General features: G+C 41.7%; 8 protein-coding genes across 20 annotated transcripts; 4 read left to right on the forward strand and 4 right to left on the reverse strand.

Moving 5' to 3' along the window:
- Positions 1–2,199: 2,199 nt before the first annotated feature.
- LOC104335398 (borealin-2) lies at positions 2,200–9,981 on the reverse strand. Of its 3 annotated transcripts, none has more exons than XM_075434106.1 (10): positions 9,762–9,981; positions 9,241–9,369; positions 8,191–8,231; positions 7,788–7,848; positions 7,060–7,127; positions 6,198–6,265; positions 4,777–4,875; positions 3,602–3,731; positions 3,222–3,308; positions 2,200–2,738 (listed from the first exon to the last, which is right to left on the reverse strand). In XM_075434106.1, the coding sequence occupies exons 1-10, from the start codon at positions 9,889–9,891 to the stop codon at positions 2,721–2,723; spliced, it is 831 nt and encodes a 276-aa protein (XP_075290221.1). In that variant the 5' UTR covers positions 9,892–9,981; the 3' UTR covers positions 2,200–2,720. The 3 variants fall into 3 exon arrangements, with proteins under 3 accessions (XP_075290221.1, XP_075290220.1, XP_075290222.1); XM_075434105.1 differs by having other exon boundaries at positions 2,200–2,380; positions 9,762–9,979; XM_075434107.1 differs by lacking the exon at positions 4,777–4,875 and having other exon boundaries at positions 2,200–2,380; positions 9,762–9,979.
- A 1,678-nt stretch (positions 9,982–11,659) lies between these two features.
- GPT2 (glutamic--pyruvic transaminase 2) lies at positions 11,660–39,259 on the reverse strand. Its single transcript, XM_075433686.1, has 11 exons — positions 38,530–39,259; positions 28,215–28,304; positions 26,640–26,748; positions 22,382–22,515; positions 20,115–20,358; positions 19,346–19,425; positions 18,651–18,787; positions 17,791–17,965; positions 16,812–16,967; positions 15,623–15,735; positions 11,660–14,378 (listed from the first exon to the last, which is right to left on the reverse strand). The coding sequence occupies exons 1-11, from the start codon at positions 38,869–38,871 to the stop codon at positions 14,288–14,290; spliced, it is 1,671 nt and encodes a 556-aa protein (XP_075289801.1). The 5' UTR covers positions 38,872–39,259; the 3' UTR covers positions 11,660–14,287.
- Positions 39,260–50,964: 11,705 nt separating this feature from the next.
- C12H16orf87 (chromosome 12 C16orf87 homolog) lies at positions 50,965–64,792 on the forward strand. Its single transcript, XM_075433545.1, has 4 exons — positions 50,965–51,140; positions 55,300–55,396; positions 58,145–58,327; positions 64,238–64,792. The coding sequence occupies exons 1-4, from the start codon at positions 51,075–51,077 to the stop codon at positions 64,354–64,356; spliced, it is 465 nt and encodes a 154-aa protein (XP_075289660.1). The 5' UTR covers positions 50,965–51,074; the 3' UTR covers positions 64,357–64,792.
- Positions 64,793–66,035: 1,243 nt separating this feature from the next.
- Positions 66,036–113,562, forward strand: MYLK3 (myosin light chain kinase 3). 5 transcript variants are annotated; one of them, XM_075433537.1, is made up of 13 exons: positions 66,036–66,124; positions 94,839–94,929; positions 96,160–96,598; positions 99,485–100,056; positions 101,799–101,904; positions 103,038–103,131; positions 103,451–103,560; positions 104,798–104,939; positions 105,451–105,659; positions 107,460–107,588; positions 108,604–108,756; positions 110,653–110,785; positions 111,849–113,562. In XM_075433537.1, exons 1-13 carry the CDS (start codon positions 66,122–66,124, stop codon positions 111,918–111,920), a joined length of 2,253 nt encoding a protein of 750 aa, XP_075289652.1. In that variant the 5' UTR covers positions 66,036–66,121; the 3' UTR covers positions 111,921–113,562. The 5 variants fall into 5 exon arrangements, with proteins under 5 accessions (XP_075289652.1, XP_075289650.1, XP_075289653.1 ...); XM_075433535.1 differs by lacking the exon at positions 66,036–66,124 and adding an exon at positions 76,705–76,823; XM_075433538.1 differs by lacking the exons at positions 66,036–66,124; positions 105,451–105,659 and adding exons at positions 76,705–76,823; positions 105,938–106,008.
- On the reverse strand, positions 98,611–120,776 carry ORC6 (origin recognition complex subunit 6). 4 transcript variants are annotated; one of them, XM_075433542.1, is made up of 9 exons: positions 120,687–120,776; positions 120,100–120,241; positions 119,122–119,285; positions 117,927–118,016; positions 117,615–117,727; positions 116,275–116,349; positions 115,503–115,603; positions 109,891–109,996; positions 98,611–99,507 (listed from the first exon to the last, which is right to left on the reverse strand). In XM_075433542.1, exons 1-9 carry the CDS (start codon positions 120,749–120,751, stop codon positions 99,470–99,472), a joined length of 894 nt encoding a protein of 297 aa, XP_075289657.1. In that variant the 5' UTR covers positions 120,752–120,776; the 3' UTR covers positions 98,611–99,469. The 4 variants fall into 4 exon arrangements, with proteins under 4 accessions (XP_075289657.1, XP_075289658.1, XP_075289656.1 ...); XM_075433543.1 differs by lacking the exon at positions 98,611–99,507 and adding an exon at positions 106,005–106,529; XM_075433541.1 differs by lacking the exon at positions 98,611–99,507 and adding an exon at positions 108,744–108,915.
- A 166-nt stretch (positions 120,777–120,942) lies between these two features.
- VPS35 (VPS35 retromer complex component) lies at positions 120,943–146,747 on the forward strand. 2 transcript variants are annotated; one of them, XM_075433533.1, is made up of 17 exons: positions 120,943–121,010; positions 127,754–127,852; positions 129,042–129,138; positions 129,882–130,005; positions 131,481–131,663; positions 131,998–132,211; positions 132,973–133,056; positions 133,525–133,634; positions 136,595–136,691; positions 136,781–136,929; positions 137,453–137,660; positions 138,181–138,336; positions 141,181–141,303; positions 142,263–142,442; positions 143,629–143,868; positions 144,294–144,437; positions 145,855–146,747. In XM_075433533.1, exons 1-17 carry the CDS (start codon positions 121,008–121,010, stop codon positions 146,032–146,034), a joined length of 2,391 nt encoding a protein of 796 aa, XP_075289648.1. In that variant the 5' UTR covers positions 120,943–121,007; the 3' UTR covers positions 146,035–146,747. The 2 variants fall into 2 exon arrangements, with proteins under 2 accessions (XP_075289648.1, XP_075289649.1); XM_075433534.1 differs by lacking the exon at positions 120,943–121,010 and having other exon boundaries at positions 127,813–127,908.
- Positions 146,748–146,930: 183 nt separating this feature from the next.
- Positions 146,931–152,898, reverse strand: LOC104335402 (histamine H3 receptor-like). The gene is given in 2 exon segments (XM_075433427.1): positions 146,931–150,118; positions 152,398–152,898. Coding segments are annotated over 2 exon segments (1,386 nt in total). The 3' UTR covers positions 146,931–149,233.
- A 42,847-nt stretch (positions 152,899–195,745) lies between these two features.
- On the forward strand, positions 195,746–214,277 carry SHCBP1 (SHC binding and spindle associated 1). Of its 3 annotated transcripts, none has more exons than XM_009945280.2 (13): positions 195,746–195,851; positions 197,986–198,156; positions 198,754–198,869; positions 200,575–200,783; positions 201,899–201,991; positions 204,549–204,782; positions 204,882–205,050; positions 206,323–206,443; positions 209,535–209,666; positions 210,595–210,713; positions 211,466–211,552; positions 211,902–212,043; positions 212,817–214,277. In XM_009945280.2, the coding sequence occupies exons 1-13, from the start codon at positions 195,815–195,817 to the stop codon at positions 213,137–213,139; spliced, it is 1,953 nt and encodes a 650-aa protein (XP_009943582.2). In that variant the 5' UTR covers positions 195,746–195,814; the 3' UTR covers positions 213,140–214,277. The 3 variants fall into 3 exon arrangements, with proteins under 3 accessions (XP_009943582.2, XP_075289778.1, XP_075289777.1); XM_075433663.1 differs by lacking the exon at positions 212,817–214,277 and adding an exon at positions 212,155–212,216; XM_075433662.1 differs by lacking the exon at positions 204,549–204,782.
- Positions 214,278–219,578: the final 5,301 nt, after the last annotated feature.

The following is a 219,578-nucleotide window of genomic DNA, read 5'->3' on the forward strand; positions in this document are numbered from 1 at the left end:
CTGTCTTCATATGAATAATCAAACACACAGTTGAGTGTTCCCAGTCATAAACATCTGCAAATTAAGTACTTAAGTTAGAAGGTGGTACTATAAACAAATGAGTATTCTGGATGTTGGGGGAAGAAGAAAATGTGATCATTAGAACTGTATTAGAACCATTTTTTGTTGGTACTTTATCTTTAATATTATTATAAGGAAAAAAAGGAAGTCTTGTCTAATTTTACTTTGTGACATGTCTGTTTCCGCATATACAGTGACTAAAATTAACCTACAGTTGTCTCTTGTAGAAATTCTTACCTGTCCCCTTGAGTGTGTTTAATTTACTAAGGTGTTCACAGTGAATATTTATTCATAAAGACACTGACCATGGTGTGGTTCTTGTTCACATAGAAGGCTTATATTCTTTTGAAAAATAGGTTTGCAAATAAGTTAGAAGTAATCAGTGGGAGAAAGATTACTGCTGTTTGAAAACATGAAACATGTCAAAGACTTATCTGTTAGTATGTAGCAATTTCTCAGCCCTCTAAATCAGCTGTAGTAGGAGAACTATATTTTAGTTATTAACCCATAACCTTCCACCATAGCCTTAGGCTGAGGCAAGTATGCAGTTCAGACAATCACTGTAAAGGAGGTGTGGGGCATTTAATTGAATGCCTCCTTTACCAAATTTAAATGGAACAGTGTCGATATAAAGGGAGTTCTGGAGATGTTGTAGCTTAGTGACAATTCATAAGAATGACTTCAGTTGCTTGAAGAGTCCTTGTGCTTCATCACAATGTACATCCTGTGAATTTGCCCCTTGTGTCACGGCCCAGAAACACTTAGCCTTTTATTCACACAAAAGCTGATCTCTAAACTGAAGCTCAGAAAATACTTTTAAGAGGAGGCTGGATTAAACACTAGCAGCTATCTTGGTAATATGACTACCACCATACCTAAACCTCAAGTGAGACCTACATCAAAGGTGTGTTAGCCGGTCTTGCAAAGCATGCTTAACACTATACATTTTCCAAAAATTCAAACGGCATGTTTCAGTACTACATTGCACTTTTCATTACCTTAGGGTATTACGGGAGTAAATAGTTAAATAATTCATGTTAAAATGTCCATTTGCCTGCAAGAATTAAAAGCTGCTACCGCATTGATATGATGATCTTATCCATTTTAAGGGGAAATGGATACTAATTCAGGTTAAACTACTGAGTTACAGAACTAACTCTTCACTAATGTTGTGTAAACATCATGTATAATCTGAATGTTTATTCTTGTATTTTCTGGTACCACATGAGAGCATAGTTTTAACCTAAGTTTGATAGTTTTTAACTTCATGTTCTTTACTAGTTTTCTCCCATGCCCTGGAGAGCTTTCTTCTTTTCCTTATTTGAAACTTGTGACCTCCATTTCCTTAAGTGAAGCAAGGGTTGCAGCAAAACAGAAAAGTAATCTAGATTTCATTCTTAAACTAATGTTTTAGTTAAAAGAGTGTATGACTCTTCCATACAATCCTTTATCACAGTGAAAACACTTTAATTGAAATCACCACTGGCAGCGTAAAAGCCAGGGCATCCTCAAGTTCTGAAAATAGTAGAACATCTACAGCAGAGAAACTGCTGGACTGGCAGCTTTCCCTGCATAGCTGTTAAAAGCCTTTCCTTCAAGTTACTCAAAAGTATGTACATACTAGAAAAACTGGGTTGACACCACAAATTACAGTAAGTCTGGGTTACTACCTGTCATCTTGCACATTACTGTCATGTCACAGTACAAGACTGAAAGTAAGTTTTATTCCCATGTCAGATTCACATGCTACCACAGAATTATAGTTAAATGCCTTAAAATACTATTCAAGAATTTAGAAACTTGCACTTCAGCTTAATTCCAGACTTAGATTCAAGAAGGTTGATACTAGGAAGACTAAACATGTAGTAAACTAACACTACATTCTGCTTGGTGTATGCATAGGAGAATGACATAAAAGAGCTCTATACTTACGAATAGTTACATAAAACACCCAGAGTCCTATTTAGAATATCAGAGTTAAAAATTGTTCCCTACATACAACTTATTACTGTTCATTTTACCATGAACTGAAGTTAGATGTTAACAAAGCCTTTTATAAGGAAGTTGGAAAAGTAGAATTATTTCTTCTGCTTCTGTATTCTTCACAGAGATAACAGGAATTTAATAATACACATCACATTGTAAGCTTTTATATAAAAAAATTTACTGGGCAGTATACAGCTTTATTAAGACATTAGACATTCTCTAAACACTTCAGAGGCAACAAGCAAGAGAGCTGTCATGAATATTCTGTAGTCACAAGACAGTTCCACTAACTTGGCTTAGCTGTTGCCTTTCCACATAGTACAGTCAGCTCACTCTAAGGGAGGGGAAAAAAGTTCATTTTAGTTCAAGCTACCCAACAGAATTTGGAATAAGAAGGAGAAAAGTCACTATTGCTAATGCAAGCAGTGAGCAAGCACTCCCCCATTCTCTTCCTTCAGAGCCAGGTCCATGTTATAAAATACAAAACAGCTTCCAGACCTTTAGCTTAACTCATATAGCTGCATTCAAGCCTAAATACTTGCAAGACTGTAAAGTGATTAATATTTCTTCTGTCTAGATAGATTTCTAGTCCTGCACATCACTTCATCCAAAAGCCCAGTTACCCTCATCTTCAGAGGAGTCAGGCACAAAGTTGTGTTCAACTTCATTCTGCTTCAAAACAATCTACTTCCCTGAAGCAAAGGTAAGGCAGTTACTATTCAACTGCAGCAGAGAATTAACAGGAGTATAGTTCTTACTCAGCAAGGGAGACAGAATAATAGAGAGACTATAACACGAATCAGTAGTCTGCTGTAGCTTTGTAAGCCTTTGTGAATGAGATATAGAGAATGGCAGTTTGCTCACATAGTAGCAGAGACACCAGTGCAATCTGGAAGGAAGAGTTTATGCTTCTGTTGTCCCCTTGGCAAATTTAAGTGCATTTACTTTTACATATTATCTGTGTGCAGAAGTTCCACCCCCCTCCCTGCTCCTCCCTTGCCCTCTCCTTCCCTCCAATTTATGCCAACCGATTTAGGCTTAATGTCACAGAATGTTCGGGGTTGGAAGAGACCTCTGGGGAGCACTCAGAATTTGCGTTTGTGACAGTATCTCACATGAAAACCTGAGACTAGGTGTCTGAATATTTGTATAAAAGTCTACTAGTTTAAGCTTACCACTAAGTTATGAATATGCTGTACTGTATCTTGATTTAGTAGTTGCACATCAATATTACGGAGGTCTCCACCAGCTGTACAGAGTGTCTAAACATGAAAAGAAACAGTTTTCAGATAAAAACTATTCTGAAAATTTTTACTTGCATGGCCAGCTTTTCTGAAAATTGTGCTTCCCTGCTACACTGAAAACTTAGTAACCATTTTTCCTTTTGTTTAGCAGCAACTCATTTAGGGATAGCAAGTGCTGTCACTATCAGACTATTCACAGTTTATCAACTACATAAGATGAAAATGTTTGGGTTTTTTGTTGTTTTTTTTTTTTGGTTTGGTTTTTTTTTGTTTTTTTTTTTTTGTTTTTTTACATAAAAAAGGTTTGATACCTGTCCATCAGCCAGGGGAATGTTTAGAAACGGAACCGTTTTATCCGGGGGTACTGATTTACTTCTTAATAACATGCCTCGAACTCTTCCACTGGTAGGTACAGTTCTTGAGACTGTCTGTAGTCCAGCACTAGAATACAATAAAAGCATTACTCTGATGTTAACTTCCTGTGCTCTGCAGGAAATTTTCAAGCATGAAGCAAATGTAAGTAGTAGCAAACATACCTAATAGAAAGGCAGTCATGTTTAAATTCTTCCAGTCCTGCCAGAAGACTACAGGAAACCCAACCATCAGCAGCATTTCCTAGCACCACTAGGTAACATTTTATGACCCTGAAATGCTGCAGTAGCCGCCTAAGCCCATGTTACAGGCCGGCGAGCAAGCTGACATTTAGACTACTTGTTACCAAGAATATCCACTCTCTAGTATCAACAGTGAATGCTTATAGTTTGGGAAAGAGGAAACTTCATGCCTTAGGGCTTAAGGTGTGTGCTGTGCTGTATCTGTCTCCTACAGAGGGAGATACCAAGAAATGCCAAAGCTGCTAACTCTCAGAGGTACAGGGCATGCCTTATGCCATACAAAATTCCTAAGCTTCTTTCATGATACAGTTGTTCTTACTCCACTTCAAAAAATGCAAGATTTGGGTATCTTCTGCATGGAAACAGTCCTCTGAAATTTCCAGCAGGCCAAGGTGAGACTAAGCCACTTACTGGTTCCATGACTGATTAAAATTATTAAATTTTTCACTCCCTCACTTCAGCTGATTACTTCTGCCAAAACCCAACTCTGTAGCGTATGGAGAATGGTAATAACTGAAAACCTTAACTGTTCAATGTGCAAAGAACTGATTCAGATGTAAACTATACCTTTAAACAATGGTGGGTGGGAGTAGAATTTGCACTTTAAATATGGTGGTGTGTTTTTTTTTTTCTAAACTGGCTTAGTTATGATATCAAATCCTGTACCTCCATAAGAATATAAGTTAACACCCACAATGAAGGCAGGAGGTGTGACTGGTTCACATCCCTGCTCCCAAATTTAGTGGCAGATCCTGAAGATCTATTAAATCTAGATTGATGATGACTGATTAATATCTAGATTGATATTAATGTAGATAGTGTCTTGGTATTTAACAAAATTATTTATTAGGAACAAGCCAAAAAACCTTTACCTTTTAGGTATCTTTGGTGTGGCTTTGAAATTTGTGGCACTGCAATCAGAAGTAAGAGACTTAACAGCCTCAGTCACACTTGCAGAAGAGTGAACAGACCTAACAAAAAAAATTGTTGGTTTTGTCGGGTTTTTTTCATTTTATTTTTCTATTTCATCCTCATCTACTGTAGAGCTTTAGCTAGTATGAAGATAGACAGCTGGTGAATTAGAGAATGTCAAAGTGCTCCATGACAGAGATCTAGTGTATATACATGTGAAGAAGCCCTCCTGAGGCAGACACCATATAATGGGACCCAACGCTACAGGGGAATGAAAGGGTAATTTATGTTGGTAGGTAAGAGAGGGCTGCAATGCCCGAGTTGGGTATAATTAAGGGAACATGCACAGCTTTCTATCTGAACGTACACAAAGTTTCTTGGGAAGTTTCTTTTTCAGCAGGAATTGATTTTTCTACATTATTTCTCAGGATATTTGTCCTGTATGGTTGGCCTGAATCCAGACAATTTTTTTCCAGTTTTTGATTTTAACTTCGTTCACAGAAATCTTGATGACGAAAAAAAGTTTACCTCACTCTTTCCTTGTCTCCCTTTTCTCACATACATTTTCGAGATACTGTAAGGGCATACGTTTTTGGCCCAGTGTTAGTGTACTTGAATAAAAGCAACCTTCAAAGACTGAAAAGTTAGACTTCCCCAGGCAAAGCAGGCTTCTCTAGTTTGATTTTGTTGAGCCAAAAATTCTATAATCTGAATTCAAGAAATTAACTGAAGCTGGCTAAAATTTTTTAAATTTCTTTTAGGCACATTAAACACTGATACATTATTTAAATCGCATTTATCTGAAGACAATTTGAGTGTATCAATGTAAGTGCCAGTGGGTACAAGTATGCACACTGGAACCATACATGTAGCAGGAGGTTCTCAAAAATATTTTAATGCAGATATCCACCAATTTTTTTAATTCATTAGATCTTACAGTGATACTTCAATTAGGTCCACCATGACTAAGTAGCTCTAAGGTATTTTTGCAAGTGTGTATTTTCCTGCTAATGACACCTCCCTTTCAGCTATTTATGAGGGCAATACTATTACAGAACAATTCATTAGTCCTAACAGAGCAGCAAAGATGTTTCCCTTACACACTCTCTTCCATGAAGTATTGTTTGGAAATCTATACTGATTACATAGATTCAGAACTGTGCACCATTCAGCGAGTGAGAGATACATCCCTTCATCAGCTAGAAGTGCTTTTCTGTTGGGGGCTCACACCGCTGCGATGCATCTGATTCAGGTTATGGAAGACCTGTTTATCAGATGTATTGCTATTGGCCTCAAATCTCAGCTACTGTATCTGAAAAGAGTTTTATTCAGCAGTCACAAGTTCAGGTGAGTTAAATAAGCTATCAAAGGTCAGTCTTACCTAGAAAGAGGATTCAGTTTGCTATTTACACCGCAGGCCAATGAAACCAATGACTTTGTTTTGGAAACCTGAAAATGTATACACAAGACTGCAATTAAAAGAAGTGGCATTTTAGGGCAAAATGACAGATATTTCCAAGAAACAATACTGTAAGAAATCCCTGTTGAACAGTTAAGCCTCATAGTGCTGCCTTTTATATAGATCTACATATACATAAAATGGCAAATACGCATTCCAAAACAAGAGTTTCATAATGTGAAAACCTATTTGTTCATACAGAAGTTCTGTACAAACAACCACCTTTCTAATACCCACCCTTCCAATTTGTAAGCCCTCTTACAACTGATGCCTGTAACTATGCATACAATGCAATCTTTTTGTCTTTGTTGTCATCTTGCTACATACTTCAGTGTCTGGCTGAGGCACTGCACACATGGACCGAGGTGGTAAAATTAATACACCTGTGCCATTTGATTTAGAGATCAAGGTGGACAAGAATGCACCAGTCATTCAAATAGAGAACCATGTATTAAAACATGAAGTTAAGGGTTTTTTTAAAAAGTTTCCACAAAAAATAGCTCCTCAAACCATCAAGACTTATTGGCAAGCCAAGAGAGGATGACTATGCCAGTATTTGCAAGTCTGTGTGAATCAGTTACCAGAAATGCAGATACCACATTTCATTATGAAATTCATTTACTATATAGTTTAGCCTTGCTTAACTTAAAATACGTTGAACTTGAAACAACCGATTTCTCAAATAAACAGCAGGCCACTGCCCTGCCTGGTCATGGATCTAGAAGGGTTCATAGCAGGTCAGAACTGATTAAACCCTTATGTTGTTTGTTCAGAACAGACTTACTTTTTTAGATATTTTCTTTGCAGAAATATGCTTGGCATCTTCATATTCAACAATTGTAGTCACCTTAACTAGAAATATATTAGAAAGACAAGAAAAATTAAAATCTTGTTAAGAGCACAAAACACCACTTCAGACTCATTTGTTTGAAGCCTGTTTACCCACTAACAGCTACTTACCAGTTTTGCTACCCGATGGTCATTTGCCTGGGACAGAGTTCAAAGGAAACTACGCGTGTTCGTCACAGACACTGTGACGCATGGGACAGTTACAAGACACTACATAACCCTTCAACCTCCAAAGTAGATTACATTTCAGTGGCAGTGTCCTCCTTATTGCATATTTTGGAATATGAAGAGAAATGGTATTTTCCTTAGAAACCTCGACTGGCAGGAGGTCAAAGGGTAACCTATGAGAAAACAGGGGTGACTTTCCTACCTCTTCTGCTATACTGTAAAGCACTGACAAGTCACTTAAATCTGTCTCTTGCCATTTTCAGTGATAAATCCAAAGGGCAGGAACTATTATCTCATGTTTTAAAGTACCTCAATAGCAGCATAGCTCATGATCCTCTACATTGAATGCTGGGGGGACCTGTATGTTATACTTCTAGTTATATACTTTTCCCTCTTGTATCCTTCAGGCTTAACATTCTCTTTACAAATGCTCAGTCCAAACCAATAAAAAAAGAAAATTTAAGAACCAAGTTATATATTAATGGATTGACTCGCCTTTTTTGCTGTTGGTCCTCACCAGTTTTGGATTTGGCATTTCTTCAAGAGAGCAGTCAGTCTGAAAAAAAATGTTTATCTGACAAGGGAAGGTCAACAGATTTTTCCCAGTAAATGCATAATATCCTATAACAGGCAGTGAACTAAAAGGGCATAAAAGAAAGTGACAGAAGTGGCACTGGCTAAACACCAGTTTATTTTTCCAGAAACATCTGGATGTCTGCCTGCAGATGACCCTAAAGCTTTAGGTAATGTTCATAACTGCACCATGGCTGGCTGTGTAGCCTTTTCATATCATCTTCTATTTCAGACAGACATCCAAACAAAATCATTTGTCTGAAATGTTGACAGCAGGGAGAGAAAACTTCTGTAAACTGTGATAAATGTGAAAACATGCACTTACCACTCCAGCAGCAAGGGCCACTTCCTCCCCTCCTCGCAAATCTGTAGCTCAAGAAAGTATAACTTGTTCATATACTATTATTTGCATAATTATCTGCAGGTTCTTGTCTTACGGGCTATGAAGCTGGATAAGTAATTCAGGATTACAGTTGCTTAAATAGTTAACTAGCTAGCATGTATGTTGCCTTTGAACAAGATTCACGTCTTGTAGAATAGTCACTCCTACAAAACAACAATTAAAATCTTAAGGCTTTTCAGTAAGTTTAATCTTTGAAAGGATACTAAGCGTACTCACACAGCATATAACCTGAATTCAATTAAGAAAAACCCCCATACATTCCGCTGCTGAAAGCTAATGCCTTTAGGCAGAAGTTTTCAAGACACACACTGAAATTCATACTCAGCAGAGGCTTACAGTAAACTCAAGTTCTTCAAGAGTCTTAGGTTTGATCTTTGTGCGGCCCCTGCAATTGCCAGCTGCAAGGTAGATTCCAAAATCATCAGTTCTGATCACAATATACATCTGACACTGACTGTACATCACAGCTTAAACTGCTGCATAAATGTGAGGTTAAAATTAAACTTGTTCGCTCATCATCACAGGTACATGACTAGATGGGAAAGGCTCAGCAGAAGACGACTTCAAATTAACAGAAAGACAACATAATCTGTGTGGCTAGGATAAACAGATTCAGATGGAAAAAAGTGCTGAGGTTGTTACGCACAGACAGTCCTAGACTTATAATTATACCTTGCCTCTTCAGGCTTTAAATATGACTTTAAGATCATACGTAAAAGGCATCTCCAGACTCTACACACTGTTACCTACTAACTCGACGCCCTGCGTTACGCAGGTCAGTCTACCTGAATGCCAGCGCTTACTCAGCATCGCAGCGTACCACCACTGCCCAGCAGCTTAAGATAGTCAGCAAACAAAGCCAACTTTTTGGTAAAAGTCACCCAGCTTGCAGGTTTTCTCCCCTTAGCCAAGGGCACACCACGCTGTAACGGCGCCCGCAGCCTCCGCAGATGGAAGGCCACGCACACTTACTGAGCAAGTCTTTTCTTTTCATTTTCCTGATGGCGACTGGGATCTTCAGCAGCTCCACCGTAAACGCCTTCTCCGCTGTTTGCAGAATCGAATCGAGCTCTTTCTTCATTTCCCGGATATTTTCCTTGGCTTTAAAACAAAACAGGCTTTCATCGTCACACGTGTCACATATTGCCAAGGACCAGCGCGGGCAGACTGCACCGGAACGCAAAGTTCAAACGATGTTTTACCGGGGGTGATCTGCCTTGGGAGCCGGGGCGCCCGACGGCCGCCATCGGGGACTCCTCCGGCCGCGGAAGAACACGGCGCAGAGCGGGGACCCCGAGCGCTACGGCCGGAGGACGCGGGCCGGGCGCGCCGCTCCGCTCCCCTCACCGGGGGCCGCCGTTCCCCCCGCGGGCAGCCCCGGTACGGCCCCGGCGCAGCGCTGGGCAGCTCCCGCGCCGCGCGCCCCCTCAGCAGCTGCGAGCGCCGGCCGGGGGTGCGGACGGCCGGGGACAGGCCCCCCCCGCCCGCCATACCCTGCTGGTCGAAGTCTCTGAGGAAGAGCGCGATGCGCTGGTCCTTCTTCTCCTGGGAGAGGGCCTCGCGGTCAGGCTCCACGCCCGAGTCAGTGCTGCGCCGCTTACCCGCCGGCTTCTTCGGGGGCATGGCTGCCACCCTGCGGGACAACGGCCGCTCCCCGCCCGCGAAGCTTTTGTAAGAGCGGGCTTCTCCCTCTCCTCCTCCTCCCCCTCCCCTTCCTCCCCCGGGCCCGGGAGGACACACCCTCGGGGCGGCGGGAGCGGCCCGCTGTGAGGGGCTGCGGGTGTGAGGGGAGGGCGCGGCGCGGCGGGGGAGGCCCCGGTCTGTGGGGCGGGGGCAGAGGGGAGGCTGAGGCGCCGCGGCCTCTCCTGTCAGGGGGGAGGGCGGTGCGGGCGGGAGTTTGGGGCCCCCGGGATGAGCTTGGCCGCGGCCGGGCGTGCCTCTGCCCACAGCATTAATTGTGCTTTTTCGTTCACGGCGTTGAAGCGGGCGCGGCTGCGCTCTGGGGGGCAGGTGAGCGCCGTCACCCCGGGGGCGAGCAGCGCGGGCCCGGGGCGGGCAGCGGTCCTGCTGCCGGGGTGCGGGCAGGTGCGGGGAAGCGTTGCTGCCGCGGGGGAAGGACCCTGCTGCCGCGCTGAGGGTTGGTTCCAGCGGCCTTGCTGGCGCTCGGCGTGCAGAACGCGCGCTGCTCCAAAGCTGGCAAAGGGAATAAGCTGTTCTGCCCGATGCAAATAGCTACAGGTGGTGTAAGTTCCAATCAGGTGAAGAGAGTGTGTAATAAACATGTAATAATGTGGAACATTAGAAAGGCCAGACTACCCATAGTATCGAATGTATAAAAACATTCAAAGACATATCCTTAAGAGTAGAATTCCTTGCAGAAAGTTACTGTCTTACATGCATCCAAATAAAAAATCACGCCAGAGGTATGAGTATCTTAGGTTTTGTACAAATAATCAAACCTGTATACTTTATTGACCAAGGAGCTGTGCAGAAAGAAATTTAGATAATGTTTTAAAGCACCAGTGGTTTTCGCACTGTGGATGCAGTTGATGTGGCAAGTTCTCTGAAGTTAGCAGCTTGTTCTGTATCCTATGCGTCTGGCACAGTATCCTTATATACTGATCCAGATGGGACAGCCTACGTTACTCAAAAAAAGCTGTAAAATAATCTGACTGACAATTCATAATATAACCACTTTATATCAAACCAAACCATTTGATATCAGACCATGTCCTTGTTTGTAAAACAAACAGCCTACTCCCAAAAAAAAACAGGTTAATGCTTCTGCTCCAGAAAGCACTCAAATACCTGATACAAAGAGAACAGCCTGCTTTTGCATTTTTTAGTGGTGCTGGCATATACATATATGTTTAGGGAAGCAGGGCTAGCTTTCCTTTCCCTAAACTTCATTCCCTTTTGAATTACAAAACAAACACTGCTAAAGTCACTCTGAGGTGTCCATGCAAAAAGACAAGATTGTGTTGCTCTGTAAGTTTAATCTCATACAAGCTGTATTAGAATTTTTTTTTTAAAAGGAAGCAACCAACAATACCAAACAAACCCTTTCATCAAGCTTTCATCAGCCGTAACTGACTGATTGATCCTCTTTATGAAGAAAGAAGTCTGGCTTGCTTAAGTCCTGGTTACAACTCCTTACATAAAATGATATGATTAGTTACGAGCATAAAACTTGCCTAAGACAATCTCTATGTACAGTTCTCCATGGGTAGGGAATATTTTTGTGGTAAAAAGTTTGACAAATTTCAAGTCCATAAATTGGAGTGATGCAGAAATTAATGATCTGGTACGTTGATTAAAGTAAATACTAATTTGAACATGAAGTTAAATGCCTCATAGTGCAATCCAGCAAGTGTTGCTTCAGTGACATAGGAAATGGAGAACTTTTTTTTTTTTTAACATGTGCTTTATTATTTGGAAGTCTCATACATCTGAAGTACCATTATAAGGAGCACCTGTAGGAAAATCAAACCTAGAAGCATGCATTTAAAAGTATGGATTGTCTGTTATTAATGAAATATTTCAAAGACATTGAAAATAAGCCTCTTTTCTTAGCTTTACAGGATTGTTCCACAAAAATGCACATTAACCTTATCACAGTACATACAAATATTGTGGATGGACAATAGAAAACACCACCCCTCCATATGAGATGCATCAAGAACAGATTGTTATCCCTTATAATGTCAGAAACATAAAAGGCACCATAATAGAATGTTTAGAAAAAACTCAGTTTATGCCATTCCATTTTGATTTAAAAGTGTAAGAATTGCTGTCCTGACTTAAAACAAGAAGCGTTTCACATCTGTAAATTATCATTAGAAACTTGTAAACCTTTACTTTTTTTTTTCCAGAAGTATCAGGTGCAAATGCAAGGCAAATATAAAATCTATTGACTTATTAGATTACAAATACTACCCCATGAAAAAGCTGTAGTTACAAAAATATAAAAAAATATTCTAACTCCCATTGTTAGATCTTAGCTTCAATCTACACTGCATTACTAGTCCAAAGCCAGATCTGATTTGCACACATTCCTAGAATAGGAAAGTATCTTATTTTTACATCAATATTCTGACCTCTTACTATGGTTTTGCTTTCTGGATTTGTTTTATTAGTGCATATTAAGGATGCCAAGTGGAGAGTGCTAACAGATAAAAGATTGTATTTATCAATGGATAAGTGTTCTCAGTCTGCTTGTCCTTCAAGAAGTCCCTTTCTCCAAGGATAAAAGTAGAGGGTTTTTTTCTGCAAGTAACTGTGTAGCAGCGTGCCATTTTCATTTGTGAACCCATGACCACTGGCAGGTGATTGAGGAGTACTAAATTCTTCTCACAGACTTCAGTAAGGAACTCTGAGAAGTACACCAGCTGCTAATGCTGTGTCATAGACTAGTAGCTGCTGTTGCAAGGACAATTATTGGCAACATCTCATCTTCCACACATAATAGGTTGGCACATGCTTTATCCATATGGTGATTCTCTAGCCCTTGGCTTTAGTAACCTGGATCAGCATAGGGTGTTGAACCAGCTACAAAGGCAGCCTAACAAAGTGCTAGTAGACATTAAAATGAGTTTACTTCTAAATAATAACTTAAAATTAATTACTAGATTAATGAAATATTCTTAATGAATAAACTTTGTAAATACTGGGCCTAAGCCTGACAAATGCTAATGCTTTCATGGCTGAACACTGGAAGCTGTGTTCCTTCAGTCCTTTATTAGTGCTAGCAGAAGGTGTCCAGCTTCCAACTCTAGAGAGACAGAAACCGCCTTTTGTTGTGCAGGGAAACTGGCATAGATTAGTAGAGTAACACAGCTGTACTCCTAGATAGTGACCTGGTTTAACTGGGTTTTAATAAGCACTCAGGATCATTCAGCCAGCAGTATGACTGTGGAAGATGTAACAGTGAGCTGTATTGTCGTTATCTTCATGCTTGGTGCAAGACATTTTCCCTTAAATACCTTTTCCTCATTAGAAACCACCCCCAGCATTTCTCCTGGTAACAACATTTGTTAGTCCTTGCCAGCTCAAGCTGGATTTTGGCCAGCTAACGGGTCTCAGTCATGTGGTTCCAAACAAATGGTCTCCATAGATAAAGCGATTCTGCAATAGTGTTGCATTCTACCCTGTTTGAAAGGATTGACAGTACTCACAGCTGCTTTGAAGCAGTAACTTACTATGTCCCATGTATATGAAAGATGTGAGTTAACAGGAGACTCATGGAGTTGTTATGAGAGGAAGTGTTCAATACTTTTATGCTGGGATAACGTGTTGAATAGCATATGAATAAGAAGCTAATATTCCTCATTATGTTTCAGTTCCATAAAACTAGGGTTCAAGCAGGCACCGTGTTCACTCCTCTGATCCAAATTATACATTCCACTCAGATTATGCTATGATGGCAGGATTTCTTTTTAACAGAAGTTCAAAGGTACCTGTGTACATCTGCCAAAGATTTTTTGTTTAAATAAGTACACTGTACCTACATGCTTAATCAGATTTGGAGAACACTTCATACTTAACAAGAACAGAAAAAAGTAAATTAAACAACACCTATAATGTAGGCTTTTGAATTTTTGTTTAGTAGAATTTTAAGATGGGAAACATGTTCCTAGCTAAACAGTTGCTCTTGGCATTTCTGTTTTGTAAAAACAAAAAACACACAACAAAGTAATTTTAATGAGCAACTCCTTTCCCCAACCTATTGAGTCAAAAGTTCATGAATGTAACTTCCAATCAAGGCACAAAATCATTTACTGACTCTTTCTTCTCACTGCTTTCTTCACATTCTCCACTTCCCCTTAAAAAAAAAGTTGGTGTAACATCTTCTATACCAGACATTAAATTTAATAGTCCAATAAGTTGTAGCAGTATCTGAGATGGATTCTGTCTATTTAGAATTTCGTTAAATTAGATGAACAGCACATTCTTAGCACGTCTTCGTTCATTTTCTGCATTCGCCTTAAAGGGGAGAGGATGAGGGGAAAAAGCCACAGTTTCATGCGTATTTTTCAAGAAACTCTATGTGGAAGTCTTTCACTTTCTCCAGTAGGATCTTCAGCTTCTCTACTGGAGGAAGAATGGTCATTCTGAAAAATAATATTTAAAGGAAGAAAAAAAACAACTCACATTATTGTCAAAACAAACTAAACTGTGAACTTTGCACAGATCTTGATTAATCTCAGGGCACAGCTAGTAATGTGTTAAGTTTAATATCTGTTTTGATGTGATTTTCTTCTTTTCTGCATTTATGCTTTAATTGAACTATACTATTAAACTAGAGTAATTTGTTTTAATTAGTTAATATATGGGAATTCAAGAATTTTTATCTTCTGTTGAGTGATAAAGAAAGTTATCAGTAAGAAATTACAGCAATTCATTTTCCATTTTTGGAGCAGTTATGCCAAATTATACCCAGGTTTTTGAGCTTTAGGGGCAGGCAGTTGTGAGTAAACGTACATGTCTTTTTTAATTGAAAACTTAATTGAGAAGCATTACAACAATTCAATATCCCACACTGCAGTTTTTAGTCCCTTTTTCCTTCTGCATAATCTGAAAATCATGTTAAGTATATATACAAGACTGTATGCAAGGCCTACAGAAAAAAATGTTTTTCCCACACTGGTACAGGAATGGACTCACACTAGCTTCTTCCGGGAGCTGCATGCACCCAGATGTCTAACCCAGTTATCTGTGTTGCAGAACTATCATTGCTAAAGGTACCCTCTGTTACGTTGCTTCAGACTGAACAAGAATAAATTCCATGATAAATTCTAGCTGTCAGTGGCTTGGCTGGAGTAAAGTGCTTTTTATTGGAAGCAAAAGCAATAGAATTTACGTTCACAGTTTTGGTATTAGAAGATTCAGTCCAACATCTTGTTTTGGTACAGTGAAGAGTTATTCAGCATGTTTAGGGAGCAGATTTATAGGGAAGATACTGCATCTTTCATGCAGTTTCTCCATACGGGAACACTGTTCAATCCCCCCACCCCCGAAGAAAGCAGGGCAATTTCTGTAATGCCTTAGCCAACTTTAAGATTAGAGTATAAGCTATTATTATTTCTTGTATTCATGGAGAAAGCATTTCAAATGTCATTGTATAAAAATAGAGTAAAACTATGTCAGCAAGCTGTGAAAACACTGTAAAAACCTGAATAGCTCTATCTAGCAGACCAGGTCTTTGACCTAGCTGTTGGTCTACAGAAAATATCCAGTAGGAAGTGAGACAACATAAACTGAAATTAAAATCCTTATATTTAATCAGAAGAGAAAGTGGTGGGATGGTACTTAGCTTATTACAGTTCATTTGATTTTAAACAAACAGAAACTGTACCTGAAATGGTAGCTTCCTTCTCTTTGGCCGAATCCACTTCCAGGTACAACACATATTCCAGTCTCTTCCAGAAGTTTCATGCAGTAGAACATATCAGGTGCCATTTTATGCGCCTAAGAGAAGGGATGCTTTGGAATTACTGAAGTCAAAATATTCCAAATATATAGAATGTCATGACTGCTTTTTTCCCTGAAACCTTATCTCATATTATTAGTTTCTTATTCTATTTACTAAAGAAGATTAAGAACAGTTGTTAATGGGACAGTTCACACTGTGAATTAAATAACTACTTCATGAAGGAACAAGTCTGAAGAACCTGCACAAAACACTCACTTCAAAAGAAAGGTTTTACATATTTTTGTTTTTCTCCTTGACTTGCTTGTAACTTTTTGTCAAATGTCTCAAAATTATACTTACAAAAATCTAACCCACTGACATTTGACAAGACGAAATTAATTTGAGAGCTGTGTGTTCCAGTTCCATTGGCAGTTACTATTTTTTCCCCTGAATTATCTGCTGACTATAAAGTCCCCTGATTAATAACTATGGAAGTTCTTAAATACATGCAGGTTATATGCCTAATCAAATAATCAGCTGAAAAACAGCCCTATTTTTGTCCTCAGCTATGTTGATAAAACTCCCTTTAAAAAGTGAATGTTACACATTAGGTAATGGAGATCTAGTTAGGAACAAAAAGACTGGTCATTTAGTAACGTAGCTTACCAACCCAAATACAAAAAGGTATTGTACGGAAGTAGAATTTGTAAGGAAGCCTGCCTCCCTCTTTCCCACACTTGCTGAATGGGGCTTCTTTTGCAGGGTCAGTAGCACACTGCCATTCGCAAGCCCTGTCGCATATGCTGGCTTGCCTAGCCCAGGCACAGGCAGCAATTTGGAATTTGCACAGTTCCAGCTACTTGCCCACCCTATGATGTAATCTATTTAACACTAACATCCTTGGGTAGCATTCTCAACCTGGAAGCCTTACCACTGTGATGAAATGCTCTGTTTTGTTTTCCTCTCTTAAAATAAAGGTCATGTTATATTTAAGATCATACGTAGTTCAATGAAGTCCTGCTTCTGTAACTACATGAGCTTATTCTATCTCTGGAATAAAAATTCGTCATTATAAGTGGCAAGCACAAGTGTGTGAAGGTTAAAATGGATTAGGGTAAAATGACTGACTGACCTTTGCTTCCTCAATGGCTTTGGAAGGAATAAAGATCCGTGGGAAAGCATACATAGCTCCTTGAAGTGGATTGCAGTGAATTCCTGGTACCTTGTTAAACATGTCTTCTGTTAGTTTGGCTTTTTTGGCAAGGTTATTCAAAACAGACTCTTTCTCCTGTTTAAAAGGAAGGTGTGCAGTGTGACATATTTGAAGTAACAATAAAAACACCAGAGAAAACTGATGCTTCAGGAAGCCTTCCCCGAATTAAGCACTTTTCAGGCTTTGCTGAGCTATTAGAGCAAATGATGTTCCTAATTCCAGCTGTAGTCTTAAGGACAGCAATGCAAAAAGGCATTAGCAGGATACAACTACAAAGTGTTCTAGATAGACAGTAAACTGCAGAAGCATCTATCTGCATGCCCTCTTCTTACATTCTTCCTTCTGAGCAGCCACCTCTGGGTATTTTTAGAGACCATGTCTGCTGAACCTTTGATCTGTCTCAATACTGTAATTTCTTAAGCCAGATTCAGTTTCATTTTTACAAGTGAGAAACTATGTATACTTTAATATAGAATACCATGTTGTTCAGAGTATATGTATACAGAGGCAGCGGATACTTAAGAATCAGGCTGATTTTATAACTGTATTTGAACTTACACCCCTGTTTAGATTTTAGTAAAAGCAAATCCTATTTAGTAATTCTTTTCTCATGCTAAACACGGGAGAAAAGTTGAATTTATCAGCAAGAAAGCTGATCTGATAATGCCTTCTTAGCTTGTTTTGGCTCCTAAACAAAGGAACCATAAAAGGAATAAAAAATATTTTTAAAGGTAGTCATATTGAGTTAATTTAAAATATCCTGCATAGTTCCATCAATTGGTGTTATTACAGGATTGTCTGAGACGAAAGAAGTCTGGACTGTGTGTGTATTTTGAGTTCACAAGACTTAGGATAGATTTTGGAAATGCACAAAAAGAGCAAGCATGTTATTGTTGACCTTTATGAACTGTGAGTAAGATTCTTCTCCAGGTATGGGAGGATTCACTACAATATCCATTGCTGCTTGTCCGGAGACTGGCGGACAAAGGCGAACAGAAAGCAGCTTAACAAGCTGTCCTTTAATTTCTGGGTGCAAGTTAATGACCTCCATGTAACCCCCTCTGTAGCCACATCTGTGATTAAAGTGAACAGAAAAGATCTGTTAACCTCAAGCGTATCAATACTGGAAAAGCAATGAAAATAACTGCAGAAGTGGAAAGACAATTAATGAAGATCTTACAATACGTAACATACAGGTTGTTGAAACAGCTGCTGTACTGATAATGTTTTAAGATGGAACTAAATGGTATGTCATTAAACCCTAGTATCCCATACAGAGAAAACTGTGTATATGCATCTTCCCTGTTAGGCAAGTTAACAATTAACTTGGATTGTTTGCTCTTCAGAACAAGAACATATGGCTGTAGCAGCATTCATTTAATCAGAAAATTATTTTTCTTCCACCTCTTCCTCCCCAAAACAACCAAACCCAAACATTTGTAATATCAAATGTCCCAGTGATTCTTAAGCGGTTCCCTTGAATGATGGAGACTGTATTTGCCTTTATCACAGGTCCGGTTTTCACCTTTGTGGAACGGAGGCATTAGGTGTGTGAAATAAATATACTCATTATTTGGTACTTTGAAAACCACTAAGCTAATGCATTACTCTGTGTTGTAAACGCTTGTTTTCCTTTTCTTAATAGTTTTTAGTTGAAATTAATAGAAGACAGTGGATTACCTTCAGGTCACTAACATGAAACGGCTGTCCAACCAGATTAATGAGGGAGATGAAATAAAAAAACTAAAGCAGACTTACTCGCCCATGTATCCCTTAGAGGTGGAGTGAAAAGAGGCCAGCTCAACATTGTTATAGTACTCGGGTCCCATCTCATACAGAATCTTTTTGAAAGAATGAAACTGGCATCCTTCAGAGTACACATTGTCCTGGTAAACCTGAACAGTCAGAAGACATTAATGTGCTCTGTTCCCCCAACTACGGATAAAAGATGGCCTTTTAGAGAGCCAGATCTGAACTCAAGAAACAGTGGTAACACTCAAAACTTAAAGCAGTTAGAAGACACAAGGTTCTTTGTCAAGTAATAGTTACTGTAATGATACATTTTATCTCATGTGGCCATACTTAATAGTTTAGCCTTTGGAAGAACAGTGAGCTTCTTTGTAGAATTTCACCTTTCCTTGTAAGTTTAAATTGATTTTCCTTCTGTTTCTTTCATTTGAAGTGGTCTGAGTATCACACAGGTTTTTAGGTCAGTTCCAGAACAAGTTCCTGCTTGTGTCTCCTTGCTTGTGTCCCCTATGCTTTCCCTCTAGTTCAAATCCAGATCAAGCCACCTCTCATATTAATCTTCTGTTGTTAAGAATCTTCCATGTTTGTTCATGTCTTACTATGATAACAGAGAGTCTGTTCCCTGTGCTTAAAAAACACCACACATTGAACAAAATTACACCTACTCTTAGCTGTGCTTTTGAGAGAACAGAATATTCCATTACCTCATCAGCCAGAAGAAAAAGTTTCTCTTCCCAAGCAAAGTGTATCACATCTTCAATGCACTTTCTGTTCTGCACCTGTCCTGTAGTTTGATTTTTAAAGCAAGAAGAAAGTTAGTGGAGCACATATATACAAATCCTTTCACCCAGACCTAGACTACTAGCTTTTCAGTAAGATATCCCTCTTTCTCAGAAAAGTGCTATTGAATTTTAGAATTCAATTCACTAAGTGTGAAAATAAGGAACGTTTTTGAGGAATTGTGGTTCAAGGTAACATAGTCCATCTCAAGCAAAGGAAGTGTGAGATACAGTAATCAAGTGGGAGCTAGTTTCTCACTAATCAACCTCAACTACCCAAAAAACTAAAGTGTTCTGAGGAAGGCAGTGGTTGCCATTGAGTTCAGAGTGTATCTGTAGTCATTGCCTCTCAGAGGCAAGAGGCTACAGGCCATGTCAGAGACAAGGTCTTTGATAAAGACCAAGAGTGACTGAAAGTCATTCCAGAAGTCTGCAAGAGTTCAGTGGAAGTAGTGGCTTCAGAGGGGATCCAGTGAAGTGAACCTGCTCCCTCCTTTCTTCCTAAATCCCTGGAGTTCCACGATACTGAAAAGAAGTTTCTAAAAGTATGATATACTGTCCTGCTTAGAGCACTGATCTCTACAATTCAGCTTTACATATGTGACATGTATGTAGGATTTGCCTGCAATGTTGAATGAAAGAGGGAAAAAAAATGGGTCTTAAAACCCATCCATTAAACAAAATTGCTATAGACCTGTGGGATTGCCGGGGTTGATGATGCAGAGGACTTTTGGGTTGCAATATGCCTTAGCTTCATTCAAGGAACGGCGAAGTTCATTCACATCTAAAGCCCAGCAATTTTCTTCATCCAAATAGTAGTTCACCTGGATAGCATCTAGTTCAGATATGGCTGCTGAATATAAGGGGTATTGTGGTATAGGGATCATCACTCCTGTTCGGGATTTTCCACCTCCTGAGACCAGGATCTTTAAAATTGTCTGGGGAGAAAGTAGAAAAAAAAAAAAAAAAAAAATCACATACCAGAATCAATAGTATACTCTAGAATAAGTTACTGATCTTCCATTAAAAATCTGGACTTAAGGTAGATTGCTATTCTAGAAGCATACAGTCATTTTCTCATATCAAAGGGCATTTATTTATTTCAAGTTAAGTTACTGGCTGAGTGAGGATGGTCTGACTCAGCTTAATGGAATTCCTCTGCATGTCACGGCTTCTAAAGGTCATGTCTGATCAACTCCAAAATTTAGGAAAAACATTCTGGCCACAAGGCTGGAGGGAGAGCTGGAAGCAGGAATGTCAAGATCATGATTTTTCTACTGTGCCCAGTTGTAAGCAAAGAAGCCTCAGCTAGTTGTTCCTTGTTGCCTTCCACTCATGTCACTAAACACAAGAGGCCAATAAATAAAACCAGAAATTAGAACTAGGGCCTGTGGAGGTTCTCCTTTCGAACGGAGAGAACTATTTTAGATTAGGGGCAATTGTGGCCAGGTGGGAGCAAAGCTAGCCACTCGCATTATGGTTTCATTTTCAAGTAATGGAAGAGACCAAAAGTCTGCATATCTTGGGATGGAAATCGAATGTATCATATGCACTTTGTGCCCAAAAGATACAGACAGAAGTGTAATGCTTGTGCTAAGGTCAGTACAGAGGATTTACCTGTGCCCAACAGCTGTGTGTCCGTGTGTGTCTATGTGTAGGCTTTTTATATGTGAATTAAATAAAAGAGTGCATTTGGTGCAAGAAGTGGAGAGATTTCTTGCCTTTATAATCAAGGGAAAACTCTGAACTGCAGTTTCAGTCAAAGCAGGTATCCTTATCAACAGTTAATGGATAGTGTAAACCAAAAATATTTCTTCAGATACAACAGCTGTATCCTTTAAGTTTCTCATTGGTTCTAGAACAAAATCTGCCTTTCTGTGCCTCTCATCACATACTAACTCAGCTGCTAAGCTAAGGATTTATAATCAACATAATTTTGTACCCACCACTAGTTTAAAAATACCAAGCATCCAAAATGTATAATCAGGACCAAATGCAAATTTAAAAACTCTTTTAACACCCTCTGTCCCACAAGTTATGAAACAATAGTCGCTTTATCCTTGGAAGTGCCAAGTAATGAGACTCATTGTACTGCGGACTTTTCATCACTGGTGAAATCAAGTAAGCATGGTATAGCTTTGATATGCCGCGCTGCCATTCCCGACAAGCTCTCAGTATAACACTTGGCATCATAGAGTCTGGAAAGCCAATTCACTGGAGACATCTGGAGAACTGTTCATGTCACACCGTTGCCATTCTGAACTCTGCCACTAGATGTCATTTAAAAAAACCCACCACCTTTTACAAACAAGCTATGAAAGGCTGCCTTAATAAAAGCAAAGAACTGCTGGTTGTTGTAGTATCAGTAAATGTGTCTGTGTAAAGGAAAAATCTAATAGAGGCAGTTATTGCTGTCTTAACTGAGGAACATCTTTGAACCTTGGTTGAAGCCAAAACCTGAATTTTCTTCCAGACAAGTTGAAATAGATATTTGGGATTTTCACTGCCATTAATCTGCACTAGCAGAGTGTTTACTAGGAAGAAGAGCTGCTGAGACTTCCCACCTCTGAGGTCATTCCCTCTTCTCTCTGCCACTGATTCATGCCCTCTAGTCGTCAGTGCTTACATATTTTAATCACTGAGCACACCATTATTTAGTCTGAATGGTCTGAATCTCCTAAATGTATATTTAGGCACCTGTGTAGTTTATACTACCTTTACAAATGGTACAAGTTAATGTATATTAAGAGACTTTGTCTCCAGGCGCCTGTTGCTTAGCTGGCATCTTATATCCACATAATTGGGTGTATTGGATATCCACTTAATGAGATGTCAGTATCTGTTGGATCAAACACAAGGGAGTTTGTGAGAGCAGATGTTCAATAGAGATCTGTATTTCCAAAGGTAACTGACAATTTACAGTTTATACCAGGAAGAGACAGGTTTAATTTTAAAACTTACAGCAATACCATCACTTGCCCCAGTGGTAAGATATATGTTATCTGGATCTGCAGGAACCCCTCCATCTCTTCTTTCAATATATGAAGCAACATCTTCACGGATGCAATTTATACCTTGACTGGCACTGTAAGATCCTATGAAAAACAGAGAATAAGATGAGAATTGAGTACAATGAACATCAGATTTTCTGTTTGCTAGCAAAACTCCTGAGCTAGTATTGTATGAAGTATTTTGTATATATGAGGGCTTTGGATCCCCAGGATTGGTTTTTTTTTTCAAGGAGTAGGAAAGGAGTTGGTTTGTTCATAGAGCAAAAGAATTCATTTGAAATTAGATTAACACAATAACTATCACTAAGATACAAAACTAATATACTGGATTGGTAAACAGTAGGCTTTAAAGGCGACTTTGCAAACTGGGACAGCAATTCCATTTTGACTGTCTCCCAGTTGCTTTCCTTATGTTGAAAACCATTTCAGAATGTCAACCAACACCCATTTAAGTAGTGGGAACAAGGAACAGAGGTAGCATGTGCAATAGAAAGGAAAATAACTTCTTCAAATCCATGACAAAAATAAGACTTCTATTTGCAATATGAAAATAATAGAAGACCATTTTCTACCACAGTCTGAAACCCCCAAAAATCCTAAACTGCTTCTCTCTCCCCCCACAGCATCTCCCACAACTGCTTTTCAGTTACTTGTAGCAGAAACATCTGGGATCACCCCAATCTGTAAGCCTCACATGCAGTTTACAGTGCACAACTAACAATAGTAAATAAACTAAGATGTTAGATGCCTGTGTGCATCATTGTGGAGCATGTGCAACAAATAAAGAGTAAAAATAAGCCTAAGCCAAGGTGAGGAATGGACTCAAGTTATGAAGCCTAAGACTGACGGACAATGAAGTGACAAGTGTATATTTAATTTAGAACACTGTCATGAAGCTGCAGAATCTTCTTCGCTTGTTGGGTGGAGTGGAATAATTGTGCCTGAGTTAGCTCTCATCACTCAATTATATGCTAGTAGCCTGCCTTTTAATAGTTCTGTGAAAGCATAATTTATAAAGACAGAGAACCTTTTTGAGTACTGCACAATTGCATGGGACAAAATGATAATTCAGGGCACAGAGTTCTCTGATGTCCTGAACGTTTACTTTTACAGGACTAAAAGTTATATTGGGTCTACACATGGGTGTTTGACCACAGCTAGGAAGCTGCTGTTAAAGTACGAGAACAAACCTAAGCTCCATTGAGGGCTGAGTCCCATGACTCTGTAAGGTTATACAGAAGACCTGAATTCAATTTTCAGGTCTTCTACACTTAATTGTACTCAATTGATAGCTTTCACTAGAACCCATCTGTTTGCACTGTAGGATGTAAATAAATAAACCCAACCCAAAAAGCTGCGAGTGCATATATTAGATACTTTTTATATATAGGAGAGGGGTAAATTTCTCAACTGCCTGGAAAGATAGGACAGTTATTCTACATGCAGAGTAAGTCATGTCAAAGGAATCCCAGAGTCTTTGAACACAACAGAAGATCAGGGCATATCTGAGACTTCATACACAGTCTGGGAGCAGCAAGACTCAATACTATGAGTAGGGTTTGCCAAGTGAACATTCATTGGAAGTGGGTTTATTCTAGTTCATATCCAGAGGTCAAGACATTAATCTTAACTCTGCAATTAATACATTTAAATAGGCTGGTATAGATGTGGGTACAATGCTTTGAATAGCTTGACTGTATGTAGTGAAGCCACCTCTGTGTTGGATTGACAATTTAAAAAAAAAATTTTCAAATTTTTATTTTTAAAATATCAGGTTCTATCAGAACATAACACAGCACTTAAAGTGACATGGAGGGATCAGTTTTTGACCTTTACTTTTTCCCAAGAAAGACAGTTTCTCCTTTTCAGCCATGAAGAGAACAGGAGTAAGTTGTCAGACCACCAACAGACTGATAGGAGTAACTTGCCTTCAGCTGCACATCCACTTGCCTCAGACTGTGTGTTTCTGGAGTGCTGTACAGAGGCTGATGAGCAACTGAGGCCGAGAGAAGGGGCTTATATATGACACTGGAGACAGGGAGGGTGGAGAGAAGGTATAAACCAGTACAGCAGATCAGTAAGGTCTACAGTGTTTTTGGTTTTCAGGAATTTAGAAGGACAGTTATTCTTGGTACATATCGTATCAGGAAGATTTAGACTCCAGTTATGTACAGAACTTCAATTTATCCACTGAAATTAAAAGGGCATATTCCGAATGATGATCTTATTTGAATACTGCAACGTTTCAGGCCTATTTCCTCAGCATCTACTGAGCTAACACAAATTACTTGAAATATGTGATCTTCTGCTGAAGGGGGGTTTTGTACAAAGTCAACATATTTCTGAAATATCATGCAAGGCTGAATTCCTTTCATTTCACTCCAGCATGGGGCCAAGACTCAGCATTCTGAGAACTCTTACCATGTCCCTGAATTTGAAAATTGCTACAAAGAAAGATTGAGGTAAAATTCAAATGTATCCCCAGTAACTCTTACATGACAACTAGTATTATGTGGATTACTTGTTCCAAAGTAAGCCAGGAAAGTGATTCATGGAGCTAGAGGAACTTCTCAGTTTTGATAAATGTATTTTTAGTCTGCTACATATAGAAACAAAACCAGTGCAAAAAAGGTGAAGATAAAATACATTCTTGTCTTGGTTTCAGCTGCCGCCAGCAACAAAAGCGCCACGCGGCCGCCCCTCCCCCCGCCGGCGTGCGGAGGAGAATGGAAAGAAAGAGGCAGAAACTGGTGGGTCGGGATAAAGGCAGTTTAACAGAACAGCAAACAGAGGGAAACAGGAACAACAACGATACAAATAAGGAGAAAACACAACAACGAACCGTACGACCCAGACAGCCGCTCTCGTGAACAGGACCGGCGCCACGCCCCCCCAAGCCGCGAGTGCGTTCCCCCCGCGCCGCCCCCCCCACCGGAACCCAGCGTGACGTCACATGGTATGGAATACCGGGCTCTGTTTGGCCAGGTGGGGTCAGCCCCCACCCCCCGGCTGTGCCCTTTCCTGGAGTCCGGTGAAAATTAACCCTGTCCTGGCCAAACCCAGGACAATTCTGTATTAGGCTATGTTGTTAGGAATAGTCCAAGGCTGAAATACTGCTAACATAACCACTGTTTAGGTGTTTATTTTATTAAGTTTCACAGCTCCTACTCTCAAAATATGCCAGTGCAAATAGGCAATGCAATCACAAAGATTAATAAATAAGCCAATTACTCTAATACATACTCTGAAATGTCACCGTCAGCCTACCTGAAAGAAGGTAATTGAGTGTGCCAGATTCTTTGCCGTACCCGGCAGCTGTAACACTATTTGCAGAGTAGAAATTCTAGTGGCATTTCCCAGGTACAAGTAGGCAGTACAGTTGCTAGATGATAAAGAATTTGTCTCTTCCATTTCCTCTCTACTGAATATGCAAAGTTTGTACTTATTTAGTGTGTACTACACGTATACTCTTGCAGGAACAGTGGTTGAAGAACACAGTTCTTTAGTTCTTTCAAGGGTTATTTTACCTTGGAGAAATAGGGCTTTGACATCTTCAGTTAAAACTATCTCAGCTAAGTAAAAAGCTACCACATTTCACCTGCATAGCCTTCCCTTTGCAAAGCCTTGGTACCTGAGTTTCTGATACCCCAGTTCATATCCTGACAAACATACTTGGACCGATGGTTCAAAATTAAGATACAGGACTGTGAACTGGATCAGCTGAGACAGACATATATCGTTTGTTCATACCATTACTACAGGGACAGTAGAGTCCTTGGCACAGAAACATCTAGAGATGGTAAATTTTCAACAGCCCCACCTAGACTTAGCAGGAGACATATCTGTCCGAGCCCAGGATTAACAGATGTCATAAGAACAGCAACAAAGCTTCACTAGTACTCTCAGCCACTTACTTTTCTAATACAAAAAAGCTCAGCTTTCTGTTTAGGGTTATGCCTAGATGTTATTGTGGTGAGGGCTCCGTAACTGTATAATCCCCATCTTGTCCTCATGAAAAATCTGCACCCTTAGTCACTGCTTATCGGTAGGCTACACTGTGAACTCTCCCCTAGCTCCCCATTTTGTTCTAGGTCATCTTCCATTTGACTTGTAATTGTATAAAACACAATTAAGAAATTTCAGCATGGCAGATATTGAAACAACCTTTGTTGTTCTAATACCAATAGGAGCAACTGAAACACACTTACCTAAGCTGTTTCCTCCACAGCCCTGCAAGATCCGTCTGGCTCGCTTTTTAGCATCTTCTGGAAAACTCGGGCTGTCCAACAGGTTTGGGTATGTACACAGTGCCACTACCTAGAGTGCCAAGAAAATGTAAATTGGCCACTTCTCAGTGGTTATTTTAAGTTGGTAATATTACTGTTAACTTTCCTGGGAAATGAAGATCAGATACTAGCTAATGTAAAACAAAGGTTACTGATGAAGAGTTTGCATTTGTTTTTTTAAGGGTAGCGCTTACAGAAGTGAAGAACTCTTATTAGGTTCCAAGTTCTGCTGATAAAATCAGTTACAGAATTATTAACTATTTGTATTATGGACAGTGAAGATTGGAGTCGAAGTGAGCTATGCATAGTGCAAACACAGTAAAACACAGTTAATTATTCATATGTTATCTCTAAACAGCTCTATCCTCCACTCTGTGTGTTACTAGCCCACTTTATTGACAAGAACTCAAGAGTTTAAATATGGAGCAGAACTGAGAAATATGATCAAATTTTGAAGTCCCAGTTGCATGTTCTAATAATCCTTCCCAGAAATAACTTATTACTAATTTGGATTTGTGGGAAATAGTTAATTAAAAAAGAAGTGATGATATAAAACATAGTAAAAGTAGAAACATGACCTAGCAGAATTAAGTTTATGAAGGAATGTAAGACACAGCATCCAGAGCTCTTGCTTGAGATCAGCTTAATTTGTTCCAGTCTCTCTTTTTTATGCTTACATGGCGTAGTATGGATAGGCTGTTGTCAGCATTAATCTATGTGCACACAGTCATGAGGAGAAATGATTTCCCATTTACCCAGTATTTCTTTTAATAACATTGGATCTGAATAATTTGTAAGAAACTCTGATATTCATAGTTTGCTGACAGTTTGCTGTGTAGCTCAGTTTTATAACCTCATCACCTGGATGTCCAGTTTGATACGGCTTCAGTTTGTCCTAGAACTCTCTGAATTTACATTATTATAGCCTGAGGATTTTATATGTGTGTGTAAGGGATACTCAGTAAATAGCATAATGTTAGTTTTAAACCTTGCTTGTGCTTTAGGAATAATATACAAATGTGGATTCTGTTGTAGTCTTTCCTAAAAGTTAACCTACCAATTAGCTTGCCCAGAGATAAAATGTGCAAAATCAGCAACAGTACAACTAGTTGCACCCAACTGCGTGCAGATGTTAAAGTATACTGGCAGATGAAGAATAAAATTTGCTTTTTTCTTTGAAGACAAACACTTTTTTTTTTGAAGTACATTATTGATGATGAATGTGATGACTGATAACATAGGAGAAGTGGCAGAAGAAAACATGGGTGGGAAATGATCTGAAAAGTAAGGAAAGCCACTGTGTTGAAAGAGGACACTCAGCAAGCAAGGTATAGGACTTTGTCTCAGAAATAAAAATTTGTAATTCTTTACAAAAGAACTATTTTAAGTCTAAGTGCATCTAGGGATGCATTTATACTAATACACACATCAGACAGATATTAAGGCATTCTTGGTAATTAATAAAAAATCAAGAATAATATTTTATAATATTCTTACCTGACGGAGGAAGGTGATTGGCCTCTGTCCCATTGCGTGTGCATCTCCAATGTTGGCTTTAATTACTTCAGTAAAAGGTTTTTTGATTCCCTAAAAAGAGATAATTCACAATGTATTGTTAAGGCTGAAGCAGAGCATAAAGAATTTCTCTTTTTTGGTATCTGCCATGTGGCTGTAAGTAAACAGTGCCTAATCTCAGAATAGATAGAGTGTTTAATGTAAAGCTTAACGCATTTCTTATACAATACTGCTGATATATCTTAAATGCTTTACAGAAATTATGCTGACTGTGACACATGTTTAAATGGTAGGCTGGCTTTGTTTTTCTGCAAGCTACAAGCAAGAGATTGACTTGCCTGGAAACTATACATTGAAGTAGAAAAGATGAATAAGAGGCATTTAGAATTGTCAGTATTGGAGCAACATGTTTGCTATACCTAAGGGAGGGATGGATCAGTCAAAAAAGCTAAAAAGATTTGAGGACATTTGAGAAATCCACCAACAAAAGAAAACTCAAGATCTTTAGTACTTTTTTAGAGTAAAAAGAGTAAAGATACTGCTTGCTTATTTATTTTATAGTTAGATTAAATATTCATTGTGTGATGACCCAGATGTTTTATAAAGTATATCATAGTGAGGCACTATATGATAAACAGCAGAAGGGCTAAATAATCATCATGAATATTTAAAAGCTTCCTAATCTCTGAAATCTGAACAGACAACCGTTTTTCCTGTGAGGAACTGAATACATCATGAGAACAGAGGGCAAACAGTTGATGAATGTTGATTATCAACCGCAGCTCTTTAAAAAGCAAAATAAAACAAGAGAAAAAAGGCAAGGAAATAACTGTAGAAAGAACCACCATTTATTTAAATAAAAAAGATTAACTGAAAGTAAAGGCCAACGTCACAAGAATAAATGAGGTAGGCAAGAACAAATTTCTAGCTTTTCTAATGTATATTTAAGTACGACAGATAGTAGGGAGGCCTTCTAACAGTGACAGAATTTTCATGTGGACTAATGAACTGCATAATTAGACTGATGAGTTTTCTGTGCAGAATTACCTATAACAACCTGCTCTGGCTGTGGACTGAGCTCACAAAGCCTTTTCCTGGCCCATGTATTTACAGCAAGTTACTGACTTTGGATATAGAATATGTGGCTGGAAAACCTTAATCAATTTTTGCCTTTCTACCATGGATTATGTGTTGGACTTCAATGACAGACTCGAACCCAGATGTGCAAAGATAACAACAACCAAAATATTAGTAGTCATCAGGGATACAAATTCCAAGGTATGCCAAGATTTAGAGGTTTACAGCTGTGTAATGTGGCTGAGAGGTTATGTGATTCAAATCTCCACTACAGATCCAATCCATCATACAACTGACAGCATTTAGGTTTCTCTTTTGAAATTAAATAGGTAGTTAGAAATGGTGTTAAAACAAGACAACTGGATTTATCTGATCCTGACTCAAAAAGGGTCAATTTTATATGGCCTTAAATTTAGCAGGTATTGAAAAAAGTGTTCACTTAAAATAACTGAAAGTGAAACACTGACTCCATCAGGTTGTTTGCTTTTATGTTTGCTGATCTAAGTGATTGCCTAAGCAAGAGTTGTATTTCAACCTTAAATAAAGAATTAGGAATAGGGATGCCAGATAAAGATTTACAGGTATATGGGGCTGAAGTTTAGCAATTTATGAGAGATGCAAACAGCTAGAAATAGGTTCTCTTCAGCTATCTGGGGTCCACTGATAGCACGACATTGTTTCATTCTAATTTACAAATAAGTAGGAAAAGAAAGGTACATTTTGAAGGAGAACAAATTCAGTTTGCATGACATTAAGAAAAATACCCACAGATTTTGGTTGCATTTGTTCCTTCTTAGAGCAAACTGGATCAGTCTCACTAGATTTGCACAGTAATACAAATTTGATAAAGAATAAGGGATGCCTTAAGTTAGGCAGTCTAAAAAAAAATAGCAGTTCTCAGCAAGAGGATGACACAGAAATACCTTGTTTTACCAGATTAAAAGCAGAACAAACAAAAGCAATAAGAATGTAAATATATTACATTAGAACAATTAGATGGGTTTTGCACACAAGTAGGATTGTGATCTGCAATAAGAAATAGTTGCTTCTTTGGTTAGTGAAATGCTGAAAGGTACTCTGCGTTTCATAATGTACCTTCGGAGTTTTTATAGTGGTACAGCCTTTACAACAAAGGTAACAGACCTTTTTGGTGCCTGTGTCAGGTTTATTGTAAATAATGTTGTAGCTTATTAGCATTGATACCATCCAGATCTCTGCTTATGCCATGACTGCCTTTGGACATCAACTGCAAGTATACAATCATCACTTACTCCATAAACCCCACACTACTTTTGCTACTAAAATGATCTGGAGAAAATAGCAAAACATACATAACAGTGATCTTACTGTAAAATCCTGGCAAAGAAGGAGCAATTAGGTTTTCTGTGTTGCACACACTGTTCCCACATACCTGCTGAAAGGCCCATGGTCCTCTTGAATAACTTCTGTTTCTTGGTCGTAGCTACAAGAGCTGTTGCCCTTTTTTGTTTTTCAGAAGAGAGATGCTTTTAAATAACTGGGGCCTTTGCCTTTCCTGATAATGAGTTAATATCAGCAATTGTTCAGAACTGTCTTCATGAGATTCACTATATCCCCTCCTAGCGAAATCTAGAAAAAAATTATTATGACTACTTAGATTTTTTCCTCATCCTTTTCTATTACTTGATTTTCAGTCTTTCTATGGAAAGAAGGAATATCAGAAGTTGTTCAGATGTAGTTTTCATTCCTCCAGGACAAAAATTCATATCTTAACATTTCAGAAAGAAGAAACAGGAAACAATAACAGGCAAGAACAAGTGTCGAATGCTAATGAGTCAAAGTTTCAAAGCAAGAATATCAGAAGCTGGCATCAAGCGAAGTCTAGACAAGGCCTATGACTCTGCAGATGAGTTCAAGATGGAATTCTACTCAAATCCTTAAGACAGAGTGGCATTAGTCACTGGTTACTTGTGTCAAGGTTTCTCCTCTGGTGATGGCACTGGTGTGCATGGGTATCCAAGGGGAAGGTCAATGTCAAATACTTTTTGGAAGGTCTATGAAAAGATCTGTATGAAAGGAGGAAGTGTGAATGTGAGGTTGATAACCTCAACATCAGGTTGTAGAACAGCAGGAAAAGTGTTGCAACAGGATATAGCTTGTTAGGGCAAGATTTATTTCACTGCTGAAGGCTAAGCAGTCTTTGACCATGTCAGCAACATGCCTGTGCTAAGACAATTTAAGTCCTTGGCAAGCCAAGAAATATACAGGGGGAGCAGAAACTAGGCCATTGGAATTGTTTTGCTTTCTTCTGGAAGTAAAGAAAGAGAGTGAGCTTCTCCCCACACACACCCTGCTTCTCTCTCTCTCATATACTTTCTCTCTCATATTCTCTCTCCCTCTCATATTCACTCTCATATTCTCTCTCAGTATGGGCAGGCTTTCAAGGTGTATTCTAGAGGCAGTCTGACTGGATTGTAATTGGCCTCTGCCAGCAGGCAGAGATTTGGAAAAGTGAAACTTGCAGAACAGGAGCTCTAATAAGAAACTCTGGAGCAGTAAGTACCAGATTGATACTCGTGTCTACTGAAGAGGGTATGAACCACATCAAGGAGGAAAACCAACTCCCAGCCCTACAAAACAACCACTGCTACAGCCTTCTGCCTTTGATGGCACCTCACACTATACTAACAACATGATTCATCTTCATCTTGGGAACAAAGCCAATCTTCTGCCATTCTTTTGAAATTGTTAGCAGAGACTGATTGTAGTAGCCATTTTTAAAGCTGAAGAAGCCACATTGCACTTTCAAATTCAGATGTAAAGCAGAAAATGTGAAAATGTGTTCATTTGTTTTTTGGTTGCTGTCTTCTTGATAATGAAAGGATTTTAATGGAATAAAGGAATCTTCCCAGATTTGGAATAAGCTCTTTGGAAATTAGTTCCTTCAGCAGTTACTTTTGTCTCTCTCCTCTTCTCAGGGGAAATGCAGTCTTTCAAGAGACTAGATAAAAAGCCTCTGAAACCTGAAGCAGGTCAGACAGGATTATTGTAACAACTGTATCAGCGTTCTAAGTGTCACACAAAATTGGGAGAAGGGATTTTCATATGTGAACCAGAATTCATTGGTGCAGAGTCAGTACAAATCTTTATGTAGTTAACTAGGTTTGGAGAAGCTTCCCCTTCCCCTAGACATCCCCACAGCCTCAAGAAACCTGGCAGGTAAGGAGTACAGTATGAAATGATGAGCTGTCTCTCAAGGAGAGAGTCACCATGCAAGAAGTGTTGGGAGAATTATTTGATCAAAGAAATTATATGATGCCAAAACATACCCTATCCCGAAGAACTAACATGAAGGAAATGCACTGCCAGGAGCTGGTTTGTCTCTTAGGAGTTTTAGTATGTCTGCATGTTCCCTTTACGATGGTGCCACCTAAGAATGCTGGCAAACTGCAAAATAACACTGTGCCCAGAAAGAGTAAAGAAGGGTGCAAACTGACCTAAAGCTGTCTTTGCTAAAGTCTTCAGCAAACTTCAAAGGAAAACCCTCAGTCTGTAGAGGGGCTTGTGTGATTTGGATTTGGTGATAGCAATAGGTAAGAATTTTAAAGGGATCCCCTGAGGAGGCCATGAAAATGTCAGGTGATTTTAATGCCAGAAGAGCAACAATATATTTCAGGTATTTCTGAATTTTAGAATTCGTCCACTCTTGGCTGCTCCTCATTGTTTCATTTTCATTGCCATTGCTTTGTGCCTCCTCTTGATGGTTATCAGGCAATAACATCACACTATGAAACATTGTGCTATTTCCTTAGCACAAGCCGAGTCTGGTTTTGCTGTGACTTGCACAAACAAGCTGTATAATAAAAGAGCTGGCAAAACCAAACATTTCAGCATAGTTGAGATCTACGCTGTAGTAGCCAAGTTGCTTGCTTGTTTTTCTCCCCCCTCACCCCATATCAAAGGGCCCAGAAAGGACTACCCAGAGGCCCTTAACTAATAGGGACTCTAAGGCCTGAATTAGCATTCCAATCTTTTTATTAAAACAGCTCACAGCAGAAAAATAAACCTGACCTGCTTACCACAGAGTAAGGCTTTGAGTTTGTGTTATGCATGTGTAATTCAAGCTGACACAAACTGTTGTGGGAAGGAAGGAGAAGGCGAATTCTGGATTTTGACTTGAAATGGCAGCGATGACTTGCATGCCCCCTGATATCACATGAGAAAATCAGTGGGGCTGACCATTGATTGGCAGATCTGATTCAGAGATTACAGAACAGGTGTTGCCCCCAAGTTACTTTTGCCTTATACATTGTTCCAAGTGTATTTGCATTCAGAAATTTTGCCTATGTGAGTAAAGACCTAGATTTTAATGTAACTATAAATAACTGAATTAAAATAATGCTCATTAGAAGGAAATTAGACATTAGGACCCTCTTAACTTGAAGACCTGTTGGAAGAGAACTATTTTGGAATAGGTTTTGCTACTGTATTCAACAAGAAAAGATCAAATAACTGGTTCTTGTGGACTGTGTGTTTCTGAACATACGATTTTGGTAATTGTACTCTTAAAAGTGATTTTCTTTCATCTGCAGTAGTTTTTGCCCTGTGAAGAAACCATGGTTTTTACTACAGATTCGCTTCCATATGCAACATGCACAGGCAACTGAGGAACAACAGTTCAGTCCTAATGAGGTCAGATGCTTTTGCCTGGAAGATCCTTCCTTAGTGTGTGCACAGTCACGTATTCAAAGCAGAAAATGACAGGATGGTAATTTAAGCTTAACATCTTTCATTACTGGGTGTACCAGTCAATCTTGTATCTTTTTCTTGGCATGTCAAATTATATTTCTGCATGTCATTGTCTAAACTGTGTTTTATCTTCCCACAACTCCCAGGGACACAGTCAACTCACATTTACAATTAAGTCTGGATTCAAAGTCAGAAATTTTTCTATTCAATTTAAAAGCCTGAAGAATTAGTAAAAAAAAAAAAAAAAAGAAAGAAAAGCTTTACAGTCTTTTAACCAAAATACTTTAGCAGAGATTATAGCTACATAGGTAAAAGGGATTTTGGTGGCTTTATTATCTGAACAGAACTGTAGGGAGTGAACCAGTGACTTACAGAATAAACATGCAACAGGAACCTATTTGCAATAGTTACGCAAATAAAAAACATGGACAGGGAGATGAGTGTACAGCATTTTTGCTGTAAAAGTCAGTCAGACTACAGCGGCTGTTCAGAAAACAATGGGCTTCAATGTGCCATTACAGGCACGCAGTTCCAGACCCACTACTGGAATGTGCTAACCACCTGTGCTGATCTGAGGGAACCTTCTACGTGCTACCAGTGCATCTCTGCGTACCATCCCTCTGCCCCTCTGCGCCCTGCAATTCTGTTTCAGTAACTTCATAGTTACGAACAGGGACGTAATGTTGTCTGACTTGCACTAAGCCAGGCGTGGTTTCCAACGTTGCATGAGTTGACTTGTGGATCCTAAAATGCTGTTTGATATGCACATGCTTTGCAAGTACGAGTAAGCCAACTTAACCTGACACAGAACTTAACATTATGTAAAATCTAAGCAGGAAATGGGGAAAAAAGGAGAGTGTCAGTGGAGAGAGATGTCAGAGTAACAGGTATGAAGGGACTTTCCATAGCAAGGTCAGTTAAAATTAGCGTGAATGCAAAGTAACAAATCAGGTATGTGTGCTGCCTATGTAAAGATAAAGCTAGCTTGTTATTGCTGATAAAGTAAAGAGAAGGGCTCTGCCCAGAGATTACATTATTCTTGCCCTGAGTTCATATTGAGGCTAAAATTTCTGGTCTGAAATGTAGTTAAAGTCAAGATTTGATACGGTGGCCATCTGCTAGCAAGTCTAAAAAAGGGGGATAGAAAAAAGATCTTATTTGTTTGAGTTCTCTTGAGAGTATAATCATTTATCAAAATATGCCTGTGCTCTGGCTTGCTTTAAAAACTTTCCAGAAACACCAAGGAAAATGGCTGAAGTCAGTTCTTTTTCCCTGCATCACCCTAGTAAGCCAGAATCAGCTGATTATTACCATTAGCAAAGGGGAAGAGAAATCGGGTTTTCACTTTTGAAGCATGATGCAATTTCACATTTATATTAAAAAAATATATTCAGAAAAGTGATTCAAGTAAGTGATTTTGCATAAAGATTTAGAGCTGGAAAGACTTAATGTAGATTAAAACCTTGACTTTTCACCTAGATGAATACAGGTCACGGGCCAACAAAACTTACGAAGTCCAAGTACAGCGTGCCCCATCTGTACTCCTGAGCAATCAGTCTTACGCTGCTGTAATAAGAGTATTCTAACTTGTCAGTTACATTGGCTTAATCCTGAGCACATTAGCTGAAATTTATGCCTCATTATTATTTATTTCTTTAAAGAACTACTCCTTCAATTGCCTAGTTGGAGACTTCTCAAGTAACATTTTAGTCCTTATTTCTATATGCACTGTGGAGTTACAGCTCCTGTTGTAATCATTTGCAGTTAATAGACAAAAGAAGCAAAGGCCAGGTAGAATAACAGAGGAACTGCTGTTCAGAATCTGAGACAGCAGAACAAAACTCAAGGAAGACTAAAGCTTACACTGTACAAACAGCTTCAAGTAGCTATTTTATAGTCTACATAACAAGCTGTGTAAGTTACAGGAATATGAAGTCTAACTGAATTGAACCAAGTTTGAACAGGGAGAGCCTCCATTGCATCTGATTAGACAATGTCTGCATTTACGATTGTTTTAGTTTAGAAGCAAATGACCCAAAGGCATCTCGGCAGAACAGGACAAATGCAGATTTACTAGTGGGTATATCACTGCTTCATCTCTGCCTGCTCTTGCTATCACCAGCCAGTGCAGCGCTTCCATGTCATGCTATGGAATCCATGCATTCATGCCTGTGCAAAGCCCCTTCCCCATCATACATAGCAGAGTTACTATAGGGCAGCCCTTTTGCTGCCAATGAAGAGTAATCACGGACCTAGAGATGCTTCAGCCTCTTTGCTTTATCAGGCGGTGTTAATTCTGCTGGCAGTGGCTGACCTCACTTTGTGAGCTAAGGTTGAGAAGGGTTGAGGGATGAAAAAAGTAGTTGTCCAGTTTTTAATTAAAAGTAAACAGTGTCACTGACCTGTGATCATACAGCAGTCAATTTTAGATCAAAAAATAGGCATTTAGATAACCTATAATATTTCAATTATAAGGAACCTAGGTTAAGGTTGTATACACTTAAGGCTGTATACTTTACCAGACAGCTTGATTAAACAATACAATGAATAACAGTAAGTTTATCAGAAAGGCAAAGAGGAATGAATAACTTCAGCAGTGCAGAAGAAAATAAAGTCTTTCAGCTGCTTCCTTAAGTTGATTAGTGGTCTCTGCAAATGTATTTTCTCAACTTTTGAAGTACTACTGTGTTCTTCCCTGCCAAGAGGGAGGTTTTTGTTTGGTTTAGTCATCTCAGAGCATAGTCACGTGTCTATGAATGTTGGTAGCCATTGATAAAATTCCCTGAGACTGGTTCAGGGAAAAAAAAAAAAAAAACTTTTAAATGGAAAATGCCACGTAAGCGGACACAAAACTGCCATAGCAGTCTTTTAATAAAGCGATTGGCAGTGACTTGCTCTTGCATTTTTAAAAGGTGCACAGAGGTTATTCTCTCTGCCAGCGACTCAGCTGGTAATTAAGTAAGCAGGGGAGTTGGAGGAGTTAGTGAAGATCATATTGTATTTGTTTTGTCAAGTAATATCTCCTGCCCTGTGATGTTAACTTGAAAACAAAAATACTCAGTGAGAACACTGGAAGGTTTTATACTCTGGGAAGGGCACCCACTAGGGAACCTAGTTGCATAAAGTCAATGACAACTTTAAAAACAAGCTTTAAGGCAAGTGTTCTGAAATGGAATCTCCATCACCACTCTGAAGTTTAAGTAGAATTCTAAAAAAGAAGCTGCTTATAATAATTATTGAGTTAGACATAAGTAATTGATGTACATAATTACATAGCGAGCTGAAAACATGCTTCACCTTCTAAAACAAGGGGAAGCAAGTAACACAGACCGAAGAATTAAAATAATCTCTTCTTGTTAGCATTGCACTGTTTTGTTCAAACTAGTTTACACATACTAATCAAATTGGTCTTGCAGTACGTGTAATAACATATTGGCAAGACTTTCTAAAGCAGTGAAGGCAGGGAATAAGATTTGAAAGAAATCACAGAAAAGTAACTATGCCAGATGTTTTATTCAAAACCAAGAATAAGTGAATCCTCATGCCAACAGGGGAAGCTGTGATGGGAACAGTACAAGCAAAATGCCACACCTGAATTGCTAAGGGTTGTTCGTTGTGTTTGTTGGGGTTTTTTTTCTTCAGTGCTAAGTCTTAAGATAAGGAATAAGAGAAAAATGTGAAGAACAAGATGTAAGCAGTGACTGATTTGGACGCTTTCTTCAGTACATTTTGGGCCAGCCCCTCACGAGCAGCTTGTCTCAGGTTTACAGCCCGATCCTAGGCTAACCGCCTCAAACTCCGGGCAGCTCCCAAGGCCCGTCCCCAGGCACCTCGACTTGTGCCACGGGGAGAGGAGCAGCGCGGGGCCGTCCCGCCGGCTGCGGAGGCGGGCAGCACCCCCCGAACCGCAGAGACGCTTCGGCCGCCCCATCGGCCTGGTGAACGCCGCCCGGCCACCCCCGAGGGGTCAAAGGGGCCGGAGGAGTGTCAGCACCGCGCTGCGGGGCCGCGCGGTGTTTGCCTTACGCAACCAGCGGCACGAGATAAACGGTACCCGGCGGAAGGGTTTCTTGATTTTGTGCCTCTCCCGCCCCCCGTGCGGAGGGCTCTGAGCGAGGGGGGGTCCCGCAGCGGAGCGGGGCAGGGTCGGGAGGCGGCTGCGCGGGAGAGCGCGTCCGGTCAGCGGCGGGGGGGGGGGGGGGGGGGGGGGGGGGGAAGCTGCTCGTGGGCTGCGAGTCTCCAGCTCGGCACGCGGCGTCGCCCCGGCCGCCCGCGTTCCCGAGGCTGCTGCAGCGTCGCGCCTCAGCCCGGGGGTGTCAGCGGCCCCGCCGGCCCCACCGCCTGCCACGTCGGGCCCACCGCCGGCCGCGGCCCCGCCGAGCCCCCCGACGCCCCAATCAGGAGCGGCGGCGGCGGAGGAGTGCCCCGGGGGCAGGGCCAGCGCGGGAGCGGAGCGGCGGGGAGCCCGCCCTGCCCTGCGCCCCTGCCTCACCTTCCGCAGCTCCTTCTCGATCTCGCCGGCTTTAAGGACGATGGGGCCCCGCACCGCGTATTCCACCGCCTTCACTTGCGGGTTCATGGACTCCAGCGTCAGGATCTTCTCCCTGCTCGCCTTCTCGGTGATCTTCACGGCGGAGGCCTCGGCAGCGCTGCTCCAGCGCAGCGTCCCCTCCCGCGCCGGCCGGGGGAGCCGGGGGCAGCGCGGCGGCCGCCCCGCCGCCAGCGAAGCTGCGCAGCGCAGAGCCGTGCCCGCCCTCCCGCCCCGGCGGAACCCCGGCCCCGTGCAGCCCAGGCTCGCCGCGGCTTGCCTGGCGACCAAGCCAAACCGATGCATGGTCCTTCAGGTCGCTCCCGAGGCGAGACGAAGGACAGCAGCGCTGAGGGCCGGCGTACCTCGGAAATGGGAGCCGGGAGCTAGCAAGACGCACACGAGCGAGAGGTGCGGCCAGGAGAAATGCCCAGGAGCTGGTACAGCTACACGGACACGCTCGATCCTCCCATGCCCAGATCCCGCAAACTTAACCGCAACGGCTACAACTGCTCTTGTGACGCCACCGGAGATGCAATAGATCCGACCGTTGCATCAGCACAGCGCTGCAGACCCCCGTGCCCAGCAGACGCGCCGGTGCTCCGGAAGAGTCGCGGGCGAAGCCATCCCTCTCCGGGCAGCGCCGGCAGCCGCCCCGGCCCCGCGGCGTGCGGCGGTGCAGGCTGCGGCGGCGCAGCTGCCGGGCGCGGTGCCTGGCGGGCTTTGTAGTTCCTGCGGCCGGCGGCTGCGCCTGCCCACGGCGTCAGGTGATGGGCAGGGAGCCGCCGCACCCACGGGCCCGCCCCGCCGCCGGAGGTGCGGGGCAGCCGGGGCGGGGGCGCGCCCGGGGGCGGTCCCTGAGGGAGCGGCGCGGCCGAGGCTCCGCGGTGCGGGGCCGGGTCCCGCTCGCCGCCGCCTGCCCGCGGCAGAGCTCGCTCGCTTTGTCTGGGCTCGCCGTCCTGCGCCGCGGGACGAGAGCCGCGGCATCGCCAGCGCCCGCCGGTTCTGCGCCGCCCGCCCTCGCTCCCCGGCCTCGCGCTGGCGCGGGGAGCGCGGCTCGGCGCGCAGCGGCGGGGGCTGCGGGTGGGTCGGGGGCTGCGGGGGGCGAGGCTGGGCGCCGGCAGCCCGCTCCCTGCCGCGGCCACCCAGCCGGCGGAGCGTTGTCTCCCGGTCCTTCTCTCCCGCGGGAACGAGCCGTTGCTCTTTCACGGTTTCCTCATTGTTTCCGGGTGATGAAAATGTTTTTATCTCTCGGGTTCAGTTCGGCGTTCACAGCGAATGACTGGAGACCTGCTGTGAAATACAGCAGCAGCAGGGTTCAGGGCAGGGAGAGGAAAATGCTCTCTCCTTGCTGCTGCCCCTGGGCAGGAGAAGGCCCGTTTTACCCATCCTGGGTGCCCAGAAGAGACTCCTTGTTTGTGCTCGCAGGGTGGAATAAGGGATCATTCACTAAGGAATATTCCTATGACCTCATGTTACCTCTCTGAGTAAGAGCCTGGGCTGTAAATCAGGCTTATTTGTGAATTGTTTTTGTAGAACCTTCTTTTTACTTTCTCCACTGACTTAGGAGGGAATACAGAAAACCAGTTTCCTATTTTAGGTGCCTAAATTAGATGTTTTGAGACTTAGGTTCCGCTCTGTGTGGTTTGGTATCTTTCCGTAGATGATGTAGAGAAATCAAGCTGCTTTTGCTGCGTTTGATTTTGTTTTGTCCCATACAGCTATATCTTGAGTCTTTGTCTTGTCTTTACTTAATGAGCTCCTGCTTGCCGTAGTGTTTCATTTCATAAATAATTTGTTCCAGTTCTTATTCTATTTCAAGTGCAATATTTTAGCTCTTGCTCTGTGCTAATTTAAAAATAATTGCTACTTGAGAACTTTAGTCAATTCATAGTTAACAAAGTAGCAGAAATGGGATGGGCTTTGTGCTGAAGGAACCATCTTGAGATGATGCAGAGAACTCATTTGTTTACTCAGGAACTAAGTATTGTGTATTTCCAGTCATTGTACTGATGGTACTGAAAGCTTTTTCTTGTTTACTGCTCAGCTTGTGAGGGTGGAGTGGAGCATGTCTGGCCCTGCTTAACCCTCCCTCCAAAAGTCTGCTCACAAAACGACACAGTGGAGCACTACATGTTAGCAATGCAAGTTCCAAGAAGGACATTTTTGGTTATTTGCAGCTTCCATAACTGTTTCAGGACATTGCAGTCTGCTTCTCCTTTAGACTGATATCCCCCCCCCCCCCCCCCCCCCCATTTTAAACCTTTTAAACTTTTTAAATGTCAAGTTTTGGAGCCTATACATTTTGACACTTTTCCTTTAAAGTTGTCATCAATTGTGTATCTGGAAAGCTGAGTCATACCTGAATCTGTCTTTGTGACTGATAATTAACAAGCAGTGTCATGGGGCTTTTTTCCCAGGTTTGATCAAACGTAGTTCAGAAGAAAAGATTTTAAGCTGTGGTAAAAGACTTCTCAAAGGTCAAATTTATCACAAAACCAAAACCAGAACTGATTTTGCAATAAGCTTTAATCAGATTACCTGAAATGTTTGACTTATTTTAAATTCTAATATTTACATTTGGTGTATACAAATAGACTTCCCAGACATCTTGATATGAGTGTTGCAGGGTTCATTAGAAGTCAGGGTTGAAATGCTACCCAGCCTATTAAAAATCGAAGTCCAATGATTTGGAACCACTAATTTTGCTAGAGGAAGAACACAAATTAACCTTTGCTCTTGGTCCACACACTGCTGTTCCACCCCCAGTCCGCCCCCCAGAAAGAGCTGGCGTAGCAGAAAGTTTCCAGCCAGCACTGCCACAGTATCTCTGATTGATCCCCCAGGAAGGACAGGTACCGACTGCGTGACATCTCCACCTCTGCCTCTAGCTGACAATCCAAGCAAGACCTCAGACCTTGTTAGCCAGTTCTTGTTAGCATGTAGCATAGCACGGCAGCGTTGGAATAAGGCTCAGAATCTTTAAACGCGTGTTGCACAAGCCAAGGCATATGTGTTTAGTAAAACATTTGAAATAATGTATGCAAACTTGAATTTCAATGGTCTAATTTCCTAAGTTAAGAAATGCACACAGGAAATAAAGAAGATGAAGAAAAGCCTTTCCATGTTCAAAGTAACATGAAGTCTTGTTTGTGTCATAGAAAGAGTATCTGCTGCTTTAATTATGATAAATGTATCTCCAAATGTTATTTAAATACAGATATTTTCAGGACAGAAAATACTGTATGATGAACTCGCAGTGTTGAGGCAAAGTTGTGCCTGTCCTCTTGCCTTTTGAAGTTAGCAGCAAAGGTCCTGATAACTTCAGGAGAGTCGGAATTCCGCTCCCGTGTCCATGTGACTGTGGTTTTGTGCATGGCACTCTGACTTATTGTGGCTTGGCATAACTACCTATGAACTGAGGAAAGAAAAACTTACCTCATGAGCTGTGAAATTAGTTAACGCGTGTTTGTAAAAATCTTGTGCAATGAGCTATTGAGGATGAAGTATCTTTTTGTATTTACTTATGGAAACCTTCCTTTCTCTCCCTCCACTGCCCTCTGAGTTGAACTGCAGATAGCATGCATCCAGCTGGCGACCGGTCTGGAGTGTTGTCCCCCAGGGCTCAGTTTTGGGTCTGGTCTTGTTTAACATCTTTATCAATGATCTGGATGAGGGGATTGAGGGCTCCCTCAGTAAGTTTGCAGAGGACACCAAGTTAGGTGGGAGTGTCGATGTGCTTGAGGGTAAGTAGGCTCTGCAGAGGGATCAGGGCAGCCTGGATCAATGGGCTGAGGCCAACTGTATGAGGTTCAACAAGGCCAAGTGCCAGGTCCTGCACTTTGGTCACAACAACCCCATGCAACGCCACAGGCTTGGGGAGGAGTGGCTGGAGAGCTTCCCAGCGGAAAAGGACCTGGGGGGTCCTTGTTGACAGCCAGCTGAACGTGAGCCAGTGGTGTGCTCAGGTGGCCAAGAAGGCCAATGGCATCCTGGCTTGTATCAGGAATAAGTGTGGCCAGCAGCAGTAGGGAGGGGATTGTGCCACTGTGCTCGGCACTGGTGAGGCTCCAACTGGAGTACTGTGTTCAGTTTTGGGCCCCTCACTACAAGAAGGACATTGAGGTGCTGGAGTGTGTCCAGAGAAGGGCAACAAGGCTGGTGAAGGGTCTGGAGAACAAGTCTTACGAGGAGCCACTGAGGGAGCTGGTGCTGTTTAGTCTGGAGAAGAGGAGGCTGAGGGGGGCCCTTATCGCTCTCTACAACTACCTGGAAGGAGGTTGTAGTGAGGCAGGTGTTGGTCTCTTCTCCCAGGTAACCAGCAATAGCAGGAGAGGAAATGGCCTCAAGTTGCGTCAGAGGAGGTTTAGATTGGATATTAGGAAAAATTTCTTTACTGAAAGAGTGGTCAGGCACTGGAACAGGCTGCCCAGGGAGGTGGTTGAGTCCCCATCCCTGGAGGTGTTCAAAAAACGTGTAGATGTGGCACTTCAGGATATGGTTTAGTAGGCAGGGTGGTGTTGGGGTGACGGTTGGAGTTGATGATCTTAGAGGTCTTTTCCAACCTACGATTCTATGATTCTATGACTGCAGGCTCACACTATACTCTTTGGAGAAGATGTTGGCTTTTGCAAGCTGGTCTGTGGTGGTCCATTGGCCTGATCAACAGACAGCTTATGTATCCTGCACAAATCATACCAGCACAAGTTTCAGACAAGCCAGACAAAGAAGGTGGCAAGTACTGCTTACCGAGGGCAGTGCCTTGATCCCCGTGTTGCATTCCATTGTTAGTCGTAAGGACAGAGGCTGGTTCTCTTGCAGTTGTAGGAAGCTAAAATAACGAATTTCATGTTGATGGTGAGGAGCTGGAGATACACAACACCACCGAATGCATAAATACATAGAAAGGTAGATAAAGAGTTGGAGAAAAACCCTTGATAAACAGACTAACAGCTGCTGGCACATGCTTGCATTTTGACAGACCTTCAGCAAGCTGCTTTGTCGTGGCTAGTTGGCATGGTTTACACCCAGTGATTATAGTAATGGCACGTGGTAACTAAGCATTCCTTTTTCTTGTGCTGTTTCATTTAAATAAAGACACTGGATAGAGAACTACTCAATAGCTTAAAATGGCAGTGTGTTGTTATCTGTATTTAAATAATAATGCCCTTTTGGAATGGATTCTGAGGACACTAAGTAAATGGAAACCACATTACAAAACCTATGGGGTTTTTTAGGCAAAAAGAGCAAACCCCTCCTGTGTTCTGTGTTGTACAAGTATGGAGGATGATTGTTTCCTGTGGAATACTGCCGATGGTAGCTGTTCAGAATATAACGAGAATCTTCAGAGAAATTACTGTACCTACTGTTCATCAAACTGAACATAAACCTTCAAGATCTGGTCCAAAGCTCAGTGCAGTCAGTGGAAAAAGTGCCAGTTCAATGACTTCATATTACAATGTTTACAAGATCTCGTTCTCTCATGATCAGAAAGAAATAAAAAGCCCAACCCCCTACTCAAAAAACAAACCCAAAATGAAACATGTAAAATAGTCTATTCAATTCTTTTCATGAGAGTTAATTGAAAAGGTGCTTTATGAAAATAATACAGTTTTATTTTGCAAAGCATTTTGTACACACACTACATTTAAAATAAAACTACTCAGGAAGTTTTTGGTGAAAAACAATGAGTTTGTTGAAACCAAACTGTTCTGAACAACACCTGGATTTTAATAAAGTTTCCCATGAAAAAGGCCTGGTATGTGAGAATGAGATGTTGGAAGCCTTTTTATGGAATAGTAGCTGCTACTGGCATTAAATAATTTAAATTATTAATATTGCAATAAATGCTTCTTTTAAAAATCCCATCTGAAGCTGACTTGCTTCACAAAACAAATCTTTTTTAAACAAACACTGTTGACCTGGGGCATAAGACTTACTCTGCAGGTTATGCTTCAGCTTGGTTAGAGAGGGATCTTCGCACTAAGCTTTTACCCCTAGAGGGTTTCAGCAACATATAACTCGTTGTTAGAACATGTATGGACAAGGTCACTGTGTTGGACACATTTTGTTTAATAATCAACTAAAATCAAGCAGTCCAATGGAAAAGTTCAAGGATTTTTTTTTTGCATTACTAATATAACAAAACTAAAACTAAGTAGCTAGAAATTAAAATGTTTCTCGTTATAAAAAAAGTGCAGTAAAGGTATAGAAAAGATATGACTTCTTAATAAAATGTAAAATGTTGTTTACTGCAGTGGGCTTGAAGTTGATTAGACTGTGTCGCCAGGGATTGTGGTGGACATGATGATGTTGGGTTGCAGAGGTGGGAAAGTGCTGCCGTGACTGCAAAGCAAGAGTGGGCCTTCATTACCTAGGAAGCTTGGTGATGCAGTAGCGCTTTGTGCTGGCTCGTAACTCTGTCATGGTTGTGCTAAAGAGCTAGCAGGTGCATTGTCTTGGTAGAAGCTGGCATACTTGCTTACCCTGGTGGCACGGGCATTTTTTTCAGGCAAGCTGTAATGTGTAAAACCTAAACTGGAGGCAGGAAGTCAGCCTGAATGTGAGCTTCCTGAAACCAAAACACATCAATGCATGACAACATTTTGAAGAAAAAATGCTTTGTAATTGGAAAATGCTCGATATTGAGCTGTGCTTGGAGAACAAAGCCAACGTTTGTACAGAATCACAGAATCACAGAATAGTAGGGGTTGGAAGGGACCTCTGTGGGTCATCTAGTCCAACCCCCCCGCCGAAGCAGGGTCACCTACAGCAGGCTGCACAGGACCTTGTCCAGGCGGGTCTTGAATATCTCCAGAGAAGGAGACTCCACAACCTCCCTGGGCAGCCTGTTCCAGTGCTCCGTCACCCTCAGAGGGAAGAAGTTCCTCCTCATGTTCAGACGGAACTTCCTGTGCCTCAGTTTGTGCCCAAATACCACTATAATGCTTTTCCTGCCCACGTTCAGAGGAATGGGATCTCAAAGGACTTGTTAGGCACAGCTTTGATTTCTTGTGAAAGTACTCAGAGCGTACTCAGATTACAGCTACCCTGAAATCTACTGATGAGAAGCAGTATTATATATAACAAACTGTTGTGATTACCAAAATTGCCAAAACCAGAATCACAGAATATAGAATTAAAGCTTGTTTGTGTAATGAATTGATTTTTTATAGAGTACTTTCCTCTTACTGGTTGTATACTGTAACATTACACCATTACAACTTCAATTCATTCATGGTAAATATTGAAAATATTATCATCTAGCTGTTATTATTTGTAGTTTTCCTCTAGTACATTCTGTTCTTGGTAGGAATACACATGTATTTTAGATATAACTTAACAATTCTCTAGATAGTACTTCAACTGGGCAAAGAATAAAACCCCCACTGAATATAGCTGACAAATTAAAGAGATCGTTACTTAATCAGGATGCGTTTTATAACCTTTCTGACACAAGGTTGCACAGCAGCTTAGGAATTTTTCAATGTGCTGCATATTGTCAGCTCTCAGGCCAGCCCGAGGCTGCCAGCCCTCGCAGGAGAGCTCACAGGGAGCTCAGCTGCAGGAGAGCGGAGTGCCTGCAAATTGTCTGTAGTGGTGAGCGGAAATGAAACTTAGGAAGTGCTTCTTTCTCCAAATCTATTGTGGATTTGGTATGTGAATTGTACCTACTTTGGGATTGTTTTCTTGTGAAATTATAGTTGCATGCCAAAATACTGCAGCGTGCGAGAAGCTGGTGTGGCAGGCATATACGCTGCATTCCAGTGAAGGACAGAAGGAACCCCAAGATCTCAGACCATTGAGGTCAGCTGGACTGTGTTGTAACAACAGCAAAGAAAAGAAGCCATCAGGAATAGACACTTGAAAAGTCATATGTAGCGCTTCATAAACTAGCCAAATGGCATAACTTTCCTATTTTCTGTTTTCAATTAGCGTAAGGCACATTTCAAATGAAGCTTGGTCTTGGAAGGTGCCACTCATTATTGACTCTCTAAGACAGGATGTACCTGTATCCTTAAAAAGGTTTTTGTTGACTTTTTCTCCATGCTGGATTAAACCTCTGAAATGGTGCAAAAGTAATAGTTGTAGACTTTCAGAACTCAAAACTAATGTTAATAAATTAGAATAACAAGAAAAATATATGTCTGTTTGATAAATGTTAATAATCAGCTGTTTAGCTACAAATACTATCTTGTTTTCATTCAATAAGGAAAATATTTTTGTTTGTATTACAACAGTGGAACAGCTGTCACTGACTAGTTTCTTTGCTTTATAAAAAGAAAGGCAGGGTATTGTAATCAATCTCTGTTAGTTCTCTTGTATGTTCATTAACCTCTGTACTAGATGCTGTTACTACATGCAGCAGAGCCCCCTGCTGATATAAAGACCCTCTGAAATACCAGGAGTTTTTCTGTGTTGTGCTGGGTCTTGACCTGCTCAGTTAAGACAAAAAAAAAAAAAATCCACAGTAGTCTCAAGATCCTGGTTTCATGGATTTGGTCTTGATTCAGGAATGAAATCTAGATGTCCTGCTACACAGAACACGTTAGTGCTTTTGGCAACAGTTGCCGTTTATACAAAAAATAAACCTGTCTTCCCTTTGTGTATCTCTGGAGAAAGACCTCTGCTGGTAATGGACTGCTATACGCTGAAAACAACATATGGAGAGAGAAGGGAAACAAAAGCCGCCTTGTGAGACAGAACTTGCATGTTCGGAAGAAAAGGCAAAGCGCAAATCGGCCAATTCAGTAACTCTGCACTCACGCAGACTTGGGAGCGCCCACGTGGAAACTCCTGCCCTGAGTGGGAACTGGGCTCCAGATAGAGACTCAAGGTGGAGGAAGGATAGGAAAAAAATCAATGTACTGTCACAAGAAAGGATATTGCAAATCATATCTGATTCTTTATTCATCATGCACTATTGGTAGTAAGGATGGAGAGGGCTGGCGTGACAAAGCAGGAATCTGAAGAATAGTTTCTTGGCCATAACAGTACCTCTCAGAAATTCAGGCCCTGCCGAGATAGCAGAGGTCTGGGGATTTTCCTGTTGCTCTGGTCCTGGTCCTGGCAGTGGTAGCACACTGCTGACAACACTGACCGCGGTCTTCAGGAAGAGAAATTTGTGTATGATATTGCAGTAAGGATGGCTTTATAGTTGAGGCATTGGGCATAGAATCAGGAAAACAAGATCAAACAAAACTATAGATATCTCCTACATTTATCTATAAGAGACAAAGTTAATACTTACATATGCTCGTTGTAACTCACAGCATCTGGATACCCACAGAATGTAGAAAATGCCTCAGAGTGTATTTGTTTGGAGAGAAAATAACCAGAGTTCGGGTATGTTCCCCCACTATCAATATTCAGGATTTAAAACACTTCTAATTATATTTTGGCCATCTGTACTTTATATTATGACTTTATTTTTATTTGCCTACAATTAATATAATCATACCAGCATTCATTTCGTGATAGTGTGCATGGAGCAAGCATTACACTTAAAGCCTAACCACAGTGTGTTCCAGTGGTGAAAATCTTAGTTGTAGAATAGTGTAATAGGCATCCATCCTCTTTTGCTTTGTGAGAGTAATTTAGAATCAAAATGTTGAGGTTATGTAATTGTCTTTGCTTTTTACCCCATCAAAAATATAAAGCTATCTGGAGCAACTACCTCTATCAGCATTTGTTTTATCACCTGAAATAAAAATGCTTTGTGTGGTAATAATGCGAAAGCTCCCACTGCAGCCAGTTGTGACATGTAGGGCTTCCGCTGGAAAACAGGTAGAAAAACATATTTACCAAACAGATCCTTCTGGTCATTTAAATATCACAATAGTTTTACATTAAATCAACTCATTTAAGAAGACTGCAAAACAACAAAGAAACAGTACAGCTGGTCTATTACTGAAAGAGATTTTTTGGTGTCTTTAAGTAACTTGCCTATATTAGTGAATAGACAAAGATACAAATATTTATATGAAGACTTGTGAAATCAAGTACAGTGAGAAGTACAAGAAGTACAGTATTTTGTATAAATATGGATCATAACCTTCTTCATTTAGGGGCAGTCTTCATGGAGGTCCTGTCCATTACCAGGTATGCCCCTCTCCACTAGGATGCTTTGAGATGCCTTCTCTCTCTTCAGGGTGACTGCCAAAGGCAGGGCAGGAAGATGTTCTCCTGGTCCACGTGGGAAAAGTGGAGCCTAAACAGATCAGAAGTGATTAAAACCTTTGCATGTCCTCAGTCTGCGTGTGAAAAATAGCATAGTCCAGAGTTCGGTTATGCTGTTTTATCCGGGAGCTCTCACTGGAGATCTGCCCCTGATAATCATCGAGATAAGCTGTCAACCACAGAAGATAGGAAATGACTTGCGGCAATCGTACTTGGAGCCAGAACTGCAGCCTCCCGCTTCAAACAGTAAATGTGGGAAATCTGCTCTGAGGAAGATCAGGATTAGTATGAAGTGAAAGAGATTTGTTTATAAAATTTAGAAAATGAAAATTTTATCCTACGATTGTCACCTGTGGACTTCGTCATATGAGAAGATTAACCATCAAGATTACTAAGAGGAACCACATTTCAAATGATGAAGGTGAGGATGTACCTCTTTACTGTTGTTTATTACAGCACATGACTTCCCTTCCCTGTGTTATCTCCTAAATGTTCAGATTTTCCTCAGAACAGATCTATGTGTTTGTTATTCTATGTGGCCTTTCAGAAGACGTTTCAGTTTTTAGTCTACATTTAAGGTATGCACAGCAATAATGTCACTTAGAAATCTGTAACAAAAACATACTGCTTATCTAGAGCGTGTGTGGTCTTCTGGAACTTCATTTTCAAGCTTTGCAGAACCTGTAATAAATTGGCCTTGGCAATTAAGCTGAATAAATCGACCACAAGTGAGGCTCTAGACAAGCTTACTTGGTAACTGGGATACTGTGGGGAAGGTCAACAAGCCACAGGAAGATAAGACCACTGGGCCTTCAGCTGTAGGGAGAATTTTACTTTGTGAGAGCCTGTGACAAGTGCTAGCCTTTTTCTGCCTGAAGGAAGAAGTGTCTTTTTACTTTGTCTGGTAGGGAAAAATCACTTGGGCTGTCCTGGCAGATGAATAAATACTCTCTCTAGATTCTTGTCCACCAAGAACTGACCAAATGCATCAAAGTAACTCTGTAATGAGCTAGGGGGTGGTATGAACATTTAAATGTCTGTAGAAGTCACTTAAAAAAGCTTCCTCCAAACTGCTTTTAGGTTAATTTCCCTGAAAGAGAAGTATAGACAAAAGTCTTACTAAAACTGCCTCTCCTCCATTATTTTTTCTCGATACAGCAAACTGAGTTCAAGAGTCAACCACAGACACAAAAACTGTGTTATATTGGGCCCAGCGCCAGATGCACTCACTGCTCCCCGTGTGGAAGCACTACAGTTCCAGTACAGTTAATATTTGTTGGCAGTTGTACTTCAGGCTATTTTAAACCGTAATCCTCAAAAAGATTTTTCTGTTTTGCTGCACTTTTCTCCTGTAGACATTTTGTAGTACACACACACACACAAAAATTCAAGCTCTTGTTAATAGCAGTATTGTCATTATCATTTCCCTCTTTTTTTTAACTCCAGAGGTAAGCGATTCAGATACAAACATTTTGCAGGAATACAAAGCTTTTACATGCTGATGTGAAGTTTCAGTCTGAGCTGTATCTTGAAGGAATTTTTGAGTTGAAATGAGTATTTTCAGCTGCTTTATTTCTTTAAAAATGTATTTTACATGAAACACACAAGTGCCGTTAGTTTACATTGTGCTATTATTTTTCGGTGGGACTGACAGGAAAATTGCCATACTGATGTAAAACCATCAAACTTGCAAGCGGCACCGCTCTCGGAGCCTGACCGCACACCCGACCGTCGCGGCAGCGGGCTCCCACCGACGGCGGAGCGGCGGGCGGTGACTCCCCTCCGCCCCAGGCCTCCCTGCTCCCGGGCTGAGGCGCAGAGCAGGCGGACCGGGCCCAGCGCCTCCCGCCCGCTCCTCCGCTGCAGCGCTGCCTCACCCTGCCGGCGCTGCTCGCGGGCACCGGCAGCCGGGAGGGCGGTAACGGAGCCGCCCCGTCGCTTGTTGCCTCGAATTACACCGAAGACGGCGGACACCTGAGGGCCAAGCCCCGGCCGGCTCTCGCGGGGCACCGCGCAGCTTGCGACCGCGCCGAGGACACCCGGAGGCTCGGGCCAGGACCGGGCTCGGGCGGGCGCCGCCGCGCTCCCCTCAGCGCCGCGGAGCCGCCGCAGCCCGCCCGCCGCGCGGCTCCCAGCCAATCCGGCGGCGGGACCGCCTCCGCGCGCCCCGCCCCAGCCCTGCCGTCGCCGGCGTGGGTAGGGCCTCTCCGGCGGCGCGGGGGAGCGGCTCCTTTGTCGGCGGGCCGCGCCCCTGCCCTCGCCTCCCGCCCTTCCCGGGGCGGGGCGGGGCGGCCGGCGCTCCGGCGGCAGCAGCGACGGTGGCGGCGAGCATGTCCTCGAGCCGGGCCAAGAAAGTGAAGATGGCCACCAAGTCCTGCCCGGAGTGCGACCAGCAGGTGAGGCGTCTGCCGGGCCCGCGGCCTGCGAGGGGGGCGAGTGGCTGCGGGGCTAAAATGGCGCCCCCGCGAGCGGGAGGAGCGCCGGCCGCGCTGCCTCTGCCCACCCCCGGCAGGGCGCGGAGCTCGCCCCGCCAGCCGGCGGCCCGTGGTCGGGCCTGGTCGGTCCCCAAGGGCCGGCGGGGTGCCCTGGGGCGGTGGTGCTCGCCGGCCGCCCCGGCTAGGACAGGTGCTGCTGTTGGGGCCTTGCCTCAGGGAGGGGCGGCACTGGGGGAGGCGGGCTTTGGCCCCCGTCGGCGGGCCCGAGCCCCTGGGCCGCGGGACCCGCTCCCGCCGCGCAGCGCCGGTGTTCGCCGCCCCGAGCCGGCGTCCCGCTCCCGGCCGCGCCGCGTTGGCGCGTCCTTGCCCGGCGCGGTGGGTGTGCGCTGCCCGGCGCTGACCTTTCCCCCGGCCGGGCGGAGGTCGGAGCCGCTCGCAGCCGCCTGCCGGCCCCGGGGCTGCGCGCCCTGCCCCGGCAGCCGAGCGGCTCCCCGCGTTAGCGCCGGCTTCCTGCTCGCTCCGCGCCTGGGCTGCGGCCGCGCCTGTGCCGTGGCGGAACGGGAGCTGTGCGGGCTGGGGGGGTTCGGCTGTCTCCCTGCCGCTGTGGAGCGGCGTTGGCGTGAGGTAAATAATTCCTGCCCGTGCAGTCTCTGCTTGGAATGGGGATGAAATATCGTGTTCCTCTTGCAGGGCGATGGGAGAGTTACATTACGCTGAAGCGACGTTCGAATGGTTTGTTTATGCGCTGATACTGTTTGGTAACTCTGTAATTTATTAAAAATGTCATGAACTTAGTAATTTACAGAGTGCAGTTTGCCCTTTGGATGACCGCTGTGCCCAAGGCTGGTGGGGCCGGCGTTCGGCTCCGTTGTCCGCTCCTGGAGCGCTTCAGAAGCAGCAAACGCGAGACCCTCACCGCATTCCTGTCACGCAGCGCGGGTGCGTGCCTGGGCGGTGGTTGTCTCTCGCTGCCGTTTGTTGTGTGCGCGAAACGGAGTTGCTTACACTTCAACCCTTAACAGCAGCGGATTGGAACTGTTACCGTGTCACGACTTTGGCCTGACGGAGCCGTTTCACTGGTAACGATGTCGCTGTTGGAAATCGGCGGGTGTTTCAGCAGCGGTCCCCTGCCGAGCGACAGCCCGGCGCTGCGGGGGGAGAGGCTGCTCCCTGTCGGCGTGGCAAACGCCTCCCTCTTCGCCTGGGACTCGGCTGGTGTGCACCAGTTCAGCTATACTTGAAGAAACAAACTCGCTGCCATTTTTCTTTACGTATAAACATTACAAAAAGGTCATCTTATTTGTTCTGTCTTGCATAGTTTTTGTAGTGTTTCTACTCATCCTGGAACAGTTTGGAGTGTTAAGCTGGGAGGGACATCCTTTCATGGTTTAAGCAATAGATGAGCCACTGCACATGCTCACATGTTAAGCACGTCACTGAAGCACTGTTTCTGAGAAAGAATTGTGTGCCGAGTTCTGGTTATTCAGTTGGTGAAATAAGAAATTAAAATGAGTGAGAAGCTGAATGTGAGAGTGGTGGTGTGGGGGAGGTGGTTATTTTTTGTAATAAATGTAGTGAATGTCAAACCACCAACAATAGGAAGAGCAAGTAAGCAAACATCGTAGGCTTTTTAAGCTGATGCTGAAACTTTCATGCTGTTCTGCGCTTTAAAACGTGTGATATGCATGTGTCGATGTAGATTTTCTGTTAGCAGCTCTTCTGTGGCTAGCATGGAATTAATATGCTTATGTGTCCTGCCCTGGCACAGGCATTGCTCATAGAACCTTGTTTTTCAGTGCCAAATCTTTGAGAGAGGACAAGAAACTAAAACCTACAGTGCAAGTCAGCCCTTTGCAGACTGTGGGGAAGCTCTTGTGTGACTCTTAAGTGGTTGCGTCCTGTACTAGCGTTTCTTAAATCTTTCCATGAACGAGGGCTTTGCATTTGTTTCTGATTTCTTCACTAGAAGTGGCATGCATGGAAATATTTAGCCAGCCACAAATATTGAAGCTCAGTATTTGAGTAACACTTCTTAAGCTTTAAAACTTTTTCTGTTATACTTCAGATGATAAGTAATTGCCATTTAAACATTTTTTTTAAATAAAAGAAGGCTTTTGGTGATATTTTCACAACCAAAGCCCGGCCCCATTAAACTAGGGGACCTGAAGTACTTGCAGTTAATCGGAAGAAATAATTATCACTTCTCAATTTAGCTTCAGGTAAACTTTCTTGTATGAGAAACAATTTCTTTTAGGTTAGGAAAATCAGACCAAAATAGTGTTTGTAGGACTATGTTGTGTTCATAATTATGTTACAGGATGTTATCAGTGTAGGTCTCCAAATGATAACTGATATCTTTCAGTGAATAAGCCCCTTCCCACCTAATTCCCTCCCGCCCCCCCCCCCAATGACATGCATACCTACGTGCCAAACCTGTAACGCGAGAACAATATTGTTCAGTTAAACACGGTTAATTGAAAAATACTGAGTCTGCTCCAATGCCCTTGGGTGGTTTTCCCCACGTTTTTTTTTAGGCTGAGCCTGGTGTTAAAAAATGGGCTTAAATGGAACTCCTATATCACCTTAGCAATACAGACAAACTATCTGCTAGATAGTGGGTTTTGGTACTCTTACACTGACTTAGGAACAAGGAGATAAGCATGCACACAAGTCTGCTCAATTCTGAGCTTTAAGGTTCAATAGAACTTGCTTAGAATTGTTTTTATTATGTCAGTGTCTCCATAAAGGGAATTAAAAAGTCTCTAGTTACAGACTTTTGATACATGTTTCATATATGTAAGCTGTATAGCGTGAAGTACAGGAGTTAAGATGTGCTACAGAAAGCAAAATAATTTGTTTATTCTGAGTAGCAGCTAAGTTCCCCTTTACAAAATCATGTACTAATTTGGCAGTATTTTTCCGAGCCAGTAGAACACTGAAACTTGGTTCTTCTGCATGTCTGGTGCAATTGAGCAGGCAGTCATAGTTCTGTACTCCTGTTTGTTTCTGTGGACATTGGCAAACTTGTAGAGACCTGTCTTAAAGAATTACATTTGAGAAATTACCTCCTGCTTTTTTCCCCCACTGTTGTGCTCCAACATGAGTTGACTTTAATGTGCGTTAATCTCTTCCAGATCTCTGTTTAAACTTGCTTTGATTTGTGTTTTCGGTCTTAAACCGAACTGAAGCAATATGGTGTATTTCTTACTACTTTAAAAGATCTCAGAAGATCTTGGCTTTAAGTGAGGGTAGTGATGTTTGTAGTTTATCAGCATCACTTCTTTTAGTTGCTTGGAGTAAGATTTTTGTCATTTTTCCTGTAAGTGTGGCATTTCCAGATTTTCTCATCTTGTTTTCAATTGTCTTAATGCTGGAGGAATGTGCTACTCCTGACTGCTTAGCTGATCAGGAGAAACACTATAGTCTCTCAAACTCTTCAGCCTGCAGTCAGCTTTTGGCTAGCTGTGGTAGGTTATTTGCATTTTGAATTATCTAGGCCCTTCTGTAACCACCCAGCCTCGCCTACAACGGTGTTGCAGAGTGTGGTACAAATACATCTGTTTTGCTTCAGGCTCTGTTGTGCCTCCTGCTTAGAGCTGCTCCTGCTCTCTGAAGGAGTTGCTTGCAAATGCTTCTGAAAGTGAATGTATTCAGAGTGTACGGACAGTTTTAACTCATACTTTAAAAAAAAAAAAAATGAAGGAAGCAAAACTGGGAATGTCTGACTGATTTGACTGTGGATATCGAAGAGCTCTGAAGAAAAAATGTATTTCTGTTCTAATTCACCCTCATTTTGGTGCTCTTTGCTCTCCCCCACCCCTTTCCTGAAAATCTGGGGAAAAGGGTTTGTAGTACAAAGCGGTCACAACAGCTGTACGTTTCAAGCTTTATTTCTAACAACTGCATAAAGAAAAGGCTTGCTGTGTGATTCACAGCATAACCTGTTTTCACTACATTTAAATACTATTGTATAATTGTACGGGCCATAGTTTACAGTACAGACCGAATTTGAAGAGATATCTCTGAGGACAAAGTGCAAGTTACTATGTTTTTTCATCATCGGACAGGAATTTTGTCATAATTTGAAATGATCTGAAGTATTTGTCTTTTGTTTTCACAGGTTCCTGTTGCATGTAAATCATGTCCCTGTGGCTACATATTTATTAGTCGAAAACTCTTGCATGCCAAACGTGCCGAGAGATCACCACCCATCACAGGTAATAGCTACAGAGATGGGAAGAAGGGGCCAACAGTTCTTTCCCTTTTTTTTCTTGGAGGCAAAGGATAGAGTATTTTACTTCACTGTGTAAATTGACTATTGTCAGTTCACTTTCCCTTAAATTTGTCATGGTAGACTTTTAATATGTTAATTCTTCTTGAATTTTGAGGGGAGGAAAATTTAAATTTTGAGCTCGTGGTTTCAGTCTTACTTCCTTTGTACTTGTGATGTTGTCATTTACTCTGTGTATATTCTAGCTGTGCATAGTGGTTGCTATGCAAAATAACTCCTTACAGAAAGCTTTCTGTTAGTCCTCTTTTGAAGCTAAATGGCTAGAAATGCCAAAGGGATCAGGTTTCAGAGTGCACGCTGATTGAAGCTGAGTTTACTGAAAGTAAAAATCCTCTTTGTTTGAAGAAGTTATGCTGAGTTGTAGTGTTTCATATATGCTGAGTTATACTTATTCATGAACACCTGAATGGCACTTTGTATAAAATTGGTTGTATGTTTAATCTAAAACCAGGTGGGTCTTGCGTTCCTCTGCATGATTAAATTAAAAAATAGTATCAAACTTGTGTGTCTTTTGTTGTTGATGGGCACAGTAAGAAGTTGGTTGAATATGCATTCTGGCATGATTAACATTCTCCTGTGTTCATTTTTATCACTTCCTCCAGTCCTAATAGGAATTAGTCAGAATAAGCACCTGTCAGGGAAGATGTTTGTTTGTTTTTTAAAAAAAACCACCCCATCTATTAATAATGTCTACTTTTTAACACTGTCTCCCAGGCCTAGAAAATGGAAACCAAGTATTTGACATTTTGTATCATTATTTTGAAGGATACTTGCAGTTTACCAGCTTGTAGGAACTATATGAAGTTATGCGAGAACTGAACTTTCAAGGGGGAAGACGTTAAGTAATGTCTGTGGCACTGTGTGGAAGCGTTGGTCAATTTTCTTCCCCACCCCCCGACTGTTTTATTTGAAAGTTGATAAATAGTTAGCAAATTAAGTTGAAAGCCATAATCTGTTAGAGCAGAGCTCTTGTCTGATTGAACTTTGTACATAGGAAATGCACCGGGGAAGGAAGAACTGCATGCACAAATATATCCTGGGGGCCACTCTGCAGGAAAGCAGCGTTGGAGGAAGGGACCTGGGGTCCTGATGAGCAGCAGCTTGAACATGAGCCAGGAATGTGTGCTTGCAGCAAAGGCAGCTAATGGTATCCTGGGCTATATTAGGCAAAGTGTTTGCAGTAGGTCGAGGGGATCCTTCCTCTCTACTCGGTGCTGGTGAGGCCACACCTGGAGTCCAGTTCTGGGTTCCCCAGTACAAAAGAGACATGGGCATACTGGAAAGAGTCCAGTGAAGGTCCACGAAGATGAAGAAGGGGCTGGAGCATCTCTCCTCTGAGGAATGTCTGAGAGAGCTGGGACTGTTCAGCCTGGAGAAGAGAAGGCTCAGAGGAGTGTTATCAATGTATATAAACACCTGAAGGAAGGGTGTAAAGAAGATGGAGCCGGGCTGTTTTCAGTGGTGCGCAGTAACAGGACAAGAGGCAGTGGGCACAAACTGAAATGCAGCAGGTTCCCTCCAAACAGGAAGAAACACACTTTTGGTGTGAGGGTGACCAAGCACTGGCACAGGTTGCCTAGAGAGGTTGTGGACCCTACATCCTTGGAGATACTCAAAAGCCATCTGTTTGTGGTCCTGGGCAGTTGGCTCTTGGAGGCCCTGCTTGAGCATGGCGGTTGGACTGGATGGTCTCCAGAGGTCCCTTGCAACCTCAACCCTTTTGTGATCCTGTGAAACGCAGCTTTTGTATTAACATCAGTGACAAGTTACCCTGCTGTCCAGTTTGTACCCTGTGTCTATACAGGATCAATGGGACAACTGCAGCAAAAGGAAACCAGTTCCCCAGGAGGATACAGCGGGAGACTGTGTGTGTCTGTGTTGTGCTCATAAGGTGACTGCAATTGCTTTTAGAAAACATTGTTTCCAGTATTTTCAATAGTATAGCTATTGCAGAATGGTGCTGCAGCCTTGCGAACGTGCAGCTAGTCTGCAGTGAGTAGCACACTGTGGTGATGGTACTGTTTTCAGTACCCAAGCTCATTAATCCATGCTTACAGGTGAAACTCATGTAAATAACCCTTTTTTTTTTTGACTCTGTCATGTAGGAAAACAATATACCTTTTCAGAATTAAGTATTAGAGGCCTTGTCATAGGCTAGATTTGGTGGGACGTGTATGCTATGTAATGTGGTGTTTACCGACAGCATTGTTGACTCAGTATCTCGATTTGTGTGGGCAGTGGGAATGATTTCATCAGTGTCAAAGGAAGGTGAAGTACTTTGCTGTTTGCCGATATGATAAACTTTTTGTTTTGGCTAGTGGAAACGTACAGTGGGCTGTTGATGGCTGTGATCTGTACAGGTTTTTTCCATCTCATTATGGCAAACTATGAACTTTTTCTATACTAGCAAATGTCTCATGTTGCAAAATGCGTTTGAAGTAATTAAAGGCTTGATCCTTGTAATCAAGAAGTGAAGTGCCATTCTGAATCTGATAACGTAATTTCTACGTGGATATCGTGCAGATGTAGTTGTTCTGTAAAGGTATAGACATCTAACCACTTTTGCTAAGAGATTTAAAGAAAAAAGTTGATTGGGTGGGGTAAGCACTAATAGGAAATTAAGAACAAAGATGAAAAGAACCCTAGATCATACCATCTCTATTCCTTTGCACAGAAAACAAGAGTGAGGCCAAAAGGAGACGGACAGAGAGAGTTAAGCGAGAGAAGATAAATTCTGCAGTAAATAAAGACTTAGAAAACCGAAAAAGATCCAGGTCTAACAGCCATTCAGATCATAGCAGACGAGGAAGAGGAAGACCGAAGAGTGCCTCAGCCAAAAAGCACGAGGAAGAAAGAGGTATGAGAACTGGAGAAATACGTTCACTGGGGTTTCTTTTTGTATGAAGATTTTTTTTTAATCAGTAAACCTTTATACAATTTAAACCTTTTAAGTAACTGGACTAGTTCAGCCAATACGTGATATCTTAATATAGGGAAGGGACTGTTTCACATCTGCAGAGACCTGTGGTTTTATGTTTCAGTGTCTGGTTGGAACTAACTACGAAGAGCTAAGTCTGCATTTTTAGCCACCAGACAAAGTTTCAACATATAGTTTGAAAGCCATTGGACTGTAGTGCTTAGTAGGTTTTTTGATTCGGTTTTGTGTATTTTTTTTGAGGTACTGCTGCTCTATATCACAAGGACAAACCATATAATGATGCCTGTTATCAGAGAGTGATTAGGATGATTGTTCAAGTTTCTTGAAACCTTTTGGAGAGCCAAAGTGAAAAGGGCATCTTGAGTCACTACTATGACCTGAAGTTTTGTCCCATGCTTCCACAGAATAATACTCTAGGAGGAAAGAATGCCTCCTTGCTTATTAACATTGCTTGATGACCAGCTGTTCTTAATCTTTATACAGTAAAGAGACTGTTACATGCACTAGAGTAGTTTTGGAGCCCTTCAAGTATGTGACTGTCACTTAGGGTTCCTATTTCTTTAAGAACCTATTGACACTGCATTTGCATATGCTTTTGGATATATTTATTTTAGGCCTGAATAATTAACCAAAAACTTAGCGTAGACTTAAAAAGGCTGGAAGGCAGATAGGAGGAAATAACAAGACGGTATAAATATTCAGAAGATCTTGTTCTTAAAACTATTGAAACCATCAAGCATACCTTGTGGCATAACTCAGAAATGTGATTTTTTTGTTTTTTCCCCGCCACCTTATTTGTTAATGAAAATGGGTGTTAATCCATGTTGTAAAGTGACTTCTTTTAACTTCTAACTTTTCAAAACTAATTTTGTTGTCTGCTTAATGTAAATCTGTTCATTCTTCAAGTTTCTTTCCTATAAAGACAAAGTATAAACTGGGATTTTTTTGTTTAGTGCTTTGTCTGTGGAAAGAGGAGGTACAATTTCATTTCTGTATGTTTTCTGGATGGCAGTTGCTTTACTGTAATAGGAATACACTTATAATATCTAATCTCTTCACTGTTGCATATGGCTTATTAATGTATGTAGCTTCACAGAGTACAGAGCTTCCCTAGTTATTATTGATTCAAGCTAGGCTTTGTCAAGTGCCTATAGGATCGCTTCTAGGCGTTTTACTGCCAAGTCTAGTTAGCTTTGGTTTGACAATTCTTGCAAGCTTGTTGGGTTGCACTGTAAAAGTAAATCTTCTTTCCTGTCCCCTGAAAAAGACAAAAGCTATCTAAGCAATCAGAAGAAAATATCCATTCTCTTAATGCATGTTTTATAGTCTCTGAAAAGCAAGGATTTGAAAGGATGAGGGATATTTAGAGAACATGTTTGCTTATCCAAAACTAGGCTGAATGGAGTGAAGCAAGAGGTTAAAAACAAAGTGTGACAATATGCCAGTGCTCAGAGGTAGAAAAATAGAAATACAGATGTAGTGAGATCTTTGCAAAAGAGTGCATGTGTGGCATGTTGTTTTCTTGGTGTTTGTAGGTGTGTGGGGTTTTTTTATGGGTTTTTTTTCAAGTTGAATCTCACTTGAGAAGATTGCCTCCATCATCTTGTCCTGTCTTACCATCCCCTTTACTTGATACTGTGACTACTGCTGCTGTTTCTTCCTTGCTGGTACAGAGCTTGGGTTGACGCCCGTTTGCTCCTCACCATTACAGCATACCTTACTGGTTAGGAATAAGTGGGCTTAGGATATTTTCTTACTTATTTCTTATTCATTATGTCACTGTAATGTGTGTAGACCACTGTCGTGATTATAGGGCAGATTTAAAAAAACAAACAAAAAGTTGACATATGTGGCTGCTGTGACTATAAATATAACTTCAGCAGAGAACCCATTATTTGTAAGTAATTACTGTGAAACAAGTTAACATTGACTCCTGGGTTTTGAAGGGTCTTATAAAATTGGCCTAACTACTGTTTGTGGAGTAATTAGTGGGGAATTTTAGAAATAATCTTCCTTTACCAAACCTGCTACTTGATAGTGTTGTTTGCATAAAAGCATGTTAAGCAACTTGAATTATTCCACTCTAATTAAGGTGATTTTTGTGTGACTCATTTGCTAGTCCTTGTATCAGTCTGCATAGTGTTGGAAGTCAGCTCTGGAGTGCAAGACATTAGCTTAGTGTCAGACTTTATTAATTTCCTTGCCTATTGTATAATTCTAGGATATTTTGGGTACACATTACTTGCTAGAGGTTGTGCTGCTGTTCTTTCCCCCAAAAGACTTGAAAAAAAGGGCACTGCTTGCAAAACTGTTAAGTATTTGGTGCCTCTTAGGCTACTGCAATGCCTAATGCATTTAGAGATGAAAAACAGGAGGGCAGAAAACACCTGAATTATAATAGCATGCAAGAGCAGATAATCTATCCATCTGAAGACCCCACAGCTGTGAAAAGCTTCCTAAGGACACCCATGGCACCTCTAGCTTTGCTTTCTTGCTTGTGTCGTGCTGTTCTCGTACATTGCATGCTTGTTCCCAGTTATGTCTGTGCCTTTGACTAGTTCTTTTGTATCCTTCGTGACTGGCTCACATTAGAGCAAAGAGCTGCAGGATTCAACAGCAATTGAGGAGAATAAGAGAAGCGAAAGGACTTTTTAAAATAAGCTATTTTTGCTGCAGATTTAGTAAGAAGGACTGGAGGGGGAGGAAAGAGGAAGCTGATGTAGATTGAGGGGATATGGCAGATGCTGGGACCCAGAGAATGTTACTATCACATGTTTCAGAGACATGTGATGACCCTGGAAAATAGTAACATCTTACTGCAGGCTTGGCTTGTCAAAATTGGCAATTTCTTTGTCAGAAATGCTACAGTATATTTTGAAAATAGAAACTTAATCTGATTTGGATTTTTGTTGTGGTGGTGATATGTTTTTTATTCTGCTGTGTGGGACTGTGATACATAGCTAGACAGGTTCCCAGGCTGCCTTATCTAGGCAACAAACTTGATTATATTAAACAAAAAAACTCTTGTATGTAGGGAGGAAGTGGTATTGGTTGTTCTGCTCCTGAAAGGGGTTACTATCAAGTGAGACTCAGTAAGAGTGGCCTGGAGCCTTACTAAAGCATACTTGTAGATACATACATTTCAGTATCCTGATAAAACTTAAGCTGAATTAAATTTCTAAGTTTTTTAGCAATTTCCAACTGTATTACTTTTATATTTGCTTGCCCAATATGCACATTTGAAATAGTTCACTGTCTTGGATAGTGAATTTCAGAACTCTGGATTTTGAATCCGTACACAATTTGTGAGGGGAGAGAGTCCGTATTTGATTTATACATAGATGAGAATTTTAAGGGCTGTGGGTCTAGTGGGTTGCAGGAGATCTGGGGATGAGAGACATGCTGCAGGAAGACTGAATATTTTCACCTCAATAGCCTCTTAGTTTTATATCAAAAGACTTAGGTTTTTTAATGTCTTACAAAAATGGTATTGTGATTCTGTAAGACAGTCTTTTGCTAATAATAGAGAAGTGAGTCAAAACTATATTCAGATGAGACTGTGAAGCGGAAAGTTTTAATAGTGTCTGTAGAAACCACGGTGTCCTATGAGTAGCGTATGATAAAATGTCAGGCAAGTGCAAGCTGTTCACTGGTTACTGATGAGAACTGGAATTGTTTTAAGAATGCTTAAAACTTGCAAACCCGTGTTAATCCCTGATACTGTTTGATGTCAAGATTTCAGTTCTTTGAAGCTGAAGTCTCTCAGAACAAGCCAGTACTTTGGGAGGATGGGGGGAACGGAAACTTGAGAAGGTGTTGGTGTTGGGTTGTTTTTTTTTTTTGCTAAGAAGTCTACAAGTGGTTAACAGTAACCTGGGAGGGGGCAAGTATTTTTAATTTTGCTGGGTGCTGACATATTGAGGTGGTGGCTGCATTTGTTTGGTTTGGGAAGTATGAAAAAAGGGGAGGGGTTTAGATGTGGAAATAGGAAAGGTTAATGTGGAATAACAAGTGTGTGTGGTATCTGTGCTGAGAACAACTCCCAGCATTCTTAATTTGTAAATGGTGGGAGGGAGGAAGTGGAGCAACCCAGCCTGAGTGTGCATAAGCAACTGATTTGCCTTAAACTACAGGGTAGGACTTGCAGCAGAACTCAGTTTCTCAACTTTTGTTTCAAACTCAACACACTAGAGAATATTGTCTTATGTAGCCAGGGAACAAGCAGAAGTCATTTACATTCCAAATACAAACATGCTTGGATTTGCTTTACTTCACTAAGGCAAGTTTCTTGTTTTCAGACTAAAAACTGGTGCATCTTTGTGTGTCCAGGCTCCTCACTAAGCAATTTTACTTGCAGGGAAAGATAAGGTTATGTGTGATTTAAGTTGTCTAGAAATCTAGAAGTAGAGGGTTTTGTTGCTATGTGTCTCTATCAGTATTAAATCAGAACACAGTGGTAAAGGATTTTTCAGTTCCTCCCTCTTAGTTTAACACAAGCACTTGACTTCACAGGGAAGATAGTCTGTTGGAATGGTGTCTGTAGCTGTAATACAGACAATCGGATGTGAAACCAAATCTAAAAATGTTATGAAGGTGGACCCACTGAAGGGGTAACCATGTGAGTAGGTGGAAACAGGAGATGCCGGGATCTTTCTTCCATGTGGTGCTGTCCATTATTTTCCAATGCTGCTTTATCTTTCACCTGCCCATTGCTCATTTAGGTGTCTTGATGGAGCAGTCTGCCAGAGGATGCTGTGGTCAAAAAGAGCACGCACGTGTGTGTCTGTGTGTTAATGAGACAGGGGTCTGTCCAGTGAGCGTTGTTTTGTGATTGTAAATTAGTCCAGGCTACCACAGAACTTGGGTGAGAGATGGAGCTCTACAGCTAGACACCAACCTTAAAGCTCTAGACGTATTAATCTCTTCTCTGTGTCTACAAGTTTGGTCTTCTGACAAAGCTGGGTTTTTTTGTGGTGTTCTCTGTTTTATTTTTTTTGTGGGTTTGTTTTTTGTTTTTCCTAAATGAGCTGTGTCAGCTAGCCATGGCTAGCTGAACTGGGATGTAAATTCCAGATCTGGAGTAAGTGCTATTTATGAAAGTACTATTCTATTAGTTTTGTCATATGCCATAGTGTAACTTCGTATGCTTGAGCACTGCAGTATGGAAACTTCTTGATGGCTTGCTTTTGTGTATCTGTAGCCTTGAAGGAAGCCAACATCAGCGGAGGGAATTTAGACCTTTTCCCTTGCTCACTGAGGTGATAGCATTGCTCTGTATCTGGGATAAGATTGAAAGTCTGCAGTATAGAAAGTCCAGAAGTGTTCACGGTGACAGACTGGGAAACTGATTTCTGCCTTGTGTCTGCTCTTTGGTCTTGGGCACTGTAATTAAACTACTGGGTTTCTGTTACTTAGATGTGGGACAAATGTCATATTTAATGAGGATATAGTGAAGTATCTTTGCTTTCAAGGATGGGAGGTGTTTATGTAAAAGTAAAGAAAAAAAACTCAAATCCAAAACTGGAGGAACGCTTGAATACTCTTTTGTGTCAGGAATCAATGTAGTGTTAGTGACTCATTCTTTCTTTGTCATTAAAGAACAGAAATTCAGTCATGCTTTTGGATGACTAATTCTGTGACTCTTCTGGCACCTTTGCGTGCTTCCATTCCTTTCTCGTCTGTCTCAATCCCTCCTTGTATGGGAGTTGATTGTCTAACTTCTTTTCAGTTGCAGTACTCCATTCCACATATTTATTAATTACTATGTAACTTGCATTAATTTCGGATAATGGAAAAAGCTTCTAATAGTGACTTTTTTTTCTCCTACAGAGAAACAAGAAAAAGAAGTTGACATGTATGCTAACCTTTCAGATGAAAAGGCCTTCGTATTTTCAGTGGCCTTGGCGGAAATAAACAGAAAAATTATCAATCAAAGACTTATTCTGTAACTTGTAAGCACAATCTGATGCATTTATGTGCAGAATGGCTAGCATATTTCCAAGGTGTCATGGACTCTCGGGAAGTGTGTTGTCTGCACCGACAAGGACCATAGTATTTCCTGTTAAAATTCTGCTGCTGTTCTTGGAAATCGAATTCTGTCTCTACAAGTCAGAAAGAAAGTGTTCACAAGATTGTACTGTGAAAAATCAGAAAGCAGATACGTTTTACACCTTGAAGACAAATGCTAGACAAGTGCACAGAGAGACTGCACCCATTCCAGAACCCTTCTTTTAAATTTGCTGCCAGAAATGCAATATTTTAAATATTTTCAGAAATAAATGATTTTCCTTTAAAATTATATATTTCAGATTTTTCAGCTATATTGCAGTTTACTTACAGTTCACATAACTTTTTAATAAATTGATATTTCAGTATTTTATTGAACTGGGTATTAAGTACGTTTGTGACACTTAGGGTGTGTTTATTTTAATCCTCTTAGAAATCTGGTATTTATCCTAGGGATGACTTTAGATTTACATTTTTTTAATAGGTGTGATATAATTCCAATAGGAAGAAAATCAAAGTGGCTTTATTTTGGGAGATTATTCTGCCTGACAACTTCATATTGTTTGTGAATTCTCTCTAGAAAATGATTCCCTGTTACATGGAATTGTTTTTTAAAAGCTGCATAGACTTTTTAGGGTCAGACTCCTGAAGTCTGAGAGCTAAGCATTTGTTTTGTAACCACTGCTTGCTGGGTGTCTGCCTTGTCCAGACGGTAAGTACTTTTCCCCTACTCTTTCTTGGCCAGAGAGTAGCAGACGTCGGAGATGTAGATCTGCAGCTAGCACCTTCTTACTGGTATTTCTAAAAGAAGAGGATATGCAGGTTCCTTTTCTCATCAGCTTTTTTTTCTCTGTCTTTTAAAAGTGTAGTTCTTGACAATGTTGTCTTTGGACTGTTGACTGTAAATACCAAAGCAAAAGTCTACCGGAGTGTGCAAAAATGAGCTGTTTTGGTAGAAATAGGTTTAGGTAAAACATTCAATGAAGTCCTCTTTGTTCAAGTGGTGTAGTGCAATTTGAGCCAAAACTCTTGCATTAGTTTTGGCATATATAAAATACGTGCCAAAATATATGGTGTTTTTGCCTTACCAAAAAAAAAGCTCAAGCCCTGTGAAATCCCGAGGGAGGTGTAGGAGCCAATTGCATTCATGAAACCTGACATACTAGCTTTTTGTTACCTTTCATTCACTCTTTTCTAAGAAGGGGAATGTAACTAAATGTCTTCGTTTTTCTTCAGTATTACTCATGCTTTTCAGTATCAAGTTACTTTAATAGTGAGAGTTACCTAATGAGGTTCTGCTACAGAACTGATCTCTAGATGGAAGCAGAGATTTTTATTAATAAAGCTGGACTATCAAATACTGACAGTTTATTGGTTAAGGGAAGAAGCTATGATAGTTTTGAGTTAAGCCACAAGGGACTGATGAGGTGCAAACTTTGTAAGCAGGAAATGTGGCAAGTGACTTTTAATTCCTTACTCCTAAGGAGTAATTGAGGTCCTTTTTAATGCTGGATGAGAGGGATGGGTGTGGAAATGCCCTTAAACCACTAATCTACATTTGTCTTTATTCCAGTAAATGAGGAATTGCGAACACAAGACCTGCTTCCCCACATTATGTAGACTTCTGCTTTCCAGAACTGTAGCCTGTCGCAGATACCAATAGTAAGGACAGATGAGTAACTCTTAAGGATTAGAACGTATGTTTGCATGGTAAGTTGCTGAAGTCAGAATGACAAAAGGGAAGTTCTAATTTTGAAAACTTAAGACATGATCAAGCTTCTGTTACTTCTGTTGCTAGAATGAGATCTACCGTGTTAAGAAGGGACAAAGGGAACTACTGATGTAGTCTGTTCAGCACTCTAACCTGCATTCCTACAGGTATCTACTTCTTTCTGCTTCTGTACATGGAGTTAGTTATCTACAGAGGACTGAAGTTAATATTGTTAGATGCGACAAACTTTAACTTATGGCTTTTACATTTAGATTGGTGCCATCTCTGATAGGTACTGAAAAATACGTTCATACCTCTCAAAAGTGTAAGGCTATTTTTTCCTCTTCATTGGTGGAGAGTCTCTTGAAACAGTGGTTGAGTTCCATTTCTGTACTTTTTCCCTTTGTCTTCCCCAGGTGTCTGCTGTCGGCTCTTTCCCACTTGTGGTCATGCTATTTTTCTTCCTCTGCTGGCTTCCAGTTTCTTTGAGAAAGCTGTGATGGAAGCAGGTGGCCTTGAAAATATCCTAGGGAGAGTGTGCTTCGTTGCCAGTGGATCTTGCAGAGGAAGAGTCCTGACTTTCTTTTCCCACGAACCAGAAACAAACCATTCTTTCCCATATAGACCCTGCTTTGGCAGGGGAGTTGGACTAGATGACCCACAGAGGTCCCTTCCAACCCCTAATATTCTGTGATTCTGTAGACAGCACACTTCAGCATCTTCCAAAAGCCCTGGTAACTCTGTGGCTGTGGTATGCTAAGACATAGATTTCTTGGAACACATTCAGTGACTGAACTGGAAAGCATCTGCACTGTATGAAATAGGCGTCAACATGATGGCATCACAAGAGCTCTTTCTTTGTGTGTTAGAGATGATCAATGGATGAAACACTGTGGCAAACCATTGTGGATTATAATTGTAAAACGTATTGGATCTTGGTCTACGAAAGTAAAATAAAGCCAGGGACAGCTAAACGATGAGAGAGTAAAATGCTATGTACTGCAGCTTTGACTTACTTGGAAGCTGCGTAATTTCCAAGAAGCAAGAATAAATATGTAACACTTCAGGAAGCTGCTTATGCATAATTTTTTTTTGTGACTCTCTAGTTCCAATATAAGAGCTTAGGCCCTGTCTCTGAATGTTTTACGGTTCAGTCTACCTTAACTGATTTCACTGCATTTTGTAACATGAGACCTCACACAGAAAAATAATCTTCTTTCAGAAAAAGTGAATTAGGCTGCGGTTTTTTTAATTAGCTTGAAAGAAGACCAAGTATATCACCACTACAAAAATACCGCTCCACCTCTATACCGCCTCTACATGTTGACTTATCTGACTAGATAAGCTTGATGTTGTGAATAGAATAGTTTAGGATTGTACTGGAGAACTGCCTGTTTACAAGCCACCATCTACATCTTTCTGCCACTTCTTTTCCCTTTTTTTCTGAAGAACTATGTTTCCAGTGTTTACATCTCTGTGTAATAGTGTGTCAGACCATCAAGCAAGTTCACGGTACAAATTCTGGCTTGAGATTTCTCTGCGTTTACTCTAGTCTGCTACTAGATGGCAGGCTTATTCTGAAGAGAGTAACTGTTCAAGCATTCTTACTGTTGATACTAGGAAGAGCATAGTATTCACTTTTCAGTAAAAGCACATTGAAAGATTATTTTTCTGTAGAACATCACTCGCTCATAGCTAACTTAGGAGCTTAAAATACTGCTAATGAGTATTACTCGCTATCTGCACTGGAAGTAGATGACTTAATCAGTTGCTTGGGATGTTAGCTCTTGAGCTGTGAAAATTGGTAGCAATAAATAATTTAAGACCAAAGAACTCTGAACTTTCAGTTGGCAATTTAATAAAAAATGGTTTAAGGGAACTCTTCCTCGCCTCCCCTGGAACTCCCATATATGTAAGTTTTCTTTGGTCCAATTTTACAAACATCTCTAATTTTCCTGTCATATTCACTATAATACTGTTATGATCGATTAAAAAAATTTGAAAATGAGGCAATTGTTGGGGAATACTTTGGAGATTATCATCACCCTGTGGCTGGGCAGCAGGACTTATGGAGAGGGAGACTAGAACTGAGATACTTGCTTCAGATATCAGGTCCTAAACAAGGTCTTTGGGTTGGTTTCACACAGTGCTTTTTATTTTTTTCTGAGTTTTTCCAGTTTTGTTTTAGTGAGACAGTGATTCATGTAGGCTACTAGCAGCACTGTGTTTTCCTTGTATCTTGGACTGTACTATCAAGGAGCTTAGTATCTTGTTGCATAACAGGACATGATGCTTGACTTCTTTAAGACACTGATAACCTTTAAGGTATTGATAACTCATGATTAAACAGTGTAACCAGAAAGCAGTCTTAAACCACTGTTTAGTTTAAGCCTTTCTGAGTTGCTGTTCTCCAGAACACGATCCCTCTGCATGCATGAAGATGTGCAGGTACTGCTGGTGTCCTATTTTATATGTCTAGGTGCATTTATGCAAGTGTTTTTCTTTGGATTAGGAGTAGGTGTGGTAGTCTCTACTTCCAGTGCTTATGTTTGTGTCATAGAATAGTCTTGGGTAGCAGGAAGTAGATTCCTTTTACAAACAACTGACCTTGAAGATGTCCTTCACCTGTTAGTGGGTGCTTGCTCTGCAGGACCAGGTCTGCCTGTAGCAGATGGTGGGCTCTCAGGCCCAATGGTTTTACTCTGCAGATCTCCTCTTGTGCCTTGCTTCTTGCTTATTATGAAAATATAGCAAAGCAAATGTTAACAAGTTTCACCAGTGCTTTCAGGTGAGTTGTTCTCCTTCAAGGTATTAAAGATGTCATCAGTGTTTTGTAGTAGACTTCCTACTGTTTTATTTCACTGTGGGTTCTGATGAATATCCTCTAGCGAATCAAACTGCAGCATTTCAAGATGTTGCTTTCCCCAGTTGTTTGCCTACCCTTTTGGGAGGTTGCCACTTCAGTAGCAGTGATGGTGGGACAGCTTTAATAAATAGAGTGGTTTTTTTCTCCCCTTTAGGCTGTCACTTTCGAAACCCACTAGCAGTTACAGAAAGTCTGGCTGCCCCGAAGTTATATCTGATTAAGCAGTTTTTCCTGTTGAGATGAAGATGATCAGTTTTGCTGCCTTATGGTTGATCAAACACTACAGAAATACACTGCATGATTTCAGTAGAGATTGTGATTTCGTAATGAACTGAAAGTAAATTCATGTACTAGAGTGGGATTTTTTCAGCTCTTACTTTAAAAAGGGCTGCTTGTAGCTGCTAGCTGTTGAATGGGATGTGCAATCTAAGTAAAAAGCAAGAAATTGATTAGGCAGAAGGCAGTGCAAATGGATAAATCTGTGTGTTTCTTTTTTTTTTCTTCAGAAGAAAACCTAAACCTGCTTTTACTGAAGTTGTTTAATTTCAAGCTCAAAACGTGATTCTCATGAATCATTTGGTGTCATCATGCAGCACATTCCCCAGGAAAGTCAGATACCCGTCCCTCATCTTCCCCCCACAAGCTACTTTTCTTGGTGCTGCTTAGCTTTGTACATAGAACCTGAACTCCGTCTTATAAAAGTCAAGTTTACTGCCTTTTGTTCCTAGTATGCATTTTTTCTCTCAAGCATAATTAAGTCTTTAATTTTGTCATAAGGCTTAAGAAATAAATACGATTTTTAATCTTGGACAGTGTTGGAGACCATAAAATGCTGTTAAGAGCTGTGAGCGTTCCAGATACCAGGATTACAAATGTTAGTAGTGTGGCACTTTTCCAAGTGTCGATGGTTTTTGTTTTGTCTTGGAATAAACAGCTTTTGAATATTTTATTGAAAATACCTTGCTAATAAAGAAAAATCTTCAGACTGAGATCTGAGTTGCTTTATTTGGAGAAGTCTTGGAGCAGAATACGTGTTTGTACATGCACATGTGGGCATGCATAAGGATGAGATACGTGGTTGGAGTCTGCTGTGTGTGTGGTCTGGGCCCCAGGTCCTGATCCTCAACAGCAGCAAAGCAGCATTTCATCTAAGGTCACTGAACTGGCTGAGCGATACGGGAACCGGGAGTTCTGGGTTTCAGTAAGATTGATACTGAGTCCTAACACTGGTTTTACTGGCACTGCGTGGTAGTCTGTAATGTATTTGAAAGTAATGTTTATTGATGGAGTTTACTACTTTGGCAAATAAAATAATTCTGAAGTAATAAAGGATGTTTTTGTTTAAGTAAAGGAATAGTTTATTAACAGCATAGCTCATGAATCTTTAGATCTGGTGTTGTCATAACATGCAGAAGATGTGCGCTAGGTATGAAATCTATCTTATGAAACCACATAGTGTCCTGAAGACAGTACAGGTTTTGTCTTGAACACAAGACGGAAGCCAGAGAAAAGGCAGGAGTGTAAGAAACTCTTGAAAAGAACAGCTCTTACTTAACATGAGACTGTCAGCTGGAGGACTCTATTGAAATTGTGAAATCTTGATGTGTAACCTCAAATGAATGAAGTTAGAAATGCAAGGCTCAATTTTTTTTTTTTTTAATTGACTAAGGAACCTGTGTTACTGTAGAATGAGGGTTAAGGCGTAATTGCTTTTTACTTCAGCTTTCTGAAACAGTGGAGGATAATGATTACTTCCAATCATCTTGCAAAAGTAACAGATCTTTCTGTTCTTTAAGACAGGGCAATTCCAAAGAATGAAAAACAGTACAGTAAGTTGAGATACTTAAGACATTTATCGAGTCTTGGCCAAGTACTGATTCAGAGCCTGATCCTGTAGTTTTACCTCTTAATTCTGCTGAAAAACAAGTTAAATTTAAAACTTCAAATAAATAAAAATTCTACAAGTAGAATTCCCTACCAAACTGAGCAGATAAATCTATCCTAAGATTTGAAGATAAGTATTGGAATTTACTTGTAGGATTTTTTTTACTGTGACAGGTCTTGACATCCAATGAAAGGTTTTCAAGAAGGTACTCTTAAAACAAGCTGTTTAACTGAATGGTTAAAATGATGGAATGTAATTTTAACACTTAAAGGAATGTTTTGTAAATAGTACCTCAAAGCAGTGAATAATGGGCTCAATGGGAATTGAGAAAGAAACCTAACTTAGGTAAATACTAATAGCTGCATTCTGAAGACTATCCTACCTGTCCTGGTAGGGAAGAAGTTTCCCACAGCGTGTAGGATTAATATTGAGTCTAGTCACTTCGCAATGTATTTTTCTTTCATTGTTGCTCACGCCTGTTTTAGAAAGATTTGAGAGTCTCATCCAAAATATTTAGCTTGCATTTCTTGACACTGACCAAATTATGAATTTGGCAACTTGTGTGATGTTGCTTACAACATCCAGAGTGCTATCTACTGGCACAGAGTTACTTAGCAACAGTGAAGCTCACGTTTATGTACAGCTCATGCGTATGCATCTAAATGTAGTCCTGGGGAGGAAAAAAGGTTAAAGGAGTACAGAGTTTGGAAGAGGAAACAGATACTTTAACAATTTGTACTGTTCAGCGATTTTGATTTTTGAGACTGATGGTAACAGTACATAGGAAAATGTCTTTTAAAATGTTGTGTCTTTTAAAATCTTTATTAGATTATTAATGTATTAGAAGAACTTGAAAATAGTGAACAGAACCCTACTCCTACCAACTACAGAAAGATCAAAAATAAAAATACAGCAAATGGAGAAGAGCAGAGGACATGTTCTATTTTGAATGCCTGCATTACAAATGCATTCCTGGGAAACAAGGATATTGATTATTTGAACATGGGGAACCTGAGAAAGTCACAAAAATGATACATAGATGTTTTGTGAGACTAACAGGTGGGTTGAGATTATATTGGATTAATTATTATTGTTGTTTCCTGCTTGTCAATTTACTACTGCTTCTTTACTGATCAAACAAAGGGTTTTTTGACAGCTTGCACTCTTCTTGACTGTGGTGACACTCAAAAGCACAATGACTTCAAAGACCACTGGCAGACTGTTACTGTATGATGAATATATTAATCTCAGTTTCTCATATTTCAGGCGTGCAGGTCTCTTTATTAGCCAGTGTTATAGTTGCAGTGGAGCTTCCTTGCGTACTAAAGGGAGGAAGGTAATTGGGGCTCACTCCAGACACAAGGAGGAGGCAGCGACCAGAATGATCCAGCTAGGAGTGGTGAGGGTAGAAAAAAGAAAAGCTAGACTGAGCTAGAGAATGGAGAAGGGCATAACGATGAGAATTAAAGGTGAGTGTGTTCAGGCTGTTAGGAGAGAGACATGGAGACCTTCTGTAGGATATCGTGGTGGAGAAAGCAATGCCTGTGTTTCAGATTTCTGGAGATGACAGGAGGAGCAGGGCAATTTGGAGAACAAGGGAGAGGTGACTGGAGAGGTGCTGCATTTGTAGGAGCAGTAAGGATACTGCTCCTCAAGCTGTTCTCGGAGTTGAGCAGTTCCTTTTTACCTAAAAATTGGGTGGTTTGAGAAACAAATTCTCTGGGGGCTATATTCTTTTTTTCTGTGTTGTTTGGGCTTCCCCGTCTGTAGCCTTGATTGTGAGTTGACTGGGCTTTTCTTGTGGGGAAACTGGTGCAGACATGATGTGGGAGATGAACAAGATCCCACCACCACCACTGGGAGTGGGATGGAGAGTGTTTTAATCCTTGTTTTTCAGAGTTGATTCAAAAAGAGGAAACATTTTATAAAGAAGGTTTTTGAGGAGTAGAATGAACCTAATTAGTGGATGCTGATGTAAAGAAAAAAACAAAAAAGTCAGCAATCCAGACTGTCAGAGTTAAAATACATCTAAAATATTTGCTTCTGAATTTCAAACTCAAAAATAAAGGATCCTGTGAATCTGATTTCCACATACATGTTCATTGGACATAAAATTTTGATGCTGCATGTGTACTTTATGGGGTTTACTGACAGAAATGATGTCGTCTCTAGTTGAGGGACCATTGAAATGAGAGGTAATTACCAACTACGCTTTATGGCTGTCTCAGAGTGGGCAAGAGTGTAAGAGTGAGAGAGTATTGTGTCAATTGAGTTAATTATTTTTAAAAAATACAGAATAGTGCTTGTGAAAAGTAGGAGCTTGATAAAATCTGTCATCGAACACAAATGATATTCTACTCATCCTATATTACTTCTGGGAAACATGCTTGATCTGCACTTCTCATTATTGTGGGTTTTTTTTGAAGGTAGATGGAGGAATGATGTGAAATTCTTTTTGGTTTCAGGTTTTTGCGAAATGTTACTTCTTAACATTAAAAACTAATGGGCTGTTAAACAGTAAATCTGCGTTACAACAATGCGTTGCAAAGGAGAATATGGTAAAACTAGAAGAATTCATCTTGCTTTTCCCTTTCGCTTTTTTTCTTCCCCCTTTTTGCTTTTTGTTTACTCCCTCACTAGTGGAGAGTAGAAGGGTGAAGGCGCTGTCTGCTTCAGCATCTCAGACTTGTTGTTTGCTGCCTGCAGGGTTGACCTCTGTAACAAGGCTCTGTGCTATACAGAAGTAAAAGATGACTACCCCTAAATCGTCCCCCGTCCTTACAGAGAAGGCTTGAATCTGTTCTCCTTTGGACCTTTTTTATGACCGTCAAAGCTAGGTTTGCTATGTAATGTGGTATCCTGTGAATGCAAACGCATTCACCCATGCTTGCCAGGACACAAAGTAGGTACTGAGTCACTTTGTCTCTTTGAATTTGTTTTTATGGTGAGAATAGCTATTTTCAAAGTGTTCACTAGGTAAGTTGCCTGCCTTGGGTTTATTCAGCTGCAGACTTTATACTCACCCGCTTTGGCAGCTGTAACAAAAGCGAAAGAATGGAAGAATGAAAATCTGCTGACGTTTGTGCTTTGCAGGCAGTATCTGTTGCTGTGCAAAGCTTTGTGGCCTGATGAAGTTAAAGCAGGGCTTTAGATACTGTTCTTTTAAACAAAAGCAGCCTGCCTGAAGCTGTCTCTGCTAGTGTTTTCTGTTTGAAACAATGGAAGTGAATACTGAAGGTTTAAATATGGAAGGGTCCTTGTGTAAATGGCATTTAAAATATAAAATTAATATTAATGAGGTGGGGAGGCTTTCAGACCTGGCCTTTAGTACTAATCCATTGTGAGTGGAGCAGCTCTAGAAATGTGTTGATACTGGCACAGAGACAACCAGGAACTGACTGGTCTTAGAAAATGCCTCATCAGTCAAAGTCTTCACAGACTCCTGAATACTTGTCCTGATCAGATGCAGAAGGGGACTTGAACATTTCTGGTGTCAATACTCTGCCTGCTGATTCTGCGTGCGTTTCCCTGGGAACACTCCTGTATGCTGGCATTCAGTTCTAGCTTGTTGCATGGATGGAAGCGTAATGAAAGGGTAAGTTATTGACAGAACTTGGAAATCCATTTTTGGAAGAGAGCTGTGAACCTTCAATTAGATGTTTTGGGCATGGTCATGGTGAGTTAAACTGGGTGGCATCAGTGTTGGTAGCTCTGATTATTAATGATAAAAAGGCTCTAAAATAGTTAAGTAATTCAGTAACTGAAGCATGTGTGAAAGAAATGTGCCAAGAGACTAAAGTTTCTCCTTATTTATTTTCGGGAAGGAAGATACTCTCTATTAACTGCCATGTCGACAGTTTCAGCTAAGGAATATTGTTTAGATTATAAATTGCCTGAAAATGGGATGTGTGTGTGGAGCAGTCTGCCTCCTCCTGATTCACAGAGGCTGATGCTGGGAGATGAGAGGTCCCCTCAAAAATGCTGAGCCCCTTCATTTTACTCTGTAGTTTGTGCAGGATTTGACATATCTGTCAGCAGCTGGCTGGGCAAGCTAGTAATAATTCATAGCCTCTTAACATTACCTTTTTCCTTTTCTTGGTCTTCGCTCCAAGTGTACTGATCTAGCTGTCAAACACCTCTCTTGGTCTGAAGGAGGAGTTTTTGTCTCAAGTATAGCAGAGTCAAAGAGTTGCTCTAAAAGCTAAAATACTACCCTTGATCTTGATTTCGTTTGTTGGGTGTTACTTGCATTATGTTTGGAAAAGCTTTGCATTTATTCTATGAGTAAACAATGTCTCGTGACATCTACAAAGTCTATGGAATACCTATACTTAAAGTGAGCACTGTCCTCGTCTCTAGCTCTAGTATTTTAGGGCAAGGCGCCAAACTCTGTTTTTTGTGTCCATCGCCACAATGTTTTCTACCCACAGCAATATATCTAACTTTGTGAAAAGTGGACTACTTTCTTGCTGTGGTTTGGATGTTAGATAGTTGCTACTGTTCTGTTGCTTTTAATACTCTTCTGAAAACAGATTCCAGAATCGGCATCAGAAGATCTGAAATGAAAGTGAGGGAGAGAAAGGCTCCAAATTTGCTTTTTCTGCATTTTAGCTTCTGAAAAAAATAAAGACAGTGAAGCACATCATAATTATATTCTTAGTATTAATTAATGAAAATACTGCAGGAAGGTGTTGTGTTACACTACAGTTCTCTATTTAGATCTGCTAATGGAAGGTTGCAGGCTGAGCATTGCTTGTTCCGGACTGCTTGCCAAATTTCCTAAAGGATTCTCTTTGTCATGCAAGCTTTCGCCTGTGGAATGGCGCTTGCATGCTGTACATGCCACTGCTGCCACATTAAGTAATAGCATCTCTTTATTAAATCTGGAGTAACAACATGATTATTTGTGCTATTGGAATAAGTCACAAATGTATTAAAAATAGTGTTTTTTTCCTCACGCTGAGTCTCGGGGTCACCTGACTCATCTGCTAAGCACTGCACCTTTTGAACAGCTGTTGTTTTCTTAAGATCTGGAATAGGGATCACTAATTCATATGATCAGTTACATGTTAATAAAAAACCTTAAGGCTGTGTTCAAGAGCTTGATGCTCATGTGGATAGTCTCCTCTCCCACTGAGAGTGGCCAGGCCGCGTTCCTGGTGGAAGTGCCAGGAATACTGCTTGAGGCGCTGCCACAAAGCCCTCAACGGTTGGACCCAATCCAGGCAAACGGGCTCAGAAGCAGTCTTGCTGCTTACTGCTCAGAAGACACCGGTTTTCCTGTACCACTATATGGAGCTAGCTGATGTGTCTTAAAATTTTTGGGACAGTTTTGACCTAGGATTTATGGGTTGGCTTTGCCTTTTAAAAGGAGGAATAATAATAACAGATTCTAAAGCTGTTAAAATCCTGTGAGCTAGGAAGAGTTTAACTCAGTTTTACAGGTGGAAAAGCCAAGGCACAGAGTCAGAAATTTGCAGGACTCTGACAGTTGAGACAGACCTCACATTTCTGGAGGTCAAAGTCCAGTATCTCAGCCAGCCTCAGGCTGCCTATGTCCCTTTACCAGGGTGTTAGGCTACTAACCTCGTGGTGGAACTATCTCACCTCTGAGCTGTGCTCAATTCCTCCTGTACCCCTGGCCTTTTCACTTGTTCATTGAACGGCCTGAAAAACATTCCCTGCCAGGCAGTAAAAAATACTTGCAGCACAGCAAGCATGGCCATCTCCTCCCTGCCTTTTGCCCTGTGAGAGTTCCTCATTCACCTTAATTCACAGCTTTTTGTCTATACTGACATTGGTTTTATTTTGGTTTTTTAACAGCATATTGGTTATCTTACTGTACAAACCTCAGTGGAAACGAAGCATTTGTTTTTGCTGTGAGAGGGGTAGTCAGATCTATACCCACACTTCTGGACCTGACATCTCTTAGATCGTAATGATAAAGGTACAGTATCTTGTCTCCGTTGGTTGCTTGATTATTTTAGGGGAAAGTGCATGTGCACTCATCCTGTGGGAAAACACAGTTATTTTGATTTAAGCAGTGAAGACATGGCCCATGCTAAGCCCACATATTGCTGCCTGAGGAGACTGTCCATCTGTGCAGAGGCTGTGGGTCCATAGTGAGTGGTTGTCATTTTTTATACCCGTGCCTTTTGTGATTCAGGTTGGTGTTAGATCACCCGTAGCTAGTAGTCAACAGAGCTAATTTTACTGCACTTTGTTGGCAGCGTGGAAGAAGAAGGCACAGCACAGGTGAAAATTGAAACTAGATTTTTTTTTTTCTCTACTTCTCCAGAATTTACTTTCCTTTTTAGGTCATCCATCATCTTGGTATCTGTTGTCTTTGTATATTTGTACTCCACTGAAATAATCTTATGGGTGAGAACGCAATTTAAAAAAGAAATGTGTTTTACACAGGGCAAAATAAAAGGGAATTAATTACTTGACAGCCAGATGTGTGAGGAGGGACGTAATTTGGGTGCAGTATGGCTGCTTATTAATCTAACTGTGTGGGTAGAAAAAAATTGAAAAGGTTCTAAATCTAGGGGTTCACAAATATGTCTTGGTGGACTTTATGGCTACATACGCTTCTGTCAGTACTTTTGTTTGACTGCAAGGGATTTTACAGACTGAAGTGAGTTGCTTTCTGTGTGTAGACTGTATAAACAGTGCTTGAAGGCATAAATAGATATGTGAATTCTGATGGAGGATGAATATTAGTCACTTTTTGTCCATTCTTTTGTTTGCCCTATATTATATATTCCTATATTATCGCTTAAGAAGCTGGAAATAAAAGAAATGTTCACATGCATAATAATCATGTTGTTATGTTAAAGGAAATATCCTGCAGCAGTAATCAGTGTCACTGAAAGAAGAACAGCAGTCAGATAAATGACAGTCTTGTCACTGCTTGGCTGAAGCCAACATGCTGTCCTTAAGTTACAGCAAAAGCAAGGTTAAATTGGGCAAAAATAAACTAAGGAACAGGGAGATGCGAAGAAGGGACTCTAGTGACTCACGAGATTTGGCTGTCATCTTCTGTTGTTTCCCTGCCTTAGAGTAGCTGTTATCAGCAATGCAGGAAGTGCACTGCTGGGATAAGTAGACCCTTGTACTGCTGATAAGCAAGTGACATACTTGAAATGCCTGGTACAGTGTTAGATAAGATGAAATGCCTAGTGTATCTCACAAGCAGAATTCCAGCAAGATCCAGGGAGGCTGAGCAGCTTTATGCAGTGAAAGGCTTCAGGCTACCTGGGTGACCACTATACAAGCCAAACAACATGGGAACTTTATATGAGGAATCTTCCTTGCACAGATCCCTTCGCTTGAGCGTGGGAGGATTTTGTGTCTCTGATTACATGAAGAGATTTACGGTAAGGAACTCCTTAGTGTTTTATTGCGAGCCTGGTCTCAAAGTAAAAACTTTCTAGATGGCGCAGTGTTGGTTTCCATGCTTTTGGCAAAGTGCTGGATGTGTTTGGCGTTCTTGGGCAGGTTGTGCAGCCTGTTGGCTTGCAGAGAACCTGCCGATGTCAAGGAGGTGTTTCTGAAACGATGAGTGCAGGCTTTGCCTTTGTAAATAAATTTATTTTTCATGAGAGCCTTGGCACATTAAAACTTTTATTCTAAGTGGTGCATTTATAGTATAGGATACCAGACTGCCACTCAAAATACATGTCAGTTGATGGTTACAGCTTTTTGCTTCAGTTGTCGTATGTCTGAGAGTTTTAAGACAATGAGTCTGTCAGGCAGGCTCACCTGAAGTGATTTAATGAGGAGCCGAATTCTGCATTGATCAGTGGTAAAAGCAGTGCAATCAACTTCAGCGCAAGGCGCTCAATTCCTCAAATGTGTGCTCTGTGGCAGTACTTCAAAGTTGTGAGCTCAGAACCCCACTGTACGAGGGCCTGAGGAAACAAAGTGGAAGAGATCTTGTCTGTGAAAGCTTAACCACCGATTGACAGACCGCAAACTCTGCCAGAGGAGAGAGGCATAGAGACGTCACTGGTGGAAGAGAGAACAGGAATCTGCTTTTCTACCATTATAAGCTATTCATCAAAGCACACTGTGTTTTAATGCTATCTGTGGAGTTCAGTTTTGGTTGCTACAGTGGTAGAAGTCTATTTCTGTTTTCTTCAATTGGTTTGCATTTATCTACTTTTTGAGGTGCTGAAAAGACCATTACCATAAGCAACCTTATATGTACATGTCATTCTTTATAATACATTTCAAATAATTAAAAAAAAACGTCAGTAGGCGTTGCATTTTAAGTGAGAATGGATCCGATTGTTGTGGGGTTTTTTTATGGCTGTTTTCTTTCACAATTTTGAAGAAAGGATTTTCTCTTCTATTTTGCTCAATGTTAGTTCTAATGGACTTTCTTAAAGTGTTTATATTTGTAATCATCTAGTTCTTTAAAGAGCCACTGGACAAAATGAACTAAATCAACAATGATAAACCAAATTCTGTCCCAGTTGAAGAAAACAGCAAAATTTCTACTAATTTCAACAAGTGAGATCTTGTTTCAAAGCCTCAAATTAATGTAATGTAATACCATATAGTGGATTTAATATAGCCAATGGTACAATAAGATTTTCTGGATATCATTTATTGCATAAGAAACAGCAAAGCTCAGAAGACTAGATGTGTTTCATACCCTTCTGGCCACATGATTTATTGTCTGTTTATGGCAACATAGCAGAAAAATTTTTGGTCTATTAATTTAATTGAATATACTACTCAACTGTTCTTCATGCTGAAAAGATAATGATGTATTTAAATCATTGATGTTCAACTTTTTGTTATAGAAAGATATTAAACAGCCTGAAATACGTGCAATTTTCTTTTGCTTGCTGCTAGAGGAATGCAAATGAAAGATATTTCAGGAAAGACTACAGAAGGTGGCTTTAGAACCATGAAAGCAACTGATCAGGGTTTTTTGGACTAGTCGTGTCTTGAGGAAAAAAGTGAATAGTACAGTTCTGTCTACATGGCGTTCTGTGGCTTGGCTCTGTGCAGAGCAGAGTTAGTATTTTGCAAGAATATGAAGACTATAATGAGAAAGAGATTATCTTGTTTTTCTGTAATTGATTTGTTGTGTGACCAATTATTTCATATTCTTTGCTTCAGTTTCCCTTCTGTAAAACTAGTGATAATGATACTTCGCTTCTGAAAACATGTTAAGGTCCACAGGTAAAAGCTATCTAGGATTTAGTTTCATTTATTGGTTTTCCTAATCCTCAGTGAGCTGAGAATCAAAACCAACTTTGTTTTGGATGTCTTGCATTGGGTTACATCATTCTGGCCAGCTTGCTGAATTCATCATGTTTATTGCTTGGAAAATCATTCTTTGTTTTATTTACAAAGCTAGCACTCAGATTCATTTCTGGAGGATACAGCCAGCAGGGAAGCATGTAAGGATAAATATTGTCTTGGACCATGTGTGCAGTTCTTACTAAAGCTGATGAGAACTGCTCTAATCTGTAAGCTTAGTATTTATCCCAGTGAGAGCTCTGTTCTCCCATGTAGAATGGCAGCCTGTAAGTTGGGTTTGAGTCTGTTCCAACAGGCACTGATGAATTTAAGTCCACTTCTGATTTCCGTGGTTGCCGTGTGGAACCTGTTGTTTGCATGTTTGTTTGACTGTAGTTTTTTTCTGGCATAGTATTTGGTGGTCTGCCTGCTTGTGCTCAAGTGGGTGGCTGGCTCAGCTGATGCTGGTGGTACAGAAGGCTCGCAACACTGGGCAGCTCTGTAAGCAATGGTCTAAGTGTGTTTACAGATTGCTTGGAAATCTGTATTATTGCTCAGATGTACAGTGGAGGGTGTAGTTCACGCTCAGGCAGTAAGATGAGGTGTTTTGTGTTTCCAAAATTAATTGCACTCTTTTTTTAGGAGAGGCAGTGATAGAAGTGTTCTAACATGCGCCTGAAGACCAAGTTGCCTATACATCCTTCAAGCTTTTCCTTTCCATAAGCTGAACAGCTTTGATGTTCAGCTGCATCGGTCCTGTTAACCTTGGTCGTGCTGCTCTCTTCTGCTGACTTGCTAGAACTGACTCTTATTTTAGGACATGGCCACTTAATGAGATACCTGAAGTCACCTAGTCCTTCACCGAAGCTAATCTTGATGCTCCTCTCCTAATTCTTGTTTGTGGTAGAGGGTGTGCATTCCACTGATTTTCTTTTTTGGTTGGAGTAATATCTTGCTGATTTTGCTACCCAGACTTATTTCCTTCTGAGAGTCCTGTGTAGGGTTTTTTGAAGCTCCTCAGGTACTCTTGGTTCACACCTTGACCTTTGTGTATTTGTTTTTGAATGTCTTGCACTGCACAACATTTACCTTTCTTTTAATGTCTCATGAACAGTTGTCTCCTGTTTTGCATAGTTATTTGATGCTTGGATTACAGAGCTGCTGGGACACGCCTGATGGAGACCAGTCCTCAACACCTGCAGTTCAGGCTCCTGTTTACACGGGGAGTCACTCCTCTATTCTGCAGACCAGGTCTGGGATCCCCGGCTCTCGAGCAGTCTGCATTCTGCAGAGGCCTAAGCTCCAGTCCTTGGGTCTAGAGTCTTGGCAGGCTGTGTGCACACTGCTATGGAGAGCCAGCAGAAAGGTGGACAGACTGAAAAAAAAAAAATTAAAAAGTCAATGGAACTAGTAAGCCATTTTGAAGGATCGGGACTTTTAGAAAATTTTTGAGCATCTCAGTTGTTAACACTGTCTTCCCAGGCTTTGTGGGAACTCAAGAGAAAGATGTCATATGCTCCAGTTTGAATTTTGCACCAGCATATAGTGGTTTGCAGTCTAAATATATTCTATTGAGTATCCTTTCAGACAGTTCATATCCCAGAAACTAAAGCAGTAAACTATATATAGTTTCTGACATTACAAAACAGGTTTGTTTTCATCTTCTCCTATGGCTGAATTGAGATAACAGGGGCTAGCAGGTCCTCCTGCTGTTGTCTTCCATATTTGTGGTGGCCCACCTCTCACTCTCTCATTTGGGTCCTCGTTTTTGTGTTCAGGCTTGAGTGATACTTGACTTTCTGTTTCATCCAGCTTATTTACACATGCCTCTAACTTCAGGTGTGTACAGTCCTGAATGCTTCTGTTCAGAGACCTGATCCCTTCCAGCACTGTCATTGCGTGTTCACTGGTATTGTATGAGGCTGGGTAGAATTAAAAAGAAATGCCATTTTTCTGTAAATAGCTCTGTTCTGGACATTTTCTTGGTGGGTTCCTGTTCCCAGTTTCAGCTGATGTCCCCCAGAAGCCCAGTGTGGGGACCTTCAGCTTCAGGGTCCTCGTTAAGTCTCAGCACCTCTTTAGGAATTGACACAGCTTTAATTGCATCTTCCTTGACCTCTCTTGCTATAAAAAGAAAATAGTTTGCTACAAATTTGATGATTGACTGACCTTGTTTCTGGGTTTGCTTTATACAGAATTACCAGTGTTGGGGCCAGAAAACATTGGTGCGAGTTATCAAGTGGCTGACTGGGTCATCCCCCTCTGTGAGGCTGTGCTTACTATGGCTGGCGGCGGTGGTTTGTCTTGGTAAGCCGGGTGGAAAGCTGTCAGTTGGTGCTGTGGGGCACTAAGATCCACTCTTCACTAGATTCAGTTTAGAGAAATTTTTGCAAGATTTTCCCGTCCCCCCTTTTGTGGCCGAACATGAGCCAGGGAGCTCTGTATTCCACCATTTTCATGGACGGTGTGTAGAGACTCTTGCTAGGTGTCATTTGCTGTCCTGGTGCCCACCTCTCTGCAGAATATTCCTGCAGTCTTTTCCAGCATCCTGCCCAGCATTTTAACTGTTCTCCGAATTTCTCACACTGAGAAGATCTTGTTGTACTATTACTAGATGCGTGGCTGGCCCTGCCCTACTACCCTTTAGTGACAGCTGCTCGTGTTATCAGCTAATATGAAATCCAAACCATTTATATCCTAGATCTTTTATCAGTAGTGTTATTTGCTTGCTTTCCTTTGAATGATTTTGATTATGGTGCTAGCGCTTGGTGCTGGACTTTTAGTCCAATGCTGACTGTCAGTATATCTGGGTTTACACAACAGATGTCTGTTGTGCAATGCATCTGGAGATGAATTTGTAATCTAATAGCAGAATGGCAAATTTGATGTTTTGGTAGTTTTAATTCAGGAGCTTATTATGAGTGCAGAGAACCTGGTATGTGGATGCTTAAAATTAATACTCCGGAGTCTGTTGGCTGTTGACTTGAGGCAGCAAGGTAGTCCAGAAGCAAAACTTCCTGAGTGCAGATGGAAGCACTAGAAGGTATTTACTGTTGTGGGAGTGAAAAAGGCTGCACCAAATGTACTGTGAATTTCTGTTTTTACTAGATATTTATACGGAGATACTGATTTCAAATAGAAAAATAGACCACTGTGCTTAGTTGTGCTGCTGGGGCACTAACTCAAGGCTTCTAATTCACACCCAACTGTTCTTAAACTATCTGCTTTAGAGAGATAAACTTAAAAAAATTGCGTTCTCATTCCTTGCTCTGGAAAGCTTGATGCCTGTTGTTTGCTGCTTTCTACAATTCCACTGGCATGTGGTATAATTTTAACTTTTCCATAGATGACATTCTTTTGTTTGTTTCCTGTATCTTTCTTCCAACTTGATGAAAGCTGTAATAAATTTAGCTGGAGGTCTTTTGCACATCTGAAATGGATTCAGCGTTTTCTGTGGTTTTTGCCAGACGTTTAAACATTCACCTGAAGGGAATACAAGTAGCTTCTCTGAGTATTTGATTACAGAGAAGAGTTTGTAAAACCACCAGCTTTTGTACCCAAACTCTCTTGCTCTGAATCCTTTTCAAAGCAGAGCTGGTGTTGAGACTAAGCCTGCTATGATGAAGTTATTCCTGTGTTTGTGAATGACGTCAAAGCAAAATGTCAGAGAGATCTAAATCAGCAGATGAATATAGCACATAACAGGCTTCCTTATAGGACAGAGGACTACTTGATCTAGAATTTCCTTAATGTGGTGTTCTGGCTTATTAGTGGGGAATAGCAATGTCAAGGAGTGTTCTTACTTAAGGAAAAAGAACAACGAACAATGCCCCGTTGTTAGGTTTCTGTAAAGACCGTTATTAGCAGGGAACACTGAGCACAGCACAGTACTTGGTGTTTAATGTGCCACAACAGCAACTGTCAGATGGAAATGTGAGAGAGAAAAAAATCAATACCTGAGACTCCAGCTTGCACAGGGCCTGAGATGATGGTGGTAACGGCGTTTGCAAGTGCTTGGGAAAAGTTTCTGCAAGTGTGTGTCAGCAGCCAAGGCGCACTCAAGGCCACTCAAATGGTTTGCGAGCGAGTGGGGGCTGCCCCTCCTGTGGCCGTCCATGAACATTTTGTTCACTTCATTCCAGTCTGACCTGATTTGAGGTGCTTGTGTGTTGTACCTCTCAAACGCTTAAACCAACGCGATGTAAAATTGTGCTCGAGGTGATCACGCTTCAGTCAGTATGAGTGAAGGGCAAAAGGGTGGTTGAGAGAAAGATGTTATGCCTTTTAACTTTGGAAATCTGAGTGGAGGAGCCAAGGAAATATTTGGATATATTCTTGCAGCAATTGTCAGTTGTGGTGTTGAGAAAGGTGAAATTGGAAATGATGGTTACAAATTAGTGAGTTAGCACAGTTCTGCGTGTGTGTTTTGTGGTGATTTTTCAAACTTGGAGCTGAGAAGATCTTCTGAAATAGGCAGGGAACAGAAGACAGCATAAAGCACAGTGCAATGAGGTGATTTTCATCTTCTCAAACAAAAGCGTGTTGCTGGCAAAGCAGAATTTTCTGAGGGATTTGATTTGAAGCCAGTCAAATTTCAAGTCAGCAAGAACAATTGTGCTGGTTTCAGTGTCTCTTGGAGCGAGTTCTGGGTTATGTAAGGTTTTTTTTCTGAAAAATTGACTGTCTAGAAATAACCCTTTCTTAAGCAACAGATCTGTTCCCTATATATTTATACAGAGAGGCCTATCACATCACTTCAGTGACACGAATTTGCTTTCACTGGTTTTATTCTTATTGGCGTTATTGCACAGCCAAGGCTACTCTTCTACATTATGGGGAATCACTACTGACTTAAAATTACTTGTACCTGAGCAAACTGCCATAGGCACAAGAGCTTTTGGCAGATGTAAAAGGTGCCTCAGGGTTCTATGCTGAGCTCCTAGTAGTAGCGAGAAAGCATCTTACAAATAACAGGCTTCTGGAATCCAAGGGTAACTTTTGTCGCTGACTGTTAAAATCAGCAGGCTTTACAAGAAACCGACTGCGTTAGATAGAAAATCACTGAAATTCAGGGAGAGCAGAATGAGCGACATGACTTTCTCTTCAGTTTCCAGAGGAGAGCTCTTTGTCAGAGGGTGTGGAGGAGTGGGAGGCTGAATCCTTACCACCACGCCAGGGAAGCGTTACTGATTGCCATTCTTCTGGTCCAAGTGGGTGAAATAGTTTAGTAGCTGCTTGGGTTTGGTTTTTGTTTTTTTGTTTTTTGTTTTTTTTTTTTTTTTTTTTAAGAAGAAAGTTTGAAAGAAGGAAAATTAAAAGTAATGAGACTACTTCTTAAAGCAGTTTCTGGGGTAGCAGACTTGGTGGTGAGAATGAGCTCTGGGGTCAAGCGAGTGAATGTGGATGGGCAGCAGGTGCTCTTTTGGCCTCCTGAGAGGGAAAGTAACCTGGAGGAAGGACTTAAAGGTTCTTGTTAAGCCATGCAGGCAAATGGTAGACAGTGTTATCTAGAAATCTCACCACTTTGATGTAAGTGAAATGTCATAAATGATTTGTTCAGCTATCTGCTGTCAGCTGCTTGACAGAGATGCATTACAATACTACACATGATCTCAGATTCATTAACCTATCCTTAGCTGTCCCACTGCCTGGGAGCGTTATACTTGAATTCAGTTGTTCGAAAAAGAATAAAAAAGAAGGGGTGAAGAAGTCAGGACTTGCAAGAGAGTGTTTCATAACCTACTATGTTAGCAGTTTTCTGTCATTAAATATATAGGAAAAAAAAAAGGGAGTTTACATAGTGATTGTTAAGATTTAGTTGATCTAATACTACAGTAATGTTTTACTCTTGTTAGCTACACAGTATTGAAATGTATCATGCCCGGGTCGTTTGGGGGGGCTCATAGTGCTTTGTAGACCCTTTACTGTGCCAGTGGGTTCCGGCCAACAGCCGCCATCAGCAATGTGTTCCATGTCAGGTTCCTGGCCTCCTGAAGCAGGTGCGGGCCAGCTCCTAGCACGCCACCAAATATGGCAGATGGACATCTTTTGTCTGACCTCAGCAGGAAGCCCAGCTGTTGGACCCGATAGACTTATCCAGACTGTATGGCATATCTTGCCCTTGGAAGTTATTCCTCTAAGAGTCAACGCCCATTTCAGTGCTTGCCATTTGTCATGAGAATGGGTCTCTTGCTGCACCATTACTCTGTGGACATGATTTATTACCTTCCGTGTGTCTAGGAAACATGCTGTTCATGAGAAATTACTCACTGGTGTAGGGCTTAATTTTTCAAAAGTTTAGGTACCCTAAAAAAGTTTAGTTACCTTTTCATTTGCTGGGGGAAAAACTATGTTATGTTATGTATGTATGTGTATGTTAATGAGCTGCAGCAACTAGATGTAGATTACATAGATTTACAGTGTAACTTGAAAAAGTTGACAGCTGGTTTTTAAATATGTAAAGGATGTTTATTAGTATTTTTTGCCTGATACAGCCAGATTGTTTTGAGCTCATCTGCTGTTTGCTTTTTTCTTTTTGTAAGCTCCTGATGTTTTACCACGTGGAGTTCTTCCATCTTAGAACTATGTTCCACTGCAAGCTTCTTACGAAGCCTCGAAGTTCTCTATAAAACTTTGGCTTTGTTTTGGCCTTTTAAAAGGTTGTTTTTTTCATTTACCTACATACTTTCAGCCATCTCCAGTTTTACAATGCTGTTGGAAGCAATGTAATACCTAATGAGATGATCTGTTTGAGCAGCTGGTTTTAACCTCTGTGACATTTCTTGTTTGGGATATAAGCCTCTGCTGTCACTCTACTACATGCTGTAGGGTGGTGTGTTCTGTTTTGTTTGGGGTTTGTTTTTTTTACTTCACCCTGTCTTTGTGATTTTTTTCCTTCCTTTGAGTCAGAGCTAGCAAGGAGGGATCATAACTGAACTGCCATGTCATAGACTGTTTGTGCTGAATGTCAGTTTTTCTCTTGTTTTCTGACATCTCTCTTTCCTATTCTGACATCTCTCTTTCCTAGCTGCGACAGTGTGCATGGGGTTGAAGCCAGGAAGGAATAAACTCTCGTTTTCCCCTTGGGAACAGAAGTGTCTTTGGTATCATCAGTTCGAGGTCACTTGCAGTTCTGGTTCTCCACCATTTATGTTCCTTTCCTCTGGCACTCCTGAGATGCTTGTTAGCTTGGAGATATTTTAAAGGTATCCTGGAAGTTAATTTCAGTTCAGCTCTTAATGGAATGGCAGCAGTTGCCTACGCACTCCAGATCACAGTGCTGATTTTTTGTTATCTGTAAGAAACAAGCAGAAATCCCCAGGAGACCAATTATCAGAAACTTTATTCAAGTTGCATCCAGATTACGATGGAGTCTTGTGGCTCACCAGTTCGTTTTGCCAGTGACAGCGCGAGGTGACTGAGCATAGCCCTGCAACCTGCAGAGCTTCTGCAAGATTCACTAGTATTCGTTGCTCATACAACACTTCAAGTTCTTCAGATACAATTTGGGGAGTATTGAAGATGAAACAACAAAATGGCATTAGAAGCAATAGCTCCTCACAAAGAAAAAGGGAGCTTAATAGGCTATTACATTTTTTACAATAACTGTACTTTTTTGTGATGTCTAAGGATAGGTATACTGTGATCTGCAATATGGAGTCAGGCAATGCAGGATTTTTTTTTTTTTGTAAGTATTGAAAGGCTTGAGACTGTCAATGGAACTCAGTGCTCTCTTCAGGCTGCTCAAGTGAGATGCGAGCATTGGTGACTAAATCAATGTTCTGAAGAAAAATTGCCTTCTATTGTAATTCAAAGAAAAAGGAATAAAAGATTTTTTTGCTAGAATTGGAGCATATTATCATCCTGAAGACAAAACAATCAGATCTGCTGGAGCCATTTTTTCTTTGTGTGTATTTAACAGAAGTTTGAAAGGGGAGAGAGGAGAGAAGAGAAGGAAATGAAAAGAAAAAAGAAAAGCTGACCCTAATAACTTTTTGACAGATGTTTAAAACTGCAGTGAGCCAAATGACGTTTCCTTCTCTATCCTTCATCCCACCTGTAATTTTGAAGTTGCTTATGGATGCACAGTACGATATAAGTAGTGTGAAAAGTCAAACAGCTGTATATGAGTAGGAGGCAGTTTTGTCTGTATCTACCCTGTATGTACCTCAGACAGGTACCTCAGGAGTATTTGCTGCATGTGGCAAGAATTCTCCCTAGTGCATTCTGTTACCCACCTCACAGTGCACTGTGTGAGTAGGTGTTAGGTGGTGAAATCTGTTCCGTACAGCTGGAGTACAGAGTGCGTGTGGCTGCATCCGGAGGAGGGAGAGGTGGTGTTTGCCCCTTGTGTTGCAGTCAGGTGGGTCTGCTTTGTTAAGTAATACAAATTCAGATATTTCCTTTTTGTTTTTTGAAGTTCCCTCTTTTGTTTTACACAGCATTTACCATTAGAGTCCATTGTATGTGAGAAGGATTAGATAATCAGAGTTATGTGAATAATAACACTAGTAAATAAGGGGCAGTATTAATGCTTTTGGCTCTCAATTGTTAGATAATTAAGAAGGTTCAGGATGTCCAAAGACTCCTGTTTGCCCACAAACAAGCACAGAGACCAGTTGTGTGCTTTTATTGTACTTGCATTGTTTCACGACCCTGCATACTGTGCCTGTAATAGCACACTGGTGGTGGCAACTCAAGTTCTAAGTATGTGACTGTGGATGACTTTCTGTGGCCAGGTTTCCTTATTGAAATATTTGCTGCAAGTTGTCTAACTTTAAATATAACGATCAAATAACTCTATCTTTTTCTTGTTGTCCCTAAGAGGACACTGTTCAGCTGGTACTCTTGATCTAGTAAAAATGTTGGCTGTTTTGATTATTTGTCGTCAAGCTTGTTTGTAGGCTTGAAAGAATTAATTACTTAAAGGCATTTGGCTTAAAACCCTGATTCTTTAAATGCAGTAGTAGAGCTGCGAAGCTTTCATTGCCAATGTCCTGTACTTTCAATGTAAAGCTGCATATTTTACTGCATTGTATCCCTGATTATTGAAATAAGATTATATGAGGTATCATAAAACTTATGCCATACTATCTCAGACCACTGTGAAAATACCGGTGACTTTAAAATATTTTTTTTTTTATCAGGAGAAGTGACGTGGCATGAAATGCCAACACCCATCAGCTTTCACAGGCCAAGTTTTCTTCTAAAGGTGTTGCTTGACATTCAGACTCTCCCTTGAAAGTGATGAACAGTCCAAGTATTAAAGCTTTTGATATCTTTTGTAAAGCCAGTTATTGGCCTTTAAATGTCACAGAACCACCAGGCTGGCTATGATTATTTGGTGGCCTTGGCAGACAAAACAGAATATTTTTTTTATTGTAAAGGTAAAAAACCTTGTCTTACGTAAGTGGCAGGGACTTCACATCTTCTCGAGGGGGTAATTTTAGCGCTGCTACTACTCTGTGGTGTGTAGAGAAAGGATTTTGTTTTCTAGAATATCTTATCTCATACAGCAAATTCACTTTAAGCATTGCACTTTCTTCCCATATGCCCCTTCCACAAAGTGAGGAGGGGACTGGAGACGAAGCGGTGCTCGGTATCCCAAGGCCTGTGGCTTTGATGTGGTCCCGTGGTTCTGTCGCACCAGAACTCTTGCGGCAGCAGGATTTCCCCGCTGCTTTCTCCCCTGCTTCGTGTACATACAGCAGTGAAAAGGGACTGGGGAGAACTAGACACAGTCATTTGACGCAGTGTCATGTCTGGCGTGGGACAAACTGCGTTACCTCTTGATGCTGCAGCTCACCCTTTGGGGAAGAGGGCTGACCCTCGTTCTGTGTTGTGTTGTAAGGACACATTCGTTAATGTTTCTAAAGCGTTCAGGACTGTGGCAGTGGGGGCTCTGCAAGTATAAAATGATGACTTTTCTGTTTTCTAGTGACTGTAATTTTTATAGTAGACAGGCTGTGATTCAGAAGTGAAAGCAAGTCAGTAACATCCTTTAAATAAGACTTATGATTTAATAATTTTGTTGCTGATAGTTGGACTAATTCTGCTGTGCCTTCATGAAGATGTTTTTTTTTGTACTCAGTTTACTTTCATAGCCTGGGAGAAAGATTTAATTTTAGAAGTTTCAGTTGACAAAGACCTGCTGGTGCTAGATACGTATTTCAGATCCTTGTCATTGTACTCTATTTTTAAATTCAAGTGCCAGCCAACCTAAAGAGCACACCCTGTGCTGTGCTGGGTCCTCCGCATCCATGCTACAAAGCTGAATTCTTCCAAGACATAGCATAAGGCCACCAGATTTACTTTTATTTTTTTCCTATTTAATGAAGAGAATGCTATAGCAAGTTCTTTACATTATCACAGAACTAAAACCGGTCATAAAAATGATCCTCCTCCCTCCAGAGGTCTGCTCAGGCATTGGCAATTGTTAAGATACTTGCCTATCAACAGCCACTCGAGAAAGAATTTTAAATGGTTTTGTGACGCCAGGGAGGCCCAAGAAAATATAGTCTGGTGCCAAATTACCTCCATCATTGAAAGCATGCAGTAAGAAATAGATAACACAGAAATAAATCTTTTGTGCAGTAGCTATTTCATGATATGCTTCAGTGACTCCAATAAGTGAGGTTGTCTGGTGTAGGAATAGCTAAGATGATGAACTTTCAGACCCTCATTTTCTAATTTATGATTAATGGAAAGCCAGGCTAACCTATCTGACATCCTGCTGTCTGGACAGAATGTCTGCGGGTAATATGGACCTTGCAGAGGGAAATGCCCTGACCAAGTTACAGCCTACGAAAGCGAACAATTTAAGTGTGACGGACAAAAAACTGAATCTATTGAATGAAAAGATGGACAAACTGTTGCATTTCCAAGAAGATCTGACAGACAAACTGCAGCGAGTTAACAAGGGCATTGATGATGTAGAGGAAGGCATTAACAAGCTAGCAGTATCCCGAGCAGCTCCTGATGAGGCACATGCAATGAAAAAAGGCCTGAAGGTATCGGACAGTGCTCACCAGACTGATACCCACAGCATATGCTCGGAAGTGTTGAAACTGTTGAAAGCTGTCCAGCTAGATGCCTCCAAGCATAAGGAGAGGCTGGCAAAGATGGAGAAAAGGGTTGATACCCTGGATAAAGTTATTACATTTGTGGGAGAAGTATTAAGAAATTCTAAAGTAGTGGATTTTATTCTCAAAGGCATTGTGCCCTGGAAGAAGGGGAGTCTGCTGGAAATGCTTGTTGAGGTTGGTTTTATTTCACTGTTCTTCATATTTTTCTTCATGATGTAGCAGGGCTTTAGGCTTTCCTGCTGATTTCTTGCTTAACATATAATGTGGGTTTTCCTTTCAGTATTGCTGTTATAAGTTACTGCTGTGACCTTTGAATGACAGGCCTCTTAAGGCAGGGACCAAGGCTCAAAAGATGTCTTGTAGTCTTATGTCTGAGGTTCCCAGAGTGTGCTGGGCAATCCTATAGCAAGTTTGAGGAGTAGATTGCTACTGTGAAGGAAAATTTGTCTTCTACCAGTGCTCGAAGATCAGCAATGTCATTCAAATTAGTGACTGAATTGAGCCTCCAGTGAATAGTATGAGTAACATACTGGAAGCATTTTTTGTTGACAGAAACTTTTATTTTCTTGATTGGTCATGAATTCTGAACACAGTGTCAGTTACTAAAACCTGTGCTGACTTGTGGTCGTGTTACTGAGCAGTTTGATATGTCCTAAGACATCTAAGTTGTCTTTAGCTACATCTTTATGATGAACCTGCGACTTACCAACTCTGATGACATTGTTCACTCCTCAAATCAAATGGTTCTTGTGTATGCAATTTCCTAGACATCAATTCCTATGCATTTCTTAATGATTGAGGTCAGCAAGGGAGGAACAGGCAAGACCCGTATGTAGTCGATACGGTGTTTCAGAATTTATTAACCTTGTTTTTAAAAGTTATAGGCATCTGGAATTAGTTTTAGCTGATGGGAGTTTTCAGTTTTCACTATGGCTTGTATCCCACAGCGGGGAAGAAGAGGGGGGGGAAACGGCAAGAGTTGGAATAGGTTTGTTCATTCCAAGAGTCTCCTTGTATGTAGAGGTGTGATTACAGTAAGGACAACTTAGCTCAAATGCAAATATCCATTTACATCGTAATACAGATATTTTTCACCAAAACTGAAAAATGTCTTGTTGCAAGGTACACCTAAACTTTTATAAGAACAGGGCAATGCTGGATGCTAGCATACCTTTTCAGGCTTTCCAAGTGCTCTCTTGGTCTCCCTTTTTAAGTGCCAGAGGCTGACAAGTGAGCTAGACTGTTAGGAGACAGAAGAATTTATGAAGAGTTTCCATTAGTGTTGAGAACAATAAATCATACATTAGGTATCAGTCTTAATTTTGGATAGAAATGAATCTTGTACTTGCTTGAAGTTCCAATTTCAGTTCTACAGTTTTTCTGAGAAATGGAGAAGATTCATATGTTTTAGTTAAAGCTGCATTGTTACACGTTACTGCCTGCAGTCACCGCAAAATGACTGGAGACAGATACGGTCCTGTGCAGGATTTACACCTTGAACTGGACTGAGCGCGCAGTATGTCAATGGCCAGGGGAAGATGTGTATAAAGATGATTAACTTTGTTTCCATATTGTCAGTTTCTAAGTGGAAGGATGAATAAGGAGGGGTGTAAATAAAGGGAGGTGATGTGAGGGATACTGGAGGAATGTTTTGCCTGGACTGCTAGCATGCTGTTGCTATTAGTTGTCAGCTAGCCACTACGCACTGCCTCCTCATCGGTGTTTGCAGAAGAGGAGACTGAAGGAGGCCGAAACTTCATCCAGGTTTTATGGACAGGTAGGTAGAGACTGAGAGGTGAAATGACCTGATGGACTAGGATGGGGTGGAGGTCAGCGTCCCAGGTGCTAACCACCGCCTCGGCTGTGGACAGGCAGTGTGCATTGGGCAAGCGGCCAGTTTTATGACTAACTCTGGTTTTGCAATATGACCATCATTGTTCTCCTTTTTTGTTTCTGGTCATGAACAGATTTTGAAATTGGAGCGTGAGGTCAGTTGTAAGACCTTAAGATATGTCTATACTTTGATCGCAGGCCCCTGAGTGATATTTGAACTAGGCTTGAATTAGCGAGGTAGTGCATGGACGTGACCTAGCTGGGGTAACGTGGAGCAAAGCGTGGGAGATTAAAAACAAATCAGCTTGCGCTGAGCCGTGTGCTAACTTTGGTCTAGTTTTTGCAGCCTGTTTTGTGATGGGGGTAGGGACATGTCCAAAGAGCTCCACAGTTGCGTGGGGGCTCCAAACAAAAAAGGATTCGCTGCCTGCTTGTTTCTGTGTTCCAGCCTCTGCTGTTTTGTACCAGCGTGCTCCTTATCATGGAGCTGGCTTACTGTGAGGTTACTCAGAATGGGGATGGGAGCGGGGAGGTCATGTTTTCATTTCTGGGTGAAGCTGTTGGTTGATGATATGACAGCATTCCAAGGATGCCATGGGAATGCTTATGGAAGACGTTTTGTGGTGTTGGAGTCAAATTAATAAAAGACTATGAAATGAGCTTCATAAGATCCAAACCTCTAACTCCTCACTTAGAAACCAAACAGGCGGAAAAAACCCACCAGCATTAAACTGTCACTTATCCAAGACTTTCTTTGCACGTAGGATTTTGCAAGAGTAATGTTCTCTCTGGTCATTGTTGCAGGTTTGCTTAGAGCTGTAATAAAAATGGTAATGATTTTTTACTACTTTCACTCTTTCGGTGTTTTGGTTTTTTGGGAAGGGGGAAGTGGGGGGACTCTGTATGGTTGAAGCATGAAATTCTTAACTGCTTTTACTAACAGATGAAGGAGCTGATTTGCAGCAATCTTGTAATCAGTTATCTGCAGAAATATTTTCAATGTTGCTTACTTGCTTGTACAGATAAGGATAGGAGTCTGTTCATCACTAGATTTTAACTATATGCCAACCAAGAAATATGTTATGCCTTTTCTCATTTTTGTGTAATGCTTTTTGCTAAATATTAGTTACTTAGTTTTAATTTGATTTCAAATGTATTGCTGTGTGACGTGTTTAGTGGTGCTATTACAAAATATCCCTCCTCTGTGCTTTAATTGGAGGAAAAAAATGTGTTTCTCAAAGGCACTAAGTCCGTTTTTAACCATGCCAAAGGCAACACGTGTAATGTCAAGTATGTACACAAGAGTTACCGTAAAGCTAGATGCTCTTTTTTCTGTCACCTCTTTTGTAGCTCAGATCCTGAATCTTTGGGTGCCTTGAGACAAATACATTGACAGTGTCTTCAGAGACATTGCTTATCTTTCAGTCACCAGCCAAAAAGCAGCAGAAATATAGTATAATTTCTTTTTCTAATCTCTCTCTTCTGTTTCACATGTCATGATTTTTAATCAATGTGAGCAAAGATGACAGAAGGCAAAATCTGTGACAATCAAAATTTTGGAAAGCAGTGAGCTAATCTATTATTCTGTATCTTCTTGTTTTAGAAGTATGCCTGCCTGCAAAAGCAGGGAGAGATTGGAAGAAGGGAGTAAAGACAGCAGTAACAAAAAATTCAGAGGTGTTAGTGTCCATTTTACAGAGTGAATACCTACATGGTTGGAGGAACTTAGTGGGTAATAAACACTCCTGGCCATAACTGTTATTTTTGTGTTCCCCTGTCACGTTTAGGCCAAAGATAAGCCTGAGGAGAGTGGCGCAAAACCTAAGCATGAGCTTAGTAACAGAGGAACCCAAACTGAAAGCAAGAAGCCGCTGGAAGGTATGTATCACTCCAGGCATGCTACAAGCTTTGACTCCAGAAAGTGCAGCAGACAAACTGGAAATTAATGGCCTGCTATTTCCCGCTACCTGAATTACTCAGATGTAACCGAGTACCTTTGTCACCAGTACTGGGAAAAATAGAGTTGTTCTCACCTCCTCCGCAAGATGATCTGTCCCTTGGATCAAACCCCACAAAATGCTGTAAGGTCAAGAAACTAAAAGCAGCGCATTAGTTTGCCTTGCACAGGTGTTTTTGCTATGGAATTATAGTGAACTGAATTAAGAGAGCAGTACTTGTTCAGAGATACCATGAAGGTAGTGGCAATATCACAGAGCAAACCTCTAAATTCTGTTCCCTTAACACATCTGAACCAGCCTTCCCTCCTCCCCCTCTCTGAAGAAGGGACATGTTGATGTTGGGAATATCTTTTTTTTGATCAGCAAGTTTCATTGCTGTGTCAGGGCTACATTCCTATTTAGGATGCATTTTTCAGGGCATTTCCTTTAAATTGTGGACGATCCCCTTTTTAGCTTCATCGCTTAGGAAGTGCCAAAAATAAAGCAGATGGTCACAATTCTGACTCAAAAGCTACACAGGGTGGTGAACTAACCTTGATCGCTAGTGACCTGTGCATGCTGAATCCTGAAAGAAGTTACCCTTGAAATGTCCACTGTTCATATTCACAACCATTGTCATGAGAAAGTGCTGAAGAACCTTCTTGTTCTTTTGTGGAAAATGCAAGAGGCACGGTCTCAAGCCCCAGCATCCCTTGGAGTCTCGCTGGGTTCGTCTCTGCCCCTCCAATCAGGCAGAGGGTGTGTCGGCCTCAGGGAGGTCCTGGGTGGGTCTGCAGTGACTGAACTACCTGGTATATTTGCCAACAGAGTGATTTCAGATTTTGGATGTGGTGAGCTTCAGCCTTGCAGTTTTCTTGTTTGCTTTATGGAAATCCAAGTTCAACCTGTAACACTGCTGGAAAGCCAGCAGAGCAGTTAAACCTCCGATTAAGCTATGAGCATTGGCTTAATCGGAGGTTTAATCAGAGACAGCCAAGAGCTGTCTCAAGCCTGCAGATGTAAGGATTTTAAACCTTTTGGGGAGTTTCTTGCTACGTTTTCAGATGTATGTAACTGCGTAGGTTATTTTGATGGGTGGGTTACTTTATTCCCTCTCTGTTTTGCTGTCACTTTTGTCAGGGATAGTTTATTGATGTCTTATTTTGTTCAGAGACAAAAAGTGGGAAAAAGCTGGATGAAAACAAGGTAGCATGTGAGAAGGTGAATGCTTCTAGTGCTGTAGCCCACAAAGCTCACTCTAAACCCCAAGTTAAAGAGAGGACAGCGCAGCAGCAAGCAGCAGAAGGTGCTGGCAAAACACACAGCTCTGAGAGCTGTCGACAGCGAAAGGATGTTGGTGTCAAGGCTTTGAATCAACACAACAGTCTTCCCTTTGTAAATCAAGATCATGTGGGCAACCAAAATGTTCCTGCTAAAGCACACAATGTGGACAGAGCCCCACGCCTAGATGAGTGCCACCGGCAGCTTGTTCATCAGAAACTCGGAGAGAATGGAAACAAACCTCCGTTGTCGAGTGCGGCATCCCGGGAAGCTGCACCCTCCACATCGCGGGCTGTATCTGACACAGGCTGTGAAGTGACACATACCAGGTAATGCCCTTGTTGGTGGCTTTCTGTGTGATCTGAAACCGTTTTGTGTGTTAGAAGGAACAAAAGGAAAGCCAGGTCATTAAAGGAGGTGGCTCCTGCTGAGGTGTGATCCAGGGGAGGAACCAGCCATGTTAGAGTAGGAGTGGTGAGACCTTACAAATGGTTAAGGCAAAAAAACTCAAGCTGGCAAGTGCCCTGTGTAAATTAGTGTGAAGACAAGGAGCCAGAGGGCTGGATGTATGGGAGATTTTTTATATATGATTGGGGCTTCTGCGTATTGGAGATGGAAAGGTGACTGCCCTAGTATAGCTGAAGTAGTTGGACATTTATAAACTGCTCACTCCTTTCTGACTTCTGTGTTTCCATAACCACGTTATATATTTGACATATTTACTAGTACATGACAAAACCAAACAACTTCTTTTGTTTGCTGTCCTTGGTGTTTCTGTGGTTTTGTATGCCTTGGTCACCTAGAGAGATGACCAGATCATTCACTTATTAATCTCTAGTAGCCCAATCTTTTCCTCGTATAGGTATTTTGTAATATGTCTTTCATAATCAATTTCCTTTTGAATTATTTATTTACTATTTTATTTTAATTCCATTTATTTAAATTAAAAAAACCCCACACAACAAAACCCAGCACAAACACCTACCAACAAAAATCCACAACCAAAAACCCCCTACCAATCAGACCCCAACAGAGGGAAATTCTCTGGCAAATTTTAACTGCCATGCCTTCTCTGTCTGAGCTGGTGGATATAAAGTTGTTTATGAATATGTATGTGTGTGTGGAGGGGTGACAGACACACTCAAACATACACGCACACACACACACATATACATATGTATGTTACTTTGTATGTGAAATTTCCCCATTGTTCATGTGTGCAAATCTGTGAAGCCCAGACAAGAACACGACACTACTTTTATGTATGTGTACTCCGGTTTGAAAATTTTGTATTTGTAGTGGTGCTTGTGAATATAGGGTGGACACTTCAATGTTCATGTGCAATGGGTCAGTGTCTACTGGGATTACAGAACTCAAAAAAAAAAAAAAAAAAAAAAAGTGAATGAAGAAGAATGAATTGCCAAAATGAATGAAGGTTGTGCTGATGTCAGCACATAGGCTTCAGGAGAGAAAGGGCTCATTGCAGACTGGCACACTGGGATATTTTTCTCCTGGGAGGCCGAGTGTAAGGATGTGACAGGAGGAAGTGGAAGTTTTCACTGCTGCGCTGTCTTCTGAAACATCTGAGAACAACTTTGTGTACAGTTTCTAGACCTTGTTACCTCCAGACTGGTTGCTGTCATAAGAACACTAAGAGCAGAGGGACCTCTTCCCTGGGGGTTCTGGGCACTGGCCGGGGAGCCGTGGGCTGTGTGCATCAGCGGCTGGAGCCGGCACGCTGCCTCGGAGCTGCTGCCCATGCTGTGTTCTGAGGATGGCTCAAGGTGTTTGTGGAGCAGGGGGAGGACCGGTTGCTGCTGCTGCTTGGGAGTCAGTGCTGGTTCATCACGATGTGCCGGGCAGTGGACTTGGAGACAGGCAGCAGCTTCTGAAGCAGCTGGGTGGGCTGGATGGGGGGTGTTTAAGCCCCACAGACTTTGGAGAGGAGGGAAGCTGACAGATAACAGGAAGGCAGAGCCCAGACTAATCCCCAGGGAAGCTGCAGCCTTGCTGCACAGGGTACCTGTTACGCTTTTGTGTGTGAAGTGACTTGGGGGTGGTAAACGCCTCTCTAAAATGAAAGCAACTTTTAATGAAGTCTGTAAGCCCACACAGAAGCCTCAAAAGAACATTGTGTTCCGCTGCTTGGAGAAATGCCCAAGGGTCCTGCCGAGCTCTGGCTTGTTCGGATAGCAGTGGAAGTGTTTGCGCAGAGCCGTGCTCAGCAGCTCTGCTAGCTCACTCCGGTGCTCATGGCATAACGCAAGGGTGTTAACGGTGCTGAAAATGAGAGACTTCAGACTCTTGTTATGCAAAAGCAGAGACATTTTCTTTTATAACATCTATTGTAATAAGGTCGCTCCACTGAAAGAGGCAGTGACTTTTGTGAAAATGAGGTACATTCTCTTCTAGACATCAGAAGTTTTCTTCACTTGTTGTTATATAAAATCTACTTTACAACTTCACGAGTTTCAGTTCAGCCTCACTGGAATCAGACTGTGTGCTCGTGACAGTTGGAGCAGTAACAGTTGACTCAACAATTATCACACAAATGTCTGTGATGGATTTTAGGAGCATAGAGAATTGGTTTTAACCCGTATTCTTTTTAGGCAACATAAGAGGAAAAAAAAATTATTTAACTTTTTCAGTAGCTAAAATGCCAAGGAAAATGGTATCGATGGAGTGAGAGAGTTTATGAAAGTTATGTGTTTAACAGAAAGCTGTGGAAGGAGTGCTGTCCCGTCAGAAGACACATACACAGATGTTTGAGTGTGCAAGTCAGCCAGCTGGAAGAGGATGGTGATGGATGGGAGGGCTTTGGATTCGTGGAGCTGTATGAGCAGTCAGCCATTTAGATAATCAGCCTGTAATTTGTGAAGACAATCACTACCCCCTCTGTGCCCAGATGAGTGGTATTTTATTAGACCAACTGTATTAGTTGCAAAAAGTGGGTAAGCTTTCAAATGTGGGAGTAACACTTTGCAGTGTGAGACATTCTGTGTTCAGCAGAAGGTAGGCATATACACAGATGAGGACGCAGAAAAAGCATCGGCATGTTTTCTGGTGCTCTTCCTTTAGTGTTGTGACTATTTCCTGAGGACTGGTACGTAATACTGTAGAAATCTGTGGTCTGAGAAGCTTATAGATTTTTCTTCCTTCACAAAACAAAAGCAAGGCTAGTCATCTGCATAAAGTGTCAACTATTTGCTCTGCAGGATATCCATCAATGTAAATATGACTGAAATGAAAGAAAAGATCGAGATGACCAAGGAAGGAAACTTAAACAGTCACAGAGGTAAAACTCCCAAAGTAAAATCCCCATCCTCCACACCAGCAGAAGTGGAAGGAGTCAAACAGCTGCCTGACAAATTAAAACTTCAACAAAGTCCTACAGGCATCAGCACTGAGCGTAATCAAGAAGTGAAAGGGGACAATAAGCAAAATGAACTTGCACCTCAAACAGGGAAGCAGCAGGGGTTACTGAGCAAGCCCAAACCAGATAAAAAGGCTGAAGAGAAATCAGAATTAAAATGCAAGCCCGTAACCTCACAGAATACCTCTGCAAAGGAGCCTGCAAAAGATGTGGGGGTAGAATTGAAAACATATCACGAAGCAGCAAAAGCAGAAGAATCCCTGAGAGATGCCAACTCTGAGAGGAGAGAATCTGAGTCTGCATCTTCAGGGGGGCGTGCAAATGATGCTCCTCTGCGTACAGGGATGGCACCAGAGAAGGCTGAGCCACCGGAAGCTGGCAAAGAGCTTCCAGCACAGGATGAAATGATCATCGGTAAGTTCCTCGCAGTTACTCTCGGAAACTTTTTACGTTGAGGATTTTGTGCTACTCATGTGTGTTATGTATACAATAATAGTTGGAGCAGTGCTCAGTAGACCACCTGAGTCTTACAGTTAAAGATCTTTTTGCCATGGATGTCTGACTATGTAAATAACAAGTGAATTTACTACTAAAAGAATTTGTACAAATGTTATTTTCCTTTTTAAGTGTGTTTTGGGAAAAAAGTTCCTTTAAAATAAAATTTGGTGAAGTTATATTTGTGATCAGAAGTATGAGTAATTTTAAAAAAATCCATTCTCTTTAGATTAAACATTTGTTCCTTAAGATAGAATATGCAAACCAGGTATGCTTTAGCAGCTATGGACTGGAGGTCCAGAGAGCAGCAAAATATTGCGGGAAGAGTGTCTTGCTGTTGTCTTTGCTGTGTTGTTCGCTACAGATCTCTTCTCGGTTACTGTGTGAACAGTTGGTTGCAGCGTTTCAGGGAGCACTCTCTGCTGGCAGCAGGTATCTGTATGTCCCAGAATGTACATACCTGGGTAGATGTCCTGACCTGGGTCTGGCTTTCTCAGCAGTGGCTGGAGGCGAGTTGAATACGTGTTAAATTGCAGCCCAAGATATCTGGAGATTAATTGTAGAATTGTTTTGAATGGAGGACGCCAATTGTGGGTTTATGGAAGCTTTACCCTAGAAAAACTTGGATGTTAATTATATCATGGTTAACTGATTTAGCTTCCCACAAACTGATTAAACTTAATAGTTGTAGCGTTAATATTTGCAGCTTTAACTTCGACATTGTCTGCCAGATTTCTTGCTGCTAGGAGAAACTTCCTGATTTTACCAATAAATGTCAGCATTTATCAGTGCTGTGTGTTTGTGCTGGTCTTTCCAGCTGCCATATAATGATTAAAAGAAGATCAAGTGTAATTTTTTCAAACTTCCAGATATTTTTTCAGGTGACCTCTTCTGTTAATGCGTAAACTAAGATGTTGATCTTCTAAAGGTGTCCAGTGGGTTTACTGTGTTAAAAAAGCAGGACTGAGATTCAGGAGGTGGTATCCTGTTCTCAGTTATGGGCCTTTACTCCTCATCTGTGAAAGGGTGTTAGCGGTGAAAGTCCCTCACTTGAAGCCACAAAGATTTTGGATATTTTCAGCACCTCCCTTCTTAGAGCTAGCTGCAAATGCAATGCTTATTTTACTTGCATGCTGCTCTAAAAACAGTGAAGGAATCGCATGCTTAATGTTATCCAGATACTTCAGTGCTTGTCTGAAGTCCAGTAGAAGAAAAAATCATGGCTGGTAGAGGAACATGAAGCAAAGAGAAAAGATGGGAGAGGGGGTGGTGCATTTTATACTGAAGTTTAGTTTGGAGTGTTTGCCCGAGCAGGCTGTCGGCTGCAGCCTGTGGCTGCCTTGTCTGGGCATTTGCGTGGGCCCAGGCATTTCTGCCTCGGAGCCCCATGGCCCCCGAAGTCCCGGCTCTGCACCAGCAATGCCTCCCTAAGAAAGTGGAATCATCCCATCAGGAACAGCGATGCCGAAGGTGGGGGGAGCATTAGAGTATGGTTTTGTGGAGCTGTGGGTGCTAGGAGTACGGAAGGCAGCCGAGACCTCTCATTGCACTTAGCAAACACAACAACGTGATGTGCGTGTCCTGTGGATTGAAATCCTTGGTGTGAGGGAGGTGAAACTGTATGCAGAAACATCTCAATGGCCAGCTTGTCTCCTCTTTAGATGACAGCCCTTCTCCTCCGGCTCCTTTTGAGCATCGCATAGTGAGTGTCAAGCAAACAGAGGTGACAACGTGCTACTCAGTGTGTCGTCACGAAGTACTGGGGGGGTAAGTATTCCTGTCCCTAGTGCTGTACTGCTGTTGGTGGCTGAGGCGTGCAGAAATGACGTTAGCTGGAGAGCTAGAGCTGCCTTCTCCAGATGGCCCCAAGGTGTGCGCGGGTGAGGCACGTACAAGCTCATGGCAACCAGAGCGAGCAGGTTCATCCTTGAGACCTTTTGGGCTTATCATAGTTGCTGGGTTCCTTGCATCAACCTTCTGTTGATTCTGGGGGGTGCGTGTGGGTTGTCCCTTAGATGGCTGGTTTCTGCCCCAGTTCCATTTTCAGATACCTGACTGTGATCTTGGATGACTGTTCTTCACATTTGTCATAAGGATCCTGGCCACCACTGGTGTCATGAGAAAAACCTGTACCCTTCAGGCAGGCAGATTCAGAGCATTTGAAGTCAGCAAAGCTCGTTAGGTCAGGCAGCTTCCAAAATCTTTTTTCCATGCTGAGCTGCACATTAAACAAAACTAAGGGAGAAGTTATAATTATTTTGACCTTATGTTTAGTTTTCACTCATAGGAAGTTTGCAGCTGCTTCAGCCTTTGTATTCTTGTATCCTCACTTATCTGACAAGAAGGTTTGATTTACAGGTTGATCCAAGTACAAATATGGCTTAATAAGTATAAGCCTGATGATGCAATAGCAGAGAAGATGGTATTTAGAAATCATCCCAAGGGGCATTAATGTATCTGGGTGACATGGGGGAGAATTTATAACACGCCAGAAATGCAGTCTGTGGAGTGGCTACAGTTACTGGTCTTGCAGTCATTTAAAAAGTGATGAGATCAGGACAGAAATATCCTTGTTAATATACCCACTAACGCATCACTGAAGGACAGCAAGCGGGTACAGTTACAGAACTGAAAAAGAATATCATCAGGTCATCGTACCGCAGTGAAATGTAGTAATACGACGGGGGCATAGTATCTTAATGTAAGCATTGAACAACTGGCTAGAAAGATAAAACTAATCCTTCATAAGCTGCGAGAAAGGGGAGATTCATGCTGCTGGCCACCTGATTCTGTTCACTTTGTACTGTGCTATTTTTAATCAACGATAAGAATAGTCTTACGAAGCGTTTCTATGGTGAGCCGTCTTAAGCCAGTTTCCCATCTTTTCCTTGGTTCAACAGCGGGCGTTTTGGGCAAGTTCACAAGTGCACGGAAATATCGACTGGGCTCAACCTGGCAGCCAAAATCATCAAAGTGAAAGGAGCAAGAGAGAGGGTAAGTGTGGTGCTGCGAGCCCCCATGAGCACCCTCTGACCCTGGCCTTACTGCAGGCACCTTAACGCCACTTCCCCGACTCGGCCCGTGAGAGGCAACGTCGCGTTGGGTAGTATCAAATACTGTAAGATCTGGCTTGGTGAGTGGCAGCTTGGACTTCATGTGGCTGTTTGTCATCTCCCGTGTCTGTGATAAACCTTCTGTCCACAGGAGACATGTGGTATAGCTGTTACTGGGTTTTACAAATGCTTGTATCTGAACATATTGGAATTTAAGGAGCAGGTTTTGCTCATTTTTTGTTAATTTATTATTTTTTCAGGAGGAAGTAAAAAATGAGATTAACGTCATGAACCAATTAAATCATGTGAATCTGATCCAGCTTTATGACGCGTTTGAAGCCAAAAATAATATCACTTTGATCATGGAATAGTAAGTTTGAACTATCTCAGCAGTTGTCAGATGTATGGGTTTTCTAAGGTCGCTAAAGGAGATAGGGAATGATAATTCTGAGGTGTGAAGAAGACTTGGGTGATTTCCCAGACTGAGAGCTGATTTCACTTTCAGAAGGAAAAAAAAAAGTATGTTTTACAGGTAATTTCTTCACGTTAAAAATAATATATTTGGCAAGAGTACAGTTTAAACAAATGGTGAGAAAGCAACTGTCTTCAAAAGTGTGACCGAAATTACAAGATTGTTAATAAATAGAACTTCACTATGGTTCATTTTTCATGTAAGTTTAACTTACAGGCTCCAACGGTGTCCCTAGCTACCAAATTACATAAAAGTGCTGTGGGTAAATAAAATCTCCTATTAGGGAGTGAGTGAAGGCGAGAGACCCAGGCAAGAGGAAAGAGGTGTTTTAAGTAGAATTAGAAAAAGCATGGAGAAGGTAGGAAGGTGATTAATTATATACATGGACCGCCTCCTTTGAATAATTTTAGGATTAATAAAAATGCCTCCCTGGTTGAAGCTAAATAAGAATTTTGATCTATATCAGATATGGAATTCACAAAAGGGAGATTTCATGATGCACACCTGCTGCCTTTTCTGTGTAGTGGCATCGTGCTTTACAAGAAACTGAAGTTTTATAACCTAAAAACTGAGTTTCTGCTGCAGAACTAATTGTTAATGACATGAAGGAAAAAAGAATACAAAATGAAGTAGCAAATATAAATCTGATAAAACATTTAAAATGTGTATATTGAAATTATTCCCTGAAGTTTTTACCTTTCAGAACCTTGTCAGAGCTATATGTCTGATGTAATTTTCTCTTAATTTTTGTGCAGAATTAAGTTCAATTGTCAGCTCATGTAAAATAACTTTCAATTTGAGAAGTTTCATGTTGTAAATTTTATATGTTGAAGACTCATTTTCTCTAGACTAATAAGATGAGTGAATAATGGATACTTTGGCAGTCCCTGCAGGTTCTCCAGGTCCCTGTCGGATCACCAGGTCGTGTGGGTTTGACATAGATCCTCCCGCAAATGTTAGTGACAGCTTTTACATTTTTGAATTTAGATAGTCATTGAGACTACTGATACACTTTGTGTTGGATGTGTTATTAGGATGTTTGCTGAATTAGAGGGCCTAAGTTCCCAACTTGGAAATAAATTGAGCTTATGAGGAATTTTAGGTTTTTAAACACATTTCTATGTCAAAATTTTAGTCTTGATGGCGGTGAATTGTTTGACCGGATCACAGATGAAAACTACAATCTGACTGAGTTGGATGCAATCCTGTTTACCAAACAGATTTGTGAAGGAGTCCACTACTTGCACCAGCATTATATTCTCCATTTAGATCTGAAGGTCAGTAGTTCACTCTTGGCTTTTTAGCGATGCTAGGGTTTGGACCACCACAGGGTCTCTAATGACAAGAGTAATTTCTCGTTTCGTGGACTTAAATCATAAAGAAACAGACTTACTTAATTCAACAGCCACAATGAATAGAGTTCTAGAGATTCATTATGTTTTATTCAGTATCTGTTTGGTAGCTTGCTTAGAATAGTGAAATGAACCGGGTTCTGTCTTTTGCCTCTCTTAAATCAGAAGCTTTTCATTCTGTGCCCTTTTCTCATCAATGAAAAACCACCCTCAAACCCCTCCTTGGCTAGAAATACCTGCAGTCTGCCCTGCACTCCCCCCACCCCCTTGAAACTGTGTTCAAATATCTATTCAGTCTTCCTCCTATTGCTTGTACTTTTTTTCTGCCTGGAACTGAACTGCAGTAAAACGACAATGTTTTCCTAATGGCCCCTTTGTAATTGATCTTTTTCAAAAGAAAAACCAAGAGATTTTTTTTTTCTGCTTGTTTATACAGTACCTTCTACAAATGGTATTAAACCTGGCTGGCCTGTCTGCGGTTGTAGTAAATTTGGGCACCGTCATCCCCCCTGTCCCCGCCTTGACAAATATTCTTGTTGGAAAAACCAAATTTTTGCCTTTGTGCGCAAACCAAAGGATGCATGTGACATGTTTCTTGTGGCTTGTTACGGAGTTACTTTTATACTTAAGGAGTAAATTCAGTGGGTAAGTCTCAGCCATCAGACTGACTCTACCATTGTCATCTATGGTGAAATATAGAATGTTGTTATACAGGAACACAAGTTAAACTTCTCTAAGGGAGGTCCAGACCTTTCCCTAACTCGGTATGCCAGTCAAATCCTTTTCTCCCATGATAGGACTAGAAGGAAAAGCATTGTACTAAAAATTATGATTAAAAATCTCTGAGATTTTTATTCTCTTCTGCTAGATCTCTCTCTCACAGTCATACGTTTAACTCACAATACCCTCTTCTCTTTTTGTAGCCTGAAAACATACTGTGTGTAAATCGCACAGGAAACCAGATTAAAATTATTGATTTTGGATTAGCAAGGAGGTAAGAGAATTAAGTTATGAATTTATTTTTAAAAAAGCAAAACAGACCCACAACCCTCTGACATATTTTTGGTAGTTCTTTGGGGTTTTTCATGTATTTTGGTGGCTCTTGAGGAATTCTGCTATGTGAATGAGCTAAGCAGTGTGCTGCTGCAGGCATCAGTGTTCTGCTGTGTGCATTAATTACCTAATTGCTTTTTCCAAATAACATTTCTGTTGGATAAAGCTATGCTGCTGTTCTAATTATCCCAAAATGATTCCCCATGTAGAATTTTTTCTCTAGGGACTCCATGGAGGCTTCTGGAGACTTCTTGACTGCTGCGTTTTATTGTGTAGGTTCAAGATGTGGAAATGATCTGCTACTCTTTATGTAGAAGAGCTGATTGAAGGAGGGGGGGAAGCATGTTTGAGCCATCCCGTGTGAAACAGGAACCCTCAGAGAAATATGGACTTTTCTCCATTCTTTTACTTTGCTCACAGAAGTTTATTAGAGGAGAGCTGTGGGAGCATGAGTCAATTCCCCTAGAATAAAAAGGAATGACTCCTGTTAGTATAGCAGTAAGAACCACAACATTTTTCTGTTTCTTTTCTAAACCCTTGGAGGTATTTGTTAAGCCAAAACCTGGTACATTAATGCATATATGTACCTATCTGTCCAATGACTTTTTTCATTTAGAAGTATTTTACAAAAACAGAAATGGAGAATTGAGGATTTATTTTTTAAATTGGGAGGGTAAAGATGCAAACTTGTACTAAAGCGGTTTTGAAAACAAGGTATTCCAGGAAATAGAGCTGTAAAAGCATTTCTTTTACGGCTTGTTCTGTCTGTACGCAGATGTAACTCCAGCTGCCATCAGTGACAATTATTACTGGTTCAGTTTTGTAACCTTCCCCATTCAAGCAATAAAACGGAGTCATTTTCTCCCTGTATGGGTCACTGTTTGACTTGTTACCAAGCCCAAAACATCCTCTCCAGAGTCCCACCTTAGCAGTTACCTTGTGCTTATATCTGTTATACAGACCTTTACCCTGAGCTGTAGCTGGGTACATCCCACTAAGCAAATGCTCTCCAAACCTGTCTTAATGGAAGCTGCTTTATAAGTTTTGTTGGACAATGTGTGCTGGAAAGGATCCCGTGGAGCCTGGCAGAGAGTAAAGCTGCTGTTGCTCTGTGGGGGAGGCCTTTGCAGGTGTTACTGCCCTTGGTCTTCCTTCTAGTTTTGCTCTGGCAAAGGGATAGCTGATGGCGTATTAACCTGCAGTCACAGCAAAATTCACCAATTGATTTTTTTTTTTTTTTTAAGACTTCATGCTCTCCTGATTGCCTAGGTAAGTCTGCTGTGCTCACTCTGCCGTGCTCTCATGCCAAAAAGCTGTGCCTTGGTTTTTACAAATGTGGGATGTGTTCCCCACCCTGCTCTCAGCAGCGATGTCTCTCTCTTTCCGCTAAAGGTACAAACCTCGTGAGAAACTGAAGGTTAATTTTGGAACTCCAGAGTTCTTGGCTCCTGAAGTGGTGAACTATGACTTTGTTTCCTTCCCAACAGACATGTGGAGTGTAGGCGTCATCACGTATATGTTGTGAGTAACTCTGGGAGGGGTCGCAGCGATGGCACCAAAGGCTCTGCGAGAGCAGAGCACGAGTGCAGCAACCACTGAGCCCTTCTGGCTGTTACTCCTCCTAAGTCATTCTGTTAAAAAACCCAGCCTTTAATGCAAGGCACCTTGCTGTGCATGCAAAGTTTCTAAACAACAAATAATCTTTTTGATAAATATGTAAGTGTTCTTCACCTGTACCACCTCTTTACCAATGTAAAATGGGTCAGGTCTTTGTTTACTCATAAAAGTTGCCTAAAGCATGTCAGAATTTTCATTTTGATTGCGTTCTTGAGGACTTTAATTTTCAAATTAGCAATCTGTTCATTTTAGTAGCTTGGACTTGGTGTGCATCTGCACAGAGGAATTAATGGGCCTAAAAAATGTCACGTCACAAACAGGGCTGAAAGTTCTCTCTGATACCTGGATGGCGGCCATGGACAGCTTGACTGCCCAAAGCCTCTGCCTTCTGATGCACTGACTTTGCATCTCAGAATCTTTCACAGACGCTTTCTGTGAACTGGATACATTTCTGGTTTGAATTTGTATGTTAGCCAAAATACATCTGAATGAAGTAATAAACGATTGAAGCAATAAATCTGGGCTTAGAGACTAATATTAAAAAGTACGCTATTGTTCGGAATTCTGTTTAATTCAAGCCAGATATGGATGTGGGCTTTGATTTAGAAAGCTCTTGAGTCCCCCTAGCTTTGCTAGCCGGGAAAGCACTGAAGTACGCGCATAGAGCCCCGCTGAATTAATGTCCTCAGGGATCCACTAACAGTGCTCCCTGACAGCTGAGAGCTGCCGGAGAGCAACGCTTTATTGCTCCGGACTGTTGGCTTATCTTGGCAGGGATTGAGAAGTGGAACCCACATAGCTGAGAGTCATCTTCTCCATAAGCTAACAATCACAAAGCAGAGGATTCACAGAATGAAAAACGCATCTTGCATATAACAACTACTCACCTCCCTCCCATTCCTTCTTTTTTTTTTTTAAGGCTTAGTGGCCTGTCCCCTTTCCTGGGAGAAACTGATGCAGAGACAATGAATTACGTAGTCAATTGCAGCTGGGATTTTGATGCAGAAGCATTTGAACAGCTATCGGAGGAAGCTAAAGACTTTATTTCCAGACTACTCGTGAAGGAGAAAAGGTACCTCTTTGTCTGATGGTGAGGACAGTAGCACCTAATGACATTAAGTTCCTCCTAGCCAGCTGTTTGGATTGCAGCCAGCAACAAGAACTTCCTACGTGACATTTTTGTATGCTGTATCTGTGCTTGCTGGGCAGTTCCTCAGTGATTCAGAAGCCCCTATTTAAAAAGAAAATGTCTGTGTCCCTTGACTGCAGAAAGTTGCTTTTCACAGTAGCATCAGTACAGGCAGAACAGAGGAAATCTGGGAGGATTTGCTGTGTAGGGATCTGTCTTTAGTATTCCTTCTCTGAGCAAAAGCTATTTCTATTGTTACTTTGGATTCTCACAAGCCCTGACATAGATTGCAAAAATGCCTCTTGAATGCCATGGAGGATGAGTGGAAGCTGCAGCTGTGAAAATGTGCATTTGTTCTTTTTTTAAAGTGGGCTACATGCATTTGGTAGATATTAAGGAGCATTTGGGGCTTAACTCTGCATGTGGCTTCTCAGTCTTGGCTCCACTGAAATAAAAAGTGATTGCACATATGAAATAACAGGAGAGAATGAGGACGATATTGATGTCAAACCATGGCTATGGGGTTGGGCGAGTGAGTAGAGAAATTTTTCTCTTGCTGAGTTTTTTGATACAAAACTAATCAAAACAGGAAATGATGCATGCAGTAAAACAGATTGTGTGTTCGAGGGGAATTCAAAGGAGTGTTTAGAACATTAACAACTTCCAGATCATTACCCAAATCAGACAAATCAGTTCTAGTACTGATTACATTTTGAATAATAAGTCATATGAAAAGCTAAGAATAAATGGAACTTTTGCATATTGCCAGCCAGAGACAACAAAGGCTTTTTTCTCAGACTGCGGTGGTGATTTGCTAGGAGACCGTCAACTTTGCTTTGGAGTCTTCTATTTTTCTGTGGGAATAGGGACCCCAGAGGGACGCTAGGCAAAGTCTGGTTAGAAGCTGTGAATGAAAAGGCTATGCAAGAGACGAGTATTGTCAGTGAGATGCGAAGGGCAGCAATTAGTTGGCCCAGTTGTTCCCAGGGTGTGTGCACAGCCTGCGCTCTCCTATGGCCGAGGCACCTTGGCCATGCTACGACAGTGGGTCTGATCTCGAGCAAGATCCGTACCTACCTCCCCTGACCCAGGAGAATAGGTGTGAGCAGGCAGGAGTCGTCTCTTCATCATCTGCTCCGTGGCAGCTCAGACAAAGCTCGGGAGTTAGGCAGAGGCTTTTGTTCTGAAGAAAGGCAAATTAAAACTTTTTCTCAACACCTCTCTCCCAAGACTTCCTCTGTTACCATATATTTTTTAAAGCTTTTTGGATAGGCCTTCACGTTTGGGCCCATTGTTGAATGTCAGGAGATATCTGTATCTCTATTTATATAGATAAAAATGTATGCTTAGCTTGATCCAAGTTTAGGATGAATAGACAATTGTGCTTTTTAAATGTGAGCCACAAAATAAACCTGCACTGTCAGGACAGACAGGTAACATTACAAATCTTATTTTTCTGTATGCACCGATTCTCTTGGCAACGTTCTCCATTCACTTAACAAAATGATACATGAACTGATGAACCTGTACAGCTGTTCCTTCAAAGAAAAAAAACATTCCCCAAACCAAACCCTAAAAAGGCAAAATACAGTACTTAGCCACAGCTCAGTCAACCCACTGCAGCCCCACCAGCAGCTTTTTATGCCACTTGCCCCTTACAGTGGAGAGTGCAGGATGTCATTAGCATCCTATGCATGGGGATGAACGTCTCAGGAGGCATCTCCGCTCACTTGTGTTGGTTCATTTAAGACAGTTCCTTTGATTGGTAATACTGAGCAGCACAGGGCACCAAGAAAATGGCTGTCGGGTTGCTGGGTTTACAGATTTCCTCTCCCGCAGCTGCCGGATGAGTGCAACGCAGTGTCTGAAGCACGAGTGGTTAAACAATCTGCCTGCCAAAGCCAAGAAGTCCAAGCTTCGCCTGAAGTCCCAGTTGTTGCTGCAGAGTTACATGGCTCACAGAAAATGGAAGGTAAATAGATAAAGCCTGGCAAACCTACTTCCAGAGGGACAATTAGCTCCGTGTAGGCAGAGACATTTCCTCCTTTTTTGCCTATTGGCTCACTTTTGCCCACAGGCTTCTTTCTTGTAGATATGAGTTTGGGAAGCCTATTTTCAGTTGCAAATTAAGTTTTTGCTCCTGCAGAATGATACTGCTTCTATTTTTAGCAAGTTTGGTTTCAATTTTTACTCCTCCTGACTGGTGTTTAGAAGTTTTACAGTTTTTCTCCTGACAAGTTCAGAGGCTTGAGATGCTACTTAGCTTATATTAAATGTTCTTTCTCTGCATATTGGAGTTTGTTGTTTTTTTTTTTCCCCATTGACAGCAGTTGCCTCATCCTGTTGTCGCTGTGGATTAGGGTTACAACATAAGGCAGTTCTGTGCCTCATGCTGCAGAGAGTAAAGTCTGGGAGAGAGGAAAAAATTCGGCTTAAACCCATCCAGAGAGCCCTCTGGACCTTCCTGATAACCTCATGTTCCTTCAGAGCTAAATTTTGGATGAAGAAGCGATAGATAAGACTTTCTGTTGAAGCCTGTATTGGATTGTAGATACTCAATCCTGGAAGGTGAACACAGTGCTCTTGTTACAAATAAGCCTGTGGAAATGTGAGGAAAAACTCAGTGAGGACCATTTCATTTTCTTTTGTCACTGGAGAACTGTAATCCTTGCCAAGGAGTTAAACCAGAGGCTTACACTTTTCCCACTCCTGCACTCCAGCTGTTTGGTCACAGACTTCTGCACTTGCATTTAAAAAAAAATGCATAATCTAAAGACATATCACTATATAATTTGTAATAATGCTGCAGAAGTTCACAGTACCAGCAGTCTGTTCTGCAGTAACCAGTGGCTCCCCAGTACAAAGCTGTTCTGCACTGCAGTCCACACAAGGTGCGGGTCACTAGAGGGAAATGGGTAATGGATTTTCTTTTTTTCTTTTTTTTTGTCCTCACAGAAGAAAAATCCATGTCAGTCACAGAAAAGGTGCTTTACCTCAGTTGCACTCACACTTGGACTGTTCCGTTTTGTTCACAGAAACATTTTTATGTGGTGGCTGCTGCGAACAGGCTGAAGAGATTTCAGAGTATGTCTGTTAAGCTTCCATAAGCTTGTATGAAGCATCTACCACTCCTGGAGATGGACATGAAGCCATGGAAGAAGGACTCTATCTTCAATAATTTATACTCCTTTGTTTTATAACATAATACGTGAGGAAGACAGATGCAAACCCTTATGTGTGTTAGTGCTAAGGCTCCAGAAGTGCCTTGAGGCAGAAGCACTGAAATCATCTCTAAAAGCAGAAGCTACCTTGTTTGTTTTTACAAGTTTTTAGTTGTTGTGCATACTGATGGGAAAACATGGCAGTTACTGGGGCTGACTTCTTGCTGAAGGCTTTGATTATGCAGAGTATTTTTGGTATGTTCACACCGGAAACCACCTTGTCGGTTTTCTGGTCTCTCACACCAAGCATGGGATCTCTAATGACTTTCTTCATGACTGATGGATGTCATCAATTTTAGAGCACTGCCACAACAATGGCACAATTTTTCCCTCAGGTGTTTATTACTTAGAACAAATGATATCAGATATCATTTTTTTCTACCATTTTTCCAAAAATGTTTTTTTTTCCCCCCAGACGTGATGATGATTCAGTGCAGCTACTCAGAGTTGAATGGTCTTAGTTTGTTGGTATTTTTTATTCTACTCTCTCCTTTAAAAAATAGTCACTGCATAGTTAGGAAATAGGAGGAATCATGGTTTGAAAAAACTTAAGCAGTTGGTCCATTGCTGCTTTTTCTTACGGTGAGTTGAATTGAGGTGAATTGACTGAACTTTTGGAAGGAGATAAGCGGTTTTTATCTAACGACCATTGGGTCTATGCAAAAAGATCTCATGTTGTCCAGAAAAGATGAGATTTCCAGGCATCATTTTATGTGTATTTAAAAATAAGTGCTTCTTATTGGCTCTGAGTGCAGCCCTTAGTTTTGTTAAGTTTTAGTTCGAGGATTTTTTCTCCTCTCTGACAATTTTAATGAAGTCTGAGAAGTTGTTATGGTGTGATATGCAAAATAGGTTTTATCGCTGTTCAGTGGCAGGGAAATGGTGTGTTGCCAGACTCTGCCTTTAGCCCAGTTAGGATGCTGAAGCCCTTTTTTCTCCCACTTTGCTCTTGAACATTAAATGTTTTCTTCACAACACTAACTTATTTTGCATTTTAAACTTTTTCCTGATGTATAAAGAGTTGGAAACACTTGCAGTCTCTCAGCAAAAAGCACAACATTATTTATTAAACCTATGGTTTCCTTTCTTCCTGTTCTAGATTCTGCAAAACTCAGTGTGAGCTGGATGGGCTTGTAGGAAAAACAAACTAATACTACTAATCCTACTAAAACTAGCTTTAGGCATCAAACCACTGTAAAGCTCCCTTTAACTTCATGGAGTTTCACGTCCCTTGAATTAGCAAGAGCGTTGGTTGCTAATAAAGAGGTTTGTAAACCTGGCTTACCCTGGTCTTAGTTATCTTTTCCACTCTAGTGCTTCTCACTTTGCAGAGTCCTGAATTCTGGACTTCTGCAGCATTTCCAGAATTGAGACAGAGCATAATTAATAAAATCAAGTGAAATAATCTTGACAATGTATCACCTTCTGTGAAGGCCCACTTTTGTTCATGTTTTCCTTCCAAAGTGGTTCTGCATGATAAATGTGATTATATTAATTGGTCTGTATATTTCTGAATTAATACTAATAAATGCCATTAAAGTGGAACAAGCCTATTCCTCAATTTTGGTTTAAACCCCCTCACCAAACAAACCTGAAAGCATCTCTGAGCAAGTCTTAACAACAGAATGCTAACCTGAGGACCCTCTACTACATAATTAGATCAGACTTTAAATGGTAGACATCTTGTTACAGCACTTACTCAATGTGAGTTAATTACCCAATATTTTCTCTGCACATCAGGCATGTTTGGAGTCTGTTCCCCGATAGTTGCTGTTGTATTTCAGAACTCTCATCTGGAATGAAATTAGCTCTTGCTAATTAAAGTAAAGTTGGCTCAAGTGATTTCCTTTTTAATGCATTGGGAGGAGAAGTGAAAGGAAAATGGCCAGTAAGTTCTAATTTTCTAGTTACTATGTGCTGCTTCCTCCATTTTTGTAAGAGGGTAACACATGGATGCTCTCTGCTGTCTTGTATGTGTTTCCTCTCCGTTTTCCACAAAGAGAAGGTGCATCTGACTGGCAGGATCGCTCTTTCATTCCTAGTAGGAGGAGATCCCTTTAGATTCGGCAGCCATCACATGGTTCTGCAGTACCATGAAGCCCACCTCTGCAGCCTTAGGGGGTGTTTCACCATGTCTTGTGCATTTTGCTTGGGGATATATGAAACAACTAGAAGGATGAACCGCAGCTGACCTGTGAGTCACTGGAACAGTCAGTGTGGCAAAAGGAACTGGCCCCATACACTGCTGCAAAAGCAGTCACTGATAGCAACTGTTGTAATCCTGGCGTGATCAGTGTCACTGGGTGAGCAGGGACCATAACAGCAGTGAGGCATTTGGCAAGCTGTTAAGTGACTGTTGAGAAGAAGCTCAGATGGGAGCAGTGTTTCAAATCTAAATGCCCAGACATGAGATAATTTATCTTGCTTCATATGGACACCTAGAGTTTTCTGGGCTGTTCTGAAATGAGGGTTTAGGAAAGTTAACTTCCCTTTGCACACTCCAAGCAGAAAACGTGCATGAGAAATGGGCAGCAGACATGGACTGGTTTTGTTCTAGTTACACCAGCCCTGTACTATTAGAAGCTGTGATTTTCCTTCAAAAAGTAGTTAACACAAGTTGTAGTTTGAGTAGCTGGGATGAGTGTAGGACCGCAGAAGTTGCCTCTAAGAACTACAGGGCAGGGTGCACTTTCCACTGATTTTGTGACTACAAGATGCAAAAAACCTGTATTACCCAGAAAAGATCCTTGTCCCCTGGATATCTTCCTCTTTAAAGCACAGGCATCTCCTCTACGTCTTTTATTTTGCGCTTTATGGGTTTTTTTATAAGTGACAAGTGCCAAGGAGCTGGTGTCATAATACAAAGCTCTTCCTTTTACTGCCTTTATTGTTTCTTGGAATATTTGGGACCCCTTACAAGCACAAGAGACTTCAGTTCCATACAGGTCATAAAAATAAGTCAAATTCAGTGACTAAACAATATTTCTTCAACAGTTAAAAATAGTAAAAAAATATCAGTCTATTAATTCCTCTGCTGGTGTTGCAGTTTAACAAGGCACCATTAGTCCCCTCCTTTTTTTCACTGACTCCATCCCGCCGGGGCACAAGGGCATGTAACTTACAACTTATTTACACTCAACACAACATTAGCATGTTACCTGCTTCCTGCAGCAAGAGAAAGGAAGCTATTCTACCACCTAATGCCATAGCTGCTTAGGCACCAGCCTGGAGGGTAGTCAGACAGGCTTCTTGTAAAATCACCTCAATTCTGGTGTCATTTACTAAAACGAACATTCTTAAATACTTAAAAACTAGCACATAAATAAAATTAGCTGGCTATGAGGCAGCCATCACTTCTGTGCTACTGGAACTCTTGTTAGAGCAGAGGCAGAGTTAAAATCATGACCAAGCAGCAGTGACATTACTAGGTGGCACTACAGAGCCAGTACTCCTACTTGTCTCTCGTGCCTTAGCAGCGTTTTCCAGGATTTTCTTTTTCCATTCTTCATAGTCTTGCTTTGTTTCAGTCTTTGTGCGTTTACATGGCATCTCCTCATCATCTTCAGATCCTATGAGAGAAGAATGAGAAAGTCCATGACCGGCCATCACGGGCAAGATGTTGCTGGCAATAACCATGGCAGCGAGCAAACGTGCAGACACAAGCACAGGGTCTGTCACGGTATTATCTAACCCTGTGGTGTGCTGCTCCCCTCACCTGCTGAACAGTCACCTCTTCACCTTTGTGTCTGAACAGAAGAATTGTCCTTAATTTTACTAGGACTACTCGGTATAATCACCACTGTGCTTCTGCTAGGTGCTCTTTGTCCTTTTCTTAGCCAGTGGTTTGCAGCATGGAGTAAGCTGCTGTGAACTGGGTGTTATGGCATATGACACACCTAAAACATAGGACACAAGAAAGGGGAACGAAGCTGTCAGGGGAAGTTCAGGTTGCACATTAGGAAAAGGTTCTTCACTGAGAGAGTGACTGGTCACTGGAACAGGCTCCCCAGACTCGTGGTCATGGTGCCGAGCCTGTCAGAGTTCAACGAGCATCTGGATGATGCTCTTAGTCATACGGTTTAGTTTTAGGTAGTCCTACGAGCCACAGGGAGTTGGACTCAACGATCCTTATGGGTCCTTTCCAACTTGAGATATTCTATGATAAAATATCATTAAGGAGCAGTAAAGCTCAGGACTGCTCTAGTGAGCTAATTTTCATTCATAACCAAGCACAACTTACCATCTTCCTTCTCGCAGTGCTCCACGTTGTTGTTCAAGCTTTCAGGTGTCTCTGCAGCCAGCGGAACATCATCTTCTGAAAAAATAAGTAAGTTGCTTTACTTCTGAATGCTGTTTGGGGCCCTAAAGGTGTTGTTCCACATGCAATTCTCTGACAGGAGTGCCACCTTCCAAAAGTATTGTCTCCCAGTCACAGCAGTTCCTTGGTCCAGACATGCCCAAGCTGTACGTGCAGATGTGCCACCACACTTCAAGGCTTGCACAGACTGGTTGGCTGCTTTAACTAGCACTGCCACTGCATTTGTGACTATCATGTTGATACCCCCAAAAAACAGTGCTGCTCTTTTCTTGATTTCTCACGCAGGATTATCAGTTATTTCTTCCCCTTCTATCCCATTTCCACACTTTGTATTATTTATGCCCACAGCACGCAGGGGGCTGTCCATGTACACAGAAGCACACTCTTCCCTGAACTGATACAGAACCTCCCAGCTGCCTTTAGCTGCTTGAGAGGTGGGGTAAGGTTTTGAGATTTTTATAGGGCACTGCACTATGGAAGGTCCATGCCTAGGGAGAGAGCAGCAGCTTTGGGTTTGGATACAGGCAGCACATTCCAGAAAACTTCATGATACAAAGCATGAAGCAAGGGGTACTGTCAGTGGGAGAGTAAGAATGAAAGCCTGGGAAAGGAAAAAGGAGATAAGGAGGAAGGAGCAGAGATCTAGGACAAGAAGACGTGTGTCATATTTCAATCTTCCTCCTCCACAAAAAGGAGTGCAGAGAGAACTGCAGGTTCAACAACAGGCAAGAAAGATTCCTCGTGTCTGTCCACTGTATGTGGAGGGATGGTGTCAGGTAATGGCTGAATTACTACCAGAAGAGCAAGGCTTAGGCTTGTTCATCCTGCAGCGGGGAAAAGGCAAACACAGAAGTGAGTCAGTCAAAGCAACAGAGGTAGCAATATGTTCATGTTAATTTGCGTGTCACATTGCCATGTTAGCAGGATGCGGAAAGCAAGCAAGAAGGAGGAATCCAAGATTGGTCAGGTAGTATGGGAGAAGCAGGGAATAAATTGCAACAGCAAAGAATATAAGGAGCAGTGAGCATCTGAGAAGAGAGGAAAATATTTATTTTTTGGCCTTGCCACGTGCTAAGCTGTTGTGACTTCCCCAGAAGCAATTACTGTGACTGCGAACTGGGCTGCAGGAAATGTGTTGGAATGGATGGGCATTTTTGGCCGAAAGGAGTGATCAGACTGCAATCACTAGTGGAAAAGGATGGGGCACCGTGAGGCCAGGCGATGGGTACGCTGTCGTACAGGGATAAAGCCAAAACACTTACTGCTGAGTTGCTGGCTCATCTTCTCCAGCTGATTGCACAACCGGTCAAATATAGCTTTTTTCACCCCAGATGTAGCCAGCATTTTAGTTTTGTCCACTTTTAGCTTCAAACACCTAAAAAAGAAAGTTAAGTTACCGCTGTATAAAGCAACACTCCAGCAATTATCACTCAGGTGAGGTGACGTTTGCTGTACCAGCACTGCCTTCGGACTAGGCAGGCATGCTGAATGAATCAGCTGCTTACACTGTAAGCACTGTGTCTGTGCCTCGCCAGGTGTTTTAGCCCATAAAAGATCCCTCAAGCTATACTCACCTGCATGCAGTGAATAGTGCAGCTGTTATAAAAAGTGGTTTTGAGAAATCAAGGTCCATTTGCTGTGCTTCAGAGAGGCTGGACTCATACCTGAAGAACAATAAGAGACACAATTCTGTAGTGCATTTGCCTCAGATGTTTAGATGGATATGTCACATGGTACTCGGCAGTTGAACAGGTCTCCTGTTGGATCACTTGGTCCTTTGCAACCCAGTCAAGCAGAAACAGCTGCTACCAGCTGAACAGAGCAAAAGAGAGTAGGGAAGAGAAGGGAATTAGGATCACCTCCCCTTTTTAATTATAGCTATTTAAGTTAGGGATCTGGATTAAGGCATGTCAGTAAAACCTACTTCTTGTGCTCCCCATCCACACAGCACTTCTCTCTACATTACATCTAAAAGTTACGATGAGATGCTTTGCGTAAATTCACCTGATACTAAAGGGTAGAATTATAGTTTCTTTGATTCCTCTAATATGTGTATTCCACAGATGAAGGCTTCAATATAGAAAAAGATATGATGGACATGCAGCACTGAAGAATTTCATTTTTTATTTTCCACCTGTCCCCAAGCTATTTTTTATAGTTTGTATTAAGCACTGACAAGCACACACAGACTTTGTTCACTGACCTGCAACTCAGAATATTCTAAATCCCTAACAGCATTTAAACATGTGTTATCAGGGTGACAGCACTCCGGAACAGAACTTTTCAGTGATTGCTCTTGTTAAAGTAGATGTTAGAGTGCAACATCTTAGTCAGATCTGTTGAATCTCCATTGAAGTGTTCTACCGACTGTTTTTACAGGTAGTGTGCACTGTAAGAGATCCGCTTCTCCAGAAGGGAGGATTTGTTTCTATTAAGCATTACTTCTGAATTGTAACATCAGTAGCAGTGGAATGGAAGACAGTGTGATGCTATGGACAAATACAGGGACTAAGAGTCCTGTATTTTTTTTAAACTATTCCCAGTTGAAGAACTGGGACTCGGACAACAACTTACTGAGACTACCCCTTTCCAACATGTATTCTAAAGAGTGGCCTAGATAAATGGCTGCATTGTTAGTGCTCAGAGCTCACCTCACCACTCCCAGTCAGTGGGAGATACCTGGCCCTTCAACCCACCAAGCTCTTTACACATCTAAGGAACAAAGAATCTCACTAGCGGTTACCAGTCTGCTCATGAGAGCTTCCTCACCTCTGCAGTATTTTTGAAGCGGTGCTCACTGCCTCTGTGCAGCAGAATTGCACAGCCAAGTCTCGCATTCCCAGCCTGGGGTTCATCTCTAGCAAACACTCCAAAGACTTCACGGAGCTCTGGTAGGTTGTCTTGTTCAAGCCGGAGAGTTTAACAAAATAGCTCTTTTAAGAAGACAAACCCCAAGAATTAGTAAGATTCCTTCCCGACACCTTATTCAGGCAACCAAAAGAGATTAGGGAGAAACTACACACCACCATAAAATAAAAGTTCTATTGCTATATTAAACAAACATGCGCAATGAATTATGTATGTTTTGACTGCACACTGAAAGATTAACCACCTAGGAATGCCACATCTTTTAATGCAGTGTTATTTTTAGACTGTTTCACTGGAAGTGAGGTTTGTCTTTTCCATGTAATATGACATGGCCCTTTGAGCACAAGGTGGTGAAAAACAAAGGCAACCAAGACCCGGGCAGCTTGCAGAGCTGAGCAATACTTTCATGCTGCTGCTCATGGGGTCAGGTCCAATTAAATTCTCCTCTGTCTGTGAATGGACAATCACGAACATCTTGTACCAGACATTAATTTGGCAGCTCAGTGCCATTTACCCGGCAGGTCAGCAGATGGAGGTTTACAGCTGCCACTATAGAGAGGGATTCCCTGGAGCCAGTGCTCCCCTCCCACAGTAAGGGGGCCAGATGTTAAATTTAACATCCTTGCTGGTAGTTTATTTGTTACTAAAAGAACTGAAGTCACAACAAAGCAAGCTCAGCTTGTGAAGTGACTATGACACTGAGCTCCATTTGCCCTCTTTTGAACTCTGAGTAGTGAAAGCTCTAACTCTGTGCTTAGCAGCACGGTGGGTCTCGGGTAGTGTCAGCTGTTATTATCCCTTTCCTCCTCCCAGCACACACTGCACAGAACAACCATTTCAGTGGACTGGGGGAGCGCGCACCAGCCAGCCGAGTCATACCCTGCGTCTTACTCTGTCAACTGGTTGTTTCATGAAACTAGCTGCCAGGTCCAGGCACATCACGGCGCTGCTCGTCGCTGTCATCTGAGCCACCAACCCCGTGCACTTCACCTGGGACAGCCGCAGATACTCCTCGGCTTTTCTGCAAGACACCAGCACGCCGAGCCCTCGTGACGCAGCCGCAGGCACCAGGCGGCACGAACGGCGGGGCAGGACCCGGCCCGAGGTCTGCCCAGCCCAGCACCCCGGCGCGGGCCTCGGGAACGGGGTGCGAACCAGGACGGCGAGCACGGCGTACCAGCCCCCGCCCGCTCCGCTAACGAGCCCCGCGGGCCGCGGCTCCTGCCGCTGGGCCCGAGCAGGAAGCCAGGCCGGCCCGCCGCCCCAGCGAGGAGCCCCGGCGGCCCAGCGCGCTCGGCCAGCGGGACCTCTCCGGACGGGAGCGACGCTCCCTCGGGCGGGGGCGGCCGGCCAGGGCCTCCTCACGGCGACTCCCGCCCGCGCCGCCCCCCGCCCCGCGGTAACGGCGGCCGGAGGAGGGCGCGGCTCCCGGCGGCCCCGCTCGGCGGGACGCGGCCCCGCGGTACCTGATGGCGCCGGGCTCGGTGAGGCCCAGCCGGGCCGCGAGGCTCCGCACCAAGCCGCGCTCCATGCGCCCGCCCGTGCGCCCGCCCCGCGGCGCGCGGGCCCGCGGCGCGCGGCCGGCTTCGGCGGCGGACTGGCCGGCCCGGCCGCCAATCGTCACCCTTACGCCAATCGGCCCGGAGAGGACCACTTCCTCGGAGCGGGCCAATAGGAGGGCCGCGGCGCGGCCGTGGGGCGGGGCGGGGTGGCCGGCGCAGTCACATGACGGTGCGCGGCTCTGCGGGGTGTTGCTGGCGGGGGCGGCTGGCGGCGGCGGCGCGACCATGGTGAGGGGCGGCGGGGCCGGGCCAGGCCGAGGCGAGGCGGGGGGGGGGGAGGGGGTGTTGCGGCCCGCAGGGACCAGCGCCGGCCTCGCCGTTGCCGCGTGTGCACGTGGGAGGGGTGCGGCCCGCGCCCGCCGGTGGCCGAGGGGCAGGCCCTGTCGCCCGGGGCCGGCCTGGGCCCGGGGGCAGCTGCCCGCCGCCGCTCGGGAGCGCCGTCAGTGGCTGCGCTCGGCGGGCGGAGGGCGGCCGGCGGCCTGGTGGGCCGAAGCCGGGCCCGGAGGCCGCCGCCCGGCCCGGGCGGGGCTGAGGTGAGGGTCGGGCCCGTGGTGCCCGCGGTAACGGTTGGCGCCGCGGTGAGCGGTGCCCGCGGGTCGGTGCGGGTCCCCGCTTCCCTGGCTCCAGCCGGGCTCGCTGGCGGGGGCGCGGGGGGTGTTTGCGTTGGCGCGGCAGCGGTTCTGCGCTGGCCGTGGGAGCTGAAGGGGGTTTGCGCGCCGCTGCTGCCCTGAGCCCGGGGCCGTGTCGCTGGCCGCGCTGTGCGCGTCTGCTCCCCTTGTCCGGTTGTTCCTCGCCCTCCGGGTCTGCCGCCGCTGCAGGCCTTCCCGGTGAGCCCCCTGTCCCCTCCTGCGGGAGGGGGGGCTTCGCGCCACCGAGCCCGGCTCGGTGGAGCTGGTTTGGAACAAATGTTGGTGTTTGTTAGCGAGGCAAACCTGGAATTTCAGCGCGGAAATAGCTCTTATTGAGAAATGCTCTTCATCTTCCAGTAAAAATAAAGGGACAGTCAAGTTTCCTAGTAAAGCTGAGAAGTCTGCCTGCTTAGTGTGTCTTCTGTGGTATTTAATATTCCAGAAAATTTTAAGCAGCACTTGCTATCACCGTCGCAGTGCAGTACAAACAGTACTAACGGTGTCTAGGCAGTTAGGCCAAAAGTGACTGATCTATGAAGTGGGGGCTGCACAGTTCTTGGGCTTCTGGGGCAGATTTTCTTTTTGAAGTTATGTGTATGTTGGTATCAGTTTAATACTGTGTCCTCTGGGGGGAGGGCACAACCTGTGATGTTACTTGAAAGATGAATGGAAAATACTTTGTTGGGTGGTGAGAAATGCTAGATCTGTATAGATAGCAGTCTGTGTCCCCCCCATAAATGCTTTGTGGTAGTCGTTAGCTCAAGAATGGCACAACTTTCTCCTGCTTGTCACTTCCATGGGAACTGGCCTGCGACTTGTCTGGTCTCGTGCCCTCTTTCTAAGAATAGCTGATATTACGTGATTCAGAAAAAAATTAAACTTGTAGGTGTTAAACATGGGCTAATCCACTCTACCAGACTAGGCTCCACTACCATTTCCTATGGCGAGCTTGGTTTAAACCTTGAAGCTGAATGTTGAAGTACCTTTAACGAGACTGATTTTAGGAGCTCTCTAGCTGTTCTTGATCATCCCCTCAATAAAAAGTCCAACCCCTTGATTCTTTTTAATGCCTCGTGGCTTCCAATGGCTGTAAGTACTAGTTTAAACACGTGAAAAATGTTTTCTTCTCTCTGGCTCATCTTTGAGCTTCTGTACGGTGGGATATAATAAAAGTTCTGGAGTTGCCGTCAGTATTGCAGAGTAATACTTCCTATATGGGATAAAATACTAATGCATTTTTTTGTCAATTCCAAGCAGCTCATTGACTTTTATAGCAATGCATTGCATGCACCCAGGCTTCACCCATAGGCTGGCAGTTGTCCTGACCGGCTTCTGAAGCTAACCCATCTTTTATCTTGAGTAGCATTAATTTTAAATGGCTCAATGGCGAGTGGTTGGTAGGTAGACCTAATAAAAATCTAACTAGGAGGAGACAGAAAAGCCTTCTTCAGTAAATCTCATTCATTGTGGTACTAAACACAAACATGTGAGCAAACAGAAGGAAAAGTTACGTATGGACTAGGCTGCAAGCACATCAGTTATCTAAAGAAAAGCACTTTATTATTTGGGGATTAGATGAAAATGCACTTCAGAATGGAACTGAAACAAAACCTTCTACTTTTTATTACTTATATTCTGCATCCAGCTGAAGATATCTGTATTTCCAGAATACAGGCTGTTTGGTAGGCTCCACAAGCTTGCCTTGAATTCTGCTTTATTTGAAAACTATGTAATTCTTTGTCTTGAGTACTGCAAGTTACCAGATTTTTAAGTGGAATGAGCATGTTAACTAGTCGACACATTGACCCAGAATAATAACCATCTCCAGACTGCAGCTAAGTGTCAGGTATGAAACGAAGTATGAATCTTGGGAAGTCTTCCCATGGAGTTGGGTATTAGAAAATAAGTAAATTGTACACAGTAGGTGTAATGTTCACTTTGTATGTTTGAGAATAATTGCAATTATGAGGACAGGCATGGTCCAGAATAATGCTTGCTGCTGTGATAATACACTTTTCTAATTGTTATGTAAAGGTTAACTTACATTACCCACTCTGATCAGCCAGGCAGTAGGCTTCTTCCAAGCTACCTTGGGGTTTAAAAATTTTTTTGTTTTTCCAAGGGAACTTACAGGTCACTAGCCTTTATTTCAAAAAAATAAACAAAACTTGAAACAAATGAAAACACACACACCAAAAAACCTGCACCAAAAGCCAGCTCTCCTCACTGCTGCCAAATTCAGCTGCTGTTGTGTTGTGACTGCCATAACTTGCATGTGGTAGCTTGTGATAGTCCTTTCTTCAAAGCTAGAGAAAGGCTATGGTTTCTTGCACAGAAATGGATCGTGCAGCTGGAAGAGACAGTTCTCTGTCCCTTCTCCACTGCTCCCGTGATTCCTTGTGGCTTCAGGGGTAAAAAGGTTAGGGAACAAGTAAAGCAGAAAACTGTGTTCACATCAATTCTCCTTTTTTCTTCAACACTTGCAGCATGTCTAATGGGGTAAGGCTCAGGCATTTCTAAAGTCTAAATGGCTGCATAATTGCTGTAAATTGCTTATCTTATGTCCATGCAGGAGTTCATACCTTATTGTACATGTTTGTCAAGGCAGGACATTCTGTGCCTTGATTGTGGAGTACTGCTGTTTTTCTCCAGTGTTGAAGTATCTTCCGCTTCAAAAGCTTATGTTCAGGATTCTCTTTTGTAGATTGGTGTAGGACTCCACAGCTTTTTTTTTTTTTTTTTTTTATAAAATAACACTTGAAAATACCATCGTGTGTTATTTGGTTCCTAATTTGAAGTGGAAGATACAGAGCATAAACAGCTTTTTTCAGTGTTTTATCTGACAGAAGAACTGGTTCCTAGCTTGATGTGTGCCCTGCTAACTGTCGTTGGTAGGCTGTTGCTGTGCAGTTGTTTTTTGCTACAGCAAAAATCGGGATATGTGTATCTTGATGTGATCTTGTGAATCGCTTGATAATAACCAGGTTATGTGTGGAAAGCTCTCTAGTTCTGAAGCTGAAAGCGTAGCTTGCTTTCTGAAGTAAAAAGAAAAGGGTAAGCTGATAAAGGTTCAGACTTTGAAAACTGGGAAGTAAGAAAGAGTTGAAACTTGTTCAGCAGTGCTGCTGTTAAGATGTTTTCTCACAGAAGTAAAGCTCCTACAAACACCTCAGGCTGCTTCTGTCTCACGCTTGTGACAGTCAGGGGCAGGTTATCTTGCTACCGGTGCGACTGTGAAATGCTGAGACTCTTCTCTTTAGACGTGAAGTGCGGTACCCTTGTAGTAAAGTCACCTTTGTTTAGATCAATCACCTTCTCAGTCTTCAAATCAGAACAGATATGAATGTAGTTTAATCTTGAAGAGATACAGAAGAAAAAAAAAAGTTTGTTTCTTGTGATAACATGGAAATGGTTCTGTTGATGAATTCAGTCACATGCTTAGTACAGTCCTGGTGTTGAATACAGTGTGGGACCCTGCTGCTCAAATTTAGAGCAGAAATGGAAATACTGTCGGTGTCTTCTGTTGATGCAGACAGTATCTGGTTCATGATAAATTGGAGAGTTAGGTCTGACAGAGCAAGGCTCTGAAATGCCATTGTTTCCCCAGCTGTTGCTAAGACAGTGGTTAAAGTTGCATAAGAAAGTATACACCTTCAATTAGATATTTCTGATGAGGTCGTTGTTGGTATCATGTAAAGCATAGTCTCAAACTTGTAGGAGCCATTATGCTTTAACCAGTGGTCTTCACACCAAAAGGAAGGAAACCAATGCATGTGCACACTGCCAGGCACTGCTCGGGGCTATGGCAAGTATTATGTGTTTCAATAAATGCTTGAACTTGGTGTTGCTGTCAAAAGGCCACCTTTTCACGGCTCTACTTGCAGTGTTTTATGTGATTGTAGGGTGAGCTAGGTGAATGGTAAATGGCAAACTGTTAAGCAGCTGGGCTAGTCTTTTAGCTTATTTGGTGCTTTACAGCCTAAAGAGCATTCCCAGCACTGTGTGGCCCTGTGAACAACTGGGAGTGGAAGAGCAGGACTGGTAGCTGTGTAAACTTTATGCCCATTAACAGAAGGGGACTTGGGAAGTTGTGGTTAGTGTTAACTGCACTGTTTCTGGCTGTGCTAGAGGAGATCTGCATGGAGAGATCTGGTGTGGTTAGAGCAGAGGGCATTCAGCTCAGTAGCGATGGATCTTCTGTAAAGCACTAGTATGGGTTCGGGGGACTGCAGAGTGTGACGAATGTTCTGGCACAGACATAACTCAGCAAGTCTGTTATGTGATGCTTTGATATTGATTTTTGCACACCAGTCCCAGCACTGTCATTTTCTGTTCCTTGAAAGTCTGATCTGTCATGGAATAAATAAAGCTTAGCAATTACAGCAAAATTCTGCTGGCAGAACGTACTTGACAGTTGGAGGTTTTCTAGAGTTTGTAGCTATTGAATTGCCTGGGAAATAAGGTTGTCTAGCCATGGGTACTACTTTTGCCTTATGCTTAAATTGTTTTTTGGAAGACCTGCACTTTATGTGATTAATTACAGAAAGAGCTTTGTAAGAGATGTAGTCACGCTGTTGTGGGTTGTGGGTTTTTTTCTGTTGACTAAATAGACTTGTTAATTAGTTATTGTGCATGGTTTGAATATTACTGAGGCACATTGAGAAGTGTTGGTTGGAAGGAACGTGTATCTCGTATAACTCGGTGCTTGAAGCAGGATTATCACCAATGTTGGATCAGATCAGCCTTGGTTTTGTCTAGCTGGGTGGTTGAAACCCTTCATGGGCAGAGTTTCACCACCTGTTTGGGCGTGATCAAGGCAAGAACAGTGTTGTATGGCATTGTCTGTTTTCTGTACATGGAAAAGGATAGTGGGGAGATACTGTCTGTGGCTCTTATTAGGGAGATTCCAATTGCAGAACAAGAACCCAATTAAATATGGGAGGAAACAGGGATGTGCCAAGGCTGCAATACTTTATAACCATTAAATTGCTGTTAAACTAAAACCTCTCTATTTTAATAAAGACCTCAGTTTTAATCTTGGTCCTCAAAAGATATTTATGGGGACTTCAAGCATGGGGTGTGTGGGAGCAGTTTGTACTGAAGATGCTGTTTTTAAGAAGATTAGTGTAATATAGTTCATGGCCTGCTAGCTTGTTACTGAGATTTAGTTAAAAAGAGGAGACCAGGAACCTTCTGAACACAGTGGATGAGGGGGAACAAGTATAAATAGCTGAAAATTTACTGAAGCTGTGGGCTCGGAGAACCTGCTGTGCAAATCACTGTGTACATGGTATTTGTCAAGACTAGAGAAGATGTAATTGGGACACAACATCAATGCTTTTGTCTCTGTCAATATTTCGGAGAGTCCATCTGAAAACAAACTGCAAGCCTGGGAGAGGCTGAGAGGCTCTAATGAAATGTTGAAGATGGGGCCTAAACAGTAGGTGGATGATGATGTTTCCTTGAAGGCAATAGGAGGAAGGCTGATTGCAGGTGGGGAAGATCATTAGGGGTCTGATCTAAGTAGATTTGGACATCTTAGAGGATAACTTAAAGATGGTCATAGAAACTAAGCTAATCAGTCTGGTAGAGGGATGGCTGGGGGGGATCTAAAGCTGTAAACAATAGGCTTAATTAATATTATAAGAAAATACAGTATAATCCTTGGAGAGGTGAAAGATGTTGAAGTCCTGGAATGTGCCTCTGAGGAGAGGTAAGAGGGTCACTGGGTCAAACAGGGAACGTGAAGAGTTGTTGCTTCTCTTCAGTTTTCTCTTGCCTTCTGCAAGTCGCTTCTGCCCTCTGGAAAGCACTAACTGTACTTTATCCTTTGCTTATCTGAAACTTGTCCTTAATAGTGTTGTGTGGCTCAGCAGTTAATTGAGAACTTGTGACTTATGAGTACAGGAAAGCATCTGTATGGTCGCAGTGTGCATGCTCTGGGCATTGCTTTGAAGCTCTGTGGAAAGAAGTAACAAGGCTTCCTCTTAGCATGCTGATGTCTTCGCATTCTCTTGAAGCTTCTTCTTGCCAGATACTTGCACTAGATTCTTGACCTGTGAATGTTAGAAGGGAAAACTTGACCCTTTTCTTTCCCTGTGGCTTTGCACTCCAAGAAGCACTGGTGCTTACAGGCTACCCATAACCTATCTCCTCCCTGCCCTTGGGTTTTTGCAGAGTACTGGGAACTTTCTGCCTTACATGTCACGCAGCTATTTCTGACAACTCTGGAGAGGCCACACTTCAGTGTTGCTTGCAGTGTGTTCTAAACTATGGGAACCCAGTTTGAATCAAGTCATAAACAGCTTCATAAAAATAATTGACTTCTGTGTTTTCTTCCAGCCAACAACACAGCAGTCTCCTCAGGATGAACAGGAAAAACTCCTGGATGAAGCCATTCAGGCTGTGAAGGTGCAATCTTTCCAGATGAAGAGATGCTTGGTAAGAATGTGAATTTTAAAATGCAGTGAAGCTGCTTGTCTGCTGGGAGTAAAACGGTAAATCAATACTCATCTCTAGTGCTGTGAGGAAACTTAACCCTTTATGCATCTTTGTGGCAGAGGCTTTGTAAATAAATGAGGCAGTCACTCAGTGGGAGTGAGCCTTGACTAGTCTTTGAACATGTTTTCCTGATTTTGCTCCAGAATTTGACAGGAGAAATTATAAAGATGCACCTTTATAATTTATGTGCTTGCATTGAAGTATGCCTAAACTGAGAATAAGCGTGCCACTTGACATCAGAAAGTTATTGCTCAAATTCATTTCATATGGAACTGTGTGATGAGAAACTATTCTTGTCTTTGTTCAACGTAGTGTTGTTTTTTCCATGTAGTCTGTTCTTGGCCTGAACCACAGACCATGAGACTAATAGTGAATTACCCGCTCCACAGAATGAATTTTGTAATAATTAATTATTATTAATAAAAAATAATTATTAATTAAAAATTAATTATTGTGTGTATATACACATATATTATATGTAAATATACACACACACACAAAGTGGATGACCCTAGCAATTCCTTCCATTCGGCCCCAAAACTTAATGATGCTTCTTATTATGGGTTGAATAGGTGGTAAATTAGAAGTTTGTCTTGTATCCTGCGATGCCATGTGATCGTATGCATCATAAGTAGAAGCTACACGCAGCCTAACAAACTGTGGCTTTCAGTAAGGTGGTGTTCTTGGGTGAGAAGTATGGGCAGAGGAATCTAACTCTGACAGTGGTCTGCTGGTAGTGCTTATCCTCTGTGTGCTGGAGGTTTCTTCATGAGGTCTGGGCACGAGCTGCTCTGTTTTGTTTGAGGGGCAGAATCTGAGTGGTGGCTGGGGATTTCTGCGTAAGCAAAATTTCTTTTTAGTTTTTTGTACCGTTAGTATTGCATATTATTACTGTAGCTCTGTCTAAAGATAAGCCTTCTTACCACCTTCAGGTATAATGTTCCACTTTCTTAGAATTGGCAATGTAGTACAAGCTAGATACTAAATCACTTGATTTAATTACAATTATCACTTTCCTGATGTTTACTTAATCTTTGCATGATTTTTTTTACAGAAGTGTGGCTTTCTAAAATACTGCAGCTGTGTAGGATTATTTCATATAAGCTATTTTCTTTTTCTTCCTATAAAGGACAAAAACAAGCTCATGGATGCTCTGAAACATGCTTCCAACATGCTTGGTGAGCTGCGGACTTCTATGTTATCTCCGAAGAGCTATTATGAGCTCTGTATCCTTTGAAGATAAAATAAATTGTTGAAATGCTGAATTTGAAATTAAATGTTCTTCTGCTTTTTTGGTACAGTGACATCTTGTTGGTCTCGGATATTTATTAGCACTTTTTTCCTCAGCATTTAGTTATCTGGATATATTGTAGGAGAATATACACGTATTTGCTCACTGTGTGAGTTCATCTTTTCCCTTTGGTATAAAGCAGGTCTTTAATGTCTTTCATGTCTTCCTTTGGGAGGCTTCAGCAGTCTAGTTCTATTAAAATACCAGCTCTAAAACAGTTTTGATCGCAGTAGGCTACCTGAAAATCTGTAAAACCTACTTATTTTTTTTCCCTTCATGATGATCTTAGCTTCTGACCATAAGTTGGTGGCTTGTATTTACCTGTGCATACTGTGGTATCTGAAGAAGGGGAGGCTTTTCATAAGACTTGGGAGTAGAATGTGAATGTATTCACATGCTATTTTCTCCATGTGTGGATGATACTCTGCTGTGGCACGTAGTATACCTTTACTTCAGATGTTCTGTTCAATCACATTCATTTGCTTGCTATTTTGATTTAGGTTTTTCCCCCTTTTAATTTGCACACTTATCCCAGTGGTGATTACTGTTTCAGAAGTACTACCTACTTGGGAATTATTGTATTTGGTACAGCATCTTTTCTTTTGGTGTGAATGAGCAAATTACTATGTAAATCTGTTGTAGACATTCTAACTTAAAATCCTTAACTAAGAGAAAAAGACATGGCAATTTCTGATGAGCTACACTACTTGGAAGTCTACCTGACAGATGAATTTGCCAAAGGAAGGAAAGTGGCAGACCTTTATGAGCTAGTACAGTACGCTGGAAATATTATTCCAAGACTGTAAGTGTGTTTATGTTAGTTTTTGGTGTTTATTTTAATTGGTGAATAGTGGTCAGGTTCTAGTTTCAGACAGTGGTTGACTCTGCATTATTGCTTGGCAGCAAGAATTTAGTTTGCAATGGTCGATAGTATTTCTGCATATCTTTAGTGGATTGCTATGAGACTTTTGAGATTTAAGCCAAGAGTGTGGCTGCAGAAGGTCAGTTCTTCCTGCCAGTGTGTTGGTTTTGCACATGAGCAAGATGGAAGCACTTTGATCTGGAATACAGTCGGCTTTTGAGTAGAGCGCTGGTCAGTGGAAGATGAACCAAATATCACACTCTAGTCAGTGAGATTGACTACGCTTTTATTAACTTCTTCCGTTATCTGTTAATGAGTTTCTACTTGAGTGTCTAGATCTTAGATCCTCGTGCACAGTAGGTGCTTTGTAAACATCTGTCTCTTTGGAGAGTAAGAAGTGTGAGAGAAGGAAGCTGAAAATTTCTGGAACTTAATTCTTAAAAGCTTTGTGTTTCTGAATATGTGTTTTTTGCTATGTATTAGCATGCTAGAGATGATGCTGGAAGGCTTATCTTTAAATATGTGACTATTGGGCTAGAGTAGATCTTTTAGATATTAAGACTTGGGACTTGGATTTTGCTTGGTACTGCAGTTTTTAATTCCTGACCTTCTGTTCATGCCAGGAAGATGTTTTGGGTACACCAGGCCACATCGTCATGCAGTTTCTAGGGTCTGACTAATGACTACCACAATGCCTTTACCTCTCTGCATAATCATTTGAGTTGTCTTCCCACCTGCTTGATGTAGACTCTAGTTCTCCCTGATGAACACTTCTGGTACTTGCATGGAAGTTCTATGCATGTCCGTTCGTGAGGCACAGAAGCTTGCAGAGAGGGTTGAGGCCTGTATACCAAATATGTGAAGGTTCTGAGCATTTTATATTTTTCCCTTAAGCTGAAAGGGAGCCTGGGTACACTGGAGCACCAGTCTTTTGCATCTTGCATGTTCCTTCTACCTGTTGCTTAATACAGAGATGCTGAAGGAATGAGTATAGGCCTGGGAATTTCCAAGGAGCACAACGCCTATCCTGCTAGACTACAGTGTGAAAGAGGTTTAACTGCTTCTCCATAACATATTCCTTATCTATATGTGCCAGAGCTGTTTTCCAGCTTAGTGGGGTGCTGGAAGTATAGACAAGCTAGTCTGTGAGCATTCAAAACTTTATGCATGCTAAGCATTTACGTACTTGGTGTATAAAGTATTGTAATGAGGTCAAGTGGCTGTTCAGACTTGCTGTGCTCTGTAGCAGAGGAGAATAGGAGTTGAAAGCTGACTAAATATCCAAAATGATGGGATCTAGGTGATACTGTTTTCTGTGCTTTGGTAATACTGTCAGGATGGAAGAAAAGAACTGTTGCCTTTAAGTGTGGTATTGCTACTTTACAATTTATTGTTTGATTCTGTGCCTTTTGCAGGTATCTCCTGATAACAGTGGGTGTTGTCTACGTCAAGTCATTTCCACAGTCCAGGAAAGATATTTTGAAAGACCTGGTGGAGATGTGCCGTGGAGTACAGCATCCTCTTAGAGGCCTCTTTCTTAGAAACTATCTTCTGCAGTGTACCAGGAATATCTTACCAGATGAAGGCGAGCAAGCAGAGTAAGAAAGATGAACTATAACTTTAAAAAAATGTGTTTTTTAACAGAACATATTTAAATTTTCTGTATGACTTCTTTCAGTTTGAGAGAAGTGGATATGTTACAACTTGGAACTCTATAGACTTTACAGGTTTTTTGCCCATTAACTTTAAGAATTCCCTTCTGGAACTAAGATTTCTCACAAGTGAGGATGTGAACCTTTCTGATGAACCCAGATAACACACCACACACTTCCTCACCCTTCTAACTTCTTAAAAATTGGATGTTCACCGGTGGATGGAAGGATGAGTACCTCTGACAAGTTTTTTCTCTTCCTAACCTGTTCTCAATTGCAGTGAAGAAACCACTGGAGACATCAGTGATTCGATGGATTTTGTCTTGCTGAACTTTGCTGAGATGAACAAACTTTGGGTGCGAATGCAACACCAGGGTCATAGTCGGGACAGAGAGAAAAGGGAGCGAGAAAGGCAGGAACTGAGAATCCTAGTAGGAACAAACCTGGTTCGCCTCAGTCAGTTGGAAGGTGTTAATGTGGAGCGATATAAGCAGGTGGGATGTCTGTTCATCCTTTCTGAGTTCTGTTACTTTTTCCAAATTAAACCAGTTTGGACTTTCAGCAGCTTGAAGTGTTGCAGCTATTCTAAAAGTTCAGTAATCCTGGTGGTTCTAGAACTCTTTGCCTGAGGAGAAGTTCTGAATGCTAATGAAGCTGTGTAATGTGTTATGAGACTAAGGACATGACTCGTATGTTTTTCCTATAAGCTTTTCTGTAATGTTGACAAGAAATTTTAAGATTTTCCTTCCTGATACCCATTTAACTTGTAGAATAAGGAGATGGTTTAAGGGATGTGTACACATACAGCGTTCTGTGATAGACTTTACAAGTTAAATGAAGCTATGCTTCCCAAAGCATTCAAGAGAACTGTTATTGCATCAAATGATAGTCAAGCAAATATATTATTTGCAAGTCTGTCCCTTGTAAGTTCTACTGTATAGCTGCTGAAACTGATTTTGAATGGTACTGCTGAGACCCTGAGTAGTGGTATGTGCCAGCAACGCTCGTGGCACTTTCTTACTAAATCAAAGCTTGCAGGCTGTATAGTGCACGAAGGGGACATGTCTGAGACAGTAGATTTTTCTTCTGAAGGATGGAACTGCTGAGAACTGGGACTTTTTATCAGAAAGCCTTTGTGCAAAGAATAGGCTGAGAAATGTTAGCAGTACTACTCTGCTTGGATTAAATGCGTATGTGTGAATATAAACTTAGAAAGTAATTGTAAAATCACTGCAAGACTTTTTTCCCATTCCAGATTGTTCTGCCTGGAATATTGGAGCAAGTTGTAAACTGTAGAGATGCTTTAGCTCAGGAGTACCTCATGGAGTGCATCATACAGGTGAGCTGCTTAAATTGAGTTGCACTGATGGGACACAGGAACACTTACTCCTATACTTTTAGTCAGATTCAGGCCTCTTTCACCTCTTCCTCATGAACTGGAAAATTTCATCGGTGGGACTATTACATAGTGGCTTGTGCCTTATTTTTTACCAATTGGGCAGAGTGGAGATGAATCCATTTTGTGCTCCTCCTGTTGTAGAAGCTGGTAAGCATCTGAGCAGCAGTGCCTGCAGTATGAATTGTAATAGATAGCTGGGCCCTCAAGTTACCCATTTGGCTTGCATCTCTTTCTTCATGCATTTACCCAGTCAAGACCAGCTTGGGGAACCCTAAAGCATTCATAGGCCAGACCATAATGACTATGTGGCTATCTGCTTTAGAATTACTGTGTTGCATTTTACTGCTGTGTAACAATGGGCAAATTCAGTTTATAACTTAATGACTGACTATTGATCTAAAACTTCAGGTTTTCCCAGATGAATTTCACCTCCAAACCCTGAACCCATTTCTCAGAGCTTGTGCTGAGCTACACCAAAATGTGAACGTGAAAAATATAATTATTGCTTTAATTGACAGGTGAGTGACCAAGGGGGTGGAAATTAGCTCAAAATTAAGTTTGTGTTGTGCACAAGCAGATGATAATTCTTCTAACATTTGAAAACTTTTAATTTCTCATATCGCTTAACTTCACTGTTTCTGTGTCTTTTTATCAGCTGTAATTAAGGCTGTGAAGAATATTATTTCTATAGCTTCTGCTCTAGGGACTCTGCTTTTGCAGCTTCCAATAGAACCTGCTTTAAGGACTGATTAAAACTTGTGAACAGATTAAGCCAGGAAAAAACCCATTTAGTATTGACCAATTTCATGTTTCTGAACTAAAGTGGCAGCAGTGTTCTGCTTTGACAACCGTATCGGTCACAGGCATCTCTTGAAAACTTGAAGATCCTAATGGCTGATCATACATCAAGGATACTTTACCTTGCAGTTTTGCTCGGAGAACGTAACGTATGCCTGTGGAACAGAGCTAGCAGGAAATGGAACTACTGTCTTAATTTAGTCTTAAATCTTTACCAATAGCTTCCTGCCTGTTCTCCCAAAAGTGTGTTTTTGCTGTGGAGGTACTGCTTAAAGCTGCTTACAGTGAATTCGGATATGGGGAAGAAATCAGAACTGAAGTTTCGATTCGTATCCTGAAAGGAAACGAGAGAGATTATCAGTCAGTACCTGTACTTCCTTACTGTGGAGAGGGAGTGCACTTACATGCCTTTTGAAGCCTCAGAAAAGCCTTGTACTTGCACACAAACGTATGTACCTTTGTATATCTGGTCCATGTACCAATGTAGGGACTTCAGTTACTGTAGGGATCTTGAGTCCCGCTGGCTTTCAGCAATGAGTCAGATTGTTGTGGCTCTGTTTCTTCTCTAATGCCTGGAGATAGAGCATGTGTATCATGCGTGACTGGTATAATTTAGGATCTGGAATTTTTTACCTAACAAATCCGTAATTTGTTTTCTCCAGGCTACATCGGATCTGTTTGTTCAGGACTTCGATATTATCGGAGTACTTTCAGTATTGTGCATTTGGTGGGGAAGCAGCTCTGCCTTCCGTTGGTTTCCTAAACTTCCTGCCTTGGCTGAGATTTTTCATAATTTTGTTAGCTTTAAGAAAAAAACAACCCACCCTGAAAAACAAATCCACATTAAACCCAAACCCCAAGATACATTGCCTATGACAACATAACTTCTGAGACTCTTTAGACTATTTCAACAGAGGTCACAGGATCTTTTGCTAGGTTCTTATGTTAGTATGTAGCAACGTAGTTCTTGCAAGAAGGCTTTCCTCGTGTAGCTTTTGCTGTCATGTCTACTTAGAGGAGTTAAAACAGCTTTGGTATTACCTCCACAGTAAGTTTTTTGTTCTTACTGTTGCAAACAGTAAGCAACTGACTAGCAGTGAACCTGCTGCCCTCCTAGACTTACTGCTGCCGTGTTTTATTGGGCCACTAATAGTGTCTTCCAGAGCCTTCTCATTTGGCTACAGGACAAGGGTAGAAGGGTGCAGTGTGATGATTATCTTTGTAGTGTGGCAGCTTGCGCTTTTGACTGTAATGTTCCTGCAAGTGTTGGAGGATATGAGTGGATTTGTTCTTGGAAACCACGCATGTAGGGAAAATGTTGCCCTTGTGTGTGGGTTGGAGTTGTTAGGAGCAATTGTTACACATTTCAGTGTTGGGTAATCAAGACGTGAATCTGCCCTATACAGGTAGTGCTTGTTGCATTTTTCATCTTTGTTTCAGCAGGCATGGGATAATTGAGACTGAACATCAGTGACTGCTGAGGAAACTTGTGAAGCTTTAGCCGCTGTTCCCATGGGGCTTTCCTGTTAAAGGAATCTTTCTGCGAATAGTCTTGCTGCTTTGGGATCTTTCTTGACTTACTAAACCATTCATTGCTTTTAATTATGCCGCCATCTGCCTTCAACTTGATCTTACTTTGCAGTATGCTGGCCTTGCCCGCTGAGCTGTTGCCAAGAAAAGCTGCCTTGTCCCTTTGAGAAAAGGCAGTGATTGTTCTTGGCTTTAGAAAGTCTGCTTGTTACCGCTTGAATGAAATATAAGAGTAGTTCAATGTCTGTTTTGCCTGACAGTGAAGTTTTTTGGCACCTCAGCCTTTTCCTACCTGCCTCTTTCTTTCATGCCCAAAGTTCATTTGGAATCAAAGTTCAGAAATGCTCCAAGAAATAACTTAAAAAAATTTTAATCAGGTGCCTTTTCCTAAACATTTTTGTACGTCTTTCTCTAATTCAGAACAGAATAATCCCTTAATAATTAGACAGAAAAGATAGCAATGTTGAGCTTTTTAAGCTGCAGCTTTGGTAAGGTGCTAACCTTCCTACGGTGATTCTTCTTATGTTGTATCTGATTTCTGCAGAAGTGGTGGTTGGCATCACTTTCTCCTGTTAGATAGACATAGCTTTACAACATGTTTTGTGGCCCTGCTGGGTAGCAATCTCTTGCCCTTTTCTTCTCCTCTTAAAATTTACTTTGTATTTCACTCTTTGCGAACCGTGGAAGTCCCAAGCATGTTGGTGTGTCTTTGTTTGGAGACAAAAGCATAGTTAAGTCAGTGTATTATGTTTTTACTCTGGAGACTGTTTGGCAAAGGCTGCTACTCGATATCGAACTTCAGTAAGATCACTGAAAGGATGCAGGATATTTGCTCTGCTATCAGCCTACTCTATACCTCTTTCTCTGCTGTAAAGGACAGAACACTTGCTGCTAGGTGAAAAAGATGGTTTATGAAATGCTCTTCTTGCTCTTCATTGTGCCATCTCTGTCATCACTTTTTTCCAGGGCTGATGTTTACCTGGCTCAGTTGCTCTTAAGGCTTCTGACTTCTGTTAATTTCCTTTCTGGTTGCAACAGAGCTTGAAAATACACCTAAAGACCTTGTTTTTTCTGCCAGTATCTTTCTGGCCTGTATCTGAGGAGTGGAAAAAGTATGCTGACAGTACTGCTTTCCTTTATCTGTTACCAGGTTAGCTTTATTTGCACATCGTGAAGATGGACCTGGTATCCCAGCAGATATCAAACTGTTTGACATCTTTTCACAGCAGGTTGCTACTGTTATACAGGTATGATGGGTATTCTTGCGTGCAGTTTTTTGGGGGTTTTACGAAGTTACATGCTTTTTTTATCAACTTGGTGCTATCTTATATTTCAGTCTCGCCAGGACATGCCCTCAGAGGATGTGGTATCTTTGCAAGTTTCTCTCATTAACTTGGCTATGAAATGCTACCCGGACCGTGTTGACTATGTTGATAAAGTGTTGGAGACAACTGTGGAAATATTCAATAAACTTAATCTGGAACAGTAAGTAAATGTCTCTTGCATTCTCTCTGGAGTGGCAATTAATACTCTAAAATCTTGACTTCTATATTTCACCAGATTTGGCAAGATAGCAGACACGTGCTGTAGATGTGTAAGATTACTGCTTTTGGGCCAAACTATAGCGGATCATGATAAACTACTGACGAACCAGGACTTGCTCACCCTGTTCATAAATCCTACTGCATAGCTGTACAGCTATACAATGTGTATGCCAAGCTGTGTGTAGTCATTGTAGTCATTATCTGTTTATCCCTTACAGCATCCTAGAGTTCTCTTTCTGAATTTGCAGCCACAGTCTCTGTTCCTGCTATCAGCAACTTAAAACGTGCACTTTCATCCTAAACAGCAAGATACGACTTGTTTTGATAATTTATTTCCTATCTCCCTAGCGGCAGTTTGCTTAGACGTTGTGGTATATGTCAGAATTGGTATTGAGGCAGACTTTAAATCTGTCTATGTATGTGAAGTATTGATTAATTGTTTTTTTGCATGTATTTTCTTTTAGTATTGCAACAAGCAGTGCCGTTTCAAAGGAGCTGACTAGACTTTTGAAAATCCCTGTTGATACTTACAACAATATTCTGACAGTTCTGAAATTAAAACATTTTCACCCCCTCTTCGAATACTTTGATTACGAGTCCAGGAAGAGCATGAGTTGTTACGTGCTTAGCAATGTATTGGATTACAACACAGAAATTGTGTCCCAGGAACAGGTATGACATAAATTAACTTGAAATTCTAGGTATTTAAACTACTGTTTGAAGACTTGAAAATGCATACCAAGTGACTTCATACAGAGCATGCTTTGTTTGCTGGCCTACATGCCCCTGCCTCCCCATCTTAGTAGCACAGGCTTTATGCCACTTGAGAATTATTCCACCCATTTTTAAGTGTCTTGCCTTTGCACATCTTGCTTAACTTCATCCTAGAGACTGCTTCTGTTAGGTTTGACCAAAGACCCTGAATCTCCTGAAAACTAGGCCTATTACCTGAAGGAGGCTGGGTAGTACTTTTGGAATCTGAATTTCCTTTGTACTGCTGTGTTGTCCCACTTTTGCTCCTAGGGACTTTTCTTCAGGGAGTAAAGTAAAGAAGTCCTAAAGCATCACGAACTACTAGACTTTCCTAGTGCTTTGTCAGCACTATGAATGGCTGTAAAGATGTACTTAGTTGCTGTCAACTTGTGCTTATAGACTACTGTGGTTTAAACAGAGCTTATATTGCCTTTAACAGGTTGATGCTATCATGAATTTGGTATCCACGCTGATCCAGGATCAGCCAGATCAGCCTGCTGAAGACCCTGACCCTGAGGACTTCGCTGATGAACAGAGTCTTGTGGGAAGATTTATTCATCTTTTGCGTTCAGATGATCCTGACCAACAGTATCTGGTATGGCGATCATGTGTCCTCTGAACTGTCAGTTCTTGCATTATTTACTATACAAGAATTTAGTGTAGCTGGGAGCTGGGGTATCGCTGCTTTGGCACTACAAACTCAGTAGAAAACATCATGTATGGCAGTTTTAATGGTAGTGTGAGATGTTTTTTATTTGGAAAAAAGTAGGTGAAGACTTAAAAGTATTTATGGATTTAAACTTTGTCACATGAGATGGCAGTTTGGATGCAATTATATTAATTTGTAGTAACTTGTAATTAACATTGACAACTTGGTATAACCATCTGTCTAAAAAGCAGCAAGTGGAATTTGGAGCACTGTGCAATTTGCATTCTCTTGGTGTCAAAATACACAACAAAACTCAGAAAATACAGCTAATATGTTTGGCCTCAGGAATTTTGATTAGTGTAAGTATATGGTCTTCATGTAGCATGTAGTATACTAAGCTTGGTGGTTACAGTGTTTTTCCTCTCTGCTTGGTACATCCTTAATAGCAGATTTGATAGGCCTTGAAACTTAAGCATTATGTAACTTGTACCAGTTTGAGTTGATCCATCAAAGCTTCATGTAGCTCTCTGATGTTAATCTGCTATTTCTGGCTTTAGTGTATTTCAAGTTTAAATGATCTCCCTATAATGAAAAGTGTGTGTTGGGGCAGAGGGACAGGGATATTCCGTCAGTGCAAAATCCATTGGAGAAGCTGGCAGAAGATGTGCTGTAGTTGGATGCTGTTACAGATCGCAGCAGCTAGAGTTAGTGGTAGCTGGTTAGAGCTCAGGCCTGGGTAGGGGCTACTGCGAAGTTACAGTTAGTGTGCCTGAAATGCGGTTGGCTGACTCTGTCTTAAAGTTGCAGCAGTATCATACTGTGTAAACAGTGAGAACAAACCAACATAATCCTGTAGGAGCTATGCATAACACTACTGGCATTCATTTGGCTTGGGTTAAAAATACAGTATAAAAATTTCTTGCTTGAAGTGTAGAGCTTTGCTGCAACTTCTGTAGTGGGGAGAAGCATAGCTGTAAGGCCTGTACAAGGATTGGAGACAGTTGTGTTTCAGGATCTGCTCTTCATTGACTGCATTATTTCTGAATATTGCTAGAGTAAGGCAGGAAGGTCAGTCAGGTCTTCATGCATTTCAAAAATCGTATGGGTTGATTACAGCTGGGAAGTACCATATTCATATAGGAAATGCCGGGAGAGAACAAAGCTTCCCTCAAAGGGATGCTGACACTAAGGGAGTTGATGTATTTTTACTCTAAAAGACTTTGCATAGCTAGAGATGTTGAAGCTGTTTTTCCAAAGTTTCTGAACATCAGGCTGTCATCTTTCTCATCTAGCAATGCTTAGCTTTAATCAGAATGGCCACCTTTAAATGCCATTGTAGGACTTGTCACATTACCTTTTGGATCGAATTCTATAAGCTACTTAACACCTGTTGGTAAAAATGCTTAATAGCTTCTTGATGAGCATCACGAATGCTTGTATCAAATTTTTCTACATTACAGGAACAGTAGGAGGAAATCTGATACTATGGGATTTTTCAGGTCTTTCACAGTGTTTCACTTTAAATTACGCATTCTGTATGGGAGAGATCTGAAATGCAAACTCAAAGACCTTAGTGCATTGCAAGCCAAAGTGGCTAATGCAGTGTATAATGGGTGATGAGACTTCTATTCAGTCACGTTATCTACATGAATTTTAGATGTAATCTAAAAATTTATGCAGGATTGGACACTGAGCTTCTCTTCTAGTGCTTGTTTCAAAGTGGTAAGGGAATGCTGTGACCGGAAGGCAAGGTAATACGTGGCTATGGAAACTAGACATCTTTGTTCTGGCACTGAAAAGAAGAAGAAGAAAAAAAAAAAAAGAAAAAAAAAATCTCACTTTTTAACTCTGTTCTCTAGTAGAAATTTTCTGAACTTGGTTTCAGAAGTTTTAGTGTAAAATATGGCATGTCTGACTTTTGTCCCTTTGTAAGGGAGTCAGGTTATTGCAAACAACTAATGTAAAGTTTAGCTTGCTTGGAACAGATTGGTTACTTTCTCTTCTGATACCTGGAGTTTGTGCTGTTCCCAAGAATTCTGGTTATGAGAATACATGACTAACTATATCAATAGATAGAAATAATCCCAAAATAAGGGGAAAGGGAGAAGCCGACAGTATAAACAAGCAGGGCTCTTCAGTCCCTCTCCACAGCTTTAGAACAAGGGCGACAGGCTGAAAAGGATCACATTCGTGTTGTGTGTGCAGCTTGTGTTCATAACCGAGAAAGGCAATACAACAAGCTGAGCATAATGAAAAACTAAAAACGGGAAAATGGCAAAAATTGCAGGTGTGGCTACCAGAATGTGGCACTGTAGTCTTTCTCCGAGTGTGAGAAGCCTTGTTGACTTAGGTGTTTAGTTTCATGAAACTTGGTTTTCTTTTACTTTCTTACAGGCTACTGTAAGAAAGAATAGTCCTTTTTGTAGCTTCCGCTGAGTTGAGGACAGATTGTATCTGATGTCATTATTAAATGCAAGTTCAGGCAACATCCATCTCGCTGCACAATCTAAAATGTATCTACAGTTGTTATAGTACAACAAGTGTTGCCTAACACTTATTAAGCAGCTGTAGGAAAAGTTTGGGCAGATACCACATAAAAAGCTACAGAGACTGCACAAATTTAATTCAAGTAAAGCAACTTCTATGTAGCCGCCCCAAAATATGTAATTTATCTGATGCTAACACTGTGTCTTTCTGATGCTCTTGTTCCATAGAGTGCAGATTAAGTTATAGATGCAAATAACACGCGTCTTTAAGGAATTCTCTAACCTTACAGTGCTTCTATTTTAGATCCTAAACACTGCCCGGAAACACTTTGGTGCTGGTGGGAACCAACGTATTCGTTTTACACTGCCACCACTGGTTTTTGCTGCATACCAGCTTGCTTTTCGTTACAAAGAGAACTCCAAAGTGGTAAGTTGACCTCTAGGTAACTCTATACTTGCTTCTTTTTGGCTTTCTTAAAAACATATTTTGTCTGGCTACAGTATGCTAAGATGTGATACAGAATGCCAGTGTTTTTTTGCTCAAGGCAGATTTTTACTTGAGGTGTGAATGCTGTCTAATTTAAGGAGGATTTTTATCAATCCATATTAAATTACCTCAGCACTTGAGGAATGGTGGACCAGAAATTGGCTAGTTGTATTTATTCAGGAAGGTGACTGATTATGTGTGTTTACATGGAGACCGGAGAACTACAACGCTGCAAGTGATGGCATGAAACTAATTTAAATCTGGATATTGGAATTTACTAACTTTTAAAATCTGTAGCTACACTTGCTTTTAGAAACACTAAAATAGTGCTTCTTTGTAGGTTAACTTGTATGCACTTTTGCAACAACCATATTCAAACAATCACTGATCCATTTTGGCTCTTTAATATTTTCTAATTGAGATAGCTTATATATGTATTTTCCCTTATAGGGGGGATATAAGTTAAAATGCTGTTTGCTAAAATGCTATTTGCTAAAACACTCCTCAAAATGAATGTTTTAAATTTAATGTTCTCTTCCACTTCTGATTAATTTCTCCAGATTGAATAGAATTTTTCTCCACTACGCTAATTAGACTTTTGCTCAGTTATATTTTAAGTTGTGGTCACTGCAATTCAGTGTAGACTTCTGAGGAAGACTTCTATGAGCTGGTAGGAAAAATGGGTGTAAACTTTTTGTAAATGGAGGAAATACTTCATAAAGACCCACTGAGGTCAACAGAGTACTGCTAGGGCACTCATTACCACTTCAGTAAACAAGTGGCTGGAGTGGCATGCAGAAGGACGGACTGGAGCATGTAACAGACCTTACTACAGTTCAGATTCTCTTTTCCTTATAGCAGTAGTCTTGTTCAGGCTTCAACTTGTTTCACTCCTCTAGGATGACAAATGGGAAAAGAAGTGCCAGAAGATCTTCTCGTTTGGTCATCAGACCATCAGTGCTCTGATCAAAGCAGAACTGGCAGAGCTGCCTCTCCGTCTCTTCTTACAAGGAGCACTGGCTGCAGGAGAGATTGGCTTTGAGAATCATGAGACTGTGGCCTATGAATTCATGTCCCAGGTTAGTGTCCAACTAGTACAGGCACTGTCCTGTGCTACTTTACATTTGGCTTCGGTGGGTTTCCTGAACATTGAACCATCCAGTGTGAATAAAGCGTCAGAAACGATTGACAGCTAATTCTACTAGGTAGGAACTTATGTTCATTCTTGCTTCCCATGCTGCTGGGAATTAAGCTGCACTGCTGATCATTTGAATACTCAGTCTGATAACATGTGGTATGTTGCAATGCTGCCTCCTACTTGCATAGTCGGTTCTCTGGAGGAGTGTAGCTTTCTCACCATAAAATGCTCCTTCACTGCTTCCAAGATTGTCTCCTGGCTCCTGTTATCTAGCTGGTATTGCCCTGACCTCTTTGGAAGTTCTCCAAAACTTGCAGTGTTCACAACTGGCATGCTGGACTTTGTGAATTAACATCCTTGTGCTGAAACCTGTTATAAACTACTCTTAAAATCCACTTAAATTTGTAATTTGGTCTTAACCCTTACTTGTTGTAAAACCTTCCCATCCTCGCCATGAGATAAAGAACCAATGTATTTAATTTTATCCACGTTGCAAGCTTTGTCCTAATCTTTCCTGTAATACTGCTACTAATGCATGTTCTTAAACTGAGTTGCTGATAACCTCAGCCTTTCCTCACTGTCTTGTATCAGTTGTCATTGTAGCACAATTCTGAAGATGCGCAGCATGACCATTATGTACCTTCTGTCAGAGATAACGTTCAAGATTTTTCATCTTGTGTGTTCTCTCAAGGCTCTTCATCCATGTAGTAGCAGTGCAAATGCTTTTTTTACCTACTCTGGTCACTGATCTACAACTCAACTTCTGCTTTACTGTTTTGTGTGTTTCAAAGAACCAAATCCTCTTCAGGGACTATTTCTGTTACGAAAATTCCGTGTTTGAACAGATGCTTGAAATGAGGAAAAACTCAGTCTTCAGAACATATGTAGGATCACGTTTATTTACTTTGACCACTTAAGAAAGAAGTACTTCTTGCAAGACTTATTTCCAGTCTGTGGATTTAACTTGATTTTGACACTCTTCAATAAAAGATCATTTTTCCTGCCTGAAGCTTTTAACAAACATCAAACTGGACACTTTTGTGCTATGTTACTAGCGGATGTGATTTGGGTTTTTTCTGATGTGTGCTAAAGCAGTGATTGAGAGTCTTGCTTTCTTCCATGACTAGGCCTTCTCTCTCTATGAAGATGAAATCAGTGATTCAAAAGCACAGCTGGCTGCAATCACCTTGATAATTGGGACATTTGAGAGGATGAAGTGCTTCAGTGAGGAGAACCATGAGCCTTTGAGGACTCAGTGTGCGCTGGCAGCCTCTAAGCTCCTTAAGAAGCCAGACCAATGCCGGGCTGTGAGCACTTGTGCCCATCTGTTTTGGTCTGGCCGAAATACTGACAAGAATGGAGAGGAGGTAAGAATAAAGCAGCAGCAGTGTATCACATCCTACCTCAGTAATATAGCTTGGCCTTTCTTCTGGAGGTGCTTACTTCTAAAGTAGATATATCACTTAGTGATGTAAATTTGGTTGGAATTTATTCTATTATATGAAGCTTCTAAATCTCGCTGCAGTGTAAGCTGCAGAAGTACAAAAGTGGAGAAAACTCAAATTCAGGGGTAGAAGTACCACACAAGCTTTGGAGTGTCAACTAGTTTAAGGCTGGCTGTCAAAATACAGTCTGCATTTTATAAGCTTTCAATGACAGCTTGTTCTGCACGGTTTGTGTAGTTTTGTTTCTGTGGTAGACCACCAGGAAATGCCATACATGTGTCAAGGGAAGAGATACTGGAGCTCCTTAAGGTTCTTTTATTTCTGATAAGTTGTTGTTTTCCTTCTAGCTTCATGGAGGAAAAAGAGTGATGGAATGCCTAAAGAAGGCTCTGAAGATAGCAAATCAGTGCATGGACCCTTCTTTGCAAGTCCAACTTTTCATAGAAATTCTGAATAGATATATCTATTTTTATGAAAAGGAAAATGAGGCGGTGAGTGGAAATGCGTTCTCTATATTGCATCTTTTTAAAAAAGTATTTCTGTAAGCTCTTCATTCACACTTATACCCCAAGTTACATCTCTTCAGCTTGCTCTGTAGTCTTTCATGAGAGGCACGAGTTCTGGTAATAACAGAGTAGTCAGTTCTTGATATGCTAGTAAAACTGTGGATAAGACTTTGTTCTTCTTAGGTGGGGGAAAATACCAAACATTTGCAGTTTAGCAATGAACTTAAATATTGTGAGACTTGGATACCTGAAATATTTATTAAATCAAAACATACTAGGACTTCTTATCATCTAATTTTAGAAGTACCTAACTTAATACATACATAAGGGAAAGAAAATTCTTACAGCTATTCAGGGTCACTGCTGAGTGTGCCACAAATGGTTGGTGTAAGCTTTAATTTCAAGAAACAGATATGGTACCTCATGTACCAGCTTAAATTCTGTATCTGAAATCTATTTACCTCACACATTTTCTGTTAGCAGATAACTAGTAAACTTCCCCAGTTTGAAAAGGTGCTTGGTCAAGTAGAGGTCAACATCCCATCTGATGTTATCACTTCATCAAAAGCAGATGTTAATGAATTGTGAGAGAATGTCTAAAGATATTTTTAGGGATTTTTAGAGTCTCCTTCTCTGGAGATATTCAGGACCCACCTGGACAAGGTCCTCTACAACCTACTGTAGGTGACCCTGCTTCGGCAGGGGGGTTGGACTAGATGACCCACAGAGGTCCCTTCCAACCCCTACCATTCTGTGATTCTGTGATTTGCCGACCTTCCAGCAACTGAACTGGCTTCCTGCTATAGTAGTGCTCTAGTATAGGAGATGCTGTATCTGATCGAGATGAAAATAAAACTTTGAATTTCAAAGCACTTTGCAGGTGTAAAAATAGTCTCTGGATACAGTGGTGGTCTGCAGTGCATCTTGTGCTGTGTACTGTGGCACTTAGGCAGCTGTGCTTTCCTAGGTAATGATTTGGTCACTAAGAATAACTTTACATTTGATATTACTATCCTGACTGACTTATGTAAGGAACAGATTATGTTAGAGTGCATAGACAATGTCATTATGTGCTTTATTTGTTTAAAGGTTTTTAAATCTGTACTGAAGAAACTGGAGAGAAATGCTGTGGTGAAAGTTACAAAGCTATTGGGTTAATGACTTAAGTTGTTCTTCACATTTGCTGAGATGGGGGGGGAACTTCTACAAAACTGAAATCAGAATGGTCCTATGAGGAGCAACAGAAGGTTGTTTCCAGCAGTTTGTCTGCATACGGTCTTGGCAATATTTCTAAAACTATCCAAATACCAGTAGTTTAGAGACAAGTCTGTTAAAACTCATGTCTATTCACTTATACACAGGTCTTGTTGATGATTTGTGTTCTGTTTATGTTCTCTTGTAGGTGACAATTCAGGTTTTGAATCAGCTTATACAGAAGATAAGAGAAGATCTCCCAAACCTTGAGTCTACTGAAGAAACAGAACAAATTAACAAACACTTTCACAACACACTGGAGCACTTGCGTCTGAGGAGGGAATCACCAGAATCTGAGGGGCCAATTTATGAAGGTCTTGTTCTTTAGGAAGATACACACTGTACTTACTACTTTTCATTTACATACCATATGTTTTTTAAGATAGATTCATAGGTTGTGCCTTTCAGAAATGTCAAGTTGAGTTAACATTCATGTGTTCAGTCTGGCACTTCAAACACTTGTGTGAGTCCTCTAACAAATTTGAAAGTTGGACCAGCAGCTACAGGTTTCATCAGTTAGCATGGCTGCAACTCTTTGAAATCTGTATGACATGGTAGGGCTTCGCCGGTTCTGATTTCTCTTCTGTCTGTTCACTGTTGCTTCTGTAGCACTAGAGTTCTAAACTGGCCGTGACTGTCATCTGAAGCGGTGTCTGATCCTTTTACAGAGCACCAGATTTTTGGGATTATTGTATGTCAGATTCCGCTTGTGCTTTTCTTTTAATGCAAGTTAAGACTAAGTGTAATATTTTTCCCTAAAAACTAGAATATATTAATGCATGTTTGGAGAGTTTTAAAGTACCATGTTCAAAAACAGAAGTTATATTTTGCATATTAAGGCTCTGTGACATTCAGTGAGGGCCAGTACTGTGCACAGGGCGTATTTATCAAGATAATTTTGTTCCAAATAGTATAAAAATAGAGAAATTGGAATCTATATAGATATTGCGTAACCTTCATTACTGTAAATTTAGGGGAAAATGCATTACACAAGTATGATTTTGCACCAGTGAAACAATAAAGTTGCTATTAACACCTGTAGTTTCATGTCTCTTCAGAGCCCACTGTTGAACCCAATGCTACTGTTGAACCTTCTGATGAAAGCAAAGGAACTTGTTTTGTAGGGACAGGAAGAACAAGGCATAGTTACCCTGGAGAAGCTGGGAGGCTGCTAGCATTTCTAATACAGAATTTTATTGTTCAGACTCAGTATTTATCAAAATGATGCTGAGATGATGCGTGTTCACATTTCAGAACGCTTTTATGAGCATGAGTGGTGGAGAAACCTACTGGATTCTAGGTCTGTGCTAGAAAGATGAGTGGCAATTAAATAACAGCTGTAGGAAATTAAGAAGTAGAGCAATTGCCAATGGCAGCTCCTGTGAAGACTGGCCTAGTATATAGGTTGATGCCAGTTGCTGAAGACTTTGAAATACCTGTTTTACCTTAACTAAATGTAATGTTCTAAAGCTAACTGACTGAACTTCCTTACTGCTTGAGTTGACCGCTGTTGTGAAAATTATTGTGGCTTGATTGGATAGTGAATGAGACCGTGGTGGGATTGCCCAATAATTTAATGCTGTTTTCTGAAAAAGGCAAACAGGATCTTAGGAAACAAGAAGTAGACAACAATCCGATCATTGATTTAGTGATGTACAAGTCTGGTTTGGAGGGGAGGAGGAATGGGGAGATAATCTAATCGCTTTAACTTCCCTAATGATATAATTAATGCTATTCAAAACTCTTAGTGTTGCTTTTTATCTGTTGATGCTGTTCCTCTTAAGAGAACTGTTAAGCTGATTGTTTTGTGGTAAAACATCCACAGCAGAACATGATGACCATGTTCATGTAGATACATTCTTATAGTAGGGATATGCCCTCTTAGTTTACAATACTTGCTAACCTTGTTTGTTTAATCCTCGAGGTCAGTCCTTGAATAATGGTTTTGCGGTTTCAGCTGGAGTTACCCAAATGTTGTAGGCTGGTGCTTTTTTCTGTGTACCACTTGTTAAGGCTACAAAGTTTTGACTCTTTCACAGTTCTTTCTTACTTTTATTGAAATTTTACAAAGTAAATAATTTCAAAATACTGTCTGTAAACTTTAAGATCAACTATACTAACATGCATTGTGGCTGTGGCAGTGGACAACTATGGCTGTTCAATAGCATCACTCTTGTCAGCAAAGGAAACCGTCTGTTAAGCTATGTAGAAAATGCTTATGATGGTGGAAACAAACTTGTGTATGTTCAAATCAATACCTCTTGTGGGACAAATTAGTCAAAACTCAAGATCTAGCTGTGTGAGCTTCTCTTGTGGCAGAGGCAGAATGGCAGAAGCAGTACGTAGTTGTTTACATTCTTTTTCACACCCATGGTCAATAGCAAGACTGAATTTTCAGACTTTTGAGTCATGCTGTTCCTGATGCATGACTTGGAAAATGTCTAAACGCTTCAAGTAATACTTTTTTTTTTTACCATTGATGACTTGATGGATGGATAGATCCAATGAGTGGTGTATGGGAAAACTTTTTTCTTTTTTCCTTTCAGAGCTAGCCAGAACTAATAAAAGTCTAATCAGAAATGTTTTAAAAATTACTCCAAAGGAAGTTTACCTAACACTCTCTCTATAGCAAGATCTGTCTGTTCTAGATCTCATAGACTAATTATGCTTACAGCAAAAGATAGAAGAGAATACCGGTCAGTCCTGTAAGGAGTGGAAATTTGACTTGAGTAGATTCCTGCCCATGCAGGGTCCTGGCAGGGGGCTGGAAGTCATAGCTGAGGGAGGAAACTCATGGTGAAACTTCTGTAGTGTATAAACTCTGAATTGTCATATCTCCTATCACAAAGCTCAAAACCCTTCTATAGTCCTGTCCCTGAACTTAGTTCTACTGAAAATTGTACTGTCATATTTGTCAATCACCTTTTCCACTCAAATCAGTGTTCCCTTACCTATTACAATTGCTGAGCTTCTCTGGTGACCTGACTGTTCTGGTGCCTCTTGTCCCATGCTTTGCCTGGACACCAGTATTTATTTGCATTGGTCATGATCTTGTCTGGCTTGCCATGAAGTGGGGGAAAAAGCATACTACACTTAACAGCTGAGACCCTTGGTGTCTTATGGAGTAGGACTGGGGGTAAAACATAACAGGTCCAAGGCTAACCCTATGAAATTCTTTACAGCAAGATTTACAGTTACTAAAAATAAGAGCCTGAACTCCAGTTATTGGCCATGAATATTGTGTTCCCTCTTCAGCACTTGAATGCTAGTGCACCATCACCAGAAAACATACTACTGGCATAACTTCCCAGCGAGCTTTGAGAAACTACCTTTTTTGATTGGTGTCATTCTCCAGCTACATGGATGACTGTATTTCTATACATTCATAAATATCTGCGCTTGTACCTACTTATCAGTATTCCATAAACTACCCAGTGCACATTCCACTTAATTTGCAGGCGAGTGAGTCAGTTTATGCTCCCACTGAAAGCAAGATGTACTAATTGTCAGCCTTCGTATTTTTTCATTCACATAAAAATATGAGGATGAATTTTGGCTTTTCTGGGACACAGGAGTTTTATAAAGGCTTTTCTGAAGCTCATATGGCACGGTGGGTATAGAACAGGGTTAATGGCTGAATTCACCCACAGAAGCCAAAATGAAGTCTCATAGAGTGAATATTGCACACAGTGCCCATGACAAGCTGCTCTGATGATCATCAAAAGTGTATACGGAGCCCAACACAAACCAAACACACAGACAATAATTGCTAAAGACTTTGCTACTCTTTTATCCCGGGAAAGTCTAAATCTATTTGCCATAGTGTTAGCAATGTCCACTTTGATGGTGGTGTTGCATATGCTTTCTGTAGTTTTGTAGAAACAATTCCTATGAGGCTTGGTTTTGACTTCCACCTGAAGTGGTGGAAGGTCTTGATTGATGTGCAAATTTAATGACTGATTGTCAAGCTTATGTAGGCTGAGCCTTGAAGCCTTTTTGGGGGGAGAAAGGCTGCTTGCTCTTTTCTTCTCATGTTTGTGTCTGTTTGCAGGTTTTACAAAAAAAATGGTGCGTTCCCTTTTTTCCCCTTGCAAACTGATTTCACAGTCCTCTTGACCAGGTGATAGGTTTTCATTTCTGAGCGATGAGCGTTTCCTGATGTTTAGGTAAATACTTAAGTTAAAGTACATTACAGTGATGAAGGGTGTAAAGAATTCAATAGTAGAGGCAATCATTAGGAAATACCAGTTGTAGAAGAATTCTGCATGACATTCTCCTTCAGGGAGGATGCTTTTCTGGGCAACATACTCCCAGTTGAGAATGGCTGGACCATAGAGAAGAAAAGCAGCAATCCCCATACAGTGATCATCTTCAGTACTGCATTTCTGGTCATCCCTTGCTGAGCCCTGTAACTGACCCGAGAGAGAAGTTAAGTCACATACATTACTATATCTCAAACAGTTACATGGGTACCTTGGAATATGGCCCCCTCTGTCACTTGTAAGGGTCAACAGTATATTGGTTTAGGGATGAGGGTTATGCCAAGCTAACCAATACCACAGAAAATCTATTTCTGAAATACCCATTCCAACAAACATTATCAAAGTGACTGGATATGTTCTGAGAACATGAATTGGATCTTAAGCTAGAAAACCAAGGCTTTTCCAAGGCAGATAACCACTGCTATTCCTAGAATTGCTTGTCACCAGTTACTTACGTATTCAGTTGCATTAGCTGTGACACCAGTTTACAGAGTGTCTAAAAGCATGGCCCTTCAAAATTCACTAAGAATTTTTAAATCATTTAATTTAAAATACATAAAAGTATCTAAACTCATAGAGCACCCATGCAAGCTCTTTTTTCTCTGCTTTGTAGAGAGCTTTTTTTTTTCTTAATGTGACAATCACACCGAAAAAACTAGTGGATAACAGCTTTTACTTCTGTTTGATATCCTTAATTTCATTCTTTTATGAAGTACTTGCAGAGCTCTGATCTGCAATTAAGATGTACAGATGAGGTGTTGTGGTCTGCAAAGTGCTTTACAGGAAGAATAATTAATTTCCCTTATTTAGAAAATAGAGAATCTAAGGTGAAAAAAAAAAAGTACGTTGGTAATATTGGGTCAGTAAATGGCATTAGCAGTAGAATTTAGTAGACTCTTAAGATCATCTACTTCTCAGTATTCTAATTCTCTGGTGTACTAGACAATATTTGTATAGTGAATTGGAATTCAATCTTCACACCTCTACTGTGGCCACACAGTTTTAGAATATTAAGCCCTCAAGCTTGAATTCTGTATGGGATTCATGTTTACTGCCCCAGTCTGTGGCTCTTGGTCTCCAAAGCCAATGCTGTTCTGGTAGAATACCCACACATCTGAGGAAGCCTGACTTTGCCTGAATCGGGGCTGATTTTGCAGTCCTTGACAAAGCTACTAACGACTTCAGGAGCGGTCTTGTAGGAAGATTATCATTTTCATTGAGACAGAGAATAATTTAGAACTTCATATATTCCTGTTCATATGTTCTTATACTGCCCTAACCCAACAGGCAGCTTCTGTACTCCTGCTTGGGGAGGGATTTTCGTATGGAGGATTGATTTAAAGTATTTTGAAGTGGCTGATGTTTTTCATTTATTATGACCAGTTTCCCTTTCTGTTTCTGAAACCATCCAGTCTATATATATTTATACAATGTGTATAGTCATGAGTTTGGTTTATGAAAGGAAAATTCATGGCTAATTCAGAACCTAGAAAATAAAGGAATTGTAAGTGTTGACTGTTGAAGAATTGATCTGTTCATTTCCCCCTCTTGAAAACACTTGGTAAAACACTAAGTTGCATATAAACTGTTAAAGTGATCTTGCAGCCTCTCTTTGTACTGTTTGCCAAAAAACCATCGTTGCCTCTTAGTGTGATTTAGAGTGAACAATGAAGCTAAATTAACACTTTAGGAAATGTGGGTGGAACAGGGGGCTGAAGAATAACCCACGAAGTGTGTGTATAAGAGTGAAGGTTATTAGCAGGTAAAGTGTGTTACTTCAGCATCATCCAAAATACTTTAAGGCAGTATGGTCTAGGTGGAAATGAAGTTAGCTATTGATTTTGGAAAGTCTAGTCTACTTCTTTTCTATAACAGACATGCTGCATGACTGAGGCAAGGCTCTGGCTCCTTCTGTGGCTGTTAGATGGAAATAGCATTTGCATCGTCTGAAAGATGTTCATGTTAACTTATATTCTGCCACTTCTGAACTATGCACAGCTGTATACATCTGATTTTCCTTGAGGGCTTGGTGTACCCAGTGCAAGGAGATCTACCTCTGCCTTGTGCTGTAGCTGGGGTGCGGCTAGGGCTACCAACTGTCAACAGGTGCTGGGTCATACTTTTTAAGCTTATCCGAGGTGTGGCTGGGAAGGAAGTAAGTGCACCTTGTTCCCTCTGCCGTCTAGCTGGAACAGCACCATCTACAAACTATGCCTGCTTCTGAAGCAGAGTATTTCTTCCACTGCGAAAGTGAGAAGCAAATCTCTCTTCTGCCAAAGATCTTCCCAGGACGGAGGGGAGCTGCCTCGCTACCCTGTCTCCCGTGGTGTCTGGGGTGGGAGCCAGCTGCCCTAAGCAAACCCTCCTGCTTGCAAGGGCAGCCGGGGAGCGCCTGCAGCCCACCCTCGGGACTGCTCGCCCGCCCTTACCGCTCTGGTGACAGAGATGAACCGGTCGAAGCTGATGAGGACGATGTTGAAGACGGAGGCGGTGCACACCAGGTAGTCCACCACCAGCCACAGCTTTCACAAGCCCCTGCCGAGCCTCCACTCGCCCGTCAGCACGTAGGGGATGTAGAGGGGGATGCAGAAGCCGCCTGCGGACAGAGCTCGGCGGCGAGACGTGCAGCCCCGCGGATCGCAGCCCTCGCCCCTCCCGGCGCCCCGGCGCTCACCCACCAGCAGGTCGGCGACGGCCAGGTTGAGGAAGAAGAAGTTGCCCTGCGTGCGGAGGCTCCGGCCCACCACGAACGCCAGAATGACCAGGGCATTGCCCACCACCGTGGCCAGCACCAGCAGCCCCAGCAGCGCGGCCAGCAGCGCGGCGGTGGCGGCGGCGAAGGGCCCGCCGCGCTGCCCGCCCGCCGCGCAGGGGTCCCCCGCCGCCCGCGGGCTGCCGGAGGGGTCGAGCCACGGCGCCTCCTGGCCCATGGCTCCCGGCGGCGCGGCCCGGCCTGGCTCTGGCGCTCGCACCACTCTGCGCTCGGCACCGCCCCTGCCCCGCCACAGCCCCGCCCGGGCGGAGGGAGGGGCCGGGGGTACGGCGGGGCTGCGGGCGGGAAAACCCCGCTCCCGCCGCCCGGCTCCCTCAGCCGCCCGCGCTGCGCAGCGCCGCCAGGCGACGCTTCCGACGGCCGCCCGCCCCCTGGCGGCTGCCCCCTGCAGCCCGCTCGCGCAGCGGCTGTCGTCAGCGGCTGCCCCGTGTGCCGTCGCTGGCGCGGCGGTCTCGGTTGCCTGCCTTCTGACAAGTGTGACAGCACGAGGGGTAGCGGCTCTAAGCTGAAAGAGGGTGGGCGTAGCTTAGGTACAAGGAAGAAGTTCTTTACTGTGAGGGTGGCCCTGGCACAGGTTGCCCAGAGAAGCTGTGGCTGCCCCCTCCCTGGAAGCATTCCAGGCCAGGCTGGACGGGGCTTTGAGCGACCTGGTCTGGTGGCGGGGGGCTGGAACAAGATGATCTGTGACGGCCTTTCTAACCCATTCTGTTGCTCACACCGCGCGGTGTACCTGTAGCTCGTTCCTATGGCCCGTAGGGCCCGCAAAAGGCCTTTGCTTTCTGCTATGTCCGGTAGACTCTGTGCCCCCTCTCACCTGCGGGTTTGGCCGCCCCGGCGGGGCTGCGGCGGGCCGAAGACCTGGGCGGCCATCTTGCGCCTCCGGGGGAGCTCCCTGCCTGCAGCCTCGTGGGGCGGGCGAGGCTGCGGCCACCCCCGCCGTTCGGTCTGTGGGAGCGCAGAGAAGCGCTCACTGCTGTGCCTGGCTACTCGTTTTCACAGAACTGGCAGGAACGCAGTATTTCTGAGACCTCTCTTTCCAAAACTGGCAGTGGATGTAGACAGGATCTTAAAGCGCACTGTGACAATGATGTTGGAGAGCCACTTTGATAACTGAAGGCAGATCTCTTCCAGAAACGAAATGCGTGAGCAGCCAGGAAAGGGCTAGGGCTTCTTTCAGCTCCCGGTGAGATGGCTGACACGGTGCCGGGGAGGAGGACTGAGGCGCAGTGACCTGTGAAGGAGCTGCAGAAGCTGCTGAAGAGGAAATGCAGCCTACCTCTGCTCTCATGATTTGGCCCACTGGGTCATCATCTGCCTTAAAAATACGTGGCCGCTGGTGGGCTTTGCTTTTGTCTCCATGAAGAGCGTCCTAGAGACTGCAACAGTTTGGGACTTGCTGCCTTCAGTATGGCCCCTTTGCCATTAAAAGAAATCAGAACTTGCTCAAAAACACTCATTGGATGTGCATAATCTTCACTTAATTCAGCCAATGTTTCACGTGTGGTAAACTACTTGCATAAATCTGCAGTTTGAAATAACAAATTCAGAAGCAGTTACAGCAGCTCTCTAAAGAGAGCTATTCAGATGGACATCAGGTAAGACGAGCAAGAACATCTTACTGACTGGTCTATTATTTGTCTGAGGTTGAGCATGTACTCTCAGGGTAACGGTGGGCTGGCCTTTTCCCCAGACAGACACATCAAGCCTTTGTCAGTGTTGGAAGTCTCAATTCCAGGCCAGGTAATCCCTATAAGTCAGTAGCTCCACGGAGGAGATTTTGCAATTTATGCTGTTAATGATATGACGTGTCTATTTATGTCAGTCCTGAGAAGGAAATGGCAGCTGCATGTCTAATGTGCATGAGCAGAATACTCTTTTTACATGCCGCCATATCATTATCTCCCTAAAGCAAATAAAGCCGCACAAAGCAAAAGTGACAGGAACACTGAAGCCTTATTACCACATAGCTGACTTACATAGCTTATTACCACAGTGATTATTATTATCCCCTAATTTGGGGACTCATTTTCACTTCCCTTTGAGTCCAATTGGCAGTTTTCCATTCACTTCAGTTTGGGCAGGATCGAGCTTGTTGATAATTACTGCTATCTCATTGTTCTGTGGAATATGAAAGATGAAAGAGGCAGCTAAGAATCACAAAGGAGAAAAAAAAAATATCTCAATCACCAGAAAAAACATGGGAGAATTAATTTATTCTTTCAGGAATAATTACTATATGCTTTAACTCCTCTAATGTAAGGTAATTTTACAGCAGCTCTGTGAGTTTGCAGCATGTATGCTTGTGTAGTGTATTTGAAGTAGCTTTTGTAGTGTATTACCCCCTGGCAGCTTTTGAGATTCTCAGTAAGTCCCATAACAAGCACCTTTATTGTGTTCTGATACTCCTTTATTACTGCTGCTTTGGCGAGGCACAATGACTGCAGCTCTTAACAAAATTCTGTTCCTAAAAGCATGAACCATCAGTCCATAACTGGGGATTTATTGTTGAAGACTGTACTAGTGCTGTCTGGAGACCCTTGCAGACAGCAAATCCAAGTGTGCACCAGGTGGCCAGTGTTCTCAGAACAGAAGGTTTTACAAAGCCAGACTTGAAGCATTTTTCTTTTCCCTGATTTTTTAATGTCCTGTGATTTACTGTCTGTTTTACTGAGCTATGTTGAATTAAGAACATTAATTCTGTGGAGAAGAGCTTCACTTTACTTCAAAATATATGTTATGCTGGTGTAGATCTGTGCACACACTGAGAAAAAAAGTCTTGAAACGAGCACGGGAAAGAGAAGAGAGCTATACCTCATCAGCTCTATTGTCCAAGCAGTCTGTCCTGGAGGGAGAACACTCTGATTAATGGATCCTGGCAGGGTGAAGTAAAAGTAGATTATAAAATATCTTTGTGTAAGATTGAAATGCAGACTTCTGAGAACATATTTTTTTCCTGATCTTTATCTAATCCTTGGAGCAAGAGACATAATTGATTAGAATTGGTAAAGAGGAATGACCATAGCCCAAGAAAATAGTGAGAAATGCAGTGTTTTCTAAGGCATATCAATACTGATGTGTTCTGAAATTTTAATTTTCTTTTCCTGTGATTTCTTTAGTGATAATTGTTTTCATTTCCATAAGACTTTGTTTGGTGATTTTTGAAAGAGAGAGCTGTCTGATTCATGTCGTTTCCCATGACTCTAGCATATGTGGGTGAGTGTATCTACAGAAATGACAGAAAATCGGAATGTTTTTTCCCATACCACAGACAGCTGACACCTTTCCCAGAACAGGCCAAATTCAGCTTCCAGATAGACTCGGACAATCACATGGAGAGGGGGTAGACTCCAGCTGGTTGTGTAGCCTATTGGTTCAGAAGATGCAGAAGACCTTCTCAGCTAACACTTTCTTTGAAGTACAATTAAAGTAGTAAGCAGGCTTCCATTGGATCTTTGCCTGAATCTGAATTCAAAGCTAAATCATTGTGTCTTACCAAAAACCATACTGTATAAAACGTCTCTTCCTCTGCTTGTTCCTTTTAAAGGTACTTAGTTTTAGTCCTAGGATTTCACGTACAGAATGACTCTTTCTTGGTATTCTAGAACCTGTCTGGTACCAAAGCTTTACTGAAGCTTTGCTCCCTAGTGAACTGAAGGGCAATTGTTGCACATTTCAGTGAAGTGTATGAAAGCATACCATAGCTGGAACCTTCACTTACATAAAGGAAACTATTCACCAGTAGTTTTGCAAATTTCTGAAAAAATACTTACTTGCTAATAGCCACATTTAATATTTATAGGTTGTTGTCAACTTTCTCTCACTATGAGTGATTGCTATTTGACAGAGAAAAAGCTTCCTTGGCTAGGGAAAGAGGAATGATTTTTAGACTGTCTGAGAGAATGTATATGCAGCTTTATCAACTGGTAAATAAAATTCTGCTGTCAAACAGCTGATCCTAGTTAAGTGAATGGGGAAAACCAAATTCTGCTATGATCATTTTCTATTAACCTTATACCCTTTGCCACTCAGAGTTTTGGTTGCCTACTGGTTCCCTTTGTTTTATTTAATGTTTTTTGTTCTGTAGATGTCTCTATGCATACGATGCAATTCATATTTTAAAATAATGCTTCTTGTTCCCACACATGTAGCAAAAAACCCACATATTTGATCTGTGCCAGTGGAAAGGTATCTACTTAAGAGTACACAGTGTTGCCTACCATTTACTGATTATGTTTTTTCTTTTCTTCACTAAAGAAACATTCAATAGAATTCAGTCCTGTGCATAATGAGGCTTGTGGGATAGCAGCGTTTGGTGTAGGTATCAGTATCAGCAGCTGGCTATAGTTATCCCAGCCTGGTTTTAAGGCACTTGTAAAGGCATGGCTAGATATTAAAGGTGACGTACTACTTCCATAATAGCACAAAGGAAGCAGACTGCTATCCCCTCTGTTCTTGATGAGCTGCATTCTCACCTGTTCAGACATCAATAAACTGGTCTCCATCCACTTCAAGCGTGATTTGCTGCTTGATGAAGTCCTGTTGTGCTTACATGTGGACAAGAATGCAGTATTAGAGAGGTAATAGGGGCCAGGCCAGGATGATTCAGTTCTACACTGTGTTCTGCACTTCAGGTGATGTCACGATTGCCATGTCACACTCTATATGAATTCATGCAAATACCATGAGTCTGAGATCCACTCTATGTTTGGTTTTATTGTTTTAATAACCATTTGTGAAAAAGTAAGACTTGTGGTTTTGATGAATATAGATGAGAGATTTGAAATATGATTTAAATAATGGGCTTGGATAATTATAGTGCAATAAGGTACCAGAAATAGTTATTCCATAGGCAATTGCCTTAAAGTTACCAAAATTATGTTAGCATTGAGAATCATCATAACAAAATATATCATAGGCACTACAAATAGTTTTATTTCCTTTTGCTCCTTCTGGATACATTCAGCAGTTTCACCCATTGTTACTAGTACCCTGTATTACCAGTTCAGCAGTGCAACATGTTTGGTGTTCATATCCTTCCCATCCTGGCTAATTGATGCATCAGTATTTCACTTAGGCAGTTTCACTTACGTTGGCAGCATCAAAGGATGTCATCACAATTTTGTCTCTTGGCTGCAAGTACATTACAGAGGACTCAATGTTTTTTGGTTGTACTCTGTGAGAGCTGGACAGACTTCCAAAAAATATCTCTTACAATGTATTGGTGCCAAGGACATTGCAAAAATCAGAGGTATCCACACTGTGACTTATTTCTTTTTCTTAGTTCCTTCTTCCTTAATCCTTGGAAAAGTTCCTTTTCCCCCTGGCCTGTCACCTCTTGCATTTGAACTGATAATGTCCAGATATATAATCTTGCTAGTCTGCAACAATATTTCTAGCCAGAGTGATACTGAAGTCCTAGGAGTGTTTCTGGCATTTGGATGCGTTTGCTCAAGACCTTCTTTTCCACCAGTAGATGGCATTCCCCAGGAAGAAGCTGGAAGCGCATCCGCTTTCTGCATCTTCCTCTGACCCAAGCCAGGAGGGGATTTCAGTGGCAAACTGATTAATAAACACAGATTAGGAATATTCTCCCGAGCATCTCTAAACTTGCATTTTATCTATATCAGTAGTAGCTGAAGCTGTGTCAGTATCTGTTGTAGTTTTTACAGCTTTGAGAGAATGAGGTAGGGTTAATTTTTTCATCAGGGCTGTCTGTTTTTCATTTTTAGCTGAAGTAGCAGTCCCCAGCACTGTGACCTTAATGCCAAGACCTCTTTGGGAAGTTAATGCCTATTTGCTTCAATGGTAGGATGTGAAATTTCTGGCAAATGTGAATGTGTTGGCAGCAGAAGATGATGTTAGCAGTGTTAGGGAGCATGGCTTATCATTGGTACTAATCAGTGGCCCAGTTACTGTCACGTAGGCTTTGTAATAAGACATATTCAGATCATGCTGATACCTTTTGTTTCCTTATGTTATTGGTGGGATATAAATTCTTAGAGAGGAAAAAGGGTGGAACTCAAATTTCCTTTATTTAAAACTTCGCTTTTATATGTTCTCTAATATCAATTTTCTCATTTTGTGCAAAAGCTCAACAAACATTTGCTGTACTATATTTAGGCTTATTTGTCTTCTTCCTACCTTTGAATATTACAGAGTTTCTTTATCAGGATGTATCTGTTAGGCTCTTACTGTAGTTGTGTCATCGTCAGTGTTATAATAGAATTTTACAGTACAGCAGAGTGGACCTGCATGCAAAGTGTAACTTGTTGTTCTGTTACGCATTTAGATGGTCAAGTGAATAGTTATGCACAATTTTTGGACTCACATGGGGATTTTATTGCTTAGGATTGTGTCTTTGTTACATTGCTTAAGGGGTAGGAAGGAAGTTGAATGTCTGTTTGGAATGAAATATTGCGTTTCCAAGATTTATTTTCATTTTGGATTGGAGAATAGTTTGAAAACTGCAGAACTTTGTCAGAGCCTTTCTCAGTTTACTGAAGTATACAAGTCTGTGTGGCTCGTTTTGTACTTTCACATCTCCAACTCCATTGGTTAAAGACATACTTAGTAGTCTTTAAATAAAAAGTAGTTCTTGGGGAGAAGAAGAGATGACTATTCTTCATGTCCGTAATTCACAGGACAGAAATACTGGTCTTAAAGATCAGCAGAGGAAATTAAGAAAACAATATTTTAACGGTAGTGAAACATTGAAATAGACTGCCTGAAACTACTGTGGAATCTCTGTCATTAGAGATCCAAAAGAATAGTTTCAGCAGAAGTCTATTAAGAATGATGTAGAAATGACTGAACTTGCCTTGGAGAGGGAAGTGGGTTAAACAGGCTCCCAGACTCCCTTCCAGCCTTATTGTCTATATTTCTGCAGGTCTGCAGTGTCCTGCATCTTGTCTGTTAGAGGCATATAGAGGTGTTTAGAAGCTGAATGACAAAAAACTAAGAGCAAATTCTACTGATATATCAATGTTGGTAGAGAATTTGGTTTGTAATACAGTTTTGCTGTCACTGGTTTTCTCAGTGCCACCTGTGACCTTTATGTATCCGTAGACAAAAGTAGTTGGTCACTAGGTTTGTAAATGCAGTTTGACTTAAAGGGATATAGCAGCTTGACAGTTCCAGTTAATTTTTAAAAATTTTAGCATACAGACAGGAGGCAATCAGTTGGTCATTTGGGCTTTAGTTTTCACACGTTTTAAAAGAAGATGGTGAAGGGTTCCTGAACTTTTCCTGGATTGGTAATTCTTTACAGAACTGACAGTGATGAGTTCAGCCCATTGCTGAGGGAACTAAATATTAAAGCACATCATTGAAAAATTCAGAAAATTGAAGACAAATAATATCATAGAATGATTTAGGTTGGAAGAGACCTTTGGACGTTATCTGGTCTATGGATCACAAAATGGGGTCAATTTTGGAGTTAGATCAAGATGCTATGGGTCCTGTCCAGCTGAGTTTTGAATGGCTCCAAGGATGTATATTCTGCAGCCTGTCTGGGCTTGTTCCAGTGCTTAACCACCTCCGTAGTAAAAAAATGTTCCATATATCTAATGCAAATTTCCCGTATTCAATAGTTTGGCAACACAGCAAGAAACAGAAACCTGTGGCAGACATTTCCAGGACTGCACAAGCAAGTTGAGCAGATCATATTATCTTATTATATAATATATATAATATTATATATATATTATCATATTATAAAGCAGAAGTCCTTGATGCAAAAAGGTGGTCACAGTCTTTACAAGAAATGATGCTGTAAATCAGGTTACTAGTTGTACGACCTGTGCAACATCTGCAGGCAAATGAAGTAGGTTAGTGGTCCAAATTATTGATACCAAACCCTAAGATTTCCTATTGTTACCTTTCATGAGGTGAGAGAGAGAGAAACAGTTGGCAGGGTTATTTCTGGATCTCTGTTAGAAAGACCCATCAACAATTGGCTTAATAATATATATGTCTTAATAAGATAGAATAAAAATAGGAATATAGATAGTAAATCTTATAGGATGCTGGGAACCCCATGTTTGTACAACATTGGACAGACCCTGGATGGATTTTCTCACAGCACGCTGTGCAGATCCTGTCTGTGAAGAGAACGTCCTCTCTTTGGGTCATCCGAGCTGTTATATGATTTTCGTGCAAAAAAAAGAATTCTGTGCATCATTTCTACTGTCGAACAAAAAGGACATTCACATAAGAACCTCTTGCTGCACTTTTAGATAAAGATGAGGCACACAGGGAACGTAATTGCCAGTACCAAGTGGGAGCTGCCTGCAGGCTCCTCTGTCAAAAGGAGCCAGCTGAGGTGATGCTTTGACCAAGGAAATTGTGCAGCCCAATGCAGGCTCGAAGGCTGAGCTGTTCCCACAGCACAGCTCAGGTTTGGGCCTGGTTAACTGTATTGTGGATCACTAACTCCTCAGTATACAATGGTCTCCTGGTTGGGATCACTACAAAAAGAAAAATCTCCTCGGCAGTATGCACACAGTTATATCTTCCCCCCATGGCATATATGCAGGCAATCTTTATAGCTGTAAATCCACAATTTATGAAAGAGATGTAGCTACGTGAAATATATATGAAGTGGTCCAAAAGCCACTGAGATAAATAGAATTCCATTGTCTTCAGTGTACTTGAGTCAGACCCTAATTGTGCATTTTGTTGGAAAGCACAGGAGGATCAGTTTTAACTAATTGCAGAGGGAACATTGCAGCACAGAAGTAGGAGGCAGAAACCTGTGTTCTGTTCTCGGTTCTGCCACAGACTTGTAACCTTGGGGTCATAGAAAATCACTCAGATTTTGGGTGTCTCAATATTCTTGCATGGGACAGGGTACTTAAAAGTCTTTCTGAACATACATTCTAGAAGCAAAAGCTTTAAAAATTCACATGGATAGAGAGATTCATAAAACAATGTCAGCAGAACAATAGATTTCATATCCTTTTTCTGTTTGTAGTTAAACTCAATAGACAAGGCAGCTTCCACCCACCACATGTTCAAATATATTCATCTTTGCATGCAGTGATTAAGCAGGCTGTTCCCATTAGTGTCAGTGGGAGTTAAATAACCAATTATGGAACATTAAGAGGAAATGATAGCCTTTAATCATTCTTAAAAAAAAGCAACCCAAAACCGAACAAACATTTATTTCTTTTTAAATAAGTCATTGACACTCCTTATATGCTTGAAGTTTTGTGCTCCTTTATGTGCTAGTGAAGTATCACAGTCCTATCTAAAGCTTAACGTAGCAGACGTTAAAATCATTGGTTCTGTGTGTTGTAGTTAAAAAGATGAGCAAATCTGAATCTGTTTTCTCAATGATTCCCCATAGCAGGAAATCTGTGTGTTTGGCACAATTGGCTGAATTTATTTTGGTAAATGTGAATTTCATTAAAAATTCAGTTGAGATAAGGGCAGAATTTACTTGTTCAGGACAGAGTCTGTCAATATTTGACATACAGTTTTGACCAAAAATTAGGGAATTGCTTTTTATGTTGGAACAGTAGGTTTAGAGAGCATTATTTTTTTATCAGAATGTTTAAGATTTTCAATTTGAAAGGGAGTTTTTTATTTCAAAACTGTTATAAATACTTTAAAGAAAAAAGAAACAGGGTAAAATTGAAATTAAGTCTCAAGCATGGGACTAAGAAAGGAAAGAAAGGTTTTCTGCAGAAAAATTCTTGCAGCTGAATGCCATCTCTGATCCGAATGCCAATTTTGGAAATTCTCTTCAGACAGGGGAAAGGAGTGATTAATTTTTTAAAAGCTACTGTCTGGTGGATGTTGCTTCTATAGTCTCCAAAATTCTGCTTTCCGCAGCAAATAGCCTGAAGGACCATTCAGCTCTGGACTCTCCTATTAAACTCCTCCTGTCTTGTATAAACACAGGATTGTCACCTGTGCGTCTCTTATGCTGACATATAGAAAGACAGAGGAACACAGGAAAGTGCAGTAATGTACAAATACTTTCACAGTCCCTGCCCTCAAATGGGGAACCGGTTCTTACATTTGAGCGTGACTATTTTAATCAGAACAGAGTGGAAGCCACAAGCTAGGCTTCAGATGCCTGGTCTGGTGCTTACAAAAAAACCGTGCATTGGTTGCTGTGAGGATCTAAGGAGCTGTTTGTTCAGAGCCTGCATTGTGCACGGAATTGATTTGTAGGTACTAACGCACGTCCTTTCAGTAAAATAAAAGTCATCTTGCCAGTGTGAACTCATTCAATTTTTTACTTATTAGAGAAGATAATCTAATATTGCTTTGAAATTAAATATCTAGGGAAATCATTTGTCTGATAAAAATACAGCACAGATTCAGACTGTTTTTCTGCTTTTGTTATAGGGGCTATTTGTATTCTTCCCATTATCAAGTCCTATAAAAGTGGTTTGCTGCAAAAGAGCAGCAGTTACCTGACACTAGCAGCCAGTTGCTCCCTGTGCACATTCAAAGGGGAGAACCAGTGTGGTGTATTGAGCTGTCAAAGTCCACCCACACTAGCTGCATGGAAATATTAATGGAATCAGGCTTTCAGTTCATACTTTCAGCTTTGGAAGACAGTATCATTCTTAGCCACTAAAAAGAGAAGCAGCTTTGCTTATCAGAGTGTCTACTAGCTCTGAAGAAGAGAGCCCAGGGAAGAAAGCAGTGAGCAGGTATTCTGTGCCTGCCCCAGGCGCGCTTTCAGCAGTGCACTGCAGAACATGCCATGTCACCCCTGTGAAAGGTAACACAGGCATGTAGAGATACAGCCATTAGGTATTATCTGCTAACGTGCAGCACAGCCAGGTCACTAAAACACACCTGCAACTAGACTCGAAGAGATACTAGCTTTTCCTCAGTGGAGGCTTTAACTTGTCCTGAGTCAGCAGTAGGGTGAAGAGGTTGTTGCTAACACAGCTGATTCGTATTGCAACCCAAGGAATAAGCTTGAGTAAGGTGTCTCAGAGATGCTTTCAACTCCATGAAACAGCTGAGCCTAGCAAGTCCCTTTTGAAGGGTGTGGTGTGTCCTGAGGTGAGCTTTGAGCTTTTTGGTAGTATGAGCCCTCAGCAAAAGCAGTTTCATGTCACTGGTTTTATGTAAATTGCTCAAGTCTTCACTTACTGAGGTTTGCGTCAAAGTCTACTGTGAATTCTTGTCTTGTGTTTTGACTTTGGTTTTCTCGTGAATTTGGTTCCTGCTGTAGGAGATGAATCTTAATCCCTGTCTTTTGATATTTCTTCCCTGTCTGCCTCTAACTGTATGACTCTCTAAATTTTAGTGGGTAAGAGATATAGAATAAAACTGAATGGTAAGTGTCCTTTCTATTCCAGTAAACTTAGGTTTTCAAAAAGCCTGCTATTATTTTTTAGAATTGAAAACAGATTTTTTTGAACTCTTTTTTTCTTCAGGGTGCAACTGTGGTTTGTTCCGTCTGCAGGGCAAGCAAAATGACAGAGATTGTGCCCTTGGGCAAACCACTAATCCAGTTGATGCCCTTGCTTGAGGTGTGTAAGCCTCTGATGTAAGCCTCTGTGCAAGTCTTATGGGCCACGTACACCAGTCCATCTTGTTTCCTCCCTCTGTAAGCCCTAATCCTCGCCAGAAATTGTAGGTAACTAAATCCTGTGCTGCTGCCAAAGGTAAACTGATTTTTGTGATGATGTCAGACTTTATATCTACCCTGACATTGTATGAGTGCCAGCAATAACCTGGAGTCTTTGAGTCTTTTTATTTTTCCCCAAAATTTTTGCCATAATATAAAGCCTACTCCAAATGAATAACACCCGCTGTCCATATGCAGGCTTTGTCCTAAACTTGTTTTATCGTGATAAGTAATATATGCATTAGAACTAAATGTCAGCAGAAAATAGTGGCATACGTAGGCTCTCAATTCCGATTTTCAGACAGGAAAATTCTGCCAATAAACTATGCCTTGATCTTGCATGACCATCAAGCTAGAAGAAAATATCTCTTCTTTCCTCCTTCTAAAACTTGCTCCTAACTCCAGTCTCTTCTGTAGCCTAATCCATAATGAGATGACTTATCCTATTGGCCCTATCCAGTTTTTGACCTTAATCTAGCTCAGAGGGCCATGCAAGATCCAGGAATAAGCCACATTTTTCAACCCTTTATGTACCAAAGCATAGATTTACCCTTCTTGATTTAAAAAAAAAAGTAAAAATATCCCCCACCAAAACCAAACTTCAGCCCTGGGCACCTGCTTGGTGATACCTGTGCTCCTTGTTCTAAACTTGTGAAACGTGCAGAATACAGACCTGCACAGAATGTCTTAGGCCTCCTTCTTCCTAACATTAAATGCAGGCAAGGTGGCTAATACATTTTCTACAAAGACAGACTTTGCTTCTTGCCAGGCATCTGGCTCAACCTTGTACTGGAGACCTAGGAGATGCAGCAATTGACTGATCTTAGAGCTCTTATTTTCCTGAACTTCTAACTTTTACTTTTCCTTTAATCATATAAAGTGGGCCAATGTTTTTATCAAAGCCAGACATAAACCACTGGTTCATGCTGACAACAAGCACACAGCTTAGCCCTTTGAGCTGTACGTAGTGCAGAAATTAATGAACTCTTCAGTTTGTGGTAAGTCCTGTGATGTTCAGGTTGTGTTCAACAGCATGAAGTAAAAGGGTGAAAAGTATGATAAAGTTTACCAATAGATTAACTTAAGGATATACCTACATATATATATATCTCCTCACACACAAGTTGACATTTCCTCACACAGTATATAGATTATGGAGCTTTTTGTCAGTGGGCATAGTGGATGCCGAAAGTTTACATAAATTCAAAAAGCAGTTGGGTTTTTTGTCCATGAATTTGTCCATTTGGGGTAATTAAACACAAAGTGCAACTTCATTGTCAAGAAATCCCTGTGCTGCAAATCTTTGGAGCCTGGGAGAGTGTTCTGGGAGAATTTTGTTATATGACTGCTTGGTTTTCATGCTCTTTTCCCAGCAAAGGTTTCTGTGGGAAACAGGATATAAGTCCTTGGGTGTGATCTGGTTTGGATGTTCTTATGTTCGTCCTTGGTTTTCAAAATTTCAGCCTTGATCATAACCAGAGCCAGATGATGAATACTTACATCAAAGGGAAACATAATTAGGGACTCACAGTTGATAGCAGTCTGCATCTAGCAGAACAGTGCAAGATTAAAAAATAAATTAATTTCTGCAATTCTGAAAACTCACATTCATAAGGTAGTAAACTGAGATACCTGGGATGTTGGAGGAAGCGATATTAGAAGCATTTTTTAAAATTCAAAAGAGAATATCAGAATTAGCCATTTGTGTTGAAAGGCAGTGTGCAGATCTGGACTGATGTCAGTCCTTGTCTAAAATGACCGTTCAAAGTTGAAAAGGCCAAGTGTTTGAGGAAGATGTTTAGTAGCATGCTAGTCCTGACCTCAGACAACAGTCACGCTCATCCAACAGCTCTCCCTTACGCTTTTGCCACTTTGGACTGTATCTATATCTTAACTTCTGGAGGATCTTTGTTTATATTGCTGTACTAAGATTTTTACATAGGTGAAACTTGATTATATCACAAAGGATTTTAGGCTGGCGTTTCTTACATTTTACTTGTCTGTGATGTGACAGAGATAGAACCATTTAGCCATCTCTTCATGCATATGTGTTCAAGGAAAGAAGGTAAAAGACTGAGGAGAAAACTGAACTTGAGTTCCCCACATCACTAGAGAAGTGCTCTAATGACAGCTGTTGCAGGAGTCGGGGGAAAGGGGAATGTGCATTGCAACCTGCTTACTTGGACGTGTGCTTTGGTTTTTGAAGTATAACCCCTGCTCATTTTTTTTTTTCCAAAGAGAAGGCTATAGTTGTAGAATTCCAGCATATACATGAGTCCTTGTAAACAAGAATTTGCCATCTAAAATTGAAAAAATAAGTAATTAAAATATGTTTCTTTCAGTGTGTTTCCTTTTGGCTAGCTTTTGTGGCTTCCCTCTTAGTGTGCTGCATGTTTGTGAATCTTTTCTTAAAATGCCACAGACAGAATATAACAACTGAAACACCTAACTTAAGTGGTGTGAACATCACACAGAAAACCTAGCATGTAAGAGGCATTACAGTGCATAAGAGCCATTACAACACATAAATGTAGTTGTAGATATTTCTACGTATAAGCAATCTCTTCCTGAGGGAATAAATACAATAAATTTTCTGAATGGGAAAAAAATACACAGAACTACAGAGCTGATATCTATGAAATCTTAAAAACTACTCTTGAGAGAGAGTTGAGGAATTGCAGGATGATTAGCATTAAACACCTCTTAATGCCAAATATTAGCATTGACATGTCTCTCACACGAGACTTGCAAACTTTAGGATTATATTCCGAAGAAATGCTTGATCGTAAGGATACCCTTCCATTGTCGAAAGAACACAAAGTATAATTTATCACTCCACAAAACATACTCTGAAGACATGTGCTGGCTACATAGGAGAATGTCATTTAGAGAGATAAAGATCATATCAAAGGTGAAAGCTTGGAAAATTCAGTACATAATATGTATAATATATGAAAACTCAGCTCACAATGTGGCTGCAAACTAGAGGCTAGCATGGGGTGACAATTAAAGAATGAGTTGCCAAATCATGAAGATTTGGTTAACAGAGAGTAACTGACAGCTGAATAATAGGGGACTTTAATGGGTAATAACATTTCTGCTACACACATCTGTAATAATAAAAATGCCCTTTTCTTGCTAATACCAGGACCTGGTAATTATTGTCAGGAGGGATTATCTTGTTCTTAGATTTGCACTGAATTTTATAATCATTGAACCAGTCTTCAGTGCCAATTAAAAAATGGAAATTCCATCACCTTTTATCTGCTTTCAGCTGTTAGGATCAACATTTTGTTTTAAATCTTGATTTAATTTATGCTTCCTTCCATGTGCCAAGTGAACTCATCCTGTTTATTAAAAAAAAATCTTTTTTTTTCCTAAGCCTTTCACAAAGTTTTGACCTTTTAACCAAGAAATTCAAGGCTTGACCTTTCAATGTGCATGCATTTATCATGTCTGACTCATAAAAAGCAGCTTGTGACATTGCTTTGCATATTCATAGCCTTCAAATCATCATCACAACAACCTGTGTATGCAGCCTGTGAGAGTCAAAATCCAGATTTGAGTGGAATATTTGTCTGGTGCTGGTTGTTAAATATTTAAGAGATGGTCAGAAGAAGAAAGTGATCTAGGATTTATAGAAATCAATGAGAATTTTCTGTTTTCTTCACACAGCTTCACATCCCAGTCTAAATTATAAGTGAATTACATATGTCTCTTTATTTGTTGCTCTGCAGGGTCATTGCTGTATATTAGGAAATTCTGTTGACTGAGTTTATAAATTAGGTGTTTCCCAAGGTTAATCAAGACGCCAAAGTTTGGGATCTGTGCTTCCCAAAGGCCTACACAGCGACCCAGGCTTTGAACACTGGAACTTCAATTAGATGCCTGAGGTTACTGTGAATACTCAATCATCCATGTCTATGAATAACATGACTACTGACATGATGTAGATTCAACAGATTTAACTTTTAACCTTGCTTGTAAGAAGAATGATGAGAAATCTGCTGTACTAAATTTTGGAGCTTAACTCCTCTAGAACACGATACACATAATCCTTAACAGCTCTTAGTGGAAGAAGCAGCTCCCTGACAATGCAATAAAACCTTTACCTGCTAGATTGTAGTATGTTAAAAACATAATTCCAGTGTAATAAAATGAAAAAGAATGCTCATGGGAAACAGAGTAAATTCTTTGGAATGAACACATATATTATTCACCTGTTCATACGTTTAGTAAGTTTTTATATTTTAAAATTAAGATTAAAAATAAGGTTTTTTTTAATTAATGTACTGTGTGCACTTAAGCAACTTCTGCAGAATGAGGTCTTGAGTATTGATAGAATGAATGGAAATTTAATGTATCTCTGTCTCCTTGGCAATGTAGTACTACATTTTCTGTTTCCTGGACAATTTACATAATTATGCCAACTTAGTGGACATCTGTTTTCATATCCTCGAACAAAATTACATGGTTGAAATGGCACTGCTTCCATTTTGCCTGTTGACATAAGCTTTTGAAGTTGAAAGGATAACTAAAAGTTGAGCACATGTTCTTAGGGAAATAAAAGCCATAAAACTAAGATATGAATATATGCCTTGGGTTCTTATCTCCTTAAACTCCATCCTTTTCAGTTGCATCTGAGCCAAACAAAGTACAAGTGCTGACTTGCTAATTAGGCACAGTGGGGATGCAATATTTCTTCAGGCTGCCCCTCAGTGATGTACAATCCAGGCAGCACAAATTACTTGCAATGAAAATTCAAAACTGTGAAGTTAGCAACCAGAGTTTGAAAGTGTTTCTTCCTCTCCTGCCAGCTCGTGTGTAGATAAAAGAGCGAGTTTCATAGAGTATCATGCACAGTCATGGTTGGGGCGTGTACATTATGGTTGCCTATGAAATCTGGAGGGACTATTCCATGACCTGAGCCCTTTGCAGTACTGTGTTCCTAGGCCATCCCCGGAGCATACCCTTCCATTGATGGTTCTTACAAGATATTGGGGAGTGCAGTTAGGCAATGACACTTAGAGAGTGTTCAGGTAATATCCCAGATAGATCAGGGTATGGCTTACCAGAGTGGAGAAGAGAATGAACATAATTTAGAAGCAGATCCATCCAGCTGGGGGAAAAGAGTGCTTGGATTTTAAGTCTTCTCTCTGGTTCCATGTTCCAATCTTTAGAAAACCACGGTCTGACTTTCCGATGGACCAAGATGCCTGATGATCAGAGATTTACACTGTGGTTTTGTTGCCTATGTTGTGTTGTCATCTGTTGTAATTTGTTAAGAAATTTAAGTGACTGGTGGATGGCCATGGTGGTAATGAGAAACCTAATGACAGGAGTCTTCACACAGGACAACAAATTAATCTGTGGTTTGCAGCAGTCATCTGAGTTTCATATCTCAATGCAGTGCAGATTTGTGGCCTTTAAACTTGATAGGCATCTTCTCATCTATTTGTAGTGTGAGGTATATATTCCTGGGAGATTGTACGGCCTTCAGTCAAAGCAGGATAGGCCCTGACTGTTGCCATCACTACTGCTCTTCGCCAGGAAGAGGGTCACTGCCAGTCCCTCTGGTAGCTGGAAGGAATCTGAAGAGCAGAGGAGAAGGTGAAAACACACTAGGCCTAAGTATAACTGGGGGAACAAGGAAACGCCTTTCAGGAGAGTAGGGGATAATATTCAACAGATTTTGTGCTATTATGTTGGACAAACACTCCCACTGATGTAGGAGGCTCTGAGTAGGAATGGGAACCTGCCTGTAGGTAGGTTCCAAAGGTAGGCTTGAAGTCCTAGTCTGCAAATGTGGAGCAGGGATTTTCATTTGCCCGGGTATATAAACTCAGGGTCCTGGTTGTTACAATGCTGGTTTTCTTTTGGCTGTTTTTGTATCCAGAGCCATAAGAAAGTCAAATGCATATTGATTTTTCTTTCCAAAATGTGACCTGTCTTGATAAGGTTCATCATGACTAGAAACAAGAAGTGCGATAGCCCACTGTCATTACTATGTGTATTACATAATGGGAAATTTGTCATTACTATGTGCATTATATAACGGGAAATTCATTTGCATCTAGTTTAGTCATAGATCAAACTCCTGCACTTAGCTTGCTCTGCTGTGTATTATAAGGTCTCTTAAGATAACATTCACACTTATTCCAGTAACCAACATCATTTTAAGTTAAGGGCAAAATAAATAGAAATCAAGCAGGTAAGGTATTCTATCATTCTGTTTACATTTCTGTAGCTATGTAAATATTTCCTACACAAAGTAAACCACCAGAACAATGATGGGACACTTGAAATCTGCAATTTCTAGTAGCAGAGAAATGGAAACATAATCTGCCTCATAGTTTTTCCGAATTGCCCTACCACAGTTAAACCATTGTTTAAAATCACATAGAAAAATCCTGAACAAATTCTGAACAAATCTTACTAGCTTGGTATTATTAGTATCCTTCATTATGAAGAAGGTTAAAATCCCTAGTTGTTCACATTAGATGGCCAGTGCACTTATATGACAAATTCTGGAGCTTGCCGTGACACAGAAAATGGGCACATCCACATAAACGCAGCGTCTGGTACACCAGCATGAAAAATGAAGTGTCGGCCACATACAGGGGTAGCACAATTGTATACTCTGCAGAAGAGTGCATTTTTCTGGTAAAGGTGTGAATGTTGCTTATGATACTAATAAAACTTAGCAAGCCCTTTTTCCTCTTGCTTTCCATTCTTTTCCCAGTTTATTTTTTTCCCCTCATTCCACATTCAGGATGACCTATCCTGCACTTCTGTTCAAAAAAACCTGAATTAATTCCTGACATTGTACACTTTCTTTATTTGCAGAGACGTCACTTCAGTAACAGGATGACATTTTCAATACCTTGTTTCTCTGCAAAATCTAGGTGATCTCATATTGAAATATTTAGAGTGGAAGCCTATCTGGACTTCTTGTAGTCATACTCAGGTCCCAGTTCAATAAATGTAGTCCTTCTCTGACAAAATACTTTAGGTATACATTGATTTACATGGAGATAATGGAGTTAAATAACAATCAGCCATGCATCCATGCTATGCTGAATTCATACTTAAATACAGTCTAGGTCTGGAGGGATAATTTAATGCTGAAGGTAACACGTGTCTCAGTTTTTTTCAGGATCTGCCTTATTTTCTCTGCTTCTATAATCTTTTTGTTAAAGCAATGTAAGAAGACTACCTTCTATGATAAACTGAAGGAAGTATTACTACTCTGATGATGAGTTCAGCTTTTATTATTTGTACAAAGAATAAAACTGACATGGAATGGAAGTACAGGTGCTGCACTTCTAGTTATGTGATGAACTTGGCATTGCATCACAGAGATTAATGGGTTTTCTTCTATCAGATATCCATTCAGAAGCATTTGTCTGACACAGCAATTGCCTTATTTGTTCCATGGACAGGGTGAACAATTTTTTTGGAAAAATTTCCAGGTGAAAAGGGTATAACATTTCTCTCTTTACTTAAAATGTTCTCCTTTTCTCTCCCCAGTTGTCAATTAGAATATGCTATTTTTAACTATTCCACCACCAACTTCCAATTGCCCTTGTCTGCTCTATCTTACTAGTGAACTTATCACCAGCTAATTTAATGATGGACCTAACCTGGGAAAAAATACTCAAAGATTTTTGCCCGTGCACTGATCATGATTAAGACCATGTTCTCACCATGTTGAGAGGTTATACTATGGTAAATGATGATTGATATTGCAATTGTTAATAGTAGTTATTATTGGCAATTGTTTCTATGTTAGATTCTCTTCATCATCTGGGTAGGTTTTGAAGTGCTCCTTACAGTTAGACTCAAGCTCTGATGCATCTGTTCAGGCTGTGGACCACCTTTTTGAGTTCAGCCTTAACAGGAATGCTTAAACAGTAACAGGTTATAAGAGAAGTCGAATCTACTCCCTAAAAAAAAACTCTCATCACCTTCCTATGAAATACATCAACATCTGTGGAAGCTGCCTGTGTGGCTGTTCGGCACCTTTTGTTTGTTTGGTGTGGTGTTTTTTTTCCTTCTAGGATTCTCTTCTTTAGTCATCATGCAAAGGTTGTGTCTGCATAAGAACTTTTCATAGCAGCAGAGATGCACGATGGCTGGGATTCCTGGCCATCAGGAGGTCAGTGGTAATAAAACCAACCAGAAGGTGTCATCTTAAAATATTTTTACACTTAGTCATCTGTGACATGAAACTAAGAAAAATAAGGGTTGTTTTGCTCTATGCCATAGGCTTTGCTTTTGATTTGCTGTCATCATTTGATATGTTGATAGCAGCTTCATTTTCTTATTCAAAATCTTACACAAACTTTGCTCCTAAGCTAGTGTCAGAAGAGATGCTCCCCGAACAGCCTGTGCTCTTCTCAGCTGCAGAGGCAGCAGAATAGCACATTCATCACCACATCCTGAACAGTTTCCATGCCAGTTCTGGTGCCGGAGCAAGCAGGTCTCAAAGGATCCCTGAAAGCCAGAGGGAAAGGATTTAACCCCTGCCGGTATGCTGTACTGATGCTTGCCCCCCCCCCCCCCCCCCCCCCCGCCCGCCATCGCTGCTGCGGCTGGGATAGGGGGGGAGAAGGTGCTGGAGATGTCAAACAACTAAGAGGAGGAAAGCAAAAGAACACCAGGAACTGATAAGGACTAGCACTGCGGCCTTGAAGAGCCACAGCTGTAATTAAAACAAGGTACTAAGATAGGTGCAAAGCGAAAAAAAGCTGCTGATAAAAAGAAGGCTACTTGAACTATGAGTGAACTATCCTAATTAGCATGGCAAAAAAAACCACTCTTCAGTAGTGAAAGCCCCCTACCAAAAAAAGCCCCTTCCTCACTGAACCAAAGGAGGATACTGAGACTCCAAGTGGAGACAGACATGTAAGCAACAGTGGGGAGATTAAGCGTAACTGTAAAAGTACTGAAAACTGTAGCTCAAAATGTATAGATGTTTTCCACATCTTATCCAAAATGTGGCTAGCTTTGTGGAGTTACCAACCAGCACCCATCTCTGCACAGACAGGAAATAAACAAATATTTTGACTCTGTGTGTGGATCAGCTTTTTGCACACCGGGTAAAAGAACCCTGATTTTTGGGACAACTGTTCCAGTTTGCTAACAAGACTCCCTAAGAACAAACAGAGCTGCTGCCTGCTTTAAATGAACCAGTACAGGCTTGGGGTGGACCTGCTGGAGAGCAGCTCTGCAGAGAGGGACCTGGGCGTCCTGGTGGACGACAGGTTAACCATGAGCCAGCAGTGTGCCCTGGCTGCCAAGAAAGCCAATGGAATCCTGGGGTGCATCAAGAAGAGCGTGGCCAGCAGGACGAGGGAGGTTCTCCTTCCCCTCTACACTGCCCTGGTGAGGCCTCATCTAGAGTACTGTGTCCAGTTCTGGGCTCCCCAGTTCAAGAAAGATGAAGAGCTACTGGAGAGAGTCCAGCGGAGGGCTATAAGGATGATGAGGGGACTGGAACATCTCCCCTACGAGGAGATGCTGAGGGAGCTGGGCTTGTTCAGCCTGAAGAAGAGAAGGCTGCGAGGGGACCTAATAAATGCTTATAAATATCTGAAGGGTTGGTGTCAGGACGATGGGGCCAAGCTCTTTTCAGTGGTGCCCAGTGACAGGACAACGGGCAATGGGCACAAACTGAGGCACAGGAAGTTCCGTCTGAACATGAGGAAGAACTTCTTCCCTCTGAGGGTGACGGAGCACTGGAACAGGCTGCCCAGGGAGGTTGTGGAGTCTCCTTCTCTGGAGATACTCAAGACCCGCCTGGACAAGGTCCTGTGCAGCCTGCTGTAGGTGACCCTGCTTCAGCAGGAGGGTTGGACTGGATGACCCACAGAGGTCCCTTCCAACCCCTACTATTCTGTGATTCTGTGATTCCCTTCAAGCTGCCTTTTCCATCTGCTGCTTCAGTAGTCTGTGTGTCTTCCATTTGTTTTGTTCCAATAAAACATTCATGTTTTGAAGGATCTTCTGTTCCCAGGTGAGCTAATGAGATCAGGATCCCAGTTAAAAAACAAGCGTTGCTTCTAGTGCTCTTTAGTTCTAACCTGCACAGAACACTCAGTAATAAAGGATCTGATCTGGGGAAGAGAAGAAAAAAGACATGAACTGATGCAGTGCATTTGCACTTGACGTTAACTAGTTAAAGTTAAAATGGTTTAAAAATGTTATGACACATCACTGCAGATGAAGCTAGTGAGTTACTGTACAGGATGTGTTAGACTGACTTTAAAAATTTGAATCATGATGTACCTGTTGATTATAGCTAAATGAGATGACCAAACTATGCAAAACAATAATTTGGGCATGGTTTCCTGTTTTGAGTAGGTATTTGTACTTTTAAGTTCTCAGCTATATGCAAAGTTCATGGCTCTGAAATAACCGTTAGGCTTGTTGTTATGCTTACAACACAGAACCAAGCTAACTAGCTGTTTTGGAAGGGAGACGCTTTAGAAGAGAGAAGTGGTGCCAGACTGAGCCTTCTTACTTTGTAAGTTATTATTCGTGGAGAAGTCTAGGGCCTCAGCAAGATACAATGAACAACATTATGAATAAAGCATAAGAAAATATCCTGTATCTACATTATTTAGGCTAACCCGACTTCCCCAGCAGCTTCTTCTAGTCACAGGTATAATGTTTGCTATACTTTTCTTTCTAGTACATAAGAAAGAAGTGATTTTGTATCCCTTGTACTTTTCTGGGTGCAGCTATAGTCTGTTCTTTTACTGATTTCATGTTGAGTTTTCCTAGATTAAGTAAGGTCTCTCCAAGCATCTTTATATGCATACACACACCCACCCACACTCAAAAAAACCTTTTTCTGTCCTCCCTTAAAACTTACTGCTTGTGCTTGTATTTGTGCTACTGTTTTGGTCTTTCAGCCCCCAGTCATTCATCAGTCATTCAGGATGAATGAGGCATAAAGAAAGCAAATGCATGTAAATACTGGCTATTCCCTTTTGGACTAGGTTTGTTTGATGCAGTTAGAGAAAACCTTTTCCTGTTCTCAGTAACAGAGCTCTGAACAAACGCGTTGTCTCTCCTTCCCTCTCTCTCTGCCTTACCTTCTCAGAGGTGAAAGATCTGGCTTGGTACCAGTGTTAAGGCATGGACAACACCAGCTTTTTATGAAGCCTTGTATGGGGAATTAGGACTGTGCCATTTCTTGGAAGTCTTTGAGAGGAGTCTATCTGCAGTCTTGTCAAAAGTGTGGTCTCTAACTAAGCACATTTATTAGAAGTATATTGATGATATAACTGCAAAGGCTTTTGAGGTCATCTGCTGTATTTCAGTGTCTGCTGAAAGAGTTTCACTCCTCCAGACTTCATCAGGAAAATGGGATAGTGTGCCATGCAGGGCACTATGGTACTGGTGACTAACATACTGTTACCACTGACAACATATGGGAATAAACGCATTAGTGACAAGCACATGCTAATGGTGTTAATTATTAATAATAATAAAATTATTATTAATATTGTTATTTTCATAGATATTTAACAAAAAATATTTTTTTTCTTATTTTGGTATTAGTTTAAATGGAGTTGCCCGTGTCAGCAAGGGAAGAATTTTTGTTTAAAGCACATAATAGGATGGGCATTTCCATCTGTCAGCCACTTGTCCTGGATTTGTATCATCTGCAGACTTTCTGAGGGTACACTCTGTCCCATCATCCAGGTCATTAACGAAGAGGTTAAACAGTGTCAGCACCACTATGGATCCCTGGGGTACAGCACTAGTGATTGCCTCCAGCTGGACTTCATACTGCTGTCAGCAACCCTTTGACCCAAGCAGTTCAGTCAGTTTTTGATCCACAGTCCTCGTATCTACTTCATAGTTCGTTGGTTTGTCTACAAGGGTGTAATAAAAGACAATGCTTGAAAGTCTTGCTAAAGCTAGGATAAACAACATCCACTGCTGTCCCCGCATCCACCGAGCTAGATGTTTTGTTGTTGTTTCAGGTTGGTCAAGCATGATTTCCTGTTCCTAATGCTGACTATTACCAGGCACTTTCTTGTCTTTCATATGTTTGAAAAAGGCTTCCAAAATTATTTACTCTATCACCTTCCCAGGCATCAAGGGAAGCTGACTGCCTGCAGTTCACTGCAGCCACCTTCTTGTCCTTGAAGATAAAAGTGACATTCACTTTCTTCCTTGAAGCTTTCTCTGATCACCATGACTCTTCAAAGACAATCAAGAGTGGCCTCACAGTGACATTGGCCAGCTCCCTTGTCACTTTGGGTACATCCCGTCAGCTCCCATGGACATCTGTATGTCCACTGCATTTAAGTATTCCCTGATTTGTTCCTCCTCCACTGATGGTATGTCTTCCTTATCCAGTCTTTCCCACTGGCCCTAGGGGCCTGGGATTCCTGAAGGTAAAAACTGTCTCCTCCCACAATGCTGCTATGCTGTCTGGAAGCAAGTACGCCCATAAATCACTACAGCACCCAGCTGAGCTGCTTCCATTGGGGCCTGAGGCTTTTCTTTCCACCTGCTTTAGTTTAGCATTGACAGAGAAACAGACAGCTCTGTGTGCATAATCCCAGATGGGAAAAGAGGGGGGAAATTGATCTTTGAAAAGGAATACTAACATCACAAGCTGGTTCAACAAAAAGCAAGCGCAAGCAAATCTGGGATCTCTTACACAATATGTCAAACAGATATGGCCTTTTTTTTCCTTTCAGATGCCTGCAGATTGCAGCTGAAGTGTACCTTCATCTCCTTTTAGAGGATGGAAAAGCATGCTGGAAGTAACTTTCAAAACTCAGTTTACAAAATAGCACACTGGATCCTGGGAAATAGGGCTGTGCCTCATCAGCTGTCTGCCCAGAGATGAGCTCATTATAACCACTTCATTAGTAACAGATGCTTGTCTGTTTCTTCTTAAAAACATAGAACACTGGAAACTTCTCACCCCCTCCCAGGCAATTTCGAAAGGGATGTCAGTATTCTTTTTCCTAATGCCTAACATAAAAAACTCTGTCCGTTCAGTTCTTCACAGTTAGTTTAAACCATTATTTTGGTGCTTTAGCTTATAACATAAAGGAAATATTTAAAAATAAGCAATCTTGCTATGGAGAATGTTTTTTGGGTGTCTCAAAGTACAATGCAAAACAGTGACAGCATTTGCAATTTACTCTGTGCCACTATTTTGTGTTATTAACTGCTTTTTGCTGCTGACTTCTGTAGATGCTGCCAGGCCACAGACACCTCCAGCTCTGTCCTGTCACTTGTTTCCTTTTGGACAGACTTTGCCAAGAACTCAAAGGTCCCATTGTACTGTCAGGCCTCCTACAGCTTAGAGTGGCAGCCAGCAGGGATACTGTCACTCATGTTGCTGTTTTATTTTTCTGCTGTACCTCCAGAAGTCATAACTAAAAGGCTGCAGCAGTGTCCCAGTGATCACCAGCTTGTGAAAGTCATGGTACTGAATGGTGGGCAATACTGATGTGTTCCTTGCGCTTTTCCGCTGTGTAAGCTGTATAAAGGCTCAGTACTTTTAGCACAGAGATAATAAAGACCATACAATGTTTGTTTGTTACACGGAGGGGAGGCCTTATACTGACCTAGAAGGCTGAAGCGATATAGAGGGGCTCAGCTTGTTTATGTCAGTATCGTCTCAGTAATGTTGGAAAGGGTGTAGTATCTTACAACAGCTGAATATTGGTTCCCTTATTCAGAGATGAGAATATTGATTTGGCTACAAAAATAGGACTGAATGGAAGAAAACCCACTCACTTTGCCTTTCACTTTCTGAAAGATTAGAAGACATTGGGAGTGTCCTTTTGACCACTCATTTTGCAGGGAAGGGCTGTGGATCTCTGGGTTTGGACTCTCACGCTGATTCTGTTGCAGGATCTGTCACTGCGCAGAAATATTCAGGATGTGCTTCCTTGAAAGCTCTAAGAATTAGTTAATTAGTGGGCTTGAGTCACTCTATTAACAGCCTCCAGTCTGCGAGTTCCCACAGACAGAAAGTTGTACAAACAGGTACTCTGAGCTGTACACTTGATACAAAGCATGTGTCACATTGTCTGAGAGGATATTGGTTTACGGCGTAACAAGCATTTGAACCAAATTGACTGCTTTAGGGCTGTCCTTCCATCAAACCGACTGTGCTGCCGTTATTTATTAATGTTCCTTTTGTACCGGTAAGCTGCTGTGACATGACTCAGGTGCTGCAGCATAGCTGGCATGTGCTACCTGGTACACTGAGGACGCCGGTCAGCAGGTGGAGAATGAGTGTGGTGTGACCCTGGGTCTCCTCTGTATCTGTCTTCTCAGTGGAGAAATACCAAACACAGTATTTTCTGCAGGAATGTGCAAAAGCAGCTGATGTTGAAGGCCAGCAGTTATGGTTTATGCTAGTGAAAAAAATTGGGAGAACTAGTCCTTCTTAGTGATCAGTCTCTGTTTCTAAATGGCAGTGCAATAGAAAAGGAAATACAAAGCCAAACAATCTGAATGATAACTCTTCTTGTTAGAATAGCGACGTGCCATTCTGTCGCGCAGGAGCTGTAAATTCTTCCATAATACATTTTTCAACACAGTAATCTGTCTTCTTTCAGAAGAGAGGACCAGCTCCTCCTAGAACAGAATGCACTATTATGTGTATGAAAAAGCTATTCATTTTAACATTAAAAAACAATTTAATGGTTGAATTAACATGCTCAATTTCAGTCTCTTGGTACAAAGTCTTTCCAGACTTTAATTCAGTTTGGTCATACACTGAAAGAATCTCCTCTGTTTCCCCCCTTATTTTTTAAAAATGTGGTGAGCAAGCCACAAATGTATCACTGTCCTCTCCTCCGTGTATGTAAGAACGTGCCTGTTGCCTTCTGTCATGTTCCCTGCACAGGCATTCTTTTTGGTGACATGATGCTACTCTTTGAGGTTGGTCTGCTGAGTGGCTACATTTCATTCAAAAAGCACTGATGCATCCGAGTGTCTCGGGTTTTTTCCCATCAACATTACATTGTATTTTCCACCAGGGCATTTACTCTGCCATTTTGGTGTCCATTCTCCTGGGGTATAACTCAAAGTACTCAATTCACACATCACCCCTGTTTTGAGAAATGCAGACGCTTAGAAGCTGTGTCTGTCTTCTTTTTAGTTGTAAATGGTCACATAAAATACACAGAACTTGAAGAGTAAACTTCTAATGCTCTATTTTAAAATATTTGGTTTTCTTGTAATGCTGCTCAGGGGTTATGTGAACATAGTCCCTAGGAGTTGAGACAGCACAGCTTGAGTGTTTGATGATCTGGGAAATTGGGTCCTCTGTGTAAAGAAGATTTTCTAGGCCCCACAAGGGTGTGGGATGGATGGATCTGCCATGGTTTTGGGATGCTTGTGCATTTTCTGTAAGTGTTGTTGCATAGTGAGAGTGTCCGTACACAGCAGGCAAAGCTGTGAACTGGACTGAGCCTGGGGAGATCCTGCCATCCAGTACAGCGTTACCTACAGAATGTTATGTTTGAAAGGAACTTGCAAAATTACTGGCTTTGCACACTTTTGAAATAGTTAAGACTGTTTTTCATATTGGTCATTTTTACTTATACATGTCTGCTTGCAATGATACTTGTTTTCTGTGTGTTTTTCCTGTGCTGGAAAGCCAGGAGGAAAGCTAGCAAGGGCGACAGCTCATTAGCATTAGTCTTATTTTAGGGACAATCTTTAGTTATTTTGTGAAGAAGCCTGACTGTACAGACATAGCAATGGATTCTCATCAGCACACAGTGTTCTGCTTTGCTACAAACAAAAAGGGTGTATCTAAAAGAGGCATGTCTAAAAAAAAGAGCATACAAACAACATCAAGAACTTGGATTTTGTTTTATTTTTTTTAGCTGGGCAATATATATTTTCCATTTCAGTGGAAATCTGTTCTCCATTATAGACACTATTACAAAGTGGTGATGTGTACAAAGGAAAGAAATATACAATGGCTTCAAATACTTTTAAATTTATCATTTTTATTTTTTAAATAAATAAGGCCCTGTTTTTGAAGGGTAAGACTTCCAGCTACTTAAAAGGCCACAAGAGGAGAAATTGGTTTGGATAAAACTAAAGAGTTCATTCAAAAGAAGAATAGTATTTTATTTTAGACTTCTTAATCATTACTTTATTTATTAATTTGGGTATAATTTAAAGTTAGTATATACAGGTTGAAATGCATCTTTTATTGTCATATTTGAATTAAAACATTTCACTAAATAACCAAAATATGTTTTGATATTTTGGGAAAAAAGCTCCTTTTTTGATACAAACTGTTCTGTTAATTGAATTTGATCCAATTTATGAATGGTTTTGGTATCACAGAAGCTCTATATTATATTCTATTCACTTTTTTTAAAAAAAAAAGCCCCCATCCCAACAAACTATGGTGACCACACAAATCCTTGTCATTTGCTACTAACATTTTTGAGGAATTTAGAAATGTGTACACCGATGAATGCAAACGTATATGCCATTCTACCTATAAAAAGTAAGATTTAATCAAATTTTATCTAGATTAATAGTTTGCAGTCATTAGGGATCACAGGGTCACATATTCTATTGTTTTATAAACCATGGACGTTATAATGTACTCCAGTACTGCCGTACTGAGTGGAAAACTTGTATTTTGTCTGAAACACTTTTTCCTGAAAGGCCTTCAACATATTTTTAAAATTCCAAAATATTTTAAGAATTCCATTAGAAAAAGAGTTGACTTTATCATTTGAGTTTGTATAGTTATATGTTGCATAATTATTATATATACACTTTTATGCAATATGTAGTCAAATTATTGTGCTTATGCACAAATTGCTAAGAAGATTGCAGGGCACAGAAAACTAAGTCAACAACAGAAAAACAACCAGAAAAGTCCAGTGTGCCTGTGCATACTTTTTTCTGGCTTATAATGCCCAAAATGCACTGGCTGCCTATCACTCTTCTGGCTATTAATCGAAGTAGCACACTTCAGATAGTTCCAACCTTTCAAACTACCATCTGTTAAGACATAATCATAAGCCCGCTGACAAGTGTTTGTCAGAAATGACTTCATGCCAATTGATCTCTTTTCCGACACAATTTAGTAGCTAATTTTTACGACCCAAGAGCCATCATTACTACACATTAGTTGTCAAGATAATGACACAGCTGTCCTTTGGAAAAAAAGAACCTAAAGTACTTGAACTATCACAAAATTATAGGAGAATCGCTTTTAAACAGCTATGTTCAAAATTGTAACTGAAATGAAAGAAAGCATTGATCAAAACAACATATCCCATCACCAACAGCTGCATTCTTTTGCATCATTAGTAAATTTAATTTTGTTTTGTTTACAGTGAATGAAGAGGTACAATGATCATGCGAAATCACTAGTGCAAGCGATTTTCATTCTATTCAAGCATGCCTTCTTCCTGACATAATTATGCCTAATGATTTGTTACGTTCTGCATCTGCAGTAATCATGATTTCGTCCTCATCTTTAATCACTGCATCTTTGCTATTCTTTCTGGTCAACAGCTCTAGAGGGGCAGAAAGTTATGGGGCTAGTGATGGCAATGATGCCTTTTCTTACTAATGCCAATGAAAATTTTGACAGTAATAGGGCAAAATACAGCATTCACTCTGTTATACAATGCTAAATGTCTGATAAATAAATCTAGTGTTAGTCATTGTTATAAAGGTTAAGAGCCAGTTGTATTTATTAGAGCCAAATTTATTTAAGCAAGCAAATAAGCAGGCAAAACAGCGCTGGGCGGCCGGGGAGTCTCCTGCTCCACCAACGGCGCGCCAATAGCGGATGCAACCCCCCTTTTTATAGAGTTCCTATTTCTTGCATACGTGGCTTGTGGTATTCTCTGCGTTGTGTTTGCGCTTGCGCGACTAGTTGCTAGGTGGTCATTATCTGCCTCTCGGTGGTCGTTGGGATGAAGGCCGAAGTCTTTCTCAGGTGTCCTGCTGTCTGCTCGTTCATCTCCCAAGCCATTGCTCATTCATCACCTTTGCTTAGCAGCAGATGGGCCATTTCCTTACTTGTCAGCAAATGGTTGTTCACTCCTCCGGATGTCTGTGGCTCCAGCTTAAGTTGCAAAAGAAACTCTAACATCCACATGCGATTTCATGAACAAAGTTAACCCATTCATCACAGGGTTTCTCCTCTTTCTCCATCAGCCGGTTTGAGAACAAATTTTATATGTATACATTTATTACAGTCATAAAGCTGAAGCCTGTTTACAATTTCCATTTTAGCCCAAAGTCTCTATTTATTCCCATCAACATTCAATTTCAGTCCTAACATCTGCTGGAAAATCTGCCTGCCTATTGCTTGTCTCCAAAGAAAGAAAACATTTTGTTATGGGCTGTGTTCCTGTTGTATCTCTGCAGTCAGAGGAACACCTTGTGTGAGGCTTGGTCTGTTCTTCTGGGGCTCTTGACAGCTTTGAAATGATAACTGTAAATGTAACAAATGTAACATGTAGGGAATGTTATCACTTCAGGTGGTCAGAAACAAGTCTTGGTACTTTGTGAATAATTCCGACGGTTGCAAGACAAGGGACTCCTGAATAATCCCTTTAGGCGCCTGGGCCTTGGGAGAACAGGTATGCAAACTACAGAGATAAGGAGGCTGCAGGATAATCTGAAGACCCCTGCCGAGAGAGACGCCAAACAAACATGTGCGGCGGACATTACCATATATTAATGAATTCTTGGAAAAGCCATTACTATGATAAACATTTCTTGGAAATGTAATGAATATGTATGTTAACATAGCATAAATACCTAGTAACTGCGTCTCTTCGGTGCACACGTTTGGAGGAGAGATCCCCCGTGTGCCCGGCGCCGCAATAAAGAATACCTGCTTAATAGTCTGCCGACTATTGAGTCTTCAATTCCGGCTTTTCACGGCATCATTTCTGGCACCCCAGATGGGACCCGCTCTGCTCGGCTGCAGGACCCGCTGAGAACAGGACTCCCTAGGGTACCCCTGGGATTTCCCGGAGGGACTCCTCGCCTCACTCGGATCACTGCGGGAGCAGACAAGGACCATCTAAACGAGTAAAGGTATTCTTTTTTTTTCCTTTCTTTCTCTGTTTTGGTATGTGAGACCGGTCGTTTGGAGAGTTCTCATAAGTCGTAGGAGACGTCCTACGCTGAGCGCTGTACACCAGGCTACTAGTGCCTGAGGGTGTACATTTTGGTACGTTGGTGCAGGCACGGGTTGTGCTTTGCACTTCTGTAATAACGTGCTTTTGGTAATTGTGCGTTGGTACAAGCATGGGTTAAGCTTTGTACTTCTGTAATAACGTACTTTTGGGTATTGGTGCGTTGGTGCAGGCACGGGTTGTGCTCTGCACTTCTGTAATAACGTGCTTTTGGTAGTTGTGCGTTGGTACAAGCATGGGTTAAGCTTTGTACTTCTGTAATAACGTACATTCGGTATGGTACGCTTAGGAAACCCGCTTAAGTTGTACTTCTGGCGATATGGATTTGTTGGTATTGAACTCGGATATCGGATATCTCGGATACTGGCTTGTTAACATACCCATCAGGCATCGTAAAACCAAAAAAACAAACCAAAAAAAGAACCTTGCACGGTGAACCTCTTTTCTCCTGACCAGAATATTAATTGTGACATTTTTGGAACGTGGTCAGAGCGGGACAGAAGGGGACGACAGATTAAAATTGTTAAGATAAAGACTAACAGAGGTACAGAATCAACAAAGTAAAATGGGGGACAGCAAAGCAGTGGTATTTTAAATAAAAGCCCCTTAGGATGTATTCTAGCACATTGGAAAGCTTGTGTGACTGTGTATGAAGCCTCTGTGTGAAAGACAAATAAGTCAAAAAAAAAAAAAAAGAAAAAAGAAAAAAAAAAAGAGAAAAAAAATGGTGAAGGAAAAAAAAGAAAAAACCACCATGTATGTTTGGTACGTTATGCTAATTTCCGGTTTTTGACTTGGGACTGTTGTATTTGAACTCTGAGTCTTCGGGGCCGTGGTTTATGATTTCTTAAGTATCAGTGCAGGGTCTTCCCGTGGGGGGGATTTTGAGAGTCTCTCCCAGCATCTAGACGGCAACATTGGGAAAAGTAGGGGGAGACACCTCACTCAACAACATCTTAATAATGTATGGGGTTTGGTTTGCTTAAAGAAAATCGGCATGATTTAGGAATTGAGTTGGGAATTTGGGGATTGGTTTTAAAATACAAGTTGGTATATATTGTGGGGTTACAAGTTCTCTAGTTATTTGGCATTGATCGATCATTTAGGGACTCTGGTTTTGGGGTATGTATTAAATATACTGTATATATTGTTTTGAAAGAGCTCTATGTATATAAACATGTTAACTGAAGTTGTTTGCCTGTATATATTGTTGTACTTAGGTGATACAGTTTGTAAACAGAAGGATTTTAAAAGATCGCTTCTAGGTTGTGTGTGTGTGTGTGTGTGTGTTGTGTTAACCGATTGGCGGAGAAGTTGAGAAGTTATTTTATTGTAACATGAGCTTCGGAGGGAGGTGATCCCCTCACAAGGAAACAATTAATTGAATTATGATATGTTGTTAGAATTGATGCGGTTTTGTGGACAATTAAAAAGTATAGGAGATGAAAAGTTTAACGCGGTATTGAAAAAAAACAAAAAAAAACCCAAAAGGAAAACCCGTCTGGATTTTCCGAAGGGTTGTGTAAAGTGATTAGAACAGAAAGGTATCAAGTTACAAGCTGCTTTGCTAGCTGCTGCTCTAAATGAAGAAAAAAAAAAAAAAAGCAAAGTTCTTAGAAGTTAAGCAACAGAAAAACAAAATGAAAAAGAGGGGAAACAAGGTAACTTTTTACAGTATGGACTACTAGCGGAGTGTGAATCAGAATACAATACTCCTGTGTTACCAGTAAAAAAAACCAACAAAAACAGGTGGAACTTACTGGGTAGTACAGGATTTAAGAGAAGTGAATAAGATTGTTAGGGGCATACACCCTGTGGTAGCAAGTATGGTTTACGGTATTGGATTTAAATGATGCATTCTTCTGTCTGCCTTTAGCCAAAGAGAGTCTGAATTTATTTGCATTTGAGTGGGAAAATCCTACCACGGGTAGAAAAACCCCAGCTTGCCTGGACAGTGTTACCCCAAGGTTTTAAGCATAGCCCAACGATCTTTGGAAATCAACTAACACGAGAACTTGAAGCATGGAACGCTCCCTCCAGAGATGGAACCCTTTTACAGTATGTAGATGACATTAATAGCAACTGAAACAAAACCTGACTGTATACAGTGGACTATCAGTTTGTTAAAGTTTTTGAGATTAAATGGGTATCAAGTCTCTCAACAGAAAACTCGGATGGTGCGGCAACGGGTAACCTACCTTGGATGCAAGCTGTCTGGACAAAGAGAACTAGGAACAGAACAGAATGAAGCCATCTGCAGGACTCCCCTCCGTCAGACGGTGAAAGAGCTCAGGACCTTTCTGGGACTGACAGGTTGGTGCTGGTTATGAATTTATAATTACGGAATAATAGTGAGACCCTTATGTGAACTTTTGAAAAACAACCCCACCCGATTGATCTGGTCCAAAGAAGCTCAAAACGCATTTCAGACACTTAAGCAAGATCTAATGAAGGCCCCGGCTCTGGGCCTGCCTGATGTTACTAAACCCTTTTGGCTGTTTTCTTATGAGAGACAAGGCATAGCTTGGGATTCTAGCTCAACAGCTGGGACCCTAGAAAAGAGCTGTGGCCTATTTTGCTAAACAGCTGGATGGGGGAAGCAAAGGATGGCCAGGAGGTCTGCAAGCTGTGGCGGCGGTGGTCTTGAAGCCTGAAAATTCACCTTGGACCAAAAGATCATAGTACCGATCTCACATAGAATATCAGCTGTACTGCAACAAAAAGGGAACTACTGGCTTTCCCCATCCCAATTTCCATGATACCAGGGACTAATATTACGAACCCAGCTTCTTTTCTCAGCGGATCAATCTCTGAACCATCGGTACATGATTGGTTAGAAACCATAGAGACTGTGTACTCCAGCAGACCAGATCTGAAAGGGTTCAACAAGGGCAAGTGCAGGGTCCTGCACCTGGGGAGGAACAACCTCATGCACCAGTACAGGCTTGGGGTGGACCTGCTGGAGAGCAGCTCTGCGGAGAGGGACCTGGGTGTCCTGGTGGACGACAGGTTAACTATGAGCCAGCAGTGTGCCCTGGCTGCCAAGAAGGCCAATGGGATCCTGGGGTGCATCAAGAAGAGTGTGGCCAGCAGGACAAGGGAGGTTCTCCTTCCCCTCTACACTGCCCTGGTGAGGCCTCATCTGGAGTACTGTGTCCAGTTCTGGGCTCCCCAGTTCAAGAAGGATGAAGAGCTACTGGAGAGAGTCCAGCGGAGGGCTACAAGGATGGTGAGGGGACTGGAGCATCTCCCCTACGAGGAGAGGTTGAGGGAACTGGGCTTGTTCAGCCTGAAGAAGAGAAGGCTGCGAGGGGACCTTATAAATGCCTACAAATATCTGAAGGGTGGGTGTCAGGAGGATGGGGCCAAGCTCTTTTCAGTGGTGCCCAGTGACAGGACAAGGGGCAATGGGCACAAACTGAGGCACAGGAAGTTCCGTCTGAACATGAGGAGGAACTTCTTCCCTCTGAGGGTGACGGAGCACTGGAACAGGCTGCCCAGGGAGGTTGTGGAGTCTCCTTCTCTGGAGATATTCAAGACCCGCCTGGACAAGGTCCTGTGCAGCCTGCTGTAGGTGACCCTGCTTCGGCGGGGGGGTTGGACTAGATGACCCACAGAGGTCCCTTCCAACCCCTACTATTCTGTGATTCTGTGATTCTGTGAAAGAGGAACCCCTGGAAGATGCACAGGACTCCTTGTTCACGGATGGAAGCAGCATTGTCAGACAAGGTATTCGAAAGGCCAGGTATGCGGTGACAACAGCAGACGAAGTAGTTTAGTCTCAATCACTACCTGCTGGAACATCAGCTCAAAAGGCTGAAACTATTGCCCTAACTAGGGCTCTGGAGTTAACAAAAGGAAAAAGATAAATATATGGACAGATTCCAAATATGCCTTTGGAGTTGTCCACGCTCATGGGACAATTTGGAAGGAGCGAGGACTATTAACTGCGCAAGGGAAGCACATTAAATATGCTGAGGAAATCCTTCGACTATTAGAAGCTGTTCAACTACCAGCAAAAGTTGCCATCATGCACTGCCGAGGACACCTGAAGGGTAACACTGACCAGGAAAGAGGTAACAGGTTGGCTGACTCTGAAGCTAAACAGGCAGCAGAGAGAATGTAAGAGATTTTAGCCTTAATTCCAGATTATAGAAATAGAAACCTGAGTGACCAAGAAAATGTTGAGTATTCTAAAGCTGATGAAGAATTAATAGAGGGATTAGGGGGCCAAGTTCCATCCCAGGGATGGGCCTACTTAAGTGATGGCAGAATTATAATCCCTGCTAAACAGATATGGGGGGTGGTTAAAGAAGAACACAATAGGACACACTGGAGAGCGGACTCCCTGTACAAATTTTTAAATCAGAAATTAATAGGGAAAAATTTGTATACTACAGTCTGACAAGTAACCCAACAGTGTGAAACGTTTAAAAATAACCCCAATACAGGTAACCGGGTACAATTAGGAGGTATTGGGAAGGGAAGTATACCGGGACAACATTGGCAAATTGATTTCTCTGAACTTCCAAGAAAAGGAGGGTACAGGTACTTATTAGTACTCACAGATACCTTTTCAGGTTGGCCAGAAGCATTCCCTTGTAGAACAAATAAAGCAAGGGAAGTAACTAAGGTATTATTAAATGAAATAATACCTCGATTTGGGGTACCGACAATTATCTCCTCAGATAGGGGGATGCATTTTTGTGCAGAAGTAGTGCAACAGGTCAGCAAACTGTTAGGAATCAATTGGCAGTTACATACGCCCTACAGACCACAAGCCAGTAGGCAAGTAGAAAAGATGCAAAAATATGCCAAAAAGCGAATCTATATTGGTACCAAGCATTGCCTATTGCACTACTTTGGATATGTGTAAAACCTAGGGCCAAAGAAAATTTGAGCCCTTTTGAGATAGTATATGGGAGACCATATCAGGCTAAAGATCAGGGGGAAGATTTGAACCAGTTGGGAAATCAGTATCTACAGAATTATGTTATATCCTTAGGAAAACAATTAGAAAGGATTAGTAAAAATGTTTTGGGTACCAGGGCTAAAGGGGTAGATCACTCGATCCATCCATTTAGCCCTGGAGATTGGGTTTATGTTAAGAATTTTTCAGGTGATCCACTGAGAGAGAAGTGGAATGGACCTTACCAGGTATTGCTGACTACCTTCACTGCAATCAAGATTAGAGAACAACCGGCCTGGATCCATTATTCCCCAGTGAAGAAGGCTCCTAAACCAGGATGGATGGTCGAAAAGGCTGGCGGTTTGAAACTATGATTGCGGCGGTAACTTTGTTAAACCTAGGCTTTTTAGGATACTGCGATCATGACAACTCGAACTACATGACTGGACCAAGATGTGACCTACAGATATTAGATAACAACACCCAGATATTGGTCAGCAATAATAGCTGCCTACGGAAAGCAAGATCCAACACTTGTTCGTGCTGACCCCCTTCCATACACACAAAAATTGTACTTGCAGAGATGGGTGGAATGATTATTTGATCAACAAAACTACAGTAGAAGTAGGAACTTGGGATTTGAAAGGGACAGGCGCGATATATATAGATTTTTGTAACAGAACCCAATTAGAAACCTATAGCCCGTCGAACTGGGATTATTTCAGGAATGTACCAATTGGCTGGGTAAACCGCGGAGCATTTTATGGAGCTAATCTCACAGCTACTGACGGGGCCCTGTAAATTACACAACAGGTATTGGTGGCGATGTGGTGATGGCATTAGCAGAAAGCGACTCCCTGCGGGTTGGAAGGGAATGTGTACCATAGGTCATCTAGTCAGCCAGGACCGAACATATAATCAGTCCCAAATACCTAAAGGCATATTGAGAACATCATGGAGACGAGCCAAACGGGAAGACAATCCACTTGTAAGTAGGGGAACAAAATTTAACCTCTTGGCTCCCCAATTTAGAGTGATTGAAACAATTGTTCATGGGAATGATCACAGTGGTGGTTTTGGGAATACTTGTTTGCATGTCTCTCAAATGTTTCCTTTGGTGTTGTCAGGGCTCAGTTGAGACATACAGTGACTGGAAAAGGAACAAGATTAGGCACCAAGTAGAAACTGGAAAATACTTTTCCCAGAGCCTTGGCGTGAAAGACTAAAGGAATTTGAAAATAATACCTACAAAAAAGAATAGTGAGGATTCATAGCTTTCTAGCTACAAATCCTCAAAAGAAAAGGAGGGATTGATAACTAAATGTAACAAATGTAACATGTAGGGAATGTTATCACTTCAGGTGGTCAGAAACAAGTCTTGGTACTTTGTGAATAATTCAGACGGTTGCAAGACAAGGGACTCCTGAATAAATCCCTTTAGGCGCCTGGGCCTTGGGAGAACAGGTATGCAAACTACAGAGATAAGGAGGCTGCAGGATAATCTGAAGACCCCTGCCGAGAGAGACGCCAAACAAACATGTGCGGCGGACATTACCATATATTAATGAATTCTTGGAAAAGCCATTACTATGATAAACATTTCTTGGAAATGTAATGAATATGTATGTTAACATAGCATAAATACCTAGTAACTGTGTCTCTTCGGTGCACACGTTTGGAGGAGAGATCCCCCGTGTGCCCGGCGCCGCAATAAAGAATACCTGCTTAATAGTCTGCCGACTATTGAGTCTTCAATTCCGGCTTTTCACGGCATCATTTCCATCTAAAAAAGGACTGCTTCTTGGCTCTTTTCAGACCTTCCTCCAGAGAGCTGAGTATCTGGAGAAGGGGCCTACCCAGTACCAAGTGAGTGTCATCAACAGCACTTCCGTTGCAGATGAGTTGTAGTTAAGTAATCTGCATAGACTTGAATTTTCCATTATTATGTAGATTCCTTCCTGTAAATCAATATCTGGATTGAATGTTCTCTGAGATGAAAGCATGGCTGAGAGACAGATACTTCTTAATATATGTGAAATAATGGGGGGACGGGAGGAGAAACCCCCCCCTAAATTATATCAGTCCTCAGTTGGACCCAGTTCTATTCCTACTGAAGCATCTTGCCAGCTCTTCAGTGGAACTTGAAAACATGTGGAGGGGTGAGTGAAAACAGAACCGCAGTATCCTCTTCAATGAGCAAAAAAGCTAGTCTGTTTTACCAACTCCTTGATAAGAGGAGCAAAGGTGCAGTTTGCAAGCTCATCAGCTGAAACTTGCATTTCTGAAAATTAAGGAGTCAACAATACCAGGCATGTCTTGGTTAAGAAAAACTGAATGCTCAGCAGGCGAAGCAGTAAGACTCTTGGAAGCTGTTAAGGTGAACTGCAAGAAAAGAAGAGCCTATAAGCAGGAAAATCCAAATAAGCAATGCTGTTATTAAGATTTAAAAATATAAGGTGGCTGTTAGACCAATTCTAAGGACACCCAGTACCTTCCTGAATAAGCCAATATTGAGAAGATTCTGAAAACTACTCAAATCACACTAGAGAAAACACTTCAGAAAGCATCTCTGTTGATAAAGAGAGAAGCAGTGATACCAGCAGGTGATTTGCAGATCTAATTTTTCCAACTTGTGGAAGTTAGATATCTTGATCTCAGTGATACGGCTCCATCTGTGATAAGCGTAGACTCTTGGATGAGAACTCATATGTGAAGCTCAAAAATAGTTAAAAAAAAATAACTGGATTTGACTTCTTGAGTGAATAAAACTGTACAGGTTTTCAAAAGTTTCACTGCGTTTCTGGTTAGATTCAATCTATTTAGATCTACAATAATTTAAGTTTATACAGCTATAAAAGGAAGTCTAAAGACTGATGAAATATCTGTCAAAGAACATCAGTCATAGCTAATTACTAATTAACAGCAATCTACAGCTATGTGACACCATTCATCTTCAGACATAAAAGCAGTTTGCAACTGAATTACCAAAGCATATGCATTAAAAAATATTATCTGCATTTTATAGTGGGCAAATGGAGGCCTAGAGAAACTAAAATGATTGCCATGGCAACAAAGAAAATTTGTGTCAAGAAGCAGAAAATTCTTTTTACTGTGTTGTGTAGCAGTCTCTTTTTAGATTTTTTTCCTTTTGTGCATATTTGTTGTTTCTTTCCCATCCCTATCACACCTCTGCTGGCTTGTCACAACTGCTTATTCCACACATTTGATAGACATTTTCTGATTTGCAAGCCTTATATTAACTAACATTTTTTTTCATTACATGTAATAAAATAATTTGATCTTTTGATTCTATTTGTATTTTAAGGTTGCCTTGTAATGAGACATGACAAAGATGATGTTATTTTAAGACATCTTAAAGCAGAAATAGCCTGTGCTCTCAGCTGAGATATATGCATGTCCACAAAAGAGAACTAAAATCAAGGGGGTTATCTTCCAGCAGGAAATTAGAATTAAGATATTTTTTCCTTTGGATAGGAACACCGGGTAAAACACTCTGCTATTTTTCTTCAGGTTTTTAACTTCGGAATAAAATTTTCAGTTAGCATGAACAGATATTGCTCCAGTGAAATCAGTGACACATAATGGAGTTCTGGTCCAGAGTAACCAAGTTTGTTATCCTACATAGATTTCTGTAGATGGGTGTTTTTAGTCCATAAGCCCACGTATAAAAGGAAGAGCTATCCTGACCCTGTGAACTGCACGCTCTTATCTTTAATAACTGGCAGCCATCTGACTTGCACTGTGGAGAGCTGAAGTAACAGCTCAACATCATTTTCCACAGCAATAATTTTCCATTGCATCCTGCTCCTCAAGAGGTTGTTAGGCTGGCTTGCATCCATCTGGCTTCAGCAGCCCCTCTGGCGTGCTGCTCCTCTTGGCCAGGGGTGTGGGTTACCACCCGGCTTTGAGCCGACACAGTCTTACGGATGCCTGTGTGGCACCTGCACTGGAGCTGCTGTAATTCCACTGCTCGTGATGTGCATTTTGTCAGGCCACCCAAACTGGCCAAACCCCACATGTGGGATGTGTTTTACCATTGTGTTCCTTCTAGTGAAACAGACTAGTGAAATACTGAAAGAAAACTATCTTTTAGCACTAAGACACCAGTTCCTCTCTGCATTTCCTTATGTTTCTGTAGTTGCACTTGCACTAATTTCTGTAAAGCAATTAATGGCCACCTGTGATTTACAAACTGTATTTGCCTTGCTGTGTTTTTAAGTGAAGGTCTGTTTCAAATTTCAAAAGTCAGAGTTCTTCATACTAGTGCTCCTCACTGTTTTAATATTTCAAGGGAAAGGCTGCTGAGCAAATGTATTTGAGGCTTAAGATCAGGCTGGAGGTTTCAGAAGCATCAAGGTGACTGATGTGCACACATCTCATTGACGGGAGCCATAGCAATGAGATTTCATTCAGAAGTGTGAGCGCTGAGTACAGAATGGAAGGGCAACCAGTTTCTCATCCCCCTTTCAAACTCAGGACCACTAATGTTGCATGTAAAGTCTTGCCAGTCCTCTGCACTTCACAAAGACCTGGTCACAAGCAAGCTGGAGAAAAGTGCAAAGAAGAGCAAAGATCGTGAGATGAGGGGAATGGAGAGCCTCCTGTGCCAAGGCAGAGAGAGATTGTGACTTACCAAAAGAGGTTCAGGAAAGCACTAATTCATGCTCAGGAATAAACTGGGTAGATAAACATTGTAGGGAGAAAAAGAACGGTTTAAGCTCAAGAAAACAACTGATGGTCTGCATTGTGCATGCACATTCCAGCTGGAAAGCGGAAGGTTTCCAACAATGAGAGGACTGAGTTTCTATTTCCAATATGAGGGGAAAGAAAGCAACTGCAGTGGATTTTTTTGAATACAACAGAGCTTGATCAGTCTGTGACTTGGTTGCCTGCAGCAGCAGTCCCTGCAAGTGCTTTGTTTCTTTGAGGTAAAACAGCTCTGTGCAAGGATTGGGGATAGTTACCTGGACGTTGTGGAAGTGTCTTATATAGCAGAACACCTTCTGCCCACACCTATGCTGAAAACTGAACAAATAGGGGTAAATGGATTGTCCTGTTTGCAATGTTGTGCCAGTATTTCACTGGTGTGGAAGAACTGACCTTCCCATTGTGAGCCCTGATGAGTCCCTGAATTCGTTGCATCTATGTAGAGAAAAAATAATATCAATATTTAAATAATATGGGAACCTGCATACCCTTAACTTTACCGTTACATTGTTAGTATGGTTATGCGGTTACTCTATGCATAAAGTTATGTATACAGGCAAGACTGTGGGCCTGAGGTTGTATATATAAATATGTAATAATGGAGACTTAACAGCAAATACCTAGAATATATAATAAATGAGGTTTTTTGCTTGTTCTTCACTTGCTACCGCTTTTCTTTCATTTTATGTCCACCTCATGTTTTTTATTGCATCCTTTATTTAATCCCTGTGTTCAGGAAAAAAGCTTGTTCATGTGCTCCTGTAATCACAAAAACATTTTCTGATTTTTTCTGAGACTCACTCTGGCTTCTCATGTATCTTCCAGGCTATCTTTGGCATTCTGCTTTTCCTCCCTTTTATTTGGCCTTTCTCATTTGTTTTTTTTTTCTCCTCCTTTTATGATTGCTATTTCTGTCCTTTCGTACTGATAGCCTCTTTTCTTTCTAGGTGTTGAAAAAAGCACAAGAGATGGAACATCCCACCAGGGTAACTTAGACCTCAGTGCCAAAAGATGACCTTCTTCATCTTGGTGGAATATCCCTTTTCCAGTGCTTTTCTTTCCAAATATTCTCTTCCTTCACATCTCTATTGTGAAATTTCTTATTGCTGTTCCTCCCATAGCTTTCCTCTCTGTTAGACTATTTCTTACTTTTTGTTCTCTTTTTGACCATTACTCTACTCCTCCCGACTCAGTGTACAGCCTGAATACAATCTTGCTAGTATGTGTCACTGAGGTTGGATTCAAAGCCCTTATTCATCCAGTGAAGTTTCCTTCATACCAGAGGCATTCTCTGTGTGAATGTAACACGTGTGTTGCCTACCGCAGAATCTCAGTGCTGTGGATTTATAGCAAAGAATTTATGTGAATAACTGTGTTACTTTATTCTTTATATATGGGGGATCCCATTTCAAATATAACACCATGTTCAATGGTGTTGTGGGTTTAGCAGGGACAAACTCCCAATTCTTAATAACTTAAAACATATCAATTTACAGACACATCATTTACAAACACACTCTGCTTTGAAGGCTGACCTTACCAAAAATACAAGCTTTTGGGGGAGATATAGGTGTAATTTAGATGTAGTATAATTTTGTAATGAATTATGACAGATGAAAACTACATGAGTACGGTGAAACATGAATGCCCAGTATAACGGCTAAGTTCTGGTAGCGTACTGCAGAGAAGTCTGGGGGACTAAGAGACTGTCTTTTCTTCTGGGGTTATGAAGGGCAAAGGTTTATTTCAGTGGACCTACGGCAACTCAGATGCGTGTAATGTCGGGATGAATAAGGCTGTTGGTTTACTCTGAACACGTAAACCGCTGGAGGCATTGCACTGCTGCTGCAAAAGCAGTATTTGGAAAGTGACCATGGAGAAATTAACCTGGTAGCTGTTTAATCCTGTTGTTAGAAATCTAAGGCAGCCCCCTCGTGGCCATTTATGTTTTGAAGCAATTGTTGTTTCAAAACCAATTTAAAAATAGCCATTGTTTGGATGAGAAATGAACACCTCCCAGTTTAAAATTTCTACTGAGCACTGTTACACTCGTTAAAGGCGTTGGTAACACCAACAACCTGCGGTGCTAATACAAGTCAAAACCAGTGTTTGTGTGGTGTTGATCCGAGAGGATCGAGTCGCCAGGAGCAGCTCTCTGAAGCCTGGCCTACAAGGTGGGTTCAGCGCTGGCGGAGGCGCGTTGCATGAACAGAATCCGCACTACCCCAGATCCGCGTGGGTCTCTTCTGTCACGGACACCGATCCTCTGTTCCTTCTGAACTACATGGCACAGAGAGCTGCATATTCTTCCTGGGCATCTGCTTTTTTTTTTTTTTGTTAGTTGCTGCCTGTCCCAAGGTCCTGTAATGACCTGCAGTCACCTTGTCTTTGCTACAGATCGACTCAGTTAAATATTAAATATTTGGAGTTGGGCTGGATGATGTCCAGAGGTCTCTTCCAGCCCCTACTATTCTGGGATTCTGTGTGATGTCTTCCGATTGCTGAGTCAACCTGACTTACATCGTTATGACTTTACTCCTTGTTGGCACTTGTGGTACCAGAGCTCAAAACACAAGCAGCGGCTTGACGAGAAGAGCTGGGTAGTGAAACAGATGGTGAAGAGATGTCAAGGCAGAAATGAGAGATGCGAATGCTGAGATGGATGCGGCACGAATGGGAAGGTAAAAGTCGAAAGCACTGGGAAGCTCAGAGGGGAGAAGACCTGTGCTCCGGATTTTGGCCGGGTGCCTGCTGTGTCGCGGCCAGTCAGAGCTAAGGGCGAGGCGCGTCCTGCGGGAGTCACGTGAAGTTGTCAGTGAATTATGGGCCGGTTTAGGGGTGGGGTTTTTTTGTGGGGGGGAGGCGGAGATCGTTGGGTTTCAGTTACATCTCTGTGCCCACGCCCACCTGCCCCGGCGCGGTGGGAGCAGCTCTCCGCCGGGGCCGGGACCGGCACACCCCCCGCCCAGCCCCCGACTCGCGGGGGCGCGGCCCGCCCTGGCCGGCCCCGTTTGCCGGTTTGCTGCTGACTGACAGCTGGAAGGTGTCCAGCGTCCTTCGCCGCCGCCGACCTCTCCGGCCGCCGCCCTGCCGCGGCGGGAGCGCGCCCAGCCGTCCGGGAAACGGGAGCGCGGCGGTCTCGGCCTTCCCCGCCGCCGGGCACGGCTCCCGCTGACGGGAGGAGCGCACGAGGAACCCCTTGCCCGCACACCCTGCCGCCCCGGCCCAGCCCCGCCCGGCCCGGCCTCCCGTCGCGGCCCGCCTCGCCCCGCCGCTGCCGCTAGCCAATCAGGGCGGCCGCTGCCGGTGACGTTGCAGAGCGTTAGCTGCCGGGGAAGTTTGAAATTTCAGCGGGCGGAAGCGGGCGGGCAGCATGGCCGAGCCGGGCCCGGGGCTGCCGGGGGGCGCGGGACCGCCGCCCAGCCCCGGCGCTGGCCCGCAGGAGCGCGCCGAGGAGGCGAAGCCAGGTAGGGGCTCCCCGCGGGGCGGAAGGGCGCGGGGCCGCATGCGGCCGGGTGCGCCCCGTTCCGCCGCCGCTCGGGAAGGGAGGGAGGGAGGGGAGGGCCGGGCCGCTGGCACCGTCCGCCCCGCTGCTAATTTTTTTTTAATGGTTCTGCTACAAAGAAAAGTTGTGTCGTCCGAGCATTTGTAATTGGCTCATACACTGGTGCTGATTTTTGTTTTGTTGACTAAGTTTGGCCCCAGATGTGTAAGAACCTCGAACAAATTTGAGGTCAAAACTGCTAGCTTTTGTAACGTATCCTGAAAGGTGAGGGATGTGTTAGAAATAGAATGGGATTTCTTTCCTTTTTTTTAGGAAAGGTCGGACTGCAGTCTGAATGAAAGGAGAGAGGCCTGTGTGTTGTAGTAGAATCAAGTTATGGACCATGAGGGCGTCTTGAGTTGTTACAGTAGTGAAAAAGGGGGGGAAGGGGGAAGACCTGAATCATCATCACCCTATGTTTACTGCACTCGTGTCTCTAATATTCTCTGAACTTATGGATGACTAGGCCTGAGAGACCAAAAATGACTGAGTTCACTGAGTTTGTAGTTGGAACATGAGTGGAGATGCATTTTTGAAGAGTTCTAAAGGGATGTTATCATTGCGCTGAGCCCTTCAAAGTAAAGATTCCGCCAATGTCCGTTTAAGCAGGCTAAAAATTACAGCACCGTGTCCGTTTATCTAAATATTTTGCTTGGAATTTCTATGGACTTTATCTCTTAATTTATTAAAATACAAAAAGGATGTTTGTGCTGAAGAACAGGAAAATACTTAAGAGAAGGAAAGGGCAACTGTGAAAATGTATCTTTAGCTGACACTAGTATCTAGAGTTTTATCATATGTCTTGCTTATATTTTGCTCTTTGCTCAAATTCTGTGCATTATTTGGATCAGTGGTGTTCGATATCAGCTGATTTTATACATTCCAAAACAATCTGGATTATTGCTTGGTATCATGTCTGGGTGATGCAGGCAGAGTACTAAAAAGGCATAATATGTACAGGAATGGGTAAAGTGTTACCTAAAGCATTTTAGATTTTACATATAGAACAAAGTAAATTGGCATATAACTGCAGCTCAAGGCAGGTGGCAAAAAAGAGGGAGATCCTCTTTTGGGACAGGGTGAATATTTTGAAGAAGAGAGCGAGTAACCAAGTTAGGTAGTCTCTTTACCAAGGATAATTTATGTTGTAGAAAGCAGGTTCATGATGGATCTTGGCTTGAATGGGAATTCTTTGGGAATAGGGGATTGAGTGATGATTGCATTGAACTGACAGTTTATGGTGTGTGTTTTGTTCTTACTTCTCTCTGCAGATCGGCTCCAGGAGGATGATGATTCCTGTAGTGATTATGGCAGTCGTGACAAACCAGGGACCGCTTTAGCAAGGACTGTGCCAGATGGGAATGTACTTTTTCCTGATATTTTTCACACTGATCACCTTTTGTTTTATGAGCGATTCAAAGCTTACCAGGATTACATCTTGGGTAAGTAGTTTCTTAGAAAAAGAACATGTAGTCAGGTTTCACGTAGTGACTGTTTAAATGATCCAATTTAAATGGAGTCAATTCCATGTTGAACTGTGAGATGATTTTAATAACGGGGACTAGAAAAGATATAGTGTACTGCTGTTACGCTGTAACCTCAGCTGCTCTGCCTGGTGGACCAGGAGGCAGTGGTTTTAATATATGTGAACAGAATCTGAATGATTAAAAGGAAAAGGTGCTAATACTGGATTCTGTGCCTTGTTTTAACTGATCTTGCTCAAACTTTTTTGTGTGTAGTAAGACTGTTCAAGGTAAGGCACCGGTTAGCTGTTTAATACCACGGCACTGAAACCTTCACTACCTGGAAGGTTGAACACTGGATCTCTTCTTCCAGAGAAGCACAAACCAGATGACTCCTGCTCTCTAAGTACTGAGACAGACAGCAAAAACACTGACAGTTATGAGCAAAAGAGAATGACGTCCAACTTTAGATGTGGTAGAAGAATATTTCAGCTATGGTGACTTTCATTTTCCAGTGATTCAGAGGATTTTTATTTCTTTTCGTGCATAAATATATTGTCTTCAATTTCTTTTAAGCTGACTGCAAAGCTTCTGAGGTGAAAGAATTCACAGCTGAGTACCTGGAGAAGGTCCTTGAACCATCTGGATGGCAGGCAGTCTGGCGCACTAATGTGTTTGAGGTCCTTGTTGAGGTAAATGGAACGCAGTTGTTCAGGCATTTGTTTCCAGTTTACATCCTTCACCTCTGTAACAGACAGGTCATTTATCTATGAAGTTTAAGCTGTCAGAAGACAGTAATGTTTTTATATCTAATTACCAGTGATGGGTAGAGCAATGGGAATTTGTTTCAGAGGAAGCCTTGTTCTGAAACACTGTGTCCTTTGCACTGGTGTGCTTCCTTCACCCAGAACCATGGGGCTGGAGTCTGTGGTGCGATACGTGCAGGAGAGGCCGTCATTGCAGTGAGGCACGACTACTTGGAACCAGCTCTTTAGGGCTACAGCACATATTACCACTTTGGAAAGAAACACACTAGGTAGACTTTCTATTTTTAGCTTTCATTTTTCAGCCTTGGGATTTGCCTGCCTACCATTTAAAAACTACTTCTGCTGTTGAATTGTCAGTGAGGCAGATGAATTTTGTTTCCTCAGACACCCATAAAGTGGTGTTGATATCTTGAAAATGAGAGATGTGGTTCTGTTCTGTTGACACTGTCAGCCTGTCATCGGTAGTCTTTTTGGACTTTGAATTGTTAGTAGGGTGCAAAGCGCATGATTGTTGTGTTTGAGATTGTCTGATCAGTGCTATAATGACAATTTATACAGCATTTACTTATCCTTTCTACGTGCTAAGGCACTGCGCAATTACTTGCTTTTACTTGAATTTCTCTAGAACTGGGAAAACCATTTTTCAACCAAAAGTGGCAATAGAGATGCCTGCATAGCTTTACCTATGTGAAGGTTATGTGGCAAAACCATTGTGCTAATTTCAGGGACACCCTCTCTAGAGTCAGAGTATTTTGGTGGCAGGACTGTAGCTAAATAAAAGTGGTATCTGCAAAGGGCTTCTTGGTTGAAGTGGGCAGGAGGAACACCAAGTCAGTGCAAGTGAGCCATGAGGTAGAACTCCGTGGGCACAGAGGGGATAAGTACTTGGTCCAGAGCTGGCTGTTGTAATGTAGTTTTTTCAGATATCAGGCTCTGATTGTTTGCCAGTTTTTATCAGTAAAATTTTTCTTCTAACCCACCTTGGTACTGACAGTAGCTCTTCAACATTGCATACTCCTGTCGTAGACCTATTGAGGATTGCTGGTTTGGGATACTCCTAGGTCTCCCAGCGTCCAACTTGTATGTTGTCATGCAAACCTTGGATATTCAAACTGGAGTTCCATGACATGTTTGAATAGGGCAAAACTGTGTACCCTGTCAGCTTTTCAGCCCTGCTAGTGACAGAACAGTTTTCAGACTGCCTCTTTGGATTGTTTCTGTCTTATTGGCACTTTGAAAAGTGAGCCCCAAAGGAGTCCCTGAGAACTGTAAGGTAATGATTTATTTGAGTCTGAGGATACTACTTTTGCCTGGTTTTTTTTTTGTTGTTTTTTTTTTTTAAAAAAAACAGGGAAGCAACTTGCTGGCCTTGTATGAGTATTGTGAGGGTTTTGAATGAAGTTTTGAATGTGGAAAAGGCTCTAGATGTGTGGTTCTGACAAGCTAAATTCTGGGGTTATCACTTCAGCTGAATAGATTGCCTTTGCTGTACTGTGCAGTGGGCATTGGTTTGTGTGGGTTAGCTGGCACTTGCAGTATAGCCTGCTGACTTATCCACATCATGTTAGCCTTCCTCAGCTGTAGTTAAAGTTCTGCGTAGAGAAATCTTAAGAACTGTTTGTTCCAACAGGTTGTTGATGTGGAGTACTCGGCTCTGAAAGCAGTTGTGCGCCTCAGTGAGCCTTTCCTGTGCGAGTCACGGGTTAGCACTTTTACCTTGGAGTGCATGCAGGAACTCCTGGAGCTGAAGGAGCGTCAGATACCACTGCAGGAGCTGTGGGTTGTGTATGATGAGTCGGGAGAGTTTGATCAGACAGCACTAGCTGTAGAACATGTCAGGTAAGAAAATGCTCAAGGTTTAATTTTTGTCTTGAACAATTGCACGCTCATGGTATCCAGTGGGTGATGCCCCAAGTTCTTGTGGTTGTGCTGGCAGCTCCATAAGCCAAGCTTTCCAGAGTTAACCGACTGACTGTTACTATGAGGAGACTGGTCACAAAGAAATCCTGTGGTGTCCTCTGCAGCTACAGGTAATCACACAGTCACAAGGTACATTTAGCTGCAACTTATCGTCAGTCTGCTTTCTGTGTCAAAAGGGGGGGGCAGGAAAGTCTGTGTTGCTTTTGTTCTCCACCCCAGATTTCCTTGTGTCACATTTCTGGCTCTAGTGCAGTGTTCCTTTATCTTCTATAACATTTTGCTTGACTTTTTTCCTTTTCTTTCTTTTGTCTCACTTTTTTTTTTTTTTTCTGCGTTTTGCCTCCTCCCCTAAACTTGCTCTTTCTTCTTCAGGTGTCTGTTCACATCTTCTGTGGTTTTTTTTTTTTCCTTTGTTTATCATCTCTCTGTCTCTCTTCCATCTCCTTTGCTTTCACGTACTACATGCTGCTTGAAAGCTGCCTACAAATAGGCAGTAGGACTGGATGAAAACGCTAAAATAGGAGGAATTACCTTCCTTCCTAGAAAGTGGGCTGTGTTTATGAAGTAGTGGGTGTGGGAGGAAAAGAGGAGACACTCATTCTGTTGAGCGTTGCTCAGTAGCAGATATCTAAGCTTGAATGATGGAGGTGACAAACGCATTGTGGAAAAGAAGGCTTAGCTGAAGGATGCCTGGCCAAAACCAAACAACTGAGAAGTCTCAGGGTCTTGAGGGTGTTAAGTCTTGTTTTCAAATCCAGCTTTTGGCTGTTCAGTCCCTTTTGATAAAAGGCAGCGGGACTCAGTCTGTTATGCATTTTGAACTTAGAAAAACAAAATTCAGTATGCAGTTAAACAACAGACAAGATAGATAACTTCTGTGTTAAATAGTTTACAGGACAGTAACATGAAACTGGAGAGAAGATGCTTTGAGATGAATTCTCAAATTGATTATGTTTGTGTTTCCAGTGCTGTTGCCTCTGCTCAGATAAAGGTGGCCTCCTTTGTGTGTTTAAACACTTGCTTTGCTTTGAAAGGTTCTTCTACCAGTGCATCTGGAGGACCTGGGACGAGGAAGAAGAGGATGATTTTGATTACTTTGTGCGATGCGTTGAGCCTCGACTGAGACTGTAAGTGTAACACCTTTGATATTATTAAGGTATAACCACAGGAAAGGATTATGTGAGAATAGTGACAGACAAATAGGTTCAAAGAAAACTGTTCACTAGTAAACTAAAGCAGGTTTGTTCTATAGCATTCACTGTCTGATGCTAAAAATTTTGTGGCGAAAGAGGGTACAACTGAGGTTGGCACTTGATTTCTGAACCCTCAGTTTTTCCCTGTAATCCTTGACCTTCCATCAGATGGCACTCCAAATCCAGCTATAGCCTCCTTCAACTCACAGGGAGATGAATCGTGAGCCTAATTAAAGCTAGCGTGGGATGCTGTGAGACCTCTGGGCATAGTATAAGAACCAGAACGGAACTGAATGTGAGCAAAAGCTTGTCAATTGCTCATGCTGAAGGAGGAATGCATGTATTTCTTTCCCTAGTGGGATCAGTCAGCATTAGGTTTTCTGAAGTGGGGTTTACTGCTGTCCAACCATGTGGAACTGAATCAGTGCACAAGCACACAATCTGGTTATATTTCTGAGGATGCTAAACAACCAAAGCACACCATAAAACACACCTGGGACAAATAATTGAAAAGTGATTTTTACTGTAGGTTTTCATCTGAAATTTGACACAGTATCTGTTCGTTATGTCTTTCATGAGAGTTACTTTTCAATTCCTTTACTTACTCATGATGCTAAATTATAATATCTGGAAGTTTGTGTGTCATTCGGATCCAGGTTTGATACTGCTGTGATGCTGGGGAACTACATCAGTGAATATTTACAACCTACCCTGAAAAGCTGTTTAGAATACTGCATTACGTGTGCCAGAATATAGCATATAGCATGTGCTTTACAAAGAAAATGAGTGTCATTGCCTACACTATAAAGGTGGCTGTGAGGCCTGCCTTTCAAACAGGACACAATGTGACATTTAAGGACTCTGATATGCCAGTATTTTTATGAAATCACACAAATTAGGAGGAAGTGATATATACGGAAGTTGTATGTGTTTCTGAAGTGTTTATGCTTGTATGCTCCAGCAAATGGCTATTGTGTTGTTGAGTTTTTGGAGCCTTATAGCAACTTTGCATGGAATGAAACTAGAATGCAATGATGTGCCATGGGATAATAATGTTTTTACTATTTTTTTAACACTGTGCTTGGCCTTACAGCCATTTTAGCGAGAATCCAAAACACTTTTACTCTTCTGCTTGAAAACATGTTTATGTTATCCTTTCTTAATCCTCCAGTACCTTGCTTCATACAAAGCCTGTCCTTCAACCTACACTGATGTTGGTGCTCTCCTGTGTTGTGGTCTAAGCACAGATTTGTCAGCTCAGAAATAACATTAATCTGCAATGCATGGAAATATATAATGCTTTAAACTTTTCAGGTCTCTGGTGTGTGCTGTTTTAATGAGAACAGACAGTGTCTTTACACTGCACATTAGGTTGTACTAGTCTTCTGAGGCAAGTAAAGCTGTATGAACTGTTTAACTAAAGCTTGAAAAAACAAGTTTTATGCACTTTCATAGCAACAAGCTCTAAACTGTAGAGTGTGCATTTCAGGGCCAAATTATATACAAACTTCAGTTTCCTTCAAATATTTTGTATTTCTATATTGCTATAAATTCTTCTGCTGTTAATCATGCTGCATGGACTTAATCTGTTGCTGCTGATAAACCCATTACCAACATTTTGTGAAGCCCTTTTGTTTCTCTACACCCTGTGTATCAGAACTGCATATTGACTGCTTGGACTACAGATTTTCTTGCTCCTTGCAGCACGCTTTAAGTGCACCCTTTAAAGAACCTCTGCAAGTTGAGGGAGCATCTTTGCCCTTATTTCATGTAGCCTCTTGAATAGAGCTATTTATACTGTGTTCAGTTGGTCCCTTACAAAAATGGTGCGAGATAATTAAATCTTGTTTTATTGTATCATCAATTGCTGCCCACCTTTTTTGTAGTGACCATGATTGGTCCTATGTGATTGCCCTGGGGTTCTTGGCACGATCTAGCTGGCAGATGCCATCATCCTTCTGACTTCAGCAATGCAACTTTGGGCTGGCATTTTCTGGCCTGCAATTTAATTTGTAGATGTAACTCTTGGGATGGTGCAAAATTTACTATGCAGTGCCTTCACTTTATCCAGGTAGTTGTTTAGATTGGTGCTAATAGAGACTTCACATTAAAGAAATTTTCTTCTATTTCAGACATGATTTTCTCAGTTTTTCTAATAAATGCTTAAAAATACTGATTTATACATCTTATTACCTTCTAAATTCTTACTATTTTTTAATAGCTGTGCTTATGTGTTTGTTCTAGAGTGAGTTTCTAGTAATTGTGTATAATCTTTTGAGGTGGAAGGGCAACTGTTTAGAAAGTAATATGTTTGTGTCTGTTCAGATTTTTGGTTTTGCTCCTTTCAGAAAAATTGAGCAGTGTTGATATAGACTGCAGAGAATCTTGACTAAAGTACTGATGCAGAACTCCTCGGGTTCCCTCTGGGTTTGTATCTGATATCTGAAAACTGTAAAGGTGAAACAGACTGACCCCCTGCTCTGAATTGCAGGCATTATGACATCCTTGAACACCGTGTGCCTTCTGGGCTTGTAGCTGATTACCACAACTTGTTGTCTCAGTGCGAAGAGCTTTACAGGAAGTTTTTAAATGTGAGGAACAGCATATCAAGCAGTGACTCGGACTCAGAAGTAGAAAACGTCTCCATGGTGGAAGGACTAAAATTGTATGAGAAAATAGAGCACTTAAAACAAAAGCTAAAACTAATTGAGAACCCTCTGCTGAGGTACTTGGTGGGTTTGTGCAAGGAGGAGGGCCATATGGAAAACTACACAGATGTTCTTTACTGAAGAAAGAACTGATGGCTTTGTTGCTCTTGTTTTAGGTATGTGTTTGGTTACCAGAAATACAGCAGTCTCCAAGCTAAAGGACTGAGACCAAGGGGTACCAAGATCACTCATGTTGTATCCTCAACCATGATGGCAAGTCTGCTGCAGTCATTGATAAGGGACAAACTGTGCCCTGAATCTTGTGGTGAAGAACTAGAAATACAGGTACAGTAACAGGAACTGTCTGTCTGCGAGTCCTTTTTTTCTCCTCAAGGAAGAATGTGGAAGACTAAGCTAATTTATCACGTGCAAGACACTTCATTTGCTTGGTGTTATTTTTGTCAGTGCAAAAAAAAAGCACTAATTTAAGCAATAAGTAGTAAGACTGATGATACAAATAACTTCTTTTAATTCATTTGTGTCTCCTGAGTACTCTATACAAGCAATTTCCTTCCTGTGTGTAGGAAATAATGGGATAAACTTTCTGTAGTAATTCTATAATGAAACATGGTAAGGCATAATACTTATATTTAGTTTTGAAATACGTGTGTCTTTTGCTGCTATGGATAGTGATCTAGAGTTTGAAGAAAGAAATGTGATTCTGTTGCTTTGGTTCTGTGTAGACTTATTTATTTTAGAGCAGTTATGTTTAGTTTTAGTGAATACAGAGAGGACTTACCACTTCAGCAGTTAAGAAGTCTGGATTCCTTGGGCTCAAATGAAATTGCTTGCTGTATTCTGATCAAGTTCATGAATTACAGATGGGTGAAATGGAGCTACAGGGAAGGTCCTGGATTAACACTTGGGCTATAAATCAGATTTTCTGACTTGGCAATTGAAAAATGCTCTTACTGTGCTTACCCTGGAGTTTGCTGGGAAGCAATAAATGGGCAGTTTTTCTGTACTTTTTGTTATCCTTCAATACAGAATCCCCCAGTAATATTTGTGAAGGATGTCAGCCTGCCCTCTTCTGGCAAGAAAAAAGACCATGTGGACCCCATATTTGCCACTGTAATATCTGAACTCTATTCTGGGGTCACTTGCACTAGGAACGAAGGGTTATGTTAGTGTTCAGACCAGCTCAAATCTAGTTGCTCAGTTGTTTGTGGTTTTTATTTTCTTTACCTTCTGCCATCTATTTCTTCAGTAATTCATGGCAAGTCACTTCAGGCACAATTCAAATGTTGGCATGGAACCAAGGCCATATTGAGGTTTGCTTTCTGGTGCATATGCTCTTCAATCTGTCTCTGTGCCCCAGATTTCTCATGGGAGAATGGACATGATGCACACATCAAGGGGATGCTTTAAGGCTGTTTTTGTCCAGAGTGCTATGGTTCTTGAATTCAAAGTAGAAATTGTGTATTATTGGTACTATTAAAAAGGGTTTCTTTTAAGCAAAAGCAGCAACATTTAATTGAAAAGCAAGCTTTAAGGGTGTAAATGCATCCATTTTTATAGCATTCTTCAGGAGCTGATTATATTGTTTGTCTCTTACAGTTTCACAATGATCCACTGGCAGCTGTAAATGCCTGTTATGAAGGAGACACAGTCATCATCTGTCCTGGTCATTATGTTGTAGATGGCGTGTTCTGCATTGCTGATTCAGTTGAACTAGAAGGTAGAAGGTTTGCTAGCATAAAGGTCCTTAAAACAAAGTAAACTGAATGTCTTAAAGTAGCTCTGCATAATGATTTACTTGTTGTGGAGTTTGGTGGCAGTGTTTGCTTTTTTCTTCAGTGTTCCTTTTTCTGCTTGTAGAGCCACGTCTCCTGTAGGACGGAGTAAGCTGTTTCATTAGCCGTAGTTACCTCTGCAAAAGAACTGCAAATTTTGCTGATTAATAGCAGTTTTATAATTTCCTCCTAACTATGTGTCTGGACAGATCCTGATTATATCGCTAATAGAGAGGATTCACCAGAAACATAGGGACTTGATTTTTTTTTTTTTTTAATCTAGCAAGCACAAAAGTCATTCTGAAAGGCTTGGGTTTTTAGAGCCAGTAACTTAAAAATACTTGAGAGATGTTCTTGTTCTTCTTGGCATGTCTTAATCTGCTTCAGAGGTATACTCCGAGACTCACTGCCAGTATAGCGCTGGTGAATACAGAGAGAAAGAGCCAAGTGCTGTTAGAACTTAGTTTATGGCACTTATTGCATGTCAGCGATGTGTGTGGGGGCTACCAATGTGAATCTGCATTATGTGAAGTGCATAGGTAGAGGAGGGAGCTGTTGATTTAACATGTGTGTGTGCTGTAGAAACACACACAGTATATGTGATTCCATTTTTTCCTGCAGAATACTTGTTTGAAATAGTTCTGCCTTCTCTAGGATAATGTTGCTATCTCTTCCTCCCAGTTCTTGATTTCTCAGTGTAACTCCTCTGCTTTAGGCATGGACACTCCGTTGCAGTGTAATAGCCTGTATATCACTGGGGCTTGTGCAGCTGTTCAGATGCTTGTTTACCTTATCAGAACTCCTCAATAGGAAGAAGGCTGTGAGTTTAATTTCCTGCTGTCTTGCTGTCCTGGACTTTATTTTTCTTGCCCTTCTTGTTTTATGAGTGTCACTTTCTTTCTTGGCCTTCTCTTATGTATGCTTCATTTATATAGATATGCATGCTGATAGACAATACACCTGCAGGATAAAGGACCTCAAAGTGCTTTATTTATCTGCAAGAATGGCATTGTTCTAAAATTGTATGGGGTGGTATTTATGACAATTGCTTTCCTAGATTTGAGGAAACAGAAATACAAATGGTGAAATAGCACCTATTGAAGGATGAGCTGCCCTATTTTAAGGAGCAAGGCATATGAATAGTATCTTTAGTACAAACCACTCTGAATAATGAATGTATGTCAGGATATTTAATCTTCTTATAAGGACTCCTGCTAGAGAGGTTTTTATAGCAATAGCAGCAGCCAAAAACATTTGAAGTAGGAGCATCAAGAAAAATTTTGCAGGCACTAATCTGCGCAGCTGGCTGTTTTGGTGACTTTCTTGGGAGGAAGGGGTGACTCATCAATGATATAATGTCACTTGGCTTTGTAGAGCTTTTATTTTTTTCCAGCCACTGTGCAAGTCAGTACTAAGGTTGAAAGTATGAGGATTAGTAAGTCAGGGATAAATAAAAACTTACAAGAACTAAATAAGGTTAAAGCAGTAACAGCTGCTGGAGATCATAGTAAGGATAACTTTAACACATGACAAAAATGTGTAGCAAAGGCACCTAAGAACTGTCCTTTGGCTTGTACCGTAGTTGTGCAAGCTGGGTGGGAACCTGTAGCATCAGCCCATCTAATGCCTGTGGTCAGTGTTACTGGGTGACAGTTGCCTTCAGTTCCTGGGGTGTCACTTAGTTTGCAGGCAGGGCACACAGCTGTGACCACATTGAGCACTGAACACAGCTGATGGCAGGTGAATCTTCCCCTCTCTGTTCCTTGTCTTGTCACTGGCTTCCTTCTTGCTGCGAGAGCTGCTACTTCAGAGGTGAAGTGTAAAGCAAGCTAAAAGCATGGTTAGAAAAACTGCAGGTAGTCTGTAGGACAATTATTCCTAAAACTTGGCTTGGGTAATAAGCTCTTTCTGTCGCGGTGGGAAGTTAAACTAGGTATGCCATTTGCTGTCCTGTGGTGCTCTCTTTTTATGTACTGGAAGTGCCCCATGCCATCTCCTCCTCAGGGGTGACAATAAATCAGCAGCAGTGGGAAAAGATTTCTAGGTAGTATAGGGTGTTGACCTTAACCTTGTTAAACTATAGGGTGTTGACCTTTAAGCTGACCTAAAGTCACTTAACTTTGCATTAAATCTGCTGTATTTAAAACTTGCTGCCACCTCTTGTTCAAAGGTGTTTTGTTTTTTTAACCTTACTACTTGCACATTACAGTATTTGTTTATGTACTTGGTTAAAAGCTAGCATCCTGCTCAGGCACTTCTTATCTGAGTTGGTATGTGCTTTCAGGAAATGATAGGACTCATGCTGCTTTAATGGACGTTGCATTATTGCTTTCCTTATCATAATTCTTGTCAGTGGCAAGCAATAAAAGTTTTATGTGCTCATAAATTTCCCTGTAAGTGGTTGAATGCTGACAACTGTGGATGGCTTAGTAAATCAAAGTTGGCATATGCTTGTGAAAGTTTCTTTTTAATCTGAATTAATCTGGAAGCCCGTGTAACACAGGAATATTACATTTTGACCCAAGTTTCATTTAAATGGGGAAACTGAGTGAAGCTTACTAACAACATCAAGTCCTTTGCACTTGCTTCCTTGTGTTGTGGTGGTGACTGCCTTTTCCCCCATGCTCTTTGGAACCTCTGCTTGCTCTAGTCAACTTCTATACTTTGAAAGCAGACTGCAGGTGCCTGTGTGTCCTTGGTTACTGCATCTCCCTGCTCTGTTATAACCTGTGGGAGTGAGAAATTTGTCTTTGGTAAATGTGAGCTCAGTTACCCTTTTGTTCAACTGTCTAAAATAACTTTGCATTTTATCGTGTGTCATTCAAGTAAGGCAACTTTTGAGTTTGGTTTTGAGTGCCTGTACCTTGGTACAGAAAGGATGTAAGGTGTAGCCTGGCCACTGGGTGGCAAATCCTATTAAAGATATTAGACTTCAAGTTTTAAACCTCTGTATTTAATTTAAATGTCTGTTATATACTGAGCACCTGACTGTTACCAGTTATTTATCAAACTTGGATCTTTCACCTCTGCTCTAAGGCTATGGCCTGCCAGATGATATCGTGATAGAAAAACGGGGGGAAGGAGACAACTTTGTTGACTGTACAGGAGCCAATATAAAGATCTCCAGTTTGAAGTTAGTGCAACATGATGCTGTGGAGGGGATTTTAAGTAAGTATAAAAGCATTTTGACCTTTTTGTGGGACTTCCATAATTTACTGTTAGAATTAAAGCTGGGACCCAGTGTTGTAGTTTACTGGTTTTAACAAAATATTGTAGAGAAGGGCCCTAGAAGTATAAAAATTAAGGCTTCCCTCTTTTCTAGGTTGCTTATAATGTGGACATCAAAATAACTTCAATTCTTTGTACTTTCAAGCTATTGTGGCTGTAGTGTTTTATTCTTATACTTGGATAATATCATTTGACTTGATCATTTTTCTGCTGTTCAGACAACTTGACTCTGACTGCTGCACAGTCTATGTCAGGCTACCTGGAAAAGGAAATGATTCCTCTTTCCACAAAAGAACCCCCATGGTAATATTCAGCTGTAGCTGAACCCAGCCAGCTCCCCACTGGGAATGACACAGGCTGTAGAAGTAGTGTAGAACTTTGCTGACAGAACATTCAAACTGAGGCTCAAATAATCCTAAGTTATATCCAATGAATTTATTGGCCATGGCCTTCTGTCTTTGCAGAAGATGCTGATTAATACTTTGCCTCAATAGACATTTGGTTTTAAACATGTTAAAGTGTTTATTAAAACCTGTATATAAATGTTTAGTATCTTATTAATTCAACAGTCTCTTAGGAATGTAATGAAAATAATAGTTACTGTCACTTAAAAAAAAAAAGGCAAAAAATCCCTCTTAAGACGAACCTTTGATTAGTGCTCCCTTGCAGCAGTGTTCCTGCATATGCTAGAAAAATAGCGTGAGTTCAAACCATGCATGAGCAAATCAGTAAAATTAACCTGAAGTGGATAAAATTAAAATAGTAATTTTATCACACTGCAAAAATGCTACAAGTCCATCTGTCTGTAGGATGGGTTTGCCTTTGCATAACTGATTCATCTAACAGTATTTGTTTTCTGTGTGTGTAGATGTCCATCATGGGAAAACCACCCTGGAGAATTGTGTGTTACAGTGCGAAACTACAGGCATAACAGTACGAACATCAGCTGAGCTGTTAATGAAAAAATCTGATCTATATGGGGCCAAGGTACAAACAAATTCTTAACTCTGCCTTATTTCCTAAATTAAAATAAAGGTTTCTGCTTGGAAATAATAGTCACTAACGGAGTGACTTCTGTTGCTCGTGAGAGAACCTTTACAAACTCATTTTGGACAGCTACATGTTACAGAGTTTAAGAGATTTGTCCCAGGGGTCTTGTAGCTGCCAGTAGTATCTAGTGAAATGCCTCATGCAAATTTGTGTGTGATGATATGAAAATGATGTAGTAACAGGGGACATCTGTGAAATCATTGTTGTGTTTCTGGACTGATTCATGTCCTGCAATAGTTTTAAAGTGATTTTCTTTTTTCTCTGCCCATAAATAATTTTTTCATTTTGCATTTGCATTGTTCTGCAAATGAAATGCCCTTTTTGGACGCGTCCATTGATTCTTACAGAAGGATGATAAACACAGAACTGAACTCTGATTAGGACGTTTCGAAGAATGGTGAGGCTTTGAGTGTTGAGGTAGACGACTAAAGAACAAGAAAATAATGCAAGGCTGTGCGGTTACTCTTTACCAGAGCTTTTATGGACTGGTGGCAATAATATCATCCATGGGGCCTCAACCTTGGGTATTGCTGCTTAAGTTGGTGAACAAAGCCATGAAACAGGAGTGGTAACACAATTTTGCATTGTGCAAACTGGTAGATGAACACAAAGTTCTGTGATGCACTTGTCAAGTTGAATTGGAAAGGTGCCCGAACTATTTGTGAACTGCCATCAATTTCATCTTGTAGGGTGCTGGTGTGGAAATATATCCAGGTAGTATGTGCACCCTGTTAGACAACGGCATTCACCACTGCAAGGAGGGAATACTTATAAAGGTCAGTTCAAGGCAGAATGTACTTGCTTTTCAAAAGTTTATAGCTGCTAGAATTAATGCAATTATCCTGTGTTTAGGTTGGCTTATAACCTTGCTGCCTTATGGCCATAAGAACTCTTATATGTCACATATGATGATGATGGCACTTGTCTGCCTCAGGTTGGTCCACCAAAGCAGTATGCTTGTTCTGCTTCTTATCTGCCAGAAAGAAAATGCCTTTTGCAATGTCACTTGCATAGGCAAATAATAAAATTCTAGCTGATACACAGAAGTGATTCTACCTACAACAGGAATATTTTGCATCCCTTTAGCTGGACATAACATGTTGGATTTCCGTTTCTTTGCTGTAGAACTTTTTGGATGAACATTATGACATCCCCAAGATAACCATGGTCAATAATATGATCCATAATAATGAAGGATATGGTGTGGTCCTGGTTAGACCAACAATGCCCTCTGATATAAAGGATGCTTCAGCAGAGACAACAAAAGGTATTTTTATCTTCCTAGAAGAAACTCCTAGAACTAGTAAATTTAATATACCCAGGTTTTTGGATTGTGTAATTCATAATCAAGTCACTTAAATTTTCTAATAATGTCTAGATTGATTTAGGTGAAATAAATCTTCATAACTTATCAGAACACTGGAATCTCCTAAAGGATGAACTTGCTGCAGAGAAATGCTGTGAATGCCTGTGCTTCATGGGGTGTGTGCAATTCCATGATCAGGTCCTTCCGCACCTGATCTGCACCATTGGTCATACCAAGCAGAGCCTGTATGACTGACGGCCTCCTTGGGTCATACAGAAAGAAGAATGCAACCAGCATGAAAGCAGATATGGCTTCTCTTACAGCTCTTCTGGTGCATGATAATTCTCTGCTCGTTTCTTCTTTTGTGCATTAGAGCTGAGATGTGTTCCCAGCACAGAATTTTTTCTCTGCAGTAAATAAAATGACAACTGTATTTCTCATGTTATGTCTTACTCAAGAAGAACTGTCACTGTCTAGGAGCAATGTGTAAACCCATGGTAATTTTCTCTAATATCACTATCACTTGGCAACCTGAAGGCATCTCAAGAAGAAACCTTTTCTTTAAGCATCCTACACTGTATTTGGAGTACGTGTCTGTTGCTAAGTAGTTATCCAAAAAGTGAGTGGGATGAGGTGAAAATGTTAAGCCTGAAAAATATTTAATTCCAGGAGTTTTAAATTATATGGCTGTTTTGTGCAATTGTTGATGACCTTCTTATTGTTTCCTGACTTAGGGAATGCACAGCCTATCCGGTCAGGTGATGGGACAGCCTGTGTAGAGGGCTTCAGGCAAGAACAACTACCTGAGTGCATAACTGATGAGTTGGAGCTTTATGAGCAAGCTGAGATTTCTGAACAAACTGAAGGCAATTATGAAATTGCAAATGAACTTGGGGCTACTTCTGCAAGGAAGAGCCAGATGCACAAGAAAAGACTGAGTGAACTGGGAATCGCGGAAGCTGATGACAACTTAATGTCACAGGAAATGTTTGTTTCTATTGTGGGCAATCAATTCAAATGGAATGGGAAAGGAAGTTTTGGTACCTTTCTTTTCTGACTGTCCTGACTCCTAATAGCATTGCAGTAAGAGATTTGCACAAGCTATTTTCACTGCTGCTTTCCAAGGAGTTAACCTGTTCCATTAGCCTTCTGTAATGTTACTAAAATGTGACAAGTATTTATTAATAGTATAAATGTATTGCATGTGGAAACTTTGCTTCCTTGCTGCAAGTATGGATAACATGGTAGAAAACAGAACTCTAGCATGGAGACTGTGCATCTATTCTGCTAATATACGTGCTGCTGCTTTGCTAGCGCTCTGATGAATTTTTTTTAGTGTATTTACTTAACTTCTTATTGTAAAATATCTTCAAAGAAAGAAAATATAGAGTTCATCATGGAAGAGTGGACAACAAATGTGCAGCAATTAGCGGTACATCTTCCTCCACGTTATTTTTAAAATGTCATTGGTCTGCAGCTGACTCCTCTAAAAGACCGACATACTTTTTTTTTTGTACATTGAACAGAAGCTAGTGAAATGATCTTCCTTAGGAATGTAGTGGTTGGCTGCCATGTTTCATACTTGAAGGATTTTCTAGAAAACTTTGCCTTTGGATGGGCAGCATCATTCAGTCTTCTGTGTCTTTCTGAGCCCAGCTCTTTACTTCTGACAGCTACCAGTGCCTGTGCACCTTTTCCCTAGGGAGCACAGCATCTAACTAAACTTTATTAACGTGAATAAAGAGAAATCAAAATAGATGTCTTTCTATTAGTGGTATTAATACTGTACCTTTCAGTGCATTCTAAAATTTTTAAAACCATATGCCACTTGTAGCAGCTGAGGTTTTGGAAATGAATGGAAAATTTAAAAAAATTACTTTCCACCGCAATCTTATCAGCCCTCAGCTGTGGAACATTCAGTATAACAAAGGCACTTCTGTGGCTCACTGTTGCATGTTATTAGTTTTTACTTGAGGGAAAAATTGGAAGGACTGACTGATTGAGGATGCTTCTTCCTCAATGCCTCTCTTGATATTTTTTTTTTAAATTACAAACCTACATGCCTTCTTTAAACTTTTGTACTGTCTTCAAGAGTTGTAGGTCAGTTTTTGAACTGGTGTGTGAAATGTGTGTAGGAAAATATTAACTTGTAAGTGGTTCAGGATGTACTATGAAACGGAATCAAATCTGGTATTAAAAAGGGAAAAGCATGTTGCCAGCAAACTGACTTGGGAATTGTTTTGGTTTCAGCTGCCGCCGGCAACAAAAGTGCCACGCGGCCGCCCCTCCCACCGCCGGCGTGCGGAGGAGAATGAAAAGAAAGAGGCAGAAACTGGTGGGTCGGGATAAGGGCAGTTTAACAGAACAGCAAACAGAGGGAAACAGGAACAACAACGATACAAATAAGGAGAAAACACAACAACGAACCGTACGACCTAGACAGCCGTTCTCGTGAACAGCACTGGCGCTGCACCCCCCCAAGTCATGAGTGAGTTCCCGCCGTGCCGCCCCCCCCCCCCCGAACCCAGCGTGACGACACATGGTATGGAATACCGGGCTCTGTTTGGCCAGGTGGGGTCAGCCCCCACCCCCTGGCTGTGCCCCTTCCTGGAGTCCGGTGAAAATTAACCCTGTCCTGGCCAAACCCAGGACATTATCCACCCCTTATTCCATACCATCTACATCATGCCCAGGCCCCCCATTGTCCAGTTGATCACCACCACTTCTCCTGTTTCCAGATATCATTCCCTTAGTCTATGGATCATCACTCTAAAGTGTCCGTTGAGTTCATTTAATCCATGACTTTGGGCTCCATCTGTCGTTATGGTCTTCCGTGGCAGGAGAGGTGATGTGTGGTGATGGGCAGTCACTTGCTGCATCCAGAGCTCACGGCTGATGTATCTGGTGCGGCCCGTGCCCACAGTCTGCAGGAGATGTTGATCTTGACGAAGTTGCTGGATGCCAGTTGTTGAAAACCAGGTCCAGTTCCATCATCGCTGTGCTCTGCTAGGTTTTCATCGAAAAAAGTCCATCTTTCTTTAATCTGGACGATTCTTACTATGCTACTACTGGTACAAAATATAACAATTATAACAGTGATAACAGACAGTGACAGGGTTATTTAACAATTAACTTTATGCAATTTATTTATGGACTATTCTCGCCCAAAATCAAATCCCCATGAGGTACACATTGGACTTCCCCATCCTTCCGCATTACCCACCAGGTACACCCAGGTCCTTGAGCAAAAGCAATCCCGCGGACGGGCTTGCCTTTGCCCGAGGCAGGACTAACCCAAACCGTCTTCCCTAACATGTTCCGCATGTGCACTATAGGGACTTTATCCCCTTCTACGGGGCGCTGAGGTTTTGCCTGGGCAGGACCAGCCCGGGTGGTGGATCCCCTGGTGTTAACCAACCAGATGGCCTTTGCTAAGTGGGTATCCCAATTTTTGAAAGTCCCACCCCCCATTGCCCTCAAAGTGGTTTTTAGCAGCCCATCGTAACGTTCGATCTTTCCCGAGGCTGGTGCATGGTAGGGGATGTGATACACCCCCTCAATACCATGTTCTTTGGCCCAGGTGTCTATGAGGCTGTTGCGAAAATGAGTCCCGTTGTCCGACTCAGTTCTTTCGGGAGTGCCATGTCGCCACAGGACTTGTTTTTCCAGGCCCAGGATGGTATTCCGGGCAGTGGCATGGGGCACAGGGTAGGTTTCCAGCCATCCGGTGGTGGCCTCCACCATTGTGAGCACATAGCGCTTGCCTTGGCGGGTTTGTGGCAGTGTGATGTAGTCAATCTGCCAAGCCTCCCCATATTTATATTTTAGCCATCGTCCTCCATACCACTGAGGCTTTACCCGCTTGGCTTGCTTGATTGCAGCGCATGTCTCACATTCATGGATAACCTGTGCGATGGTATCCATGGTCAAGTCCACCCCTCGGTCACGAGCCCATCGGTATGTTGCGTCTCTTCCTTGGTGGCCCGAGGTGTCATGGGCCCACCGAGCTATAAACAGTTCACCCTTATGTTGCCAGTCCAGATCCACCTGAGCCACTTCAATCTTAGCAGCCTGATCTACCTGGTGGTTGTTTTGATGTTCCTCAGTGGCCCGACTCTTAGGGACGTGGGCGTCCACGTGACGGACTTTTACAGCCAACTGCTCCAGCCGGGCAGCAATATCTTGCCACAATGGGGCAGCCCAGATAGTTTTACCTCTGCGCTGCCAGTTGTTCTTCTTCCATTGCTGCAGCCACCCCCACAAGGAACTGGCCACCATCCAAGAGTCGGTGTAAAGATAGAGCACTGGCCACTTCTCTCGACTGGCAATGTCTAAAGCCAGCTGGATGGCTTTCACCTCTGCAAACTGGCTGGACTCACCTTCTCCCTCGGCCGTTTCCGCGACTTGTCGTGTAGGGCTCCATACAGCAGCCTTCCACCTCCGCTGCTTCCCCACAATGCGACAGGACCCATCCGTGAACAGGGCATACTGTTTCTTATCTTCTGGCAGCTGGTGATACAGTGGGGCCTCTTCAGCACGTGTCACCTCCTCCTCTGGCGATGCTCCAAAATCTTTGCCTTCTGGCCAGTCCATGATTACTTCCAGAATTCCTGGGTGACTGGGGTTTCCCATTTGGGTGTGCTGGGTGATCAGAGCGACCCACTTACTCCACGTAGCATCGGTAGCATGATGCGTAGAGGGGACCCTCTCTTTGAACATCCAGCCCAGGACGGGAAATCGTGGTGCTAGGAGGAGCTGTGCTTCAGTGCCGACCACTTCTGAAGCAGCTCGAACGCCTTCATATGCTGCCAGAATCTCTTTTTCAGTGGGAGTATAGCAGGGCCTCGGATCCTTTGTATCCCCGGCTCCAGAACCCCAGGGGTCGACCTCGAGTCTCCCCTGGTGCTTTCTGCCAGAGACTCCAGGTTGGGCCGTTCTCCCCGGCTGCGGTGTAGAGCACGTTTTTAACATCTTGCCCTGACCGGACTGGACCAAGGGCTACGGCATGAACTATCTCCCGTTTAATTTGTTCCAATGCCTGTCGTTGCTCAGGGCCCCATTCAAAATCATTCTTCTTCCGGGTCACGTGGTACAGAGGGATAACAATCTGGCTGTAATTTGGGATGTGCATCCTCCAAAAACCCACAACACCCAGGAAGGCCTGTGCTTCCTTTTTGCTGGTTGGTGGAGACATAGCTGCTATTTTGTTGATGACATCCATTGGGATTTGATGGCACCCATCCTGCCATTTTTTTCCCAAAAACTGGATCTCTTGCGCAGGTCCCTTGACTTTACTTCGCTTAATGGCGAAACCGGCTCTCAGAAGCATCTGAACTATTTTCTCCCCTTTCTCAAAAACCTCCTCCGCTGTGTCACCCCATACAATGATGTCATCCATGTACTGCAGATGTTCTGGAGCTTCACCTTTTTCCAGTGCAGTCTGGATTAGTCCATGGCAAATGGTGGGACTGTGTTTCCACCCCTGGGGCAGTCGATTCCAGGTGTACTGGATGCCCCTCCAGGTGAAAGCAAACTGTGGCCTGCACTCTGCTGCCAAAGGGATGGAGAAGAATGCATTAGCGATGTCAATTGTCGCATACCACTTGGCTGCCTTTGACTCCAGCTGATATTGAAGTTCTAACATGTCTGGCACGGCAGCACTCAGTGGTGGTGTGACTTCATTCAGGCCACGGTAGTCTATTGTCAGTCTCCACTCTCCAGTAGATTTTCTCACTGGCCATATGGGACTATTAAAGGGTGAGCGAGTTTTGCTGATCACTCCTTGACTCTCCAGTTGACGGAACAGCTGATGAATGGGGACAAGGGAGTCTCAGTTGGTACGATACTGTCGCCGGTGCACTGTTGTGGTCGCGATGGGCACCTGTTGTTCTTCAACCCTCAGCAACCCCACAACGGAAGGATCCTCCGAGAGACCAGGCAAAATGGACAGCTGTTTAATTTCTTCCGTCTCCACAGCAGCTATGCCAAAAGCCCACTGATACCCCTTTAGGTCCTTGAAATAGCCTCTCCTAAGATAGTCTATCCCAAGGATGCACGGAGCCTCGGGGCCAGTTACAATGGGGTGCTTCTGCCAGTCCTGCCCAGTGAGGCTCACTTCAGCCTCCAGTACGCTCAGCTCTTGGGACCCCACCTGTCACTCCCGAAATGCAAATGGACTCTGACCCTTGGAAATCTGATGGCATTAAAGTACACTGTGCACCAGTGTCCACTAGAGCTTTATACTCTTGTGGATCTGACGTGCCAGGCCACCGAATCCACACCGTCCAATAAACCTGGTTGTCCCTTTCCTCCACCTGGCTGGAGGCAGGGCCCCTCTAATCCTGGTCAGAGAATTTGCTGCTCACCTGCTGTAAAAATGACTTGAAGGTCCCCTCCAGAGGATGGGAATCAAGGTCAAACTGTCTACCTGGTCTGGAGAGCTGGCTTCTGGAAACTGGAGCGGCATTTTTCCTAAGAGAATCCCCTTTTGTGATTGTTTTACCTCGCAACTCACGGACTCGTGCCTCTAGACTTGAGGTGGGTTTTCCATCCCACTTCCTCATGTCCTCTCCGTGGTCACGCAGGTAAAACCAGAGGGTGCCCTGGGGTGTATAGCCTCTATATTCCCTCTCCTGAGCAGAGAATCGCTTGCCCCTAATAGCTGAGACACTGGCCCGTACAGGTGGGGAGTAGGACATACTCTGTTCGAGTCGCTGGACCTTCTGGGACAATTTATTTACAGCTGAGACAAGGGAGGAAGAGAGACTTTCCTCATATTGCTGGAGTCTGACAGCCACCTCATCCACTGTTGGTGCCTCCTTACCCTTCCAGTTTACAACTGCCAGTGAGTTGGCATATGAGGAGGGTGCGCTCCGCACAAACTTCCTCCACATGGATTGTGAGCACTGGACTGCATCTGGGTCGGTGGGTAACTGGTCATCATCTGGTTCATTATAAACCAGCTCCCGCACAGCTAATTCCCTCAGGTACTGAATACCCCTTTCCATATTGGTCCACTTGCCAGGATAACATACAAAATCGTCACTGAAGGGGTACCTCTCCCTCACGCCTGACAGAAGTCTCCTTCAGAGGCTGAGGACTTGTTCCTTTTTCCCAATGGCCTTGTCAATGCCCCCGTCCCTGGCCAGGGATCCCAGCTGCTTGGCTTCCTTGCCCTCTAATTCCAAGCTGCTGGCCCCGTTATCCCAGCACCGCAGCAGCCAGGTGACAATGTGCTCGCCAGGGTGGCGGCTGAAATCTTTGCGCATGTCTCGCAGCTCGCCCAGGGACAGGGACCGGGTGATGATCTCTGTCTCCATCTCCCGTGATGACCCTGGCTCATCGTCATCCCTCCTGGAGCGATCTGCTCTCTTTGCGTCTTTCTTTAGTTTTACGGGGGCGACTGCTACTAGCACAGGTTGGTCATTGGGCTCAGCCGCGATGCGTGCAGCTGGAACTGGGGCTGGAGCCGCTGCTGTGCCTGCCAGGGAAACCGA

Source organism: Opisthocomus hoazin, chromosome 12, assembly GCF_030867145.1.
Source record: "Opisthocomus hoazin isolate bOpiHoa1 chromosome 12, bOpiHoa1.hap1, whole genome shotgun sequence".
Taxonomy (NCBI): Eukaryota; Metazoa; Chordata; class Aves; order Opisthocomiformes; family Opisthocomidae; genus Opisthocomus; species Opisthocomus hoazin.

Bases quoted from the DNA above. Each gene is read 5' to 3' on its own strand.
- LOC104335398 (XM_075434105.1), bottom strand. From the start codon at position 9,891: ATGCCCCCGAAGAAGCCGGCGGGTAAGCGGCGCAGCACTGACTCGGGC. The intron at 7,849-8,190 runs GTAAGTGCATGT...ATTTTTTTTCAG, and splicing joins TGGCCCTTGCTGCTGGAGTG to ACTGACTGCTCTCTTGAAGA. The intron at 3,309-3,601 runs GTATCAAACCTT...TTTCATGTTTAG, and splicing joins TTCCCCTGGCTGATGGACAG to ACACTCTGTACAGCTGGTGG.
- GPT2 (XM_075433686.1), bottom strand. From the start codon at position 38,871: ATGCATCGGTTTGGCTTGGTCGCCAGGCAAGCCGCGGCGAGCCTGGGC. The intron at 19,426-20,114 runs GTCTATAGCAAT...ATCAAACTACAG, and splicing joins CAACCCCGGCAATCCCACAG to GACAGGTGCAGAACAGAAAG. The intron at 15,736-16,811 runs GTCAGTCAGTCA...CCCTTCTCTTAG, and splicing joins AAGCCATTGAGGAAGCAAAG to GCGCATAAAATGGCACCTGA.
- C12H16orf87 (XM_075433545.1), top strand. From the start codon at position 51,075: ATGTCCTCGAGCCGGGCCAAGAAAGTGAAGATGGCCACCAAGTCCTGC. The intron at 55,397-58,144 runs GTAATAGCTACA...TCCTTTGCACAG, and splicing joins GAGATCACCACCCATCACAG to AAAACAAGAGTGAGGCCAAA. The intron at 58,328-64,237 runs GTATGAGAACTG...TTTCTCCTACAG, and splicing joins AAAGCACGAGGAAGAAAGAG to AGAAACAAGAAAAAGAAGTT.
- MYLK3 (XM_075433535.1), top strand. The intron at 100,057-101,798 runs GTAAGTTCCTCG...TCTCCTCTTTAG, and splicing joins ACAGGATGAAATGATCATCG to ATGACAGCCCTTCTCCTCCG. The intron at 101,905-103,037 runs GTAAGTATTCCT...TTGGTTCAACAG, and splicing joins CGTCACGAAGTACTGGGGGG to CGGGCGTTTTGGGCAAGTTC.
- ORC6 (XM_075433541.1), bottom strand. From the start codon at position 120,751: ATGGAGCGCGGCTTGGTGCGGAGCCTCGCGGCCCGGCTGGGCCTCACC. The intron at 119,286-120,099 runs GTATGACTCGGC...TCTTCTTAAAAG, and splicing joins TTGACAGAGTAAGACGCAGG to AGCTATTTTGTTAAACTCTC. The intron at 109,997-115,502 runs GCACGAGAGACA...GCCTTTCTTCAG, and splicing joins TCCTGGAAAACGCTGCTAAG to AACAAAAGCCTCTGCCTAAC.
- VPS35 (XM_075433533.1), top strand. The intron at 132,212-132,972 runs GTGGGATGTCTG...TTCCCATTCCAG, and splicing joins ATGTGGAGCGATATAAGCAG to ATTGTTCTGCCTGGAATATT. The intron at 143,869-144,293 runs GTAAGAATAAAG...TTTTCCTTCTAG, and splicing joins CTGACAAGAATGGAGAGGAG to CTTCATGGAGGAAAAAGAGT.
- SHCBP1 (XM_009945280.2), top strand. From the start codon at position 195,815: ATGCGAATGCTGAGATGGATGCGGCACGAATGGGAAG. The intron at 204,783-204,881 runs GTACTTGGTGGG...CTCTTGTTTTAG, and splicing joins ATTGAGAACCCTCTGCTGAG to GTATGTGTTTGGTTACCAGA. The intron at 210,714-211,465 runs GTACAAACAAAT...TTCATCTTGTAG, and splicing joins CTGATCTATATGGGGCCAAG to GGTGCTGGTGTGGAAATATA.